At 40.5% G+C, this 288358-nt stretch overlaps 3 protein-coding genes across 12 annotated transcripts; all 3 read left to right on the top strand.

The window, feature by feature from the left end:
• Positions 1–16415: 16415 nt before the first annotated feature.
• On the top strand, positions 16416–191918 carry LPP (LIM domain containing preferred translocation partner in lipoma). Of its 7 annotated transcripts, none has more exons than XM_072142548.1 (12): positions 16416–16574; positions 38284–38364; positions 67032–67095; positions 86534–86744; positions 111894–112012; positions 116029–116151; positions 133945–134598; positions 151349–151457; positions 158376–158545; positions 185445–185623; positions 187718–187838; positions 187930–191918. In XM_072142548.1, the coding sequence occupies exons 4-12, from the start codon at positions 86543–86545 to the stop codon at positions 188056–188058; spliced, it is 1806 nt and encodes a 601-aa protein (XP_071998649.1). In that variant the 5' UTR covers positions 16416–16574; positions 38284–38364; positions 67032–67095; positions 86534–86542; the 3' UTR covers positions 188059–191918. The 7 variants fall into 7 exon arrangements, with proteins under 7 accessions (XP_071998649.1, XP_071998650.1, XP_071998653.1 ...); XM_072142549.1 differs by having other exon boundaries at positions 67035–67095; XM_072142550.1 differs by lacking the exon at positions 16416–16574 and adding an exon at positions 16603–16724.
• Positions 73214–75540, top strand: LOC140122100 (uncharacterized). 2 transcript variants are annotated; one of them, XM_072142542.1, is made up of 2 exons: positions 73214–74842; positions 74915–75540. In XM_072142542.1, exons 1-2 carry the CDS (start codon positions 73214–73216, stop codon positions 75215–75217), a joined length of 1932 nt encoding a protein of 643 aa, XP_071998643.1. In that variant the 3' UTR covers positions 75218–75540. The 2 variants fall into 2 exon arrangements, with proteins under 2 accessions (XP_071998643.1, XP_071998644.1); XM_072142543.1 differs by having other exon boundaries at positions 73214–74460; positions 74710–75540.
• LOC140122101 (uncharacterized) lies at positions 81862–84166 on the top strand. 3 transcript variants are annotated; one of them, XM_072142544.1, is made up of 2 exons: positions 81862–83490; positions 83563–84166. In XM_072142544.1, exons 1-2 carry the CDS (start codon positions 81862–81864, stop codon positions 83863–83865), a joined length of 1932 nt encoding a protein of 643 aa, XP_071998645.1. In that variant the 3' UTR covers positions 83866–84166. The 3 variants fall into 3 exon arrangements, with proteins under 3 accessions (XP_071998645.1, XP_071998648.1, XP_071998647.1); XM_072142547.1 differs by having other exon boundaries at positions 81862–83108; positions 83358–84166; XM_072142546.1 differs by having other exon boundaries at positions 81862–82890; positions 82999–84166.
• Positions 191919–288358: the final 96440 nt, after the last annotated feature.

Consider the following 288358-nt stretch of genomic DNA (forward strand, 5'->3'; position numbering starts at 1 on the left):
TTTTAGACTACCACCTAAAACATGAATACTATTATGTTACCATGTAATTATGCAGTTGTTTATACAGGATGTAAAACATTTTGTCCAACTATAAAAACAGTATCACATTTATAACATCATACAAATGTTTAGCAGTTACTAGAGGCAACATGTAATAAAGTATTAATTTAGCTGCATGGATATACAATTTACTGTATATATTATAATATGTAAAATAACATTATAGAAATAATATTAAAATACTAATATCAATTTCCTACAAGGTGGTTCTCATATCACATGTAATTAGACAGAAAGTGTTTTGTCTTGTCTGCCAACATCTATTACTATGAGTGGTTCCTGAATTTACATTGCATGCTAATAGATTGTCACCAGGGTCAAGAAGCCACCTCATTAACCTTGTTCAAAAATACATTGGAGGCATATGGCTCTGACTTTCTGCACCTGAATGAAATTTGATCACATTTTCTTGACATATGAGAGTTTATGTGAGTTAAAAATATTTCATCTAGCTCTTCAAGTGTCTGGAGTGGTTACAGTACATAATAAGTATTGCTATTTACCATATGAACTGCATATATTATTACGTGTTGCAAGTAAATGTATTCATTGAACAATATGTTTATATACTTAAATTACCATTACATAAAGCAGTCATCATGTGAACCATAAGCAATATTAATAGAGTCGATTTAGTTTAGGAATAAGTGAAATTAAATAATTTCAGACAATAGACCATTTGGCTGCTACTATAATAAATATAAGAATCCCCTTGTGTGTTGCTTGCCAAAGGTGGCACTGCATATCTGAGCTGTGTATTTCAAGCAACATGCCTAATCTTGTAGTACTGTGAGTAGCACCTTAGTCATTATAATGACAAACTGAGCCTTTATTGTGTTCTGTCTCAACTATCCCATACCAAAATACATTTTAACTGATAACCATACATAGATAGACAGGTTCCTTTGGCCTATTTAATCTTATTTTCCATCTGTTTTACTGCTTCCACTCATTTTTAAAAGCCAGAAAACTGCATTGAGTTATGGGGCATCGGAGTCCCAGTGTCATCATCATTATCTCCTCCCTGCTCTGCCAGCTCTTCCTCACTACCCAATGCAGACATGATATTTACTTGGAGTATGGGGTCAACTAATGGTTACATGAGGGAGAGGGAAGGAGGAAGAGCTAGCAGATCAGAGAGGAGATAATGATGATGATGATGACACAGGGAAATAAAAAAAAGGCTATGGCTTTTTGAAAAGATGGAAAAATAAAAAGCAGCAGTCTGTATGCCAAGGTATTAGCTTCAAAGTCTTACAACTGTTGACCACGTGGAAAGGGCAACCACAGTTGCCTGAGCATATGTACAATAGAATAGCTTAAAATGCTTGACATTGTGCCACAGAATAGGTATTCTAGTGTTCATCTGACACAGCCATAGAGTTTGTGTTATGCAAAAGTTTTAGGTAGGTATGCATGCTGCCATATCCTGTCAAAATATATTAAAAAATGTACCCTCATTCATTACATATGTTAGTCAATGGTAGACAAGTTGGTACCTTTTTCTTCTACTGCTCCAATATGTTTTGTGCCGTGAGCCTAATAGTTCAGGCCACTGCTCTCTTGTTTTGGTTGCATGGAGGATATGGCTTGAATTGGCAATAAGAAAATAATTCAATTTGAGGGAAGGGCTACCATTGACTCCATACCTGTGGATTAAATGGAGTCTTCCACCTCCATTAAGCCTGAAAACCAGCTGGCAGCATGTCATTGAGAAACTATTTCTAACATCAGTGTATTATTTCTGTCTATTAGGTAGTTTCTGAGATATTCCTATTTCAATGCATATGCTAATGAGATGGTTAGGGCTATTCCCACCTAAATCACTTGGTTCTCCTTCCAGTGCCACCTCATGTTTCTTACAAGTCAAATCTCCTACTTATCTGATGGAAAGGGTAGTGTTCCAGGCAGTGCTTCTGGTTCTGAGAAATGACCTTTGTGAGCCAACAGCCTCATTAGCATAGGGATTAAAATGGTAATTTCTTGCATTCAGCAAAATGGACAAAATTAATATAGGTACCATGTTTTTCCAAAAATAATAATGTTTCTTCTTTTGCTTGACTCCTAAAATGCACTAGGGCTTATTTTCAAGGGATGTATTATTTTTTCTATGATGCATATTTTTTCCATGATTTTTTCTCCTCATGCTTGCCCTTCTAGTCCATGTCCCATTTCAATTGTGACATTGTGTATTATAAACCCAAGCTTTTAGTAAAACATTGGCTTTTTAAAAGCATCCACACATTTAGTGACATATACGGCTCTGCTTTTTTAATTTTACACTCAAGTTAGATCAACATTACTTAGACTTTATCAATCCTATCTATTCCTGATACTTGGAGGGTAAGTTCCTGGAGGGTAAGCCAAATAAACTCCACTAAGTCCATAAAGACCACTAAGGCAACTTATACATTTTTAAGACAAGCATCCTCCCCTGAATTGCTGCCTTCCTTATGCGAAGTGGCAAGACGACCTGAGTAGACATATATCTCAAGCAGAGTGAGATATAGCTACATATTAGGCATCAAAGGCCTTCCACTCGGCCAATCTGATGAAAAAACAGAAACAGATCCTCAAAAGATGCTTCTTCACTCCTGGGAAACTTGCTATTATCTACCCTGGCTCATCAGTAAGGTGTTGGAGAGGTTGGTCCAAATAGAGCTCACTCCTCTGTATAGTCTGGGGTTGTCCTAATCTTCCTTCCTTCTGGAAGAATGTTTATGACTTCTAAGGCAGGGGTGTCAAACTCATTTTCTGTGGTGGCCACATCAGCCTTATGGTTGTATGTGTATAAGTATATAAATGTATGTACAAATATGTATATATTTTTTAAGGGGAAGGGGAACCCCATGCAGAAGTCTGCTATGGTTATAGCCTCCCCTAGTTATGCACTGGTCCTTAAAGACATATTAGCAGAACAATGCACTCTTGAATGGCTATTAGCTTAGAGGAATAACACTTTCCTAACTTTTCCTCTCATTTGGGATCCATGGCTGAGTTTGTTCCCTCAGCTGAGTTTGTTCCCTCTGCCTAAGTCCTCATACTTACTTGCTCTTTCCAGGTTTTGCTCTTCATCTCTTACATGGTGCTCACAATATTCAGGAACACTCTGGTAAGCTATTTAGTCTATCACCCATAAATTGGTGAGATATATGTCATTTAAGGTATATTCCCATCTTGGTAGTCACATTTAATATAATTCATTTTCCATATGTAAACATTTCTTCAATTAGATGTTAGTTCAAAAAACGTTCCTGTGTGAAAACAATTTCTCATAAAAGTAGTCATGTTGTCCCATATAAACGATATAGCTTCCTCTGATACGACGACCTCACATTTAGGCAGCAGTGGCCAGACATGCGCTATTGAATCCTGCCTGACCTCCTGGCTGCAGCGTTCATTACCCCAGGACGGTTGTGGGACATGCAGTAACTTCCAGATATTATATACAAAAACCTTTTGTTTCTTTGTGCCACCCCTTCATCAGAGGTGGCTGTATCCAAGGAGTAAGTCTTGTTTCTAAGGGACCATATGACTACATTTATGAGAAATTATCTTCACACAGGTACATTTTTGTAATAACATCTAATTGAAGAAATGTATATACATGGCAGATTAATGAAATTGAATGTAAATACCCAGACGAGAATACCCCTTTAACATAGTTTAGTTCAATTCTTTTGTCTGTTGATCTTTGTTCCATATGCAAACCCAGTGCAATTCCTGTATATCTGTCTGCCTTGTAATGTCTTTGTAACTATATCAATAACTGTACCATTGGAAACTTCCTCTCACCCTGCAAACAATAACAAATTACCCAGCAACATTCACTGACGTATAATTAAGTTACTGGTGTCAAAATATAAGATTCTTTTTTTTAAATACTAGTATTTCTGCTTTCGTACTTACCCAAAGAATAAGAGGACGTCTCCACCACAAATTGAAAGCTTCCACCGCATTTGACATTTTTTCCAGCTTCTGACTACATGGCACAGATTAAACAGTGCCACAAGAAAGCAAAACTTGTCTTGCAGTTAAATTCAGGGGAACTTTGAATTTTCTTTCTATCCCCATGGTTGTCGAGTTCAGGGCCGATTTCTATGGCGAAAATTAAAATGACACCCCCCACGCCACAACACCAGACCCCCCCCCCCCCCCCCCTTTCCTGCTTCCAGGATATGTTCGGCCCATTGAATTTCCACATTTTTAAAAAGCATTTACATAACTTTGTATTTAATATAACTTTTGCGTGAAGCATTCAGCGCTCCTGAATGCTTCACGCAAAAGTTATATTAAATACAGCCCACCTTGATTATATAATGTGTAGTTAAATTATGGTTAAAAGCCACCCCCAGGTTACTTAATGTCCAGCTCACTTCCCATATTATATAATATACAGCCCCCTTTATTATATAATGTGCAGCCTCTGTTATATACAGCCCCCTTATTTTAAAATAAGCAGCTCCCATATACTATGATATACAGCCCCCCTTTTCCTAGATATAAAGCCCCCCTTTTTCCCAGATATACAGCCACCCCATTTTTTTAGATATACAGCCCCCCCTTTTTATTAGATATTCGGCCCCCCCCCCCATTTTCTTACATATACTGCCACCCCCATTTTCTTACATATACTGCCCCCCGTTTATTTAGACATACTGCCCCATTTATTTAGATATACAGCCCCCCGTTTATTTAGATATACAGCCCGCCTTTTATAAAAATAATATAGCAATCCACTCACCTTGACTCCTGTCACGCTCCCCCACCGGTGTTCGCATCCTCTTCCCGGGTCTTCGGCTGGCTTGTGCTCTGTGAAGGGACTAAGGCAAAGTGACTCCTCCAGAGCAACAGAGCGGCATGGACAGAAGGATCTGTGCTGGCGCCGCTCTGTTCTTCATTCTCATCTGTCTCTTAAAGAGACAGGTGCGATTGATTTTTCATGTGGGCGATTCGGGCACCAATCTCCACCCGAATCGCCCACATTATGGCCCCAAATTTCGCCGCCTCACTCAGAGCTCGGGCATCCGCCGCCTGAGGCGAGATTTTCATCTTGCCTCATGGCAGATGCGGCCCTTGTCGAGATATCAGTAAAGATATTTGACCATTATAATCCTCTTCACTGTTAGAAGAGCTGGAGCAGAGGTAGAGAATATTAGCACAACATATGCCCCCTCCAAACAACTCCTTTCTGACAGTAGAAAGTATTATATTGGTCAGATATTGTGACTGATAGCTTAGCAACTGTGGGGCCTAGAAAGAAAATTCAAAGTGCCCCTGAATCTGTGTAGCAGCCCCTACAGATGGTATGGTATGTTCATCTCTACACAAGGTAGTGAAAGGTCGTCTTAAAATTTCTCTTTTTAACTGAACAAGTTAACTGTATCTTCAACTACTCAGAATTTGTGTTTAAGTGCAGTGTCTTTGATATTTCATACTGTGATAATAATTACACTTTTAACATCTGAGCCATGGAAATGTATATTTATTAATATTCTTTTCCATAACGGGACTGCCTCCTAACAAAAACAGACTTTTGTGACCTGTCTTTTGCTTTGAGTAGCCTGGTATGCATCTGTATGTCAAGACATAGTGAATTTGTGAGAGCGGCCGAAGTGGTGCTCAATTATAAAACATCTGTTAAAATGTGTTCAAGGCTCTGATTGAAGGTGTTTCAAGCATTTGAAATCCAATGAACATCTCAGAACTTTGTCTGACAAGGCAGTTTGGCAGCTGCGATAAAAAGATTTATGGTTGTCACCTGTGTCTTGGACAGAATAGTTCTATTTATTTAATCTGTAGAAACTCAGCAAATTCCAATAATGGAAAACATTAGGTACAAAGGTAAAAGTTTTATACAAAAATATTATTCTATGGTTGAAGTGGGAAGTAGAGAGACAATGAAATAGGTAGAGTTTAAAGAAAGTTAGGAATCTTGGCTTGTAAATGTCATACATTGGGTAAGTTCTTAGGCTGCGATCACACGTGGCTCTTGCTTTGCATTAAAAAACGCAACACAAGTGCAACGTATGACTGCACCCTTACCTTTCAACGCTTAAACACTATTAAAGGGGTTGCTTACTTGAAGAAGCCTTCTCAAGGTTTAAAACCGCCTTTGTCCCAGCCCCAGTTCTCACTAGACCTAATACAGAAAAGCCCTTTCATTTGAAAGTTGATGCGTCCTCCATAGGTGCAGGGGCGGTGCTCACCTAGAAAGGGCCTAAAGGCCGAACTCTCACTTGCGGCTTTTTCTCTAAGACTTTTTCCTCTACAGAGAGGAATTATTTAATTCTGGAGGGAGATCACCATCCGGTCTGCGTATATACAAATCATACCAATCTCCTGAATCTCTAGACAGCCGAACGTCTCAACCCTAGGCAAGCCCGTTGGTCACTCTTCTTCTCACGTTTCAACCTTCTAATCCAATTCCGTCCTGCGGAGAACATCAAGGCTGATGCCCTTTCTTGTGCCTCTGATGTCATTGGAGAAGAGCCAGTCCCTTGGCATATTTTTTTTTCCTGAACAACTGATTGTTGCTACTCCGGTGGATCTTCAGCAGCTTCCCCTTGGCAAGATGTATGTCCGACCTGCCAGGTCAGCTCCTCATCTTGCTAGCCTGCTCTTCATCCACATCTTCCAGCTACATGCATTTTCTGAGCACAGAGTTTCTGATCGAGGGGGTCCAGTCTGTTTCCTGCTTCTAGCGTTCTCTCTGCAGTCAACTACAAGTAAAGTTGGATTTTGCCTCAGTGTACCACCCTCAGTCCAATGGACAAGTAGAGAGGGTTAACCAGACTCTACGATGTTACCTTCGTCATTTTGTTTCTGTCCGAAAAGACAACTGGTCTACTCTGTTGCAGTAGGTGGAATTCTCCTATAATTCCTCGGATTCCGAATCTTCTGGCTCCGCCCCCTTCTTCATTGTCTATGGAAAAAAAATCCTCATCCACCTCTCCCTCTGCCTGTGACATCTGACGTTCCTGCTGTGGAGGAATTGGTCAGAGATCTTAAGTCCAACTGAGAGCAAACTCATCTCTCCCTACTGAGCCAAAACTCAGGTGGATAAAAAGTGCAGACCCCCTCCGATTTTCTCTCCGGGGCAAAAAGTGTGGCTGTCATCCAAGTATGTTGAAGATTCCCAGCTACAAGTTCGGTCCTCGCTTCCTGGGTCCATTCAAGGTATTGAAATGGATTAATCCTGTGGCTTACAAGTTACATCTTCCTCCCACCATGTGCATTCCGAATACCTTCCATGTCTCCCTGCTGAAACCTGTCTTCCTGAATTGCTTCTCCCGGCAAGTACCTCCTCCTGAAGCCGATGCTACTGACTTCTTCGAGGTAAAAGAAATCCTTGATTTGAAGATGGTCAGAGGGAAGCAATTCTACCTTGTCAACTGGAAGGGGTTCGAGCCTGAGGAGAGATCCTGGGAGCCGGAGGATAACATCTTGGACCATGGTCTTACTACATGAAGTTTTAACTCTCTTTACTAACCCATTCTCCTCCCATTCGTTATTCAGCAACCACCAGACACCAAGCTTCAGGCTTCTCTGTAGTCCCATTCACCTTGGGCTTTGTATATAAGATAACGGCTGATAATTGGATCAAGCAGCAGCACCTCTATTATATATTATATTTTGCTCTATTTCCTTATGAAGAATGGCTGGACCATTTTATAATTTTTTTTACCTCTTGTGTCGCCCCATTCTTCCTCATGGACTGTAAGCTCTTGAGAGCAGGGACCTCACTACTTTTTTCCCATATGATAGTTTGTGCTCTATCATGTTTTATTTGGCTTGGGGACATTGTTTGCATCTGGCTGGGCACCCTGGAGTGCAGCACTCCGTGGCCCTCCTCGGCCTGACATGGTCAAAGATGTTCGGGATTTTGTGGGTTCCTGCACTTCCTGTGCCATAAGCAATCTCGCTTCAAACCAGCTGATCTACTACTGCTGTTACCGATACCCAGCTGCCCGTGGTCTCACGTGGCCAGGGACTTCATCACAGATCTTCCTCTGCCTCAGTCCTGGTGTACACAATTTCATTTGCCCCTCGACACAACCCTGTATCTTCTGACTTGGGGTCTGGGAAGCCATCTTGGTTTTCTGTCTAACGGTTGTGAAACTTAGATATGTCTCTCTCTGCCATGGACAGAGGGATCACTGCTGAAGTCAAGCTCTCCTTGCCTCAGAAATCCCTCTCTACTATGATTGACATCCATGTGCCTAGGTACATCTGTAGACCTTCCCTCTTGAATGGGGGAAAAGGGTTCTTCATGCAGAGCCAGAAAAGAAACTGTGCTTTATATGGATAATTTATATTGACAGATTCTCTTTAAATTACACTCCATGTAGAAACATTTTATTTCCCCCCTTTGATACTTAGCACGGTTTACTTGTTACAGAAGTGCTTCCAAAAAACATTAATATGTTATGACCCACAACTCTATGCCTATTTCACAGCTGCTGTTATGTGTAATTTAACACTCTCATCTGTGACCATCACATAATAGAATAGGTTCGACACTGAGTATAATGTGTGAAAATGACCACGCTCAAAATTAACACTGTTCACAAAGTAGCTTTTTAACTTGGACATTTATTATTCATAGATCGCAATTTAATCCACCCCCCTGCAAAGCCAAACAGAATAATTAAAGGCTCTGTCCCACTAAGAGATAAATAATTAAGACAAGTTTGAAAAATGGAGGAGCATTTTAAGAAAAGATTTATTGCACCACAACTCATTAGGATCATACTGTATGTTTTCTGTGGAAAGAGCACAACAGTAGCAGGCAACTGAAAAGAGATTGACTAATGATCTCTGTTGACAGGGCCTAGGAGATATGGATAAGTACACTCAGCTACCTCTGCACACTTATAAAATAGAATAATCTGAAAGAAGAATGTCTTGTCTTATGTTGTCAATTTCTTTAATGAATATTACTGATGTATAGAAATGTTGTCTCAAAATGGGTCCCAAAAGCATCTATATAACTATCAAATAGAAACCAGTAGTAAATCTTGCCAAGATGCACTTTATAGGGGAGATCTATTAGTAGCCACGTCCCCCATGTCCTGCCTTATACAGCAAGAGTCATAAGCCTCTTGATGTAACCGTCGGGTGGCGCATCCGCCAGGTAAAACCACACAGGGGCCGACCTGGCATAGTTTCGCGTAAAAAACTGCAAATGAACTAGCTGCTGCGTCTCTCTATGCCCCCTCCATTCCCACGTTGGGTATTTGCAATTGTAATCACAAAATCTAAGGCAATATGTTAACAATATGTTAACATAATGAAAACATGACCATAATGCAATCATAAAATTTTTACAGCAATAAAATTAATCAAACCTCCTCCACTTAGGGTGACGCCACACGTCACTTTTCCGGACCGTTTTAAAGCATGCATTTTCAGTCCGTTTAAAAATGCTTGCGTTTTTAAAATACATACATTTTTTTTTCCAGTTAACCGCGCATGGTAAATGGTCAAAAAGGGCTGCATTTAAATGCATGTTCGTTTTTAAAACGCATGTATTTTTAAATGGGCTGAAAGCGCATGCTTTAAAACGGCCCAAAAACGGAACGCATTGAAACACACTTAGGCCGGCGGCACACACAGCGTTTTGACCCTTTTTTTCGGGGCGTTTTTAAGCAGTCCGTTAAAAAACGCATGCGTTAAAAATTAAGATAATTGGTAAAATCGGTCAAAAACGCATGTGTGCCACCGCCTTCAGGGTGGCGGCACATGTGGCGTTTTGAACCCACTTTTAGTCGCACATTTTCAGATAGTTAAAAAATGCATGCATTTTTGTATGGTTTTCCCAATTATCTTAATTAATGGACAAAAACAGATGCGTTTTCAAAAAGGCATGCGTTTTTTAACAATCTGAAAATGTAAAACTATAATCGGACTAAAAACGGGTTCAAAACACCACATGTGCCACCACCCTTAGGCCAACAGCCCATGTTGCATTTTGAAACCGTTTTTGGGCCATTTTTAAGCAGTCCGTCAAAAAACGCATGCATTTTTGAAAACGCATCTGTTTTTGAACCGTTTTAATTAAGATAATTGGTAAAAAACGGTCAAAAACAGATGCGTTTTTTGACGGACTGCTTAAAAGCGGCCCAAAAAATGGGTTCAAAACGCCACGTGTACCGCAACCCTCAGGGTGCTGCCACACATCAAGGTTTTGGACCGTTTTAAAGCATGCGTTTTCAGTCCTTTTAAAAACGCATACTTTTTTGAATGTTTACCATGCGTTTGGCTGCTTTGAACCTGTTTATCTTCATTTCTAGAAGTGCAGGCAGCTGTGAAAAAGAGTAAAACCAGCCAAACGCATAGTAAGCTTACAAAAATGCATGCGTTTTGAGTCTGTTTAAAAATGGTCCAAGAGCGTGTGGCAGCACCCTTAGCTGTTGTAAACACAACCTTACACAACTTAACCCCTTTGTGAAGCAGCCGGTATAGGCTCTAGTGATCGGGCATTTTTATCAAATTTCGTAAGCGGCGGTTTAAGGGCCATCATTTTTTTTTTGCGTGCTACCTTAAAATTTTTTGCTGTGTTTTTTTTGGGACACATTGAGGTAGTTAAAATGTAATAAACATTTTTAAATGTTTTTTCATTTATATTTTTATTTGGGGTTAAAAGCGGAAAATATAGTGCATATTATTTTTTAGTTTTTAAATTAACTCAAAATGAACATGTCCCTGTTTTCTTTCGGTCATTTTGATATATAATATGTATAGTCTCGGGCAAACGGTGTTTTTTGTAGCGTAGCGGTATTTTATGAATATTTTTGTGTATGTGTGTTTTTACTTCATGTGTCCCATGAGGTCATAAAAGACCCCTGGGGGACATTTTCACTTTTAATCAGAGCTGTAATGGGTCTAATTAGCACCTTCCCCCACCGGTGTATAGGAGCCAGCGCCTGTCCCCCAGTTTATAGCAGCCACTGCATGCCCCCATTATATAGCCAGCCCTCTGCCCCAGTATATATTCAGCCCTTTGTACAGCCAGCAGCCCCTGCCTTGCTATACAGCCAGCAGCCCCCTGCCCGTTTTACAGCCAGCAGCCCCCTGCCCGTTTTACAGCCAGCAGCCCCCTGTCCCGTTTTTTAGCCAGCAGCCCCCTGTCCCGTTTTTTAGCCAGCAGCCCCTGCCCGTTTTTCAGCCAGCAGCCCCCTGCCCCGTTTTACAGCCAGCAGCCCCCTGCCCCGTTTTACAGCCAGCAGCCCCCTGCCCCATTTTACAGCCAGCAGCCCCCTGCCCCGTTTTACAGCCAGCAGCCCCCTGCCCCGTTTTACAGCCAGCAGCCCCCTGCCCCGTTTTACAGCCAGCCGGTCCAGTTTGCCCAATTCATTAAAAAAAAACATAGTGGTGCAGAGACAGCAGATGCTGAATCCAGGGAGTTATAAGAAAACTCTGCCCATGACAACAGAATGGACAAGTTGCTCTGACGGGCAGAAACAAAATGTCGGAGATAGCAGGCCAGAGTCTGGTTAACTCTTTCCACCTGACCATTCGACGGTGGGTGAAGAAGGCAGAAGATAAGTCCAATTTTACTTGAAGCGGGTTGCACAGGGATCGCCAGTATTTAGAAACAAGCCGGACAAAACCCATCCCCCCACCCCCCCGGTCAGAAACAATTTGCTGGAGAAGTCCATGGAGCCAGAAGATGTTACAGAAGAACAGAAAGGCAAGGCGTGGAGCAGATGGCAGACCTGGCAGAGGAACAAAATGGGACATTTTTGAAGACTGGTCAGTTACCACCCAGATGATGGTATTGCCAGAGAAAGGCAGAAGGTCCGTGATAAAGTCCATAGCCATGTGAGTTCACGGCATCTGGCCACCAATAGAAATGAGAAATGAGGGCGACAGAGCGCTGCAGCCCAGGGTGCCCAGCCACATATGAGCAATGTCCTTAAAGGGAACCTGTCACCAGGAGACCCATTTTTAGCAATCCCCCAGCCCCCACAGAGCATAATACATACACTGCCAAAGTGTTTTTGTATAAAAAAATTGGTTTTACAGAAAAAAACATATTGTATCTTTCGCATCTGCTGTGTGACTAGACACTTGTCCCTTGGGAGTGGCTGGAAAGCAGCAGTTCCCCCCCCCACCCTTGGGAAACCGCTCCTCCATGTGCCCTGGAGGAGCTGTTTCCCAAGGGTGGGGTGGGGGGGGACTGCTCCTTTCCAGCCATTCCCAGGACGAGTGCCTAGTCACAAAGCACATGGTATTGAAAGGTGCTATATAACATATCTTTTTTTCTGTAAAACCTATTTTTTTGTACAAAAACACTTTGGCGGTGCTTTATGCTCTGTGGGGACTGAGGGAGTGCTAAAAATGGGTCTCCTGGTGACAGGTTCCCTTTAACTCAGAATCCTCTTCCAAAGAGCAGGTCGGACATAGGTCTTGCCAGGATGTAGCTGCTGAAGGTCCACTGGAGCGGCCACAATCAGTCACTCAGGAGGGATGACATGCCGAGGAGCCGGTTCTTCCTCAATTACATCTGAGAACGTCAGTCTTGATGTTCTTTTCAGCAAGATGGAAGTGGATAAAGAAATTCAAACGGGAAAAGAAGAGTGACCAGCGAGCTGGTTGCCCATTGAGACGCTGAGCAGTCTGGAGATTCTTGGATTTGTGTATAAGCAGAATGGAAAATGAGCTCCCTCCAGGAGATAGCGCCAATCACCTAAGGCAAGTTTAATCACCAATAGTTCTCAGTCCCCTATAGAGACACAAGAGAGGAGAAATGTGGCATAAACTGCTGGTAATAATTTGTAAAGCACAGGAATTTCTGTATTGCACGGAGTCTTACTGGGTGTGGCCATCGAAGAACTGCAGACAACTTAGCATGATCCATCTGTAGGCCCCTGTCAGAGATAATATAGCCAGTGAAGGGAAGAATCTTCTGATGAAACAGGCACTTCTCCAGTTTGACGCAGAAGTGCTTTTAAACGACGGAGGACTTGCTGTATGTGGGACCAATGGAATTCAAGGTCCATAGATAAAACCAGGATATTGTCAAGATAGACCACAACAGATATATAGTAAGTCTCTGAAGATGCCATTGACAAATTCCTGAAAGATGGCTGGTGCAAATGGCATAGGTACTCGAAGTGTCCATCGCAAGTATTGAAGGCGGTCTTCCACACATTACCTTTGGGGATATGGACAAGGTTATAGGTTCTCTTTGCAGTAGGCCGACATTGCTGCGGTTTTGGGCACAGAGAGTGAGTACACCTGACCCTGTGGAGGAGACAAGCGCAGCAGCAGGTCAACTGGGAAATCATAGGGATGGTGGGGTGGCAAAGTCTATGCTTGCTTCTTTGAAAAGACATCCGCAGACATCCCTCAAAACAGCCTTTGGTAAGCTTGTTAACACTTTTCGCATCTCACAAGAATGAAAACAAAATCAATGTTCTATTTGGAATTTTTTAATTTTGACAAGAAAATGATTATTTTGACCTAGAATTTATATATTCATGCAGGATAAAATGAGAAAACACAAATCAGTTTCTGTTGTGCAGTTTCTTTCGAGTATAGCAAAAATGCACACGTCAATGTAAACTACATTAGGAGCTCAAAGCAGAGTACAGAACGGAAGGAGGCATTGAGCTTTTAGAGGCCAGATTTTGATGACGTTATTTTCAGGTGACATTATACATTTGAAAACATAACATTTTTATTAATTTATCGATTAAGCTGTTTTAGGGATTATTTTTGAGGGGGAACGAGTTGAATTTTTATTGGTTCATGCATGGGTAAACTTTTTGATAACTATTTATGATGTTTTTTCTTTAGTTGGATGCGCGAAAATCATAATTTTTCTTGTGTTTTGTTGTGTTGCATTCCCCATATGGATTCAGTAATGATTTTATTGTATTGTACAAATTATTATGGACTTGGCGATACCCAATATGTGTTGTTTGTGTGATGATTTTCATGTTTTATTGTTTTTGGGTTTTACACTATGTTTTTGTGTTTGGTATTTCAAGCTTTGTGTTTTACGCTATATGTGGCATTTAGGGGTACCTTTTTTTATTTTATAATTTTTTTTGTCCATCCCCGGTGACTCATCTGATCACATGTTCAAATTAATTCACTGCCATAATTATTGTCAGGATTCAGAGTCTGTGGACCCTCTGGACCACCGCAGGAGATGGTACTAGCCAACACTTGGGACCGGAGTCTAAGTGGCACCTGGTCTTCACCAGAGCCCGCCGTAAAGCGGGATGGTCATGCTGCGGCGGGGTACAGAACGGGAAGGCACACTAGGAACACAGTAACAGAATGGCACACGGGAACGCTGGAGACACAGAAATGCTTGGTTACACAGGAACGCTTGGATACACAGGAGGGCTTTTTCTTCAGAGGAATGGTTTGAAGATCCGGCAGGGAATGATGGGAGTCACCGGACGGGAGCAAGAACCTGGAGACGTAAGTCCACAGAGTGGGGCCGGCGCCGCGGAGAGGGGCACCGGTGCCCCCGCGATCCATATTGTCTGCACTGGTCCGACCCAGCACTGGTCCGACCCAGCAGGCAGTCATGTAAGGCAGCCCTGGGGTTCCTTGCCATCCTCCTATTGTAGGCTTCAGAAAAAGCGACAATAGAAGCCCGAATTACAGAAAAGGGCACTAAAGATGGTGGATAATACTTTGTTGAAACACTAGGGGGTGGGGTAAGGGTCAGAGAATAAAAATTTTCACACTGCAGGCTACATGTCAAGACAACTATGTAAATCACTTACCATCCTAAAAGCTGGGAATCTACTGTCACCCTACCGCTATCCCCAGTGAGCGAATATAGGAATGAGATCATATACCAAAAACCAGAATGCTAACAAATGGTATAAGGGAAATATTAGTTTATCTTTTATAGTTTAGTCTCAGCCAGATTCGGCTTCCAAACAATAAAAGCGAAATCATAAGAAGAATCTTGTTGTGTGATTGTTGTGATATCCCCATCTCCAAAGCACAGGATTAGGTGTAGATTTCTGTCCTATCAGTATAAAGGGCACAGAATTTGACGTATGTGCCTGTCCTGTCAGTGTAAGGGGCAAGAGAATTCAGTGTGCCTGTCCTGTCAAATCCCAATGCACAGGGTTTGAGGTATGTTACCTGTCCTTTTAGTAAAATAGATGGGTGCAGGATTTGGTACAGGTGCCTGTCCTGTCAGTACAAGGGAGGGGGGGGGGGCACAGGATTTGGTGCAGGTACCTGTCCTGCCAGTATAAGGGGCACAGGATTTGGTGCAGGTGCCTGTCCTATCAGTATAAGGGGCACAGGATTTGGTGCAGGTGCCTGTCCTATCAGTATATAGGGCACATGATTTGGTGCATGTGCCTATCCTGTCAGTATAATGGGCACAGGATTTGGTGAAGGTGCCTGTCTTGTCAGTATAATGGGCACAGTATTTGGTGCAGGTGCCTGTCCTGTCAGTATAAGGGGCACCGGATTTGGTGCAGGTGCCTGTCCTGTTAGTATAAGGGGCACAAGATTTGGTGCAGGTGCCTGTCCTGTCAGTATAATGGGCACAGGATTTGGTGCAGATCCCTCTCCTGTCAGTATAAGGGGCACAGGATTTGGTGTATGTTACCTGTCCTGTCAGTATAAAGGGCACAGTATTTGGTGTATGTTACCTGTCCTGTCAGTATAAGGGGCACAGGATTTGGTGCAGATCCCTCTCCTGTCAGTATAAGGGGCACAGGATTTGGTGTATGTTACCTGTCCTGTCAGTATAAAGGGCACAGTATTTGGTGTATGTTACCTGTCCTGTCAGTATAATGGGCACAGTATTTGTTGCATGTACCTGTCCTGTCAGTATAATGGGCACAGTATTTGGTGCATGTACCTGTCCTGTCAGTATAAAGGGCACAGTATTTGGGGTTTGTTACCTGTCCTGTCAGTATAAAGGGCACAGTATTTGTGGTATGTTACCTGTCCTGTCAGTATAAAGGGCACAGTATTTGTGGTATGTTACCTGTCCTGTCAGTATCATGGGCACAGTATTTGGTGCATGTAACTGTCCTGTCAGTATAATGGGCACAGTATTTGGTGCATGTACCTGTCCTGTCAGTATAATGGGCACAGTATTTGGTGCATGTACCTGTCCTGTCAGTATAAAGGGCACAGTATTTGGGGTTTGTTACCTGTTCTGTCAGTATAATGCGCACAGTATTTGGGGTTTGTTACCTGTCCTGTCAGTATAATGGGCACAGTATTTGGTGCATGTACCTGTCCTGTCAGTATAATGGGCACAGTATTTGGTGCATGTACCTGTCCTGTCAGTACAAGAGGGGGGACACGGAATAACTCCTAGAGATAAAGGAGACTCGAGAACTAGTCAGGCAGTGAAGGGTGGGAAGAGGGCGTGGTCTGGTCACGTGACCAGGGAGAAGCCGGGGTCCCTTCCCTGTTTCCGGAAATCCAAGATGGTGACCAGCATGAAGTTTTTCTGCTAACCGGTGAACTAGAAGAGACACCCGCCGCAGACAATCCCGGAGCCTCAGGTAACAACAAGTGAGCAGCGCCGCTGGCTGCCGGCAGAGCTGTGTCCTGTGCGCCTCCTGCTGCCCGGCCTGTGTGCACAGGAATGCGCTGCAGCGCCCGGAAGACACGAGCTGATAGGTGGTGACGTTGTCACCCAGGGCAGAGCTGAGGTGAGAGGAAGAGCACACAGCCCCGGGGCTGCCCGTCATCAGAGGTGTCTGGGCGACCAAACACATTGCTGCTCTCTATGAAAGCCGTCATGTGATTGGTCTTCCTGTGTCACAGGATGCAGGGAATGTAGACCCCAAGTTTGTGACAGAGGGGGACATCACTGAGGAACACCCTCATTAGATGAATTATAAGTCAGTCTTTGTTCACACAGGCAGATTACTGGAAGACATGTGCAGTAATCGGCCTCGCCCATGTAGTGGCCAAACTTACTGTCCAGAACCAAATGATACTGGACTGATGCCCAGTGTTCAGTTCAGCCTTGTGAGAGTTTCTGCATCACATCCGCTTATTTTAAGAAACTGTGCGATCCATTATAAACCATCTTCTAACATATATATCATATGATATTATATATATCAACATCCAGGTAGACACAGCACCTCTCCCATTTATTGCCCCTGCACATGGGCAGTTTCAGGCTATTGTGGTCAGTCTGTGAATCATGGGCCATGCACTGTCCTGTGGGCCGAATCCAGTGTAGAGAACAGTACTCTGAACATCATTGATGTGTTATGCTATGTTTTTGCTGAGACAGGGCAAAGGGGGACCTCAAAATTGGTTTCTACTATTTTTTTTTTTTACATGGTATGTGAGTAGAATTTGGATAAATGTCATTAAATGTGCTTCCATAGTGCTGGATGATGCAAGGAGTCCCTGCTACCCTAAACTGTTATCATCTTTATAGCTGGAAGAAGCGACTACTTGCATTATTTATCACAATGGATGCACTATTGATGGTATTTATACAAATTCTATGAACATGTTAAGTAAAAAATCCACAGCAGAAACTAATTTCACAGTAGTGGCCACATTTCCCAATCCAACCACTGTGCTGGAATGGGATCCAAGCATCATAGTGATAATATATGATGCAAGGAGCAGCTGTAAAACCTCCATACTAATGTGTTATACTGTTATAATGAATAAAGGTGGTTGCTGTTGTTTGGGGGGCTGCGGGAATCCTTGCATCATGTATAATTATAAAGTCTGTTAAGTAGGTCCCTTAAACTCAAGGGAGTGTGATGTGTCTAACCATGTCCGTTCTGTTTTGTTAGTCAGTGTTCGGGCAAGTGCGCTACAAGTTGGAAGCATCACATTTGTGTGTAAGGAGCCTTAGGCCACTTTCACACTTGCGTTTTCCACGCGCGTTTTCTGCGCGTGCTTTTGACGCGCAGAACTTGCATTGCACTCTGACCCATTGTAACCAATGGGTCTTTTCAGACTTGCATTTTTTTTCACGCACACATGCGCATTTTTTTTAACGCGCATTTAAATCTCGACATGCTCTACTTTTGCAAGTCACGCGCGTGAAAAAACGCACCATACAAGTCTATGGAGATGCATCAAAAACGCATTGCACTCTTGAGACACTTGCAAGTGCAATGCGTTTTTCACGCATCAATTGCCATAGAAAAGATAGAGCTCAGTCCTGAGTCCATTTGAAAAACGCATTGCAATTGCATCAAAAACGCGCGTGAAAAACTGAGACACTGAACAAACTCTGACTGAAAACTGATTGCACTCTGATGCAAAATGCGCGTTTTTCACTGACCAAACCCTGATCGCACCCTGATCAAACTCTGACGTGATCTGCAACGCAAGTGTGGAAGGGGCCTTATACTCTATTAACTTTTTTTTTTTTTTTTAAGAAAAAAAAAAAGTTGCTTGAAAAAAGCAAAAGTGCAACCACAAAAGCATAGATAGAAAAAGAAGCCACAAACAGGAGAGGAGATACATCCTGCTTCTATTTATCAACTGTGGTCTGGTAGACTTACAAATGTTACAAATTTGCCTGTACTCCAACTTACAGAATAAAGTGTTATATTATTTTTATGTAATAACTTTCTTTTGTGATGATTTCTGGTTGCTCTTTTGTTTTTCACGGTAGTTATTGTTCGATTCTTTCTTTCTATTAGCAAATAGTGACATTCTACTCTAGTTATAGTAGTTATAGTATACAATGTTTTTAAAATAAATAAGAATTAAATCCCCAAAACATCTCCCTTCCATATACAAACCTTATGAATTTGAACATAATTGGACTTACACAGTGAACACCATAAAAAATCATGAACAACTCACCAAAAATGTAGATTTTTTTTCATCAAATCCCTTAACAAAAAATGACACAAAAAATTATTAAAAAAAGGTATGTGGCTCATAATGATACAACTGAATAGATCAATTTTTCTTGCAAAAAATAAGCTCTCAACCAGCTCTGTCAACTGAAAAAAAAAGTTATACCTCAGGAAAAATGGTGATGCTAAATTGTCGCTGTAATCGTAGTAACCCAAAGAATAAATATAACATATTATTTTCATGGCATGGTGAACGGCGCCCAAAAATATGCTAGAAGTCCAAAACAAGAATTGATGATTTTTTTTCCCTTCCACCCAGAAAGGGTTAATAAATTCAATAAGATATAGATGCACCAAATTGAGGTATCTGTAAACTGCATCTCATCCAGCAAAGAATTTGTCCACACTACCAAAATAACTAAAATTGTACTCCTTCTCTTCAATGCCCTGTTGTTTCCCCACACAGAAGGTTATCATCACAGATAGCAGTGATGGCGAACCTTTTGGAGACAGAGTGCCCAAACTACAACCAATACCCATTTATATGTCCCAAGTGCCAACATGACAATTTAAGTAGTAACTTATTGATCACGTTGTTTCACAGGTTTCAACGTATTTAATTGTTCATCAATACAATAGAAAGATGATGGGGACATTTGGATTGTAGCTTCCCTCCAGGGTCCCCTGAAGAGGAAGAATCAGGGGACCCAGAGCAGGAGCTCCAACGTTAATCCATCCCTATCCACACCTTCTCGATCTTCCTGTGGTCCTGGCAGCCAAGGATGTTGGTTTAAAATGGTGCTGAACATGGTCTTGGACCACAGGAGGAAGCTATGAGTCCTGTCTGGCAAACTCTCTGTTGGTGTGAAGGCTTGGGTGCCTACAGAAAGGGCTCTGAGTGGCACCCGTGCCATAGGTTCGCCACCACTGATATAAAGGGTCCTGGCGCACAAAGGACAAACTTTGCAGCACATTTTGGTATTTTATCCTTTGAATATATATACATTTTTTAAAAAAAAACATTCCTTAAGCCAAAAAATGACAATTAGAAATCACACCTCCATTTTTTTTTACCCCATGTGAAACACTTAAAGGGTTAATACATTTCATAAAATTTGTTTTATGCAGGTTGTGAGGTTTAAACTAACTTGAAGTTTAATGTGTCATTAGTAACAAATCCAGGTGATTTAGAGATTGTTTTAAGTGTTCCTAAGTTATAACCACTTATAGTGACACATGTCAGATTTGAGAAAATGGTCAGGAAGGTGCAAAATGGCCAAGCGGTTAAGGGGTTAATATCACATTAGATGTTTTTGTAGGTGACGCAGAACTGGAGATATCCACTGCTACATTTGCAGGCAGAATAGAAATTTGTATTCAAGATTAATTTTATTACAGCATCTTTAGAAGGGGATATCTCTGAAACCTAAAAACCCAATTGTGGTATGATATGAAAGGGAACATTCTGATTCTCCTCTTTAAAGGGACACCAAAAGTGTTTTTCTAGGTAAAGATATAAGATCTGACGATATAACCATTTGAAGTTGCCCACTGTCTCCATGTCTATAAACGTTCTATCTGCACAGGGTATTTGCAGATAGGACCCTCGTATATAGACGTATGGCAGTCGTGAAGGGGTTATTAAAAGGCATAAGCCCAGGAAATGCAAACCCAGATAAATCTCCTCCATTGTGGTTAGGAGTCTCGGCATTCTGTATGTATCCATATGAGATATTGTATGTTTTCCTCGATAATCCCGCTGGAATGATTAGTTGGCTAGACACTTGCTGATCAGTATACGTTAAGGATACTTATGGTAATGTCCCCAGCTGTTGCTTGCTAAGTACCTTATATTGCTGTAATTAAACATAGGATTGCTGCCATGTTTATCAAACCATATTTCTGTCTGTAAAGGGGTGTTACTTAGACAAATCCACTCCACTTTTACTATTTATGGTGAGAGTGTTTTAGTTAATTTTATCCCAAAAAAATAAAAGTAATTCTACTATCACAATAAAGCATGATAAACCAGGGACATTTACTCGTGTATCCAGGCACTGTGACTATGGTAATCGTCTTATATTTGTTTTCCAGGGCCACCTTTCTTCTAAAATATACTTTAATTATCATTCTAATGAGCCTAATGGTTGTTTCAAGTGCCCCTCAGTGCTCTAGCTTCAAAGGGTGTTACGATGAGCAAAGCAGTTTTCCCCTCCCCCTGTAGTTCCTGCTGCTTCTAGATTACACAAGTAGAAGAGGGAGAGAGCAGGGGGTTGGGTGAGACATGTTTTGCTTATTGTAACAGCCTGTGAATATGCAGCATTGGCAATACCCCTAGGTCTAAAGTTGATTTTAGAAGGAAGGAGGCTGAATATAAGAGGATTCTCATAGTCACAGTGCTTGGATCTAAGTGGTTTATGCTTGATTTTGATGGTAGCTTTTATTTAAAAACAAGCATTTTAGTATGTTGCTGCAATAGCTCCAAAATTTTGATGGTCCGAAGTGTAAGCCCCCTTCCACACATAGCGAATATACTTTTCCATAGACGTTATGATGACCCGGTGCCAGTATTGTGCCACACACGTCTGGCATGGTACTGTACACAGGAAAAAGATGGAGCATGCTTTATTTTTCCCCGTGCTTACGGCTGAGTGGCGCTCAGAAGAAGAAGTTGGAGCTGAGCAGCGCTTGTGCACGGCCTTGTGTGTCAACTCAGCCTAAGCTTGAAGATATTATTAATTATTTGCTCACTTATCTTTCCTTCTAGTGTGGCGTCATGTCTGATAAGGAATAAGGTTTTTTTTTTTTTTTTTTTTTTTAATTCTAATATATAGTACATATGTAGCTTGTGCGATCCAGAAAAATTGACACCAGCGCTTCAGGGGATTGTAGATTTTCACTTCTATATGAAAATAGACCATGACTAAGCTCTGAAGAGCGAAACACGTTGGTCGTTTCCCTGATACCACCTTACAGGTCTGTGCACCTTGCCACGAAGCTTGTCTTTTTATTTGGATTTGAAATAAACTGAAAGTTTTTATATCTACAATCCCCTGAACTGATCGTGTTTGTGCTCGAAGTCTGTGGGGCTGCTGTCACCTGTGTGCTGGGCGAGAATTGGTAAAAAGCTGAGCTGACTTTTTTTGGGACTTTGTTTTTAAAATATGTAGCTTGTGGCTCACATGTGAAAAAGCTACACTCATAGGTCCTGTAGAGACCAGTAAGTTCCTTCTATGAGCCTGTAGGTGTCCAGTTCTATTGTAGAAACAATGCATGAGCTGAAGCAACTCAAACATAATTGTTTTTCAGGTTTTTTTTTTTTAAATAAAAACTTTATGGGCCTATTGCAGGCGGTGGGTACCTATTTGCAACACCATTCTAATATTAGTATATGCATAGGTCTCTCTTATTAAATATCATGCCATATTTTCTTCCAGGTCATCTGTTGTCTTATCTAGATTCTTATTGGTGATCAATTCTTGCATTAACCCCTTCACATGCAGCGTTTTACTGTTCATTTTTTTGTTCCCTACCTTCAAAAAGCTATACCTTTTTTATTAGAGCTGTGTGAGGGCTTATTTCCCGCGCAACAAATTTTACTTCTCAGTGACATTATTTATTCTATGTCATGTACTGGGAAAAAAATTCCAAATTTGGTAAAATTGGCCAAAAAACGCATTGGTATCACATTCTTTCACTGTGCGCCCCAAATTATATTTCTACTTTATTCTTTGGTTTGGTATGATCACGGTGATACCAAATTTATATAGGTTTTAACATATTTTCAAAAATTAAAACCAAAAAATTTGTTTCGCCATCTTCGGACTCTAATAACTTTTTCATACTTTCGTATATGGATCTATGTAAGATCTAATTTTTTTTGCGAGATGAGCTGACGTTTTCATTGCTGAAATTTTGAGGATTGTTCTACCTTTTTCACTCTTTATAAAAAATGTTATGTTATTTCAAATGGTGTAAAATTCGTGTTTAGGATATTTGGGCACTGTTTTCCATTATGCGCTTCACTGCCGACAATAACTGGTTTTAGATTTTGATAGAGCAGGCATTTTGGGATGCGGCGATAGCTAACATGTGATTTTTACTGTTTTATATCAGTTCTAGGGAAAGGAGGCAGTGATTTTTTTTTTTTTAATTTTTTTAGAATTTTAAACTTTTATTATTAGTTTTTATTATTACAATTTTATACCCTCTAGGCTACTTTAACCTTAGAATGTCTGATTGTACTGTATTGCAGTATATGGCATTTTTACATTGGATCATTGTAACAAATCTGCAGAAACCATACAGCCTCAGGTTTGACGAAGACGTAAACGGGAGCAGAGATCTCAACCAAGATGGCGGCGCCCATGCCATGCTGCCTTTTGAATGCCTATTGTGTGTTTGGGGGCAGCAATCAGGGGGTTAACAGCGATCACAGTTGTTAACTATGGATGCTGCAATATGCAGCAAACGCCATGTCTGTATGATGAGTTGTATCCTGTGTCATGAATTGCCAGCAAATTGACGCCACTAGCTAGTAGCCATAACTGTGATTGGTCAGGGGGACCTGGAAAATACTAGTGGATACAGACATCAACAGCTCCAGGGGATGGTAGATGTCGTTTAAAAGGTCCACGGCTTAAATAAAGTTAGTTTTATTTGGATTATGCGCTTCTGAGAAGAACTGCCCCTTTCATACGGGAACCAGAGTGCTGGTGTCGGTGTGGACATACCCTCTGACCTTGGCGTTCCGGTTCCTATATGGATCCAATGAAAGGATCGCTTTCAAAATGCGTAATCCAAATAAAACTTACATTATTTAAACAAGCTACTGTGTGGACCTTTTAAAACTATATTTATCAACCCCTGGTTCCGTCAGATTCTATGTGACGTGGCACTTGTCCGTAATTCACTAGCCTGGGCATACACAGCTATTACTCTGTACAAAGACCACTGCTTTAATAACTTTTTCTTAGAATTTTTTTCATCTTTGAATTTTTAAGTAGTTTATTTACATCTCTGTAGCTGTTTTTTTTTTCTGTCATCTGCCAGTTTTTGTTTGGGACAGATGGAAGGAATTTCCTAATATGCTGTTGTGTGCTGGTTCTCATTAAATGTATTGCAGAGGAGCCTGTGAAGGAGGCTCCTTGTGCATCTGGCTCACGGCTGTAGTAGTAGAGTCCTGTCTTTGAGGAATGCGCCTGTGTTTTTCTTTATGTTGGACCGCAGAATTCCTGCCATTTTTCAGAACATGAAAGCAGTATTGTGGTGTTGCAATGGCATGGCCTCATCCTAAAAATGTCCATGTTGTGTAGAACTTGTTGTTACCAGACTTGATGATGAAAGTACAAAGTACAGTTCTGGAACAGTAAACTTGTCTGCACCAACTTTCTTGCCTTTTTTTTTTCTCGTTCTGGTTATCAGTGAATCTTTCACTTATTTAATTCCTGTCTTGTGCTTTCTCCTATCTCCAAATTATCACTTACGGTGAAGGTAGGCCTTATCTAAATAAGCATGCTTATCCGTTTTTAGACGGAGCTGTGAGAACTTGAGTGGAGAAGGGGAGACTGATAAAACAAGACCCAATGTATCAGGACTATCACCACATCTGTCACTACTTGGTCTAGAACATTAGGGCATCTTATTTTGTCTGGATGAATAGGTATAAAATGTAATCTGACAGCTATGCTGATAGAAAGAGAATCCTGATTTCTTTCTTCCGTAAACCTTTTGTCAGAGCTCTATAGCCATTTGTTAGAAATGAAGCTAATCATTCTCCTTTGTTATAGCCTTTCAGCTATTCTGACTTTTTCTGAATATTGTATTGTTGTACATTGCGGGGTGTATAGCTTTCTATAGGAAGCAAATGAAAATGTTTAAGGACATGTGCAATCAGTTGTGTTACATATTTGTTGTAAATGTTGGTTGTATGAGGCTCTATTTACCTCTGATGCTTATTTTGAACCATTTGCCATTTGAGCAAACCTTTATGGCAGGATATAGGAAACCTACTAGGATGCAACAATTTGCCAATTTTTTACTACACAGAGTTAGTACTGTTTTATTAGAGGATGTGATTGCAGGTATGTGGTGAAAACAATGTTGGGTTATCAGATGTTTTTAGATATTTTTAATAATGGGTACCATTCAAGTAGGTTCATTGCACTCTCAATTTGCCGTTGTTATATTTGTTCTTCATCTTCTGTCTATAGAGTATGGCTGCAGAAGCGATGATTCTTCCTAGTCTGAACTCTGTTGTACTCTTTCTTCTGTCAAACTTGATTGATTTTGCACCACACTGTCTTGTCTCCTGCAGACTCTGCTCTGGTTTACTAATAGTTAAAGGGGATTGCCCGTGAAAGAGAAATTCTCAAATTTCAATCCCCAAGTGATGTTTACACAATAAAGATAATTTTTAATCTTTTACTTTACAATTTTACTCAGCTTTATTGCTGTTTTAGCTCTTATCACTTCCTAGGCTGGTCATTGTAAGATTCCAGAGTGTTGGCTCTCTTAGCAGACACATTACAATCCCTCTGGTGCTGTGTGAGGTGCTGTGTGCTTAGATTATCAGGGTACAGGTTTATATACACTTTCTCTCAGCTTCTGAACATTCACTTGTATCTGACACTTAGAGGGATGAGACAGGTCAGAGATGAGATGCATATAACACATGACATTCTCAGCTCTGCTACATCTCAAGCACATACTGTCAGAACTGCTGTGCCTCCTTCCCACTCCCCTGGATAAAAATCTTATCTGTCTGTAGCTTTAGCTGTTGCTTGCCAGCAAGAAGTCTCTGTGTAAGTGTGGGCTCATCTTGGAAAGCAATAGTGGGACCGGTGCAGAGAGGAGCTCAGTACAGCATCAGTCAGATCAACAATATGTTAGAGACAGGTTGGAATTGTATCTGTGAAATGCTGTTTTTCTGTTAATGTGTTATTTTATTACCCTGAGTATATTTAAGAATCTTGTCTTCGTGGGAACACCCCTTTAACTTGATTGAGATAATATTTCTCTCCACTCTCATTACTATCCTATCAGAGTATTGATCCGGAAATCGTTGTGTATCTGGCTGCTTTATTCTGTGTCTTTGACCCTTTGCCTGTATTCTTGATTATGTGTATGCCTACTAATTTTGCACTTTATTGCCCTCTTAGTTTGTCCCATTTTTGAAAACTCTGTCTTTCGATTTGTATTGTCATGGCTTCGTCTCTGTGTTTGAGCTTTGGTGCAGGTAAGGGATATCGGCCAGTTATCTACCTACCAATTAGGATATGCCAGACGAAATGTCAAGGACAAATAAAGCGTTTTTGAAGCGTTTTTTTTTTTTTTTTTTTCCTTTTAAATGCAATACAATTTTTTTGTACAGCAAGTTACTGTAAGGCCTCATGCACACAAATGTTTTGTGCTCTCGGGCTGCAAACAATGGGCCTGGTGACAATAGAAGACTAATAATAATAAGACTGTCCCACTAAACGTAATAGGACATGTTTTATAATTTGTGGCTCAGGAAGTCGACTCGTTGAAGGCACAGTGGAGAACACAACCACGGACATGAACCATAGTACGACATGGGAACATTTGCTGACAACTAGTACACATCCCCAATATACGGTCGTATGTGTGAGGCCTGAATGTGTGTCGGTTACAATTCACTATCTGCTGCAGTAAAAAGCATGGGGGTTGTGACTTAGCAGATGCATGAAATTGTTATAAGGTACTACTGCTCCAGTGTTAGGTGAAGGGGCCAGCAACGTGACATATGATCACTGCACAAGTCGTTTAGGACATTTTTGATAGGATTTCACAGCCCCGTGTATCGGCTGCAAATTTAGGGTCCTATTTCCTGACTGTGTTTGCGACTTAAAAAGTCAACCTGTGGCATGTGAGTGGGCATAACCAGTCAATAACAGTCTGTTGCTGACTAACCTTGAATGCCTTAGTAAGCCTTGAAAAAAAGATGATTATAAATGTTTATTTTAAGTGCAATATTTCTCTTCTGTATAGTCCCATGTACATGATTTGGTTGCATTTTTAAATGGCAAATCTTAAGCAACCACAGGTAAGCCAGGCGTGAGGGAATACATGCTTTGAAAACAGCATGGTCATGGGAGGCCAATTGCTTCCAGTGAAATCCCTGGATGCTAATGTACTAATAAGCATCTTGAGAAATGTCATTCGTTGCTTGCCTCAAACACAGGGGTAACAAACTTTTCCACTGTACCTCTTAAATGGACTATAAATAATTCTCTCCTACCAGTCTATCCAAAGAGAATTGGGTTTTCGTTTACGTTCGCTTAGTAAGGGTGTTCTAGTTTATTGACCTCCATTAAACTTGTAGTTTGTTTTGTTAGTTTTTGATCCATGATATACAACCTATTCCTATTCATTGCATTTTATTGGCTTATGTTACATGTAGGTATTGGTTTTGTCTTACTTATACAGTATAGCAGCAGCATACATGAAGATAAAGAAACTGTCATTAAAACTATTAGAAAACATGTCTCTTCCATGTAGACTTCACCTTTGTACTTTGCAATATAACATGCAAGTAGAAGATGATTTACTGTATATGGGTTGTACATGTGACCTAGATGGTGACGGAGCATATTAAACCTGCATGTAACATGCATTGTGAATCAGTCACATTATTTTATGTCTTGTTATCTAGGATTTTGCTTTACTAATTTTAATACATTTTCTCTCCCTTTCTTCCTTTTCCTCATTTAGCTTTTGGGCTTCCTACTCTAAGCGGTTTATCAGCCTGACCCTTATGAATCAATGAATAACTTCTCTACTTCTGTGTTCTCACAAAATGCTGATGGTTAAAAATAAAAAAAGCCCTTTAGCTAAGATATCTCTGAACATCTGGTTGTATCCAGCCCACATGTCTTTCCTTCCCAATATTTTTGGCTTTATTTGTGGTATTTTGTACTAAATTTAGTGGTAGATGCTTCATGAGCAATTTTTAGCTGATTTTATTAAGTTTATTAAAAATAATAAAAGAAAGGAAACCCGTTCAATGTCACAGCCAAAGTGTTCAGCCCTTATGTTGTCTCGGGCACAATGGATGGATGTGTACGAGTCATTGTATTCACACGGTTAGCACATGTCCTATGCCTGTACAGTCCTTTCTACTGTCATTGGTGTGTGAGCTGATCTTGACACTCATGACAGACGCCTGAAAACAGACCTCCATGGGAGAGATTTATCATATGCTGGTGCTCTGTACACATGGTAAAGTCCCACCGACTTTAGCTGTTGGGTGCGCCCTCCACGTCCCCTCCACCCGCACATGGCATGAAGCTGATATAGTCGCTGTAATAATTTCAGTGCTTTTACGCCACCAAACTGTCGTTGAAGAACTGATAAATCTCCCCCCACGTGTCCATTATTTGCATACCTTGAAATGTACCTTCAAGGTGTTAATCTGCTTGACAAAATACTGAAATTTATTGGGTCACTCTCTGCTGCCAAGTTCAAGGGTTTTATTTGTCGTTTCTAATGACAGCTAATCACATTGATTAAGGTTAGACTTCTAATACCCCCTTACCGAACGGCTGTGAGGACCATCAACAAGTGCTGTGAAGGAGTTATCAATATACGACTCCATTAAAGCCCTTTATTTATTGGACTTTTGTTGCCTTGTCATCATTCGGGATTAACCACTTTGGCTGAGGGAAGTCTGTAAAGAGAGTACTCAGCGGATGTTTTCAGCCTCTTAATGATGTGCCTCACATGCTGTTTTTTGGCCTTTTTTTTCCATTTTGACAAAAAAACATTTTTTCTTCTTTGTAACTACAGAAAACGATTGCTTGTGCATGTATATTTTCACAATATCCCCCATTTAGTAGCATTTGTGTACAAAGTTCTAGCAATATTTAGTAGTTTCAAAGCATTTGTTTCCGGCCGTGGTTGAAGGTAAAGAGGATCACTGATTAAACTATTGAAGTGCATATTTATGTGCATGTGGTCAAGTTAAATACATGCAAGCCAAAATGAAGTTTATCTTGAAGTGTGCTATCATGTCAGACCAGCCCTGGTAAAGAAAAACGTGAGTCAGTTTCTGTAATAACTATACAATTTACTTCTCCTTTCTGCTTTCCACACTGTACAAAATATCAAGCAGGTCATGCAGAAATCACCTTTTCTGTATTTATTAATATGTTTGCTTCTATGGTTTATTAAAACTTGCTAACCAAACCCGCAATTTGCTGACAAAGTTGCACTGTTGTGATCATTACTTTATGGAAATTGGGTTGTAAATTGCTTGTTTGGACAGTGATTGCTGGCTGGTGCGTGGGATTTCTTGTTGTATCCTGTGGAGACTTTGTGCCTTTCTTCTCTCCAGTATAATTTCATGAAACTTACACACTGTTGGTTTCAATTTTGCAGCCGTTTCCTTCAGGTTTCCCCCACTTGATGCTGCATCGGATATTTGCATTTTTATAGCCATATATTTTCTGGAAATATATTCCTGAATTTTTTGTCTCCCAATTTAAACATTTTTGTGCACATTTGTGTACATTCTATTTTTCTATTAATTCCACAATAACTTATAAAAATAATTTACACACTTTTGAAATGTTTTTAAAAATGAGTCTGGGATCATAATGATTTTTATTTCCACCCAGAAAGCTACCTTTAAGCTCTAATTCCAAAACCTTTCTCAAGCCATTTTTTGACTACTGCCTCAAACTACTGGATGGCATATTTGTTGTGGTGTAAATAAAGGCTGTTATTATAATTGCAATCAGGCCCACAAGCCACTGCATAATACTTTCCGGTGCAGACAGGTAGCTGCCCTGGAGATCTGTTTAACCATGTATATATTGTTAGTACCACCAGGATCAAAGGATTGTAAACCAAGCACACTTACATGCTGCCGTGTGCCCCTCTGGCAGGATTCACTCTTCTTTAAGCTTATTATGCCCGTGTTTTCACCAATAAATAGGCTTTAAAAATTATGCAAATGAAACCTTCAACTTGCCACATACACATTTTTATAAATTTCTCCAATTAAGGCATGCATACAAAAAGACAATCGGAGATGGAATTATCCAGACCTCAAGTCACTGTGTATTCAAACTAGCAGTGGGAGGGGATCCGAATAGGGGAATTATCTCCAATATTTATTCTAACCTCATTGGAGGAATATTTGAAAGAATATCCCCTCACTATAAAAAAAAATGGGATGTGGATATAGGGGAAATCTCAGACTCCCAGTGGGAAGCGGTTCTGGAGGGAATATCATTATTGTCCCCGTCAGAGGCCCACCGATTATCCCAGATTCATTTTCTACATAGGGTGTATTAGACACCGAGAAAATAGGAGTGCGCCCTTGTTGTCCCAGGTGTTCGGTTCCAGATGCCAAGATACTACATATGATTTGGGAATGTAGGGAGTTGGAAGAATTCTGGAAACGGCTACTGAACCAGATCCGTAGAGTACTGTCGGTGGATCTGGAGCCGGACCCGAGGTTTTGCCTGCTAGGTCTGATTGACACAGACACCATAGAAGGAGCCATCTTGTTATGTACTAAACCTAGTGCGCAAGTCTATAGCGGCTCGCTGGATTCAGACCAATGCAAAAAAATATCAATAAAGTTAACAACATAATTAGGTTGGAATGGGGGGTATACTTAAATGTCTGAAAAAAAATTGAAAATCCTTGGGGAAGGTGGCTGGATACGGCAGGAATCTTGAGTAGATCACTGGTGGATTTCTAAGTTAGTTCTCATGACCAACTAATGATGCTGAGGGTATAAAGACATGTTACCACTTCAGGTTTACCAAATAATTGCGATAAGACTGTGATATGTCCCCTACTGTCTAGATATGCTCCATACAGATTTAAGGACTAGTATCTGTATAATGATGAAAATCGGGCTCCTATCTGTCTGCTGAAGGGAAGAGGGAGGGGGGATTGGGATTCCTTTTCGTTTTGTTCATTGTGTAACTGAGTGTGTTTGTTTGTTAAAAATGTTAAATATATATAATTTTACAAATGCTATTAATACAGCCATGGATAATGCATCATTTCCTTTAAATTCCAGGACGGCTGCACATGCTGAGGGTGGATTTTTCTTCCTTTCTGCTTTTCTTGCTGAGAAGCACCTTAGCCCCTTTCCGTCTGCTTTGACTAAGGCTACTTTCACACTACAGCTGTCAAAATCTGCAGTGTATAACTGTCAATGTCAGTTTTCCATGGCATATTTGCATCAGTTTGGCTTTGGCTTTTTGGAACCCTCTGTCAGCCGTCATTGCATCTGCACTAAGAGCTGTTGGATACTACAGAAGTCCCTCTGTACAACTGATATACCCACAATGTTATAAAGGTGTATACCTTTTATACAAATGAGCTTTGTATGGGAGTGGTCGGAGCGCTGTGCTTGACTAGTCATTCTCATACAATTGTATGTAGCGGAAGAGCTCATGCTCGTTCAGCTGCTCCACCCATTAGTGAGAACAGGATCTTTGTTCCCTGGAGAGCTAGGGATCCCATTGTTGTGATGGTAGGGATCCTAGCAGTCAGTCTCACTGATTAGCTAGTTATCCCCTATCCTGTGGATAGGAGATTCTTAAAGGAAATCTACCATTTGATTTAATGCATTATGAACCAAACATACCTTGAGAATACTGTAGCTACACAAATATATCTTGTTTAATCCCTGATCCGAGTGGTTTTGCTCAAAAAACAATTACAAAATTCTGGACCTGCTGGGTTGCATGCAGTCTGCCATTCATAAACACAGTTTTCTGAACTATCCAGACAGAACTCATCAACCTGAGCTAGATGTCTCGCATACAGCGGCCTGGGGATGGGGCAGCGGTTGATTACTTCTGCCTGTCGGGGACAACACCGTGATTACAACAATTCCTGTAGCAGTGCATAATTAGGGTAAGAGGAGAAGCGCTGAGCCAGGCACAGAAGCGTCAGAGCCTCATTATCAAAATTTTATAATAGTTTTTTCAGAAAAACCACTCGGCTCAGGGATTAACCAAGATCTTATTCTACATCAGTGTAGCTACAGCATTCTCAAGGCATGTTTGATTCATAAAGCATCAAATCAAATGGTAGATTTCCTTTAACTACTTGGGTCAAACCCTTTAAGATGCCTTGTTACAAAAGATTGATTTGCTTTTTCTAAAATACATACAGATTTTTGGGGCATGTGAGTTGCTGTACCATAATGATGGGCACGAGAAAAGGTGGTTTTGCGTAAAAAATGTTGCCCTAGACTTGTGTGTCTCTAGTTAAGCCCCTCCATATGTGTCTAGATAAGTCTAGTCCTCTCCATATGTAGTTATATAAAGGATCATAAAGCTTGGTCTTTTCTCTGTTTGCCATAGCTAGGAGGCAGTAACCAAGAACATCTCTTGTGGAGCAAGGCTGGCCATGTTTTTGATGTACCAAAACATATGTCTCCCATCATGGAATTTTTTAAAAGTGATATTGTCTTGTTCAGAGAGTTAGTAGTTAATGGCCCAATGGTTTTTATCCAAATTTTCTGGCCTTTTTCAGTGGATGAAAGTCTGGCGTGGGAAAATCACTTTAAGTAAATTCTTGGGCATGGGAACGCATTCTGTTATTTTGTATATGGCACAGATCCTTTATTTCTCTGTGTTAAGCATTTTTTACACAACATCTTAGCCTGCATACCTCAAATACTTGTCATAGCTAAGATTTTTATTATACAGCAAGTCAAGCTATCCCATGATCAGTTTATATAGAAATAATCTGGTTGTAGTTGATATCTGCCAGATAGGCGGAACAATAGAAAGTTATTGCATAATACAGTAGTACATGGTACAGTAATATGGGTGGATTTATCATAAGTCTGATGTACTCGTTTTTGCAACAAAAAAGTGGCATGTCCATATTTGCGCTTTTGTTTGGCACACAAATGGATAAAACATCACTGTTGTGGTAAAAGTTCCTTAGGCCCTTTGCTCACAGACCTTTTTACGGTCACAGGCTTACTGAAGTGTTTTAGTATGGTAGCACACGGCCACATTCACTTCAATCTATTTGTGTGGCCGTACTGCACACTGTAGTGTTAGAGCAGTGCCCGGCTTACTATGTAGAGGGGAGGCCGGAGGAGTGCTCCATACAGCCCAGCTGAGCACGCAGCCATGTGTAAGGGGCCTGAGACTTACAGTAGATATTGATGATTTTGTTTGGCCATATTTGCAGATTTGCAGGGCCATCCATTTAAAGGGGTTGTACAAAGTATTATTGTTATCTCCTATCCACTGGTAATTGCATCTGATTTCAAACCATAATTTGTTTTCTGTGCTGCTTTTCAGCTGCATATATGCCACATAAAAAATGTAACCATTAAATCTATATAGATCATTTACATTTCCCTATCGATATAGGCGAAAAAGAAAAATAGCAGAACTACAGACAAATAGTCTTCAAAAAAGAAAGTTTGTGGTCTTTATTCCATGCAATGTTTTGACAACAACTTTTTTCAAGATGCTTGAAACGTCCCAATGAATAAAGACCACAGTCTGTCTTCTTCGTTTGTCTGGATTGCTGCCATTTTTATTTTTTTCTGTTTGGGTTTGCCCTAATGGCCTGGTTCGATGTGTACCCAAGGGCTCATATCTCGTTTTGTGCCATATGTTTAGAGGACACGTCAGGGGAATTTCAACGTTTATTTACAACGTATGGCACATACTTATCCCAATGTATGCTTGTACAGTGGGATACATTGGCCAGGGACCCCAGTGTACAACTGCAACAGTGGTAGTAGGTAGTGGTAGTAAGTAGCGGAGGCGTCGTATACTGGTTAGACGGAGGCAACATCTATGTCTCAGTTTGCCAGTATATGTCAATGCATATACTGGGGGAAATTTATCAATGGTTTTGCTTCGTTTTTTGGCTTAAATAGTCACATAGAGGGTTTTTTTGCAACTTTTCAATGTTAAAAGTCACACGGGACTATCTTCGCACATCTATAGTAAACATACGACGTGCAAAAGCCCAAATTCATGACTTGTGCTTGTTTTTCAAAAGTCGCAAACTCACTCCAGCCCCCTGCTGGTGTAAGTGTTGCGACTTTTGGTGCATTTTTGAAAGAAAACATGGACACACAGAGCATAAGAAAATGTATTAAAGGGCCAAAGCCACTTTAATGCATCTGATGAGCAGTGGAGCTCCAAAGACAGACATAGACCTGTCCTAACGAGCCTGTCTAATGATAAGTCAAAAATGAGATGTGAATCCAACCTAACTGAACTCAGTTACTGAAATCTAAATACTGTATGTATATTGTATTGCAGTAGTAGCTTGAACAAGCAATCAAAGTCTAAACCGTAAAAGAGTTTAAAAAAAAAAAGTTAAATGTTTTTTTAAATAAAAATTAAAGTCCCATAAACACCTCCATTCCATAGCAGTTACTAATAAAGCTTAAAAAACACAAATTCAGCTCACATATTGGTATTATTGTGTCTGTAACAATCTGTACAATGAATATGAATTCCCATTGGAGTGTTAGCTGATAATTTTTTTTTTCCCATTAAATTCTTTCACCATTTTTTTTTTTTTCTCAAAACTGGTCAAAAAGTGTTAACCCAAAATGGGACCTCTTGGAACCGGGTTACTTTTTGTGAGAAGAGTTGTTTTGTTAATCGAAATATAAAAAAAAATTTGTGATGCTAAAAGAATTTTTTTAAAATTGGACAAAAATGTTAGCCCTTCGTCAGGAGTTGTATCAAGAATTTTTGTTATCCACTGAATAGGGTATCATAATATGATCATTAGGGGTCACACATGGGACCCCCATTGATCATGAGAATTGACCCCACTGTTAACAAGAAGCAGGGTCCAATTATTATTGTCACAATTTTTAGAGAATAAAATTCAAATCGTATCGTATGAATAGAACATATTACAACACCCCCTAGGGAAGGATTTGGACGGTTCGGCTGTTTAGAACGGATCACATTTCTATCATCATGGCAAGAAAATAGCAATTACAAAAGACAGACACACAGTTATAATCCTTGTCTGGCTGGACTCTTCCTGTCAAAGGCCACCACAAAATTAGTTTTTGAAAGTCAACAGTTAGGTTTGTTTGGTGCCTCTCAGCACAAGGCATGTCTTAATAGAGGGAAAAATAATGTGCCATTTCACTTCAAAGGTCAGATTTAAAATAAGCCACTGCTAAGGCAGCAAAAAAAATAAAAATGAAAGGCGTGCCTTGGCCAAACGCCCCCCCCCCCCCCGCAGAAAATGGGATAGGTGAATCAAAATGTTATATCTTTGGCATATGACATAGCATGTCTGCTTTGGAGTAGGTAAGTACATTCCTCAATGTATGACACTTACTGTAAATCATAAAAGAAAATGCTGTATGGTCTTGGGCTATTTTCTGGATATAGAGTGGTAAAGCCGCACAGGTTTGCTGGCTACTGGACAAAAAGGGCTAAAACAGGACTTTTATAAATACTGCTATACCCTCTGGAAGAAGTCACATTAGACTTGTACATAAACACAAGTACAGGCAAATTTTACTCCATGAATAAGCCCCAATCAGATAAATCCACATGGGCCTTTTCTCCTCTCTCCCTCTATTGGGGCCAGGCCCTGATACAATTTTATGTGACTGGATCTCAGTTAGGGTGCGATCACACATGGGCTTGCAATGGGTTTATAAATGCAATGCAAACGTCTGGGAGCGTGGCTTAGCCTAATCGCATGTGCATTTTCAGTTGCTGGTTACTGATTGCATGTGTTTCACTGAAAACGAAGATGCAATTATGCAGAACCCCGCCACTTTCATGGTGTTTCAAACACAATGCAAGTGCTGTGTGACTACACCCTTACTGGCTACAGGCTCCAGTCACATGGCCTTCTATAGTGGCAGAGAATGAACTGAAGCGGTGAGGAGCTCTTCCCGTTTACATGGCTCTGTCCACTCCTGCTCACAGACTTTGACAGGATTGTGCTGTCACACTGACAGCCATATCCTGTACTGTGACAGGGGGCCAATATTATCAGTAGCAATTAGCAGGGTATCCTCGCTGCAAGTATGCATATAAAGATCATTACCAATGGTTTAATGGGCCTCTTACCATTAGATCATTGTTATGTGTGATCTGTATATAGGAACAGCAGTGAACACATATATAATGTGCTCCCTGCTAACTGTTGCCCCACGTAAAAATGCAACTAATCAAACTTATTTTTTTACGGGGGGGAAACCTCAGCCTTGTGGTTGACTTAAAGGGGCAGAATGTCAATATTACTGTATAAATGTATCGGCTCAAGCTGTTTAGTAGTTACATTTATACAGAATTATCATTACTGTCAGCTATTTGTATGTACCTTACGTATGGTGGTGGTTCAGCAGCAGCAAGTGACGGAGCTGAGAGGAGTTCAAGTATGCACAAGTCATCGTGGCTCTACATTGGCTCAGTGGCCCAGATTTATTAAAGCCCCTGCATCGGTTTTCTCTCAGGCTTTGCACGTTCTTTTCAGTGCAAACTGCTTTCACAGGTACTTAAGAAGTTTCTTAGACACATTTGTGTCGCTGCTGCACTGAAATGGACGTTCTGGTGCACAGTCAGACCATGCAACACATTAATCATGCAAAGTCCGTCAGAAGTGTTAAAGGTGCACCCAAAAAAAAGTGATGCAGTGCGGGGGCCCCAGATTCATCTAAAACGTGCACCAGAAATATTTAACCTGGTGCCCACTGCACTAGAGTAGGTTCTAGTCCTACCCATATTAAGTTGCGGCCACCCAGTACCTATGGAGATAGGAGGGGTGAGAAGTTTCCACATCTCCTCACTTCTGTTAATGAGGCCTTGGGCTACATTCACATAGCTTTTGTTTTTGGACATATGCTAGCCATGTCTTTCTATGAGTCCACTCGTGGCTGTATTTTGTAGGACCTGTATGTAAGCCGGTTGCCTCGGCCTCATGCATTTGTTGTTTTACATACCAGGGCTTGATAAAAACATTTTCTACCTATATGGACTTTTAGCACCTGAAGATTTTTTTTCCTGTGTTTCTTCAGTTCATTGAGGTTTGTGAACATTGGTTTATTGCTGGTTTCTGTCACTACAGTTTTTAATCCTTAACGCTTGCCCAAATACTAGTAAGATGCCAAAGCTTCTGCCATTATATCGGTGGTCACACTTGCTGATGATCACACAATCAAGCACCAGACTGCTTTATTTCCTCTTAAAGGCTCATTCACACATTCGTCTTTTTGCTCTCTGTGATTTACAAAGATGGCATACTGACTTTACTGTGTGCTTTTTCACATTTTACTTTTTTTTTTCACCACTTTTTTTTTTCCTACCATTTGTGGAAAAAGTTTTTAAGCCTGTCCTTTTTTTTTTTTTTTTTTTTTTTTTCCCCCTTCCAATTCCGGAGCATAGATGACAGTAGAGGTTAATGGGTCCCCAAAAAATTTGTTGCCATTTATGTTCGGTCAGTTTTTTTTTCTGCTGGGGAACCAGGTGTTTTGCATTCGAATTGATTTTTTTTTTTTTGGGGGGGGGGGGATGTGCAGTTACAATACTGACACAAAGTGGATTTACTAAAAGGAGTCACTATGATGTTCTTGAGAATCGGGGATGGCATACTGAGAAAAAAACTCATGTGTGAATAAGCCCCAATTTTAATGGAAGTAGTGAAGCTTTTGTAGTATGCTATTGTATAGGAAAACCAAGGCACATGTTGGCAATTGCTTTCCATTGTAATAATATGGCTGTTTTGTGGTATACGGTCTGTCTATATAGGAAAGCCAATCGTGCATATATCACAATGTAGGAATGCCAGTACTGGTGAAAAGTGTGTGCTATTTGGTAGACTGTGAGTCTATGGAGGCCCGTGGCTTTACTTGCTCTGTGTGTTTTATAATGCATACACAGAGTGTAGTCAAAGCGATATGTAAGCAGATCCTAATGAACTCCGAACTTCAGGAACACATGGATTATTTCTGCTGACCTCTGTGTCTTACAAGTACTATGGATCTATAAAGCCGGAATCCACAGAAAGCTAGGATTACATTTGTGCGTGTCCCCTCAATGTACAAACCCGTAATTACAAAGCTGAGATTCCTATGTTATGTGAGGAATGTCAGGATAGGGGCTGCAGGCACGGCGTAGTCTCATAGGGTTAATCATACACACCCTTGGAATTCCCTCTCCAGATATTGCTCTTTTTTGTTTCTTTTTTTTTCCCCCAATGTACCAAAATGGGGAAAAGCAGCGAAAGATGATATTTGACAAGCTTCTTGGTCATGTTTCCCATATTTGGAAATGTTTACCCAAAGCACTGATCTATTGAAAGAGGAGGGGAGGTGAGTCAGGGTTTGGAAGCAGGATATGAGTGCCTGAGTCAATGTGACATCCCCCTCCCTATGTTTTGAAGCTTGCCTTGTGGTCTCTTTCAGGTTTAGAACCTCTGAAACTCAGGATCTGGTTTAGACTTCAGTAAGTGTGCGGCTGGTGTCTGGGGAGAATACGAGAGTCCGGTAAGTGCTGCTATTGTGTTGTTTTCTTACAGCATGCTTATGCATCTTCTGAACTTTCTTAGGAAAAAAAAAACTTTACATGGGATATTGGATATATATGTATGTTGGTATGTGTGTAGATGTACATATATATTACATTGATTTGTTCAGATGTTATCTGTAAAAAAAAAAACTATGGAAAAATGTATTTTCCCCTTTTTTTTGGATTCATGCCTAATATTGCTATCATCATCTCTTCATGGTATTTACGGCAAGAAAAAATGCAGCATAAGAAGTCATATTTATGGTGCTTGGGGGATCCTGGCGGCCATTTTGTATTTCCCATGATTATTCAGTGGCTGTATACAAGTGTCATATGATATCAGGGCCTACGTCATGTTTAGCAGTGTCATGCTATGCCTTTGTAACCATGTAACAGCTGCAGGACACCAATGACTTGTATAAGAGCACATCCTTCATTATCCCTGAAGGTAAAATGACTTTCTAATTGTAAGACAAATTGTAAAACATTTTACGCTTTAACACTAACCTACAGGTGCCGAACTGATGAGTGACTGGGACAATCCAGGAAAGGTGGTGGAGCAGTTTAGATGGACTGTTTTATCTGTGTACATTTAGTGTAAATGTGTTAACTCATTCATTGGCTCATTCATTTGTTGTGGCATGATCGGACCTGGTGTATACAAGTATGGGCAAAGTATGAGCTGTCTGGATCTCAGATGCTGTCCATGGTATATACTTCTCTCTGCCACTGTATCAGAATACAACATTACAGAACATTCTTTTCTTCTAAGAATCCCAAGGTCACTTAGGTGATACATGAACTACTATCTAGGTACATATTAGGCACACATTGTAGTCTGTGTGCACAGGGCCTCAGAATGACCTGAACCAACAATGAATATTAAGCACTCCTAGGATATTTGCATTTCTACCTGATACAGGTGGGCAATGGTAAAGAACTTTTGTTGTTGTCTTTCATGCACTTTTATCAGACTTCTAATAATACTCAATTATCGTGGTGGTATTTCCAGCTATGAGTATAGTTTCGGCACTGGAAGTGGAGGTCTTTCGGGATGGATTTTTACCACCAGAGGACGTTTCACTCCAGTAATGTATAGACTTCTTAACACGGTGCGATCACTTGTGCAGCTTACATTGAGTTTTTTAACCCCCTACACACACTTGGAAATAATAGTACGTCCTTGCCGAAAGCTACTTCTAGCGACCAAACATACTTCTACGTCCAGCTTCTTACACTGGCTCACGAGCAGAGCCAGCACCATAAGCAGTGGGTGTCAGCTGAATATGACAGCTGAGGCCCTGCTGTAACATCTGCAATCGTAGAGACCGCTTCAGGCATGACTGCAGCGTGTAGGGGGTTCTACCTTTTAGGGATCGGACAACCGTGCCGCTTACTGGGGGATCTGATATTCTTCATTGCAGCCCCGAGTTTTGCCAAGTGCCCACGGCTTCCTGAAGTCTCTGCAGTCAGATCCCTTCCAGGTCTGACTGTCAACTGTCTTCGCATTCATCTGCATGCTCAGGCAGTTTACACCGCACTACAATACATGTGTATTGCAGTACAGTGTCTTGGGCTTGTACCAGCGATCAGAGCATCACTGCTTCAAGTCCAAGTAAAAAAAACGCTGGAGCAAAGCGGTCCAGCGTATTCATGAGGGGGCGGTCCGAAGAGCTGCCTCTTCCCTGTATCTCCTCGCTCGCTCCATAGCTCAGTCACCACCCCTAATCCCACCCACAATCCCACCCCCTCATGAATTCTATTGTACTCCGCCGCGGTGTTAGATAGTGTTATCAAAATTCCCAGAATTTGCAGCATCACGCTTTTTTTACACACTTTAATTTTTGCTACACTTTTCGAACATAAGTTCTCATTATGAATTTTTGTGCTACTGGTTTGGTGATTTATATTACAATAATAATGTATTTTAATTCTTTCCGTTCTCTCCTTCCTTTTGTCTACTTTGATTTTTATTTACATTCTGAAATGTAAGAGGTCTGTATTTGCCATTATATATCGTAATATACATATTTTAGTGGTCCATTTTGTTCTGGTTATGTCTTTTTTTTTTTTTTTTTTTGTGATGTTTTGGGGCTGTTGATTTCTACTGAATGTGAGTGTACAGAGGCTTAGCTTTACTCCATGTTGTGTGCAAGATGGAAAAGGGCATTGTTACCTGGGCCTGTGCCCTTAATCATGCTTCAGAGGAGATGTGGAGCTTTTTCCATGCACGTGTTTTGGTTCTGTCTTATGAACATTTTGCCTGCCAATATATATTATTATTACTGTAGGGTAGTAATTAGAAATATGTTTGTTTTGTGGATCTACCAGGTATAGCATTTCAAAATCAATAAATAAATGTCAGAAAAGTATTTTCGGTATTGTATTGTACTAGGTTTTCTGGCTAATTAAGTCATCTAAGTAGTGATGTTTTTTTTCTCCTCTATATTGGTTTGAACATTTGTTTTAGCGCTTTATTCTTTTATTTGCTCTGTGGGAAAGCGAGGTCCCAGAAATATGTCAACCTTCTGTAGGAGCTTGTACTGCGGTAATGTTAAATGTCAGCAAACAGTAAGAAGACTAAATAAGATTTCCCTGTTTGATGTGACTGTGATCGCAGATGTCTAATATGAATGCCAAGGCCTTTTATTTTGTGTAAGAATTTTTTTTAGGTTTTTTTGTTTTTCTTCTGTATCTGTTTTTGTATTAGAAGACAAAAAGACACATCAGTCCACTCACGCTGGGTCTACCCTGCTCCTAGGTTAAGTTTAAGCGCCTCCATTAATCAATTTTAACATTTTATAACACCTGAAATATTGCTTGTGGACATGGGTGAGTACGTTTACATTCACATTTTTGCCATTAAAAATAAAGGATACATGATAGAAAAGAGCCTTCCATACAAGTAACCCAACTTTGGAAATGAAGTGAACTGAAGACCTAGTTTTGTATATACTCGAGTATAGTCGACCCGAGTATAAGCTGAGGTACCCAACTTTACAGCAAAATACTTGGAAAACTTATTGACTTGACTTGAGCCTAGAGTGGGAAATGCAATGGTCATGGCATTCACCAGTAATGAAATTCCCCATGCAGCCTCCCTCCCCAGTAATAAAAAGCACTTCTGCCTTGCAGCACTGGGGTCCTGGGTTCAAATCCCACCCAGGTCAACATCTGCAAAGTGTTTGTATGTTCTCTCCGTGTTTGCGTGGGTTTCCTCCGGGTACTCCGGTTTCCTCCCACACTCCAAAACCTACTGTTAGGTTGTTTAGATTGTACACACTCTCCCCTGATTTGTGCTTGTGGCCATGTGCACGTAGCCTAAATGAAGAATTTAACAGAATCTTCATGCACTGATGTTGCATCTTGAGGAAGTATGTACACCCCTGTTTTATTTAGCTTCTTTATTGTTTTCGAAATGATTACAAAATTGATATCACAATAAAATTATTAATATAAAAGAAAGAATGCTAAATTAAAGGGAACCTACCATTTGATTTGATGCATCATGAACCAAACATACCTTGAGAATGCTATAGCTACATTGATGCAGAAAAAAGACAGCAACCAATCTATTTACCAAAAGCTGTTTGTTTGATGCACGCAGCCCAGGGTGCTAGTGTGCAGGATCCATAGTCCAAGACAAAAAATGGAGAGAACGCCACAGCATCCAACATGATGAAAAAAGGTTAAACCTTTATTCACACAGGCATAGAAAAAAGTGCAACGTTTCGATTCACAATGAATCATGCTTGACAAAGATTCATTGTGAATCGAAACGTTGCACTTTTTTCTATGCCTGTGTGAATAAAGGTATAACCATGTTGGTTGCTGTGGCCTTCTCTCCTTTTTTTTTTTTTTTTTAACACTGATGCAGAAACATATCTTGTTTAATCCCTGTGCTGAGTGGTTTTGGTGAAAAAACAATTATAAAATGACGATAATGAAGCTCTTTCAGTTCTGTACCTGGGCTTGGCGCTTTTTCTTTCACATTAGTTATGCACTACACCAGAGGATGATGTAATCACTGTTCTCCCTGCCAGGCAGAATAATCAATTGCTACACCATCCCCCAGCTGCTGTGTATGAGTGATCCAGCTCCGGGCAAACCGCCGTGTGCTGGAGGTGAGGAGGAGGTGACCCCTCCTCCCTCCATAGGAAATAGCTTGCTCTATCGTTTTACGGTGTGCGGCCCGGATCGGTGCCACAAATGTGTGGCACCGGATCCCCGCCGTGCCGCTATTGCCGTCTATGGGGACGTACAGCCCCGCAGACGGCAGTGTGAATGAGCCCTCAGGTTGATTAGTCCTGTCTTGTCTCTTCAGAAAACTCGTGTCAGGAGAACCATCTTTCTCAAGGTCCTTAATTTAATAATAGTTTTTCAGCAAGGTATGTTTGGTTCATGATGCATGAAATCAAACGGTAGCTTTTCTTTAAATTACTTATAGAAAAGCTCATAGCAGAGGGGAACAAATAAGTGATCTTATAATGGTTCGTTCTCAAATGGGAATTCAGATCTGGAATCATAAATGACCAATAGATGCAGCTCTGACCTCCCACCCTCATTGATCTCAAAGAAGGGAATTCTTTTTCTCTGAAAATTCCATAAATTCAAGGCTCGCACATTATACTGTACATTTAAAGAATAGGTTAAAATGGCAACAAGCTGTGTCTATTTTAATGGATCTGGATTCATTAGAACAAGGAATATCAATAAAGCTTCATTATAGACAGCGTTGATGTTAGGGATGCCTCTATGATAATACCGTATTGACCATTTTGAAATGGTTCATTCAGTGATTTGACATTTTCTGGAACAACTTGGTTCTACAGAATTTTTTGTTGAATCGGGAAGCTATAAAAAAAAAATGATTGTTATAATCAATGTGCCAGGAAAGGAGAAATTGGGTTCTTCACCATAAAGATTCCAGCTGATGACTGGAATGTTTGTCCCAAGTCATCTCGTTCTTTTGAATACAGTCTTGTCAAGCGATCTGATTCATTAAAGTTTATGGGCTTACCGAAATAACCAAGTGTGTGCTAAACTGCCGTCTTGAATAGGACTGTACCCGACATGATATATTATTCAAAAACTGTTTTTAAACAAAACTTGCATACAAGTACTTACCTGGGATGAGGCTTTTTCCAATGTCTGCCTGTAATAGTAAGGGGAGAAATCACAAGTCAGCGTGATGCTTGGCGTCCCGCCACGTGCAGTAACAGCTCTGCTCATTATTTGTCAGAGGAAGTAATTGATGTAAGATCACAAGCAGCAGACCTTTCATTTCTTACTACTGTCTGCTGTGTGTTCTCACTGTCAGGATAGTCAGGACATTAGAATGTGAAATCCCCTTTCTCTCACGCAACTTTATTACACACTTTTCTTTGTGAAGTTTTGACTCTGATATCCTATTAATATTGGGTCCTTTTTTTTTCTTCTGGTTTTTTTTAATTTTTTTTTTCCAAGAATTTTCACTCCCATAGGATAATTTCAATTCCGTTTTTTTTTTTTTGCTTGCATTGTAAATGTTTTATCAACAGACCATTAAGTGTTGAGTCATATGCAATTTCCATGACATCTAATGTGTTTTTCCACTTCATTTGTACTAGATGATACCATATATGGTATACATGTAGCAATTTTCTAATCTAAAGGTCAATTACATAGTTTTCTCCTATACAAGCAAGTAATTGTGGTTTGTATTATTCATTATTCTATGCCCTATATGGGAGATTTTGCATAACTGAAAACCACTGGGTCGCTTTTATTAGATCTATTGCTATTCCAATATAAACTTTAAAAAAAAAAAATGCTGATCCTGCATGATCAATGTGATGCCTCTGTAGGCTGCCCAGTTTATCCCATCTAGCTTATCCCGGATGATAAATCTCTTGCAGTTTAAGGCCGTGATGTAGAGGACGAAGGGTGACCCTCTCCACTCCATAGAGGGTACGGGCCGTAACATAGAGATGCACCGTGTACGGGCCATAACACGGGGAAAGGACATGTCCTATCTTTTTCATGTGTAAGGAGCAGTATGGTGCCGCACATGTGGCTCCGTGCAGCCATTGCCGTCTATGGGGGACATATGTACGGTCCCAAGCTTCTGGCTGTACATACGTCCCCCATACGTTTGTGTGAGTACTCCGTAAGGCTGCCTTCACATGAAAGTGTGAATTCCTGAGTTTTTCCAAAGGTTGGAAATCATGACTGCTTTCTTCTAAAAACAGCCATGTCAGACATGTTTTCTGAACATCTATGGAAATAGAGTAAGCTGTACATAAATAGCCACCTCCCCACTTAAAGCGTCTGCTAGGCATACCTGGAGGTTTTTGTGAATGATGGTGGCACTACAGTGTAATACAGTTCCAGCATAGCGGGTGGGATTTATAATGATCCTATCAATACATTTTGGATCCACAGCATGTTGAGAATCTGCAGAATGTCAAATTTATGGAGTGGTATCCAACCTTTAGAATGCAAAGATTGAGCTAAACTCAAACTGCTAGAGCATGCTTTTTCATCCTGCTGGAAAAAAAAGCATCTGCACAGCAGATTAGAGGAATTGTAGAATGGATGCCACTGTATGGCATCCATCCTCAAGCTCTTCTGAACATACACTGTGTTTGTTCTTTCATTGATGACCATATATGACCAGTTTTGTTGGAAAACCATCTGAACATTGGCAGGAACAAATGACCTGCTGCTCCTGAAGTTTCTCCTCCCCGTTTTTCAGGGGGAGGGGCTCAGCAGGAGAGCATATCCCGCTGTATATGAGATATGATGCTCCCTCCATTGTATGTATATTTCGGGAATCCCTCTTGACATATCCTAAAAAACAGAGGGCAGAAATGAGATGTGATAAATAGCCTAAATATTGTGGTGGTTCTTGAATCTATATTAAAGTTAATTTCTTTCAATAATTGATGAGCTTTGAGTAAAGATTTAGTTTCTCGAGGTTTAGGACTTGGTGTAAGCAGACAAGGATCTTCTCTGTACCGTGAAGGTGCGTGTAATGATATGTGTTATTAGACATAGCCTTCATGTGTGGTAGTGTTGTGTTACTGTGAAGCTGGGCTCTTCAACAGCGCTGAGCTTACTATTACAGTAGAAGCACGAGTGGCTTAGGACTAAATTATTCAGCATGGCTTGAATATACTGAATACCTCTGCAATGGTGTACATTGTTCTCACAGCTCTCCTCTGATTAGCAATGGGGAGGGGCCGCTTTTGTTTTTCACCTTCTCTTTGTGACTGTAAATAATGCAGTTGCAGCAAATGAGAGCTGGAATTTCAGGAGAATACTTTGACCTACAAATATTGTCAGCTTCACTCTAGTTACAGAACAGTCTTGTCTGAATAGACCGGTGTGCTGAAGAGGGCATGTAGTCCTCTGCTCTGTTCTCTTCTCTTTGGTAGTTCTTTGTTTTTCTCCTTGCCATGATTGTTCACCTCAATGGTGGTTTATCACTGGTGCCAAAGAATGGATATTTTATTTTCCAGAGATACGTTTGTTAAAGGCGTTTTCTAATGAAGAACATGGATCCACTGGCTAATCTTAGACCTTACGGTACCTTATCACCACATTAACTGGAGACACTCCGGTGATTTTTATTTTTTTCCTGTTCAGTATATCCTTAGTACCCAGTATATACAGTCAGTGTATCTTTAATTATTTACTGAAAATTCCTGGCAACCATTATGTTGGTTTGTGTATATGACAGGGGATGTCTCTTACTTTTTGCCATTGAAGTATACCACATAGACTCCCCACAGAGGGGAGCACTCAACAGACCATCGCTACTGCCGATGACGAGAGAGGTTCTGACATTCAGTAATAATGGTGGAGATGATAGTACAGCCTCCTGATGATATGGGAGCAACTGGAGCTAATATTTATTAAAAATTCTCTTACCTCGCTTGTTATGCAATTGACCCTTTATTATATTATATCTGTGAAATGCTGTATTTTTATTTTTATTAATAGCAGTGAATAAGAGAATGTTATTTTGTAATCCTTAAGAAACTTGTCTTTGTAGGAATACCCCTTTAAGTGCCTGATGTTGTTACAGTGCTCTCCATACAGTCGGCATATCATAGCCTATCAATCAGGAAAAAGGAGGAAAGAAATTGCAAGTAGATTTTAATGTGAATGACTTGGTGTGAATGACCCCCATCAGGCAAGTTGCCTATAAGTTTACAAACTGATTTTTTGTAACCGTGCAGTCATTGAAAGGAACCATTTAGGGATAATGGCAATACTTTTTACCGATAGAGACAGGTTGGAATTATATCAGTCCTGGTATAAACAATTTTTGTTGCCCCTGGAGCCGACCCTGGATCTTCTGACTTATATTGTTCTCCTGCCTGGCGCTGCAATGAGCTGAGCTCCTCTCTGCCTCTGGCCCCCACTCTTGTATTCCAGCAAGAGCTCACACACACACTGACATCCTGTTGGGGCTTGTGAGGAAAGGTGTAAAGCTACAAGCTACAGGCAGATAAGATCTTTATCCAGGGGATAGGGAGGGGGTCATATAGCAGATCTGACAGTATGTAATGGCTGTTATAGCAGAGAGGAGAATGCCATGTATAATATGGATCTCATGATCTCTCATCTCATTTCAGATCTGTCTGCTCTTTCTATGTGTCATATATTAGTGAATGTTCAGAAGCTAAATTAAAGTGTATATAAACCTTGTACCCTGATAATCTAACCACATGGTCAGCACACGGCATAGAATGATCATAATGTGTCTGCTTAGAGAGTCCCTGTCCATGTGGAATTCGCACACTTACCAGCTTAGGGAGTGATAGGAGCTAAAACAGCAATAAAACTGAGTAAAATTGTAAAGTAAGGGGTTAAAAATTCTTTGTGTAAACATTACTAGGGGATTGAAGTCTGATAATTTTCTTTCATGGGCAAACCCCTTTAAATCTTGGGTCTCTCTAACGTTCACATATTAAAAGGTCCTAGATTTGTCTGTTATTCATAAACGCTTAAATTTCCTATTAAACAATAATCGTAATTCTGTAATTCTCCTCTATTCGTCTTACTGGAATTGCACTAAGCCAGTGATACCATGCATCTTGGCATAAGGATCTTTGTGGCTCTCCAGTCTAATGCTCATGGCATACTTATACATTGTGTGCCATACGGATGGGTCAGAGAGTTACCAATTCCCTTACCCCTCATGGTGCACGTTATACAATTGACCCTTTGTTGTACCATTACCTAATCCTTGGAATGCTCCTGGCATTGGCTTGTCGCTAGAAGCTGTCAGATCTCTAAATGTTTAATGCTTATTCTGTAGAAAGGCACTTTCTGAAAGAGAGAGCAGAATAAAATTACCCAGTGACCTAAATAGGAGTTTTGTCCTGATCTCACCTTTCTAAGCATCTGTTTACAAAACAAGAACCCTGTTACTATTGATCCCACTTTGGAGCAGGCCTAATGAAATCTTGTTGGTGCATTGATTTGTCAGACAGCCCTGTCAGATCTGCCTCTGATAATCAATGCAGGTATAGAAGCCGTTTGTTTCATCGCTAAAATATGTTTCCAACACCCAGCAGTGAAAATAAACTACCTCCTGAAAAGCATATTGGATGCCTTTTATCACAGGCACTAGCTTGTAAAGCATAGAAATGTGAAGACCCTACTCCTTTCCAAAACAAAAAGCCATATATGGTGGGGGACACACTGTGGGTTAGAAAAATCCCTGCAGACCAAACCCCTGCAGATTTTCAGCATAGTGGACCTCTACGTGTGTATTAAAAAAAAATCTGTTATTGACACAGTGCTGTACAGAGGTTGAAATTCTGCCTAACCTCAGACAGCTCAAATGTTGCCGCACAAGACAGTTTTAGCAAATTTTTTTCTGCTGCTGGGTCTGCTGCCCCTAGCCCATAGCAGTTACCAAAATGTTTTTAGTTAACACCAAATAGACTCTTCTAAAAACACACATGTAAACACACCAGAGCAATGACTAATAAAATAAAGCTCCCAGCATACAGGCTGAACGTATCCATAGTCTTAAACAAGCAAAAAGCAGGCTAATATATGTTACATTCAGCAGGAAACCCTGGACTCAGCATTGCCATTTTGATCCTTATTAGGGCATGAAAACAGATGGAAGGATTGATACATATGTCGTTCATATAAACAACAAAAAAATGTATATGTTTTGCATATCTTTTCCAAAAGGACATGAAAAACAAGGGCAAAGGATACAGGTGCACAGGACAACAAACACACACACTGGTTGCATCTGTGGTGTCCACAGACAGGAATGGATACGCCCTAGCACACTAATGAAAAAAGTGTATTTCAGCAGTATGCAAAAATTAAAGATGAGAACCCACCCTTAGGCTCCATTCACACTGACATGTGCCCGCCGTACTGCTCACCCCGCCCCTCTCCATAGTAATATATGGCGCACATCACCGTATTCCAGTGAAAGATAGGAAATGTCCTATCTTTCCCTGGTTACGAAGTGTTACGGTGCCGCATTTGTGCAGTACAGTACCCCTCCTGTAGGGCACCGTGCGCCAATTGCTGTGTATGGGGGACATATAGGCACTGGCCGTATGTATGTCCCACATGCGTGTGTGTGAATGTAGCCTTAGGCTGCATTCACACAAATGTGTGATTTCTCCAGTCCTGTATTTCCGTTCTATATGAATCTCTCTATATACGTGCTCTATTCCATCTGTATGTGCTCGTATGTCACCGAGCACATACAGTACAGTACGGAGCACATATGGTGGGCTGGCAGATGATGGATGGCTGACTATTTGCTGGATTAAAAAATGCACCTTCCACTGGTTCTGGATACTGCACGTATATTCGGAAGCATATGGTGCACAACCATATACAACCCATATTTTATACGTTCCTATAGACTTTTATGGGGCATATAGAACGGAAGTAAATGGGAAATGAGATATATATATTTTTTTTTTTATATGGCAATAGGGCCACTAGGATGACTGTATTACCCATTGAAATGAATGGGGCCGTATGCTATCCGTGTATACCAGTGGTGGCAAACCTTTTAGCGACCAAGTGTCCAAATTGCAACCCAAAGCCCCCTTATTTATCCCAAGGTGCCAACCAAAAATTAAAGCAGTAACTTATTGCTCCCTGTTCTTAAACAACTTTCAATCATATTGGCCTCCTGAGGACACCAACACAGTAGAAAGAAGGAGGGAAAACTATCAAATCAGTTTTGCTTCTTTCCTGAGTCGCACTGTACATGGAGAGTTGTGGGGTCCGGAGGATTACCTCTAAAGATAATTCGGCCCTGTCCATACATTCTCCCTCTTCCTAAAGTCCCAAGCAGTCAAGTAAGTATCACTTTAAATATCACTGAAAGCAGCATATTTTAAGTTGCTTGGAACTTCAGGAAGATTCTTTAAGTACTGTATGGTGTGCTGGGGTGATGGCCTGGGTGCCCACAGCAAGGGCTCTGAGTGCCGTCTCTGGCACCTGTGCCATAGGTTCGCCACCACTGGTGTATACGGTTGTTTTCATACATTAATGTGAATGCAGCGTAACCCTGGTAAAGTTTGTGTAATGAAACTGTGATGTCCCATGTTCTGCTGGTCTGTTATGGCTCCCTCCTAAAGGCAGGCCTTACACTAACCTTACCAGTGTAAGTACTGCATAGGTGACCCTGTTAGGGTCTTTTACTAACCCCAGTAAAGTTTTGTAATATTGTCCAACCCCTTTAACCACTGAGCCATCAAGCAGTGGTGGAGGTCACATATTTTGTGTTTTGCTAAACACACCTGTCACACATACACATGTTTTTTGTAAGACTTTTAACATGCTGTTATAGTATAAAATGCACTACACCTTACAAATTGTAGTTCAATTTTTTTTTTTTTTGAAAAAAACCTTAATCCAATACCAGATCTGTCACACAAACGTGAGACTTCATGGCCTCCATGGATGTGTACATTGTTTAACACAATATTTACCTCAACTGAGCCCCTGCTGCAGATGTGAACATAGCCAAAACCGCATAACCTTCAAATCTTATTCACTGCAATGTAACATCTGGTCTTCACCGTAAAATAGCTATTTTATAATGGTGGCGCTGATGCTGCTACAAACGGTTAATGATTTGTGGATGTAACAAATGTCTGTCATTTTGCACCTGTTATCGCTGTGTGCAGTATGAGACATTGTTCTAGGGAAGACGACACTGCTGTGTTTAGGCGGCTGCGTTTCAGTAATCGTTTCCTAGAGAGTTTCTGAGAATTTTCCAGTGAAGAACCACAGTGAGGTGCAGTATGAGGCAGCAGGAAGCGGCTCGGCTCTGCTACACTCCATATAGGGAGAAAAGAGGAGCAGGGGAGGGTGCAGGCTGGAATACCAGACATACAGAGAATTCCTTCCCTCTGCACAGAGCCTTCTCTTTATCTTCATGTTTTTCACAATCCTTGGAGAGTCATCCCTGTGCTTCCTGAGTAGCGCTCCCTCCCTGACGTCAAACCTTGGCCAGGATATAGACTTTAACTTGTTAGCAGCTATAGACTATTGATGGGCCTTCTAGTCTCTTAATTTTTTGTCATTCTGCTTCATCCTTCTTGCTCCCTTCTTTACTATTTTGTCATCCATCCTTTTACTTATACCATTACTTCCTTTCCCTCCATATTCTGCTGTATTCTTAGTTGCTGTCTCGCCGGTATCTTGCACTCCTTCTTTTGGTGGTATGCTCCTCGTTCATCCTACGCTGTAAGAATTTATTAAAAGAACTTTGTTCACAGTCGTGTAATGTCACACAGCCCTGTATTTTTAAGGGATCAGATTCGTTTTCACACAGCATATTCACCCACTGACAGTAAATGGGTCTCTTAAAAAACAGACCACACAGGGACTTCTTCCAGGATGTTTAAAACCTGGCCAAAAATAGTTTCCCTCCTGTGAATAAGCTCTTAGGAAGAGATGTAGTCTTATTGTATATATTTATTTTCTCTTAAATTACATTACAAAACTTTCCTTGTTTGCTGGCTGGACTTCAGTGTAAGTGCTGTAACCCTTAATACAGTACCAGCAAATTAGTCCAGCCAACAGACAAAAAATCCTTGCATCATATTTTGTTATAATGCAAGGACTCCCCTTCCGTACAAGCTATTAAGTTTGTGGTATTGGACCCACACACTGGCTCTTTTTTACAGGCTGCGCACAAGTGCAGGAGGCCTTTAGAATTCAGATTTTGGTAAATAACATTCTCACAGGAAGCTTCATTCTGAGCACCATCGATCTATGCTTGACCCCAAATCACTATTAACTATCTCTAGTGTTACTCATTCAGGTAAAATCCATAGTAAAGTGTTTATTAACACACAAAATGAAGGTTCAAAGTCTGCTTCTTAATAAATGATAACCTAATTTGTATGTATGTAATTTGACTTTTTTTTTTTTTTTTTTTTCCCTCGTCATTGACACAATGGAGCAGTGCCTGTGTATAGGTCGGGCTGTATAGCCTTTAACTGACTCTAGTTTACAATGTGCTCCCTAACCAGCAGTTTAATCCTGTAGGCAGAGCACTTCTACACCCGGTATCTGCAGGGCACCTGTGTAGAAGATAAATAGTTGCTAGAAGAGAGCCCCCTGACATGTTGGTGTCACTTTAAATGAATAGAGAAGCAGCAATGTTTACATGTGAAATAATGTGATGCATTAATGAGGAAGTCTGGGGCAGGTCTAATCAGACAGTTATATGACGGCACACGTGGTCTGCCCAGGATTTCCAGACAGCAGACTACGCAACACACATTTTCTTAGAAAGCAGACTGTTTGAGAATATCTAGATCAGGAGAGCAGTAAATAATTGGAAATGGAGGATTTTTTTTTCTTCTTTTCCCTTCCCACCATCCTGCATATTGGAACCAGGCCAACTCTTGACTAATGGAACAAGTGAACACTCGACTGATTAGTTTTCTCGTAACGTTTGCAATTGTATTTTGCATGCTTTATTTCTACCACAGCAGAGAGGAGCTTATCAGGAGAGAGGGACTTTGATCATGCAAGGATGGTTAAGCTTTAACTTTGAAATATGAAGACTGTGTCATAAAAATTCAGTATAAGCCTGAGCCTTTTTATCGTAGAGGTGCTGGCCCACTTTTCATCATATTAGAATAATTAAAGAACCTGTGGCTTCTGCAGGCAAATACCTTGTCTTTGTGTGGCACAATAAAATAGAAACAAATGTTCACTTCATTGATGCCTGGAATAAGTGTGATAATGTTTGACCCGCTTGGCCTCGTTCCTCTGGGCTTCGTTCAGTGCTGTTATGAGGACATAGGAAATGCTCTTCATGCTTCTGGCCTATAATTTAAAGTGTAGAAATATAGAAGATGGCACTCGATCCGGTTAGATAATCAATGCTTTTATTTTTGTACACATTCACTTAAACATATGATGTTTTGGCCGGGATGACCTTCCTCAGATGCGGATTGTACTTAGAAAGCGCTCTTGGACTTGTGGAAAGGAGCGGTATCCGCCGCTCCGGACCTAGGCTGTATGCCATACACTAACCGGATCAAGTGCCATCTTCTGGGTCTGGGACCCTAGATTGGCACCATCAAACACTACAAGGAATGCTGTGGAATTCCTGTATATAATTTAAAGTGAACCTGTCATTAGAAATTGGCCTAATAAATCACTTCCAGCATGTTTGGAAGCAGTTGAACAGTTTCTAGATGTTTCTTTTATGGCCCACTGTGGTGCCATCATCCAGAAAATCAACTTTGAAGTTAGATGTATAAAGTCACGGAGGCAGAGAGTTTAACACTGAAGTCAAGCATATCCATGCCTCTGAACACCTCCTCTCATGTGATTGACATAATGCGATGGACTTGACTCCGCCTCCTTGACTTAATAAAACAAATATACGTCTCACTTCAAAGTTGATTTTCTGGATGATACCACCACACTAGGCCGTGAAAGAAACATCATCTAGAAGCTGCTTGACAATATACTGGTATTGTTTTATTAGGTCAATGTCTGATGACAGGTTCCTTTTAAAGAGCTTTTACACAGCAAGGCTACCTGCATATGATCATTATTTTTCTATGTCTATAATGGCCGTATTTGTGGGCTGTGTGTAATCCGAATCCAATGCTTGTATATACATGTTACTGTGGTCCGGACAGTATTAGTGCATAGTGCTAGAGGGATTTGGCTATTTTGTGTAATCCGAATTTTACCCATGTCATGTCTGTATTTTTGCAAAGTTGGTCTGTGTGTAATCCACATTCTAATGGAAGCTAGTGACTAGGCCAGCCCATTAAGGTCATTAAGCAACCAGCAATAAAAATGGCCACAAAACCTAATACAGCCGTGTGCAATCGTTTTTAAAATTTTTTACAGCCCCATTGATTTCTATGGGACTGTCTGAACTACAAACAGGGTAAGAATAGGACATGCTCTGAATTCATGAAGCTGTGAGACAGCCACATAACAATGGTCATAGCGCTGAGAAATAACAGGAGGGAAAAACTTTGAGTCAAACACTAGACTAAAATAGGACATGCTCTGATAGTTCCATTGAAGTCAATGGGTCTGTAAAAAATGGATTGCATGTGGATTTCCTAGGTTTTCTGGTTGTTTTTGGCTTCTGGAAAACCATCACAAGGCCTTCCTGTGCTGGCCTAGCTCAATCACTTACTTCCTGGAAAACTCGGATTATACATGGACCAACTTTGCGGACATACAGCTGTGATATGGGTAAAATATGCATTACACCCGACCCACAAATACAGCCATTACAACTGGAGATTGAGGACGTAGAAAAACAATTGTGTGCTATATTTAAAGTGAGGGTAACCCATTGAGAAAATTATTTCACTATAAGTTGACTTTTCTCTCAATTAACTTATACAAATTTTGGCAGAATGTCAAAAACTGCCATAAGTGTCTGAAACAGCGGCTTCAAAATGGAGGTGGTGAGTTTTTTTTTTTTAGTTTTGTAGCAAATGTTTTAAATTGAGACAGCTGCAATGGTGGTCTGGCGGCAGTACACATGTACACCATTTCGCTCCGTACACTAAGAAAAGTGTACAACCGTACGCCGCTTTTCTCTATGGAGGGGTCACCTCCTCCTCTCCAGCTCACAGTGGCCGGGCGGGCATGCGGCTGTGTAAATGTACAATTATAGCGAAAAGGAGTGAGAGGAGTGAGTAAGAGCCCAATGAAAGAAGAAAGGCGATCATGGCCACAAGTAACGCTTTGTATCTCACTCCAAGTAATTTATACTTGATTGACAAGGCTTGTGCTGATCAGATTGTGCAGTGAGTTTTTATGAACGGTGTCCAAGTTGAGTTATGACTTATGGAATGTTTACTGTACTATTTAGTTATTGAATGGTATAGGCTATGTCCTCTCTTGTATTTTTAATATTGTGTACGTTAAACTGTATGTCTTTATAATATGTTTTGTTGATAGTGTTAGCCATGTAGTTTTAATGACTTAATAATTTCATTAATAGGTATTCGACTTTTGCATATTTTAACTGTGGGCAATATGAGAATAGACCTGTCACCTTTCATGTGACCAGCTTGTTTTTCTGTTTTTAAATTGTGTATCATTTGATTAGCCAATAAAGATATATTTGTATTTTTGCATCTTTTGGTCGGAATGGCTTTTTCTTAGATAGGTTGTGTGTTTATCCAAGCCAACCACAATGTGTATTTAGGAGCTCACAATAATAGTGGAGTATGATAAGGAGACTATAGGGGAATATATACTGAATCTATATGTCATTACACTTCCTCCTCTGCATACATATGTGTGCAGCTGCACCGTTAGTGCTAATTTTTAATATTGTGTACGTTAAACTGTATGTCTTTATACTATGTTTTGTTGATAGTGTTAGCCATGTAGTTTTAATGACTTTGAAATAATGTAATTAATAGGTATTCGACTTTTGCATATTTTAACTGTGGGCAATATGAGAATAGACCTGTCACCAGCATTTTACTCCTCACTCCAGTAATACCTGCTGGTAAAGGGTTAAGTCATCCCCATATCACCTAAAATGACCTGCCTCTGAGGCACTGCACCTTGATTACAGTTGTTTTCTGATATGCAAATAAGAAAAATATGAGTCAACTTCTGAAGAGAAGATTCTAGTTTTCTCCCAGGCGGCCAGTGAACGCACCTCCTTTTTGACTGACATCTCAGTATCTCTTCGAAGACGGGACAGGAAGTCCTCTCCTTGTTCTTGCCAGGATGCCGTCCCTCTCGCTGCATTGTGAAGTTAGCAGTTAGTAATGTTTGGGAACTGCCGTAATTCTCACCATTTCACACGCCTTGCGATAGGCGGAGCCAAGTGGTGGTGGGAAGCCACGTGCCAGTGAGCGTGGTCAATATAGACAAAGGCAGAATCTGGTTGGGGAAGGATTTTAATGGTGGGAAGAGGCAGTGAGATGACTCCTGAAATGTTACCTGTTTGTTCATCTATTTATAGATGGTTGTAAGGAAAATAATATAAAGAAAGCTACTAGAGTAATGAAAACGGCATCATAAATAAATTTTGGGGAAAAAAAAAAATTGATTAAAATGGAGAAAATCATTCTATTTTGTATGTACTATACAGTCCAATGCGAGTCCAATGAGCACTTCCGTGATGTAACATAACTGATTAATTGACGCAGGACACCGAGTAGCGGTGAGTGCAGCTGAGAAGTTCTCACTACTACTGTTCCTCTCCTGGAACTCCGTTCTATGTCCTGGCTTATGACACTAGTAATATGTGTCGCAGTCAGGACCCAGAGCAGAGTGCCCACAGGAGAGGACTCAACAGTGGTAAGTACTTGTCAGCTCTACTGCTCTCGGGTCTTCTCCAGAGTCTGGGGCAGTTCTGATCCTGGTCCTGAAGGTGCCGCATACAACCATCCTGGGACACAGAGCAGAGCGGCACATGATGGAGGAGAGAAGAAGCCGCAGTGTTGTGCAGGCAGGAGACGAAGAGCCATGGAAGGAGACTTATTATTTTTTGTCAGCTTTGGGGGTCTCCAGTATGATTGATTAGTTTTATGCTTTGGGGTCTCCAATATTTGTCTTCACTGGGGGTCTCTAGTATTTTGGTCTATGTAGTCTCCAGTACTGCTCCTTTGCACTATTATTGTTATTATTATTATTGGCTCCTCTGAATGTAGTGTTATGGTTACTGGAGTAGTATTTATTGCTCTGTGACATTAATAATTTAATGGTTGGTATTTTGTGCTGTACTGTTATTGTTGGTGCACCGAGGGTACTAGTTACTAATGCGCTGACTTGGACCAATAAATGATGCTTACACCCTTAGATCAGGAATAGAACAGACATTTAAAGGAAATTTCAAAATTGTCACCAGTTTTCAAAGGTCGGTTTAGTTATTGTGACTGACAGGTTCCCTTTACATATACAGAATCATCTGGAGCTTAGGTAAAGCTGTATATAGTAAAATCTTTGTTCTGCTTGTATTTGTCTACATGTACCAGCCTTACAGACTGAGCAGATGAGTAAGGCTTTCTTTGTGTAAGCCTTTGTTTCTTGCCCCTATGTTGATCAGTGTGTTGTACACCTCCTCACTTATGCTCACTGACCTCTAGTTCTCTGATCCCCTTTTCCCACTGTGTAAATGTGTCCGGTTGGAACCAATTCTCTTGTTCCCCTTTAAAGTTTAATAAGCTGGTGTACTGGTATGCTATAAGTAATGCATGAGATGAAGGTTTGCCATACTTGGCCTGCACTAAGCTCAGTGTTTCTAGAAAGTGCAGCGGATCTACCCATGTATCATTAGATTTTATTTCAGTGGATGGGATGGCAATGCTATTTAAATTTTTATTCTTTTATTTCAAAAATGTCTTAATGTAAAATAGTTTTTGAGAAGTAAAGCAGTAGACTGTTGCAAAAGAGTTCTCATCACTCATCCTACTTTTCAAAAAGTTGAATGGCAAATTGTTTGCTTCAATGAGAAATAGAAAAAATAAGCAAAAGAAAACATTCTTTAGCAATTGTGTAAGCATGTAACTTCTGGGCATATGCTTCATGCAATTACCATTGCCAGTCCACAAATTCATTCCCTAAAAAGGTGCTTTTGAGCAAGTCCTATCTCTTGCTTATGGCCCCTTGCCAGGAACCGTCCAGCTGATTAGTGCTGTGCACTGCTGATGACAACCGTTCTATCAATAATGTCTACATTCACACAAGCTGGGAGTGGACTAGTTCATCTACTGCTCACTGATTTTCTGCTGTTCCATGGAGACCAAGGCATGTTATTGTATTTAGTCTGTAGGGACATTGACAACTCAATACAACAGCTATTTTTTTACATGGGACCGTCTGAAAAATTGACATCTCCATATTCTGGTAGGAGAAAAGGGTGACCTGGATTAATAAAACCTATATGCTAATAATAATAGTTCTAGAAATTATGATGATAGTTTGATGTTTATTTATGTAGTAAAGCTTTTCAGAGTGCTACCTATTATCTTTTAAGTAGGTTTATTCCATGCATTCGGTTTGGCTTCCTACTGCTTGAATCTAAATCTCAGGTATGTATTTTGGAGAGTTTAAGGGTGCGTTCACAAGTTCAGTTTTTCAGATGCAGTTTTTAAATCCCAAAGCATTTGCGTATCATAATGAGTGAGAAAATACCACTGAGAGATCCTGCTCCTCCTAATTTTTTTTCACTCCACTATTTTGGACAAGGAAAACCGCATCTAAATAACGGAACGTTTGAATGCATCTTCAAGTCCCAGGATACTCTTTTATTTCATAAGCAAAATGAGAAGTTATATACCGTATATGCTCAAGTCCAGGCCTCTAATTTTACCACAAATAGCTAGGAAATGTATTGACTTGTGTATAAGCCTAGGTTGGTAAATCCATTGGTCACAGCCTCCTTCAATAATGTAATGCCCAGCAGCCTCCCCTGGTAATGAAATGCCCTATGCAGCCATCGCCCAGTAAAGAAATGCCCAGCAGCCAATCCCCCAAATATTGAAAGCGGCTCCTCTTCCTACTCCTATTCACATGTAACAGAACGGGCAGAGTTGTGTCCATGCGCTGTACCTGTGGTGCACACTATGACGTGGGCAGTGGCCACACTGCTGCGTCATACTGTTTGCTGCCGGGCAGAGCGCATGGACACGTCTGCTTGTTTTTTTTACACGCAGGGAGCATCAGAAGGTGAGTATGAAAGTTTATTTTTTTTTTTTTTACACTCATAAGCCAAGTTGAGGTTTTCTGCACATTATTTGTGCTGAAAAACTCTGCTTATTCTGAAGTATATATGGTATCTGAATACCCCAGAAAGTAATAAGTAATTAGGGTATGTCCAGAACATGGCTGCTATCTTGAAAGAATTGTTTCTGTAATCGATTGCTGGATCTGAGTTAAAACTTTTGAACCACAAAGGGTTTTGCAAAATCTGATTCAAACAGTTCTCCTTCTGGTTTATAACTTTCTAATCCAATGCCTTCAGCACTATGGACAACATATTTTCCACATGTCTTAAACATCCTAGTCTGTGCACATTTTTTCAGCTTCAAAATTTGGTCATTCCCTTTGTCCTCTATGCACATATTGTATAGGCATTGCGCATCATGTTGGCATATTCTGGGCCAATATACATTGCCTATGTGTTCAGTGGCAGACATAATCTCACAAAAGTGGATACTCCCCTAATGTTTTTGCCAAAATTTTGGTGCATCTTTTCATGGGCTAACACTGACCATAAGACGCTTAACAAAATGTAAAGTAGTTTGTGTTCAGGTTGTATTACAGTATAAATTTGTTGTTGTCTCAAGTAATGCAAAATTCGGCCATTAATGTCTGAACCTGTAACAACAAAAGTTAGTACACTCTAAAGTTAAAATGACTAAATCGTGCCTGAAGTGTTGACATTTTGTGTATTTTATATGCCGTGGTTCCACTTCTCCCTAACTACATCATTGAGCTGGTGGATGTTCGAGACCTTGCGCTTCTCCACCTTTTAAAGCTGCCCGAAGAGTTAATGCTAGAGACTTGCTTAGCCAATATGGCACCTTTTCCCTTAGTTTCTTTAGAAAGGCAGTGGTCTTCTTGGACCTTCTATGTTTGGGGAATACTGCCCAGTGGCCCAGTTTCTGAAGAGAGAGGATCAAGCTCTGCTTCAGTCTTGGTAAATGTTGGAATTCATGGTTTCCTCAATGTCATGTATCCACCACAGCCAGCAGCACTCATGCAGCCTGAAACCATGACACTCCCGCCACCATGTATGACTGTAGGCAAGACACACTTCTCATCTGGTTGCTCCAGCCTCTCAATACATCCAGTGCACACTATCAGGTGCCGCGGCCAACCCATGCTCAACCTCATCACTTGGCTTGAGGGTGGTGTAAATGGGGAGCTAGTTGCAATTCTTGGACTTGCACCAGGAATTATAACTTTTTTTTGTTTGTTTGGGACCCAAGTTTTGGGACGTAATAAGGTATAATAAATGCCCCAAATTGTCATGTTTTGAGTATAGTCCCATGAAAAGAAATACTAAATATTTGCAGAAATATAAATCACTTTTGTGAGCGATTGTATCTCTTGGTATGCAGAAGACTAATATCTCGTAGAAGTATTAGAAAGAGCTTTGAACCTTACAATGAAAAGTATGAGATGTGATGGGACATACCTCCTGTATGAACCGATGTGTTTGATCTCTGATGTATTTAATCACAGATGTAGTGCATTCCTATTAGTACATGTGAGAAATGGCCAATAATGCTGGGCACTCGACCTTGTGAGCAATTCTTTACAGGGAAGTAAAGCAGGGCGAGCCTCACAGGACTTGGACATACACTTGTTATTTTGAGAAGCAGCAGAGCCAAGTGTTGGCTCGGGTTCGCTGAGTACATGGGAAAAACATTTGCATATTATATAATAATTATGTCACACGACGTAGCCGAGTAATTCTTTGTGGTGTGATTGGTTGACTACGCAGTTTATGCTGTTATGAAGCCACAGCATGGCAATGTTTTTAATCCATTATCTGGTCATTCTCTTTAACCCTTTCGTGACTGGAAGTCATTGGTGCCTGAATACCTAGGTCAGTTTTTTCTGTTCTGCTCTTATTTAAATGACGATATGTCTCAAATCGCTTTACATACCAGTATACTCTTTAATTTGTTTTGTTTTCATGACATGTGAGACTTTGTAGAATTATTTCAAGAAGTTTTTTTTTATATACTATTAGTTACCAAATAATTTATTGTGAAAATATTTTGTCAATTTTCCAAATAAATTTTTTTAATACATGGTAAAATTGTATAAACCTTTACCAAAATATGTAAGAAAGTTGTGATGGATTGACACTGCACATATTTATATGTTCAGTGGCAGAGTGTGCATGTACTTTTGCAAAGAGCTGTCTGCAGCTCTGTCTGCTTTGTGCCTTCCGCTGACAGGTTGGAGGGGGGCTTGCTTCAAATGATCAAATCTCCTCCTGAACCTTTAAAGGACACGTGTCATCAGGTCTCTGCAACTATCTTTGTCACTACTACCTGTTGGAGCAACTCACAAGGATCCTATCCCAGCCTTTATCTAGTTAATTCATACATTAATCATTCTAAACTCATCTCTTTTTTATTTTGTAAATGAGGCTGGTCACATGGAGAGAGAAAGTGATGTCACCCGTTACCTCTCCCCTCCTGTTCTCTTATACACATGGATGTATCCTGTAACAGTTGTAGATTTCACACACACAGGCTGTAAGGGACGTGGCCAACAGCACCAGGAAGCACATAAAGAAGTACCAGGAGTGTCATTATACAGGCTGTCAGTCATGTGTATAGGAGTATCTCATACACACACAGGAGGAGCCAGCACCAGGAAGCACGTAGAGGAGCCAGCCCCAGGCGTGTCACATTATTATACAGGCTGTCAGTCATATGTATAGGTGTATCTCATACACACACAGGCTGCAGGAGGCGCCTGCACCAGAAGTCACACATCATTATACAGGCTGTCAGTCATGTGTATTGGAGTATCTCATACAGACACAGGCTGCAGGGGCCGCCAGCACCACTAGTGTCACATCATTATACATGTTGTCAGTCATGTGTATAGGTGTATCTCATACCCACACAGGCTTCGGGGGCGTGGCCTCCAGTACCAGGACGCGCATAGAGGAGCCACCACCATTATCTCCTCATTATACAGACTGTCAGTTAAGCACTGGGGGTGTGGCTGTGCCTCCCACTCATGAATAAGCTAGACAACTGAATATGAAAATGGCTTATTGAACCCATCTAAGTACATTTGCATAGAGCTTTAGGACCTGATTGTTTACAGTTACAAGCCTGTATAAATATATTTAGTTTTGGAGGTTAATTTGCCTGACAGGATACAGCCTAAAATGCCCCTCAGAACACAGCACTTTTTTCCCATTTCCCTGCTCAAATTCCAACATTACAACTGAGCTGGCAGCTTATCCCTCAACTAATTATCCTCCATATAAGAATACATATATATTAGATCTTCCCGGATAAGCCGTCATCCTAGTTCTGCTGCTCTATACAGTAGTACAAGTGCTGCCAGATGCTTGGGAAGTCTAAAACTGTGTACATTATCGGAGCACTGCCAACAAAAGTCTCTGGTATGGGAACACAGAGAGCAGTAATCAAGATACTAACTCTTTATGGCGGCATTACAGAAAGCAAACTATATTCAGTCTCCCCGCCCTTTGCTTACCATATAGCCACCTGTTTCCTGAGTGATGATGCCAGACACAGTGTAGTATAAGACACAGCAATGCTGGTACTTGTAGTAACCTGTCACCACAGTGAAAACAGTATGCAGGATGGTCACCAAGTGCCTGCCCACTTCCAAGAGTTTTTTTCTTCCTCTTTTATGTGTCTTGTTTATGGCAGCCCAAACAAACAGCCCTTTTACCTTTTTTTTTATAGTTTATTTAAAAGTGTTAAAGTGAACCTTTCACCAGGAATGTAATTTTTAGCTGGTTACAGGTTCTAATAGCCTATGCTATGCTGACTTAAAAAGTGCCTTTGTCAGCATTATGAATCATTTCAGTAGTTTGCAATTTATTTTCATTATGGTGAGCATATGGTGAGTCCTTGGAGAAGGAAGGGGGGTCAGCTGCAGCCTGTGTGTGCCTGTGTCTCCTCATGTATCCTTCCTCTCCTCCACACCACCCCCTCCCTCCTCTGGCTGCTCAATGCACATGGCAGGAAGTGGGGAGGAGAGGATACTGACACAGGCTACAGTTGCCATCCTCTAAAATAAACTATTATTAACTACTGAAATTATTTAGAATACTGACAAAGGCATGTATGTAACAATTACCCCAGACCTAGGGACCATAGAAGAGAAAATGGTCCAGTCTTCAGTTCTTTCAAAAGTTACAGGACAAAAGTTTTGTCCTGTAGAGAAACATCAAGCATGTCAGGGTAAGTTAGCATCTGCATTCAGACCTTGGTTTAGTAGTTTCCATTTTTGGAAATAATGGATGTTATTTAAACATACATTAATGGATCCATGTAGTGTGTAATGTATACCTTTAACGTCTCTGTTAAATAAACAAAAAAAAAAACAAAACAAAAAAAAAACTGATACCTTGCTTTCTTCTACTGTCAGTTTTTCCATATTTTATAGTCTTTCAGTCACAAAACAAAAAGAAAACTGATGGATAAGTCATGGTACAAACTGATACAAATCAAGATCATCTGTCGACCATTGAAATCAATGTGTATTATTATATTCTGTTGGAATTTCAGTGTGGAATATCTGTAGCAAATTAGTGTATGATATTTATCTAAACTGACTGCAGAAACAATCCCAGTGTGGAATTTTTAAACCACGACCCAACTGTAGAAAAGTTGGGGCATAAGAACTAGTCACTGAGCAAATTATGTGCTAAGGCCCCATGCACATGCCTGCATGGTGGCAGCCGTGAGCTAGCCAAAACACCGGCAGCTAGCTCACTGCTGCCATAGACATGCATTGAATGCCTGTGCCTATGAGTAAGTGCCCCTGGTTTATCATTATTGATTTAGATGATTTCCTTTAACATCTCTAGGAAGAAATTTTTCATATAGCATAACTGCATTCAATTGTGGTTTTTCTTGTCCATATTAAGGCAAAAATGCAAAAATAAATTGGACAATTTCCTACAGTTTGGTAGGTGCTCTCAAGTGCTATAGTTTATATTTGTGTATGAGTCATTTTATATACGCTGCTTCATTGTTAGTCTGAAGTATTCAGACCCCTTCAAATTTTTCATGTTTCATTGAAGCCAATTGGTAAGATAAATTATTATTTTTTTTTTTTGCTCAGTAACGCACGCCACCCCTTGACTGAAAAAAAAAATGTAGATACTTTTGCTAATTTATCAAACAATAAAAACTGAAATATCACACAGACTTTTTGCTGTGACACTAATATTTACCTCACTTGTTGTTAATTTCCTTCTAATCCTTCCTTAGATGGTTCCACTCCTTTATTGGAGCCCAGCTGTGATTCATTAAACTGACTGGACTTGATTAGGAAGGGCACACACCTGCATATATAAGACCTCACAGTGCATGAATTATGAGGTCTAAGGAACTGCCCAAGGAGGTAAGAAACACAATTGTGGCGAGGCACAAATCTATCCAAACATAGAAAAGAATTTCAGCACTTCTGCCCGTCCAGCCAAACAAAGCAAGTATGGTAGAAGAGCCTTGTTGATAGAGGAAAAGACAAACCCCAAGATCACTGTAGCTGAGCTCCAGAAAGTTACACAAAGTCACCGCTGCCCTCCACCAGTCAGAGCTTTTTGGCAGAGTGTGCCGACAGACGTCTCTATGCAGTGCAAAACATATGAAAGCCTGGATTCCGTTTCCAAAAAAAAAAAACACATAAAAGTATTTCCAGACTATGAGAAATAAGATTCTCTGGTCTGATGAGATGGAGATTAAACTTTTTGGTGTTAATTCTAAGCGGTATGTGTGGAGAAAACCAGGCAATGCTCATCACCTACCAAATACAATCCCAACAGTGAAACATGGTGGCAGCATCATGCTCTGGGGGAGTTTTTCAGCTGCAGGGACAGGACGACTCGTTGTAATTTTAGGAAAGATAAAATACAGAGAGATTCTGGATGAAACCTCTTCCAGAGTGCTTCGGACCACAGACTGGGCCGAAGGTTCAACTTCTAACAAGACAATAACTCTAAGCTCACAGTTAAAATAACAAAGCAGTGGCTTCAGAACAACTTTGTGACCATTCTTGACCGACCAAGCCAGAACTCTGTCCTAAACCCAATTGGGCATCTGTAAAGAAAAAGACATCCACCAACATTCACCATTCAAGCAGAGGGAACTGGAGAGGATCTACAACGAAGAAATCCAAGTTTGAAAAACTTGTTGCATCATTTCCAAGAACACTCATGGTGTGAGATATGGGGTGCAGAGTCTACATTAATGAGCAAAAAAAGAACTTTGTGGTCTTTTCAATTGGCTGCAATGAGACAAGGAGTGAAAAACTTAAAGGGATCTGTATACTTTCCATACCGACGATATACTGTATATACATATATGGACTGGCTTTTGTGCTTCATTAGAATATTATTCAGTATATATATGGCAAACTATTTGTATAGTAACATATACTTCTGTTTATGTGACTTTTAAAGACGTTACATTGTCAGATTTTTTTTTTTTTTTTTGGGTGCCGAGGCTCTACCCGGTGATGCAAATGGTTATTTTTAAGCTAGCAATTTTCGTTCACAAACTGCACCATTATTTGCGTATTTGTGTTCCCTTTTGTTTTGTACTTTTTGTATTTTTTTATTTTAAATAGCCTTCAGTATCCATGACGACTGGACCTTTCACACAGCATTTCTCTAACTCCTTGCGAAATGCTGACAATTAAATATACAGTACTTTAAAGAGATCCATCAATCTTTGTTGTCATGCCAACCGGCTTATATTTAGAAATGTAACAAGTACATGGAGTTCAATTGCTCTTGTACTCAAACATAGATCTGCAGCTATAATTGAATTTTTTTTATTGAAGATCAAAATCCTATCTGAGAAGCACTTGTTTTCGGGAATATTGTCGTCTTTTATTAGGAGGGTTTTTTATTTAAGTAGATGATACATTATGTTCAGCTCAATTCTTTTCTTCATTACCATGGCTCATCCGTTTTAGTTTTTAATTGCTGCGTCATTTGTTTTTTCTGTAATCTCCTGTATATGTATGTACATATAATTTTTGTCTATTTTATGTTCTTAATGGGTAAAGAGGTCATTGTCTATTGTTTATACAACAAATTTCATGTTTCTTTAGAATCTGTTGTAACACATTGCCGACGGCTGACCCTTAGTGATTTGCAGTTGCAGCAAAGTAGATGGCACATGTTGGAAGTTCTGCTTTAAACGATTTAAATGAATGTCTTTAACCTGCAGAATGGCAATTGCTGCTCTTGGCTTTATCTGTAGATTTTCTCCCCATGTGGACTTACTGTACAAACTAATTTGCACATGACAAAAAGTCACTCATAGCCATGTTATGCCAAGTCTACACCTTTATCTGTGATTTCCATCATAGTCTATATTTTAGAAGAGTGTAACGGGAACAAAAACAGAAAGTGAGCGGAACATCTTCTGTTTGCCTATAGACTTCAATAGATTGTCTGTCTGTTGCACTTCTATTATGCTTGTGCTATTATTGACCGGCTGTATCATTACTTTTATTAAAAAGTTTGTCAGAGTGTGTAAAAAACCCATTTGTGGCTGGGAGTGGGCTAGTTAAAAATAAGGAAACATTTTACTTACCTCCATGGTCCCTCCCTGCATCCCACGCTGCCATCTATCCGTTCCGTGCCCCATGTAAACAAACACTGGCATGGAGGCCATGATACGTTCCGCTTTCTGCTGGCCACGCCCACCCGTCCCTATTCCCAACGCTGTATGATGCAGGATGGGTGGGTGTGGCCGGCCGGAAGCTGAACGCAGTATGGCTTCCGTGCCCCTTTTTGTTTACATTGGGCAAAATCAGTTAAGTCAAAAATAAAAATGCTATATAAATGGTATATCGCCGTAACCGTACTGAGCCATAGAACATAAGTAACATGGTAGCTATGCTATTTGGTGTATAAAACACAAAAAAAATTAAAAATCAATTCCAGATTAGATTTTTTTTTATTATTCCAACAATAACAAAGCTAATAAAGGTTAAAATGTTAAAGTTACAGGAATTCTTGAGGGGTCTAGTTTTTAAAATGGAACATGTAATAAGTGGTAGAAATCTTAAGTAACCTAGTTTCATGCTAGCTTATTTACACAGAGCTGATACTGCCGATGATGAGGTGGGGGAAGTATGCAGCAGAGTTGTAGAGACAGAAAGATAAAGTTCTGTAGAATCATATACTGGCATAGGGACTTATGGGGGACGGGGGATATCTTGTACCTCTCTATTCTGTACACCTTCAGCTCTGCTACATTCACAGTCACATGGCCTCCTCCCCTCCCATGAGCACAACAGAGGTAATTATGTGTTCCATACTATTGTTAACCCCTCCCCGCAGGCTTATATTACACAAAAATAAAACCCTGGACAACCGCTTTAAGCTATGCTTAGTCGTGTACTCTTTGTAACAGACTTTATTTTTTTCTTCTAGCAGAAGTTCCGTCATTTCTCCAAGCAGGACACGGGCACCTGTTCAGGAAGAGCATTCCTCAGAGGTATGGAAGAAAATATCCTAACTATCAGTTATTGTCTAATCATTGACTTTGGAACTTTTAGGGTAAAGTCACATAGTACAGATAAACGTTGGATTGTTTGTGTGGATTTTCTGGCAGGAAACTGCTGTGTATTACAGTACCATGATAGAGTATTGCATTTTAGCATGATGTTGAAAAAATTCACAGCGAAAATGCTCACTTTATTTACCCCCTTAATGCCCCTTAAAGACCATCTATTACAGGATTAAGGATTGTGAACCAAGTACACTTACATGCAGGTATGTGCCCCATCTGTTAGGATCAGTTCTTCTTCCAGCTTCTTATTACCTTTTTTTTTTTTTTTTTTTTTTTCTTTTTAAGGATTTCAAAATTATGCAAATGAGCCAGAGGGGCTTCGGGCTCCATGGAGCCTCTATGGAGCTCCTAGGGCTTATTTTACATAGTTTATAAAGTCATTTTTTAGCAACAACAAAGGCATAAAAAGCTAAAAGAACAGATCGTGACAGAGGATGCACATACCTGCATGTAAGTGTACTGGTTTACAATCCTTGATTCTGATGAAAGATTTCCTTTAACAAATTAACCATTTTTTTTGGATGTTTATTGGAAAATTTGAGTTGTAGGTCTGCACTTTTCATAAAATTCTGAAAAATTCGCCAGTTTCCAAATTTTTCGCTTTTCAATCATACCACCAAATAAGTTGACAACTTACATTTCTTGTATGATTTACGTTGAAATGTACTTTTATGTGTTCTCTCATTTTTGAACGGTGTTAGGAGGCTTAGAACTTTTTGGGTTTGAGTTTTTTACATTTTCATGAAAACTTCCAAGAGTCGCGTTCTGAGCGTCCAGCTCAGCTTTCAAGTGAATTTGAGAAGCCTAAATAATAGTAAAACCCCATAAATTACCCCATTACCCAATTACACCCAACGTATGTAAAACAACTTTTAGGAAGTTTGTTAACCCTTTACATTGTTTGTTTTGTGTTTTTTTGGTCAATAATAAAATCAAAATTTATATTACGCTTATACCCAGTACACCATATCTGCTGTATGAGCACCCGGCTGAGCATTGAAGGGAAGGAGTGCCATTGCAGATTAACTTTCTATTGTTCCTTTGTACAGACTATAAAATCTTTTACGTCTTATTTTTTTGTGGGAAGAGATGCACTTTACAGGTACTTAATTTTGGGGCATCTATAGATCAGCACCATGAAAATGTTATCTTTATTCTCCGGGTCACTGATTCCAGTGATGCCTCATTTACATAGTTGTTTTTTTGTTTTAAATATTTTCCCAAATTTTCTAATAATAAAAACAAAAATGGAAAAAATGTAACTTTTTTTCTTCTTTTTAAGTATGTCCCCTACTTAAGGACACCTGGCTTACAGACAACCCATAGTTACAGACAGACCCCTCTGACCTCTGGTGAAGCTCTCTGGATGCTTTACTGTAGTCCCAGTTTGCAATGATCAGCTGTAAGGTGTCTGTAAAAATGTGCTGAAAAAACCTACCTCGGCCTATACACGAGTCTATAAAAATTAAACTTGCATACCTGCCTTCTGGCACTCCGGCTGTTTGGCACAGCTGCCCAATGCTCCGTGCGGCTCTTCTTCTTTCTTCTCTGCTGTATTAGCCCGCAGAGGCGCAGCCATGTGCTCTGCTGCCCAGCACACACTATGATGTGGGGTTTGACGCTGATTAAGTCGAAGTGTGTGCCGGCCGACAGACCACATGGATGCGCCTGTTATAGCAGAGAGTAGAAATATACTACACGGGGCTGGCTGGCTATATACTACACGGGGCTGGCTGGCTATATACTACACGGGGCTGGCTGGCTATATACTACACGGGGCTGGCTGGCTATATACTACACGGGGCTGGCTATATACTACACGGGGCTGGCTGGCTATATACTACACGGGGCTGGCTATATACTACACGGGGCTGGCTGGCTATATACTACACGGGGCTGGCTGGCTATATACTACACGGCTATAACCCACGATTGGTGGTATCTCCAGTTGCGGGTATTAGAGCAGTGTGTCAGCTGTTAAATACAGCTGACAACAGTTATGTATTGCGCTAGTTCCGCTTGTGATATTACGAAGTGCTTTGTGAAGGGGACAAATCCCCATGAAAATTGACCACGTTCTCAGTCTGCTGCTCCACCCTTTCTTGAGAACAGGACCCTTTCTATTATTGGTGGGGGTCCCCGCAGTCCGACCCTCACTAATCAGCTTGTTATCCCCTATCCTGTTGCTACAAGCCCTTTAAATCTGTAATATATATTTATGCAGAGTTTGATGATGCAACCAGTCAGTATGGAATAATAAATAGATTTTAAAATGAGCAGTATGATTATCATTTGCCTGATTTTTACACTATTGAATCTGCGGTGTCGACTTAAAAACTTGTTTTCTTAGATGCAGAAGTCTGTATAAGGTGCGCAACTGGTGTCCGACACATTAAAGCTGAACTTTTTGAGGGGGCAAAAAGCAAAACAGATTTCCCCTCCTAGAATGTCTAGTAGACAACTATTTACTATTTGTAGAACTTTTTTTAACGTTATCTGGATGACCATAACACTGGGGCGAATTGCCCTAAACCAGTAGAATAATATTAGATGACCTGTCTTAGGTGACCCAAATTTTAGGGTAATCTGTTCTCACATGTGTCCTGTTACCTCAGCTGTGAAAAACCCTTCTGTGTGAAGTGCTTCAGTCTGGCGATTGCTCAATCCTGTAGTCATGAATAGTCATAATGTTACATAATGTTACTTGACACTGAAATGTGTTCAGGTCTGAAGCTTGCAGTTTGACCACATTTTATTACTCCAATCGTTTTATTTGGGAAGGGTGTGTAGCTCATGTCACTGTAGATGCCTTAATAAAATTTCTGTTTTCCCCTCTACCCTGTATTTTCCAGTTTTGCACAGGAGTACTGTGAAAAATAAGACTAAATGGTAATCCGGGTTATAAATAGTTTGGCAATCTTTTCTGGCCGGGCTTTCAGTTGGCAGCAGAAGAACCTCAGACCTGGCACTTAGCACAAGTATGTGTTTGTCAAATGTAAAATATGAAAAAATAAACAATTGGAAGATTTCGGTGTCCCTTTGGCAGGAATTCCCAGCTGACTCTGTATTTTGCCATATTTAGATCTAAAAATTGATGTTTTCCATAACGTCCCCCATGACGGCCCACTAGGAGGATGACCCTTGACCTCTGTAGGGACAGGAAGCAGAGAGGTTAAAAGCCTCCCCCCCACATCCTCCCGCCAGTGTCTTCCTGTCCCTACAGGGGTCAGGTCAAGAGAGGGTCTCTCTCCTCCTAGGGGGGGGGGGGGACGTTTTTAAAAAAAAAAAAAAAAAACGGAGAAGGATCTCCATACTTACCAACCTTACCTGGGGTTACGCCGACTGCGGTCCAAGTTCCCCTCCGGACAGATCCTCGGTTAGCCCGGCGGCTGCGGGCTCTCCCTGGACGGTAACATCGTTCCGGCTGGCGTCCTCTCCGGCGGGCTGGTCCACCAGACTCTCGCGCGGACGCAGGGAACTACGTTTCCCAGAATTCCCCCTGTTCGATGACGACTTCCGGTCGCGACCGGAAGTGACCGCGGACCGGGCGCGGGACGCAGTGGAGGCCACCGGCAGGGGGATGGGCTCCCCATGAAGGTATTTAAATCCTCAAAAGCGGGTAGTCAGTTGGTCTGAGGTCTATGACTTGTTTCTTCTTGGCTGGCCGTCCCAGACATCGTAATGGCTGATGAGGCAGACTTGGGCCTACTCCACCCCCCGGTGCACGTGAGTGGTGCTGTATGGCAACATATACAATTGTTTTTTGTTGTGAGCTCCAAGTCATTGTCTCCTTGCCTTCCTTCCCTAGGAGCAAGTTTCTAAGGGGAAAGGCAAGGAAGAGAAATCAGGAAAGTCTGAAAAGAGTAGAGAAAAGCCTGAAAAAAGCAGGATTCCTGTTAAAAAATGCAGTATGTGCTTCCGTACACTACTAGAAGGCTATAAGAAACCGATCTGCAAACCCTGTATCGATGAATTCATGCGGGAGGAGAAAACGTCTTTTATGGACGAGCTTAAGTCCTTTATAGACGAGAAAGTGGTTTCTTCAGTGGCGGCGGCTACGCAGGGAGCCCCCCCACGTAAGAAAGCTCGGATAGTATCGGCTTCCTCCTCAGAGGAAGAAGAGGGATGCATTTCAGACTCTCCTTCCTGCTCTCTGGCGGGAGACCAGGATCATCAGGATCGTGAGCAGGCAACATGCTCCCGCTACTTATTCCAAAATGAGGATCTGGATGATCTTCTGAAAGCTATGCGAGATACATTGAACCTCGAGGACGAGGAACCCCCTCTTTCTCGCGAAGATGAACTATTTGGGGGACTCAAAGCCAGGAAACAGCGTGTTTTTCCCCTCAACGATACCCTTAGGGGTCTAATTAGTCAGGAATGGAGAGACCCTGAGAGAAAAATCGCGGTCTCTAAGAATTTCAGGAAACGCTTAGTCTTCGACCCTGAAGAGTCAAAGGATTGGGACTCATTCCCCAAAGTTGATGTACAGGTTTCCAAGGTCTCTAGGAAGATGGACCTGCCCTTTGAAGATTCGGCTCAGCTAAGAGACCCGATGGACAGGAAATCTGAAGCCCTTTTAAAGAAAGCGTGGGAAACTTCCATGCTAAGCCTAAAGTCAAACTTAGGAGCCACTTCGGTGGCAAGAACACTATATTTCTGGCTGGGGAAATTAGAGTCCCATATCCGGGAGGGTACTCCCAGAGAAGACTTACTGGAAAGCATACCATTGCTAAGATCAGCTACTGCCTTCCTTGCTGACGCATCTGCTGAAGGAATAAGGTTTGCTGCAAAAGAAGGAGCTCTTACCAATGCCACCAGGAGGGCCTTATGGCTGAAACAGTGGAGCGGGGACATCCGCTCTAAATCCAAATTGTGCAGCATTCCTTTTTCCGGGGACTTTGTGTTCGGACCCGAATTGGACGCTATACTCGAAAAGGCGTCTGACAGAAAAAGGGGATTTCCAGAGTCCAAAACAATACCCAAGAAATCTTCCTTTCGTCCTTTTAGGAACACCGGAGAGACTTACCGTGGCAAAGGTAAGCAAGGACGGTGGAGTTATCCCAAAGGAGGAAGGGGAAGGGGTTTCCTTTTCTCTAACCTCCCAGAGGGTCCAGGAAACAAGAAACAATGACGCCAGAGTGGGGGGGCGTCTCCTGGGATTCCTATCCCAGTGGACAAAGGTCACCTCGAATCCCTGGGTACTGTCTATCTTGGAATCAGGCTACAGGATAGAATTTTCATCACCCCCCCCTTCTCCAAGGTTTGTCGCTCCCTTACCATCTCTCTCTCACTCTACACATTCCTTCATTTGGCAGGAAGTATTTCATCTAATCCACATGGGAGTGGTGGTGCCGGTCCCTCAAGAACAAGAAAAATTGGGATTCTACTCCCCGTTGTTCCTTGTCAAAAAACCAGATGGATCAAATCGCCTAATTATCAACTTGAAAGAGCTAAACCGCTTCATCGTTTACAGAAGATTTCGCATGGAGTCGGTAAGAACAGCTACCCAACTTATTCACACAGACTCCTATATGTGCACTTTAGATCTAAAAGATGCATACTATCATGTACCTATTCACCCCTCATCTCAGAGATTCCTAAGATTCTCGGTTCTCTCTCCCGAGGGCTCTGTCTTACACTTTCAATTCCGTGCACTTCCATTCGGTATCTCATCGGCTCCAAGGGTCTTTACCAAGATCATGGTGGAGGTGGTAGCCTTTTTAAGACTACAAGACATATCAATCATCCCTTACCTAGACGACTTGCTAATTATAGGGAAAGACAAACAAAAACTAATCTTGGCAAGAGAGTCTTCCCTAAGAATTTTAACAGAGTTGGGGTGGTTAATCAACCTGAAAAAATCAAGTTTAGTACCCTCCACTCGAAAGACCTTTCTAGGGATCATTCTAGACTCAACTCACCAAATGTCTTTTCTTCCTCAGGAGAAAATATCCAACATAAAGCATCAGATTCGTTCATTCAGACGAAAGGACTCTGTACCAGTCAGACAGGCGATGAAGATCCTGGGGCTCCTCACAGCATGCCTACCTGCAGTCGCCTGGAGTCAGAGCCATACTCGGATCCTTCAGAATTGGATCCTAACTTTCTGGAACAGGAAGTCTTCAGGTCTAGACAAGAAGATCCGGATTCCTTCCTTTGTAAAGAGGGACCTGCTGTGGTGGATGGAATTAAGGAACCTAGAGAAAGGGGTATGTTGGCACCACCTCCCAACCATCACCATAGTGACAGACGCAAGCAGCTCAGGCTGGGGAGCAATCCTTCCTTCCCACTACGAGCAAGGGTCCTGGACTCTAGCCCAAGTAAAAAGCAGCTCAAACTACAGGGAGTTAAGAGCGGTCTGGGAAGCGCTAAGATCGAACACAGCCTATCTGAGGGATCATCATATCCACATTCTCTCGGACAACGTCTCGACAGTGTCCTATTTAAGGAGACAAGGGGGTACAAGATCCCCAGTATTATCGAGTCTGGCTCGTACCATCTTCCAGTGGGCGGAAGAAAACATCCTTTCCATCTCTGCCACTCATTTGAAGGGATCCCTAAACAGAGAAGCGGATTATCTCAGCAGGAGAGAGATCCTACCGAACGAATGGTGTCTCAACCAGGAGATCTTCCTACATCTAACCAGCGTCTGGGGCATGCCCCAAATAGACCTATTCGCCACGAGGGAGAATTCAAAATGCCAACAATACTTCTCTCTGGAGGCCGGCGAGTCCAGAGATCACTTGGACGCGTTCAGCCATCGTTGGAGCGGAAGTCTCATGTATGCCTTTCCCCCAATTCCCCTAATTGCGAGAGTACTCAGGAAAATCTTGCTCGACCGGTCAAGGGTGATCCTGATCTGCCCAAACTGGCCAAAAAGAAGCTGGTACCCACTGTTGAGGTCCCTATCTGTCCAGCAACCTTTTATTCTACCGATTCAGAAGGACCTTCTATACCAAGGTCCGATTTTCCATCCCGATCCAGGAAGACTCCGTCTGGCGGCTTGGATCCTGAGTTCGAGTTCCTAAGGTCCCAAGGTCTCTCTCGGGCTGTAATAACTACGTTGAAGGCAAGTAGGAAAAAGGTTACTTTCGCCATATATCATAAGATATGGAAAAAGTTTGTGACCTTTTGTGGGGCTAATCCCCCCTCTCAGTCTAACCCAAATATTTTACAGGTACTAGACTTCCTGCAAAAAGGACTAGAAATTGGTCTTTCTACTAGCACTCTGAAAGTCCAAATTTCGGCTCTGAGCGCATTCTTCGACCATCCCCTGGCGGACCACAGGTGGGTCAAAAGATTTATTGCTGCTGCAAATAGAATTAGGCCTCAGATTCTGAAGCGGGTTCCCTCCTGGGATCTCTCCCTGGTTCTGGATGCTCTCTCCAGACCTCCCTTTGAGCCTTTAAAGGACGCTAGTATAAAAAACTTAACTTTAAAGACTTCCTTATTAGTAGCTGTGACTTCAGCTAGAAGGCTGGGGGAACTCCAAGCCATTTCTATTAGAGAACCCTATATGTGTATTCTCCCTGACAGGATAACTCTGACTCTGGATCCAAGCTTTGTTCCCAAAGTGGCGTCCAGGTTTCACAAAGATCAAGAAATAATTCTTCCATCATTCTACGGGAATCCTTCTTCAAGCAAGGAATTGGAGTGGCATTCCCTGGATGTAAGGCGCTCGGTCTTAGAGTACTTAAAAGCTACAAAACCCTGGCGCAAGGATCACAATCTCTTTGTTCAGTTTCAGGGGAAGAACAAAGGGGTAAAGGCATCCAAAACCACGATCGCCAGATGGTTAAAGACTGCCATAGCCTCTTGTTACACAGAACAGGGGAAGGAAGTTCCTCCTAACCTTAAAGCCCATTCCACCAGAGCCATATCCGCCTCCTGGGCAGAGAAGAGGGGTGCTTCTCTTGAACAAATCTGCAGAGCTGCCACCTGGGTTTCTTCATCCACCTTCGCAAAACACTATCGGCTGGACTTACCCAACTCACAGGATCTCGCCTTCGGTCAGAAAGTTCTCCAGGCTGTGGTCCCACCCTAACTCTACTAATTTTGTAGATCTCCTAGTGGGCCGTCATGGGGGACGTTATGGAAATTGTGAATTAGACTCACCGGTAATTCGGTTTCCATCTAGTCCTCCATGACGGCCTATATATTTTTCCCTCCCATGCTTCTTTCACTTTATTGAAAATTCTGTATGTGATTCAAACAAGACAGAATAAAAATATGTTGTATCTTCCACCGGTGTAGTTATTTGGTAGACACTGGCGGGAGGATGTGGGGGGGAGGCTTTTAACCTCTCTGCTTCCTGTCCCTACAGAGGTCAAGGGTCATCCTCCTAGTGGGCCGTCATGGAGGACTAGATGGAAACCGAATTACCGGTGAGTCTAATTCACAATTTCAGAGCTATTTTGCGCCCCAGCTTTCTGTCTCCTCTTGTAAAGGTGACTATGTGTTCTTTCACAGTTCATCATCCCGGTTTTGCCTTTATACACAAGCCACAGTGGAAGCAAAAACGTGGTCAAGTTTTCACAAGATTTTTAGCAGGCATTTTTCAGAGGCTTTATTTAGAAAGTTTATTTGAGCTGGGGTACTCCACCCCTTTCACTGTGAATTTTGGGATGTGTTTCATTATTCAGATAAGTTGGTTTTATAGATGGCTCCAATTGTGACTTTTATACTCCCTAGAAATAGGAGCACAGTTTATGATGTATAAGTTATGTTGAATCTTTTTACAGAATGCGATCACTTCTCACTACACCTTCTGTACAGTAACCCGATTTCTACAAATCCGATACCTTGCATGAATTTTCACTACTTTATCTGGTTTATTCTATTTCTTTTTAAGACTTTTTTTTTAATTTCAGTTAAGACATATTTGTATCAGTTGAGTCTTATTTGTCTCCAATGGGACAAAAAAAGTTGCAAAAAGTAGCAGAAGAGACCAATGAATGAATCCCCCCAAAATGTTCATTGTGCCTAGCAAAGTCACCATGTAACCAAAGTTATGTTAAATAAGTGACTGGAAAAAAAAATGCTAAACTATTATAGGGTTGGTACCATTATGTGTGAATTCCTTATATCTTTGGAAGCCTTTTGAGGAAAGTTAACTATCCATACATCTATTGTTCTTCCATCTGTAAGCACAACTTCTACCATCAAAATAAAGTATGGTAAACCAGGGACACTTACTCATAGATATAGACACTGTGACTGCTGTAATCAACTTTTAAGATTATGCTAATTAGCCAGAAGGGCTCTGGGGGTGTTTCCAGTGCCCCTTCATGCTGTAGCTTCACAGGCTTTTACCCTGTGCAGAAGCCTGCCTGCCTGCTGTTATCTCATACAGTGGAAGGGGCAGAAGGAGGCGCGAGCGAAACTTTAAGGGATCATAACCAGGTATAGTATTTAAGTGCAGCATTTTAAGCATCTATCTTTTTTTATCAATCCAGTGTCATCAGAGATATTGATATATTTATTTTTTAATTTCATTTTTAGATTTAACATTTTTACATTTTTACACATTTTAACACACCATTTGTTTCTGCTAGAAAAAACATTTTATCCCTTTTTTTGACAGTCTTTCACACAATTGTTGAGGTTCATGATTTGCAATGTCTTAAAAACATATTTTTCAAGTAAACACTGAAGATGAACACACTGAATAGAAGAATCACAGCTCATTGGGGAAGCATTCTGAGCATATGCTGAAGCTGAACCTTTTTTGTAATGAGCATTAGAAATTCAAAAATAAAATGTGATAAATTTGAAAAATGACAAGAAGTTCTGAAATATGAAACTGGAATATGTGAGGTATATGCCTGTAATATCACATGCTTTGTGTTTGTGTGAAGGGACATACCCGGGCGTAATTCCATTAAAATCAAAGGCCAAGAAATAGAACGGGTGAGCACCTAAAAGTACCTTGGCATAATCGTACACAACAAATTAGAGTAAGAGGCGAATAGCGACAAAGTATTAAAAAAGGCTTCTTCACGTATGTACTTTGTCAGGAAGCGCAAATCCTTCCACATCTCCAACAAGTTCCTGAGAATGTTGTACGTGTCCACAATAGCCTCCATCCTAGTATGAAGGAAAGCGACAAAAATATATTCGCCAAAGTCACCAAAAAGGCACATAGCATCACAGCTGAGTTGCTAATACCATTCAAAACATGCAAATTTGTGGCGATCACATCAAATAAACACCACTCCTTGTTCCTTATCAACTCCACAGTTAATATAAATCCTATATAAAGTGCAATAGAAATACTTCAAAATATCAGTGAATTTATTTTTGTTTTATATGCAGCTCTCTTTTTATGTCTGTTTACTTATTCAAAATTAGATGGGCCCTGCAAATGTATGTATTTAGGACTTTGGTCTTATTCCCTATTAGTAGCCGAGGGAGCGGTAGGCTTTTATTTTATGCGGGTAATGTGTTGTATAAAAAACAAATGACTACAGGAGCAGAGGTTCTCTAATAATAATAATACATCTTTATATAGCACCATACTAATATATATATATATATATATATATATATATATATATATATATATATATATATATATATAATATTATTATTATTTAAAAAATATATATGTATATATTATTTTTTTTAATTAATAATAATATTTTATATATATTAATTATAGCGCACACAGATTACGCAGTGGTGCACAGAGCTTGCCAAATCGGTGCCCTTTCCCCAACCGTATTCTGTAGCGCTTTACCGATCATGGGGTAAATATACAAAGCAAGACAATAACCTGGTCAGGTGAAAATATGGAAGTGAGGTTCCTGCTCGCTATCTTCCCTTCAGCATAATAGAAAATATTTGGTCTCCAGATTGAGATAGCCAAGCTGCCCTTATACTTAGTAGCTGTGACCATAGTAGCTTGTTTGGCAGGTAGGTCTTTCCTCGACTTCCCATTACACATACTTGCTCCTTTTCTTTACTGACATGCCCTTCACTCAACCAAATCATATACATGCCGTTTGACGGTTTTGGCTAACCAATGTACTTCTGTTGTGGTCACCTTTAGCTACTATGGGGGAAATTTATCAGTGCTTTTATGATAGTTTCCAGGTATTTCTCGCACATTACAAGAAAATGCAATTATCATTGTGACTATGCCACCTCCAGTTCATGTGGGTGTGAAGGGGCGCGACCCTGTTCCTGCCCCCTGCCTGCACACTTTTGTTAGCAGGTTTTTACTCAAAACTATGCTGGGCAACGCAGCTGCCCGAACTGATACATGAAGAGCTCTTGCCCTGTGATGTATCCTCCGTGACTGGGTGGGGGAATGTCGTGGCTTATGACAAATTCCTACCTTTGTGTCTCTATTACTAAATGTTTCTGACATAATGATGGCCCTGTCTTTTTTTAATTTATCTTAAAAATTCCAGTGGACATTTACATCCACTTTATAGGACGCAAGGATAAATAACCTGGATAGGTGCTGACAACAATGATGAAACTATGCTATGTTATTATTGCCAATTCCCCTTGTGCACCTAGCAATATATTACAACTCATGGTGATGCATACAACTCATAATATTTGTTAGGAAACATCTTGCAGAATTCCACCTCTGTCCCGCTGAATTGTCCGCTTCATGTTCTGCACCGTTCAGAATAAATACAACGGATTAACACGGAGCATGGAACACCATTTCTGTCGGACTCTGCATGATAAATGTGTCACACAGTTAGACTGTGCACCAGAACGCCTCTGTTTTCCATAACGTCCCCCATGACGGCCCACTAGGAGGATGACCCTTGACCTCTGTAGGGACAGGAAGCAGAGAGGTTAAAAGCCTCCCCCCACATCCTCCCGCCAGTGTCTTCCTGTCCCTACAGGGGTCAGGTCAAGAGAGGGTCTCTCTCCTCCTAAGGGGGGGGGGGGACGTTTTGAAAAAAAAAAAAAAAAAACGGAGAAGGATCTCCATACTCACCAAGCCTTACCTGGGGTTACGCCGACTGCGGTCCAAGTTCCCCTCCGGACAGATCCTCGGTTAGCCCGGCGGCTGCGGGCTCTCCCTGGAAGTTATCTTCGTTCCGGCTGGCGTCCTCTCCGGCGGGCTGGTCACCAGACTCTCGCGCGGACGCAGGAAACTACGTTTCCCAGAATTCCCCCTGTTCGATGACGACTTCCGGTCGCGACCGGAAGTGACCGCGGACCGGGCGCGGGACGCAGTAGGAGCCACCGACAGGGGGATGGGCTCCCCATGCAGGTATTTAAATCCTCAAATAGCGGGTAGTCAGTTGGTCTGAGGTCTATGACTCGTTTTCTTCTTGGCCGGCCGTCCCAGACATCATAATGGCTGATGAGGCAGACTTGGGCCTACTCCACCCCCCGGTGCACGTGAGTGGTGCTGTATGGCAACATATACAACTGTTTTTTGTGTGAGCTCCAAGTCATTGTCTCCTTGCCTTCCTTCCCTAGGAGCAAGTTTCTAAGGGGAAAGGCAAGGAAGAGAAATCAGGAAAGGAAAAGAGTAGAGAAAAACCTGAAAAAAGCAGGATTCCTGTTAAAAAATGCAGTATGTGCTTCCGTACACTACTAGAGGGCTATAAGAAACCGATCTGCAGACTCTGCATAGAAGAATTCATGCGGGAGGAGAAAACGTCTTTTATGGACGAGCTTAAGTCCTTTATAGACGAGAAGGTGGTTTCTTCAGTGGCGGTGGCTACGCAGGGAGCCCCACCCCCACGTAAGAAAGCTCGGATAGTATCGGCTTCCTCCTCAGAGGAAGAAGAGGGGTGTATTTCAGACTCTCCCTCCTGCTCTCTGGCGGGAGACCAGGATCATCAGGATCGTGAGCAAGCAACATGTTCCCGCTACTTATTCCAAAATGAGGATCTGGACGATCTTCTGAAAGCTATGAGAGATACATTGAACCTCGAGGACGAGGAACCCCCTCTTTCTCGCGAAGATGAACTATTTGGGGGACTCAAAGCCAGGAAACAGCGTGTCTTTCCCCTCAATGATACCCTTAGGGGTCTAATTAGTCAGGAATGGAGAGACCCTGAGAGGAAAATCGCGGTCTCTAAGAATTTCAGGAAACGCTTAGTCTTCGACCCTGAAGAGTCAAAGGATTGGGACTCGTTCCCCAAAGTTGATGTACAGGTTTCCAAGGTCTCTAGGAAGATGGACCTGCCCTTTGAAGATTCGGCTCAGTTAAGAGACCCAATGGACAGGAAATCAGAAGCCCTTTTAAAGAAAGCGTGGGAAACTTCCATGCTAAGCCTAAAATCGAACTTAGGAGCCACTTCGGTAGCAAGAACACTATATTTCTGGCTGGGGAAATTAGAGTCCCATATCCGGGAGGGTACTCCCAGAGAAGACTTACTGGAAAGCATACCATTGTTAAGATCTGCTACTGCCTTCCTTGCTGACGCATCTGCCGAAGGAATAAGGTTTGCTGCAAAAGAAGGAGCTCTTACCAATGCCACCAGGAGGGCCTTATGGCTGAAACAGTGGAGCGGGGACATCCGCTCTAAATCCAAATTGTGCAGCATTCCTTTCTCCGGAGACTTTGTGTTCGGACCCGAATTGGACGCTATACTCGAAAAGGCGTCCGACAGAAAAAGGGGATTTCCAGAGTCCAAAACAGTACCCAAGAAATCTTCCTTTCGTCCTTTTAGGAACACCGGAGAGACTTACCGTGGCAAAGGTAAGCAAGGACGGTGGAGTTATCCCAAAGGAGGAAGGGGAAGGGGGTTCCTTTTCTCTAACCTCCCAGAGGGTCCAGGAAACAAGAAACAATGACGCCAGAGTGGGGGGGCGTCTCCTGGGATTCCTATCTCAGTGGACAAAGGTCACCTCGAATCCCTGGGTACTATCTATCTTGGAATCAGGCTACAGGATAGAATTCTCATCACCCCCCCCTTCTCCAAGGTTTGTCGCTCCCTTACCCTCTCTCTCTCATTCTACACATTCCTTCATTTGGCAGGAAGTGTTTCATCTAATCCACATGGGAGTGGTGGTGCCGGTCCCTCAAGAACAAGAAAAATTGGGATTCTACTCCCCGTTGTTCCTTGTCAAAAAACCAGACGGATCAAATCGCCTAATTATCAACTTGAAAGAGCTAAACCGCTTCATCGTTTACAGAAGATTTCGCATGGAGTCGGTAAGAACAGCTACCCAACTTATTCACACAGGCTCCTATATGTGCACTTTAGATCTAAAAGACGCATATTACCATGTACCTATTCACCCCTCATCTCAGAGATTCCTAAGATTCTCGGTTCTCTCTCCCGAGGGCTCTGTCTTACACTTTCAATTCCGTGCACTTCCATTCGGTATTTCATCGGCTCCAAGGGTCTTTACCAAGATCATGGTGGAGGTGGTAGCCTTTTTAAGACTACAAGACATATCAATCATCCCTTACCTAGACGATTTGCTAATTATAGGGAAAGACAAACAAAAACTAATCTTGGCAAGAGAGTCTTCCCTAAGAATTTTAACAGAGTTGGGGTGGTTAATCAACCTGAAAAAATCAAGTTTAGTACCCTCCACTCGAAAGACCTTTCTAGGGATCATTCTAGACTCAACTCACCAAATGTCTTTTCTTCCTCAGGAGAAAATATCCAACATAAGGCATCAGATTCGTTCATTCAGACGGAAGGACTCTGTACCAGTCAGACAGGCGATGAAGATCCTGGGGCTCCTCACAGCATGCCTACCTGCGGTCGCCTGGAGTCAGAGCCATACTCGGATCCTTCAGAGTTGGATCCTAACCTTCTGGAACAGGAAGTCTTCAGGTCTAGACAAGAAGATCCGGATTCCTTCCTTTGTAAAGAGGGACCTGCTGTGGTGGATGGAATCAAGGAACCTAGAGAAAGGAGTATGTTGGCACCACCTCCCAACCATCACCATAGTGACGGACGCAAGCAGCTCAGGCTGGGGAGCAATCCTTCCTTCCCACTACGAGCAGGGGTCCTGGACTCTAGCCCAAGCAAAAAGCAGCTCAAACTACAGGGAGTTAAGAGCGGTCTGGGAAGCGCTAAGATCGAACACAGCCTATCTGAGGGATCATCATATCCACATTCTCTCGGACAACGTCTCGACAGTGTCCTATTTAAGGAGACAAGGGGGTACAAGATCTCCAGTATTATCGAGTCTGGCTCGTACCATCTTCCAGTGGGCGGAAGAAAACATCCTTTCCATCTCTGCCACCCATTTGAAGGGATCCCTCAACAGAGAAGCGGATTATCTCAGCAGGAGAGAGATCCTACCGAACGAATGGTGTCTCAACCAGGAAATCTTCCTACATCTAACCAGCGTCTGGGGCATGCCCCAAATAGACCTATTCGCCACGAGGGAGAATTCAAAATGCCAACAATACTTCTCTCTGGAGGCCGGCGAGTCCAGAGATCACTTGGACGCGTTCAGCCATCGTTGGAGCGGAAGTCTTATGTATGCCTTTCCCCCAATTCCCCTAATTGCGAGAGTACTCAGGAAAATCTTGCTCGACCGGTCAAGGGTGATCCTGATCTGCCCAAACTGGCCAAAAAGAAGCTGGTACCCACTGCTGAGGTCCCTATCTGTCCAGCAACCCTTTATTCTACCGATTCAGAAGGACCTGCTATACCAAGGTCCGATTTTCCATCCCGATCCAGGAAGACTCCGTCTGGCGGCTTGGATCCTGAGTTCGAGTTCCTAAGGTCCCAAGGTCTCTCTCGGGCCGTAATAACTACGTTGAAGGCAAGTAGGAAAAAGGTTACTTTCGCCATATACCATAAGATATGGAAAAAGTTTGTGACCTTTTGTGGGGCTAATCCCCCCTCTCAGTCTAACCCAAATATTTTACAGGTACTAGACTTCCTGCAAAAAGGACTAGAAATTGGTCTTTCTACTAGCACTTTGAAAGTCCAAATTTCGGCTCTGAGCGCATTCTTCGACCAACCCCTGGCGGACCACAGGTGGGTCAAAAGATTTATTGCTGCTGCAAATAGAATTAGGCCTCAGGTTCTGAAACGGGTTCCCTCCTGGGATCTCTCCCTGGTTCTAGATGCTCTCTCCAGGCCTCCCTTTGAGCCTTTAAAAGACGCTAGTATAAAAAACCTAACCTTAAAAACTTCCTTATTAGTAGCTGTGACCTCAGCTAGAAGGCTGGGGGAACTCCAAGCCATTTCTATTAGAGAACCCTATATGTGTATTCTCCCTGACAGGATAACTTTGACTCTGGATCCAAGCTTTGTTCCTAAAGTGGCGTCCAGGTTTCACAAGAACCAAGAAATATTTCTTCCATCATTCTACGGGAATCCTTCTTCAAGCAAGGAATTGGAGTGGCATTCCCTGGATGTAAGGCGCTCGGTCTTAGAGTACTTAAAAGCTACGAAACCTTGGCGCAAAGATCACAATCTCTTTGTTCAGTTTCAGGGGAAGAACAAAGGGGTAAAGGCATCCAAAACCACGATCGCCAGATGGTTAAAGACTGCCATAGCCTCCTGTTACACAGAACAAGGGAAGGAAGTTCCTCCTAACCTTAAAGCCCATTCCACCAGAGCCATATCCGCCTCCTGGGCAGAGAAGAGGGGCGCTTCTCTTGAACAAATCTGCAGAGCCGCCACCTGGGTTTCTTCATCCACCTTTGCAAAACACTATCGGCTGGACTTACCCAACTCACAGGATCTCGCCTTCGGTCAGAAGGTTCTCCAGGCTGTGGTCCCACCCTAACTCTACTAATTTTGTAGATCTCCTAGTGGGCCGTCATGGGGGACGTTATGGAAATTGTGAATTAGACTCACCGGTAATTCGGTTTCCATCTAGTCCTCCATGACGGCCTATATATTTTTCCCTCCCATGTTTCTTTCACTTCTTTGAAAATTCTGTATGTGATTCTAACAAGACAGAATAAAAATATGTTGTATCTTCCACTGGTGTAGTTATTTGGTAGACACTGGCGGGAGGATGTGGGGGGAGGCTTTTAACCTCTCTGCTTCCTGTCCCTACAGAGGTCAAGGGTCATCCTCCTAGTGGGCCGTCATGGAGGACTAGATGGAAACCGAATTACCGGTGAGTCTAATTCACAATTTTGTGTTGTGTATAGTGCAGCGTGCCCTGGAAATGTGTCTCGGATCATCTACAATACCATTTCCAAATCACATTCACTTTACTGCTTCTGTGTTAAAGGTCATCAGGTCTCTGTCACTATTTTTGTAACCACTACCTGTTGGAGCAGCTCACAAGGATCCATCCCAACCTTTATCTAGTCAATTCATACATTAACCATTCTAAAATAATCTTTTCTTCATTATGCATGAGGCTGAGCACGTGGAGAGAGAAAGTGATGTCACCCCTGTTACCCCTCCCCTCTCCTCCCCCTGCTAATGTCTGTGTGTAATGTATAGTAAAGCATTGCTATTGTCTGTTCTTTACCTGCTGACATGCTGCATCCTCCTAATACACATGTGTGAGACACAGACATCAGCTACACAAGTACCCGACATGTTCTGCTATAGCATGGCTGCCTGGAGATGTTGTATCTCTCCTATACACACACAGGCTGCAGGGGGTGCCAGCACCAGGAAGCACATGGAGGAGTCCTTACACCATTATACCTCACATCATTATACAGGATGTCAGTCATATGTATAGGTGTATCTCACATACACACACAGGCTGCAGGAGGCGTGGCCGACAGCACCAGGATGCACATCATTATACAGGCTCACATCATTATACAGGCTGTCAGTCATATGTATAGAAGTATCTCACATACCCACACAGGCTGCAGGGGGCGTGGCCACCAGCACCAGGATGCACATCATTCTACAGGCTCACATCATAATACAGGCTATCAGTCAAGCACTGGGGGTGTGGCTGTGCCTCCCACTCATGAATAAGCTGGACAGCTTGAATATGCTAATGACTCATTGGACATCTCACAGGTCATTTGCATACAGCTTTAGGACCTCATTGCTTAAGTTTACAGGCATGTAGAGGGACAATGAAGGGATAGAGGCAATGCTCTCTAATGGCAGTTTATGAAAATATATTTAGTTTACGGGGTTCATTTTTCTGACTGGTTCTCTTTAAGCTACAGATCTTCCACATGAGGAAAAAATCTGTATGGAATCCACTAGATTTGCAGATTTGCAGATTAAAATTGAGTAAAGCATCTTTTTTAACACCGATACATATTTATAAAGATATAGAGAGATAAAATCCTTTTATTATACATTTATTGTGCCAACTGTTTTAGCTCAAGAATGTAAAAAAAATGTTCAAAATGTATTGGAGATGTTCAGTTTTTTTTCCTCATTACGGATTTCCTAGCAGTGTAATTGAATGGTATCATTTGTAATCAGATGCTAGGCAAGGAACACGGCTTAATCAGCATTGATATGCAAAGAGGCCCAATTATTGCCTAATTCTTAAGACATTAAAATAAAAAATGCAATACCTGTCTAACACCAGATATTTACATGAAAGATAGATTAATGGCTCTCAGATTTTTACACAGTAAATCAGGGAAAGAAGAGTGTTCCCAAGATTTAGATTCTTATTTTGTCTACCCTAAAATACCCTCCAGAGATTTCAACATATTGTTTAAGGGGTTATGCACTACATGCACATGAACGTTTCCAGTTCTCAGGCTGCAAACAATGGATCCGTGGTGCAGTTAAGCAGTCTGTATATCATCAGTGTGTAATCCATTGCCAAGCTGTTTATCCACACAAGCCATCCCTGTGCTATCCGTATGTCATCCATTTTTGCAGAGCTTGAAAATCACAAATTAAACAAATAAAATTATAGGCTTGTAAATGTGACTAGGTTGTCGCAGCTTTGTGGGGTGACATGATACTGGTATCTAGCAGGTGAGCTGAAAATCACGGACCGCATGCGGATGACACCCATGTGGCATCCCTGTTTTTCACATTCCCATCTAGAATTCTATGGGAAGGCTTGAGCCACAGGAATGAGACCTGTACTCAGTTTTCTACAGCCTCCACATGTATAACAGGTGCAAATCTTTACCTTGCCCTTGTTTAGTCGCTGGAAGACTTACAACTGGTTTGTGTACAACCACTCCTGGTTCACATTAACTGAATGAAGACCTAACAGAGATGTGAACTGGCCCTTAGCAGTGGGGCAAGTTATTTATCCTTATTCAGAGGCCCAAACCGTTCAAACATTGCTGGCCTCTTCAAAGGACACTCCTGAGTAACCTCTTTAATTTTGATCTCATCGCTATTTAATAACTAGATGATGAATATCATGAATCATTGTAGATTTTGTTTATGGTGTGTATACAGATCATGCAGAAAAAATAGATATTACAGGGCCCTGATGCAATTTTTCTTTGTAAACATGATTCATGATTCAAATTTTTTTTTTCTAGATTGAAACAATGTCGCATCCATCGTGGCTACCGCCTAAGAGCTCAGGAGATGGCCTTGGACATGTGGCCGCCAGAATGGAAACTACACAAGGGTTTGGGGCACCGAGCATTTCTGTGTCAACTCAACAAGCACCCAAGAAGTTTGCCCCTGTAGTAGCCCCAAAACCGAAGTATAACCCCTATAGATCAGGACACCCTGAAGGAAGTGATGGTATGTAATAGCAATTATCATTGGTCCTTTCATAACTGTGCTACAAAGGTAATTTTCAGACACATGGAATCCTACATAACATTTCAAACATACCTGAAAGAGACTAAAAATAATAACCATATACTAATAGAAAGGGGGATGTTGAGTAATTATTCAAGTAAGGGCTCATTCACCATCGGGCGGGGGGGGGGGGCAGAGCCGCAAGCTTGCTATGGCGCATGGGCTTGGTATGGTGAGTGCAACAAGCACTCACTGTTCCGAGCCATAGCAACAAAAAGGTAGAGCCTGCTCTATATTTGACCGTATCTACGGTCGTGCAGCTACTATTTTTTATGGAGAGGGGCAGGGCAAGTAGGACTTGCCGTGCTACGGTGTGTTGGGCAAACCTATAACATGGGGCTTATCAAAGGAAATCTACCATCAAAATCAAACGTTGATAAACCAGGGGCACTCATAGATCCAGGCACCATGTGGTCATTTTCTTATATTTGTTATCCATGACCTCCGTCCATATAAAATCAACTTAGAAAATTATGGTAATAAGCCTGAAAGGTTAGAACACTTTCCTCTCCCACTGTGTGCTGCAACTTCCTGTGTTCCCCCCTCCCTCTGCCTGTACATCAGGAAGAGGGAGGGGCAGTGGCGGGCAGGGTGAGACAGTTTAACAGCCTGTGAATCTGAAGTCCTGTGCAGAGATGAGGAAAGTAAACTGAAAATTAACTCTTTCCATACCCATGGAACATTTCCCTTGATGTTTCAGCTATCTAATCAGGTTATTTTATCTCTCAGCTATATCGGTGGAGAACAGGTACAGAAGCTGATTTACACAAAATGCTTAAATTCGAAAAATGGCAGGAATATATATTTTAATAAAGTATATTACACTGTCAATTTTTATCATCTGCATAATTGATTTCCAAAATGTTGTCAAAAGTTTAGTCTACTTTAATGTTTGGTTTTATCAACATGGACAAAGTTGTCCTTTTGCAAGTTTATTCTTCTCTGAAAGCCATTTTAAAGTTGTTTTTATTTAATTGGTAAAATTAACTTCATACAGTAAAGAACCGTAACCTGGTTAAGAAGGTCTGCACCATGTTCCACATCACATCAACATCCTGTAACCAGCTCTTCTTCTAGTATTGCAGTTAAACCGCTTCAGGGATGTCTATTGCCACCCTCCCACCATTTGCAGATTAATGGCCTATCCTTTGGATGTGTGGATAGGTCATTAATAGCTTTTGCAGTGGAAAACCCCTAACCTGTCATCAGGAACACACATTTTCACCTAATGACAGGCTCTAATAGCCTTTTTAATACTAATACCCAATCTTTTGTATAACTAACATTAATGGTTTCACTCACGTTTAAAAGCTGAAAAAAGTATGCCTGACTCCATGCCAGAAAACTCGTGGGATCGTTGGAGTCCCTGGTTTCATCAACATCATCATTTCCTGTCTGCTAGTTCTCTCCCTTCTGTCTACCTCCCTGCCCCTTCCTCCTGCAGATGTTCTTCTTGGAGGACAAGGTCAGCTTTCTTTCTTTTGTAGAATTATGTAGAATTACTATTCATGCTATGACGGAAGGAATCTTTACATAGAAATCTGGCAGGACCTATCAAATGTGTACAAGGTGTAAAGGAACCTGTAGGAAACTGCCATCGGGAGTGATTGTTGTAGCCAAGTGTATATAAAAATGTGTATTTGCACAATAATATTCACGGTTAACCCTTCAACATCACTCACATTATGAGAGAATTTAGTAAATGGAATTTACAATCTCCTATTGGTTTGTGGTTGTTACGCGCAACTGAGGGTGAACCATGAACTTTCTGTTGCTACAGTGTTAAAACCTGTTGGGTGTACACCAGACCTGCAGTATAATGGGAATTTGTCAATGCTAGAAGAAGATAAATCCATCTGATGTGGAAAACTCAGTAATACTTATTTGTGTTATATTTAAAGGACACCTGTCATCAGGTCTGTGTCACTAGTCCTATCACTACTACCTGTTGGAGCAGCTCACAAGGATCCATCCCAGCCTTTATCTAGTTATTTCATACATTTTTCATTGTAAAATCATCTATTCTTTATTATGTAAATGAGGCTGGTCACCCCTGTTACCCCTCCCCTCTCCTCCCCCTGCTCATGTCTGTGTGTAATGTATAGTAAAGCATGGCTAGGGTGTGTGCTGCATCTGCTGACATGCTGCATCATCCTAATATACAGGTGAGAGACACAGGCATCAGCTACACATGAATCTGACATGTTCTGCTGTAACATGGCTGCCTGGAGCTGTTGTATCTCTCCTAAACACACACACATGCACACACAGGCTGCAGGGGGTGTGGCCTCCAGCACCAGGAAGCACATCATTATACAGCCTCACGTTATTATACAAGCTGTCAGTCATGCACTGGGGGTGTGGCTGTGCCTCCCACTCATGAATAAGGTGGACAGCTTGAATATGATAATGACTCATTGGACATCTCACAGGTCATTTGCATACAGCTTTACGACCTCATTGCTTAGGTTTACAGGCATATAGAGGGACAATGAAGTGATAGAGGCAATGCTCTCTAATGGCAGTTTATGAAAATATATTTAGTTTAGGGGGGTTATTTTGCATGACGGGTTCTCTTTAATTCAGGCTGCCTGTGTGTTGGTGCCCTAATGCATCCCCCAAAAATAAGAGTGAAATTTTTTTTTTTTCAAGCTTAGAAATACAAGTCCTCCCCTGAAAATAACCTAACGGCAGTTACTATACCCCCCCCCCCCCACATCATACATTAGTACTAGTAGAGCATTTAGATAGTGTAAGAGGTTGGGACATGGGGGAAGAATTAATGGGATAAAATCACTGACAGTTTGTTCAACACTAATTGTGAAGATTTGTTCATGGAAACATAAGATATCCCCTAAAAATAAGACCTAATGCATCTTTAGGAGCAAAAATTAGTATAAGAACACGGGAAACACGGTATATGTGTAGAGAAACGGATACATTAAAAAAAGCACCACATGTGTTTCACATTTGCAATATCCAGAAAGAGAACGGCATCAAACAGTGACATTTCCTTCAGTAAATCATGCTGTGCTCTATTCATTAATACACATTTGTTTTGCTTTTCTCTCAAATTCATTCACATTTTTGTGCTGTTTGGATTTGTGCTGATGGCATTCATCGCTTAAATGTGCGTAATTCTTCTATCTCTGGGGATCCACTGGCACAGGACAATGGTTAAATGAGAACTGTTTGTTCTGAGATGTGCTACAGCATTATCATTGAGGAAGTACCCGTCACTGAATATACAAGCACTGAGTTATTTTCTTTTCTGCACCGTGTTAACATAGATATATATATATATATATATACTAGCAGTAGATCCCGCTGCCTGGGATAGGAAATAACTGCTCTTAGCTATAACAAAATAGAATGGATTAATAAAAAATATTTTATATGCATCTCTCTCTCTTGCTGTCTCTGTCTTTCTCTTTCAGTGATTGTTTCTTTCATTGACCGTCTGACATCTCTTTAAGTCACCTTCTTTCTTTCAGTCACAGTCTCTGATGTCTATTTCAGTCCCTGTCTCTGACATCTCTTTCAGTCACCGTCTCCTTCTTTCACTGACAGTCTCTGACTTTGTCCATGGGGAGATTTATCAGAAGCATCTGAGAGCAGAACTTCTCTAGTTGACCATGGCGACCAATCAGAGCTCAAGTTTCATTTTTGCAAAGCTGTTTATAACAATTACAGCTGATCTCTGATTGTTTTCCATGGGCCGTATATACTCGAGTATAAGCTGACCCGAGTATAATCCAAGACCCCTAATTTCAACACAAAAAACTGGGAAAACCAATTGACTCCAGTATAAGCCGAGGGTGGGAAATGCATTGGTCACAGCCTCCTGTAGTATACAACCTGCCCAGCCCCTGTAGTATATAACCTGAGCAGTCTGTCTCCAATGCTGCTTCCGGTCCTTCGGTCCTCTTCGGATTCTTCCGCTCCTCTTCTGGTCTTTGTGCTCGGCCGGCACACAGAATTACGTCAGTTTCTTGCCGACGTCATTGTTTGTGAGCTGCCAGTATCGCGAGAGGACTCGAAGAGGAGCAAAAAAAATGGCACCAGAGCATCGAAACAAGCATAGGACCTACTCGGCGGAAAGGCAAGTTTTGACTATTTTTTTCTTGACTCGAGTATAAGCTGAGTTAGGGTTTTTGAGAACAAATTTTGTGCTGAAAAACTAGGCTTATACTCGAGTAATGTATGTATATGTGTGTGAATATGTGTGTGTGCATCTATAATATATATTTATGTAGCTGATACCATTACCACCATTGATTCCTATGTGCTAGGTCCATACAGTCATAGGCCAGTATAAAAGAAATGGCACAGAATTGGATGCATTTACAAATCAGATGTTTCCAGCATGTCAGCTCTCTTGTCTGCATGCAAGCATGCTATTGTAATGTGATTACAGTTACCGTATATATATAATATGCCATCATTTTTAAAATGGGAATTTCACTTTTGTGAAGATTGATCCAGTAACCCATATTTTACCTGTGATTAAGACAGTGATAATACCCATTTTATTTACTACGGATTGAAATGTTTATAAGTGTACATACAGTGCAATTTCATTTCTTTTACCCCATCCCCTCCGTTTTGCTTATCCTCAGCTGTTACCTTTACCTGTTAGCAGCTGATACATTTTAATGGCTAACTAAAATGGTTGATGACAATTGCAAGTTTTCAAGACTACTCGGGCCTCTTCAACAGGCATGGCAAAACCCAACATCTGAATAAAACACAAATGGACACAGAATTGCTATGGTTGGTTAGACAAGTGATAGGGAACATAATAGTATGCTTCAAGGAATACATCACTCTGTGTATAAATTGAGTATTAGTTTTATCTTTTAATAAACATTTATCCCTATTGATAACCCTTTCATACCAGGGTAATTAAAGGAAATCTACCATCAAAATCAAACATGATAAACCAGGAACACTTAATCCCAGATCCAGGCACTGTGATTGTGTCAACTTTCATAATTATTCTAATGAGCAAGAAGGGCTCTACCAGAGCCTAGAAGCCCTAGAAGCCTATGGCACCCAGTTGCAGACGTGTGTTTACGTATCGTACACAGGAAAAAGATTGAGTATTCTGTATCTTTTCCTGAATGTATGGCCGGGGGGGGGGGGGGGGGGGGGTTGGGGGGGGGGGAGGGGAGCGCTCAGCCCTCCTCTCTCCAGCGTGTGGCTGTATGCTCTCCCTGATGAGCATATCTTCATGTGAAAGAGGCGTAAGGGGAAATCCTCCAGAAAAATGGTGATACGCCATGATGAGGCAGATCTAACATCACTCCAGCTCCCTTTTTTCATTAACTGAAACTGCCCAGAAACTATTCTAAATAGAGTATCTGACCTCAGCTGAAGCAGACAACATGGCACTGCCCATCAGATGGTTGAGAACATCTTTAGTATTTGCTATAAAATATAGAAAGCTTTTCTTCTACATGGGTATAGAAGAAAAATAAATGTTTCAGCAACAGACGAGTTTGATGTTTCTCGCATAAAGCACATATTATGTGGATGTGACTAACTAGCTTTGTCCGGCCCGAGTTGCCAGGCAACGTGCGAATGTTGTACCTTGAACAGGAAGAAGTCACTTATTAAATTGGTTAGAAATAGGACTAGCAGAAACACATTTGTGTGAATCATATCTGCTTTTATACTCAGTATGTCTTATATGCGGTATGTTTTTTTTTTTTTACACTATTTTTATTATACTTAATATATGCAGTACATCTACATTATTTTGTAACCACTCATCATCGTTTGTTGATAATGCTAATGAATTTGTATATAGGGCTATTCAATATTCCAGATTCCATTTTGACTCTGTCTTTAAGGGGTATTTCCACAAAGACCAGTTTCTTAAAGGGGTATTCCGGTAATATGAGCGTCTGATGCAAAAACCCATAAAGCTATAAATAACTTAACATAACAAAACTCAATGTCTTTAGTCACAAAATGGAGCTTAAGTAGTTTGTTTTTACAATTCACAAAATATTATGGCCTCTCTAAAGTATGTGGAGTTATCACCAAGATGCCCACCACTGGAAACTACAAGTCCCATGATCCTTTAGTTCTCAGTAACTCTTCCTACCTCTTCTGCGCTGCTCCCAGTGTTGATTTAACAGACTGTTCTGCTCTGTTACCATAGATATGATGTGTAACTTCCATCACCTACCCAGGTGTGACCAGCGGCCATATTCTGTCCTGTCTGCTCCGCGCGGAGGAAATCAATGGACTGATTTAAGGGCCAGTAGCATTTTAATTCTTCATTACAGTGTATGTCACCAGCATTTTTCTGCTAACGGGAGCAAAATTTTAAATAACAACTAATTACAAATTAACTTATGTTTTTAGGACCCATTTGTATATGCATTTCTGGAATACCTCTTTAAATATACTCAGGATAACAAAATAACAACACATTGGGGCAGATATATCATGTGCTCTCTAATTCCAACCTGTCTCTGTGATTCCTGGTGTACACAATTTCAGTTGCCCCTCGTATCCGACCCTGGTTCTTCTGACTTTAGGGTCGGCAGCCATCTTGTTTTTTTGTCTGCTCTCTGCCTCTAGCCCTCCCTTACAACAACACATCACATCAGGAGGAGAGCTACAAGCTATAGGTAGATACGTTCTTTATATCAGGAGGGGAAGGGAGACACATCAGATCTTAGTGTGTGTGTGTGTAGCTGAGATGTAGCAGAGCTGAAGTGTGTCATTGTATGTAATATGCATCTCATGGATCTCAACATTTATGGTCTGTCTCGTCTCTCTTTCTAAGTGTCAAATACTAGTAGATTGTTCAAAAAGTAAATGGAAGTCTATATAAACCCTGATAATCTAACAACATTGTCAAAACTCTATCTCTCAGCACACAGGAATCATAATACGTCTGCTTAGAGAGCACTGACCTTTACTGAGTAATAGGAGCTAAAACCGCAATAAAACTGTTTAAAATCGTAAAGTAAGGGGTTAAAAATGATCTTTATTTTATTGTTAGCATCACTAAGGGATTGAAATGTGAAATTTTCTTTGATGGGCAAAACCCTTTAAAGTAGCCATATCCATATGAAGAGAAACCTTTTGAGCGCACTTTACTTATCGGCTGAAGATCTGGTTTTGGAAGCTTGGAATGACCATTCCTGATGACAGGTTTCCTTTAAGCTAAAAAACAGGTACTTTTTGCAGCTTATCACTATTCGTTATCACAAATTTACTAATAGAAGGTGCAGTAAACTGGTATATACAATAGCTAGAAGTAAAGTTAAAAATAAGTTCAGAATTCTTCCCTGTCAGTTGTGACAATACTTAGCTGCAGACGGTGTTAAGGAGCAGCCCTGGAGAACCGAGTAACCATACCTTTGTGAATGTTGTATGTTTTTACAGGACTGGAAAAGTGAAGTTTTAAATCTTCATTTCTTGCAAGCAGTGGCGTAACTAGAGTCTTGTGGGCCCCGGGCAATGTTTAAAACTGGAGCCCCCACCATAGACTTGCATACATGGAAAGTTACCTTTTTGTCACGCTTCGGCTATAGTAATAAAAAAACACTGCAGTCTGTGTTACATTATAATAGTGAAAAATGACAAAAGAGAATCTTAAATGCATGACAGTCACTTACAGTATAAAGTCACATGTATAACTATATGGTGCCCCTAAATAATGCTTCTTCCTCACACCACAATTGACCACACCGGGGCACATTTACTAGGAACAGTGCAGTGTGTACTATGTGCAGTTTGCCTGTGTATAATGCAGGGGGCCGCAGATTTCTGGCGCTCGTTGTTCATGAATCTGGTACCCCCTGCAATACTCCAACAGATTGCACCACTTTTTTTTTTGGTGCATCTTTAACATAGAGCATGTGACACACTTCTGTCGGACGGTCAGACTGAGCTCCGCAACACCCCCTACTTTTTGTCGCATGAAGACTAATGGCACAAAAGGGGTCTCGTGTGACACATATGTGGTGCAGACACTTATTAAATACCTGTACATGCAGTTTGTACAAGAAAGAACGTGCAAAATCCGACAGAAAACTGGCTTCCCTCCCTATTAATTATGTTACATTTTCGACCTCATAAAAACATATTTTATACAGTACTCTCCTAATTACATTATAGATCACAGGACGCCTAGTTAATAATCCTATAATGTACAAGTGCCCGCTTAATTAGTCATAGCTACTTTTTATTTAAAGAAAATATCCCGTATATATCATGTGATAACTTCCCCCTAAAGCAGATTCTTGTGAAATTATGACATGAAATATTATCCCCTGATTTTAAATGACTGAATAAAGGTGATATTAAGGTTCCCCCTTTTTCTTTCATTCAGTAAAAAGTGGCTATTAGCAGGGAATAATGCATTCTGTGCTGGTGCCTAGTGGTACCGTTGCCTTTACTATAAAATTAAAGGCTTTGCCGCTCTGTTAATCTAGTACTCCTTGCGGCCTATTCTGGCCACATGGAGTACTACAATGACGGGTCTCAGCACTGAGGTGAGGGGCCCCGGGATCAAACCCCTATTTATTAGTGCCGTGACCTGAGTCCACACCGCAGTGTGCCGGCGCCTCCCCCCAACGGGCCTGGTCGCGGTTGCACCCTCTCTGACCGCAATTGTTTCTGCTCCCTGCATTGTACTGCTCCACAGTTCTCCCCTCTGCTACATCTGCTATACATTGGAGCTGTATCAGGATATTAGTTACAGAATTCATTTAGAGCAAAGGAACTGTGAAATGCTTTAAAAAGTTGACTTTTCGGTCCTGCTGCTACACACAAACAGTGGTATGCTTACATAGATATATAGGGTCTCTACTTGGTACTTGCTGCAGTTTATACGGATTATGGATTCCCTTTAAGGGGATGTGCATTTTTGCCACCAACACTAGTGTTTGACCTTAGCAGCTACAAATGATAGTAGAGAAAGGTTGGAACCACATTGCAAGATTGGCAGGGTAACTTGTATAGTAAAATACTAGGTCCAAGTATTTTATACTTTAATTTCAGGCGGTCCCCTACTTCAGAACACCCGACTTACCGACCACCACTAGTTAAACGGCCCTCGGGATGTTGGCAATTTACTGTACTTTAGCCTTAGGCTACAATAAACAGCTATAATAGTTATGAAATGTGTCTGCAATTAAGATTTATTGTTTATTGACAACCCAACATTTTTAAAATCACAGAGACAGTTAAATTTGGCCGGGGTTACAATGATAAAATATACAGTTTACATACAAATTCAACTTAAGAACAAACCTACAGAACCCATCCTGTATGTAACCCGGGGACTGCCTGTATTTTAAAACCAAAGAATTCTTTAATGGTTATGTCAAGTTTTGGAATTTCATTCGCATACCATTTTTCTTTCATTTGGTAAGCAAATTTTGTTTTTCTGAGATTACTGTAAAGAAGGTTTCCTGAAAATATTCTCTTGTCTGCAACAATAAATATGTTCAGGAAATCAGACAGAGATGACTTCCTCTATCTTACGAAGGAGACCAATTTGTTAATGGCTAAGCTTCTGCAAAAGCGTTTCAAATCCCTTAAAACTTATTAGAGAAGAAACTATTTCTCGAAATTTACTATTTTATTTACCCATAGCCTAGCACTTTTCCTGGTCACTCCCACAGAATCATTTGATGAGTAGTTGCTTATAAGTGTGTAATTCAGTATTTAAAAAAGACTAAACTGCCATTGGCAGAAAAAGATACCCATATCCGGACAGAAACATATATGGTATTATATTAAATAAAACTTAACATTTATTAGTCACAAAACTAAGAAATTTGAATAGTAGCGTTGCTACAAAGTGCTCTAGGGAAAAAGTGTGTTAAAAACACAGTGAGGTCGGCTCAATGAGTCAGGGATAAATCGCCCCTGTATAGTGGGCTAAATTGTCATGTGCAATGATCATGCGACGAATGACCTCTGGGACGTGACTATTACGTTGCTCAAAGGCAACTATAGCCACTGTAGTGGTGAAGAAATTTGTTATACTGAAGGAGCTCAGTCAGAGGTGTTGCAGTGGCAAGCGTATGTCTATTGACAGCCACCATAAAGGGTAATGTTTGTATGGTCAGAATTCCATATAGGAATGTTATGGGGAAGTTTAGACAATCGTGAAATTTGCTGACCCTATGACAATATGAGCTAATTAGTCATGTATGATAATGACCCGAACCCCGCACTGTAGTGAGCCAGATGCCAGGTCATATATAAATGTCCACTCTGAGCTGTCCCTAGTAGATCATTGTGCACTGTCCATGAATGTAACACTGACTCAGAGCCTGACCTAACTGCTGATTAAAATGAGATTCGCACTTTAGCCCCCCGACATGTTTCACCAGCTAAGCTGGCTTCATCAGGGGTAGGTTACCCTTTATGGTGGCTGTCAATAGACATACGCTTGCCACTGCAACACCTCTGACTGAGCTCCTTCAGTATAACAAATTTCTTCACCACTACAGTGGCTATAGTTGCCTTTGAGCAACATAATAGTCACGTCCCAGAGGTCATTCGTCGCATGATCATTGCACATGACAATTTAGCCCACTATACAGGGGCGATTTATCCCTGACTCATTGAGCCGACCTCACTGTGTTTTTAACACACTTTTTCCCTAGAGCACTTTGTAGCAACGCTACTATTCAAATTTCTTAGTTTTGTGACTAATAAATGTTAAGTTTTATTTAATATAATACCATATATGTTTCTGTCCGGATATGGGTATCTTTTTCTGCCAATGGCAGTTTAGTCTTTTTTGAGTCAAACTCCCTGCCGTGACATTCGGTCCACCCTTTAATAAAAAATTAATTCAGTATTTGTACCTATTCAGATGTTTTGAAAGAAAATGCTATTTCATTATAAACATATAAAAAACTCCAGCACTCTCAAAAGCGTTTTATTAAATAGTTTTTATATTCCTATGGTTTCCTGTTCATCTCGGTGCTGACCACACTTGTTCTGGGTGGACAGGGGGAGAGGCACATGTGACTGCAGATCAGAAGTTTCTTCCTACTTGATCACATGGTGCATTAGTATGTTTACTGCTATCCCTGCTGCTGTCTCTTTACACTATTAGGCTGCACGCACACAAACGTATGCTTCCTGGGTCGTAGCCGGCTGGGTTTACGTTTTGGCGCCATGGAGAGGGATGACCTCTCCAAAGAAATGCATTGGGAATGGGCAGTGACACTAGGAATGGCATGTCCTATCTTCTTCCCATGTAGGGAGCGGATATGGTGCCGGATGTAAGCTTGGGGCCGTACATGCGTCTCCCAGACGGTCGTGTGCATGGGGCCTAAGTTTCTCTTTGCAGTGGGCATGCTTGAGAAAATGTAGAGGGTAAACTGTGGCTGCTGATGATTGTAGCAGGAGAAGACATTGCTTTTGAATTGAATGTCTCTTCTTCAGAGCTTTCACTGTACCATAGATTTGTAGCTTCAGTGCACCACTCCTTATTGTTTATGTCCATCTCTCCTTCTCATGCTTTACCCTCGTTTCTTTGAACTTCAAATAACATAGAAATCAGTTTCCATAGAAATAGCGCAGTGGACGTTTTCAAGCATATCAAGTTATTTAAAATATTCATATCATTTTTTTATGTGCAATAATGTAATGTCTTAATGGCGTCACTAAACTTGCATAAACTAAAATTGCATAAATCAATAGTATAGGTAATAATAGCAAACATTGTAATATATTTTATGAAAGGAATCGGTTTCTCTGTCATTAATATTATTATTGTTATTAATTCCTTTATTTATATAGCGCACACATATTACGCAACGCTGCACAGAACTTGCCAAATCAGTCCCTGTCCCCAATGGGGCTCACAATCTAATCACCCAACCAGTATGTTTTGTCCTTCTTTTCTCCTCTGCTTTTCTCCCCCATTTAAGCAGTTGGAAAAATCAACTTTCTGTCCTGTATCCACAGATAAAGGAACTTGATAAAGTGTCTAATGACTCAACTTTTTACTGGAAAGTCTAATCAGTTAGCTTAATCATCAAGGGAAATTCAGATACACTGCTCACTATAGGCTAAAGAGAAGAAAAAATGGATAGAAGCTGCTTTACTAAAGTAGTTTGCTATTTCTGAAATAGAAATAAAATTCTTCATTTTTTTTACACTATAAATCCTTCCCTACTTATTCAGACAACCTAGGATTAACGTACCCTTGTGGGTCTGAATAATAGCAAAAACAAATTATTCAAATACCCCCCCCCCCCCACTTACCTAGGACTAATATAAAAAGGAACAGTAAAAATCCTAAACATAGACGTGTTCCAAAATGTCCCATTTATCTAAATATAATAACAATTATTCCCAGCGTTTAACCCCCATAACAGAAAATTGTGACCAAATGTCCAAAATGCCACTTTTTTGCAATATATAATTGGTAATTATATCTAATATATAATTACAAATTATATCTAATTTGATCTTGAAGTTACCCACTTTATCAAACACATTTAGGTTTCTGTGTATTGGGAAAACTTTAACACTTTTCTTGTGTTTGGTCACCCAAAACTTTTAAAAGGCTGCATTATGATCCTGGGTGCAAGGGGAAATATAAATGGGTACTTTTTATGTACAGATTAACCTGAGATTTTAGCATGGTACAAATTTCTTCTCAAATTCAACAGTTGAGTACTAAATGCAAAATTTAAAATATTTTGAAAGTATCCTTTATGGGCTGTGGGCCGTATTACTGGGGCTGTGGGCCGCATTACTGGGGCTGTGGGCCGCATTACTGGGGCTGTGGGCCGCATTACTGGGGCTGTGGGCTGTATTACTGGGGCACGGGCAGTTTGGATATATGGATATATATAATTAATATTTATTACTACACTGGGCTGGATGTATACTGGGGGGGGGGTTGGCTGGCTATATGCTGGGGGGCGGTAATGGCTACTAGTAATAGTAGCTATCTTCTTGTACATAGGGGGACGGTATTATAGTACTTATATTCTTGTACATAGGGGGACGGTATTATAGTAGTTATATTTCTGTACATAGGGGCAGTATTATAGTAGTTATATTCTTGTACATAGGGGTCAATATTACAATATATTTTACTTAGGGGCAGTAGTATCATACTAGTTATTGGAGAAGGTATTGTAGTATGTTTTTAGTGTACATATATGGCAGTATTAAGTTGTGTGCTCTTAAAATAGAAGTGTTATTCCTTTACAAGGAGGCAGTATGAGTGTCTTTCTCTGCGGTGTACATGTTGATTTAGACCATCTATTAAAATTTTGCATGGAGTTTAGTAACCCCACCCACATAACAAGGCCACACCTACTTGTTTTGACCCCGTCCACAGTATGGGGCCACTTTTACATTTTTTTTCCAGGGCCACTTTAAATTCCCAGTCGCTTAAAAAAGAGACTTCATGCCGGAGCACAGGGAAGAGATGTCCGCTGCTATTTGCTGCTAATATTGCACGCCCTTTGCTTGACGTCCTCTTCAACATTGGAGAGGGAGGTGTCTATCACACAGGATGCGGGAATTCACCTCTTGGAAAAGGGAGATGCTTGGGCATGCATAATTAGCAGCCCGGAGCTCTGGCCTGTCTTTTATAAGTCTCTTTTCTAGGTGACCCCAGTGTGTCAAGACTAGTGAAGACCAGCGCAGGGATGAAGATAGAGTAGTAGGTGAGTATTTTCAAATTTTTTTTTAACTTTTTCATACTGGATTTTTTTAAAAAGAGATTGCAGCAGTGGAGTAGCTTGATTTTCAGAGGGTGGAGATGGGGAAAACTCCTAGTTTTCACATGGGGTGGGATGAAATGGGGTTATGATCGCTAACCGCATCATCCTGGTCACCCAGATATGTATTACTGAAAGTTTCACAAACCGTGGAAGAAAAACATGAGCATCTTACTCTTTATGAAAGGAAATTTAAAATAAAACACTAACAAATATAAAAAAATATATATATTTTGTTTGTCATATATTAGTTCAAAGCTGCTAAAAAGCGGTTTAAACTGAATAAATAAGGTCAAATCGACATCCTGGCATGTAAACTATGTGATGTTCTGTCAATATGGGTGTGTACAAAATCAATCAAAAATCCATCAAAATTTGAAGGACAGTGAACCCTGTACTTGTCCTTTCTCTGGTATTACAACTGTTTTCTAGTGTCTGTGGATGAGAAACGTACAGTTCCAGTTGCCTCCTCAGGCATTCTATGTCCCCCCTCCCCAAATGCCTGAGAACTTTCAGAAAAATTGCAGGTAACAAGATGTATGCTGTAGATTTGATGCTCTCTGGAAATTCTTATCAGTGTATTAATAAGCGTGCCTGACATTCTTTACATGCTTGCATTTGTCGAATATTACAAAATACGTTTCCAGCATCGTATAGTACATATTACAACACCAGAAGATGTGGTCAAAGGTTTACACATGATGCTGCGGTTTGTTCTAACCATTTTATGATTTTATTTTCTAACCATTTTATGATACACAGATTCATTTGCTCCGTGAATCTGGACCAGAACCTTCTTTTATCTGGACTGGTGGGATTTCCTCAAGATAGACCCTTGACAATCTTGCTTTTATGGAATATCAATTAAGTTTATGAAACTTTCCTATTGGGGATGTTCCTTTTATGTGCATTCCACAAAAATCTATGGACCTTTTAATAACTGACTCTGTGCAGCCTGTGATGCTTATAGGTGAAGTTCACAACTTTTTCAGAGCTTTGGTTACTTATTCATAAATAACGGGCAAGAAAATTCTGCAGGGAAAATTCTGTAGTCACAATACTAAGGCCCAGTTCACACACGCGTTGGATGTTTTGTAAATTAAAAACAAAGGCTTAATGGAAGACTTTCCATTCACCTTCCATTCCTTATTAGCCACAATGTGCGGAAGGTTATTAATGGTGGGGAAAAAGTGTTGGGCCGCTCTAATTTCTCCACTATTTTATAAAGGAAGCAGAAAAGGAACTTGATCAACGCAGTTGTGAACTTGACCTTATTCAAAAGACCCCAGATATGCACTTTAATAAGGCCATTGTTTAACAGGAACTTTATTAACAAATGGGATCTACCATATATATTCGAGTATAAGCCTGGTTTTTCAGCACAAAATTTGTGCTCAAAAACCCTAACTCAGCTTATACTCGATTCAACTAAAAAAATAGTCAAAACTCACCTTTCTGATGTCACCCGTTGGTCCTCTTCTGTCTCTGATGCTCCGGTGCCACCTCGGGTCCTTCGGATCCTCTTTGGGTTCTTCGGATCCTCTTCGGGTTCTTCCTCTCCTCATCTGCTCCTCTGGCTCGACAGGCTGTATGCTACAGGGGGCTGGGCAGGCTGTATGCTACAGGGGGCTGGGCAGGCTGTATGCTACAGGGGGCTGGCAGACTATAAACTGTGAGGCTGTGACCAATGCATTTCTCACCCTCGGCTTATACTCGAGTCAATAGGTTTTCCCAGTATTTTGTGTTGAAATTAGGGGTCTCGGCTTATACTCGGGTCAGCTTATACTCGAATATATACGGGTACTTTATATATTTACAAAAAAAACCCTGTTGTCTTAATTTCATCTGATAGCAAACAGCACATATATAAATCCAGTATCTACCATTTTTTACAGAAGTGCATCAAACAAAAAGCATAAAAGTCCAAATAATTCTCACTCAACAGTATATGTAGAGATGCTCATGAAGAGGCAAGCAGACATATTTGCAATTTTTTCAAAAGTATAATAGCAGGATGTTCCTCTAACCATAATTTCATATGTCCAAAATGAAAAACAGATGCTACAAAGATTTGATAAGAGACAGATCATGGGTGAGCAACAAAAACATATACAAACATGCATACATACACTGGACATCAAAATTAGAGGACAATGATGGCTTCTTGTAAGGGGTACACCATGCTACTAGAATGGGTCTTAGAAAATAACCACATTTATATTAATATATAACCTTTATTTTGCAAAAGATGTGGTGATCATAATTAGAGAACATGGGATTTTGCTGTTTGACAGGGGCCATTGTCCTGCATGAAAATTGCTGCTGATTGAGTGATGATCTTAATAAAGGAACCAAAGAGGCTGTATCAATAGCTTGTTCAAGCCTAACTATAATATTTCACATAAATTTAGCTATGTGCCTTAGAAACGCGAGTCCTCATTGGTTGTGGCCAGGCATGCTTTATTGATGTTTGCCTGACCACCTAGATTTCATTCCCGAAGGACGGCTGTGGGACATGCGTTAACTCCCGGCCATTTCATATTCAAAAATAATCTGTTTCTTCACCACTTCAGAGGTGGTAATTTCTAATGACAGCTGTCATATAACTACATTTATGGGAAATTTCCTTCACACAGGTACAGGCGGCCCCCTACTTAAGGACACCCGACTTACAGACAACCCATAGTTACAGACAGACCCCTCTGCCCACTGTGACCTCTGGTGAAGCTTTCTGGATGCTTTACAATAGCCCCAGACTGCAATGATCAGCTGTAAGGTGTCTGTAATGAAGCTTTATTGATAATCCTTGGTCCAATTACAGCAAAAATTTTGAAACTCCAATTGTCACTGGGACAAAAGAAAAAAAAAATTGTCCAAATTGTCAATTATAAAATATACAGTTTCGACTTGCATACAAATTCAACTTAAGAACAAACCTCCAGACCCTATCTTGTATGTAACCCAGGGACTGCCTGTACCTTGTTTTAATAAAATGCAATTGACAAATGTGTGTATATGGCAGATGATTAAAATTAAATGTGAATGTCATGCTAAGAATACCCCTTTAAGAGTTGTAATTGGAGATGAGAGGACCCTAAATTCCTGTTCGGGTATGTCTAAGACCCAGAAATATTGCGGGATTGGCTACCGAGCAGCCAATCCGGCAAATGAACGCCCCCCAATTCCTTTGTTCTCCCCACTGCTGTTGCACTGTGTATTTTTGAGAATGAAGGTTTAATGAAACATACTCGAGAGATAATAAGTACTAGTGAAATAATTGCTTAGCAAATAAACTATGCCTAAAATATATAATTTTATAATTTTACTAATTTTATACCAGGTCATCAAGTTGTTCCTGGTAAAGAGTAGTTTTTATTTCATTAACTTCTGGTATATAAGATGCCACTTGGAATCAATTCAGAAGTTGCCTTGTTCATCAAGCTTCAATCACATCTAAAGCAGTTAATGTTTCCTCTAGTATGGAAATTTCCGAAATCCCTACTGAAGTAGTTAAGAACATGTTGAGGTTACCCTTTAGGAAACATCTCCTTCAATTATCTTCTCTGCAGCTCTGAGCTGTGCGGTTGCTATGAAGCGTTTTGCCCCACCATGATAGTAATTGTTTACTTGATGTGTTTGTATTAAATAGCTTTCCTGCATGTGCCTGTGGGAGGCCAGGACTTGATCAGCATTTAGCTTCATGCAAGCAGAGCTAATGAAATACAGAACATATAGGAGCCTTACATCAAATTCACATAGATATACTAGAAAATGCTCAGCAGTTTTGGTAACTTTTTTTGTCATGAGGGGAAGTTTTTAAACAATGCTTAAACAGTCATAAGTGTCAACACCTCCAGTGTAGATTTTGACTTTCAGTTTTCTCATAAAGAAGACATGGGTAATTTTTTCATTGCAAGACTTATCACACTATAAGGACATTTATCCCCTTTTGTTTTAAAGGGAACCTGTCATGAGCAAATGGCCTAATATATCAGAATGGGCAGCTTCTACATCATGTTTCTTTTATTGTTTTGGTGTGGTGGCATCATCCAGAAAATCAACTCTGAAGTGAAATGTTACTTGGTTTTATGAAGTCAAGGAGGCGGAGAGTTTTACATTGAAATAAAGCTCTCCCTTTCTTAGAATGCCCCATTCACTGTAATTCATGGTCAGGGAGAGCTGGACTTCCGTTTTGAACTCTCCGCCTCCCTGACTTTATACAACCAACTAACATCTCACTTCAAAGTTTATTTTCTGGATTGCATATCCATACATGTTAATTTCAGCTACAAATTCTGCCAGAGAGGGGAAGGTGGATGTTTCCCATCCATTCATCCCCTTTTGATAGATGATATATGTCTGATCATAAAGGGTTCCCCTCTAATTGCTAGAACAGGTCCCCCAAGCAATTGCAGTGAGGCTGTCCGCTAAACTTAAGTAACACCCCTCTTGCAAAGAGCCAATTTAAATGGGGGGCCCACTTCATATTTTTTGTAATCACTGTGTGTGCGGCTGTGTGGGGAGGGGGGATAGGATATTAAGTAATTTACCAATATACATTTATTAATTGTTCTGCACTGCTTTCATGAAATGTAAAGTAAAACTAAGGTCTTTTTTTCATCAGCCAGATGAGATGTGATCTCTGTCTGTCCATTCATGAATACAATATTAAAGGGGTTTTCCTACAGGGAAAACACCTTGTGGGGGTGTTAGTGCTTAGACTGGTGTTATTGATTAGACGAAACGAGGGGTCCGATGGAGTCCCACGTACCTCCGTTGGACCCCCTCGTTGCTCCATCACAGTAATAGAGCAGGCGGCCGCAAATGAATCTCTATGCTCCATTAATCTCTATGGAGCTGACAGAAAATGCTGAGTGCTGCAGGATCGTACCTAGTATCACTGAACAAAACTGAAATTTGGCCCTGGAAATCCCGCTCAAACTGCACTTGCTTGTGGACCAGAAATCTTTAATAAGATGCTATACTTGATTACATTGGTTGCTGGACTCAGCTGCTCACTGTTATGTCTTATGATGGTGAGTGCCTTATGGTCATGTCAGAAAAGGTAAAACTTTATAATGTCCAAAAAATATTATGAAATTGACCAAACACTAATGATTTTCATTACCTGTTCAGTTTTTTTCAAGAACATTTTCTTCTGATTGATGCTTGGTTTAAGGGGGAAGACGTGCCCTTTTTTTTTTTTTTTCCTGCGAATGCTTTTAGTTCTGCGCTTTCCAAGTTTCCCTCCTCAACACCAAGGAGTATCATTGGGGCTCATTTACTAAGGGCCCGATTTGCGTTTTCCTGACGTGTTACCCGAATATTTCTAATTTGCACCCGAATATTTCTAATTTGGACCCGAATCCACTGCAGAGAACGCGCCGCTGGATCGCGAATGGACCGGGTAAGTAATCCAAGGAAAAAACTGTGGTAGCCGGAGCACATGTTATAAAATCAAAACATCGCTTTATTAAATATCCATGATTAAGGCTCCGCAGTGAGCTGAAACGCGTAGGTTTTTTTGCCCCTGTAACCTGCACCGTCCATGCACTCAATGTGTGCTTTTTAATGGATATTTAATAAAGCGATGTTTTGATTTTATAACATGTGCTCCGGCTACCACAGTTTTTTCCTTGGATTACTCTATTTGCCAGACGCCGTTGCAGCACCTGCTTTGGAGAACCCCGACATCTAGACCTGCCAAGGGAAATGTGAGTGTACTCTTTTTTTGGACTGTTTGGACCGGGTAAGTAAATCTGCCCCATTGTGTAATATGAGGCTACAGCACATTAAATTGCTGACATCCTGTTTTTTTCATATGTCTCGGAATAATTTCAGGTAGTCTTCCTACTTACTGTTCCTACCTTGTCTACTTCACTTTCAAAGTTTGATGGCTTTGGGTGCTAGAGAAACTTTGCAAAGTTGTATGTAAATTAAAGGAACCCTTCCATCTGATTTGATGCATTATGAACCAAACATACCTTAAGAATGCTGTAGCTATGCTGAGGCAGTAGCATATCTTGTTCCATCCCTAAATCGAGTGGTTTTGCTGAAAAACAATTATGACATTCAGGACCTTGGGAAAGCTGGATTGCATTCTGCTTGCAGTACATAAACACATTACACGAGCTGTCTGCACTGTCCAGACAGGACTAATCAACCTGAGCTGGATCACTCATACACATTAGCTGTGGGATGGTGCAGTGATTGATTTCTTCTGCCTGTCATTGATTACATCATTCTCCTGATCAGTGTTAGAGGAGAAGGGCTGAGCCAGGCAAAGGAGCGACAGAGACTCATTATCCAGAATTTTATAATTAATTTTTTTTTTAGAAAAACCACTTAGTTCAGTGATTTAAGCAACATATGCTTCTGCATCAGTGTAGCTACAGAATTCTCAAGGTATGTTTGGTTCATAATGCATCAAATCAAATGGTAGGTTTTCTTTAAACAATTTTTTTACGTACATACTTTATCTTGGTACACAACTCACTGGCAGTTCCCTGCGGTCTGTTGGGTCCTTCTATTAATCCGTACTTGGAACGCCTCGGGTATAATAGGGAGGACTTGATCTTTTGGACTGAATATAGGGGAATGCTGAGATACAAATTATGTAATCTGAATGAATGTTACCACTTTTCCAGGCTACACACATTAACTCGTTTCATCAGCCCAGTCCAATGAATTTGCTTTCAACACAAACAGTTGCCCTATGGTTTTACTAGTGAGCGCCAACTTCTTATGTATATTTGCCAGCTTCTGTTTTGCGAGGGAGAGAGTGTTCCTGGATCTTAAAATACACAGCTTATATTTTTAGAACTGAATGTTAAGTTTTTCATCAACCGCTGGAAAGAGGATTCATCTGGGAATGGTTTGGCAAATGAGTTCCTGTTATTCAACATCCATGAGGAGGGAGAGGGTACATAGCTGCTGTCAGATGAGGAGTGTGTTGTTTTGGGGAGATGAGCCTTGCAGAAGGGGGTTAACTCTTTAGAGGATGCCATCCTGTTGCACGGAGCAGGTCTGTGGGTGTTCAGCCTTTCTCCTAGCAAGTTGCGAGTAGATAATTCATCACCTCACCTTGTGAGCGCTCATTCATTTTAACTGATTACGCCTCCAACTATTCTCACATCACTGAAATTACTAATTGCTATTCCTCGTGTGTCAAACAGCGAATCCTGAATAATTAATCCCAAATAAAATTAGTCGAATTGGTCCTTTTTAATTAGAGTTCCTGCTGCTGTTTGTTCTGAGCTTCCTTTTTCCATCCTGCTCAGAGAATTTGGGGATGATTAAAACTGTTTAAGGCTTAAACAGTTGGTGACCTTTCCTTGCAGAATAAATCTATAAATGCAATATTTCAACTGGCATGGGGCGATCTGCATTATTTTTTTTACTTGATATAAAACCTTTTATGACTTTGGCGTTTCCAATAAAATGAATTAAATCCGCTTCTGTGAAAATGAGACTGCAGCAGTGTTCAAATGGACTTAGAGCACTAATTTTACAAGGAGATAGTAACCACATGTGTAAGAAGAGCTTAATGGAGACAACAAATGGAGAAGTTTTGTTTCTACTGTACTTTTGACATAACCTGCAACTAAAAACTAGAGATCGTATTTTTTACCATACAGAATGTATACATAGTTGGTAAATGAATGTCTAACTGGTTATCTTATATTTTTTTCTTTTTTTTGTAGAATAATTGGTAACACTATACAGGCAGTCCCCAGGTTACATACAAGAAAGGGTCTGTAGATTTGTTCTTAAGTTGAATTTGTATGTAAGTCGGAACTGTATATTTTATCATTGTAATCCCAGTCAGAACTTTTTTGGTCTCTGTGACAATTGGATTTTAAAAATGTTGGTTTGTCATAAGAACCAGGATTAACACTAAATCTTCATTACAGACACCTGTGATAACTGTTACAGCTGATCATTGTAGCCTAGGACTAAAGTACAATAAATTACCAACATCCAGAGGTCCGTTTGTAACTAGGGGTTGTATGTAAGTCGAGTGTTCTTAATTAGGGGACTGCCTGTATTCTCTTTTTGACCTTGTACCTTCTTTTTTTCATTCTGCCATGTCACTTTAGAGTCCTATTGTTTAGGTGTCCTGTTTTCCATTAGATTTTTGCTTTGATTTTGGTTTAGTACATCAATATGCACCAAATACTAAATTAAGTTCCTCTCACCAATTGAAATCATATATGGCCAGTTTGCTGGAGTATTGAGTTTTTATACTGGGTACTCTTATGTTGGCTGACCAGATTTTTGGTTTCCACAGATGTTGGATGTTTTTGGAAAACATTTTTATCTGTTGGGTGAACCTTTTTGGGAACTTGGAAAGTTGTAGCAATGCTATTTTGGGGGTAAAGTTACTTAAGGTTGGCATTAACTAAAAAAAAAATAGTTATTTGGATTATTCCATTAGTCTGTGTTGGAGAACTATTGAGCATTTCAGAATAACTAGTTACCGTATATACTCGAGTATAAGCCGACCCGAGTATAAGCCGAGGCCCCTAATTTTACCACAAAAAATTGGGAAAACCTATTGACTCGAGTATAAGCCGAGGGTGCGAAATGCATTGGTCACAGCCTCTCCAGTATGTAGCCAGCCAGCCCCTGCCACAGTGTATATAGCCAACCAGCCCCTGCCCCAGTGTATATAGCCTGCCAGCCCCTGCCCCAGTGTATATAGCTTGCCAGCCCCTGCCCCAGTGTATATAGCTTGCCAGCCCCTGCCCCAGTGTATATAGCCTGCCAGCCCCTGCCCCAATGTATATAGCCCCCCCATCCTTCCCCGTCGTGCAGCACAACAATACCGGATGGATCGCACAGAAGATCTACGGGTGCCGCCAGAAAGGCGAGTTTTGATTTATTTATTTTTTTTGACTCGAGTATAAGCCGAGTTTGGGTTTTTTCAGCACATTTTTTGTGCTGAAAAACTAGGCTTATACTCGAGTATATAAGGTATATCATTTTCTTTGTTTTTCAGTGGAATGGAAAGTGTGATATAACTATAAAGTATAAAAATGTCTACTCTGCACCAAGCAACAATAAGCAAATCTCTAATTTACTATAATTGGTTATTTGCAGGTGTCCTAGAAGGGGTTTTAACTCCCCCCTTTCTTTAATGTTCATTTGCCATTCTTTCTGGTCATCATGGTAAACCGTATAGGACAGGTGGAGACGAGAAGTGGCTTGTTTGGAGGGTTAGTAGTAGAAGAGTGCAAGCAAATAGGACCTTGGGTGATGACATAAGCTTGTAACTCCTCACATACTTCAGTTTATACAATTACAAACTTGCTGTCCTGATTCATGTGAAAGGCCTTAGTGGTCTGGCAAAGGCCATTGAGTGGTGTCACAAACTTGAAGCTCAATATATGGTTCAGGTCGGCCAATTACAAAAATGCTGTCCTGATTCACATGATTCCTCCTCCCACTTGTCTCCTGATCACGGTAGTTTTGTTTTTGTCTTAATGTAATGTATGTGAACCCCTACTGATAGTACAGCTCCATGATATAAATGGTGCTCTCTAAATAAATAATAATAATGAACGCCCTCAGTGCCCTTAGCTGATGTTACAACCAGGAAGTGCTGCACACTTCTGGAATAGCAGAATATGATTTTATAAGAAGGGCTCATAAATATACCAGGCTGTATCTAACGCTAGGAAGCAGCCAGCAGCATGATACTTGTATCATTGGAATTGTTGTCAAAGGCTCTCTAGTTGTGGTAAAACTATTTTTGTCAGTAACTTTACAGGTACGCTTCACGCCAAAAATGGTCTTTGTACAAGTATGTACCTCAATTTGAAGTTGAAACTTAGATTTATGGATTTGTGATTCTTACAATTTACATATACCATAAACTGAACTTTAAAAATGTGTAACTTCTGTTTCTTTCAAGGACAATTTAGGAAGTTACCCAAATATTCTGAGAATTGCTATTTTAATGGTTCTCTTATGAACAGGAACAAATGATCTTTTATTATCAGATTATTTTTGTGAAGGCAAACAAGGCCAAACCATATTATATGAATATCCAATGCTGCCCTTTCCTCTTGATATTATGGTAGTTGTAGGAGTTATCAGAGTCAATGGCCATTCGGCAATGAAATACAATTTACACAATAGTTATCACTCAAATGGTGATTATTATGTATCCTTTAAGACCTTTTAGTGGACCTCATCACTTCAGTTCCATTTTTCTTTTCTAAGTCTTCAAAAATACACATTGGCCTTGTAGAGGTAGGTAAACCCCCAGACAGAAATTCCAAGAAGAACTTTTATGTTTATATCTCATTTGCGTGATGGGCCTTAGACTTAGATACATGCAATGTTCGACAGGTGAAAGTAAGCTGGAAGCCGGTTCACTTCCTTGAGGTCAATTGCAGCCTTGTTTCAAAGATTCACAATTCAATAGTGAAATGGAACTGCTAGGGACGATGAGGTTTGTAAATTTTAAGCGGAAGAAATTTGTGAAAAATCTTTCAACTCTTGAAATATAACATAAAAAAGTAGAAATAATAGTTTACATGATGAGGAGATTTATATACCGTAATTTTATTTGACCGGTGCGGAGACACTAAAAGTGTCCACCATCAGGTGTTGAGGATTTATTATATTAACATACTTTACATCCTCCATATTTTCTTTTTATTTTGTGTTGTACTTTTATGGAAGCCTAATTTCCAAACTATCATCTTTCTTTGAATGTTTTGTACTACTACTAGCAGCAAACAACTATTCACACCTTAGTTGTGTCATGTGTAGCATGCAGGCATTTACCGAGTGTTTCTTAAAGTTAGACAGGAAGTCCTGAACTTCACCAAGTTCATCAAAGTATCGGATGCTGAATGATAAATCTGGTGTTTATGACTGTCTAGTCAAACGTTGCATCTTTTATATGTTGACTTAGTTTAAACTAATAAATACACCTTATTTGGTGGTTGGTCTCTTTAGCATAATAAGTGTCTAATGTATGGCTTGGGTGATGTATCAGTGATGTATGGCTTGGGTGGCTTAAAAAAACAAACTGCTTATACTCCACTCTGGAGCTCCCATTCGCCCATGGCGCCACCCATCAGTAGGTGAGTTTGTTTCTTAGACCCCCCAGCTTAATCGCCAGACAGCCCCTTTAATAAATTGTAGGCAGTTATAGCAGATTGACAGATATGACTCATTGTTCTTATAGACAGTTTTCCTTAAGAGCTGATGCCTTGAAATATGTGTCAGCTTTTTTGTTCTGCTTCCAAATGTATTATGTGATCAGTTGAGGATTTTAAGTGCTTATGCTGTAGTTGCTATATAATTTTTAAAACATAATGTCTTTTCTGGTCTGCAGGGGATTTTCCACCTCCACCCCCTCCTCCCCCTGAGGAGCAAAGTCTGCAACATTCATCAGGTATTGGGAACTTTCCTCCTCCACCTCCTGCTCCTGAGGATGCAATGTTCAACATTCAGGTAATGTTATAGGAAAGGTTAAGAGGTTACAGAAACAAACGAAATACAAGTGAAACATTGGCATAATTCATACCACAGCCAATACTTCACTTCTTTAATTCTTGCTTTTTAAACTACCAAAAACTGGGAAAACCTTATAAAGTATAAGCCGAGGGTGGGAAATGCATTGGTCACAGACCCCCCCCCCCCCAGTATATAGCCAGCCTGCCCCCTGCAGTATACAGCCAGCTCAGCTTGCCCCCAGTAGTATACAGCTTGCCCCCAGTAGTATACAGCTTGCCCCCAGTAGTATACAGCTTGCCCCCAGTAGTATACAGCTTGCCCCCAGTAGTATACAGCTTGCCCCCAGTAGTATACAGCTTGCCCCCAGTAGTATACAGCTTGCCCCCAGTAGTATACAGCTTGCCCCCAGTAGTATACAGCCAGTCCCCAGTAGTATACAGCCAGTCCCCAGTAGTATACAGCCAGTCCCCAGTAGTATACAGCCAGTCCCCAGTAGTATACAGCCAGTCCCCAGTAGTATACAGCCAGTCCCCAGTAGTATACAGCCAGTCCCCAGTAGTATACAGCCAGTCCCCAGTAGTATACAGCCAGTCCCCAGTAGTATACAGCCAGTCCCCAGTAGTATACAGCCAGTCCCCAGTAGTATACTGCCAGTCCCCAGTAGTATACAGCCAGTCCCCAGTAGTATACAGCCAGTCCCCAGTAGTATACAGCCAGTCCCCAGTAGTATACAGCCAGTCCCCAGTAGTATACAGCCAGTCCCCAGTAGTATACAGCCAGTCCCCAGTAGTATACCGCCCAGTCCCCAGTAGTATACCGCCCTGCCCCCAGTAGTATACCGCCCTGCCCCCAGTAGTATACCGCCCTGCCCCCAGTAGTATACCGCCCTGCCCCCAGTAGTATACCGCCCTGCCCCCAGTAGTATACCGCCCTGCCCCCAGTAGTATACCGCCCTGCCCCCAGTAGTATACCGCCCTGCCCCCAGTAGTATACCGCCCTGCCCCCAGTAGTATACCGCCCTGCCCCCAGTAGTATACCGCCCTGCCCCCAGTAGTATACCGCCCTGCCCCCAGTAGTATAGACGTGATTTAGCTCTCCCGATCTTTCATCAGTAGAGTTTACTGCTAAGCTGGGGTGCACAGAAATGTGTATGGAGAACTCATTGTATCTTCCTATGTCCAAAGGATTATCCTAATTACGTAAAATGAATTTTCTTTACAATAATATAGGAGATATCAGCATTGATTATCACAATATACCTTGTTGTGACTCCTTGACACCAGAAAATTATTGAAAAATGTTTTAATCGGAGCTATTTACAAGCTGCACATCCAGAGTCTCTCATTCAGGACGCTGCATCTGGTCACAGCATCATGGACGCTGATGGAGCCACTGATCATGCAAGGCATACTGGATGGACCACAGGCTTTGAAATACCCTTGTGGGCCATGTCCCAGTGTAATTAGGAACTGTATTCAATGCCACAATATTACACAAAATGTTGGCGAGCAGCAGATATTATTGTTAAAAATATTTACACATTGTAATAAATGATGAGGAAAATCCCCATATACTGCCATACTGTAGTATGGCAGTATATGGTAGCATCAATCAGACAACCTAGTGTTAAATTACCCTAGGGAGTCTGAAAACATGGTAAAAACATTTTTTTTTAAAGTTTAAAAAAAATTAATTTAAAAAACCCTAAAAACTCAAATTTACCCCTCTTTCCCTGGATCTGATATAAATCTAAACAGTAAAAATAAACATGTTAGATTGGCCATTTTGGGACGCTGCGATATATACAATAACGATTATTCCCAGTGTTTAACCCCGTATCGGAAAATAGCGGGCAAAGTCGAATATTCTACCGCTTTTGCTACATTTTTAACATTTAATTAAAAATTATCAAAAGTCCGTACAGTCCTCAAAATGGTAGCAATGAAATGCTTTGGGTAGACCAGTGCTGTCTGCCTCCTGTTTCAGCTGCTGAGAACATCTGATCTTTGGGGGGTGCTCGGAGTCACTCCTTCACCAATCTATTCTTTTGATGTGTAATTAATATTTTTATCCCAGGTAAGCTTTAATCCTGCACTTTTTAATTTGTTCATGGAGTTGTATGTGACCTTCCTGTAGTAGTCTTATAGACCTAATTGAAATAATACACAGCATTATATTTTGTTTCACAACAGATGAGTATTATAGGAGAATTCTCCATCTAGCCATTAGCATGCACTCGCTTATTATTGTAAGCTGGAATAATTGTAGTCACTTACTATATGTGATGTACCATGTATTGTACCTGAATTCTAGACACCATGTATAACCATTTAAATAAAACATTTGCAAGCTTTGAAGATCTGCTTCACTAGCTGCAAATGGATTATATTATCACCTTCATCGTGGCTGAATAATTTACTCAGTGTTCATCCAGTAAGTTTGGTTTAATTGAGCATCTTACTATGGTAACAAGCTGTACTATTACTACAGTCTTTGTCTTTTGTCACCTCTTTCAGCCAGGTATTTTGGTGTGTAATTTAAATATTTGTAATGTCGTATTAAGAAAAAAATAACGTAATGAACATTCATATATGAACCTGGAAAATAATTAAAACTTTAATTGTTTTAAAGTAAATCCTGAGAATAAAGAGCTTGCTGCCCTTTCACATCCTTATGAAGGCCCCCAGATCAGTCATTATCATTTGCCTACTAGACTGCTTGTTGCTAATACAGTGTATAATACAGTGTAGGACAACTGTCCCAATATAAATTACAAGCAGGCCCAACGAAAGCCCTGTAGGTGACTAAAGTAAATCTATTATTAGTCTGGATATATTGTGCTAAATTTTGTTTTTGATTGAATATTGAATTTTCAAATATACTTTCTGTATTGATTCCTCATCTTTTTCTAGATCTCTGCTTGCTGTCATTCTATAGAACATAGCTTCTATGTTTACATCCAGTGTATATAAGTTGTCCATGCTGATGTGATGTACATGCGGGTGCATGAGCCTTTATTATCACAAAATCCTATTACTTTCTGTGATAATAATGGCTCAGGCACCTGCATCTCCTTCACATGAGCATGGACAGATTTTTACCTCTGGAAGTAAACGTAGAAGCTTTCTATAGAAGGACAGTAAGCAGAGATCTAGAAAACGGAGAGGTACTGATCCAGAAAGTATATTGGAAAACTGTATAACTTTTCCTTTCAGCAAATAATTGATAATGTTTGTGTAAATGGACAACCCCTTTTAGTTTTTCTGTATGCAGAACAACTTGTAAGGTTCTTTTTTCATAATGTTCTCACCAGTCTTACCACAGTAATGCTTTTTCTATCCTTTTCTATGCTACCAGATCATTTGCATCACCCATACTTGAGCAAAGTCTGATAAACCCACCAATTTTATTTAAGTTTGCATGTGGCTTGTGTGAAGTCTTCACTAATGGCAGATCACTGGACAAACAAGGGTCAGGCCTGTTTAATTTTAAGGGGTCTTTCAATTTCAGCAAGTAAATATTGTTTGTTAAATTAAAAATTATATACTTTTCCAATAAACTCTTTGTATCAATTCCTAATGGTTTTCTAAATCTCTGCTGATGTTATTCTATGGAAAGCTCCGCCAATCAGAAGCTTATCTTTAATCCCGTGACTAGATGGCCGGTTTTCAACTTGGCCTATTTACTGCACCTTTCTCCATACTATATTAATTTAACCATTGTAATGGAAAGTTGTTGCTCAGTAAATTCTAGAGAATCTTAAAGGGGTTCTCAGGAGGTGGAAAAACATGGCTGCAGTCTTCCAAAAACAGCACCACACCTGACCATGGTTACTGCCAGTACTGCAGCTCAGCTGTATAGAAATGAATGGAGCTTAGTTGCAATACCACACACTACCCATGGTCAGATGAGGTGCTGTTTTTGGAAGACTGCAGCCATGTTTTTCCACCTCCAGAGAACCCCTTTAAGCGTCTGATGTTGACTTTTGTAATAATGTGCTTCCTGTTTCACAGATAAATACCGGTGGTAAAACTCTAGAGGAACGACGCTCAAGTCTAGATGCAGAGATTGACTCTTTGACCAGCATCTTGGCTGATTTGGAAAGCAGTTCTCCGTACAAGCCACGGACAAGTCAGGTAAAGTCAGGTTATAGGAATGACTCACATTTTTTAAATACATTTTTTGTATGTTTTCCTGATTGGTCATTGCAGTATCCTGAAGCCAATAGAATGGTAAAATGTATCCATATCCACTACTTTTTCATGTTGTATCCATATCATTATTTCTAAGGGGACGTATATACGGCCGGTGTATATACACGTTGGATATATTTTCCCCATAGAAGGCAATGGACACATGGCGCCCTACAGGAGCGGTACGGTGCAGCACAAGTGTTCCTCTGTGGAGAGGGGCGGGGGTGAGCAGCTCTCGTCCACTCCTCCTCCTCTCCCCAGCGCCGACGTGTGCCCGCCATTCTATGGTATGGTGGGCACATGTCAATCTGAATGTGGCCTAAGACTGTATGAAGACTATAGAAGAGATACCTTTACTCGGGTAAGAAAAAAATACTTATCCCACTCCATCTCCTTAAATAAATATTTTAATTTAAGTTTTTTATTCGTTAAAAAGTAGAATGTGTTGAAAACCATTAAACATAAAAATGATCAGTGAGCCTACTTGCGGGCATCAGGGCATGCTCCTGATGAGGCAGCAGATGTTCTCCTGAGGGAGCTGCTCCTGGACCAGGATTAAAGCAACATGGCAGACAGGGTATGTCTGGCTAGCACATGGAGGGCTGTATGACACTCCAAAGAAATGCCTCGCCACAACATTACTGACCCACTTCCAAACCAATCATTCTGGAGAATGTTTCATCCATGGTGTCTCCAGACTTCCATGTCTGTCACATGTGCTCAGTGTGAACCTGCTCTTGCATGTGAAGAGCACAGAGAGCCAATGTCGAATCTGCCAATCATCTTCTTCTCTGCCAAATGCCAATCATCCTGCACATTGTTGGACTGTAAGCACAACACCCGTGGACTTTTGGCCCACATACCACCCTTTGGAAGTCTGTTTCTGACACATGGGTATTAGAGACCTGCTGGAGTTCATTTTGCAGGGCTTTGGCACTGCTACTCCTGTTCTTCCTTGCACAAATGATAAGGTTCTGTTCGTGTTGTCCAGGTTGTTACCCTCCTATATCCCCCTTCATGTCTCCTGTGGTCCTGGTCTGTCTCATAGTATCTGCTCCATGCTCTCTGAACACGCATGTGCTGACAGACAAATCTAACCTTCTTGCCACAGCTCTCAACTTCTAGGGGAGGGAGAGCACTGACAAAATGCAAAAGTGACCAAAAGTCCCAAAAAGGATGAGAGCAGAGAAATGGTCTGTGGTCTCCACTATACAGCACCACTCCTTTTTATAGTCGCAATCAATTTTATATTCATAGCTGGACAGGTTGTGAGAATGACCTGGAGTTACAATGTATTGACTGAGTGTAACCTATATTTTTTTTCGGTGTACATTATTATATGGTCTTCCTATAGCTGGACCATGATGACTTGGGAGCTATTACCGCTGTGTATGACCTATATAAGTTAAGTGGGTCTTCTAGTAGTGAAACTATTACTATTGCAATAAATTAGTACAATAACACACATCCTACCAGGGTTTAGGAAGATAAACACAATACATTTTAAAAATGACCAGGTTTAACTTTTCAGTTCATTGGGTTTTATGGCTTCAATGACTCAATATAAATAGTGTATTTATGTATTTTACACATTATTATGTATTAAATGAGATAATCCTTGTCTATTTGAATGTTTACAGATAATGCTTTGGGCACAAATGGATTGAAAATATTTTCCATGCTTTGTGAAAATCATGTTAGACACAGGTTGATCACAACTTTTGCAGCAAAGGTTCTTTAGCACAATCACATTTAGTGGAAAGGACTTTCTACTTTCAAAGCCTTGAACAGTTATCCCCAAATTCCTTATGTATTAATAAGGACCAGTGAAAATTGGTGGATTAGTTATCTTACAAACTTTATTTTAGAGGGATTGGTGTTAACACTGTCGGACATCTTTCGATGCAGGATAAACAATCCGGCTCCCTGGTCTGTTACTTATGCACACTTCCATGCAGGCTGTTACCCAGCTCTCTGCAATTCCCCCGCTTGCACTATCGTCTCGGCATTGTGGCCGGCTGCATAATGCTCAGACAACCGCATATGGGTGAAAATTTCCAAGAACTGTGTAATGTCACCCGCTCTGTGGTTGGAGAGGGAATTGAAGAGCTGAGGCGTATGCCTTCATGGAGGTGTTGATAATTAACATTCGACGGAGCCCAGAGGGGCTCTGGTGGTGACACTCAGGCGCATTTGAAAAAATTTAAAAGCCTTTTTTTTCTCTAAAAATTGAGGCATAAGGACATAAGAGGACATAGATCCGGTTATAGTCCACACCACATAATGAGTTTTAGATGGAGGTGGGCTCCCACTCTCATTCCATTGGTGCCCCTTTTATTATGATAGTGGGACAGCAATGGACAGCTAGTGACACTTTTCCTAGGCATGCCTAAGTTTGTACTTATTTTATTGCATCAATCGTATTTATTCCTTATAGTGTTGTCAAGATATTTCATTAGCACCACACAGCAGACATTTTGTTTAGCTTTATTTTAATGGAATGGAAATAAATAAAAATGTATGAAATATATTATACGTCAGAATGATGACAAGCTTACAGTAAGCATTTATCACAAAACATAAGCCACCATTCAGCAATGTCAGTGGCCCTATGGAAGGTCAGAAGGAGCAAGCTGAACAGTTTGGTTCGGTTGTATGGTACACACAATGTACCGTTTTGGTACGGGTAGCATGCATCCACATGTATTTCAATAGGCAATCCGTCCATCCATGTGAATGTGGACGTATTATCTTTTCTCCGTCCTGCCATGCCGCACTCCTCCCTATTGAGGGGGTAGAGGGGGTGTTGAGCAGCGCTCACTCTTCCTCTCTCCCCCACGCAGCCATGCCAGGCTACTGCCGGGGCATGCATAAGTTTGTGATCCTGGAGTTAATCTACTTTACCAAGACTTTCATTGTCTACCACAATATGTTCTCTTCCCATAATTACAGCACTGGCAAGTACAGTAAATGCATGTTTCTCTGAACAGGTTTCCTGCATCTTAAGTAACCTGATATTACTCGCCCACTACCATAATACACAGAGCAAGGACTAGGAGGAGGAGAAAGCCACAAAATGAACTGTTCTCCATGTTATGATTGGTTAGATAATGCTCCGGTGGAGTGTTATTCTTGGAGTACTTTATATCTTCCAGTGCCAGATTTGTCCGTGTATTACACTCAAGTATTTACTATTGTTTGTTCCTGGTACTCTTCCTTTACAGCAGACAGCAGATGGCTAGTAGGTGTATGTATGTGCACCAACATGATTTATAGTGAATACAATTAATGATGTGGTCCTTCTATAGTTATCTGTTAAAGAAGAAATAAAATTATTGTCTGTGATCATGAAGCCAATGGTGGTTTTTACTGGCTTACTAGCTTTTTTATTTTTTGGTTTATTATTTGATCCCCACCTTCAAAACTGTATAACTTTTTTTTTTATCTGTAGGTGGGCTGCATAACTATCTGTACTTCTTATTGGCAGTATTTATTATTCCATGACATGTACTGGGAAGCTGGGAAAAAAATCCAAATGGGGTGAAATTGGTAAAAAAAAAGGCATTTGCACAATTTCTTGTGGGCTAAGTTATTGCTTTCACAGCGTGCTCCAGAAGATGATACGTGTACTTTTATTCTTTGCCTAGGTACGATCACTGAGTTAACAAACTTATATAGGTTTTATAGGGTTTTAATACATTTTTTTTTAAAATTTAAACTTGCACGAAAAAATAATTATTTTGCCATAGTCTGATGGTAATAACACTTTCATATTTTGGTGTATGTGGTGTATGTATTTTTGCAAGATAAGCTGATGTTTTTATTGCCACCATTTACTGGACGGTACGTACTTTGATCACTTTTTATTACATTTTTTATAATTTTTTAAATGTGGCTTCAAAGTGGCGTTTCAGACATTTGGGCACTATTTTACGTTATGTGGTTCGCCACTGGTACTTGTTTGTGACTTTTACTGTTTTACTCTTTTTACTTTTTTTTAACTAATTTTTTTTACTTTTTTTTTTTTTGCTTTTTTTTATACTGGTCGTTTGATGCATCTATTTTCTTCTTTCTAATTTGGTACGGATATTTTGAGGCATGACCTTGGATACTTTTAGCAGTGCCGGCATAACATCTTTATTGTCCTTCTGGGTTACTTTAACACTAGACAAGCCTTATTGTACCTAACGTATACTGCAATGCTACTGTAATGCAATAAATGGCGTTTTTACACATGATTTATTACAATATGTTTTATAAAGACCCAAGGCAATCATCGCAACTGATTGCTGCATCCCGATGACATCACTAGGAGCAGTGATCAAAAACATGATGGAGGTACCCACGGACCGCCCAATTTTGACAGCGGTAATCTAAAGGTTAACACCCCGTGAGCCCTCTTCATACATCCTTGAAAGCTCTATGTTGTAATAACCTACCCAAACTATCTGCTATGGCCACACATGTCACCCATTCCTCTGTTTTAATTTTGCAGCTGCTCCTTTAATGCCAAAACTTAACTTTTGTCATATGCAAATGAGGCTGAACTGCCTGGGAAGTGTTAGCCGAGCTCCACATTTTGCTGGACCCTGGAGTGATGTAACAGAAGAGGAAAAGGATGACTGAAGCGCTGAGCGCTAGCAGTGTAGCAGAGGGAGTTTTTTTTTTTATTTTTGTGGAACTGGAGCTTTTCCTCTTTACCTGTTATCCACCCAAAAAAGCCTTCAGATCAGCATGTGGTGCTTCAATGGGCGTATCCAAAGTGCTACAAAGCTGTGGCTTTACTACTGTCACCCCCCTTGGAGCCACTCAATAACACCCCTCAATGCTGGCCCACAACCTTACCCTCCCTACCTCACAAAATCACTAATGTGCTTGTGCAAGAGTTGGCAGCCAGAGGAGTGATGTAAGAAGAGTAGGTGAGAATCAGGACTGGCATTGAGGGCTGTTGTGACTGAGTGACTCTGGGTAGTATTAAAGTGATGGAGCTTTGCAGCACATTAAGGGTAGACTCACATGGATGACTTTTCACCGCAGCCATTTTAGCCTATGGACACATACAGACTGGTTTTCTCTTCCTGGTTTCAGTGATTTTTTTTTTTTTTTACTGATGCCTTCTTTTCAATTGCCCTTTTCACACTTCAGTTTTTTTGTAACTGATCAGTGGTCAGTTTAGAACTTGTTCTGTTTGAATTGTTCAATTTGTTCAATTGAAAAAAACTGAACTGTGAAAAACCCATTGAAAGGAATGGGTCAGTAAGGCATTGGTTATCACTGAAAACAAATCTGTATGTGTCCATAAGCCAAAATGGTTCAGTGAGAAATCACTTATGTGAAAAAAACGCCAATTGAAACCACCCAAATATATTGAGCAAGATCCTTTTGCATCTCAAAAGGGATTCTCAAAGAAATGAAGCTGTGTATAGGTGAATGACCGGTACAGGAGGACAGTTTCTAGCATGTTTGTGTGGGTTTCCTCTGGGTCCTCCGATTTCCTCCCTCACTCCAAAACATACTGGTAGGTTGATTAGATTGTGAGCCCCATTGGGGACAGGGACTGATTTGGAAAGCTCTGTGCCGCGCTGCATAATCTGTGAGCTCTGTATAAATAAAGGAATTATTATTATTAGTGAGCACCACATACACTAGTAATTGCTGAATGTGTGGAGAACAGCACCAACCTATGTTTCCCCCTACAAATGAATTGTAAAAGCAGGTACTAAACTGTTATCCATGCAGTATTGTGGTCAAAACTGCAGTTTACTTGTGAAATCTATTAACATTGGTTTGAAACGCTGGCAGTTTGTGGTAAAACTTTTCGCTACATAACCTTAATATACTCTTCATAGCCGATATCAACCCTAGTTACTGAACTGGGGTGCTAAACTTAAAGTTTTAACCATTTTTCTATACATTACCTAATGTCTGAGTGCTACCATATCGCTTTTATACTTTTAATTAAAAGTTATTATTTGGATGCAAGTGAGGCACACACGAGATCTGGCTGGTACTCTGATGGATCAGCAAGCCTTTGCCTGTGTATTGTCACAGACTACCGATTTGGCGCTCTTCTGTGTTCAGCAACTGTTGTTTAAATTACGTTGTTCTGGCATAAGCAGCTGTGTTGTGTGAAAATGTCTTTCTTTGGCACGCAATGTTGGCACTATGTGAGATTTCTTTGGAATTTATGTTCCTATTCTTATTTGATATTGATGTTAATATGCTGATAAAACAGTCCCCAATACTGTTATACGGTGCAGTAAGCACACTCCTGTAGATGTTACAGCACAACTGGAACTGTTCCTCGCATTTCTAGCTACTTCATGCTACAAAATACAGGCAGCATTTTAGAAAATTTCCTATTTTTAACTTCCGCTCAGTTTTGGGAACTTAAAGCTCAGATTAGAAAGAAGGTGTTTGGGCTCCCTTACCCTGTATTCCCATGTTCAGGTTTTTTGATGCACCTTTTTTTTTTTTAACGTTACGTGTGGATCATATGGATGTAGAAAATAGATCTTTACTTTTCTGGGTTCAAAAACATTATCGGCAATCCCCATGTATTTTCAGCTCTTTTAATTGTCTCTTCAGTGTTTTCAGTCTTTAGTCAGGGTATGAAGACAGATGGCTGCATTCTGGATGGATCTCGTGCAACTCTGTCATATACTCTGAGTATCTTGCTCAGTACACGTGCATGATACTCACAGTATTGTATGATTGCCTTGATGAGTTAGTAAACTAGGAATATTTTGGTCATCGCGATTGCAGGCAGTTCCCAATCAAGATATAGGTTTCTCTAGGTTTCAGATTTCACCTCACATTGTGTTCCTTTAACAAATGGATTTTGAAAAATAGTTTTTTTTGAGGGGAAAGAAAGATAACAAATTTAAGAGATGACCTTTGATAACTATTACAGTTGTGACTTACTACTGTAATTCATTTTTGAATTAGGCTGCAATGACTTTAAAAACTAAAAAAATTATAAAAATGGAGGACCTTATCTGTAAAAGGATATGAACCAACAGTCCCGGATGGATCCAAAAATCAACCGAAGAATTAAATAAGTATACTGTATCGTGTGACCAGAGCTCTATAAGTTCTTAGTCCTTCATTCTTATTCCAGGTTCATGTAAGTTCTCATCCAACACAGAGTCCTTTTACAGACCAATGGCAATAAGATGGCAGATGGCAATAAGACGCCATTCAGACACGGAACTGCTATAATATTCTCCTAGTCCTCAGAGTTCTCCTAGTGGTCAATTCCTCTATGTAGAGAAAATATACAAGGACATAGTGTAAACAGTACCAAAAAATTACATACTTTAATATCAGATCTTCTCACATAAAATAAAGTAAAAATGCACATGTAACTCCACAAGGACGCCTCAATGGGCAATGACTTGGCGTCCTCGTGGAGTTACATCCCCATTTTTCCTTTTTTTATGTGAGTAGATCTTATATTAAAGTATGTAATTTTTTGGAACTGTCTACACTATGTCCTTGTATATTTTCTCTGCATAGAGGAATTGACCACTAGGAGAATATTATAGCAGTTCCGTGTCTGAATGGCGTCTTGGTCTGTAAATGCATTTACTTTTCATTTACATGAACCTGGAATAAGAATGAAGGACTAAGAACTTATAGAGCTCCGGTCACACAATACAGTATACTGCTGGTATATGTAGGTCCCCCAATGTGAGGTCACTATGGGGTGTAACTCTTACTTTCTGGAGAACTGCCCAACAGTAATGCTATGTGCGGACCTTCAGATATTTGCAGGCGGTGCAAAATTACATTAAATAACGGATTTCCGGGAGCTTGACCAGAGGTCTCAGTGTAACTAGGGGTCATTCGTAAGTAACATCTTGTCATGTTGGAGGCTGCTGTAATGTCCCATTGAGAATTGCTGATAAATTGAACTATTTGCTTGAAGTGTTTGATCAGCCTTTGCATTCTTGGCAATGTAGCGAATACATTTTGTACGAAGCCCATTGCTTATAGTTAATGTTCTGGAAATCCAAATTTCCAACCAAAATTTCCAGGCTGTCTGGAAAAGGGCAGAGCTTATGAATCATTTGTAATGATGATAAAATTCCTGAGAAGAGTTTTTGGCTTGTTCACAGCTTCATAAAAGCTTGCAATCATCTTGTTATCGAAACAAAGGAAAGGAATTCTGTCATAATTTGCAATAAAAAAATTGTCTGCACCACATTTATAAAGGGTTTTAGACTATTTTCTGGCTCTCCTATAACTAGCTCGACAAAAGGGCGTGGCTTGTGAAAAGGTCTGTGCACCAAAAATATTGCTGACCTGACAGAATTTTGTCATAATTTTCTGGTATAAATTAAGCCAACTAATAGGAGGTGTAGCGTACAACTAGACAGTCTTAGGGTACATTCACACGGCCGTGCGGGCATATCGCCGTGTGCTGGAGTGGAGAAGGAGGTGGCCCCTCCTCCCTCCATAGAGAATAGCGGCGCACGGCCGCACACACGCTGAAAGATAGAGCATGCTCTATCTTTTTGCGGTGTGCGGCCCGGATTGGTGCCGTGCCGCTATTGCCGTCTATGGGGACGTACATGCGGCTGCAAATTTGGCGCCGCATGTACGTCCCCGCAGACGTCCATGTGAATGAGCCCTTATACTGCACCAGATTTGTCACCCAGCACCAGACACTTATATGAATCTGATTAAGAATAAGACTGTCTAGTCTAACTCTGCACCGTCTAACCTTAGGACACTTTTTATAAATCTGCCCCATAGTGTCTACATTTTAATTCTCCAAAGTGTGGAGACGAGCAAACAGTGAGACCTGAAACAGCGTTAACATTGTACATGAACAGAAGTAAAAGGATCCAGTGTATATCTAGCAATCTGACAAGTACAAATCACAGCCTGCATCCCCAGTGTGTTCCATTACCGCAATGTCACAGGAAAGGCTTTCATTTAATTGGAAGTTTTTATTATGGCAGTTCTGGATATAGCCAAGCGCTGATTTTGGCCATTTCGGACTCTCACTCTGTTGAAAGAAGTGGCAGGACACATGTTTGACCTCCCCCTCTGCCCATTACTAAGAACAGACTGGAAAATGGGATCCACGTCAGCAGGTTAATCCTTACCCTTTACCTGGTCATTTGAAAGAAAAGGTGTTTAAAATGCATAATAAATGTGGTGCTCAGTGTGTGGACCAGTTTTGGGGTGCATTTATACTAGTACATTTTACCTACTCTGTGAAACCTCCTAACAAATGTTTTATACATGGCATACGAGGTCATTGCAGAGTCTTTAGTACCCTCATTACATGTTCTATGTTGAATTTGTGTAAAGATTTCCGTGGTCTTGTTATACCTGTTGATATAGATGTAACCGGTGTCCAGATAGTTGTGGCCTCTCCATGTGTACATGAAATGTCTTGGACAGGTCACACATCTGCATCCTATTCCAGGCCATCTTGTCACACTGCTCCGGCTACTGTATTAAGTTGCCATAACTCCTGGTAGTCTTTGCTTTCCCTCTAGTGACATTTCTGCGATTGACATCTGCACACTCCACACTATTGATTTCTGTCTCTGCGTCTTGTTATACATTAAATCCTCAGCGGGCTGCAGCCTTCTCTGGAACATACTGTACTGGAACTTTCCTCCAGCCATCGTTCACTGGCTCTTTGACAAGGATAAATGTGGAGTGCTAGAACAACTTGTCATAAGGCAAATAAAGTCCAGGCGACAGTATACTTAGCTTAGTACCTTTCAGTATATGCTTTATACGCAATATATATGCAGTTTCAATAGTAATATAAGAGAAAATGAGCTGAACTTGGCTTTCTCAGAAGATTCATTAAAATGGGAAAGATTCATCAAATATTCCTTCATGGGTCCTGATGAGCCTATTTTTGGCTTGAGTATTAAAGGACATCTACCATCATATTTACTGATGCTGCCCTAACTTGCTTCCTTGTCTAATTTCTGAGGGGATGGCACCGTTACTGTATTCTAGTAAGAATAACAATATAAATATGGAAATGAGCCAGAGGCTTGATAATAATAATTATTTATATAGCTTGATCTGGATCGTCACTGCACGTCCCCTCTCTCAATATTCTCCCAGACCCGTCAGCTGATCTGCAGGCAGACGGCATCGGGCTGTCTGCAAGTCTCACGCATGTGGCTCATTTGCATATTTTGTTAATTTTTACAATAATACGGCCGTTCCTGGACTAACAAAAACAAGAACTGAGCCATCCCCTAGGAACCTATACAAGGAAGTAGGTTATTGCTATCTACCATACGTAAGTCTGATGGTAGATGCCCTTTTAAAGGGGGTTAGTCTCATTGCAAGCAGAGTTTATAAAGTGACCTCTATAATGGCATTTTTTAAACTTTTCTGGTGAATTGGGAGCTGGTAAACGCTCAGGACACATTGCCATTGGTTCAATCGAATTATGATTTCTAAATTTAAAAAAAAATTATCATTCACTTTCAGACTTCACTCTCAGCATCCCTTATCCTTCTTCATTCATATTTTATTCATAGCAAACACCAACATAATACCATCTTTTAGGAAAACGTTACCTTACATCAGCGTGGGAACTGAATCATGTGAGTGATGTCGTTGAGTAGAGGAGTAACAGGTATAGTCTGAGCTCCGGTAGCAGAGTTTCTGATGAGTGCCCCTCCACCTTATGTACCAAGTGTACCGTGACATACAGTAACAGTGGCATCCTACAGTATACACATATGTACAGCAAATAATAGAAATGCGTTGGTTGCTGTTTATTTGTGGCTACCTGCGGTTGGTAAGGTAGTAAATGCCCATTGTGATTCACCAGAGTTTAATAGCACAGAACCTTTTGAATTGCAGTGCATTTTAATTCACTACTTTTTGCAGTCTATGACTTTGCCAAGTCATTACATAATGAATGTAAAAGTGCACATCAATAAACAGATTACTGCTGGCAGCATATGTCAGGCCTTGGTGGATCCATTCGTTGCATGTGGGTCAGTACAAACACTGTGTATTACTTTTGGCACATTCTGTCTCCTGTCCTTTTCCCTGTTTGTTGCACAGGTGGCTGTGGCCTTGGGACATTGTACATTGTTCTGTATTGACTGCTTTTCAGGGTCGATGTCTGAGAATACTTTGATATACAGCACTTTTAATGAAATGTGTTGTCTCCTTGTAGTTTATAATAAAACTTTATATTACTGGAAAGATGATGTATCATGTGTCCGAACTGGTTCTTTCAATTAAATGTGATGGGCATTTTTGCCAATTAGTTTCTTTTCATTGCTGAATTTAGATTTTGTTTAAAAGACAAGTTTGAGTCTTGTCACATTGCCCACTTGATTAAAGTTACAGAGACCGCTGTTAATGACCGACTGTATTTGAGCATAGACTGACACTATCTACCAACTGCGGCCTAGATTTAGCAATAGTCCTGGTGTTTTGTTAGATCATGGTTCATTTGTTAAAGTTTTGTATCACTCCGTGCATAATGCAAATTCAGAACTTGTGTGCATATACCATGCCCATTTTTTTTTAAGGCTCATTTCCAGCTAGAGTTTGAAAAAAATAGGCTTGCGCTCCATTTCTGAGCGGATTCACTCACTCACAGAATGCTGGTACCAGAGCCCCTAAACATATAAGCCACACTCCAAACTTTCTAATTTAGACCTCCATAAGACCACTGAAAAAAAATAGATACCAGACTCCTGAAAACTGTACAGACTGTCACTTAAGAGATACTGTACATCCACTATGTTTGCAGACCCTAGAACAGAACCCAGACAGACTGTGATACCCAGGCATACTCTTTCCTGTAGACTGTGATCTTACCCTGATGCTCTTATTAATACATTGTATGCATCTGCACCCGAGAATGAAGAAAAATACAGAAACAAGAAAAAAAAGACATAAAACAAAACAAATAATATATCTTCCTGTAGTCCCGACGATCTCTTTGCTTTTGGTAAGTCTTTTGACAATTCCAGAAACATACATTTGTAGTCTGTTTATAAAGCATACAAGTCCGGTATGAGTTACTTGGGATGTAGGTGGGTGGGGGGGAATATCACGGCTGGCACATGACGCTTGCAGTATTGCACCGCATCACGTTTTTACAGTGGTAGTTAAGAATACTTCTTCTGATGCAAAGCTTTTCCACGGCTCTGTGTCAGAAGAAGGTTGCAGGACATTCGGGTACCGTAGGTGCCCAGGACTGGGCTGTGTTATCACACCCTGGTTAGGAAATGTTCCAATTCTTGGGGCTTAAACCCTTAAACACATCGGTCGAACATGGAAGTATTTCATTATGCAAAGGAAGGTAATTTTTTCATTATTCAAGACAAGGTTTTTTTTTTGTTTTTTTTTTAATTCTGTATGTGTATTGACCCAGATAATTTTTTTCTTATTGTGATTTAGGTTCAGTGATCAAAGCAGAATTTTTTTTTAGAAAAAACGGTGTCACATTTACAGTGAGTGCCGAAAGATGCTTTAAAATGTTGTTACACTGCAGCCAATTGGTAGGTTTGTTTGTTTTTTTTCTGTCTGTATAAGACCTCACAGTGCAACTCAGAGCTCATGAGAATCATGAGGTCTAAGGAACTGTCCAAGGAGCTCAGAGACAGAATTGTGAAAAGTCAGATTTTTGAAGTTGCAAAAGAATTTTTTCAGCACTTAAGGTTCCTAAGAACAGATTAACCCATTAATGAAATAAGTTTTGGACGACCACAACTTTTCCTCGACGTGGCAGTCCAGCAAAACTAAACAATTGTGGGAGAAGAGCCTTGGTAAGAGAGCTAAAGAAGAATCCCAAAATGACTGTGGCTAAGCTCCAGAGATGCAGTAGGGAGATGTGAGAAAGGTCCACAAAGTCATCTATCACCGCTTTATGGCAAGTGTGCAAGACATATGAAAGCCTACATACAGTTTGCTTAAAAAAAACACACACAAAGGACTCCCAGTCTAATAGAAAAAGGAATCTCTGGTCTGAAGATGAAGATTGAACTATGTGGGGTAAAAAAAAATACAGCCACTGCTCATCACCTACCAAATGAATCCTAACAGTGAAACATGGTGGGGGCAGCATCATGCTATGGCGGATTTTTTCAGCTGCAGGGAATGGATGACTGGTTGCAATTAAAGGAAAGATGAATGCGCTCAGTACAGAGACATCCTGGATGAAGACGTCTTCCAAAGTGCTCTGGACCTCAGACAGTGCTGAAGGTTCACCTTCCAACAAAATAATGACCCTAAGCCAGTGATGGCAAACCTTTTAGAGGCCGAGTGCCCAAACAACAACAAAGACCCGCTTATTTATCGCAAAGTGCCAACACAGAAATTTAATTTGTGATTTATACTCCCTGCTCTGTCACAGTTTTCATTGATACCAGCACCTGAGGACACCAATAAATCATAAAATAGTCCCAGGTAGAGCTGTCACTTTAAAATACCTCTGTGCACAGCAAGTCCTGGGCTGTCTGGGACTGCAGGAAGATACCTGGAGTCATCTCTGGTGATGGCCTGAGTGCCCACAGAAAGGGCTCTGAGTGCCACCTCTGGCACCAGTGCCATAGGTTAGCCATCACTGCCCTAAGCACACAGCTAAAATAACAAAGCAGTGGCTTCAGGACAACTCTGTGACCATTCTTGACTGAGCCAGAGCCCTGACCTAAACCAAATTGAGCATCTCTGGAGAGACTTGAAAGAAGATAGATAGGGATGGCCATGGTTACATACACATTACAAAAGGATGAAAACTACAGACTACAGCTTTTTCTTGTTACTCACTTGCTTACCTTTAGTAAATAATCATTCTTTATTTATATAGCGCGCACATATTATGCAGTGCTGCACAGAGTTTTCCAAATAAGTCCCTGTCCCCAATGGGGCTCACAATCTAATTAACCTACCAGTATGTTTTGGAGTGTGGGAGGAAACCAGAGGACCCGGTGGAAACCCACGCAGTCGCAATGAGAACATACAAACTCTTTACAGATGTTGACCTGGATGGGATTTGAACCCAAGACCCCAGCGCTGCAAGGCTGTAATGCTAACCACTGAGCCACTGTGCTGCCCATAGTTAGAGTGAAATACATACAATATAGACATATACGATTGCAAGACAATACTTGTGGTAAGTTACAGCTTACTTTAAAGTATTCTGAGCTAATGAGAAGTGAGACCAGCATGGCTGGAGTGATGCTGTCCATTCCTTCTGAGACATCATGTTGCAGGCCCATTAAGCTGTCTGGCTGAAAACCCTGGGTTATAGGTGAAAATAGAAATGGCTGTCCACCAATGTTCACCATTCAAGCTGAGGGAACTGGAGAATACCTGCCAGGACAATTGTCCAAGGATGAAATGACCTACTACTAAATACTGAGCAAAGGGTCTGAATACTTATGCCCATCTGATATTTCAGTGTTTATTGTTGGCTGCAATAAAACAAAGGGTGAAACATGTTAAAGGGTCTAAATAACTTCCATACTCGCTGCATGTAATTTTTTTTTTTTTTTCAAAAAATCTGCACAGAAAAGGTTAATAAAAGTTCACCAGTAGTATACATGAAACCCAAAATTATGCTTTTAAAAACTACATTTTGTCCCGAAAAACAGGAAAAAGTTAGAGCTTGTAGAAGACATTGATGGAAATAAAAAACTAAAAAACTATAAGGGGTGACTTATCACAACTGACGATGCGCCAGCTATGCTAAGATGCTCTGTCCTCGTGGGTCGTGCACTTGGGTTAATTCTTCGCTTCTTCTGGCCTGGAGTTGAATTCTGCTATAGCTTGCATCTGATGAAAGGTTGGCGTAGGGGAATAAAAAGTTGCACTTCCTGTCAACATGACCGAAAACTTACATACGTTAAATGATAAATTCCCCCAAAGTGTCTAGCATGACTTACACCACGATTATCAAGTGTTAGACTTGTGTAAAGGAGGAGTGTGGCTTATTGGAAAGGGACAGTGGTCTACATAGCCATGTGGTGCGCAACCGATACTGTAAAAAATCTGCTGCTTCAGGATATAATGATAGTACTAGCAAATTCTAACTATGTCCTGCAACCTGTTTGATGTGTCCATCAGAGGATTAAGTTATGTAAGTCATCCCTTATTTTGGTCCGGATGCTTCAGATACACATACATGTAGACCGTTCAGCAATGGAGTGTTACTGTGCAATCATCAAAGCAGGTTCTGCCTAAATTATTTTTAAGTAAAAACTTAATTCTGGTGAATGCACCAGATCATCATTAGAAATGCCACTTCCATGTCCGTTTTTTTGTAATGATGATAGAAATGGAAGTCTGGATTATTAGGCATCTTAGTTCTACTTGTCTGATAAGGTATACTAGTGTTTAGAGTAGAGCACTTCAAAATGGACTATAAGAATTGCAGCGATTGCTGGGTTTTTTAGCTACTATGAGAGGTATTACTTGTGTTTTTAATTGTTCTGTTGATATGTGCCCAATAAAAATTTAGGTTTTGAAATGTTAGAACATCTGTGGGAAAATCCTATATTAATGTAGCACATCACGTTGCTGTAGCAACATCACTCCAGCTCAGTGCATTTAGCAGGATCAAGACATGGGTCTGTCATGCCTCAGTAATAATGTCTGCACTGACCAGATGTTGTAGCTGCACTATCCAGTCAGCCCTAGCCTGTTTACACTGGAACTGAAAAATATGAAAGACCTAGAAAAAAGAAATGGTATGACTCCGTCTTTGTATTCCTTGTTGTAGGACTACATTTTCTACAATCTATGCAAAATCAACATGTCACTTAAGGAACCTGTCAGTTAAAATAGTGCACACTAACTATACATATATTTGAAAAAAGCTGCTGCTATTCAGCAGTACTACTATCCCTATATTGTTCCTCCACATGCTTTTAAAAGTCTCATTCACCTCAGGAATGGAATAGTTACTAGCTAGTCGCACAGGATGGGGGAAAGGAGCTGGAGGTGTGGCTGAGCAGAAGAACATGAATATGCTGGAATCCGCTCAAAGGAAAGACAACATTATGAACAGGCTGTGGAACTTTACAGGCATGGGAAGGAACGCAATAGCGATAGTTGTACTGCTGTGTGATGGTAGCTTTTAAAGATATGTTTAGTTAGTATGGGTTGGTTTAAAGGAAAGCTACAATGAAAATCGAGCATGATAAACCAGGGGCACTTACTCATAGAACCAGGCACTGTGACTATGGTAAGCTTCTTTATATTTGTTATCCATGGCCTCCTTCCTTCTTAAATCCACTTTAAATAGACATCCGTCCTGCAGATTCACAGGCTATTACATTCTGAAGGCGCACTTCTCCCCCTCCCATTGTGTGCTCTTTGCTGCCTGTACGAGATGTGACTGGTGGAGGGTTAGACTGAGACATGCTCCTGGAAAGAGGGTTTCTGTAGCAAGTCTATAGCCCTTCAGACTCATAGGCACAATATTAAACGTTGATATCAAGGACGTGTATAACAAATATAAGAAGCTTATGCTAGTCACTGTGACTGGATCTAGGAGTTAGGCTACATTCACACGAACGTATGGGGGATGTATATACGGCAGATATACCTCCCCCATACATTGCAATGGGCGATGGCGCCCAACAGGAGACATGTCCTATCTTTCCCCGGAATACGGCGCCGTGCACCATATATTCCTATGGAGAGGGGCGGGGTGAGCGGCCCTCACCTCCTCCTCCTCTCCCCGTGCTACAGTACGACGGGTAACGGCCGTATGAATGTAGCCTAAGTGTCCCCTGGTTTATCATAATTCAATTTGATGGTAGGTTTCCTTTAAGTTGACATACTCTCCTTTATGATTTTGTAGGCTTTCGGGTCCTTCACCACCAGTTTTCTAAAAAAAAGGTCCTAAATTAGGAGGTGTAATATGACAAGAGCCCATATATAGCCAACTTCTTCTTCCTTTACAGTACATGCAAATAGAAGTGCTGTTTTTTGTTTACTGAAAATCATGTTATTTTACTTGTATTACCACCTAACAACAAAAGCACCTAAAAAACTAAACAAATTACATTGCTAAAGAACTGTGGGAAATAAATACATTTTGCTTGAATTTGATGTTATACAGCATTTTTATCCTTTCTATTGTTACTAAAGTAATTCTGATCTGTTTCAATAACGCAATATTATTTTACCTGTATTTTAGCTACCGTAAGTGCAGGAGAAAGCAGACTTGTGGCCAGAGTTAAGATTTTTACCACATATGTGCACATCAGGACTTAATAGTTTTAGAGGTTTTATCACCTGTAACTTACACAAAGCATACTTCTATCACATGTGCCACACACAGGATATAATAATGCAGATCACACGTGTGCAGTACAGTCCTCACTTCTGGATCATGTATCACAAGTACCACCCCTCGGATACAATGGTGAATGTCCCACTTTAGGCTCCCATGACATGAACATTTGCTTATAGTAGTAGCACACTTTACACAACACACACAGGCTTCCACCATCTGTGTAAATCTCAGATTTCTGACACAAATAATGTGTCTGGAAGGAATAGCAGTTCTTGTATACACTGTATACTAAATAAAGCAATAATAGCCTCCCAAATCCCTCAACTCTGCTTCGTCCCCCATGATTCTGCATGGGGTCATGTCTCCACCATTTCCTGTAGCAGGTCACATTTTTTTTTCCATACGGTATTTATGAAAATATTGAATACTCACTTGTTCCGTTAAAAATAAATATTTTTTTTTATTCATTATAGGGCTCTGGATCCACAACTGGGACACTAACCCACCCATCAGCTGGTACGCCAGTAACTGGTCATAAGCGGATGATAATACCAAATCAACCACCTCTGACCGCAACAAAAAAGTCTGCTACCAAGCCTCAACCACAGTCCACAACATTGCCTGCACCAGCGGGGTCACCAGCAGCACAGAGGCCTCAGCCAGTACCAGCATCTTATGCCACAGCCTCTACCCCAAGCCGACCTACATTCAATGTGCAGGTCAAGTCTGCCCAACCTAGCCCACACTTTGTTCCATCAGTCCCCCAAATAAGTCAGCCTTACAATGTTACACCAAACCAGTACTATGCTCCTCAAAAACAAGCACCTACAAGAGAACCAGAATATATACCACCCCAGCCTGTACGCTACGCAGATCCTGGCTATGGGTATCCCCAGGGCAATCAAGTGAAATATCAAGATCCTTACTATCCAACACCGCAAAACTACGGGGGAAGAAATAATTCTGATGTTCCATATGCACAACAAGGCGGATGGAAACCTGAACCTGCCTATACTCCTGGACAGGCTGTAGGCCAGCAACCTCCGAGCTCCTATCCACCTCCAAATAGTAAGAAGACATATATAACTGATCCTCCTTATGTTCCACCGCCGCCACCTCAAGCTAAGGTAGGTTATTGTCATGCTTTAAAATCTAAAATGTTAACATTATTGAATGCAGAACTTTTATAGTAAGCCTCAAAACCTACAAAACAATGCAGAACAATCAATCTGTAGCACTAATCCTTATTGATGCACCATATTTGAAAGGTACAGTTTAGACTGCTGAGTGGAGAAGATTTAGGCTTCCTCACATAAAATTAAAGCAATTTAGGGTATGTACTGCCAAATGTACAAAAACACTTATTTCATAGATGAATCATATAAAGCAAAAGGTAAAGTGCAAATGCTAACACATTACAAGAATTCAATCCATTCACTTATGGGGACATTTAGTAATAAAACCTGTGAAATTAGTAGCTTTCTATTCCATATTTTTAACTACTACTGCTGGTAGTACCATATTTTTCAGACAATAAAAAAATCTAAAAATATCCTTTGATTTTCCCTGAAATCATAGGTGCGCTTTATAGTCCAGTGCGCCTTATATATGCACCGTACTTAGACAACTGCTGCCTTGAACAATGCACAGGTCTGCCACCTGCTGGTCATTCATCCTTATAATCGGGTGCGCTTTATAATCCGGTGCGCCTTATATATGAACCTAGATGTTTTATCAGGCATTTATTGAAGGTGCACCTTATAACCTGGTGCGCCTTATAGTCGGAAAAATGTTAGTTTGTTAGGTCAGTTTCACTTTAAGGTACATTTGTATATGCCAATATTGCGTTTAACTAGCACATAACATATAGTTTATTTCATTTTTTATTTTTTTTGCATCTGTTATTAAGAGCCAGCACCAGTAATGCTGGAGCACAGAAAAGGGTGCAAGTCCATTATGTCTTATTTCTTTATAGTCTGCACTCCAGGGTTTGACTTTCATTAACTGATGCAAAATAAAAATGATATAATATGATAAAATATATATAGGTGACAAAAACACCTTTCAAACTATATAAAATATAACATATGTCAGCATATAAGGCCTTAAAGGAAAATCTTTAAGAGAAAAAAAGCCTGTTTGCACTGGAGGCTAAGCTCCCACGTAGATGTGCATGATCTTATTGCTGTTCCCAGCGCTGGGGACAGACCCTGATGAAATCAGCTGAGACTGGTAGAAAGGAGCCAAGACAAGTAATTGTGCAAAGCTGCCTGTGAATGTACAGTAATGCTAGGAAAGAACATCTTGATTAGGTTAAATGTTGGATAATCTACAGAAAAGACCATTACCGGGAAATGCAACAGATTGTGCAGCAGATTTACTTATTAACACATATAAGCAGACGTCTTTTGCCAGCCTTTCCTTATAAATCTAGAGCCCAGTTTTGAACCTGTATCTAAATCTCGCAGATTTAGAAAATATGCAATAACATTGAATAGGAGCTGGCATATGAAGAGGTTGAATAATCTGCGGTATCATATCTTATGGACATTAAAATATTTGCATGCACAATTCATTGTTTTATAGCAGAAGCGACATTGCTGTCCTCATTTCTTAATTATACAGTCTGCATAGAGATTGTCTTGACTTTTTTTTTTTTTCCTCAGTAGATTGTAAATGTTCACTGATGGGAAACTTTCTTTACAATTTTGATACAGACTTGGTGGCACGCATAGTCCCAGGCCACTAAACAGACAGTGATAGTTGTCAGTACTACACTGCATTATAACTTCTTTCCTTCCCAATCGGGTTTGCCACCGAAAGAAAATGTGGCAAACATCTGGAACAATGCAGTTCTGTCCTCCTTCTCGTTACCCTATTTTGCTTGGTCATTTAGGCTCAAAACAGGTTGGTCAAATAATCGACCATAATGTTTTAACACAAACGTGATGCAAGGAATCACAGATTGTGTTTGCCTTTTAAAAGGGTTTTCCCTCGAAACATGTTGGGCCCTATCCACAGGATAGCAAGTTGCTGGTTGCTTAGGGGTCACAGTGATGAAGTCCTTCTTCTTTTTTCTAAAATCAACTTTTAAAATTCTAATAATGAGCCAGATGGTGTCTGGGAAGGTTTACCAGAGCTCCTCTGTGCTGAAGATTCACAGGCTGTTACAGTGTGCAGGAGTACTCCCCTCTCCCATGTGTGCTGAAACTTCCTCTGCTGCAATGAAATTACATCAGGCAGTGGAGGGGCGAGGTGTCGAGGGAGTAGGGGTGGTGAGACAGTGTACCAGCCTTTTTAAAAGTATGCTAATAAGCAGGGCCGGTTCTAGACAAAGTGGGGCCCCAAAATAAAACGATTTTATGACCAGTCACAGTCAGTAAGAGACACCCCCCCCACCCACAATACATAGGCAAAGATTTGGGTCATAAATATTTTTGTAAACATCCAAAATATCACAGCATTAAGTTTAGAAAAGGAAAAGCAGATGTCCAAGAGGAATGTAATAATAACAATCGCTTTATTAAATCAAAATAAGAGAGAGTAAAAACATTTAAAAAGCACATGCAAGTGCTACATAAATCCTAGTGTCCCCAGTGCAGCGACACATAATACATTTTAAGGTAAGACAGGCTTGTATAGCTATAATCACATTAGGTCAGATAACAATCTACACGAGTGTGGTATCAAAAGAAGTCATAATAAGAGTGAAGCATAATCACAGCCATATATTACCTAGGTGAACACTTGATCAATGCTAGGCACTGGACACCCCCCCCCCCAGTATGGTAAAACAAACTGTAATTTTGGATAGATAGATGATAGGGAGATTGATGGGCAGCATGGTGGCTCAGTGGTTAGCACTACAGCGTTGCAGTGCTGGTCAACATCTGCAAAGAGTTTTTATGTTCTCTCTGTGTCTGCATGGGTTTCCTCCGGGTCCTCCGGTTTCCTCCCACACTCCAAAAAATTACTGGTAAGTTGATTAGACTGTGAGGCCCATTGGGGAGAGGGACCCATATTTTCTGAAAGCAGACACTTGCCCCATTTTCAAAATTGCATCAAAGAGTTTATAGACACAGGCGCCTTCATGCAACTTTGATTCGAACTGAAACATTTTACAAAAAAATACTTAAAATTTGACTTTGATGGCAACAAATGTGCTCCAAACAGAAAATATTTACCTTCACATCTCCTAAATGTAATAGATGGACATGTGTAGAGTTCACAAATGGCCCACATTGATCTGTACACATAAATAAATCCACTTAATATCACTAAAACTGTAATAACTAGATCTTTTTGCAGCTAGAAATTTTTACACAGTCACAACCTACAAAATATATCAATAAAACAGAATAAAAAGTAAATGCACCATAAAACCTATAGAATTTTGAAAGCAGAGAACCAGGCGATTTCCTCTAAAATATGTACAAATCCAGATACTTATATAAAGAAAATATAATTTCCTAAAACAGTAAGTTGTGAGGAGATGATACAGACCCCACACCATCATATTCACCAAAATATGCAGCAAATGGAACTGCAGAAAATTCACAAAGATATACAATATCATTGTATGTTCCTTACACAATGGTCACCCAAATAAATAACTATACATCCATAAACCAAGCTAATGAGATAATAAGTCACATTTAGATTTGCGCCATTGTATTAGCAGCACTATAACAGAACCCTCCGCGCTTCATAAGAATGAGAGTGAGAACGTCATAACATAGGTGTAAGTAATGGAGGATGGTGAGAAATAAAAACTTTATTCTAGAACATGTGTGTGGTTTTGGTGTTACATATAACTTTATGGACATGTTCTGGGTCACGGTGTTAATATATAATAGCGACATCAGACGAAGAGGATTGAATGTGCATCGTATCAGTCAATTTTCCCAACAAAAAAAACTATCACAAAGTAAAAAAGGAATAAGAGAGAAAGTGTGTTCTCAGATAGTTCTGGATGGAGAAGGGTTAAAAACATAAACATTAGTTGATATTATTCCTTCTCAATATGTAGTAACATATAATGTGAATATTTCCATTATCTGTGAGGTGCAGCAGCTCCTGTGTGCAGCAAATTCTCCCTGCAGTCTGATGGCTAAGAATCTGGAGGGGGGCGGACACTTCAGGGGGCTGTATCTCTGGCTCTGTGACACTTGGTACCTTACTTCTTTTTTCTTATGGAAGAAGAGAGTCTCCTCTTTTATATGAATCTAAATTTGTGTTACTAAGTTTTAGGAAAATGGAGATAACTGTTGAACTGCCATCGGGAGTGATTTTTATATATAAAAATGGCACCTGATATTCTCACTTTAAACCTGAATATCTCTGGATCCATAGCACCTAGAAACAAAATTCAAGATTCATTTGAAAGAAGAGATTGCTCACCTTGCCTACCCATAGCGCCGGCCCTGCTAATAAGCTTGAAGTGCACTGAGGCTGATATCAGAACCCCTCCATGCTGTGTCTTCGCAGGTACACTGTTTTGCTGAAACTTCCCTCGCCCCTCCCTCTGCCCAATGTAATTTCTTTGCAGCAGATAACGTTTCAGCACACAAGGCGAGGAGTAATCCTGCACACTGTAACAGCCTGTGAATCTGCAGCACAGAGGGGCTTCTGGCTTATTATCATAATTTTAAAAGTAGTTTTAAGAAGTTGGAGGTGATGGATAACAAATATACCGCACCACACTCATGGTGCCTGGATCTATGAGTGAGTCCCCTGATTTATCTTGCTTGATTTTGCTGGTAGATTTCTTTTACGTGGTCTTCTTATCACAGTGTTCTGGCATTTTATGGTTGGCTCATGGCCCATGAACAGATTATACAATGATCTTGGGAAAGCATCAGTGCAAAGTCTTGACAGTTGAATTGAGATGGCTCAGGTGAAAAATACATACTCAAATCAATTTTCCACGCAGTCTATGATTACTCTTGGTGGTCAGAGTGAAAATTCCTGGGTATTCTTCTATGAAATTTTAGAGCATGACATGGATTTTCTGTAATTTTTTTCAAAATTATGTCTACCTTTTATAGCTGGGTGGCATGTCATTGCAGGGGAGAGGGTGAGACAGTGTATTAGTCTGTAAAGCCAGATCACAGATGGGCTCATTACCATAGTTTGAAAAGATAATTTTAGAAAGGAGGCCATGGATAACAAATATAAGACAGTGCCTGGGTCTATGAGTAAGTGTCCCTGGTTCATCATCATTTTTTAGGACCATCAAAATAAAGTGAATAAATCAGTGTAGCAATATGGAAGGTTTACATACCTTGCATACAAAAGACTCCACAGAATCCTTTTTATAATGTTTAGCATTCTGTCATCTTGCATATGCAGGAATGTTAGTGACGGTTTGCTTTCTTAAGTCATGTACCAGAGTTTATAATGACAATGTCCTGCACTTCTCCGCTTTCCTATTTAGCTGATATTCATCTACACAAAAAATGTAACTTCAATATTATTTATATTCATCTGAAATTTCCAATATACTTCATGTCTTCTGTCTCCCCTTTGAACAATGCCTGTAAGAGACATGTATTCTATCTTTTCTGGATATCAAACCTATAATACAATGCATAGCTTCAATAAGGAAGTATGTAAGAGAAGAATTTGCTAGATAGACCGCCACTGAAATCAGGCTGACCTGTTTCTGTATAAACAACAACATATTCCAAAGTCAATTATCTCCTAAGTACAATTTGTTCTGCTGCCAGAACATGCCTGTCAGAAGAGGATGGTGAAAGGGACATCAACGCGGGAGTGAACATTAGTCCATTGTATTCAGTATAATTTCAGACAAGAGGTCTCTTTTGTGTATGTGTCCGGAAATGAGAAAAGATTGGGCAGTGTCTTGATGCTATTTTCTAAATGGTAAATTGCAGATGTAAAACACTGATTTCAAGTGCTTTGACGAAGAGAAAGAAAATTATGTTGTAAAACAGCATTTTTGTTGGAAGAAGAAATAGACTGCACTTTTGAGGTGCAGGGGCGGTCATTACTTCCCGACCCTTATTACTATAGCCCTTAAAGACAAGTTTCTTAAATATACTCAGGATAACAGAATAACTCAATTCCTAATTCAGTGTTATTAACAAATATACAGAATTTCACAGATATAATTCCAACCTGTCTCTGTCAGCTCTGGTGTTTACAATTTTGGTTGCCCCTGGATATGACCATAAATCTTCTGACTATGGTCGGGTTCTTTTTAGGAATAGCTTCTCTTGTCTGCACACTGCAGTACTCTCTGCCTCCTGCCCCTCCTGCCTGCATTACAGGACCAGGCACTTCATGCCAGCAAGCAGCGTGCAAAGATTTACTCTACTAGCTACAAGCCTAGAAGGTATTTATGTGTGTTAAAGGTGAGATAGCAGTGCTGACTGTGTGCATTACAGGTGAGATAGCAGAACTGAGTGTTTCATTGTGTCTTATATTCATCTCACCACTCTGATATGTCTCATCTCTGTTTTTCTATTTGTCAGATACTAGTAGACTGATCAGAAGCTAGATGAAAGTATAGATAAACCCTGTACCTTGATAATCTAAGCACATTGTCAGCACACAGCATTTCACAGCAGTAGAGTGTCTGCTTAGAGTCCCCGTCCACAATCTGGAATTTTACACTTACTATGACTTGGTAATTGGACCAAAAACAGAAATAAATCTTAAACAGAAGTAAAATTGTAAAGTAAGGGGTTAAAAATTATCCTTATTGACAAAGATTCATTCGAAACATTGCACTTTTTTCTATGCCTGTGTGGATAAAGGTTTAACCTTTTTTCATCATACTGGATGCTGTGGCGCTCTCTCCCCTTTATTGTGTAAAATCACTAAGGGATTAAAATTTGAGAACCTATTTCACAGGCAAACCCCTTTTAATGCTATTTTCCTTATAGTTTATGAGAAAGGGATTCTACACCTGTATCCATTTGTTGTCAGCTTTGTTTGTTAAAAAATACTGCATTGATGTTTTTTCTAAAGGAATAAATTATACATTTATACAAATAGGATATTTAGTGGTTTGCTGGAATTTTTCCTGCCACACAGAAGAGGTAAATAAGTCCATCATACTTCTGTGTCACTGGCGATTGCTTCATATAAATACAGGCAAAAGGCAGGCAGGGGTCAGTATAGATATCCCCACTTATTGTCAATCTCGATCACCTGGTATAAGAGGCCCTATGGGTAAATGAGATCCTGGCTGCACCTTGTAACCTGCCAGTTATAATGTGAACCTGACAGTTTCTCAAAGAAAAGCTTGAAATTTAATTATCCGCTCTTTTATGACACGAGTCAGAAAATAATAAGTTTAGTGACCACCTACAACAGACCTGTTGCCAATGCAACATGTAGAAGAGCACATTTTAATACATAGCATTTTGGTAAAAGTATTTTAAACCCGGTATATCTGCTCCTGCTGTGAAGTTATAGGACTGGTCATAACCGCTCATCTGAGGATGCTGTAAATTTTCTGCAGAAAATTCTTGTGCAAACCACACCATGTAAATATACCTGTAGCAGGGCCGGATTAAGGTTGGTGGGGGCCCCTTTATGGGTAAAATTGCGGGGTCCCTGGGGCACCCCCCCCCCCCCCCCCCCATAATCTAGCCCTGACCTGTAGTCTACTAGGCTGTACTTGAGGTCCTTCTTTGGTAGCTCAGGATTGACATCGAGGGCTCTTTCTATCAATGCCCTGATCATTATGGTAAGTGTATGTTATATCCTAAAGATGCATTTACTTTCAGATTTTGTGATAAAAATCACATTGATATCACTTGTCATATTTAGGAAGTTGTTTCTAGTAAATGACATTGGAGAAGTAACACAAGCTTTTCTTTCATGTAAACTATCATTAGCTGTAGTGTAGGTGGAAGTATACAAAAAAAATTAAGGTTTTTTTTTTTTTTGGAGGTTTTTCTTATAATAAATGTAGAGCGTTTACCCACATTTTTTAATTAATTTGTTATTGTTGTTTTTGTTTTTTAGTCTATGTATATAGATTCAAACATTTTCCTGCAAAAATCAACAGAAATGTTAATAAAGCTAATACTTTCTTGAGAGGTGGTTATATTTTATTCATTTTTATGTTCCTCGCTAGAGCAGGGAAAATGCTGCGGTGGCGCTCCCCGGTCTGATGGTCCACAGAGCATCTGTGCTGGGTCAGTGGGATTGAAGGGGTGACTACTTTATGCTTCGCCTCCTGGACAACCGATCTTAGATCTCTTGGATTTTTCATGTAACCTATGATGTCAAATTCCATGTACATGTATCTGCACTGCTGGCCAGCAGAGCATCTGTTCTATGTTTTCTAGGATTTATATTATTTAGCATTTTAAAGTAATTCTGAAGCTCTTTGTACTTAGTGTTACAGGTAAGGTTTGTTTGCATCTGTTATCTAGGCCGTTGGTTTCTTAGTGTCTAGACAGTAGAACAAGATTTATTCTCTCTTAGAAATCCACAGGAGAGATGCAGTCGCTTAAGTATAGAAGATTTTTCGACCATCTCCATGTGGTTTTTCATAGTTTAAGATGCGACCAGCGGCTGCTCACATTTACGGACATTAAACTGAGTGATGGGAGCGGCTGCGAGACAACCTGTAAAATGTTATAATTAAATCACATTTACAGGTCATTTCATTAATATTCATATGTGTGATGCAAATGTGTGCAGGTATTATAGAGGCACAAGTAGGTGTATATATTAACAGTGTAAAGCACTTGATCAGGATAGATGCTTATATTCGTGAAAACGAATAAGGGTCTCTAAAAATCAAGCAAATTGATTTTTCATTAAAAATTCTCAATACAAGAATGTGAGGTTTTTTCCTGACCCTGGCTGTGTTATGCTCCAGAATTCATTTACTTGCTGGACTCCAGTGATTTACAAATCAACGATACAGTAAGAGAACTTCTGCGAGGGCACTGCTCTGGTGACAAAGCTGTCCTCATAAATTATAGTCATTTACAATGTGTTTCTGACACATCACATCATCCCTGCTGTCACATCAGTGCCATATCCCATGAACATTTCTGTTAGAACAGGGCAGTATCCTAATTGCATCAGTGTAATATTGGACACATGACATGTTATGATGGAGTCTTTCTGAATAGAAATCACAATGTGTAAACGACCATTTGGTGGGGGTCAGTATTCTCATAGCTACATAAGACTACTTACACTACTGTTTTGTGTCTTCGATCTGGAATTCCAATGATGAATTTTGCACCGTGTGGCAAATATCTGTTTTAAACTTAACCAAATAGGTTGTATAGGTTAGCAATAGCCCTTTCAGGAAACTGGATTTGCTCTACTTAACTGATCCAGAGATCCATTTTGCACCAGGCATCAGAACTAGCTCAAATTATATGAAATGTAGTATTTCAAGATGGCCATTCTTATTGCAGCAGCTAGCAAAAGCCATTAACCATTGAAGCATAACTGTAAAGTAACTTGACAAAAAATTTTTTGGCACAGCTGGAGAGCGAGCGCCTTTGACAACATTTCCAATGATATATCATGCTTCTGGCTTTTTCCTAGCCCGAGATATAGGGGTAAAAGCCCTCTCAGCTCTTCCAGAATTGGGCAGGACTTCCTGCTTGTGACATAAGTAATGAGCAATGATGCCAAAGCAGTCATGGCATTCACGTGAACATGCACTAACCCAGCCAATCGGGACACAGACTCAGTGTTGCTGCTTGTACAGAGATCTAGTGAAGATCAATGCAGGGGAGACACAAAGCACTGGAGCTCTGCATTATACAATTATCTACTACATCACAAAGAAAAAAAAAAGATTAAAACATGTCCACCTACATTTATAAAACACCTACATAGAAATAAAAAGATAAACTCATGGCAACATCACAGTAGGTGTACATATATACATACACAGTGAGACCTCTCCAGTGGACCCCTTCCCTAAAAGGGATCACTGATTTTTTTTTTTCGTTTTTTTTCGCCATTATACTCTATGAAAGGTGCCTCCTATCTGCAAACCACCACTTTCCTGTACAAAAGAGATCTGTTCAAAGAGGTTGCAATGTATATAAACTGTGCTGTATGTGCTGGGTCTGATGCCATTCATTAGAACTGATGGGGAGCTGGAGTTCTTACTTTATTTCTGCATTTAAACTTTAATACATAAACATTTCTACAATTTTCAAACTTTCAAACTCCTAAAGCTCTGCTAAATACCATTCCTGGTATGTAATTGGATGACTAGATGCATGTTATTAGTTACATGCTTATGACGATCAGCTGCAGATAGCTAATGAGTGAAATTAGAGAATTGCTTATTTTAGGTTAGTGCAGAGCTAGGCAGAAGTTTTTATTCTTTACAGTTCTACTTTAAATAATGCAGCACTTTTTCATTTTTGCATTTATTTTTTTTTAATCCCCACCTTCAATAAGCCATAACTTTTCCCCCCATTTACATAGACGTATGAGGACCTGTTTTCTGCTTAACAATGTGAACTTTAGTGGTGCCATTTATCCCATGTTATGTACTGGGAAGCCAGAAAAAAGTTCCAAATACTGTGAAATTGATGACAACTCTCTAAATTGTGCCATTTTGTGACTTTGTTTTAGCTAGAAAGTCACTTAAAGATGCAAAGATCTCTAAATCTGTTTTTATTACTTCTAGACTCAAGATCTAATGAAAGAGGACTGGCCACTATCTGAATGAAGTAAACAATTGAAAATGGCTTCATTGTGGCTGTGATAAATCACTTATGTGTCAATAGATATTATATCCATGGACTATACAGCACTTCAGGAGCAGTCTCTTAACTATGTCATTGTAGATGAGTATTATCTTTAGAAATGAAGAATGTCTAATATTGGGTCAATAATAAATGAAAATAATTTATCCATATTTCTACACGACAGCTAAAGACATTGTGTCTCAAGCACACTACATATCAGTTTTATTTCAGTGGAAATACATATACTCCATATTTGAGTAAAATTAAGTTGCAGAAATGATTTTGAGCCGTTCTGGTGCATTTCCTTGGCTGTTGATATCTTTGTTAACCAAAGAGCACAGACACATATTTAGCAAGTAGAGGTTTCTGCTGACATAATAGGTCTGGTTCTTAGAAAGCAAGAAATTGCACCCCAGAAACCTTGTAAGTGACAAGAATGCAAGTATTCAATGACTATTGATTTCTCCCGTGGGAGGGGGCACAGCTGCTGCTTAGATGGCTCTTTCCTCTGCCGGAATCAATACACAGTACAAATACATTACAGAGGTTTTATTATGATATTTCTTTCATGCTGTGTTAAGGCATGAGGTGTTTGTACATGTTGTATAGCACTGTTGCCTCAACAACACCGTCCCTGCTGTGTAACATTGCTTTATTACATGTATCATTTCCATGCCTTTCATATGGAGACTGTAATTATTCGCTTTATGGTTGTTTTTCTTTTTAAGTTCATGCTAGTTACATGAAATGGCAAAGTGTTTCCTGATGAGCATTTTAGATGTGATGTCCTAGTCCTGCCATAAAACAATGTGGCACATGTCTGTGGATATGAACTCAATATTTATAATTAAGATTATCAGTAGAATATAGATTTTTCTATTTTATTCTCTTTAAGAATTCAAGTCATAAGTGACTTTGCTAAAAGAAAATCTACCATCCAAATCCATCATGATAAACCAGGGACACTTACTCATAGATCCAGGCACTGTGACTGTGGTAACCTTATCTCTGTTATCCATGGCCTCATTCCTCCTAAAATCAACTTTTAAATTGTGTTAATGAGTCTGAAGGGCTCTTGGGGGTGTTACCAGAGACACTCCATGCTATCGCTTCACAGGCTGTTAAACTTTTCCATTTCCCCCCTCTGTTTCCCAGCACTTCCCTCTACCTGATATAATCTCACTGTAGCACTTGAAGTTTCAGCATAGTGCCTGATCTTTTAAGTAATAAAATGGTTAAGGCAGGTGCCACCAACATGTACAGAACGTTTTTTTTTTTAATTATTTAATATTTATACGGAGTGCTACACATAACATAATAATATACATTATGTAAAAAAGAGAAAAGGCTTCTGTTGTTAAAAATAGTGCACACCAGCTCAATCTGTATGTCACATTGTGTGTGCAGTTATTGAAGAGGAAAATGACCAAATATTATTTAAGCAATCTATTTTATTGGAAAATGTGTGCTAAACACACAAATAAAAAATACAATTACAAATACTAGGTAGAGTCAATAAAATAAAAAAAAATACAATACAAAAAATAATCTGCACACAAAATATTCCAAGGGGATCCAATGTGGCTACCTCCAATGAGAATCCCCCCCCCCTCATTGTGTCAAATACACAGCTTCCAGCTATAGATGAGGTATACACATGCTGATTCACTCTTAAATAAATGAGTGATAGCAATGTTTCATATAACAAGCCTAACAATCAGAAAATTCCTAGGCGCAAAATCCACACAGTATTGGAATAAAGTATACCTCAAGCTAGAAGGAACTGGAGAGGGCCACATAGTGACCAGACGGGGGTAGCACAAAGTCCCCACAAGTACCACCATGGAACACTGCTTTCCCAGCGGTTCTATGATGGAAAACTTTTTGAAAATCAGCTAAGAATGTTAAAGGGAACCTGCCAGCTTCTTCTGTATAAATACTGCTTACTTTGTTATGTTGCCATCCAAATGTCAGTCAGTCTTGCCTCTCTGTCCTTACCAATGCCCCTTCATCTGTGAAATCGCCGCACACTCCATTGTAAATTATCTTTTCTCTGAGGAACAACTTGATGACTGAAATCTGCCATACATACTGTAACCTGACGGTTATATCACAAAAACTTGTAACTTACTAACAAAATCCTTGTCCAAAATGTAAGATCTAGATGAACACCAATGGCACTAGTTTTACATAGACACATTTAAGACTGTAAAAATATTGAGAAAAGCGAATTCTCTTTGTAGACATATTTAGAAGACTCCATCCAAGAGGAATGGTTAGCAAGGACACATCTGTGTGATATGTGAAATAGACTGATTTGGCAAGCTCTGTGCAGCGCTGCGTAATCTGTGTGCTTATATAAATAAAGGAATTATTATTATTATTATACTGGCACTGGAAAAACTTTTTAGGAAATGGATAGGTGCCTGCCTGTAAACCACAGCTGTCTATGCCATGGAAGGCTTTGTGATGGTGCAGCAGACCATGTGCATAGTATACACTAGCTCACATTTATCTGTAAATGTTTTTATCAGTGAAGGTGATTGTTGTGTTTGTACACATTTTGTATTACATTTTGCAGTTCCTGTGCTGCCGAAGATGAATGAATAAAATAATGTGCTCATTATGTGAAACAAGGACAGCTTATGTGCTGCTTTAAATATGTGGAGCAGCTTGTGTATTAAAGCAGCGCTTAGCAGTGATTTTGATGTTTTGGGAATAATGGCTCTGCAGAGGTTCATATGATACAAACATATAAAGCAGTCATTTAGATAATTCTCGATCTGTCTGTCTCTTCTTCTGTAAAGTTTAATTCTCAGATAAGAGGAAGGATGAAAGGGCACTTAAGGACATCTGTCGTGCCAGACTCCCTCCGTCTAGTAACAGCTTATTGACAATCTGTTACGCTGCTTTTCGGAAGGAGAACTTGTAATAGGCAAGGTCTGCACACTTTCCTATTTCAAGGTGCTAAGAGATGCGCAGTGCCAGGGTAAAGAATAGTGAAGGTGAAATTGCACTATATGTTCCCCATGATGTTTATAATCTCATATATGAAGATTATGAAGTCCTTAGAAGACAGCTACCAATGGCCTATTGTCACCTCTTATGTTAGCAGAGAGATGTGACCTTTGTTTAATGTTTTATTTTTCATGTCACCCGGGGAGATGTCAACTTCTAGAGTTTGGACTCATTTTTGAACATTTAACCTTAATGTTAAATTGATTTTGAATGAAAATTGTTACTGGTCTTTTGGTCTTATATAAAAGGTGAGAAACATAAAATGTGTCCATGTTCCCTTTTGAACTCCTGCTCCTCTAATTGTTGATGCAGGGCAAGAGATTGTTGGTGCAATAAAGTAGAAAAATGTTGGCCCCACGCCATAGAAATATAAATACAATTACATTGTAATCGACTTCAATGTTCTGATTATTTAGAGTTCTTCATCAACTTTTTGAATATCTTTTCTACATGGATTTTAACAGGAAATCCTAGAACATCCCTCTAGGCCACAGACCAACTTTTCAGCTGAAAAAAACATATTTGCATAGTCTTTCAAAGAATTATTAGTGAAGCTATGTGTCTTGTAAGAGTCCACAAAGCAGAAAGTCTCCTCAAGGGAATGTATGACCCCTCTGGAACCCATTACTGTATAAAAGTCTGCTATTTATTTGTTTTGGTCAGGTAATTTTTGTAATGGCAAGATCAGAACTTGCAATCCTACAGAGTACCAAACCTAATCCTATAAGTAAAGAATAGTAAGTGAAAAATAATCCATCTATGATAATATGAGAGCAACTGTCTGATTGGTCAACAAGTGGAATGTGCATGCAACTTGTTTAAAGGGTATATATAAGGTAGAGATGTCTACAGTGTTTAAAAGTCTAAGTTCTAGCCCTTAAATCTCAATTCCATTATTCATAAAATCATGATTTTTTATATGAATTCTGGAATAATGATGACAAATAATGCATCAGTGGATAACTGATGCAAACATCTTTGCAGTCAACCTGTCAGTTTGAGTTAGGACCCTAAACCAACTAGAGGTCCACATGGACCTGTGGTTAAGCCTCCCAAATCAACTTGGATATCATCTGTGCATGCCCTCATTTGAAAAAAGAAATAAAGCCTCCTCGTGCATTGCAGAAAGTGAAGCCAGGACAATATCCCAGCTTCACTACGCATATGCCATACATTTGCGCTTGCATGGTGAAGCTGGGGTGCACCAAGTCGGTTTCTCTAGGTGCCGTGGCCCCGTACAGAAGGCAAGTATAAATTTTTTTTTTAGTTTTTTTAAGAAGTACGTAGATATTTGGGACACTAAACCAAAGGTCCAGGACCTGTGGGTGTTTTAGTTTCCTAAATCACCCTGCCAGGTTTCCTTTAAATGCAGGAGTGATTAGTTAAGCAGCTCCCCTGTTTCAGAGTTGAAATGTGCCCTGTGTATTCCCATATATAGTTCACTGGGTTGGAGTCACCATTGCTTCATCAGCTTTGTCATATGATCCCAGTAATATTATTAGTGTAATACAGACACAACTTCTTCTCCCCTATCATGCTAGTCCCTATTTGTGCCTGGCATGATTTTTAGTAATCCCCTTTTCAAGATCCCTGATGTAAATTGCTAATTGAAGCACTGTGCTGTGTTTGTTAAATTGTGATCAGAAGCCTAAAAGCTGGATTTTGTGCCAATGAGGCGGATTATGTGAGTGGGCTTTTCTTAAACTGGAAGACCATAATTGTCTGGCCCTCTGAAATCCTTCCTATAAAGAGATGGAAAGTTTCATCATGAAGAACTAGTCATCATCTTGCCAGTTACCAACATAAAAAGCTTATAATCTTAATGGATATGAATCGATAAATTAGCCCTGCTTTAGATGGAGTAAAACACGGATTAGATGACTCACTTCAGCAGCTATTATCAGTGTTTCTACACCTCTTTCTGAAGCAAGCAGCTGGACTATTACATAATCGCCCTACTGAAAGCTACAGTCACTTATTTTTTGTCCCTGACGGACAATTTTGAAGGAGGGGGGGGGGGGGGGGCAAGGACATTCAGCGGAGTTGGCAGGATATTAGGTGGAATCAATGAAAAAGGGGGATACACCTCAGGAAAGTTAGACTGTACTAAAACAACACTAACTTTCTTAATAACTTTGGAATAATATATTCAACAAACCAAAATGCAGTAAAAAAAATTCAAAAAGTTCGGTACTAAGAGCAAAATACTGTAAACTGTACTGGGAGAAATACTTGTGCAGGAGCTTAGTGCAGATGATTTATTTGCCGCATTTTAGAATAAGGTGGAGTGTAAAAAGAAATGAAATGACTGAAATCATTAACAGATCCCCAACCTTGTCAATAGGTGAGGTATGGTATTGCATCCCAGACCAGGCTGCCTACTGTATACACACTGTTAGCAGTTATTTTCAGAGCAGTATTTTGCCAATGTACAAATTACTAAACTCTGCAGCTTGTATAATAGCGCGCGATTCCTTTCATGGAGCATCATGAGCGGCTTCACGTAATAGTGACTAATTATTTAACCATGACTGGCAGCTCTGAACATTGTGTTCTTTTTGCCTCGCTTACTATGTTTTCTGTGAATCTAATTACAAAGGAAGCAAGTATTCCTTACAGTCTGCTATGAATACAAGCAAAGCCTGAAAGCCTGGACGCCGTAATTTGTGTGGCATAGGTGGATCTGTTTTCATTGTCCTCATATGAAGGTTTAATTGCAAACATAGGAAGCAAACTGGCCAGTAAACCTTTTCTTTAATAACATCAAATCATTTTCAATGGTCAGGACCTGGCATAAGTAGAATTTACGGTAGACAGTTCTAAAATTCCACACTTCCAAACACTGAAGTTATATTGTTTTTTTTTACCTGATCATAGTTTACAAGGATAATTATAACATGTGGTGTTTCCTAAGTATCAGTCTGATACTGCTAATACTGACGATAGACCATAATATTCCAGAAAACCTCCCAGCCATCACTATAATTAACCCCTAAGACTCCATCCTGCAACTCCCTTCTCTACCTCCATTCTTAACTGTTTTTGGGAAACCCCTTTAAAATAAAAACCTATTTTATGTTAGATTATGCAAGTAACTTCTGATTCAGATGTTTGATTTTTTTCAAATTTTTCCTTCTTACAGGCATCTTACTCTTCCGGAGGTCCAGCTCTTCGGCCTGAGGATGAATTGGATAGACTTACTAAGAAGATGCTGTATGACATGGAGAACCCTCCTTCAGAGGAGTATTTTGGTGAGAAATACATACTGGGAGATTTATCGGTGATATAAACTGGCATAGAAGCACTGAAACCATCACAATTTCTTGCACTAAGCAATGAATTGCAATTTTGGGGGGGTACTACACCACCTCCACCTCCACCAGAGTGGGAATGCCCTGCACATGCCATAGCCTGATAAATTAAGCGCCTCAGACTCATTAGAATATTTTATATACTTATTTATTCGGTGTAGAGGAGCTTACTGAAGAAGGTAACGAGCATTGAGTAGGTGACAGTCTACCAGTAAAATGGTGGAAGATGTCCTTTAAAGGTAGGGAAATTATATCTGGGAGCTTTAGACCTTAGTCTTTGCTGTTTTTTTAATCTTTTAAACAAGGGTTAGATTGGCGAAGGTTAAGTATAATTTTGTTTTGTGGCAAGACATGCCATAGATATAGAGTACGCTGTGGAAGTGCCTGAAGCATCATGCTGAACTAAAGTCATTTCTGTCATTAAAGCAAATTGTTTTATCACTTGTAATGCTAATCATCTCCTCCAGCTTTATGTATCAAACCTTTTTATTTTTTTTTTTACGCTGTCTGTGTCTTTGCCAATTTATTGTCTTCACATAGTTATCTCCCATTCATCCATTTCACTTAGTATGGAGCCGACAGCTTATCCACTGTTATTATGGCCCATTGATCAAGTAATTGGAAAAGGGCAAATCGGTAGCGGCAGTGCCTGCGATTTGCATGAAATATTCCCAGCCCTGGGTCCATGTAGCATGGTAATTGCTGCATCCACATCGCTGTCAGCTAATAACTATATTAGTCAGAATATGGAAAGCCGGATCTTAGCATATTAAAAGTTGTATTGGAGCAGATAGGCTTTGAATAGAGGGATTTAATTAAACATGCTAGCAGGCTTCCAGGCTTTATGGGAAGTCAAGGAGAAAATGTTTATAGATAATTACATGGAAGTCCTTTGGGTTAAATGAGGTCATTCCCCTTCACTGTTACCTTTTAACGGGGTTATGCCATGAAGAATGTTAGATTTAGGGTTATCAGACAATAATGTGTACTTGCAATCAAATGTGTGCTTACATATCAAATAAAATATTTAATTACTGAGATAACTTACATTGGAGACCATAGTAAAGCTCGCCACCGGGCCTTGGAGGGCACACATGCGCTCAGCACTGTGCATAAATACCTGCAGTAATGTATTTTCAAGACTGTAAAAATTTCAGATCCACACTGAAGGCAGCAAAACTATGAATTAACACATGTGGAATTATATACGTACCAAAGAATTGTGAAACAACTGAAAGTATGTCTTATATATTCTAAGTTCTACAAAGTAGCCACATTTTGCTTTTGTTTGCTGCTTTACACACTCTTGTCATTCTCTTGATGAGTTTCGCCAGAAATGGTCTTCCAACAATCTTGAACTAGGCATACAGAGTCCATTCATTGTCCTTTTCTGCCTCCTATAAAGGTCCCGGAGTTGGAACCAAAGATCTCAAATTTGAACTCATCGGCCATTGCACAGATTTCCAATGGTCTAATGTCCATGCCTTGTGTTCTTTAGCCCAAACAAGTCTCTTCTGCTTATTGCCTGTCCTTCCCAGTGGTTTCCTAGCAGCTATATACCACGAAGGCCTGCTGCACAGAGTCTCCTCTTAAAGGGTTTTTTTCCCATGAAAGAAAATTCTCCCATCTCAATCCCATAGTGATGTTAACACAATAAAGATCATTTTAACCCCTTACTTTACAATTTACTCAGTGTTATTGCGGTTTTAGCTCCTACCATTCTCTATGCTGCTCAGTGTAAAATACCAGTATGTGGACTGGGTATCTTAAAGCAGACACATTACTGTATTATCAATCTAGTTGTCTGAGGTAACAATGTGGTTAGATTATCAGGGTACAGGTGTAAATACACTTTCATCTATTGTACTAACACACTGACAGATAGAGAGATGAGACAGATCAGAGATGTTGAGATGCCTATTGCACACACAGTTCTACTACATCTCACAGATGATGAGATCCATTAGATGCCTATTACAAACACAGGTCTGCAATATCTCACTGACATGTGCCTGCCTCCCCCTTCCCCCGGATCACTTATCTCCTTGTAGCTTGTAGTTTGCAGCCTCTCTTTCTGCTGACAGGATGTAATCCGTGAGAGTCTGAGGGGGGCGTGGCTACAGCCACACAGCATAGACGGACAGAAATCTAGTCTGCACAACCTCATCCAACAAGATGGCGTCACCTGACCCTAAGTGAGAAGTTACTGGGTCTTGTCTAGGGAAAGCTGAAATTGTGTACAGCAGGCCAGACAGGTTGGACTTATATCTGTGAGATGCTGCATTTTCGTGAATAACAGTTAATTGGAGAATGTGTTATTTTGTTATGCCGAGTACATACAAGAAACTTTTCTTCTTGGGAATACCCCTTTAACAGTTCTTGTAGAGATGTGTCTGCTGCTAGAACTCTGTGTGGCATTGACCTGGTCTCTAATCTGAGCTGCTGTTAACCTGCAATTTCTAGGGCTGGTGACTCAGATGAACTTATCCTCCGCAGCAGAGGTGACTCTTTGTCTTCCTTTCCTCGGGTGGGCCTCATGTGAGCCAGTTTCTTTGAAGCGCTTGATGGTTTTTGCAACTACACTTGGGGACACTTTCAAAGTTTTTTCAGACTGGCTGACCTGCATTTCTTAAAGTAATGATGGGCACAATTTTTTCTTTACTTAGCTGCTTTTTTCCAGCCATAATAGAAATTCTAACAGTCTATTCAGTAGGACTATTAGCTGTGTATCCACCTGACTCCTGCACAACACAACTGATGGTCCCAACCCCATTTATAAGGCAAGAATTCCCACTTATTAAGCCTGACAGGGCACCTGTGATATGAAAACCTTTTCAGGTGACTATCTCTTGAAGCTCACGAAGTGAATGCCAAAAGTGTGCAAAGCAGTAATCAAAGCAAATGTGGCTAGAACCTAGGCACCTAGAATATGTAGACCTATATTTTTAGTTGTTTCACACTTTTTTATTAAGTATATAATTCCACATCAAATCATAGTTTTGATGCCTTCAGTGTTAATTTACAATTTTTATAGTCATGAAAATACAGAAAACTCTTTGAATGAGAAGGTGTGTCCAAACTTTTGGTTTGTACTTGTGAGGTGACCGATTGAAAATAACTGGTAGAGGAGAAGTGGAGAATAAACACGCAATTTGACAATGTTAGACTAGGTTCACATAAAATTTTTTGTTTATGCTTGGCATCTCCCACTGAGCATATTTATAGCCATAAACTGGCAAATGGAGGCATACATTTTGTCTCTTTCTGCACAGGGTACCTCGTATACAATACAGAAATAGGAATAGAAAGACCCAGAAAGCTGTGTTTCCATCCTGCTCCCTCCTGTTTAGCGTCACTAGGCCATTGAAGTCTATGTGACCGCTGAGGGAGGTCCCCACTTCTGTCACTGTCCATAAAGGATAGTGACATCACTGGGGAAACATCCTGAACATCGGTGGCAGTAGCCAATCATTTTGACCCAGCCTCTATAAAAATCCTTGAATGCTTTTCATATATAAATGGTTATTCAAAGCTGTACAAGCCTGGTTATTAGCGGGTTAGCAAAACAAAGGGCAGAAGTAAAATTTTGAAGTATTATGTGAAAAATTAGGTACATCCTTACTGCTTCCAAATATAGTAAGATAGCAAGTAATCGTGATTAGTTGATTATCGAGTATTGTGACCACCCCAACACATGCCTTTTCTGGTGTGGGTCATCCGTGTGTCTATTAACACAATGCTAAAGAGGAGAGATATCAGAAATGATTTTGAGAAGAAATGGTTGCTGCCTTATACAATCTTGGGAGGCCCTATAGGGGCATTTACTAACCATTTGAACACGGATTGTGCACAAGAGGAAAATATTCCTTAAGATGGGCTTTTTAAGAAGTGGTTGTCCTGGCCAAATCACCCCCAGATCAGACTGGGCAATGCCAAAACAACTGCAAAAAACTATGGATTGCGTCTCCGACTCTACAGCTCACATCTCCGTTATTTAATCAGTTTTTGCATCATTTATTGCATAGTCAAAACCTTGTGTGGAAACTAAACAGAGTGAGGTGTATTTGGAAGATTCTCTGTATTCAACCACCCTTTGTTTTGGCTCCCAATTGCTGATGCAAGCAACTGATAAAATAACAGATGTGAGTAGGCCATAGAAAATGCCAAAACATGTATGGCTTCTGTAAAAGCTTTCTCTTTCTCAGAAGAACATGGCAGCATGGCTTAAGTATGTAAATGTTCATCTGAACAAACCACATAACGTGTGGAACCGTGTCCTTCGGACAGAGATGAGCATTTTGATCTTAATGCTCAGAACTGTGTTAGGCGACACATCTCAAATGAACTGTTAAGGGCTGTGGCAGTGGTATGGGCATCCTGCAATCGGTCATGAACTCTAATAATAATAAGACTTTATTTGTCCCAAAGGGAAATTCATAGTGCCAAGGCAGCTCATACATTTCCAACACATAAAACATACAGTAAAAACATAAGCACATTACAAGGTTGGTCAAACTTACACAATAAAACAACCTCCTGCTGTGACAACATGTTTATGTGTCTAATAGCCATTGGAATAAAAGTTTCCCTGAACCTGTCAGTTTTACATTTCTGCTGAATCAATCTCCCACTGAATGAAATCACTTGGCCTTCGACAGTACTATGCAATGGATGGTCCATATTACCTGTTATTGTCTTTACGGTTTGTGCAATGAAAAGTTATACAGTTTCCCAATATGCCGTATAAACTCGAGTATAAGCCGACCCAAGTATAAGCCGAGACCCTAATTTTACCACAAAAACCTGGTAAAACCTATATATTTTTTACTCGAGTATAAGCCGAGTTTGGGTTTTCAGCACAATTTTTTGTGCTGAAAAACTAGGCTTATACTCGAGTATATAAGGTACTTTCTGTATCAGTTTCCCCACTGTTTTCTAGATCTCTTGCTTGCTGCCTTTCAACAGAAAACTTCATTGCTTACTTCCTGTGGATAAACAGCGGTTTTGTTAAATAATGTCATGGAATCTGTTGTACGGTGGTGTACATTTGAGATTATATTTACTTATTATTTGTGTTATTATTTCCTGATACATAAAAATATAAAATAGAATTCTTAGGATGTACTTTTTCTCATAACCGTATGTACCCCAAAACACATGAAATAAATATGATCCCAAAATAATTCACTATTAGAGGATTAGCAGCTTTGTCATATCTTACTACATATTTGTGTTTATGTAGGATTACATTCTAATCAAATGAGAGGCACCAGCTTGTCTTATTTCTTGCTATCATATGACAATTCATTGTGCCAGTAATGCTGCTCCCTGCCTTGGACAACTACATGTTCTTACAATATTTTCTTCTAAAGTAACTGCAGTAACATGTTACAAGCTGGTGCCTTTCCTCTGCTTGCTTGGTCAAAATACCCATCAGTGCTACAGGCTACAAACATCATGGGCTTACTAACTTAGTAAATCACCAGTAATAGAAGCCAATGGTGTAATGCAGTTATGTGCTAATGAAATAACATCAGCTATATTAAATAAGAACTTGTAGCAAACCTTTAAATAGAAAGTTTAATGTTAAGCATGCAGTTCTATTATTATTGACGTAAGCAAAAAAAAAAATGTTCAAATTGAGTTTATTGTGAGCCTCGGACCATAAGACATTTCTCAAAGCCAAGTTCTCAGCCAACATGTGTTACACAATTACATTGCCTTTGATAGGAAACTCGCCTTTCAAAATTTATTTGGATAAAAGAAACTGGTTGGAGCATGGTCTCTATACCCAATTAGGGCACAGACATTCAGCATAGAGGTGTTTCCTTTCTAGACCCCCCTCTGTATTGGGGATGGCTACCAAGTAGTACTACAATTCCTATGGCTTCCTCCAGCAGACTTGGAGCAGCACCTACATAGATAATCATAGATAATCATTTTCTTGATGTGACACCACTTCTAATAGCCATATCAGTTTTATCTTATACAGTCTTATAACGAGATTAAACTTCGGGTCAGAAGGTAAGAGTTCTCCTTATGGAGTGTTTGCCAAATAAGGCCGCCTTATATGCATCTGTGGAAGCCATAGATGCTCCACTAGGGAGCTAACATGATTTGGGATTAAGCTAAACATGATGTGGGATTAAGCCAAACCAGTATATCTATTCCAGGGGGATCAGACACCCAACCGTAGACAGCAGTGTTTCGATATACTAGTTTGGCTTAATCCCACATCATGTTATTAGACTTCTTGAAGGTCATACGTGGTGTTAAGGAGGCTGCCTTTCAAGGAAGCAAAAGGAGGCATTGTTTTGCATTTAACACCCTGGAAAGCATATTTGCATCAGGATAAAGGACTGTATGCAAATGAGCCTGAGGAGCTCCAGGCTCCTGATGAAGCCAGGTGTTGATGGAGCCTGGAGCCCCTCAGGCTCATTTATATAAAGTCTTTAATCTTGGTGGTAGATCTCCTTTAGACTTAGGTAAGCGTTGGATTCATCCCTCACAAGGACAAACTCTACTAAAGAATTTTTAGCTTTCTTTAAAATTGGCCTTACAGTTATATTCTTGGTTTCTAGTATAAGGAAAAGATAGTGATTGGGAATCCTCTTTGTACAGAGCTTTAGGACATGTTGGAGCTATATACTATATAGATTCCCATTTTTACCAGATTGTGGTTCTCTTGTCCTGTACTCAAATGCAGATGCAGACCCACAGTCAATCCAAATGTAGCTTGGACCTTTCTGTTATGGCACTAAAGGGCAGTGCAAAATGGAGGAACTGTACTGTAGGTGTCTGGCTGTTTTAGCTCGATTTTTAAGTTAACAAAGACCAATAAAGATTCTTCTGTTTTAGGTCGCTGTTCTCGCTGTGGGGAAAATGTTGTAGGAGAAGGCACTGGATGCACAGCTATGGACCAAGTGTTTCACGTTGAGTGTTTCACCTGCATGACCTGCAATAGCAAGCTCCGTGGACAGCCGTTTTACGCTGTGGACAAGAAGGCTTTCTGCGAGCCCTGCTATGTAGTAAGTTTTTCTAGTCACTCCACCAGCACATAAACAAAGTGGAATGTAATACACATGAAATATGTTCTGTTTCCTGAGGAATGCTAAACATGCTTTCACAGGAATCTGCAGCTGAAGTTATATTACCGTCTAGGCAACAACTTGCTGCTCTCCCAGATTGTCAGAGGTGAATTTATTGCAGAGCCATATGCTCCTGATGCTGTCATCCATATTGGCTTGTGTGGAACGACCTTCAGCGCATCTTTGCTCTGACAACGCCACATTATTTTTAGGGTTCTTACATAGTCAATTCATTAGTCCGAGTAATTTCTTGGCAACTTTACACAATGGGATTATGCTGCAAGCAAACAATGCAACAATAAATGACTTAATTTTAAATCTATATCAAAGTTAGTCAAATGTATTGATATAAAATCCATCTTGGTATCTAATGACTATTAGAATAAAGCAACACAACAATAATGAAAGCTATAAAAACATTAAGGAATGCCATACTCCATACTAAATATTTTTATGTCTACAGTATATGCTGATTGCCCTTTGCCTCAAAATAGCATAGTTCTTATTGTCTGTTTTTTATTTAGTTTCTTTTTCTTCCATTTGAGGTATACATTCGGTATACCTCAAAATAATTATGTAGCATTCTAACTACTTCAATAAGTGACTTAAGCTCATAGTTAAACACTATGATGATAGTAATCTATAGGTATTAAAGGAGTATAAAAGGGAATAAAACAAAAAATAATATATGACTTAGAGGGCTTTAAAAAGAATAAATCTCTTATACTCGCTGACAGTGATATCATGACCATCACCGCTGGCCTATACAAACGGAGAACGGAAGTGATGGGTGAAGAAGTGGGTGAATGGGAGCGCCGGATGAGGTGATTATACGAGGTTTATTCTTTTAACAGCTCCCCAGTCATATTTCTTTTAATTCCAAGACACCCCGTGTAATGCAGGAGACTTGGATTTAGTGTACCAAAAATCTATTCAGGTAGAGGCAAAGGACTTGGAAAGAAACATATGAGAAATAGGCAACTGTGTGTCAGGAAATATCTATGATGTTTTGGTGATTGCTTATTGTAAACATCAGTCGCCCAAAATGTGGTGTGGTATAGGTTTACTAGAAGATCTCGTTTCATTTATATCTGTCACAAGAAACGCCACCTTTGAAGGAAATCTACCATGAATATCAAGCACAATGAACCAGGGACACTTCTTCCACAGGCAGAGAGATGAGGGAGAGAGCAAGGGTTGGGGGAGACATGTTATATGCTCATTTTAACAGTCTGTTATGTGCAGCACTGAACACTCTGGTAATGTCCCCAGAGCCCTTTGGGCTCATTAGCACAATTTTGTCAGTTGATTTTAGAAGGAAGAAGGCCATGGATAACAAGTATAAGAAGGTTTCCACAGTCACAGTGACTGGCTGTATGAGTAAGTGTCCCTGGTTTGTCATGATAGATTTTGATGGTAGATTTTCTTTTAAGGGCACCTTTTATAAAGAACAAGAATAGAATGTATGCCAAATATTGGTAAACCTGATGTTGGTTCAGTGACCAAAGTTTTGTAACGTCATATTTTTCCTAAAAGGGCTACGGATTGTTTTGCATTTACTTGTGGAGGCTGTTTTTGCAAACATGAGAGAAGGTTTGGTCATATTAGTAGAAATGACTTCTTGTTAAATTGTTACAATGGTTTATGTAGCTTGACCATGGTCACATTATGATGATAGCCTTTGATGTAAAAGAAGCATTATTACCTGACCTTGGATATTTTCTAACTGCTGATCTCTTACTGGGGCTGAAATGTTTATGGTGGAAAAATGTTTTAAATGCAAACTACTATTGAATACTAAATTGACCACCGCCTATAACCACCATTGCCTGTCTTTCTAAGCTCCAGCTAAGCAACTTGTTTAGTGATGTGCAGCCCTGCCTGAAAAGCATCTGGATGTTCTTATCATCTAATGATGTTGCGAGAGATAAAGATTAGGAAAGTTGGAATTTAACTGCCCCATCCTTTTATGATTGGGAAATAAACTTCTGCCACAATACTTTCTACCATTCAATATACTTGTGCATATGTGACACGGACTTGGGAGAGATGGCTATTGGATGAAAGCTATCAACCAGCATGTTTTTGGATTGTGGGAGAAAACACAGGAGAATCTGTATGTAGGTGTAAGCCCTGTGTTTCAGCATTGAACAGCTAACCACTGAGCCAGCATGCTGCCAAACAGTAAATTTGGTCTCAGCAATATCCAAAAAAGGGCCACATAATTCACTTTGTCCACTACATTCTACACCCACGCTCTTTGTGTCTGGTACGCTATGTCATGGATCTGAAATCCTCATCATTATTCATTGTGAGAATAACTGAATTAACTTCATTTTGGAAATGATTGTAATAAGCAAATGCCAAAGTTATCAATAGTAGATGAAAGTGGGCTCCCTACACTTGGTGACTTTCAATTTGACTTTTTATTGTATTTTTTTTTCTCCTTTTATTCTGCGCATTTGGTTTTCAAGTACCTGGCACATAAAAATATGAATGATAGAAGTTCAGACTCTTTCTAAAAGATTAAAAGAGCAGACTCCAGCCAGTTGTCTTGTTTCCAAAGACAGCATTATGAGAAGATGAGTACAAGGTTAAATGATGCCCTGTTTGGCATCAAAAGACCAGAGTTTTTTTTTTTTTGCACTTTTATAAGCCAGCAGCATTTCTTGTGATACTCAATGAATGGCAGACATGTTAGAACTTTTCTCTGTTGTTTAACTGTTAACATGATATTTAATTATTACTCCATTCATTCTGCCAGTACAGCATATACAATATCAAAGAATTAATTGATTTTATATGGAGTGTTGCTGTCACAATTGATTTTTCATTGGTCTGTGCATGGTACTCTGAAGTGTAGTCTTTTCTTACTTTGGTCCAGAACTTGATGAATTGTATTACAAAAGTAGTTGAGGTAATTGAATGTGAAAATAGAGCGCAACTGATGCATTTAGTGCTCTTTCTCTACAACATACAGGACATATACAGTGGAGCTTATCATACAACACGGATAATCATAATATTACCGTATTAGTGATATGATGTTAATGAGCCAGAAAACACTTGAAGGGGGTCTTAAAGGGGTATTCTCATTTTAAAGGAAATGTCCGACCTCAAGTTATCTATGACATATTCATTAGACCGGCATTTATTTTTCCTATAGCTTATTTTGTTTGCATATGTAGTCCATAGTATGTAAAAATATGACAGCTCCATATAAATAAAGATTTATTTCTAACACTTCTATTGGGGGAGGGTGAACTTAAAGAAACTTTATGGCCAGTGACTTCTTTGAGGTCCTACCATAACTTTTGGACTGAACATTGGCACACTGGAGTAGTTGACTTGATTTTCTTACCCCTCCTTATATTCGTTTACCCATGCCCATTAACCCCTGGTTTTGATATTTCCTTGACCTGTGACCTTTGGGATTGAGACTTGTATTGCCCAAGCGCAGGTATTTTTTATGAATATATATATATAAAAAGGTCTACAATAAAATCTGAAATATTTGCTCTTACACCAAGCTTTGCAGTGAATAGCACTAAGAGCAGAACTATTCATATGCTTACAATAAAATGTTCTCTAATAGGAGGTCAATCAATTAGTTTAAAATCTGCTTAATCACAGTTTTGGCCATAATAAGGGAAACTGTAATTTACAGATTTTGGTGGCACAATAATAAAAATGTCCCCTTTATGTGTGATGTTTAGAGAGTAATTTATGAGAAGTGCTGTCACTGTGTTATTTCAAGCACTGTGTAATTTCAATTTAAACTGCTCAATGGTATCATTAAGACCATTATGCAGGATTTCTGAGTACTTTACGTTTAAGCGGCAACTTTAACAAAAAGTCATGAATATTTGAGCAAATCTGTCCCCTATTGTACACAGTGCATGCTGAGAAGTACATGTTCAGTAATGTATCATTCTTTCACTTTTCAGAAGTTGCAAAGTACTTTTAACGCTTAAATTCAGCAGCAAGTTCCACCATGTTTAAAGAGATATCACTGCTATTTGTAGTGTCAGTCACTTCACATTACCCTATCACTGTCCATCTTAATGTACTTGATAGTAGAACCCAAATGCTAATTGTTAATCAACTGTGGTCAGACTTATTCTACAACTCATCAATGTGCAGGACTCCTGGTCCAACCTCTTTTTCCAAATGCCCCATAACTTCTTAAAAGAGGATTTTGTGGCTATCAGGCACTTCAGTTTTACCTATTACATGCAATATGTAGTCTCATCTGCTGGCAGTAGGTGATTCAAAAGAAATTGAAATATAGTATTGTAAGAAAATAGAAATTCCGCATCTGCTCAGTTCACACCTGCATTCCCACCTTCAATCGATCTTCCATTGTGATGGATCTGTTAAAATGTTCATTGATTTTGGTGGACTTTAATGCTTTTGGTTAGAGTCCCTTTACACCGCTTCTTTTAATTGAGATGACAATTATGCTGCTCAAATAACAGAAACCTAACTGAAGTGGTGCAAGAGGGACATTTTTAAACAATCCTTTAGTCGAATCTTTCCGTTATAATAGTTATATAGTTTTTGGGATGGAAGATAATAATGGAAGTCCGGACAAAGGGGCGAATTGGGCTTAACTAATTGATTTAGTAATAACTTGCTATGTTCTTATATACACTAATAATATTTATTTATCATTATGTGTGTGTATATATACATATATATATATACATATACTGAATAACTTAAAGTAGGAAACTTGCTTTTAAAGGGGACCAATTGGCCTAATAAACCCCTAACAATATATGTTCAAACTTTTTGTTTCATTCAAGGTCCAGTGTGGTAGCATCATCTAGAAAATCAACTTTGAAGTGAGTAAATTGGTGTTATAAAGACAAGGAGGAAGAGAGTTTAACACTGAAGTCCAGGTGTGGAGCTCTGAATACCTCCTCCTCTGTGATTGACATCATGCATCAGACTTCAGGAGATCTGGTTAGTGATGTCTCTGGATGCAGAACCATCAATTACAATGAAGGGGGCTTTCTGAGAAAGAAAGAGCTTGACTTCAGTGTTAAAATCTCCGCCTCCTTGACTTTATACAACCGGTTTAAATCTCACTTCAAAATTGATTTTCTGCACAATGCCACTACACTGGGTCATGAAGGAAACTTCAATTTGGAAGGTGTTCAGCTGCTTGGCAACATACTGGAAGTGGTTTATTAGGTCACTGCTGACAGGTTCCCTTTAAGGTAAGTTGTTTTTTAAGGCGTCACCATTGAAGATGCTAACAAAACTTTTTCACCTATTAATTTTTGTGTAATGGGCCACATTCTCTCATTTTCTTCAGATGGTTGCATTTAAAGAAATACACAGCAATTGGTCAATGAAAAATAAAAACTCTTTGGTAAGAAACAAGGCTCTATGGATTAAATCCACCAGCTCCTGATAATCCTCATAATAATTAATAATGATGCCTTGCTTCTACTTGCATAATACAACTATTATGTATTGTATGTATGACCAGCACCATAATTGATACCATCCCTCATCCTATAATATGCCACATAACACTGGGTCACTGGTACAAATAGTAATGTCTTTATGCTGTTCATGTTGTCCATCTTAACAAGGGAGCGTAGATTTACCTTTCATTATCTTCCGTTACACATCCATAAAAAAAAGTACTCAATATATACAGACCCGTTTATTTCATAATGATAGTGTTGCAAGAGCCCTTAGAATCTCCGGCCATTTGGTTCTTTAATAAGCATGAAAAGCTTGTCGAGAGTACCCTCAACGTTTTGGACAGAATATTTATTGAGCCTCCCCCCCCTTTAAAAAAAATAAATAAATAATTAAAAACTTACTGCAATCTATGTTTTGGTGTCTCTTTTTGTAAGAGCTACAGATATCTCTGCCTTTACTTCTGGAGTCTTTAATAATAATGATAAATCCTTTATATAGGGCACACAGATTATGCAGCACTGCACAGAACTTGCCAAATCAGTCCCTGTCCCCAATGGGGCTGACAATCTAATCAACCTACCAGTATGTTTTGGAGTGTGGGAGGAAACCGGGAGGACCCGGAGGAAACCCACGCAAACACGGAGAGAACATACAAACTCTTTGCAGTTGTTCCTTACTCTGTTCATCCGTAGACTACATCAAGAGTTTTTAAGTCTTGTCTGAACAATACAAGCATATTTTAGATCCCAGCACACTTTACAACCAATAAGTATTTCAATTAAGTTTACTGTGGACTAAATTAGTTGCTGTGCCTGATAATACCCCTTTTTTCTTAGCATGTTATTGTTTTTGTGGATGAGGAGGTAATCAGTGCCAGAGTGCCGGCTTCATAGTCACTTCTGCTAATGACACATTCATCAGAATATCATCATGGGTCCTGTACGCACTGGGCCGCTGCGAGTTTGTGTTGGAGGAAGTCAGGCACTTGCTTCCGTCAATAAGGTCACAAACCCAGAAAGCTACTTTAACAGAGGCGCTCCTCACTTTTCATTTCACCGTTTTTATGACCTATTAATTACTTTAATGGCAACATGCTGGTTCTTGCAGCCTTTTATTAATGCCACTAAATCACTTTTTATTGTTTTTCAAACACTTACTCTTTCTGTCATGTGGTTATAGCTTTGTGTTTTGTTTTTCTAAATGGAACAATCTATTGTTCTCAAAGTGCCCTCACTGTTTCTTAATCTCGCCACCATAGGTTGCAAAATATGCACTTACAGTAAGGTTATTAGCTCATCAAGGGCATATATCTCTCATGTGTCCATGAGCCCCAATGTAATAATGCGTACGATTTCACAATATGAAATAAGTCTAAATGTTTACCCTTTCCCATTTAGATGGATAGAGTAAAAATGCTTCTGACATTGTATGTTTTCACAGTGGGACTCAATATCCCACTGAACATTGTGAATGTACTGAATGTATTGACTACCACTATGGTTATGAGAATGGTCCTGGTAAAGTATGGTTCCTAGCAGAATTATGGGGATAGTAGGGCATTGATAAAATTGCAGGCATATAATGTGCTGCCCTGTTCTTTGACTGCTTTCTCTGCTTAAGTGGAATACTCTGGAAAACCACATGATTTAGGCTTCTCAAACTCTGCCCCTGCAACGTACTGGTCTCCTGAGCATCAACACTGGCACCAAAGCTGGACCATTCGATGTCACTTTCTTTTATATCAGAAGGAAAGCCAAAGTGTCTCTATGTATTCTAACATGAAATATTCTTAAAAAGAGGGCCCTTGGTGTACTCACTGGCCAAAGTGGGTGAACCATGGTCCCAGGAACTTCTAGCTAGCTTCTGAGCCACTAGTGGAGAATATGGGACGAGCATCTGGAGCCAAAGCAGGTTAAGCAACTTTTTATTTCCCTATATTTTTTGGGAACCCCCACCCCCAGAGGGTTTTCAATGATACCTTGAAAAACCTCTTTCATTCTTTATGGGTATGTTAAACTGGTACTTTAGTGTTGCCCATGAGAGTCCTCATTTTTTCATTTAATTTTTGGTGGACCCTTTCTGTCTACTTTTGAAAAGTTGTTTGTCTTTTTGTTTTCTGTTTCATCTAGGTAAAGATCAGATCTCTTTCCTGATGATCCCTCAATAACAAAGCTTGTGCAGATCTTGCGTTACCATTATTCTGCAATATTGGCTTTCATTTCCGCATAGGAAGAAATTATCATTAGTCACAGTCCTGTGCCATTAACATTTTGAAATAGATCAAGGACAGAAACAGAGTGGCTTGGCAGAGGGACCTAGGTTTTCATTTATATTAAGTAAGATTTGCATTGAACAACTTGGTAGTTAATACTTCATGTGTTTTCACTTTAATGTTCTTTATTCATGGCTGAAGGACATTAAAAGGTGGAATAACACACAATGTATTCCCTATAAAATTCTCCTTGACAAAACAGCATTTGCACATGCTCATTCTTTATCTTGACTAAATTTCAATGGCCCGGTTGTAATTTGGAGGTTACAATTCCCATTATAGGTACATTTCGCAATTTAGTTTTGACTTTTTTTCAGCTTAAAAATATTTCTGAAGCAGCATGCTAATTTGTGTTTTTTTTTTTTTTTACTCTACTGCTTTCTTTTTTAGTAAAAACTCTTGTGCTCACCTGTAACCCAGAAAAACTAGAATTACTTGGTTGTGTATTGTAACTTACATATGCATTGCTGTTTATAAAGCAGCCTTGAGTAGAAACACAACTTTCTATTTCTGTACCCCTTACCTGACGATATTGTATATCTAGCTCTGCATTTCTTTTACATAAACTGCACTTACCTTTTGCATTGAAGCCTTTAATAATGGTGACAGAAGCCGATCTCTATATGATAACTGTGATAAGGGCTTCTGCACCCCGGTGTAGCAAAAGAACACCTTATGCTTGTGATGAGCAAGTCAAATAAAACAAGCAGATTCTCAGGTTTCCATGTGGCTAATGCCCCTGAATAGAGGGACAGATTCTAATTTGTGCTACTGACTGACAGAGAACCTCCATCTTTATATCCATCAATCCCACTGAAAGTTGCAGCCATTGGGGATTATTTCTCACATGATGAAACCCCTCCAGTGCCTCCAGATACATGAGGAAGACTGGGTAAGAACTAGGCCCTGTCTTGCATAGAATTGTGCGATGGACAGTAATGCCAGCCCACTCTGCCCACTGAACAGAGGTACATTCCCTTACAAGTTGTTACAAGTAACACCCAATGAGCTGCCGTTGTAAAGTGTGGTCTCTTTTGTCATGCTTACTGTTTTGTTCCACAAAGCTGAAAATGTTTTCAAAATTATATTCTGTAGGGCTAGATTTCTAAATGATTTGGGGCCATTATGTGTAATAAGCTATGTGCATGCGCTGGTTCTGTCATTAAATTGTGTTCTTGTGTCTGTGAGAAGGGACAGTCTCTGTAGCGTGTTATTTTGTATCATCACTTGATGAATAATATGCCTTTGTGCCTTTTACACTAGTTGAACACCTTCTGCACTCTAGTAATCTTCTACTCGCCCACTTTACTACTTCTGGTTTCATCATTCACATGAGGAGTTAAATTTTTTTTTCTTCTTCCTTCCTTTCTTTCTTTTTTTTTTTTTTTTAATTAAAGAGAACCTGTCACTACACTTTTCACAAATGCATCTAGTGGCACATTCCCATAGAGTCCTATTGACCAACTAACACCCTTCTTTTAGCTTAAAAAAGTTTCCCTCAGATCCCCATATAATCAACTTTATAATTTTACCTGGTATCTAGGGATATCTATAGCGAGTCGAGGGGGCGTGGCCTCCTTTGGCTGACATCATCACAGGTCCTTTAGCCCTACAGGTACCCCATGCATATACATTTGATCCATGAAATCAAAGAATGCCTGCATGGAGAGGAGTAGAAGTCCATGCAGGCATGCTGTGATTTCATTTTCTGGGAAAATAGGTTTTCCAGGATGGGATAAGGAAAACCATGCCTCTTTAGCTGCCTTGTAAGACAGCCCCCTTGACATCAAGCATGACCTACAGGAAGCCTAATGACATGATGCCGGATTAAGACCAAACCAGAATATCTATTCCAGAAGGAACAGATGGCTAAAAGAGGTGCGGTTTTACTTTTCTCATCCTGGAAGACCTATTTGAATAATTTTCTCATTAGCATTGAGTGTTTTAAAACTACATTTGATTATTGCTTAAAGTATTGATCAATTTTACATAAACTTTGGTAGGCAGTTGTGTTGAAATAAACTAATTTGTTCTCTCTATTGCCAGTTGCTCACAAACAGCTTTCATCAGCCAAACTTGTTGCGTGTGCTGGTCCGAATGACTGAGCTCCGTTCCAGCTACTTAACGTTTAGGTTGGTCAGGTCACTTGTGTGAAACTAACCAATTACTTTTTCAGTTCAGTTTGTAAAAATATTACAAAAAATATTGTGCATGCTTCCTCTATGGGTTAAAGAGTATTTTCCCAGGGAGATCATCTGCAGGATTCCCATGTCCCTGTATGCTAATTAGTGTACACTTTGTGTCTCCAAATTTTGGTTACTTTATCTTTATCTTGCTGGTAGATTTTGCTGATTTCCTTATGTGTTCTGAATATATACTGGTATTCTTAGTTTTTCTATAGTTAAAACTTTGAACCTTCATTTCAATGTCTTGTTATGTAAAAAAGCCGGTTGTGAATATGTTTGGGACCAACTCGAGTACTACTGTAGTGCACAGTCTAGTCACGCAGAATTTCACTTCATCAAATCACAAAAACTGACAAGACTTTGTACATAAACAGGATTGTGCTTGAGAAGTGATGATTTTCTAGCAGTTATTGCCCTCTGGTGTTCTTTCAAGTAACATCCAAAAGGCTGGAATTGTAAAGTGTGCTTTCTCTGTAGTCTTAACTGTTTTACTCCGCAAAGCTGGAAATGTTATCCTATTAGAGGTAAAATGTGAGGCCACAGATCAAAATCAACGGAAAAACTGGCGGAGCAGGTTGATAAATGATTCCGGGCCATGATTTGTAATAAGATATACGCTGCGCTGCTTCTGTCATTAAACCGTATACTTGTCTCTGTCAGAACAGCATTGTTTATTCCCCCACATTTGTTGCTGCCCAGCCAAGTTGGCAAGCGGTGTGGAGACCGCTGCTACGCCTGCCGCTAATTTAAATAAATAATGGCTATACTTGCTAATTACTTCACTGTATTGTTGTCACACTCAACATAGCTGACATTTTCCTGCAGTCCCCATTTATATGTAGTGGCAGGAATGCTAAGAGATCTATGGAGACTTTGTGATTCCTTTTGACAATTGTTTCTAAATGAGACCCAGAGTTTAATGATCATTGCTGCAACGTGTACCTACCCAAGTAAATAATTTTAAAGTTTAACAGTACCCATGCAAATTATGTGCACAACAGGTGGTCCGGGAATTCTTAGTGGTAAATGTGTTTTGCAGACCTTGCTATAGTAGATATCAAAAAGTACTTGGGCCAGACATGATAGATTTGAACACACACTCATATTGTCCTCAAGTGGTTCATTACTGTTGCCAGAGGACTGTCTTTACTTCCTTCTTTTTGCAGATCTCATGGGCCACAACAGTCAGGATCTCTGGCAGCCGTATACTTCTCTTCTCTTCTCTTTCAGACCATATGTATTGTCAGGCATCTTGGCCCATTCAGAAGAGATAATTGCTGGCTGTTGAGCTATTCGAGTAGGACCACTGTTTTTGATTCGAAGAGTCAACCATCTCATGTGAAATGGGCCCCGTCATTGACGTCAGGGGATATAAAGGTCTGGAGCTGTTTTAGACCTTTTGTTTTCAGGTGATAACTTGCATCTAGAGATCAAGCATCCATGGGTTTGAGGTGGTAGAGACTGTAACAATATGTCTGATAACCACAGCTATATAGCAAACCTGAAACTACTTTCCTTGACCTGGCAGGCACCGGGATTTTCAGGCCTATTCAGAATAGAAAATCCAGGTGGTGCTTAAAAATTGACCTCGTAGAATAGGGAGTCTATCTCTGTTGGGTAGTAATGCTTTTATATTTGCATTTTCTCACCGTATGGATAGTTGGTCCCAAAATTTGGAGATGTAACAAATGTACTGGTGACACGCATAATGGAGCCTTGCCCCTTTCCTAAGGCCTAAGTGTCTAAAGTTGTCTTAGGCTACATTTACACAAACAAATGGGGAACGTACACTCACCGGCCACTTTATTAGGTACACCATGCTAGTAACGGGTTGGACACCCTTTTGCCTTCAGAACTGCCTCAATTCTTCGTGGCATAGATTCAACAAGGTGCTGGAAGCATTCCTCAGAGATTTTGGTCCATATTGACATTATGGCATCATACAGTTGCCGCAGATTTGTCGGCTGCACATCCATGATGCGAATCTCTCGTTCCACCACATCCCAAAGATGCTCTATTGGATTGAGATCTGGTGACTGTGGAGGCCATTTGAGTACAGTGAACTCATTGTCATGTTCAAGAAACAGTCTGAGATGACATGGCGCATTATCTTTATGACATGGTGCATTATCCTGCTGAAAGTAGCCGTCAGATGTTAGGTACATTGTGGTCATAAAGGGATGGACATGGTCAGCAACAATACTCAGGTAGGCTGTGGCGTGGCAACGATGCTCAATTGGTACCAAGGGGCCCAAAGAGTGCCAAGAAAATATTCCCCACACCATGACACCACCACCACCAGCCTGAACCGTTGATACAAGGCAGGATGGATCCATGCTTTCATGTAGTTGACGCCAAATTCTGACCCTACCATCCGAATGTCGCAGCAGAAATCGAGACTCATCAGACCAGGCAACGTTTTTCCAATCTTCTACTGTCCAATTTCGACGAGCTTGTGCAAATTGTAGCCTCGGTTTCCTGTTCTTAGCTGAAAGGAGTGGCACCCGGTGTGGTCTTCTGCTGCTGTAGCCCATCTGCCTCAAAGTTTGACGTACTGTGCGTTCAGAGATGCTCTTCTGCCTAACTTGGTTGTAACGGGTGGCGATTTGAGTCACTGCTGCCTTTCTATCAGCTTGAACCAGCTTGCCCATTCTCCTCTGACCTCTGGCATCAACAAGGCATTTCTGCCCACAGAACTGCCTCTCACTGGATGTTTTTTCTTTTTCAGACCATTCTCTGTAAACCCTAGAGATGGTTGTGCGTGAAAATCCCAGTAGATCAGCAGTTTCTGAAATACTCAGACCAGCCCTTCTGGCACCAACAACCATGCCATGTTCAAAGGCACTCAAATCACCTTTCTTTCCCATACTGATGCTCTGTTTGAACTGCAGGAGATTGTCTTGACCACGTCTACATGCCTAAATACACTGAGTTGCCGCCATGTGATTGGCTGATTAGAAATTAAGTGTTAACGAGCAGTTGGACAGGTGTACCTAATAAAGTGGCCGGTGAGTGTATGTACGGCTGGCGTACATATGCCCCCCATACACTGCAATGGCAGCACAGAGCCACACACGTACTGCTCCGATCATTTCCTCGGGTTACGACCTGTACGCTGTGCATCTCTATGGAGAAGCGAGGGGTCATCCCTTCACCTCTCCATTGTGGCGGACGTATGCCTAGGTCATACATTTGTCTGAATACAGCGTTAAGCCCTAGAAAAATGTGACACAAAGCATCTTACGACTCTGTGCTACTTACTTTTCCACAATGTTCTTTAAATGTTTCCCTTAAAGAGCCACCATGATATGAAATTGCATTTCATGAATCAGTCTACGACCACAACGGTTCTACTCGACTCTTCAGTACATGGATCTCTATAGTTGGACCATCTGTTACCTCTTGGCGCTACAAAACTTGTTCTTTTTGCCATTTTCTACAGAACACATAATATTTTTTGATGCAAAACACAAAAATGAAAGAAATCTAAAAGAGATGGTGGTTTTAACTTGTGACATTTTCACACAGTGACTTGTATCATTCAGCTCTCTCATGGCTGCCATTAGTGACACAATGCTTCCCCCTGACAATACAATGTAGTATCGTGATGCAAGGCCCGAGTTCTTTTTATTTGTGCAGTAGACAATTTAATCCAAATGTTTCTCCATAATTATGTTTCAATGCATTTCCACAGCGCATTCATCTCTCGCTACAGTAATAAAAGAGGCAGTCACAGATGAGTACGGTGATTATTCCTCAGATGCATTATCCTTTGCGATCAGAAATAAATCACATGCTACGCCCTACAAGAGGTTATTGTTGTGTAACCGTACAGAACAGGCATCAGGTACATGGCAGAGGGCAGCTGTTTTCCTTCTTTTCAACCTGTAACACATGAAGGGAGAGGAGGGGTGTGAGCTGGTAATCTATCCCCCGCCCTCACAAGAACGCAGTGTTCTGAAATGGGCATGAAATGAAATGGTGAAGAACTTTTCAGAGTAAATGGGTCAATTTTCTGTCATTCTCTTGATAATTGCTTGTAGAACATCCTGCACCACAAACATCCGTGGATGTCATTTTTCCCCCCACTATTTTATTCTTTACAAATGAGAAAACGCACTCTGATGTGGAAACGTCATAATCAGCTTTTGCTTCTGGCTGCTAACATCCAATTTTCTCCGGATTGTTATTACCTAAATGAAGCATCCCAAACACTTCATAAATAACCCAGCACTCTACAAATTGGCAATGCTTTAAACATCATGCAGTTGGATTGAATAGAAAGTGTACTTATCCTCTTTTTTTTTTTTTTTTTCTTTCCTGTTTTGCTTTTGTTTTTCTTGTTTAAGAAAGTAGTATGCAGTACACAATCGTTCTTGGATTCCGCAATCCATACTACAACATTGGACGTAATAATCAATAACTTTGATAATGGCCATTTACATAATAATAATATATATAATAAGTATATACTGTTTGGGGGTCCCTCCATTATTCATAATTTTAGGTGACCCATGTCCTTTGAGTACAGCTGCTGTTCAGCATACTTGCTGCCACCAATTCAGACTGTGTGGAACTGATGATGAGCGTCAGAGTCCAATCCTCTGCTAACTTACCTTACAATGAAGTGTAATACTCTACTGCTGGGCACAAGGATCTCCCATTCTCATGATCATCAGTGATCCCATTGCTGGTATATGAGATTGTATGTTATCCAAATAAAACCTAAGTCTGTGTTTCTATGCAAAGCTAGCGGCCAGTACTTATATGGAGCACAATGGCTCATTTAGCACTGCATTGCCTTGGAGCATACTGGTTACGTATTTGATCTCGAGCAACATCAGCATGGAGTTATTACTCTGGAAAGGAAATTGATCAATGTGTATGAGAAGGAAATTGAATTGTAGGTCCATAGGAAAGTGGGGGCACTGCCCATTATCCACCTATTTCTAAGAGCACCTCATTAACGGTGCTCTATAAATAGCTCAGCTTACGTAAAGTGAGAGGAATTCAAAATGTCCAGTAGTATATAGAAAAAAGCTGCACTTACTAGTAATGTCGTCTTCCTTTTATTTCAGGTATAGTCCACTTTCAGCAAATAATTGATATGGTTTGTCTAAGGAAAAGTTATACAATTTTCCAATATACTTTCTGTATTAGTTCCTCACTTTTTTCCAGAACTGGGTTTACGCCCAGTGGATAGAAATCTGTCCATGCTCATGTGATGGACACACAGGTGCATGAGCCGTTATTATTATAACAGAGAGTAATCAGAACCGTGTGATATATAACAGCTTGTGCACCTGTGTGACATCGCAAGACCATGGACAGATTTCTATCTACTGGTAGTAAACATAGAAGCTTTCTATAGCCGGCCAGCAAGCAGAGGTTTTAAAAAACCACGAGGAGTTGATACAGAAAGTACAGTATATTGGAAAATTGTATAATTTTTCCTTACACAAACCATATCAATTATTTGCTGAAAGTGGACAACCCCTTTAAACTCCTGTGTGCTTTTGCCTTTCTTTCTTCCAAAACCGTTGAGTGGTAAGTTTTGTGTATGTGTTTTTTTTCTGTTTTAATTAGCCTTGATATGGATCATTTTTTAATAAGATTGTTCATTCAAAGTAATTTGGTTTATGTTAATGTGACTTGATGCTGAAGATTCACTGGTTATCTTTCTTGAAATATTTGCCTTTAGGAAAGGTTATGCGATATTGAATTAGCAAATTTGCAGTGGCATACATATCATCGTCATTATGATTTACATATAATACATATATTGCAGATCTATGTATTAGAACTAATTTATTATAATGCAGGCATACCAAGTGTCTGCTCTGCATCCATCACTTGGAGGCACAGAGGAGTTAGGCTTTCCATACTGTCTCCATGCCAGAGCCTGCCCTGTCAAGCTGTCCACATATTATAAAGAATGAACATTGGACGCAATGGCATATGCATTTCTTTAGATGTACTCAGAAAATAGTCTTGTTTCTTAAAAGTACAAGTAAAGCCCCAGGCTGATAAATGGTAACGTAACACCCTTTGTAAATAAATAACCAACTAAGAAAGTGACAGAACATTAACCCCTTTCTTCTTAACCAGACCTCTAGGATCATGAATACTACACATAGCAATAACATTCTCAGCCACGTTACACCTAGTTCTTGATATTAGGAGGTAATAATATGATAAAATGAAAAATAAGTGAATGTGAAGTAGTTTTGGGAAAGTGCTTCACCCATTGATATGTTGGGATTACTGACATTGCTGTAAACAAATTGTTCCGTCTTGGAACTTGGATCTTTTCTTAAGACTTACTGTACCTTAGACTCATTGGGAAAGAGAGAGACCCCACAGGGAGCTGCCATGAAATGGGTTAATGTAATAGTGTCTGAGATGTGAGAGTACATGCTGCATACACCTACTCCTCACTACATTTAAATGTTATCAGCGGGAGACATAAAAACACTATACTCAAAGCTAATTCTCATGCTGCACTACTGGAATATAAATCATGCTGACAGTACACAGGAATACGTCTAACACTGGGCAAAGCAGACACAGAGCTTGAAGGTAACTGGATTGTTTACCACTGGAGTCGGGTACAGCATACTGTTAGTTTTGGTCGTGGACATTGATGGTATACTGGGTAGGACAATATATATATATATAATATATATACCAAAGATTCTCTTCTAGTGAAACGAAATCCATCTTAGAAGTGTTTCTTTCTCTGCAGAATACTGTGTGGTTGGGTGAGTTTTTACAAACTGAGTCCCTTAGCTGCTGCCTTAACTTGGGGGCAAAGTTTCAGCCCTCTCTAGATTAAAAATGTTATTTTCTCTTGAAGAGTGATTACATTAAGAGCTCTGTCTCTCCTAGACAGAAGTAAATTAAGGACAGTGGGATGTTTAATAGATTAAATGGAACAGATTGACACACATTCATTTGTAACACAATGCAAAGAGGGAGACTCATCCAAAGATTGATGTTGTCCATCTAAGTAAGCTACGCACGCCATGACAAATATGGTATTTCTCAAATTTTGTCAAGTTACAATGTACAAAGCCGAAGGGTAGAGTCCATGAGCATATCCATCAGTTTACAAACTCTCATGATCTTGTAAAGGTGAACTGAAATAAAACAAACATATTTGGGAACCAAGCTTCTTGTAGCCATATGGAATATAAATCAAAGGATACAAAGTTTGGTCAATATCTGTCACAAACATGTTGTATAAATTACAGATTCAGGTGAATTGTCAACCTAAGACTCCAGCACCCCAACAGTAACTGGATGTCCTATAATAATAAAAGCTATAGGAATTGTCCGGAAGTTGAATGATGCCCAACTACATTGTAGGCTCCGATTCTCATACCAATGTCCACCATGAGTTAGTTCCTTCCTGTAGTTTCAAGGTGATTAGGCCCTAGTTACTGGATAGATAAGTGTCGGGACCATATTGTACTGAAGCAGACACCGTTTTTGTCTGACGTGACACGGCAAGTATTGCATATAGAGCAAATAAACCTCACTCACCCAAAGTAGAAGAACGTGGACATTTGCAGCTGCTTTGATCATGTGACTAAATGTGTTTTTTATTGGATCTGGCCAAAATATCTGCTTTTCATAACATGTGAGGTAATGCAGAGCTCATTTGGATGACCTCCATCCATATCATTCCTTACAGAGGCGGTGAGCCATGATTGATAATACACATTACACTTTCTCTGCACGCAGCTGTCTGATGTAATTTTGGTGCATTTCTGGTGACACATGTTGCTGTGAAGCGTTCACAGAAAGTATACATTATTGTCAAACTGAGGACGTAGAGAAAACACACGTTACTTTCTGCAGAGTCACACAGCTGTTTACTGGATACAGTGCTACTACTCGGGTTCTGCCAAAACCCAAGGAAAATTCACACTTGGCAGATGGAAGCAACTTCCTCCACTGTCAACAGGCACAGAGCAGCCCTGGATGTTATTTTATTTTTATGTGGGAGTTTATGCTGCTATTTGGAGAAGTGAGTGCACGGACGCTGCAGCTAGGAAAAGAAGGAAAATTGCTATTAAAGAAAAATACTTATTTTATGTAAACATATGCTAATGCAAAAAATATGAACTGGCAAATGTTATACAAGCTAAAGAGTCACTTTAGTCAAAAGCAAATGGAGAGAGCATTTTTGTGGGATGGACTGGTTTGTGGAAATGTAGCCTATCATTGTACTGGGAAGCGGTGACGTAGCTGACAAAACCAAATGTGGATTGTCCTGGTTAGAAAAGCTGAGTCACTGTTTTTCAATATAGGACAAATTGTATATTAAAGGGGTTGTCCACTTTCAGCAAATAATTGATATTGTTTGCGTAATGAAAAGTAATAACATTTTCCAGTATACTTTCTGTATCCGTTCTAGATCTCTGCTTGCTGTTCTGCAATAGAAAGCTTCTAAGTTTACTTCCAGTGGATAGTAATCTGTCCATGTGATGTGATGGACATGCAGTGCACAAGCCGTTATTATTATTACACTGCTCTGATTACTCGCTCGTCTACATGCATGGCCATCAAAAGAACATGGACAGATTTCTATCCACTGGAAGTAAACATAAAAGCTTTCTATAGGACAGCAAGTAGAAATCTAGAAAACTGTGAGGAATTGATACAGAAAGTATATTGGGAAATTGTATAACTTTTCATTACACAACCAATATCAGTTATTTTCTTTAAAGAGAACCCGTCATGCAAAATAACCCCCCTAAACTAAATATATTTTCATAAACTGCCATTAGAGAGCATTGCCTCTATCCCTTCATTGTCCCTCTACATGCCTGTAAACCTAAGCAATGAGGTCCTAAAGCTGTATGCAAATGACCTGTGAAATGTCCAATGAAGCATTAGCATATTCAAGCTGTCCACTCTATTCATGAGTGGGAGGCACAGCCACACCCCCAGTGCATGACTGACAGCCTGTATAATGATGTGAGGCTGTATAATGATGTGCTTCCTGGTGCTGGTGGCCACACCCCCTGCAGCCTGTGTGTGCATGTGTGTGTGTGTATAGGAGAGATACAGCAGCTCCAGGCAGCCATGTTACAGCAGAACATGTCAGATTCATGTGTAGCTGATGTCTGTGTCTCTCACCTGTATATTAGGAGGATGCAGCATGTCAGCAGATGCAGCACACACTAGCAATACTTTACTATACATTACACACAGACATGAGCAGGGGGAGGAGAGGGGAGGGGTGACAGGGGTGACATCACTGCCTCTGACCATGTGACCAGCCTCATGTACATGATAAAAAATAGATGATTTTACAATGAATAATGTATGGAATTACTAGATAAAGGCTGGGATGGGATCCTTGTGAGCTGCTCCAACAGGTAGTAGTGACAGGACTAGTGATACAGACCTGATGACAGGTGTCCTTTAAGTGGACTTTAATAATCCCCTTTAATAATAAGAAAAATCCAGGTTTCCTAACACAATTCTGCTAAGAGAAGGGGTTACCCACAGGATAAAAAATCTGAATTTGGTAAAAACTTTAAATAAGCAGTACTTACTCCCCCATCACCATCCACATAGAGCAGCAGTCGAGAGAGCCATAAACACCACATATTTTTTAATGTAATCCCGTGAGAGCCATACAATATGCACATGCCCCCCAGTAGATAGGTAACCACGGCTCATGTCCCCCATTAGATAGGTAGCCACAGCACTTCCCCTGTAGTAGATGGGTAGCCCCAGTACATGGCCCATAGTAAATAGGTAGCCATAACACATGCGCTCCAGTAGATAGGTAGCCCCAGCACATGCCCCCCAGTAGCTAGGTAACCCCAGTAGATGGGTAGTCCCAGTACATGCCCCCCAGTAGATGGGTAGCCCCAGTACATGCCCTTCAGTAGATGGGTAGCCCCAGTACGTGCCCCCCCCCCAGTAGATAGGTAGTCAGGGCACATGCCCCCCAGTAGATAGGTAGTCAGAGCACATGCCCCCCAGTAGATGGGTAGCCACGGCACATGCCCCCCAGTAGATAGGTAGCCACGGCACATGCCCCCAGTAGATAGGTTGCTACGGCACATGCTCCCCAGTAGATAGGTAGCCATGGCACATGCTCCCCAGTAGATAGGTAGCCATGGCACATGCTCCCCAGTAGATAGGTAGCCATGGCACATGGCCCCCAGTAGATAGAGGTAGCCATGGCACATGGCCCCCAGTAGATAGAGGTAGCCATGGCACATGGCCCCCAGTAGATAGAGGTAGCCATGGCACATGGCCCCCAGTAAATAGGTAGCCACAGCACATACTTGCCCCCAGTACATAAGTAGCCACAGCACATGCACCCAAGTAGAAGGGTAGCCACAGCACATGCCCCCCCAGTAGATAGGTATTCAGAGCACATGGCCCCCAGTAAATAGGTAGCCCCAGAACATGCCCCCAGTACACATGTAGCCACAGCACATGCCTCCCAGTAGATAAGTAGTGCCAGCACGTACTTGCCCCCAGTAGTCACAGCAAAAAAAAGGGGAATACTCACCTACCTGCTCTCCTTTCAGCAGCTTCTCATCACTCCTGCGCTCTTCTCTATGACCCAGGCGCCGCTGCTTATGCAATGGCGTTTGGGTCATAGAGAGTAGTGGATGCCGCTCTACTCTATGACATAGGCGCTATCACCTAAGCAACGGTGCGGCGGTGGCACCTTGGTGAGGCATCCCTGCCTGCATCCAGTGATCATTGCTGTGTGCGTCTTGGATGTACACACTGCCGATCGCCATTAATCAATGATTTATCTGAGAGCCAGATGCAGCCATCAAGAGCTACATCTGGCTCCCGAACCATAGGTTCTCTACCCCTTACATAGAGAAAAACCTCTTCAGTTTTATGTCTTGCGCACAAGAACGTTGTTTGGGGATGTGTACTAGCTATTATTTCTACAAGCAGCATGCAACCCCATGCATTTCTTTAGGCTCATACACATAGTTATGGTTTCCATGACCCCATGTGTGAGTTGACTGCTTCTGCTGCAAAGCTCAGAGGAGGTCCTATTCCTGGCCAAGTTTGCGACTCAGAGAGTCTTTAATGCTGTTGTCGGCATGCAAGCAGACTTCACATAATGTAAGGGGCACAAACAGACCACGGATCCGTTGTTTGTGGCTCACAATATACAAGCATTTATGTGCACAAGACCTTATAAATATAACGTAATTTTGTTTCTTTGCGAATCCTGCACAGTTGACAAAGGTCAATAGAGCTAAGCACATGTCAGGGCTGAATCCCTGCTCCAGGTGTGCTGAGCCAGAAGGGGGCACTCGTTGATGTTAAGGTCTATATAATGACTGTGACATAACTGGTGAATTGGCAGCAGCCAATCTCTGGCATCCCCGCATTCAACATCTGTCAAATTACACATTTTGAATGAATTTTTAATATAATCAGGTTTGATGATATATAATCGCAATTTTTTTTTACCTGTCTTTTTTTGGTATCAGCCGGCATATCTGGTCTGATGTTAGAGACCATTGTGTGGTTGACTTTCTCCTGCATTCAGCCAAGAGATTTCTTATGTCCGTGATGCAAGTTTCTGTCTGTCTGGCTTTGATTATTTGCTAGATCAGCCATCATCTCTGTCTCGGCTTTTGTCATGATGCAGAAAGAGGATGTCTAATGGACCTTTATCCCAGCAGTGCCCTAGTGGGGAGCTTTCAAGAGCACAAGAGGGGGTCTTACTTTTATAAATCTGTGGTATATATGACCGCAGCATTGTTAATAGCATTTAGTGAGTGTGCATTCACCTATATAATTTTGCCTTCAGTTGCTAAAAAAAATAAAAACAACTTACTGCGGCTGATGCATGTGGACATATCCTAACCAATGACTTCCAGTATAGTTATAGGAAATTAAATATTTGGGATTATCCATTCACCTTAAAGGGTATGTGCAGTATTTTCTAGCTGTCTTCCTCCCAGCTGTATATGTAGATAATTCCAGGAAAGCTTCCTCTCCAGCTAGAGAAGGGAATCATTAGCAGGACTCTGCTTCTGTCTGCTGTGTCTTACACTATATTTTATTTAAAGCTTTTAACTGCCAAGCGCTAACCCTGAACACAGAGAATTGATTGAACGTCTCCAAATAGCTAAAACTCCTTTGGTACCTCCAGTACTTTTCACAGATGTCGTGTAATTTGATTATGGATGAGAACCAGAATGAAGTATTCATGTTCACATTCTATTTTAGTCTCTCCTGTCACAACAGCTGTAAATGTATATTTTTACTGGAAAGCTGGTAGACGGAACATTACAAGAACATTGTGTTACGTATAAACCAAAATTTCCTCCCATCCAAACAGTTTTATTCTTCCAGAATATGGAGCTCAGGAGCATATACCTTTTTTTTCCCTACCTGGTGCCCGACCCGCAAGCTGCAGGCCTGTAATACATCGCCCTCAAACCCGATGCCCACAAGTGAGTTTGTTCCAACAAACCTTCTCCTTGCACGTGCCATGCTCAGTGGTGTCAATTTAGGTTTGGCCCAGTAAATCTTGGTGCTATATGCTATGATATCATTCGGCACATAGTGTGGGCACATACAGATGGCAAATTACATTATGTGCAAAAATAAAGAAGGCTTGTCTTTTTTTATTTTATTTGTGTTGCTTAACGCCTTAAATGGGAACTTTTGGTAACATGCGTTACTTCATCGGTTATTTTCCTGAATTTCTTGGATACTTGATGTCCGCATCTCCAAGGCAACACTGCACTCTGTAAGCAGGATTCTGTATGATTCACTAGTCAGGTGTATTACAGTATACCTATATTTCTTTTCTATATTGTAATTAGTTTATTTTTAGCAAAAATGTCAAATCTGTAGTATAATGAACTATGTAATTTTAACACTGTCAGCTTAGTGCTAGGGCAGCTTGGAAGTAACTTACTGGAATCTGGTTGCTAGAGACAAAGTAGCTAACAGCAACGACATTGTAAGTGACGGCAGTCACTAGCCAGCTTTATTTCACCGACGTAGCTGTAGCCTTTATTGACACACAGCTATTGGCATAAAATAAGCAAGTAAAGTCTGGTTACACTTTACAAATCTGGGCAAAACAACATCTGTTTTATCTTTCGTTGGACTTTTTGTTATATACTTAGTTGCAAAGGCTTTTTCAGTAATAGATCTGTTCTGGTTTGTTCCTTTTGGAACAAGCCTTATATTATTATACTTATTAACCTGTATTATTGCAATTGTTTTATGTTGTATAAAAGCCTAGTTTTAATATTAGCTAGGAAAGGTAGCTGTAATCGAAGCGTAGTATAAGCGTTCCAACACTCTGTGAGGAAGGAATGCTTTGAGCTCACTTGTGGCTCCCATATTTAAAGTTAGCTGGAATGGTTAATGATTTCCAAATGTCTTAGTCATTTCACTTCTCTGCCATGCTGGACTTTTGCTTAGGAGCCTGTCTCGTTCTCTGTTGCAAAGTTTCTATTCTAAGCAGAATGCCATTCCTCCCTCCACTTCATAGTGTAATCTTACAAGAGGGTGCTAATCTCTATATTTCATGACATGCCAGTGCAGACATGCTGATGTTTTTTAGAAGGTGTTATTAATTGACAAGATAACTGACACCAACCCCTTTACATGTACCATAAAGTCAATGTATGTGTTATGAAACCCTAGCACAGACCGCTTTGTGTATATTTAGGTTGTGTATCAGGTAATATATGACCTACAGTGATTACCATCCATCACCATTCAGCTAATTACATTTAATGTAAGCAGTTCTTAGATACTTACAAAGTTTTTGACAAACTTTGCATTAATCAATATGTGTAATTTAATATAAGAAACTTTTCTTTCCATTTAATTGACCCCTCTTCCACTCTGAGATTTTGTCTGTCTTGCTAGCAAGACGGAATTCACCAGAGGTATCCAATTACGTGGGAAATCTATGGAAGGAGTGAGCAGGAGCGGAGTCTCAGTAGCTAGGTCCATCAGCGACCAGCTCGGAGAGAGCGGAAGATCACACACAGATCATGCAGAGCTAGAACACGCAGAATTCATGTCATATAATTGCCAGAAATAGGGTTATCCCTCATGTACCCACAATGGACTTCTGTCTTACACAAAAGTTAGTGAAATGGGAGGTACACCTTAACTCGTATAGGGATTCTATAGCTGTATCCGGTCTTTTTATGTTGGCATTTGAGGGGACTTCTTATGTACTCCCTTTTGACAATGCCATGCACTGGGTAACCATCGTAGTCTTTACTGCAAGGATCAGCACACTGGCTAGCTTCACCCAATGGGGTTATTCCACGTGTGGCCACCAGCTGCAGATACTGCCTAGTTTCCAGCACTTATACTGTAGCAAGATAGGAAAGGGCAGTCTTTTTCTTCAGGGTACTGAACATGCCCTTTATCATACTTTTGAACATGACCAATTTTATACATGTATAGCAGAACACTAGTGAGCCTCCTGCTCTGCACCATGCAGACCGCCACACAAGTTACATTTGTATGGTTATTTAGCTGTGTGTGTAGGTTGTCAGTGCATTTAATAATTGTGGCATCTGACAAGATGATGGGAGTAATGTCATTGCACGTTCAGGGGTTGTCTTCAGGACACAGTTTATGTATGGATTGTACAGTTTGTCTTGAGAACATTCTGTGCTGACATGGAACTAAAGGGTGTTGTACACTCCAGCACAAGACAGAGGTGTCCTCATTGCACAAAACGAGCCACTGGGTGATGTGTCAGGCTGATGTCTGACTACATATGTGATCCTCGCAGCTGGGAGGCAGATCACATTCCGCTTGGCATCTTCCCATGATAGAGGGGATGGTCTATTAGTTCCAGTGTAAGGACTGATATAGGTACAGTGCTACTATTAGATACCATACTGTATAAACCTCATCCTGCTCAGCAGCTTATAGGTTATGCTTTTCATGAACCTTGCAAAATAAAATGCAGCCTATCCATAGAAGTAGTTGAGCTCAGGTTGTAATTCAGTGCCTTTAAATTTCATGGGACTACAGGTTAATTCTTATCTTTCAATAGCCATAACATTTGTCTTAATATGGTCATAGGGTACACAGAATTTCATGATGAAATGGGGAGAAATTTTACATAAACACGTGTTTACCATGTGGTATAAATAAGATAAATAACTTTATTCTCCAGGTCAGGTCAATTTTAAAGACGCCAATATTGTTTGATGAAAACACTTTATAAAAACCAATCGTTTTCAAGTCACTACAATTTAAGACTCATAGACATAATATTTTTCCACCTTTGGCATTTGGGGTTTCTTGTGGAACAAGTTGTATCTTTTATTGGTACAATTTTGTGCTTCATTTTTTTTTTTTTTTTTTTATGATTATTTGAATGATGGATAGACAAAAATTTGAATTTGATTTATTTTCTGGGACCTTTGACTATAAGATGTTAAATGGGTTGAAAAAAGCTTTGTTGCAGACACCTTACAATTGATTATTGCATCCATGGTGCTTAAGTACAGAAAATTACCAGCATTCAGAGAGTTTATCAGAGATCACAGTGGTCAATGAGGTGCATTTGTAACAAGGGGTCGTCTGTAATTCGGGCGTCTTTACGTTGGGTACTTCCTGTGTTGGTAAGATTGTAACAGGACATGACAATACCTAAAATGTTATCCGCACTGCGTATTCGATTTGTTTTACCATTGGGAGTGTAACATCTGAAAACAAAACCGTTCCTCAGAATTGAATGTTTGTAGTGCTAGCTAAGCGTTTTACATCCTTCAGTAATTGTCAGTATATGGCAAGCTAGCTTTGCATGCTACTTTAAAGATGTCAAGGTGCAGGAGGTCATATTAAATCGCCTCAGGTTCAGCAACTCTGAACCGGAGGTGATTTTTAGAGCCATATCCTAGAGCAGGATATGATAGAAGGCTCCTGATTCCAGCATTGCGTCAATCTTCCAGTGTTTATCACAACTCAGCCGGAAATGCCAAAGATCACAGGACCTGCTTCAGTCAATCAGTGGTCTCAAGGACTATGAGGTGTCATTTGATGGCTGAAGCACCCACATTTCTGGCCAATACATTGGTGCCACTACAGTGTTGGAATCAGGAGCTGGGGCAAGGAAAGTACTTTCTTGATTTCTTGGAAAACCCTTCAAGCTTGCAACCCGTTTTGCTATATGGAAGAAAAAGAATTTAAAAAATATATGCATTGGTAGATATATGAATAAATGTGCGTGGCCCTAAAATCTCCTAATTTTCAACTTAAAACATTGACATGGCAGTTCAAGGCATTTATTAAAGGAAACATTCTATTTTCATATGAAGGCTATTTCAGTAGCTAGAAGGACTTTTGGAAATGTTTAGGTTGGGTATTCTCCAAGTTCGCTCTAATTACATCCTTTCAATCCCAAAACAACTAAAGTTTTTAAAATAAATTATCCGCTGTGGTTAATTTTAGATGACAGAACGATGAAATGGTTTCATGGAAAAAGTGCAAAATGTGGCAACTAATGTTTTTTTTTGTTGTTGGTCAAACAGTGCCCATGCCCAGTGTTGTTATCTGTCTTTTATGGTTGCTTGCTGCTTAATACTAGAAAATATAACCTCAGTTTGTGAGATTAAAAAGAGAGAATTGCTATGTATGGAATAATTGGTATGGGAACACGAGAGAATGCTACGCAGACCGAACCACTGCTAACTATAATAAAATCTGAGGCATGTCTGATGGGTGTAGCACATCAGGGAATTTACAGTGTGCATGTAATGGGAAGCAAATATATATATATATATATATATATATATATATATATATATATACAGCAAGTATGAATGTAGGTGGCAAACGTCCTAGGATACCTGGAGATATTTATACTGATACTGTGCTGGCTGGAAGGCATGGCAGTGTTACTAAGACTTGTGGTATTTGTCTTTTGCAGCGCACATTGGAGCAATGCAGTGTTTGTGCCAAGCCAATCATGGAGAGGATCTTGCGAGCTACCGGGAAGGCCTATCACCCTCAGTGCTTCATCTGCGTAGTGTGCTTCCGCAGCCTGGACGGCATTCCCTTCACTGTGGATGCTGCTGGCCATATCCACTGCATCGAGGATTTTCATAAGTATGAGCTCATGCTTATAATTCTGAATATTAATATTGCTAAATGTAACAATAAAGTGTTCAGCATTTGCAGCAGTGTAGCTTAAATGTACAGAATTTAGGAACGGTCCTCTTGGTCTTGGTAAGGCTACTCCTGCTGTAATGTATGCCCCAAAACCAGGATGTCTAGCATTATGAACATACGTAACCTTGAAAGTTTTTCTGCCATAGAATGAAGTTCATTAAGTGTATGATCAAAGTGTTACAATGTATACAAAATTGTTATTGGGTAAAAATAATTAGTAATCACATTATACTCCCTAACCACTGCAGGAAATCAAAACCGACATCTGTACGTTTATATCTCGTAGCTTTGTCTTCATATTCAAGAGAAAATGTAATTATAGGGTTATGACAGAAATGGCTTCAGACTGCTGCTGAAAACTATCTTCCCAAACTGACATCCCAGAGAGGAACAAAGCGTTTCTACACAAGCCAGACCTATCCCTCATGCTTGTAGTGCAATGACAAGGATGAATCCTAATGAGCAGGCCTGCACAGTATGGCATCTCTATAGAACGCCTGGGAGGTTGTTTTGTGCCAAAGAAGTACACTTTCCCTCTCTGTCACATTGGAAATATAACCGCTGCAGCTTGTCAGACTGTCAGCTTCAAACTACTACTACATATTGACTTTTGTCACCATAAAATACATGCATTGTGGTACAAACTAAAAAAGTAGAGGTGCCATACAATAAAGAGAAGGATTTTCATGCTCCAAAATAGAAAGAATGATGGACCCTATTTTTACAGATATGGTGTCTCCCTCTGGCCAGTCTTAACCATGGCTAGTAGGTAGGGTTGGCACAGGGCACTCCCGAACCGCAGGCCCAATTTGAAGTTTGGGTCTGCTCATCTCCAGTGATAGGACACATCTAGGATTTGACTCTGATAAGCTGGCCATCCGATGACACACATGCATCTATCCAAGGGGTAATGTTATGGAACCTGTTGTAACAAAGCCTTGTGATTTAGATGCTATAATTCTGAAGAACCCAGACCCTCTCTTAAGACCCTTCCCAACAGGATATTATACATGTATGTTTTTTACATATAACCATGTGGGTACCAGCTGCCTCTGCTGCGGCGTTAGCACTCGGTTTTACCTCACTTATATAGGCCTCTCTTGGGTTTCTTGAATAAGTGTGAAATACATCTTTAGGAAATGAAAACTTTTTCTCCCCTAATCCATCTAATCCCTGGGTGGTGCGTTTAAATCCTGGGTAGCACGATAAGCATTTCCTAAGACTGACTTTCTTTCTTTGATCTCTCATTTATTTAAATGTCCTAAAGCCTTAAAATCTCAAGGGATGCGTTTTGTGTGTGTAATTTTCTATGCTGTAGCCAATTGAATGTACATATATTTTGCAATGGTTCAGTAAGTTGTGCTTGCTGCATAAATTAGAACAGCCTATAGGGCACTGAAGTTGAGCCCATTTAAAGGGCTGCAGCATTTTTTTGACTTTTGAAAAAGGGACCATACAGTTGAGGGAATAAATTCTTTTGTTCAGTCATAATCTAATAAACACCTACATGATCCAAAAGTACAGTAAGTACTTGCTGCATAAACCACAACTAAAGTCCTTTATAAAGACTAGAATGTTTCTCATAGCTTATTGGGTGTAAAACATTTCCAGAAATGTTTTACACCCTGACTGATACATCGGTAAAGCTGTAATAATGTGCGGGTGGACACACTCCCTCTCCTTGGAGTCTTGTCAAGGCTCCACTTTTAAGCCAAAATTTTTATTCAAGATGGTTCACACTGAGGATTTAGGCACAACTTTTCTGTAGGGGAAATATGAGCCCAAATCCCTCTCCTGTTGAAATAAATGGGAGGCTCCCAAAAGATACAACCGGCCCTATATTCCAGGTGGAATCCATATGGGAAAGCCTAATTTTCACCTCCAGCTGAAAATTTGTCTCACATATTGCCATGTGAATATAACATCACACTTTTATTTGATAGTAAAACAAGGATCACCTGATTTGTTGTATTAAGTCGTGGTTTTAAGCAAAAAATGTTTTTAATTTTTTTTTTCCCTCTCACTTTTTAGGAAATTTGCACCAAGGTGTTCTGTTTGCAAGGAACCAATAATGCCTGCTCCTGGCCAGGAGGAAACTGTTCGTATTGTAGCATTGGATCGTGACTTCCATGTTCAGTGTTACCGCTGTGAGGTATGTTCTTCCAGGAAAAATTGCCGATCGTTCTATTCTCGTTCACACTTCATGCCTTTAGGATTCATATGTTAATATATTTTCTCTATAGGATTGTGGAAGCCTTCTCTCAGAAGGGGAAAATCAAGGCTGCTACCCATTAGATGGACACATCCTCTGCAAGTCCTGCAACTCTACACGTATCCAGGCTCTTACTGCCAAGTCCAGCACCGACCTGTGAATGAATAGCACCACTACTTGAATCTTGGGAACATCCCTAAAGCTTTTCATTGCTCCTCTCAACTAGATTGACAGCTGCCGCCATGGTCTGGTTCATTTAGGCACAATGTAAAACTTCTCCTTTCACAGACACATTGGAAGGAGGTCTCACATTTCTAGTTACTCCAATCACTTTTCATACATTACACTTAGTATTTATAATTGTCAGCCGCAAAGCTGAGTCTTGTATTTTGTGTATGCTAACCCCTAATTATCGCATAGCCTAGTTATATAACTGAATAAACTAGGAGATATGCGGGTGCAGACGGACTAAATCTTTCCTAGATATTAGCAATGGAAACCGTTGTTTGTGTTTTTTAACACCTGAACTATGCCAATATTATAGGAGGGGAATATTTTTTAACAATGTAAGTGGTTTACTATCCGTCTATCTTTTACTTTGATTTTCTATATAGCACACACTTTGGCTTCTGCTGGTGATGGCCTGTTCTGATGATAGATATATTAAATGTACTTTATCAGTGGTACGTGGAACCTGCTAGGCTAATAGTCCTCTTTCACCCAATTCAAGACTTGCTGCAAAACTAATAGTGGTTTAAAGGGATATGCAAAGCTAACAGGGTGCCTTACAGTTATTTTCAAATCCCATTACTCAGGCTTTATTCCCTGGAAATAAGAAAGACTAGGATGCTGTGTATCACAGAGTCCTACTATGACATCATTGTGACGGGCTTCACACAATCCTCTCCTTTAACATTCTCCTTTAATACAGAACCGCTTTGGTATAAAGAATAAGTGGAGGCTTTGGGAAATAATGTCAGTCATTTCATTGTTCTGTCTTCGACACACATTTTTAATAGAATTTCTAAAAAGCCTTCCATAAAGGTGAACAAGTGCCTAAAGTCACTTTGCCTTATCCTTATACTGTATGCTAGGAAATTGAAGAAGCGCGTACATTGTTCCAAATAAAATAATATATATATTTTGTATACAGTATTTTAGGTTTTATAAAGAGATTGAAGGGTTTGCCAATATGTTCAATGTGCCTTTTGTGGAGGGGAGCTGCACGTTTGGAGCAATGTCCTAATATGTTAGTGACCAGGTGCATTTTTCATGCAGGAAACTGTCCTAATGCTTCTCCAATACAGAAGATCCTGATAAATATAGGAATGTGTTATATTTAGATGTCATTCTTCTTAAGTATTTTCTCGATCAGGGAAGTCGCAGCTGCCATACTACATTCTGGAGCACAGTATTGTGTGGGTTTTCTTGTAAATAAATGGACAAGTCTGTACTGTACTAGGAGTTATGGTGTTATGTCCTAGGAGCAGGGAATGCTCTGATCTGTGTTTCAAAACTATACGCTAAAATTATCACTCAAAACTGAGAAGCGTTTAGAGCAGAGAGCCCTGGGCACGTGAATGTGTGAGTTTCTTGGTTATATACTTTGTAGGACCGCAGGTCAGAGGAGGGCGGCACAGTGAGATGACGGATTAAAATCCAAAGTGGGTGCAGGCTCGAAGGGTCTGATTCAAGGACCCTAGACGTTTCAAAGGAAAAAGGCAGGCGGGCAGCACTCCGTGGAAAGAAGGTTCTTTTATTTCACAAGTGGATACAGCGACATTTCGGCTGGCTCTATGCAGCCATTCTCAAGCAGCCGAAACGTCGCTGTATCCACTTGTGAAATAAAAGAACCTTCTTTCCACGGAGTGCTGCCTGCCTGCCTTTTTACTTTGTAGGACCTATGTAACATGGGTCATCGGGAATTAAAGGAGATTTAGGGGTGGTAGACTGTCATCAAAACAATGCTCGTTATCTTAGGGGTTAAGTGGCAGTGTTTCTGTCTTGTTCCTCCACGTCTGCTTCACCAAATAAAGTACTTTATAAAAAATACGCTCAGGCCTTCGCCTCCTGGCTCTGTCCAATAATAAAATATGCAAGCCCCCCTTTATTTCTATTCACTCCGCAAGCCCTTCGGAAAGGCGGTCAACTGGCTGTCTGCAAATCTTGCATCTGTGTCTTCTTGCGCTGGAACACTGCTCTCCAGCCGGCATAGTACTAATGCGCGAGATTTGCAGACAGCTGGGTGGCGTCACTGGCCAGCGGAGTGAATATAAATGAAAGGGGCGTGCATATTTTATTTTCGGACAGAGCCCAGAGGCGCTTGGCTGGCGAAAGCCTAAGTGCCTCTAGCTCATTTGCATATTTTTATGAAGTACTGTACTTTATTTGGTGTAGCAGATGTGGAGGAACAAGACAAAAATGCTGCCACTTAACGCAGGTAACGGGCATTGTTTTGGTGACAGTCTACCACCCCTAAATCTGGTTGTAGATGTCCTTTAAAAAAAAGAATATGCAGTTTTTCTGGAAAAGGTAGTTATGCCAAAGGTGGCACACCAACTTCATAATCTTAGAAAGTTTTACGGCAATATTTATAGAACTGTAACTGATTTTTTTTAATTTATTTTTTTAAATCGGTCTACACCGTTGGTGAAATAGTTTCATGAGGGTTATAAAAGATAGAGAAAATATTTGGTGTATTTAATACTGTCCTAACATTAGTTTGGAATGCCAACAGGCTCCCTTATTACAGAGAAAACATGCATTTAAACTAAGCTGGGGAAAAAGATGTCTTTGGGAGCGGCTTCCCTCCAGCTTCTTCCCACATGCTATGACTTGTTTGACCGGTCTCTGCCTATTCACAAATGCCCTTTATTCCCAATGAACTGATGAAATGTTCCATCTATAAAATGTATCCGCTGTATCGCTGCTGACCAGGTACTGTACCTTCTATCCGAAAGTTTACACAAATGTTTGAGCCATGTGCCAATATCTAGTAGCCTAAGGATTCTACGTATTGCCATACCTTGACATTGTACTATGTGATTGCTGCAGGTCTTGGCTCTTTAATCCCTGTTATGTGTATCTTTCCATTGTTGACTAGATAAATATTTGACACCTATTTTTAATATACTTAGTGTGTTAATTCGTAGTCTTGTGTTATGCCTGGAACAGCAACGTTCTGTGTGTGACAATCCTAACACTTTGCTGTTTGCTGTTAGTTGTACAGTAAAGAAGTAAGAAAGAAGCCCTTCAATGTCTGCTGTTGTTATAACATCAGAACTGGTGCACAACTGCCCCAATATTGATGTATGAGAATACAGTGCATCTGTCTGTGTATGCATTGTCAGCAGAAGGAAGTCTTTACATGGATGGACATTTTATATAACAGGACACCAGTACAGAATTACGGCACATCTACTCATCTTCATTTGACCTTTAGTGACCCAGGAATACCCTGCAGTCCTCTATAAAATGAGGCATGGAGAGTAACCATACACATTTTCAAGCCAACTCATTATACAGTTATTACACAACCACACATACTGCCATTGGGACGTTTTTCCGATGAGGACTCCTATAGCAGTCAGTTAACGTGACATCAGCCATTCCATGAGGCTGCATACAAATCTTGAATATTTGCACATCACAGACTGTGGAGTGATTATTCCAAAGAAAACTCCTAGCACCAAAGATAAAGGAACATATTTGCCATATTTTTTTCTTTTGCACATTTTGCTACACATGGGGGGGTATCTAGCAATTAATTCAGGAAGTTTCAGGTACATTATGTTTTTTTAATGAACATGATATGGCAACCAATATTATTGAGTACGGAATAACACACACGGTTAATCTATGAACTATGGTTAAAACATGATGAAGCAATCAATGATAATTGTCATTATAATCTTACTGTACCCTTTTCTGATCTGATTTTATAAGATGTTTTTTACGTAGAATGTTTTTCCTGATAATACCCACGCTTCACATTAAAATTTCTATTTGCATTAAAATATGGTTTGTGTCCATGAGTTATTTTGTGTTTGAAATATGGGAGATAAGTACAAAGGCAAATTGTTGCTAAAAACCTCAATTATTAATACTTATTTAATATATACGGTACATTGTCACCTGTGACACATTTTGCTATGCCAATAGAATAGAGGATTGCTAAGATGCCAAAAAAAATACAATAAATCCCAACTGAAAGATAATAGCTTCAAAAGTAGCTTTGGTCACACAAGCATCTCAACAAACCTTATGACTATAATTATGGTGTTTTGGGGTTCCAAAAGTTTTTGTATCAAAAAATAGAGTTGCAGGTAACCTTTAAAAAGAAGAATGCTAAATGCTTGTTGGAACAGAGCCAAATGTGCTCATACATATCATAATCTTTTTTTTTTTTTAATTTATAGCATGCAGAGTATAAAGCATAACACCACATAACTAACAAGGCAGTTGAGGTCCTCTCCCATAGATCCAGTCCATAGGCTAGATAATGAACAGTAAGGGAGAATAACAAGGATCTGGCCTGTCATTATGCAGTACTAGGAATACTTTTACAAGACCAGCAGTAAAGGCAGTAATGGGCTGACGTCAACCATCAGTAACTTACATTTTATAGCTGAGACTCCTACGCATGTCTAGTAGAGCTCCACTAGGTATGCCCAAAATATCCTCCAGCTACTCCAGTAGCATAAGAAGGGTTCCAGAGAGAGGTTCACCAAAAAAACTACACTAATCAGATCCAACCCTTCCTCCCAAAAGTTTCTTATTTCACAACAGTCCCACATCATAAGTCCAGATCAACTCTTTGCAACACACTTGGAGTTTTTTTATACCTTATGCAAGAAATGGAGTTGTGATAACTTCTGAAGCCCAGAGATTAAGTGCAGAATTACCAGATATGGCACCCGCCTTAGCGTTAGAGGATGTTTACCTAAGAAAGCATCTGGTGGAAAAGTTGCTAATTTTCTTTTCTGCAAACCAACCAATGCACCAAAAAAGTCACAAATATAACAGAAAACTGAAGGATTTAAACAAAGTACCATCTAGACACAAAAACATCTAAGGGCAGTAGCAAGAAATCAAGTTCTCACTTCAAAGAATCAACAGAAAATAATAGTGAATTAAAACATACATTTTAATTGATATTCACCAAAATTACACCTAAAAGAAACTTGGGTCATTAGTCAAAAAATCTAACAAACATAATAAAATAAAATAAGGATAAAATTATCGATTTATTCAGATATACTGTTTTTCCAAGGGCAGTAGCAATCTCTTGTGCTACAACAAGTCAATGCTCTCAGAAATTGGTTTCCATTGCGGTGCCAGTTTCGGCAGGATTGTTGGCCTGGAGCTCAGGCAAAATTCTCAACTCTCATGTCCAGTCCAGTCCTTCCTGCAAAAATAATGATGCACAATTTATATTTTATATATGTTTTACACAATGGCAAAAAAAACTTTCTTTAATTTTTGCATAACCATCTTTTTAAAACTGCATGGGGGCATTGATGCCATTTGTTTCAGGAGTAGGAAACCGTATAGTACTGCTTAACTCTTGCACATGCATAGATGCATAATGGAGCGGTATGACGCATCTTCACCCATTACTGAGAACCAGACACCTGTTCTCTCGAGTGAGCTGTCAGAGCCATGTGCCAAGAAGAGATGGTTAATCTAACCTGGTAGCACTTTATTCTGCTTTATAGTTGGTTTAATGCTCCGTGGGCATTGTGCATATAATAATCATCTAAAACATATTGTCATCTAAATGCTAGAACTAATAATCCCTGCATCATGCTATGCTGGAAGTTTCCCTTTACCCTGCCCCTCACTATCCCTTCTGCTGAAACTTCCTTGGCCTGTAGCACATGTCCATTGTACATTGTTAATTTCAACAACCAAAAATTATCTTGCCTTTAATAGAGGGTACATCTGTTATCCTAAAATAATTTTAAACCTGGAACCAGATATTTTGGCAATTATAAAACATGATTAAATTTGGCTTGGGTTTTGATTAAATGGATTGCTTACAACACAATATGGTTTGTTTGTTAGGATATTTTACTTACAATATAATAATGTCTTTATATGCACAGTGAAGTGTTTATTATTAGCAATCTTAATGCTATGCCAATGAGCTGGCATTATCCTGTGTTTAGCCTAAGGAAGATTTCTCAAGGTGCAGCACTGATGAATAGATGATAAGAATCGTTATGGTAACAAAATTATTTACTAATGGTTACCCAAAATATTACACATCATCAGAATAATAACTTCTTCAATGTTCTTTGCATTTGGTTTCTTTGTGATTTGGATAAACAAAAGCCTTCGTGGAAGCAAGTTAAGCGGTGAAAGGATAAACTCAGACTCCTCAATTTCCCGAGCTTCAAATCTGACTCCAGCTCCACCAAAATGATCAACAACTCAACAGTCCTGTTTTCCTACTCACTCTAGCAGTGCTGAGATAAATGAGGGCATTCCTTTCCAGTGCCTTATTCCTCTAATCTGTAGTGTAGGAGCTTCACTACTGAGCATGTACATAAAGTGCAGCACATATTCATCCTATTAAAAAAACTAGAAGAGGATGCACAACCTGCAGCGCACCCTGCTGCCAATCAGATTCCAATGACTGTTTCTATAATTGATGGAAGTGTTCATTGGTGTAGAAGGCTGGACAGGGGTTAGTGCAGCTAACAAGTGCTCACTCCTCCTGGGTCTTTTCTGGCCCTGGGTGTATGTGTGGGTAAGGGCACAGAGCAGAGTAGCCCCAGGAGCAGTAAGTACTTGACAGCTGAACTGTACTGCCTCTGGGTCCTCTCCTGGCTCAGCTCTGCTGTAGGTCCAATTGCAGGCGCATACAACTAGCATGGCAGAGAGGCACATGGAGGAAATTCCATTATGTGGAGTCGGGGTCACTCCATTTTATCATTACTCAACCAAAATCCACTCCACCGCTCGGGTAGTAACTTGTACTACTAATTTGTTAAAAAGTTAGTAAGAATTTAGCACTGCATGTGGCTGTTTAACTAGACAAGTTTACCATTCCTGGGACATTTCAAGATTACAATACCCTGTACAGCTGCTATGAAATAATGTAAACAATTAAGAGAACTCTCCAAATGTAGATGTTACCCATGAGCCTTTTCTTCCTGCCATGAATATTATGTATCCAGAGGACCCCCTTAACGATATAATGCATCTTCTGTTTCTGAGCCTGTTTCATGTTTTGGAAACACAGTATATATAATTTACTACCGGAACAACATTATTACACTGCTAGCTGGGGGGATATAGCTAAGACACCACTTCTGCAGACTAATTACAAAACAACTAGCAACGGTTTAATATTGGCTCCTGCCCTGTTGTTCTCCCTATAGTGAAATCTAGTTAATCAGAAATTATAACATGAAGTGCGAAACTGGAGCTCTTAGCAATAAGGGAACGGGTTGTTCCTACAGTTTTTAATATCTTAAATACATCATTTGTTAAAATGTGAAGATAATACATGACCATTTTCCAAACACAAGAGCAATGTATTATCAAGACAGAAGTTAAAAACTGGAATAAGATGCTGCAGGTTACTTGTCAAATTAATGAAACAGCAGAGGATGACTTACGTACTATATGGGGGCTCAGGTCAGCGAAGAATCTGAAGGGGGATGCTGAAAATGGGGATTCTGGGAATTTAATATAATTTAATACAAAGATTGATGCAAAAGAATTGTATTTCCATCTCATGCTATATCTACAAGCAGGGGTGTAACATGAGGTGTGACTGGGCCTGGGGATGGATGGGGCCCGCAACAGGCTGTGAGAATCAATGGTATGCATTTAAAAGAGCTACTGGACATTTTCATCAGTGAGGAGAAGCCACTGGACATTTAATTAACAGGAGGAGTCTACTAGAAATTTTTTGAATGAGACTGCATCTTAATAATGGGGATGCTGCTATTCAGTGTGTATGGTGCTGTGTGTATATTTCTGTGTAGCGTATATATGTGTAATCTCCAATATAATGAGTGAGAGTTTAGGTATATGGGGGCACTGATCCAAAGTTTAGGATTTGTTCTGCATTTATACAACTGCTAACCCATGTCAATTTTGGTCTTCTCCAGCGTTTGAAAAATACAAGTAAAAGTAAAAAAACACGATGTACTAAATAATCCATGAAATATTTCCATAATATGTAGTCTCGAAAACAGATTATTATTTTATTATCTTTAAGATTTTAACATATTGTAGAGAAATCATTTAAAAAATACCATATTATTTCGGTCCATTTATGAGAAATTCTAATTTTTAATCTGTATGCTCTTGAGTTGGTGCACCCATAGTCATGTCCTTAGAACCACGAGCACAGCCTTTCCTGGTTGAGCCAATGCACTCTTTGTCAGATGAGCAATTTTGTCCTATGAGTAGCATGGGGCAACACTAGAAGAAGAGGAAAGTGGTCCAGGTACTTAGGACATGACCATATATAAACTGCATATGCATACAGATTAAACACACCACATATATACAGTATATACCCACCATATATACATACATTATATACACACATTAAAACAGCATATATGTACACACATATAGTGCACATATACAATGGTGTACATATAGTGCACAATGGTGTACATTAAAAAAAAGTCTGTCCTTCCCACAAAAATATTAGAATTCTCTTCCATGTGGGTCTATGCCAGTATTCACAGTACACCTTATAAAGCCTTGTCTGACATTTAATTATATGGTTTCTATCACTAAAGTAGGAAGATCTGTGGGACCCTTATTTTCAGCATGTAAAGCTATGACTTGTATCCGACACCATCTCTTACAGCAGATCTGTGGCAGAGCTGTACTTTAAGAGTGTTAGGTTTACAAAGAAAGAAAAACATTAGCGTCCATAGGGAAAATAAATATTCCAGTAAAGTCAAATCATGGGGAAGTGATTAAGCAATGATCACACAGCTAACCAGGAGTGCAGAGCTGGATGTCTCCCAGAGACCACAAGAACGTATTCTAATGTGTGTGGCCTGCATTTTTCTTGTGTTAACCTCCAATGCTCGACTTCAGCCACACTTTCTAGGCATTTAAAAAAAAAAGTCCTTGTCATTATTAAAATTCGTACAAAGGATGATTTTTAAAATCACGCCTGGAATAATTAGGCAGTGTAATCAAAGGTCTGCTACAATTTGTACCCTAAAGGTGCACCTTTTAAGGAAATTTGTTGATATTTCTTATCTATTGGAGAATAAGTTGGAAAAAGTCCAAACACTAATGAGCGTCTTTCTGTGAGGAGCAGACAAAGTTAAAGAGGTTAGAAAACATGGTTTCTTCCAAAAAGCAGTACTCCACCTGTCCACAGGTTATACAGTTTTGAGCAAATGTGAGGATACCAAATTCTTATAAATATATGTGTGTTACTATTTTGCACAATAAAAACATGGAAAAAAGTTGTGATGCATAACTTTTTAACTTTTCTTTCTGCTTGTTTCTTTTGCAGGCCGAGTTGTAATATTATTTGGTAACATTTAAGGGCATTTTCACATGGCTGTCTGCGGGGACGTACATGCGGCTGCAAATTTGCAGCCGCATGTGCGTCCCTATAGACGGCAATAGCGGCACGGCGCAGATCCGGGTCGCACACCGTAAAAGATAGAGCATGCTCTATCTTTCGGCGTGTGTTTGGCCGCGCGCCACTGTTCTCTATGGAGGGAGGAGGGGCCACCTCCTCCTCCACTCCAGCACACGGCGATATGCCCGTGAATGTACCCTAAGGGAATATAAACCATTTACAAGGAAAACTGTAAATTTGCAATCAATAATGTTCCAGTGTGACCATCACAGAACTGTGCAGTATGACGGATAGTGATCTCATGTCGCTTGACTAAATTAAAGGAAGTGATGAGGATAGGCAACAAAATTATGTTTAGTTCTCCATCTCTTCTATTTACCCCTTTTAGTTTGGGACATTATCCAGCTTGTAGCGATTTTTAAGTCTCTTCCAGCCTTGGATGTGATTGGCAGTGCAGCATTGTCGTGGACACTGTTACTGGGCTCAGGGACTGCGGGGCCTTTAAAAAGTGGTTAGATCTCTGGCCGGGTCTTACAACTATCTTAGGTTACCACAATGTATCTTGACAATTTTTCTCCACAATGGCACTAACCGGATCCACAGCATCTCAGCTACAAAGTGAGACGCATAGTGTATAAAAGTCATCAACGCTCTACTGTCTGTGACAACATATAATCATACAGAAACTCATTATTTGTCTTAAATTTCATGGTCTTTTTACATCAACACGGTAAGACTTGTTAAGAAAAGAAAGCAATATGGGTACTACGAGGAGGCACTGCAGATTGAATGGCTGTATACAGTATACACATGCTAATATTACACATGTCAGGTTCTGGTCTTGTGCCTTGCATGCTGCCTTGAAGATCTCATCCTGACTGGGGTGACAGACACATAAGAGCATTTGGGTTTGCAGAATGCCATGAGAATGTTTCCTGCACTGCTACATAGGGGAAAGCTGGAGCGAGAAAGGATAAAGCCAAGGAGGTATCCTTGGGTTTGGTCTAGGCCCATGCTAGTTTCAGCAACAGGAAATCTTAAAGGCGTATTCCCACGAAGAGGGAAGTTTCTTGTATGTACTCAGGATAACAAAATAACACTTTCTTTATTAACAAAAATAAAGCCAATATAAATAAACTAAGTCCAACCTGTCTCTATCAGTCCTGATGTAGACAATGGATATGCCCTAGACATGACCCTGTAACTTATGACTTACGGTTTGGGCCGCCATCTTGGATTTCTGTGTGACAGCCATGCTTGCTGAGTTTGTGTCTTTTTACTCTGTGCCTGTACTCTACCCTGCATGGAGCGCACACTGATTCACTTCCTGCCAGCACATTGTGGGCAGAGAGGGAAGCTACAAACTAGGAGATAAGTGATCTGTGGGAAGAGAGAGACAGACACATTTCTGTGAGAACAGAGATGTAGCAGTGCTGGCAACGTAAAAGTCTGTCAGCCTCTGTCTGTCATGCCTCTGTGTAATAGGCATATCATGCATCTCTAATCTGTTTCATCTGTCTTTCTATGTGTTAGTGTGTTAGTACAATGTCAGAACCCAAATTAACTCTGTTAATGTAACCACATTTTCACCTCACAGAACTAGATAGCCATAATGTGTCTGCTTAGAAACTCTCCGCCCACACCCTGGAATCTTACACTGACACTGAGTAAGGGGTTAAAATTATCTTTAATGTGTTAAGATCACTAGGGGATTGAGATGTGAGAATTTTCTTCCGCAGGAAAACCCCTTTAATGCTTCAGCATACCAAGAATTTTTTGACAAGTGTATGTGAAGGTCCATAAAGGCAGAGTTTTGTCTTAAAGGGAGTAATATAGTAAGTATAAAACAACAGAACTAGAACTAGTAAACAGAACTAGATCTGCGGGTGGAAATATTTTCATGTAATTCTAGTTCGATCCAGGTTCTTTGTGTGAACTGCAAAATAAATTACCTTTCTTAATCAATGATCTTCCTGAAATCCTAAATAATATGATAACAGGGAATACATGATATGGCTGTCCAGGCAGTAGTGGATTACAACATAGACCATTTGGGGGGTTGCCCAGGGCCCAAGCCTTCTAGGGGACCCCTGGCCATTCAAAACACCCACCAAATTTTATACCAAGAAGGACCTTCACCAATAAATCCTCAGAATCTGTTCCTGCTCTAAAGAGTCATTTAGGGATCTTTGTAGGTCCCGAAAGCGGAGATTGAAAGCAGGCAGCAGGGACGCATCCCCTGTTCCCCAAGAAGCTGATTCTAGTACCATATGTAGGAAGTGAATTCCAGACATGTAGAGGTCATAATATTCATTTAGCCATGGGCCCAAGGCAGTCTTAATCTGTCCTCAAGCAGGCAAGGGGTCCAGTGGTGTATGAGGCTTTTCTGGGACTAGATGTGGGAGCCTCCTAATGTACAGCTCTATTCCAAACAGCAGAGTTGTAAATGCAACATCCCCCACCGGGGCCTACCCTTTTCTTGGTGGCCTGGAGGCAGGCAGGCCCAAAATACCAGAGTGGCTGGCTAGTGCGGGCTTGGGCTCGCTGTGGTCATGGTGCTTAGTAGGGGACCAGAGGGCTGACCTACAGCCTGGCAGGTCTCCAGCAGGTGGTGTTGCAAGAAATATGGAGGGAGAGGCTGATGCAATGGTTTCTCCCTGGGGCAACCCCTGAGGTGTCTGTAGGATGAATTCTTGGGTGATGGATGGGGAAGCCCATGGGGGTAAGAAGCCGTATCCAGGGATCAGACGGAGGCAACGTTGTGCAAATCAACTTACAGTTCTTTACTGAACAGGAGGCAATGGCCAAAACGATTATCAGCAGATTCTTAAGCTCGAAGAGTCCGGGAGAGTCGGTCCACAGGAAGGATACACGCAGCCTAATAGTAGATGCAGGCTAGATTGGTGCAGACAGAACTGAGTCCTGGTGGTGGACCTCAGTTCTGGGCTTAAGTCTCCAGAATTTCCCCTGTGTGCTAGGCAGTAGGCCTGAGGCACTTAAAGTTTCCTGGGATGAGGACGCTGGCTGTGGCAGACAGGCCGTGAGGTCTAGTTCTGTCTGCAGACTTTAGCTCTGACTAGAGTGACCAAGAGCTAAGACTGACCATGTGCTTCCACCCAGCAGGGGTTTATTTACTCCCTGGCCAGGTGGTGGCACCTCTCCAATCACCTTCCAGCTTGTGTAAACAGGAACATCATTGGGCAATCACATATCACAATAATAATTGCTGCCTTACCAGGCAGAAGCTACAGCTGCACTTACAGAATATCCCACATTCTAGAAACTTCTTAGAGAGGTGATCAATCTCCCCAACAGCTTTTGACATGGGGAGGGCACTATCCGTAACTACTACCTTGCCCATGCTTTGGCAGGGGTGTTGCATAAACGTATTTCTCCCCTCTGCGTCTTAGTTTTATATTGTATTTGCATCCTGTGAACACCAATACAGTTTAAGCTTGGAGGTCGGCATCTCCTTTCTAACCAGTTCTCTGAACTAGATGCTGGTAAGATCATCTGGAAGAATTGGTTGAAACTCACCACTATGTAGGCCTCCCCCAGGTCTGTTGACATCTCACTCCTGTGTTATTTTATATACATCACATTGTAGCAATCATACTTTTCTTATTAAAGAATTATACATCATTTTAATTCACATCCACAGAAGAATCCTAGATCACTGACCCTGTAGAAATAGTAGTAGTGTCTTTGGGCTCCACCTTGTAGCTAGTTTATTCCTAGTCTATTCTGCCATCTACTGGATACATGTGCTGGGGGTTGTAGTTACAGTAAATAGCTAGAGCCTCACTTTATGCTTTAGGGCAGGACTATACAAGTTGAGACTGCAAAGTTTCAACAGGTTGCCTAGATCACATGCAAGTTGTCACGAGGACCCTATTTTTCTTCCAGTCAATGCATTCCAATGGGAGCATTCCTTTGCTTGAGGCAATGTGAGACACGAGCTTTACACTGAAGTTCCTGAAGAAGCAGTAGCTGGGAGTAGTAGAGAAGCAGATTACACATACAGCACCTGTCATATGGCACGTCTAACTGCGCCAATATCACTTGTTTACTTCACGGGCAGGAAGCCTCAAAGTAGACTTCTGGGATGCCATGTTAACTACCCATTAGCTAGAGCTGTGACATGATGGGCCACTGCAGTGTATGAGCCATGGTGTATCTAGAATGTGATGGTAGTGCACACTGTATCATAGCATAGAAGATTAATAAGAGTGATGTACTCCAGGAAGCTAGCCTGTATCATGGCTCCCTGGCGGAGCAGACATATGTGTCACCTACACAGCTATCAACATGAATTCTTTTATGTGAGGCTCACATTGTACTAAGTAATTCTGCCTAAATGAGAAATGGAAAAAAACAAGTCTGCTAGACAGCTCCCATGAAGTCCCTTCTGCGCTGTTTTCCATGCTTTCAAATGAATCATTTCTACATCTGACCCAATTCAAGTTGCTGCCAAAGGAAAGTTTTCACATTGTTCATGGGTTTACTTGAATTTACTGAGAATTTGATGCCAAAGTAAATCAACAAGGCAACTTCCAAAGACAGCAAATGCCTCAGGTTTTCTCTTTTTTCCTACCATATAAAAACTACAGGGAAAACTAGAAAAACAACAACCTGGAGAAGTTCAACCTTCCTGGACGATAGCTTTCATTGTGTAATACACAGAATGTAAGAAATATTATAACAACGCCAGGGCGACCAGGACAAGTGCAGCCTTTATACAAGCATTATGGCACTAGTACATGCATAGCATTAAGAATACCATAGAAAGGCTCCATAAAATGTAGGCACAGTTTCTTTCTTATGAAAAGAAATTGCAGCTCTCCAAGTTTAAAAGAGAAAATAAGAGTACTTTTATTCTATGTATTCACAGTAACCTATCAGCTCCTTGGAGCCATGACAAAGGCTCCAGGTCCAACAGGACTTTGATACATTTGCCTTTCTACAGCACATAAATTACAAGTACAACAGCGCATGCCAAGTATCTCCACAATAGCATAACCTTAAAGGGTACATGGCAGCAGAAATGTATCTAATATACTAACAACTTCCAGATCATGTTTCTTTCATGACCCAGTATGATGGCATCATCCAGAAAGTCTACTTTGAAATGAGATGTAAGTTGGTTGTATAAAGTCAAGGAGGGGGATAATTTAACGCTGAAGTCAAGTTCTCTCATCCTCAGAAAGTTCTCTTCACTGTAATTGATGCTCCTGCATCCAGACACATCACTAACCAGATCTCCTGAAGTCCGATGGACAATGTCAATCACAGTGGTGGGGGCGTTCAGAGCTCCCCAGCTTGACTTCAGTGTTAAACTCTCCTCCTCCTTGACTTTATCCATCCAATTTACAGCTCACTTCAAAGTTGATTTTCTGGATGATGCCACCACCATGGGCGATGAAAGAAACAAACACTAGAAGGTGTTACTCTGCTTGACAATATTCTGGTAGTGGTTTATTAGGTCAATTACTGATGAAAGGTTGCCTTTAACCATAGAGGGGGTATCCCTCCCTTTCAAACCTCTTAGATGCCACAGTGAATAGCAACCACTACATCTAAGGGGTTTTGTCAGGAGGGGGCTGCCTCTCTAAGTGACAAGTCTCCCAAGCTCATTCAATTCACGGCAAGGGCTAGAAAGCAAGCTACTTCTGAAAGAAAACGGTGTCATCTATGCTTGTGAATGGTTGCCAAGTAATACTTATATGGAGCTGTATAGAGGTTGACCCTGCGGACAGATTTTACAGGTGGATCTTAGGCCTCCCAGTCCAAGATTGTTATAAGGAATATATTAATGGTTAAAATACAGTGATTTGCACTTCCTGGTAATCTATTTTGCGTTTGAGGGACTGAATGACCTAGAGTTGCACTTTCCTAGTGTCCCCAGAGAGAAACTGCAAACTGTTTCCTACTTTCATAACCGTTACAGATATTTAATCCAGGAAAACAGTTGTTGTAATTCCCATCCTATAAAATTATGTGGACATCTAGTGATCTAAGCCAAATAAGAGAGGCACCATTATTTTACACTATAGACCTAGGTTATTGTTCTCTATAGTACCCAGTGAGATTATACTGAATGTGTACTGATTGGATGTTTGTGCTATTAACCAAATTAGCATATAGAAAATATATAGAACATCAGGTGTTATATTGAGAGCAGGCAGCATGTTCCCTAATACAATTGCTAGGCTAGTTTGTATGTAACACTGCATTGAATTTGAGTAAGCCAGCCACCAGTACTGTGAGCATTGCCTTTGGACTATAGATAGCCTTATAAGTGCTTTTATCTTATGAATTGTGTCTGAGGCTATGTAATTCAGTCTGAGTTTTATGGTAGGTTGTAACCTAGATTCTGCTAAAGGAAGAATGTAATTGATATGAACCAAAGAAAAAGAACAAATATACGCTGTCCAAGTGTTATTACTGCTATAGTCAGACACCCCTTTGCTCTCTAACCTGTGCTTCTTGCATTCATTGCTGTTGCCTTAAGACACAGACTTTGTAGAAGTTTTATGGCCATCTTTTTCCTTATTGTACTGTGCATCATATATATTCTTTATGTAACATCCACCACCGGAGTGGCTGGCTAGTCCGGCCTTGGGCACACTGTGGACACAATGCTTGGTACCGGAGGACCGGAGGGCTTTCCAACAGCCTGGCAGGTCTCCAGCAGGTGGTGTGTGCAAGAAATAAGGAGGGAACTGGTTCACCCTGGGGCAACCCCTGGGTGTCTAAAGGATGGGTCCCTGGGTGAAGGATGGGGAAGCCCTTGGTGGTAGACAGCCGTATCCAGGGATTAGAGAGAAGCAACATTGTGCAAATCAACTTACAGTTCTTTATTGAACATCAGGCAATGGCCAGAAATGGGTAACAGCAGATTCTTTATGCTGGAAAGGTCATGGAGAGTTGGTCCACATGAAAGGTGCATGCAGCCTGATAGTAGATGCAGGCTGGGCTGGTTCAGGTGGAACCAAGTGAAAGTGGTGGAAACTGCAGTTCTGGGCTTGAGTCTCCAGAGTTGTCCTGTGTGCCAGGCAGTATGCCTAAGGCACTTGAAGTTCCTGGGATAAATGGTTGCGGTAGCACTGACATGTGCTGCTCACTCTGACTTGACTTTGCTGTCACACACCATGTGCTCTCACCCAGCAAGGGTCAGGTGGTAGCACCTCTCCAATCAGCTTCCAGCTTGCATAACAGGCATATCATTGGATAATTACAAACACCAGTTAATTGTTGCCTTGCCAGGCAGCATCTACAGCTGCAATTACACTATATTCCAAGTTCTAGAAACATCCTAGAGCAGTGATGGCTAACCTATGGCACTGGTGCCAGAGGTGGCACTCAGAGCCCTTTCTGTGGGCACTCAGGCCATCACCAGAGATGACTCCAGGTATCTTCCTGCAGTCCCAGACATCCCAGGACTTGCTGTGCACAGAGCTATTTTAAAGTGACAACTCGACCTGGGACTATTTTCTGCTTTATTGGTGTCCTCATGGTGCTGGTATCAATGAAAACTGTGACAGAGAAGGGAGTATAAATCACAAATAAAATTTCTGTGGTAGCACTTTGCGATAAATAATTGGGTCTTGGCTGTAGTTTGGGCACTCGGTCTCTAAAAGGTTCGCCATCACTGTCCTAGAGGGTTACATCCTAGAGTTTAACACCCCTAACAGTTTTTGACCTGGAGAGGGCACCATTCACAACTACCAGCCTGCCTATGCATTAGAAGGGGTGTTCCATTTACCCTTTATTGTCAAGTGTCAGAATTGTGTTAAATGTAAAAGTTAAATTAGAATTCTGTTAAATGTGTTTTCTAAGATGAAAAAGCTTTTAAAATACATCTGTGCAGTGACCCAAATGAAAATAATCATGCCTCACCCCTCTATTCCAGTCCTGGCTGCCATGGTCGTAACTTGAGGGGGTGCAGAGGTTGCGGTCGAGAAGACTATTACTATAAACAATGCATTATAGTCGAGGGGCCTGGCACAGACTTTGCACTGTGGCCCATCAGCTTCTAGTTACACCACTGTTGACTGCCCTCTTCCATCACCTGTTGCTGCTTCGCTGTCGTTCAAGGCTAGGTCACCGATGCAGCCAATTACAGGCCTTAAGCTACACAGAAGCATCACTTTCCTTACCAGCCTCAACAGTAACCATTAATGTAAAGATCACAGCTAAAGTCTGGGATTGGGTTCAGTGCAGAGCAGTGTTATTATCAGGGGCATTGCTTGGTCAGAAGATACGGGGCCCATGTCTCAGGTCACCAGGACACACAGCAGAATTTAAAGCTCAGTTCATGCATAAAGAATTTTCATGAAAGCTACCGTATATACTATATATGTATAAGCCGAGTTTTTCAGCACAAAAAAATTAGCTGAAAATCCTCACCTTGGCTTATAGACGAGTCAATAAAAATATAAACTTATATAGTCACCCTCCTGCGGCCCCCCATGCTCAGCACGGCTCCCTGATGATGGCGCGGCTCCTCTTCTTTCTTCGGTAACAGCCAGCATAGACGCAGCCATGTTATTTTCAGGCCGGCACATACTTTGACGTCAGCAGCAACCACTTCATAGTATGCACCTGCCGTGGAAGACAGGTCTCCAGCAGGTGGTGTGTGCAAGAATAATGGAGGGAGAGGCTGATGAAAAAGGTTTCTCCCTGGAGCAACCCCTGAAGTGTACATATAATAGCTTCAGGCTGGGCTCGTAGATGGAGCTAAGTCCGGACAGCGGACCTCTACTCTGGAGCTTAGTCTCCTGACATGCCCAAGGTGTCAGGTAGCTGGCCTGAGACACCTCCTGGTATTGTGACACTGGCTTCTGCAGAACAGGCAGGTGCTGCACTCTCCTCTACTTAGACTGACTGACCAAAGGACAAGGACCAGTGGCGTAACAACAGCCGTAGCAGCCGTAGCGGTTGCTACGGGGCCCGTGCTGTACATGGGCCCGGGATGGACGGTGATACCAAGAATTCTTAGTGCCGGGCCCCGTCTGCTATGCTGAACGCAGAGCTGCCCACCTGTGCTGGCCCGCACTCTCCTACCAGCCCCAAACTCATGACTCACCCTCCAGTACATCCTCTTCATCTTCCCTCCCTGCGCCCACGTCTTCCCTCCCACGCGCCCGCCTGCATGTTCCTCGCACCTGCCGATCGACAGGTCCTCCCGCCGACCGGTACTTTCACCCACTCGTAAGCTGGCTCTATCTCCCTCTCCTTCTCCCACCCACTGGCGGACAGGTACCTTTGCCGGCCGGCACTTCCTCCTAATGCCGGCCGACGTGTCCTCCCGCCAGCCGGCACCCGTGGTCAAGTTCCTCCCACCTGCTGGCCAACACGTCCTCTCACCGGCTTGCACTTTCCCCGCCAACCGGCGGCCTGACGCGTCCTCCCCACCCGCCGGACTACACAGCCTGCTGATCTTGAAGAAGGCAAGACCAGCCCACGAGGACCAAAAAAGCAAGTAACATATCGTGTATATGCTGTGTGCATATGTATATATGTGTATATGCTGTGTATGTATATATGTGTATATGCTGTGTGTGTATGTATATATGTGTATATGCTGTGTGTGTGTATGTATATATGTGTATATGCTGTGTGTGTGTGTATGTATATATGTGTATATGCTGTGTGTGTGTGTATGTATATATGTGTATATGCTGTGTGTATGTATATATGTGTATATGCTGTGTGTGTGTGTATGTATATATGTGTATATGCTGTGTGTGTGTGTGTATATATGTGTATATGCTGTGTGTATGTATATATGTGTATATGTTGTGTGTATGTATATATGTGTATATGCTGTGTGTGTGTGTGTATATATGTGTATATGCTGTGTGTGTGTATGTATATATGTGTATATGCTGTGTGTGTATGTATATATGTGTATATGCTGTGTGTGTGTGTGTGTGTGTGTGTGTGTGTGTGTATGTATATATGTGTATATGCTGTGTGTGTATGTATATATGTGTATATGCTGTGTGTGTGCATGTATATATGTGTATATGCTGTGTGTGTATGTATATATGTGTATATGCTGTGTGTGTATGTATATATGTGTATATGCTGTGTGTGTGTATGTATATATGTGTATATGCTGTGTGTGTGTATGTATATATGTGTATATGCTGTGTGTGTATGTATATATGTGTATATGCTGTGTGTGTGTATTTATATATGTGTATATGCTGTGTGTGTGTGTGTGTATGTATATATGTGTATATGCTGTGTGTGTGCATATGTGTGTATATATGTGTATATGCTGTATGTGTATGTATATATGTGTATATGCTGTGTGTGTGTATGTATATATGTGTATATGCTGTGTGTGTGTATGTGTATATGCTGTGTGTGTATGTATATATGTGTATATGCTGTGTGTGTATGTATATATGTGTATATGCTGTGTGTGTATGTATATATGTGTATATGCTGTGTGTGTATGTATATATGTGTATATGCTGTGTGTGTGTGTGTATGTATATATGTGTATATGCTGTGTGTGTGTACATGAGTGCATAAATGTGTGTGATTTTATAAGAAATTTTTTTTATATGGTGAAGGGGGGCCCCATGCAGAAATCTGCTATGGGGCCCAAGCTCTCCTAGTTACGCCCCTGACAAGGACCTCTCTGGGTCTGACCATGAGTCCCTGATTCTGACTATGTGCTCACTTGGTGAGCCTTTCTGACATTTCTATTCAGCTGTCCTTAGTCATAGCTTAACATGTCCGATGTTTCTGTAATTGTAAATGAGAAAGCCACCGGAAGTTTGTATATGGGTGTGACAGAAGTTGTGTTTCAGAAGTTAGGGGAAGCGTATTCTAAGGATTGTGTGTCCGACATGTGATCACATGATCCAAGTAAAGTAAGATGTATTGTTAATCAATAGATGTAAAATAAGTAATTTCTGTAGTTCATGCCCTGTGGATGATGTGTATTCAAGAGCATGATCCAATATGCTCCCCTTAAATGTAAATTTTTAACATGATCGCCACCATGTCTGTTTAATGTGACATGTTCTATTGCACTGGCCGTCATGTTTTGTACAGATCCTTACGAAAGTCTTGGAATTGTTCAGAAACCTCTGAGATATTTTGTGTGCTTGCTATATTGTTGGGGTTAGCACCACCTATGTGTTCTGAAATACTGGATTTTAATTTGCATGATGTGCATCCCACATATTGGATTTGAGGCTTTGTACATTCCAATTAGTGTACTACATTTGTTGATACACAATTAAGATGATTTTTTATGGGAAAGGTGGATTTAGTTGTACAAGATATAGCTAAGTATGTTGCAGTTTAATTTCCGTAATACATAGTCATAGGTTTTCTTTAAGGGAACCAAGACAATTTTCAGACAAGACAAATCTCTCTTTCTCTCAGAAGCATCAGCATGATCACATAGGAAATCATTAAAATAACTAATAAGATTGTATAGAGACCCCTACTACATGCAGAGAAGAATCCTGGAAACCTTGATGATGGAAAAATGGAACCTTTACATTGCGGTTTTATGCACCTGAACAAGGAACATGAGTGGCACATGAAATGGGGTGGGAAATCAGCCCCACTGGGGGCACTTACAGTAGCCACTGATTTCTTTCTTTTAGGGTTGTCCTGCATCTCCTGCCTTACTAGCCTAGGCTACCAGCAATGTTTATTTGTGCTGCATCACCAACAAGGTCCCTCTCATTTATCAAACTCTTAGCTCCATTTAGGCAGAGCACTTGGTCTTCACAGCTCCAGCTAAGGCACCTTTATATATCATGCGTATAATGTAGTAAGGTGATTTTCTTTCACAAGCCTTTCCTGCCTCTTAGCCAAGGACCCGATCCAATGTTCCAGGTAGAAGAGCACAGACTGTTCATCTGTTCATGTACTCCTAGACCTGTGTCCACAGAGCGTCACATTTTACTCATAATTAACCCCTTCCCGCTGCAGCCCTTTTTCGTTTTTGCGTTTTCATTTTTCACTCCCTACATTAAAAAATCTATAACTTTTTTTATTTTTCCATATACAGAGCTGTGTGATGGCTTATTTTCTGTGTAACAAATTACACTTCAAAACGGTGGTATTTAATATTCCATGCCGTGTACTGGGAAGCGGGAAAAAAATTCCAAATGCAGTGAAATTGGTAAAAAAACGCATTTGTGCCGTATTCTTGTGGGCTTGGATTTTACGTATTTCACTGGGCGCCCCAAATGACATGTCTACTTTATTCTTTGGGTCGGTACGAGTACAGGGATACCAAATTTGTATAGGTTTTATAATGTTTTCATACATTTAAAAAAATTAAAACCTCCTGTACAAAATTTTTTGGGGGATTTTGCCATCTTCTGGCGCTAATAACTTTTTCATACTTTGGTGTATGGAGTTGTGGGTGGTGCCGTTTTTTGTAGATTTTGATGACGTTTACAATGTTATCATTTTTAGGACTATACAACCTTTTGATCACTTTTTATAGAATTTTTTATTTTTTTTTAAATGGCAAAAAAGTGCCATTTTCGAATTTGGGTGCGATTTTCTGTTACCGGGTTAAACGCAGTGAAAAATCATTACCATATTTTGATAGATCGGGCATTTTCGGACGCGGCGATACCTAATGTGTTTATGATTTTTACTGTTTATTTATATTTATATAAGTTCTAGGGAAAGGGGGGCTATTTGAATTTTTAGGTTTTTTTATAATTTTTTTTTAACCTTTTTTTTATGTGTATTTTACTACTCCTACATTACAATGTGCTGATAGCACATTGTAATGAATGGGTTAACCCGAAGTAGCTTCGGTTAACCTGAAGTAGCATCGCTCCCCGATGGCGGCTTACCGGGTGTTACCGGTAAACCTTTGCTGCAATATCCAGCAAAGACTTACCGGCTATGGAGAGGGCTCGGCCCGCGAATCCTTTCCATACACCGGGACTCGATATGTGACGTACTATTATGTCACATGTCGGTAAGGGGTTAAAATCTTAACAAGTGGTTGCTTCAATGTAACACTTTCACTTCCTTCACCCTTCATTTTTCATTCCACCACACCCATTTTTCATTTCCATTTGTTGCTCCTTCTCCCAAAAGCAAGAACTTTTTTATTTTTCAGTTTACAGAGAAGTTATACTGCATAACCCTTTGAATTCACTTTTAATTGAAATTTTTGTGTCAAACCAAATGGTGGGGATTCTGACGTGGACTTTTTTTTGCCTTTAAAGGTTCAACACATGGGACAATAATTTTAATATTTATATAGATTGGGCATTTAAAAAATTTTTTTGCTATTTCTTTTGGGTTTCCCAGCGTGTTTGAACCCTAGGATGTCTGATTGCTCATACAATATTCTTCAAGACAACCCCTGATGAGGCCATAGTGTGAGTGTGAGGCAGGATTCTCGATATTGTAGCGGCTGAAGATTAGACACACTTCTGTCACACAGGTATAAGGAATGAGATGACAGTGTAGCCCTCACAATCACAATGATCCACCAGACGGTATAGATGGTACAGTGCCTAGTTGCCCATGGGATGTAATGCTAAGGAATCAGGAAAATAATTATGAACATAGGATGGAGAGTAATCTGTTACAGAAATCGAACTGTCAAAATGGTGTCTGATCCGAGAAGAAAGGAGGCTGCACTGCTGTACCACAACCTACACTATTATCATGTATATTGGAATGTTGGAAGTTTTAACAACCATTTGATAATGTTCGTTGAGCTTTCACCTATAGAACCCCAATGTCTCTGGGTTTTACATGCAACTACTGTAGACTTCAATATTAATATCTATGCATAACTGTGACCCCCCCCCCCCCATTAAAACTGATAACCAAGCAGCTTTGGACTGAGCCTTTGCATTAATAGTTGGGGTCAGAAGTCACCCATGGGTGCATATGTATGCCTGCATTCCTTATTTGTGTCTAAAGAATTGTTGATGCTATTATACTATAGAAAGGGTCATGAATGATATGCTGCTATGCTGTAAAGCATATTAGATCAGATGCAATTTAAGTTACTTAACACTTTGGTCTACATGTTTCCTAGCAACAGAGAAACATTCACTGGAACATTCCTATTAGTGGTTCAGTAACAAGAATTACAAGTGGCATTGCAGTGTTTGCTGCTCCTCTGAAATGATGTAAAGCGGCTATCTCAGTATAAGGCATCATATCTGCGCAAGGACTAGATAAATTGGAAGTCTAGACTATGCCTTTATTGGCAGAGTCATAAAAAAAAATGATTCTGTAGTTATCCATTACCAGAGATTAGGGACATATTTACACAAGCTTTTTTTGGCAAAAACAAATGTTTTTGTATCTTTGTGAAATGTGCTACACAGTATATAAATTACTAAGCATAACAATATAGATTATTTAATATTTAGGTTGGAAATCACTATCCCCGAAAATCAGGCAGCACTTAGCGTCATTCCTTAATACATAGAGTACCAGTTATTCCCAACATCACACCAGTGCATTCATGAGTATTAAATACAGTAACATTAACCTATTGCAGTGATGGCTAACCTATGGCACTGGTGCCAGAGGTGGCACTCAGAGCCCTTCCTGTGGGCACTCAGGCCATCACCAGAGAGGACTCCAGGTATCTTCCTGCAGTCCCAGACAGCCCAGGACTTGCTGTGCACAGAGCTATTGTAAAGTGACAGCTCTACCTGGGACTATTTTCTGCTTTATTGCTGTCCTCAGGGTGCCGGTATCAATGAAAACTGTGACAGAGAAGGGAGTATAAATCACAAATTAAATTTCTGTGTTGGCACTTTGCGATAAATAAGCGGGTCTTTGTTGTAGTTTGGGCACTCGGTCTCCAAAAGGTTAGCCATCACTGACCTATTGGATCCAGTATTTACAAGATAATGAAACTCAGTGTTTGTCTGCACTACATTTCAAAAGGTGTGAGTATACAATGTACGTTATTTTGCTCAATTTATAGGTATTTTGCGTTCAGTATTGGATTGCATAACATGTATGAACAGATTGTCGGATTTACACTGTTTGAAAACTGAACAGTAATTGCTCAGTACATACAGTACAGATTACATGGCCAGACCTCCGGATACCCGACCATTTCATAAAGTAGGGGCATTTGAAATTTAGCATTGTGGGGCAGGTTCTACCACTAAAGAGGTCCTGTGACCTGGTTAGACTTTGGAAATTGAAAACCATAAGTGGATACATAGGGTGAACACTTGGACAGGGCCCCTGGGCAAATGCCCATTTTGCCGCCCCCTAGAGCCGGCCCTGGGGGTTCATATGCTGTATGTGGCTGGAGTTGAGTCCTGCTGAGGTAATGTCGATCCTTTGAATGTGTATTTAATAGTAATAACTACTATACTCACCACTGTTAACTGTGCATGTGACTGTCTGTTGCAATCATTTTATTAATTTAGCAGAATAAAAGCATAAATTCCACTACATTAAAGTAGGTACGTAGTAATAAACAGCTACATGCGTACATCTTGGGTCTTGCAATTCAAATATTCAACGCTTCATGTTCTATAACTCATAGAGGGGCTCTGCGCCTTTTGTTATTATGGTACTAGGAGCACCACATGAAGACTTGCCAAGTACTAATAAGAGAGCTATGGCCATAGGGAACAGATGAGGGTGCTAGTACACATGCACAGAGGATGCCCTTTTTCTGGTCAAGTCTCGCACATGTGCAGTGGGACTAATGAGATGTTAAGATTAAAACTTGGATTAATACTATTAAATACTGGATCCAATAAGTTAATGATACCATATTTAACATTTATGAATGCACTGGTGTGATGTTATATTGAAAAGCACAAAGGGGGTGATTCTTTGGGTAATAATGTCACGATGTTGTATCAGTACTAAACAGTTAAGTGGGTGCTCACCTGGCAACCAGGTGAAGTAACAGATTATAGTTCAGTCCTGAATAGGCCAATTTGGGTTGTGGATCCACTGGACCACTGCAGACGATGACTCAAGCCACTACCTGGGATCGGAGTCTAAGTGGTACCCGGTTTTCACCAGAGCCCGCCGCAAAACGGGTTAGACAAGCTGCGGCGTGGTACCGCCAGGTCGTTCCTCAGGCGTGACTTGTCTGCAGTGGCAGCCAAGGTTGAGATACAAGAACGGCAATCAATCTCGTGGTCAAAGTCCAGGCGCAGGGTCAGGGCAGGCGGCAGAGATGCAACGTCAGAGTTCAATCCGGGGTCAGCAACAGGAGGTCGAAGCAGAGGGGTACTGGAACACAGCACACAGGATAGCAGCACGGAGGATCACTGGTACACGGGAACATGGAGGAGCTCAGGTAACACAGGAACATTACATTTGTCATGTGAGGAATATGTATCATACACTGGGAGGCTGTAGCAAGTGCACAGACACAGGACAAGAAAGACCCAAGACGGCCCACACTGCCGTTGGCTGTGCCACCTTCACCGCCCTCTAATGTCACTTAATCGCAATGCGTAGCAGCTCTATGTGATGACTTCATAATAAAACAGGAATACAAGACCTAATAAATGTACCCTGTATTTGTATATATGTATATTTTATGTGTGTGTGTAATGGGCATATGCTTTATGTAATATGTGCATGTGAGTACATATTTTATGTGCGTGAGTTGTATGTGGGAGGGTTGATTGGTATATGTGAAATTTAGAGTATAAGTAGAGGGGTAAACCTAACAAAGTGGAGGTTAGGGTACCCCGTTTGAAATTTTGCCCTGGGACACGGAGGACTCAAGTTACTTCACTGGTTGCTGAAGACCTAAATTAAGTGAATGCTAGGACCAGAGGCGTAACTATAGCCGTAGCACAGGGCCAGTGAGTTCCAGGGGCCCTCTGGACATTAGGGGCCCTGTCTGGCACAGAGGGGACCAACGCAATAATAAACTAGGGTTCATGGGAGGAGCATCCCTAGGTGAGAATAAAGCTTCACCACGACTGAACTTGCCTGTTTTACTCAGCTCCAGGACAGCCACTCAGTTTTAAGCCCCAGCTTTCTTGGATTATGGTTCTGCAGGAAATTTTGTGGATGGTGCCTTGGTCTCCCGGTATCACCTTCCTGTGGTCTGCCTAGAGAAGGCGATGGCTATATCCTCCATCAGTGGGCAGGTCCTCTGTGCTCCAGTATATTACCACACCGAGCTTCTGTCTCTGCAATTTGGGGCTATGGACAAGGAGAGACTGTTATTTTGTGTGCTTATCCGATCTACGTCTGCCGTTCTGTTGGGTCTCCCGTGGTTGCAGCACATGATCCAGTGAACAAGTGGCAGACTGGGGAGATTCTTTGCTTGGGTCCAGGTGCCAGTCTCGCTGTCTCTTGGTGTCCACCATGTCTGCTTCAGTATCCTCCAAGCCTCTGGTGGGTCTTCCCGCTGCTTATACGGACTTTGCTGACGGAGAAACAAGCAGAGACCCTGCCACCACACTGTCCTTATGACTGTCCTACAGAGCTGCTGCCAGGTACGTCCCCGCCATGAGGTTGGGTATACCACAGCTATGTCAGCCTATATCACTGAGAATCTGCAGAAAGGGTTCATCTGCAAGTCTTCGGCTCCTGCCGATGCTGGATTCTTTTTTATGGCCAAGAAAGATGGTTCTCACCGCCCCTGAATAGACTATCGTGGGCTTAATAAAGTTACCGCGAAGAACCGCTACCCACTATCCTTGATCACGGAACTATTTGAAGCCTCTGAGGAGTTAAGGTCTTCACTTAGTTGGACCTTCGGGAGGCATATAATCTCATCTGCATCCGTGAATGGGATGAATGGAAGACACACTTGAGATGGACACTCCGAGTATCAGGTCATGCCCTTTGGACTCTGCAATGTACATGCTGTCTTTCAAGAATTTGTCAGCAAAATTTTCAGAGACTTGTTATATACCTTTGTCGTGATCTACTTGGACAGATGTATTGTGGTGTTAATAAAGAAAAACGCTGACCCAAAGCTCTTGCTTCCGGTGGCTGAAGAAGCATTTTCTAAATTGAAGTCTTCCTTTGCCTCAGCTCCTGTTCTCACCCGGCCTGATACAGAGAAACCATTACAAATTGAGATTGACGCTTCCTCTGTAAGAGCTGGAGCCATTCTCACCAGAAAGGGCCAATAGCCGAACGCATACCTGTGGTTTCTTCTCATAGACTTTTTCTGCTGCAGAGAGAAACTACTCCATAGGTGATTGAGAGCTTAGGGCCATGAAACTGGCCTTAGAAGAGTGACGTTATCTGCTTGTAGGAGCTCTTCATCCGGTCTGTATGTACTCGGATCACAAGAATCTCCTGTACCTCCAGACCACCCAGCATCTCAATCCACGACAGGCTCGTTAGTCCCTCTTCTTCTGCCATTTCAATTTTATGATACACTTCCATCCAGTACAGAACAATATTAAGGCCGATGCTCTCTCTCATCCTTCTAATGTCATTGGGGGAAGAACCAGCTCCTCATCATATTGTTCCTTCAGAATGACTGGTTTTCGCCGCTCCTGTGGATCTGCGGCACCTTCCTCCTGGCAAGACTTATGTCAGACTTGTTCTACGGAAGAGGATACTAACTTCAGACATTGCTGAGGTCTGCCGCTCTCATATCTCGTTACTACTGATGGCCAGATCTGGTCAAGGACATTCGAGATTTTGTTGAGTTCCTGCGCTTCCTGTGCCCGTAACAAGTAGGCACATCTCAAGCCAGCAGGTCTGCTCCTGCTGTTGCTGATACCCAGTTGCCCGTGGACTCACGTAGCTATGGACTTTGTTACAGATCTTATATATTCTTCTGGTAATACAATCACCTGGTGGTAACAGATCGGTTCTCCCAGATGTCCCACTTTGTGCCTCAGCTAGGTCTTCCATCATCTCCTTGTCTTACCAGCCTGTTCTTTATCCATATCTTCCGGATATATGGTCTTGTCTTGGACCGTGGGGTCCAGTTTGTTTCCAGGTTCTGGTGTTCCCTCTGCAATCAAGTGAAGGTAAAACTGGACTTCTCCTCTGTATATCATCCTCAGTTTAACGGACAGGTGGAAAGAGTCAACCAGACTCTGGGCTGCTATCTACGGCACTTTGTCTCTGCTTGACAGGACGATTGGTCCTACCTCTTACCTTGGGCAGAATTTTCTTATAATTCTCTAGACTCTGAATCCACTGGTGCTGCTCCCTTCTTCATTGTCTACAGACGACTTCCACGCCCACCTCTTCCTCCTGCCGTTCCTGATGTAGAAGAACTGGTACATGATCTTAAGTCCATCTGGGAGCAAACTTGCCATTTTCTACTCCAAAGGCAGGCCAACAGGAAACATAGGCCTCATCCAGTCTTCTCACTTCTGGAGATAAAGTTTGGTTGCCTCCAGGTATGTCTGTCTGAAGTACAATTCGAGGTACTAAGACGCATCAATCCCTTGTCATACAAACTTCGTCTTCCTCCCACCATGTGTATTCCTCTTGAAACCGGTCATCTTAAATAGTTTATCACGGCAAATAGCTCCTCCTGCTCCTGTGGCTAATTCCACCAATGTCTATAAAGTCAAAGAGGTCCTGGAAAGACGGTACTTTTTCGTTGACTGGAAGGTTTTCAGGCCAGAGGAGAGATCTGGGAGCCCGAGGACAACTTCCTGGATTTTGCACAGGTTCTGTTGGATTCTATGTTCTGGGGGGGGGGGGGGGAGTACTGTCACGGGTGCCCCTGTGACCCATATCCCGGGTCGCAGGCACACCCGTGTGCCTACTTCTGCCCCTGGAGCCTGCCTGCTCACCTCTCCTGGCTCCAGTGGCAGTCTCTGCGGCTCCCGTGTTCCAGCGCGCGTGTGCCCAGCACCTACGGCATGGACGCCCGCTCGCAAAGATTTAAAGGGCAGCGTGCCGTTAATTAGAGCTGGCTTTTTTTCCATGATAAACTCCCAGCCCTTTCCTGTGTCCCCTGCCAGATCTTTGTTCTTCTATGCCTAAGAGAAAGCTGTATTCCAAGCCTTTTGCGATTGTCCTGATTTCCCGTTGTGACCTCAATTCCGTTCCCGACTCCGATCCCATGCTGCCTGATCTGACCTACCACTACGTCTCCGACTCTGATTCTGTCTCGACCTCCTGCCTGTCCCCGACCACAAGTTTGCTTTACAATTCTGTACTACGTCTTGGGCGCCACCACAAAGTCACGCCTGTGGAACGACTTGGTAATACCTCGCCGCAACAAGTCGTACCTGCTTTGTGGCTCTGGTGAAAACCGGGTACCACTTAGACTCTGGTTCCAGGTGACGGCTTACGTCATCATCAACTGTGGTCCACTAATAAAAATTTACTATTTACATATTTTTGTAGTTGTTTCTTTGACTTTACATCCCATGTTTTCATTGGTAGATACAATAGGGCTCATTAACTAAGGGTTATGCACACTTTTTTCGGACTGTGTACCGTTTTCGGCTTTCACAGCTATTTAAGGAATGTGCGCGTTGGGATTTTGGCGCACTTGACCCTTTTTGTAGCACAGCTGCACTAGCTTTCATGCGACACAAATTAGGGGGTGTTCCTGATTCAGACTGACCACAGGATTAAACTTTTAAAATGTATGTTTGTATATATATATATATATATATATATATATATATATATATATATATATAGTATGTGTGAATAAATGTGTGTACAATGGACTGTTCGCCTTTTTCAGGGATAACACAGCTTTGACAGGTTTTTAACAGGTGTGTGCGCTGGCATTTTGGTGCACGTAATCCTTATGTGGTGCAGCTGCACTGGCGTCCATGCAACACAAATTGGGGGATGTGCCATCGGACGATCTGACTGATTCGGACAGAGCGCAGGATTTAACTTTTGAATTGTGTTGAAAGGCCAAGGCCTTAGAAACACCACCAAAAAAATGGTCCTGAGCGGGGAAGCAACACATTCATGATATTGGGCGCACGATCTTAGTGAATAACTGCACAGTGCATTATCGCTGGACAATGCACTTTCGGTGAACTACAGTGGACGGTTAAGAAATGTCCCCCAACATGTGTATATATTGTATGATTTTGTATATACAAATGCATAAAAGTATGTATGAGTACATAAATGTGTGTGTTCAAGTATATACATGTATGTATTTGTGTAAGGGTATATACAGTAAATGTGTATGTATGAGTGTAGAACTTTACGTTTGTGTATATAAATATAAACTTGTGTACAAATGTATTTTTCTAAGAGGATGTGCGGTCTTAGGCAGAAATATGCTATGGGGCCCATCCTCTCCTAGTTACGCCCCTGGCGACCATGCATTGAATACAGTACAAGTGAATGGGGCTAAGCTACTGGAAAAGAGAAATGCACACCTGGCTGCTAGCCCTTCTATTTTTATTTAGCAGATGTTAGAGTAAAGACACAAATCAAATGATCTTTTTGTAATAAAAAAGCAATTGATAGTCTAGGAATTAAGGAAACTATATGGGTCCCATGGTTGAAATTACTTAAAACCCAATAAATAATATGAATCAAGTGATGCTTAATATTATTGCTGGGACTTCCAGAGTAACTTCTTATTAATATTATCACTTTACTGGTATTGAATGATATTGAAAATTGAACCTTGGGTCCAGCTAGTAATAACTCTGGTCCTTTATAGCAGTGGTCCCCAAACTTTTTTTGCCCAGGAACCAGCTGTGAGAATACATTTTCTCTAGGGAATGATGGATGGGGAGGGATGGGGTCTGTTGTCTAGAAAAATGTATGTTTGTGCACCCCATCGTAAGTCCCTTATGCACCTAGCTTATATTGTCCCATTTCTTGAAGAAATGCCCCCCACTTTGATGTCCCCTATTTAGTTTGATGCCTCTCCTGCTTCCATTTTCCCCTTTCCTCTAGCATGCCCCCCTCCGATGTCCCCTTTTCCATAGCTGCTCCCTTCCCATGTCCCCTGTCCTTTATCTGCCCTCCTCCGTTTTCCTGCAGCATGACCCCTACCTCAGTTCTCCCTTTCCTACAGCATGTCCCCCTTCTTTAATGTCACCTTTCCTGCAGCATTCCCCCCTTCTTCAATGCCCCCTTTCCTGCAGCTTACCCCCTCCCTCAATGCCCTCTTTCCTGTAGTGTGCCACCATTGTTCAGTGCTCCCTTTCCTGCTGCATGCCCCCTCCTCAATGGCCCTTTCCTGTAGCTGTGCCTCTTCAATGTCCCCTTTCCTGAAGCTGGCTCCCTCCCATGTACCCGTTCCTGCAGCATGCCCCCCTCTATTGTCCCATTTCCTGCAGCATACCCTGCTCCAATGTCCCCTTTCCTGCAGCATGCCCTTCTCTCTCAGTACTCCCTTTTCTCAATGCCCCCCCCCCTTCCTGCAGCATGCTTCCCCTCCCTCAATGTCCCCTTTTGCGGCGAAAACAAAAAAAATCCAATACTCAACTTCCCTCTTCCCCTGCAGCTGCCTTCTCTTTTCACTTCTCTTCCGCATTAATGCACAGCTCTATTGTCGGCAGACCCAAGTTGCGATGTAATGACATCATCACTCACAACAGAAACAGAGAAGGCAGAAGAGAAGGCAGCTGCGGGGGAATGGGGAAGGTGAGTATTTGATTTTTTTTTCGTTCGACCATGGTCCGGGACCAGGTGTTCAATGGGCCGTCTTTGGCCGCGGTTGGGGAACACTGCTCTATAGTCTGCCTGGATTTATAGTACGGTAGCATATTTTATAGTATTAAAACCATGTCAGATTGCTTCAGACTACAGTGTGTATGTTCTTTGTGTCCTGTGCGTCATCGGCACATGATGTTTGCTCATACCAATGACAGGTGAAAAGACTGCCCAAGTCACAAACGCAGGAAGTAATAGGACCTGCTCTGGGTTTTGTGGCTCAAGCAGTCGACTTACATGACAGAAGGTTCTACCTATAATGTACATATCGACCCATAATCCTAAACAAACACAACAGTTTTAACGGAACATCAACAACCTATGATTCATATAATTAAAAAAGACTCATGAACGCCAGGTCTAAAGGGGTTAATTAAAGCTGCTGGGTCTGATCAGACCCAGTACAGCTCTGATCAACATCAGCAGTCAGTAGTCGTTTCCCCCTGTAACTGGAGCACGCATAGAAAGAAGTTATGGTCCTTAAACCACCATTAAAATTGCCCGGTCACTAGAGCCTTTTCAGGTTGCATCAATAAGGGGTTAAGAAGTTTTAAAAACAAAGGAAGGTGGTTCTGAAGTACGTTCACAAGAGAATGAAACCTCCTGTTGTTCCAATCTATAAAACTTGCTACTCCATGTTAGCTTAAATCAATGAGATATCACTGTACGGCCCACATGCATCCAGCCGCTGTAACCAGAAATAACAAGATGCTGTTCTGTGGTGAGATCTCGATGAGTAAATATGTCTTTTTGCTTTGGCATGTCAATTTACTCAGTTGATAGGCAGTAAGTACAGGACATTGAGGGAAAATGTGCATTGCTTTCCCTTCTGCGGCAAACGGAGCCACGCCAACATGAGGGAAATGTTCCATATCAACAGAACAGATCATTTGCTCCAGAATCACAGGATAAGACACTCACAGGATTAAAAGTGAAACATTTTTTTAGGAGAGATGGTAGACATTGCTTTCTCATAAATTCACAAGAATTAAAGGCAAATCTATTAAATGGAATCAGGTAAAATTCCTTTAATTATTGAACGGCGGGCATGTCACCATATCCAAATGGGGTAAAAAGATTTAGATGCCAGAGCGCCAGTCCAGCCAACATGAGTGACTTTTTTTACTATGTATCAGTCAGAAGTAGAAATGAAGTACCTTCCATTCCCACAATTAGCAAAGGTTACGATTCAAATAGTAAATCTAAGAACCCTTCTACACTCGCAAGTGTGATGCGATGAACTCGCATCACATTCGCAGCGCGTGCTGCTGTATCGCACGGCCCAAACTCTGCGAACCGGGACTGAACTCAGCATGTCAGTTCAGTTTAGGTTTGCAGCATTCGGCCCATGCGATCTGGTAGCTGGGTACAGCACTTGGTTTTCATTTGTATAACTGTGGAATACAGTTTGGTGAATCGCCTGGACCCTCTCCTCATGAGAACTAGGGTCTCAGTAGTTAGAACCTCCTATATTCATCTACTACACAAATCCTATGACAGGTGATTAATGTAGTGCATTGGAAATCAGCTTTAATACATTTGGTGGGGTCAATCCTTAAAGGGAATTTGTCAGCAGTTTTGACCATACAAAGCTGCAGACAGTGTTGGTTGGCAGTCCTGGAGAGCAGTGTAACCATACCTTTTGTGCCTATAGCACTTGCTAGGGCTCTGGGCAGGTCTTGCAACCTAAAGCGCTTTCTACTCTCTTCAGTGCCCCCCTCCGCAATGTGTAAGAGCTGTATCAGGATTGTGATTGGATACTTACTTGTCACAGAGGGGGGGGGGGGGTCTGTGGAAGATTTCATTGTAGAGAGTAGAAAGCTCTTTGGGCTGAATGACTTACCCAGAGCACTTGCAAAAGCTGCATATCTAGAGTACAATGGCAATGCATACATCATTTAGTGAGAATTGTCTGTTTAGAAAATAATAACTACGTACTAGAGTCTACTGTTACTGAGGAGACTGAGAAGTGAGAAGATGACATGCTCTCAGGTAGGCTGACGACTCATCTTGGAGCGCACGTCATTCACAACTTGTTACTTTCCCACTTGTTTTCTATGCAGGAAAGATCCAGGAAACTTTTTCTATTAATGAGGAACAGCAGCACAGAGCCAAATCCACATCCACATGTACATTCACACTAATCAGATGCTGTGAACCCAGCTCCAAGATTATGGAAACTCACAGAAACAGGAAACAATGTAGAAATATTAGTCATTTATGTATTTGGTTTCAGAGACCTTGTTTACTAATTATAGTGACATGATGGCTTTCATTACATGGAATCCAATCCTCTCTGCTGTGACCGTCAAATTAGCTAAGTCTTTAATGGGTTTAGTGCCACGTTCTCAAGTCACTGGTATAACAGCATACATGTTATAGAGACAACTTCTTCTATGAAGCTAGTAATGCAGTTGTGATGGAGAAGCAACAGATTTTTGCGCTTTTCGCAAACTCCTTTATATAAGAAATAAAGCTCATGTACTATGACAAAAATATGGCAACCGCTCTTTAAAATTAGGTTGGAAAACAGTTATGCATCTTTCAACATAACCAGCATAGTCTTGAGACATATTAAAAATAAATTGTGGTAGGCAGATAGGTAGCTAGGATAAAAAAAAGCATCATATCAAGCATTAAAGGAAATCTACCATCAAAATCAAGAGTGATAAACCAGAGGCACTTACCCATAGATCCAGGGAGTGTGACTGCGGAAATCTTATATTTGTTATCCATGGCCTCTTTACTTCTAAAATCAGCTTTTAAAATTATGCTAATGACACAACCCAGAGCCCCTCCCTGCTGCAGGTTTGCGAGATATTACTCTATCTCACCCTCCCCCTGCTCCTTCATCACTTCCCCCATTAACACATGGGGCATATTTACTTACCTGGTCCCTGCACGATCCCCGAGATGCGTTGTCCGCTGGAATGCCCATGTGCCGCGATTCATTAAGATTGTGCGCCCGATTTCCTGCATTTATCGCTTCCCCGATCAGGTCCGACAGAGTCCACCATCTTCCTCTTGGTGTATGTAAGTGCATTGGTTGCGACACAAATTGATTTGTTAAATCCCGTGCCTTGTCCGAATCCATTGGATTGTCCATCGGCCCGTCCCCCGATTTGTGTCACGTGAAAGACGGCGCGATTGGGACACAATCCCCGGCGTGATCCCCGAAAACATCGGAAAACCCGACGGAAATGCCTCCGTGGGACCTTAGTAAATAAGCCCCGGTGTATCCATTCTAGGACTTTTTTTCATTCTACAAAATGGCTGTGATATGTTATAATTGCTTTGAAATTCCAAGACCCTAGATGAACATAGCATCCAAGATGCTAGATCTAAGGCCCCATTCGCATAACCATAATGGTGATCTGGAGGCACAAAGGCACAACCGTCATCGTGGTCTATGGTACCCGGTCACGGTGTGGTGAGCACACCATGTCACACCACATAATGACCTGGCCAGAGGGTGGCTACAAAAGATAAGACATGTCGTATCTTTCTCTTGCTCCACTGGAGAGGGGAGCAATGAGGAGCGCTCAGCCCACCCGCTTATACATCAGGCCGTGTTCTATGTCCACGTTCCAGCTCGGGAAAGCACATGGTCATGGTCCTTTAGCTCATTAAAATCTGGTATTTACTCATGGGAATGTGTCTTGGATTTTCTTTCTGAACATATTGTTAAATTGTGGCAGCCTTTTGGTAACATGCAAACAGTACTACAGTACAGATAAAAGGGGACAAGATTTTCCAACAGGAGGGTATGCTGTGAATCGGGTATATGGGGATAAACTTCATCTTGTGACTGGGTCACTATGGGCATATAAAATCTTTCTACAGACTGAAGGATGTTCGACCTTGGCCTCAATTACTTTGGATCACTATGTGATATATAATAAATAAGTAGATAAATAATAATAATAGAAGGTCTGTGTAATGGATATGGAAAGCTGTCAGAGATATCATTAAACTATGCTATTACGATTATTCTGCACAGGGCTGCTGAAATGTAAGCTCTGAAGTAAGAAATCTCGAGTACATCTTTTTGTGACGGCTCTGCTAAAGTTCCTTTCCAAGTGACAGGCTGAGTGTTCTTCATCTGAATTGAGGCAGCATATTGAACTTTTAATCATATCTTACTGTCCTCTCACATATACATCAATGTCACAGAAGAAATAAGCACAATATTGACATGATATTTGCAGTTCTAATTTTGTAAAACATAACAAAGGTACCAAAACTGCAAATGTCACATCAGTTTGCTTCTCCGAGTCCACCAAATCCTCCAAATGTCATGAACATTTGTATCTACAGTGTTCACTGATGGACATATGTGACACATGAACTAACTTTCTTTCTTTCTCTTTCTCTCTCTCTCTCTCTCTTACTCTCTTTCTTTCTTTCTTTCTCTCTCTTTCTTTCCTTTCTTTTCTTTTCTTTCTTTCTCTCTCTTTCTCGCTCTCTGAAAAATTTGTTGAACAGGTTCCGCCTTCAAAATCAAATTTGCCTCTTCAGTTCATTTCTTTCAACGTGCAACTTGCAACGTGTGGACACATCCTAATTGGTAATCTGCAAGGGATCTGTATTGAATACATTTAGCAGTTGTGGCTGTTCATTGCCTACTCTCCATCTGTAATGTGTGTTCCCTGGTCCTTCTAAGGGTGCTGTCACACAGTGGGGCTCATTTACTAACGATCGAACGCTGCACTTTGGTCAGACTGTGCACCTTTTTTTGGGCTATAACGGCTTGCACAAGTATTTAAAAAGTGTGTGCGCTGGGATTGTGGCGCACGCGACCCTTTTGTGGCTTCCATGCGACATAGATTAGGGGGCATGTGTGTGATTCGGAATGAGCACTGTATTTAACTTTTAAATTGTGTAGCATGCCCTAGCCCTAAGATGCACCACTAAAAAGATGGTGAACTCTGTTGGACCTGAGCAACACATGCACAAAAGTGACACATGCACAAAATTTCGCTTTCTGTGAACTCCACTGATTGGGTAAGTAAATAAATGCATGCGTTTTTGTATGTTCACCATGCGTTTTGGCTGGTTTGAATCTGTTTTTCTTCATTTTGAGAATTGTAGCAGATGTGAAACAAATTCAAACCAGCCAAACTGTCCAAGAATGCACCATGTGACAGCACCTTTATAGTGTTTGAAAAAAGTAAGAGGTGATAATTCTTCTGACCACACATATATGTTACTATAGTGAATATCAGATCAGTTCATAGGCCTCCATCCTACTTAATGATCTGATTGTAGTTAGTTGTTGTGAATCTTAAATATACTTAAAGGAAACCTACCACCACGGATCTACGCATTAAGGTACATCCGGTGGCAGGTTCCTCTAATGTATAGTTATATAGCCGTTTTTAGGGCTAATTCTTTCATGGCCGATAACTTTAATAAACTTTAATTCACCCAATATTAAAATTTTCCAAAGAGGCTACTTGGGCGTGGAATAGCCTGAGCTACTACTCCATGCCCCAGTAGCCTCTTGCGGTTCGCCTACCCTAAGATCTTCAGCACGCAGCTCCTGGTAGCTGCGCGCACTCATCTGCAAACCTGGGTTCTGCGCATAGGCAGAAGCTCTGGCTTCAGAGCCAAGACTGCGCAGCAGGCGGCCTGCATTCTGCCCTCTTCAATGTCTCTACAGCAAGTTTGCTGCTTAATTGTCATGTCCTGATGGAGAGCGGCCCACCCTCTCTTCCTCATTCCAGCAACACAGGCCCATAGTGGGTTTTGTATGTAACCAATATGTAAAGACATCTGCAAAGACAATTCATTCCTGGTTGCTTCTTTAATAATATGTAGAAGGGAGGCACCTTGGGCAGATATATCCCCACTCCTCCAGACACTTTGTCACAAGCCCCATATATATCCCCAGGACTAACTAGGTTTTCAGCTCCTTCCTGTAGCAGTTTTCTTATGCCTTATAAATGTCAGGCATGTGCATGTACCCTGGGACAGTTTAATAGCAATCCAATTCATTTGAGTATGTGTTCTGAGTGTGGAGTGATACCAAAGAACCAAGAAGAAGCCACGGGAATATAGGAAGAGCATCTAATCTTTGTTCAGATTTTGACACACAGCAATGCATGGACATATTTTCAGTGATGTGCCAGTTAACGTATCTTTACATTGGTGAGCTCTGTTCATTTCCCCAGAAATCCCATTAACTTTATTCACAATATTTTATTCTCAGGTTTTTGGGCATCTCATGAAAAGTTAATTCATAAAAATTACTTGTAGTGTATTTAAATGCAATATTTAAGTTTTTCCTTTTTATGACTTTTTATTTTAATTTCATTGCTACTCCATATTTCTGTTGGACACTCTGCCAGCTTTGAATATGCAATCAAAACTTTGTAAGTTAAAGTCACTTGGGGGGCATTAAAAAGAGAAGAAAAAAAATATAAAAAATATAAAATAATATTTTATTGTGCCCCCCTTCCACAATTCAAGTACTGGTATTTAAAACTATTTAAGCTATATGGAGAATGTCATAAAAAGAAATAATTAAGACAAGATTTCTGTTTTTGTAAGTGTGGTTTCAAAAATTATTTGTAAATTCGAAAAAGTTCAGGTTGATATTTAATTAGAGGGCAATGCCTCTATACCTTCTTATTATCCCTCTCTTGTCTGATTGCTATGTTTATGAATCAAGAAGCGGAACAAGGAGATGAGTAGGACAGATGAGGTGGAACAGTATTATACTCCAGTCGTGGGACTCCCCCCACTGACACATAATGGGGGTCATTTACTAAGGGCCCGATTCGCGTTTTCCCGACGTGTTACCCGAATATTTCCGATTTGCGCCGATTGTACCTGAATTGCCCACGCGATCGGATTGTGGCGCATCGGCGCCGGCATGCGCGCAACGGAAATCGGGGGGGCATGGCCGAACGAAAACCCGACGTATTCGGAAAAACCGCCGCATTTAAAAACCGAAAAAGTGTCGCTTGGGGAGCGCTTACCTTCACCTGGTCCGAGGTGGTGCATTCCGGCGCGATGAGATGACTTTCAGCGCAGCAGCGCCGCCTGGTGGACGACGGAAGAACTACCTTCATAAATCCCGGCCGGACCCGAATCCAGAGCAGAGAACGCGCCGCTGGATCGCGACTGGACCGGGTAAGTAAATGTGCCCCAATGTGCCTGATATGCTAAAAGACTCCAGGCTTTCCTAGTGAAGAATTCTGCTATGGCATGTGCCTGAATATTGGTAAGACCTAAAGCAAATGCTACAGCCCATTCCCACTCCCCGCCCTGTCACACCCACAAGGGGAAAAACTAGTGTACAAGCCATGATGAATTGCCCCTTAGGTGTTTAGCTGATTTCTTGCAGTTTTTGTGGCAATATTTCATAAGACTATAGCACTACAGGGCGGTATAGATGTAAATAAAGCTCTGGTGAAACAAATATCTTTCTTTTATTTTTCTACAAGAGAACTTTTTCTGCGTCTGTATGCTCCTCTGCTCCTGGCTAAAGATGAATCTGAGCTGTAAAGTGAGCATTTGACAGGATAAAGACTGAGATGGTTACCTGAATTATTAATTTCCAAAAATGTTTTAAGTGACAGTCACTGTTTAATATTTGTGAAGATTGCTCTTTTTTCAATGAGGAATGCCTCTATTTGTTTATGTCCAAATAAATGTATTCAATAGGTTCTACATGGAGGGTTCCTGAAACCAAGTAGGGTTCCCCTTTCAGTTGTATTACCTGCTAGTAAATGCTTACAACTCATCTCCCCATCCCGTCCCCATCACCAGTAAACTTTTTTTTGTATCTTTTACAACTGCAGCATTTCGTTGAAACAATGCTTTTCAAAATATGCAAATAAGCCTGATTAGCAATTCATTTATTATTTATGACCCATAACCAACTGGCATGCCTACAGTGTGTTAAAAAAGACGGTGACACCACATAGCGATTGCACGTAGTGCAAGAATTACAGATGGAGAGCCGGCGTCAGATTTCAGCGGCTCTCTTAACACACTGTGGGCATGAATAATTTGCTTATTGGCAGAGCTAAGAGGTGCTTAGCAGAGCACCTTAGGCTCATTTACATATTTTATAAAGCTTTGTTTCATCGAAATGCATCAGTTTTAAAAGATACAAAAAGAAGTTTACCTGCGATGGGGATGGAACGAGGTTAGTATAAGAATCCTCCAACAGGTAATCTAATCATAGATGTCCTTTAACAGTCAGTCAAGTAACCTATAGATTACCCCTGGAGTCACTTATTCATATAGAATAGTGGTGTAAAAAGAGGCTTTGGAGATTCTTTTTGACAGCGAGGTTTCCACTTCATTCTAAGTTCAGTCTAGCAATGTGTGTTTATATTTCGTCGCCTACTCTGCTCACTTAGTGGAAAATTCTTCTATATATTGAGCCAAAACTTTTGCATAGTGCAAGTTAAAAATCCTCAGAGTACAAGTGAGAATGGGTACAATATGTACTAGGTTTTAGTATTTATTCAGTAAATACATTTTATATGACCCCCTGTTGCAGATGAACCTCTCTACCCACTACGACATCTGGTAAAGCTCTCTGAATGCTTTACTTTAGTCCCAGGCTGCAATGATCATCTGTAACATGAATAATGAATAATAATTAAATAATTCCTTTATTTATGTAGCGCTCACACGTTACACAGCCCTACACAGTGCTTGATGTTTTATTGATAATCCTTGTTCCCATGACAGAAAAGGGCAGGGGGTAAGGCAAGGTGGTGACCGGTGGTAAAAGCGTGCATAGGGTTCATTTTGGAGGTGGGCTACAAGAGGAAGAAGAAGTGCAGGCCACTAACCTTTATATTGTACATGTCATCAGTTCCTCTTCCTCTGGGATCTGCGCACCTGGGAGCAATGGTCGAATAGCTGCAGGAGCTCTTGCAGACTGGCTGTCAGTTCAGCTTCTGGCCATCCAAAAGCCTTCCTCAACGGCTTCCTCCTTGACGTCGAAGCACCCAGTGTCGGCAGCACAGCGGGACTCGGGTGAGCCAAGTGATTCTGAATGAAGGAGCCGGCCTCGAGAGCATTTGAGCCCTTTCCCCCGTTACCCAAGGCCATCGGTGGCAGTGCAGACAAGAGGTTTGCTCGCATGGCGGTGAGTTTGTGGTGAGTAAGCGGTCCTTGGCTTCTCCCCTTACAGTTGCCATGTCCCAGGGACTCAGAGCGAAGGGCGGTTGGGAGGTGTTGTCCCCAGTCGGCGGGCAGCTCCAGGAGGCTGATCTCCAGTCTGGCACCAGAATGGGGGAGGAGCTGTGCCCCACGGTCGTTGGACTCCCCTTCCACATCGCTGCCACATCAGGCCGCGGGAGCATCAGCACTGAGCCTTGCAGCAAGTCTTGTACATGAGTGCAAATCAAGGGAGCAGTCCCTGGTAGACAGTAGCCCTCAACTCCCTCTCCCCAGCTGTAGTGTCTTTTAATTATTATGTATCTTTTGTGCTCCTCTTCCCCTCTTCCTGTATGGGCTATCCCCAGCACAACTCCAGAGGTGTCGGCAGTGGTGGATCCTCCTGCCATGCCCGATAGTTGTTTGTCAGACACAGCACAATGTAAGGTTTACTCCTGTTTTGAGATGGGACCCCAGAGGGCCCTCAAAACAGGAGTAAAGGGCGAAGGGCGGTTGGGAGGCGTCGTCCCCAGTCGGCGGGCAGCTCCAGGAGGCTGATCTCCAGTCTGGCGCCAGAATGGGGGAGGAGCTGTGCCCCGCAGTCGTTGGACTCCCCTTCCACATCGCTGCCACGTCAGGCCGAGGCAGCATCAGCACTGAGCCTTGCGGCCAGTCTTGTACATGAGTGTACATCAAGGGAGCAGTCCCTGGTACACAGTAGCCCTCAACTTCCTCTCCCCAGCTGTATTGTCTTTTACTTATTATGTATCTTTTGTGCTCCTCTTCCCCGCTTCCTGTATGGGCTAACCCCAGCACAACTCCAGAGGTGTCGGCAGTGGTGGATCCTCCTGCCATGCCCGATAGTTGTTTGTCAGACACAGCACAATGTAAGGCTTACTCCTGTTTTGAGGGCCCTCCGGGGTCCCATCTCAAACAGGAGGTTAAGGAGAAGATTTGGAGGGACGAATATGTTGACATTTTCTCCTTATTGCCCTTGGAGAGGTTTAATGTGGATAAAGCCAAGGTTGTTGAAGGAAAGAAGGAGGGACGAGAAAAAGTGGCATTATTGCTTAATTACTTGTACCTTTTGGAACTGGTTTCACATTTGCAATGTATGCTAGTGTGGGCCCTTTTCTGCAATGTGGATTCAATCGGGGAAGCATATAGGTCATATGAGTAGCATGGATAAGGTATCACTACCAGTTTAGTCAATGAAGAGTGACGGGACCACAAAGACATAGACTTGTGGAGTCAGTTCATGGTGGCCCATTCTGCGGTTGCATCCAGTTTATTTTGCGTTGCTTCTGAAGCTGGTGGAGGCCTTACCGAGGGTGTGCCGTTGCTTCATACGAGGTGTGGCTGTTTGCGGTAGGTTTTCATTAGCACTCTTTGGGGCATTCAGGGTCTAGCGAATTGGTGAGTAGGTCAAACAAGATGTGTAGGGGCTGATGCTGCAGTATGTGGTGATTCATACAGACAGAGTATTTTGTCGTTTGCATCAATCTAAAACAGATCAAGGGGCAAAGGGGACAAATGTTGTTTTGTTTAATTTCGGAGGTTCAATCGTGATCCCAGTGGGGACATTACAGTGTTATTTTGGTTTTGAGGAATGTTTCAGAGGGGTTGGTAGTTCATCAGGACGAGCGAGTCGGCTCTGTCACAAACCAGTTAATGGCAGTGTTTAGGAAAATACTAGCTTTGCTTGGTCATCAGCCTTTAGAGTTTGCGCCCCATTCTTTTAGAATAGTGGTGGCCACCAATGGGAATGTTTGCCAGTGCAGTCTATTCAACTTATAGGCAGATGGCGGTCAGGCAGATTCAAGTTTTATGTCCGTCCATTCCTTGTTGTCTGACATATACTGTAAGTATCTAATGTATTTTACATGTTGTAGTTTGTTTTGTAGATCCTGCTCCATGTCTTGTGAGGATAGTAGGTCATTCCTATGTGTCCTGGGGATCCAAAAGGGCTGAAGTCTGCCCTCAGGGGGGGCAGCTGGGGTTTTCACGTAAGGATGCCATTGTCTGGTGGTTAGGGGTGAGAGGGATATTTTGCGGGTCGCTGCTGAATCCTATTCATTACTATGCCTAGATGGATGCAATTCCAGACATAATGGTGATCTTTTTAGGTGGGAATGATCTGGGGTTGCGGACCTCTGTTGATGTATTGAGGGACATTAAGTTTGATATTTTACGGTTACAGTCAATGTATCCTAGCCTAATAATTGTATGGTCGGAAATGGTTCTGAGAATTTTTTGGAAGCAGGCTTGATCTGTGGGTAGGCTTAACAGGGTAAAAAATTAACAAGGCAATGTCAAAATTTATTGCCAGACATGGAGGTATAATTGTTAAACACCCGGAAATGGAATATAATGACCCGGCATTTCAGAGATCAGATGGAGTGCATTTGAGCCATATCGGGACTGACATTTGGGCATTGAATATTAAAACAGGGGTTGAAACTGCCTTTCAGGTTTGGCTTGACAGCCAAGTATAAGGTGTTACACCTGTCAATCGTTGTCGTATAAGGCCATGGAGGGAAGCTAATGGAAAATACTTGGAATTTGGGAGATTACAAATACAAAATTTCAACATAGTCTCCTTTTAGAAAGATACACTTCTCCATACATTCCTGACATTTTTTTGACCCCTCCAAAAAATTGGATTTATCGAACTCTCCAAAATACGCCTCTGTCTCGTTTGAGCAAAATTTTTTTCCTGCAAGCCATTTCTTCATGTTAGGGAACAAGAAAAAGTTTCAGGGAGCCAGATCAGGTGAATACGGGGGGTGCGGCAGCAATTCATAACACAATTCATGCAGTTTGGTGGCAACAAGTCTGGATGAAAGTGCTGGTGCGTTATCGTGTTGAAACAGCACCTTCTTTTCCAGCAAATGCGGCCGTATCTCAAGTTTTTGTCGAAGTGGTGCAATAACTCACTGTAGTTTTGTCCAGTGATCATTCTTTCTTTTTCTAAAAAATCCATAAGGATGACGCCGTTCGCATCCCAAAACATCGTCGTCATGACCTTTACGGCCGAGGGAACCATCTTCGCCTTCTTTGGAGCAGATTTACCAGGAGAAATCCATTGTTTTGATTGTTGCTTAGTTTCTGGTGTGTTATGATGAATCCAGATTTCATCAACGGTGACAACTCAACGCAAAAACTCCTTTGGATCTCGCTTAAATTGCTCTAAACACTGCTTCGAAGTTAACAGCAGCATCCGCTTGTTGTCCACCGTGAGCAATCGCGGCACCCATCGGGTCGACAATTTTTTCATCGCCAACTTATCATGTAAAATATTAATTTCCATTCCAGTAGACACACCTGCAGTCTCTGCTACTTTGCACACTTTCGTTTGTCGATCAACGAGTATCATGTTGTGGACTTTTTGAATGATTTCCTCGGTAACCATGTCTGCCGGGCTTCCTGGTCGCTCCTCATCAAAAATGGATGTTCGCTCATGTTTAAATTAGTTGAACTGATATCTAACTGTGGTCATAGATGGCATAGATGTCCCCATAAACTGCATCCAACTTTGCTTTTATCTCCTTTTACCGAACGATACTGCTCTTTTTCCATCTTAGCGAAAATCACGAAACACGTCTTGGCTGCTAAATCCAAACTAACCTATCAATCAGTCTGCAATTTGTTTTGCCGTCGTTTGATAGATAGCAGCACACAATGATAACACTAACTTCCCTCAAGAACAACCTCTGTTGTCAAACACGGGTACTTATTGAACCTAAGGCTGTTTAGTACATGTGACACATTTGTCAGCCTCCTAGACTGGCACAGTGCGGCGGGATACATGTACATGCTTGAAAGTTGTAGTTACCCTCTGAGGCCTTGTCATTACGGTCTGTATTTTACACTTTATTTAAATACATCACAATGTATGCATATGTTTTATAACTTTTTATTTATGTCAATTATTAAATCAGACTCTTTTGGCCTTACTATTTACAATGTCACGCAGTGTTATGAGTCATTTGTGGGCTACTGTCAGAGTCTTAGAGTCATATGTACTTAGACAGAACGGTAGTGGGAACATGGAGCAGGAATGTCTTTTATCCAGCTGGTTTTGAAAACCAAATTGCCACAGGGACAAAAACTAATTTTGTCTGGAGTTACACTTATAAAATATACCAGTTTCAACTTACATAAAAATTCAACTTAAGTACACACCTAAAGAACCTATCCTGAACCTTACCTGCCTTTAGTACTTTTTGTTGGTAAATTAAACAAAATGACACAAGGCTCAATGTCATTGTTGGCTTCACACTGAAAACATGAAGAAGAGAACGACAAAGCAATTTAGGCAGAGTTGCAAAGTGCAAGCAAGAATATGTAAAAACATACAGATTGGCAGATGGTATTAAGCAGGGAGTGAAGTACCATACAAGTACACAAAATGTAAGCCGAAATAACGGAGTATAGGATATGTTACAACAAATCAACACTTGCTGAGAGTTGGAAGTTAAAAACGAAGTGACAACTGTGACATTAGCAGTGCATAAAGTTCAAGTCAACTGAAACTCCTAGTATCAGATATGAGATGACCTGGACAGGGTAAGGCTTATATGTCAATATAATTCTCTACTTCAAGTGGCATTCTAAAATAATCAAGACAAAATTTTATGTACAAATTTAGCTTTGTGGATTCTCCTAAGTGAAAGACAGAAAGTCTACCCCGATGAACACATTGGTTTATCGGCAAAAAGTGAATTAAGGAAGCCATCCAACCGCAAAAGTTTATTTGCCTATTGCCTGCCATACCTAAGGCTTAAAGGGAATCTGTCATCAGAAATTGACCTAATAAACCACTGCCAGTATGTTGTCAAGCAGCCGAAGACCTTCCAGATCATGTTTCTTTCCTGACCCAGTGTGGTGGAATCATTGAGAAAATCTACTTTGAAGTGAGGTGTAAATTTGTTGTATAAAGTCAAGCTCTTTCTTCCTCAGAAAGCCCCCTTCATTGTAGTTGATGGTCCTGCACCAAGAGACATTACTAACTAGATCTCCTGAAGTTGCACGCATGATTTAAATCACAGAGGAGGAGGCATTCAGAGCTCCCCCCTTGACTTCAGTGTAAAACTCTCCTCCTCCTTGACTTTATACAACCAATTTACATCTCACTTTAAAGTTGATTTTCTGGATGATGTCACCACACTGGCACATGAAAAAAAACAATACCTAGAAGGTGTTATGCTGCTTGACAATATTCTGCTGATAATAATTGCTTATTAAAGGTTCCCTTTAAGGTAGGTCTTCAGACAATATGAACCTGTCTACTTATTAGCATCATCATAATATGGTGCCAATACAGGCGGTCCCCTACTTAAGAACACTCGACTTACATACGACCCATAGTTACAAACGGACCTCTGGATATTGGTAATTTATTTTACTTTAGTCCTAAGCTACAATAAACAGCTATAACAGTTATCAAATGTGTCTGTAATGAAGCTTTAGTGTTAATATTGATTCTTATGACAACCCAACATTTTTAAAATCCAATTGTCACAGAGACCAAAAAAGTTCTGTCTGGGATTACAATGATAAAATATACAGTTCCGACTTACATACAAACTCAACTTAAGAACAAGCCTACAGACCCTATCTTGTATGTAACCCGGGGACTGCCTGTATAATATATATTATTACATATATGATATTACATATCATATTACATATCTATTCCATTGAGTCAAAACATGATCATGTGACTAACTTCCATACACAGTAGATTAAAATCTCTAATGTGCTTACCCAACAGTAAGTTCACACGTTGCATTTTGGGTGCATTTTTATTGCCTTTGTAAACGCAAATGTTAACAGTAATGTAATTAGGGAATTCCCTTCTCCTCAGCTGTTGCAATTCTTTTCAAAACACAATGAAAACACAACCAAAACGCAAAGTGTGAAGGCAGCCTAAGGCCCGTTCCACACTTGCGAGGGTGATGCGATGAACTCGCATCACACTCGCAACGCATGCTGCCCAGATCTCCTGCCCAAACGCTGCAAACTGGGCTGATCTGACATGCTGAGTTCTGTTCCAGTTTGCAGCATTAGGGCCGTGTGATCTGAGCAGCACGCGTTGCGAGTGTGATGCGAGTTCATCACATTCGTGAGTGTAGAAGGGGCCTAAGGCCCCTTCTCCACTGGCGTTTTTCACGCGCGAGTTCTGCGCGTGCATTTGACGCTCAGAACTCGCATTGCACTCTGTCCCATTGTATTCAATGGGTCTTTCTCCATTTGCGTGGTTTTCAACGCGCGTGCTTGCGTTCGTTTGCACGCGCGTCAAAATCGCAGCATGCTCTATTTTTGCGAGTCACGCGCAATTTTCACGCCCCATTCAAGTCTATGGAGATGCATCAAGAACGCATTGCACTCGCAATCATTGCAAGTGCAATGCGAGTGCAATGCGTTTTAAACGTAAGGGTTGCTAGGTGACCAGTATAACAGTATTTCCCCTGCTCGCGAACGATCATTTAATTAAAAAAACACAATGAAGAACAGTGAAGAATAGAATAAAAACATTGTACACAGTGAACACAGTGACCACAGGATCATTTAAGATAAAAACACAGTGCAGAACTCCATACATCTGCAATGTCTTCTTCACACATATATATTGTTCTTCACATGCTATTTTGTTCGCAGCGCTCCGCGCGTATCTCCCGACAAGTAAGCAGATGTGCCGAACATCTGTAATCTATTCTGCACTGTGTTCTGCACTGTGTTTTTATCTTAAATGATCCTGTGGTCACTGTTTTCACTGTGTTCACTGGTTTTATTCTATTCTTCACTGTTCTTCACATCTGCTAACTTGTCGGGAGATAATATACGCGCGCGGAACAGTGAAGAATAGATCGCAGATGTTTGCAACTGATCAGAAGACATTATTTTTCAATTAAATAAAACATTTTATTCCCGAACCTTGGTCCCTTTGAAAAAGTCCCATGGACTTAAAAAAAACGCGCGTGAAAAACGCACCGAAAACGCAAAAAAACGCGAACAAAAATGAAACAAAAACGCAGCAAAAACATCAGTTTTTCACGCATTGCACCCTGACGTGAAACGCAACGCTAGTGTGCAAGAGGCCTAAGAGTCAGAAAAAAGAAGGACTGTGCATATTAAATTCTATATGTTTGATCATTTTATTCTCAGGGGACATTAACTAGCACGTTATGTGTTCAGATGTGGCTTATTCTACTCCCTAAATGCAGAACATGTATGTTGGAAAGTCAGGAATTATGACTTTTGGGCAAAAAATGGTTCATCCAACAGATTCAGAGGAAATTCAGCCATGTTCACCCTGTAGTAGTCATCTCTATCTGCCACATTTTAATACACATGAAATAATCCATAGTTAGACTAATATTATAAAAAGTAGAAATATTTAGTTAGAGTCACATAATGAGGCAAACAAATGGAGCAACAAAATCTGCTAATATAAAAAAAATGCCAAATTATAGTCATTCTTCAGTTTTCCCTAATAGTTGATTTAATAAGGACTAAAATGTCAAAATTTCCTCAGCTCACACTGCAATATATGATATCATTTTTGTGAGAAAAGATGAAACTGTCATGTTAGCTTCTGCCTGAGGCAACAAAACTGCCTGGGTATCAGAAATAAAATTGTATCATTGAAGGGATAATTGTATGTGAATCTCCTTCTATCAACAGACTAATTCTAGCTCAATTCAGAAGTGTCAGCAACAGGAACATGTGAACATAGCAGCGGAATCTTTCATCTGTTTTTGTGGCCTGCGCACTTCACAGAATACTTCCTCTACTGTTTCGAAGAATAATGAAAGTTCTGTATTTTATAGTGTTTGGATTCCTGCGTTCTCCACAGGTTTAACCCCATATGTGCTGGAGCTTTGGACAGGTACTTGTGGCAACCTTGAGGTTAGATCTGCGCTTGTTTCTCTTTCTGTCTCTGGCTGGTCCCTAGCCCTCCTCCCCTTTTTGTCGCATTACACAGTAATAGGAGAAGCTTTGGAAGAGCTCCAGGGAACAGGATGTACTTGGCAGGCAGACACGGCCTTGATGTCTGCAAAATGTCGGGAAATGCAGCCAAGAGCTGCTAACTGGGTCATTAACCTCTAGAAGAAGAGCAAGTACTCAGGTCCTGTCTCTCTTCATTTCACCAATAAAAATGCCTGGAAGTGGGGAGGGGAGGAATCAACCTGTGTTTCTAGGATCTGAATGATGACAAAAACTCAGCTCTGCCCCCTCCTCTGTATACCAGAAATAAGCTTACAAGTGATCCTATTAACAACTACTGAGTCCCTGAGGTGTTAATGCTGTTTCTTTGAGGGAATTTTCCAGGAAATATATGCTAAATTACCCAGCCAGAAACCAGGGCAGTAGTTAATGTTTACTACAACTGAATATTCCTCTCTTATTACCTCATTGTGTGGATCACATTGTTTAAATTGAATTCTTCCCAGAAACCTCCACCCACAGATTATATCACAACCTCCAGTAAAATAGTTGCATGTGTTTCATGTCCAGGAATGTGCACGGGTTAAATCTTTGCTTGACTATCTGAGAGAAGAGAATGTGGACTGTGGTGTATGGGTTTATGTGAACTGGAGCAGGATTTCTGAGTAAGAAGCAGAATGTATCCAGACGTGACTCAGAGGAGAGACCATGAGAGCCCTGCTCACCCTAAGATTGACAGTCTTCTGTGTGTACCAACTAAAATAAGGAGAACTACCACTGTGTGTGGACGGGCTAAGCAGGACTTCTAAGGCGCCTTTCACACTTGCGTTTTTCACGCGCGTTTTCTGTGCATGCTTTTGGCGCGCAGAACTTGCATTGCACTCTGACCCATTGTAACCAATGGGTCTTTTCAGACTTGCATTCTTTTTCACGCACACACGTGCGTTTTTTTTAACGAGCGTTTAAATCTCGACATGCTCTACTTTTGCAAGTCGCGCGCGTGAAAAACGCACCATACAAGTCTATGGAGACGCATCAAAAACGCATTGCACTCTGAGACACTTGCAAGTGCAATGCGTTTTTCACGCATCAATTGCCATAGAAAAGATAGAGCTCAGCCCTGAGTCCATTTCACTTGCATTTTCTGTGCGTGAAAAACTGAGACACTGAACAAACACTGACTGAAAACTGATTGCACTCTGATCAGACCCTGACGTGAAATGCAACACGAGTGTGGAAGGGGCCTAACCCTCTCTCCAAGGAGTCCCGTCAGCTATCCGGCTCCAATTCTCTTAACCATATCACAGATTCTTTCTATCATACCCTGATCTCAGGGCAGAAGGTATTACCTGACAGGTTCATTTAAAAGATATAGTTACTTTGCTCTGTTTCACTGGAGAACTATATCTGGCACTATTTTTGTTTGCTCATTTCCACTAAAAGCCATAACTGGTTCAGGGTCTCCATGCCACTGGTGCCACATAGTATTGTAAGCAATCCGCCACAGCTGACAGAGAGAGGAGAAAACTCTCTTTTTGAGGTGTAAAACTGTCTGTACAAGCATCTATGACACTTGTACAGACTTTAATGTGAACTCTGGTCTTGACTTCCATGATATCATTTGAAAAGTCTTCTTTTAACTCTGTACAGTATTGTTTCTGAGTTCTTCCTATTGTAAAAAGTGAATACAGTTGCTACATAATTATCATGTAGGACATATATGTACATAGCCTGACAGTATTGATGAGACAGTATCAGATTATGTAGGAACAAGGTACCGTATATACTCGAGTATAAGCCGACCCGAGTATAAGCCGAGACCCCTAATTTTACCACCAAAAACTGGGAAAAACTACTGACTCGAGTATAAGCAGAGGGTGGGAAATGCATTGGTCAAACCCCCCCCCAGTAGTATACAGCCTGCCAGGCCCCAGTAGTATACAGCCTCCAGCCCCCAGTAGTATACAGCCTGCCAGCCCCCATGTAGTATTTAGCAGCCCCTAGTAGTATACAGCAGCCCCTAGTAGTATACAGCAGCCCCCTAGTAGTATACAGCAGCCCCTAGTAGTATACAGCAAGCCCCTAGTAGTATACAGCAGCCCCTAGAAGTATACAGCAGCCCCCTAGTAGTATACAGCAGCCCCTAGTAGTATACAGCAAGCCCCTAGTAGTATACAGCAGCCCCTAGTAGTATACAGCAGCCCCTAGTAGTATACAGCAGCCCCCAGTAGTATACAGCAGCCCCCATGTAGTATCCAGCAAGCCCCTTGTAGTATACAGCAGCCCCTAGTAGTATACAGCCAGCCTGTCCACACGGCCCTTAAAAAAAAAAACTTATATACTCACCCTCCGATGTCAACGCGGCTCCCCGATGTCGGCGCGACTTACCGATGTTCCCGATGTCAGCGCGTCCCCTCTTCTTTCTTCTCCGCGGCTCCTTTTCTCTCTTCCGGCATGGACGCGGCCATCTCTTCTTCTAGCATGCGCATACTATGACGCGGCCCATGCTGGCGTCATAGTATGCGCGGCCACTAAGAAACCATGGCCGTCTCCATGCCGGAAGATAGAAGAGAGAAGAGGAGCCGCGGAGAAGAAAGAAGACGGGACACGCTGACATCGGGGACATCGGTAAGCCGCGCCGACATCGGGGAGCCGCGCTGACATCGGAGGGTGAGTATTTAAGTTTATTTTTTTTTAAGTGGGTAATTTTTTTTGTTATAGACTCGTGTATAAACCGAGGGGATGTTTTTCAGCACATTTTTTGTGCTGAAAAACTTGGCTTATACACGAGTATATACGGTAAGTAAGACTTGGAATTGCACCATGTATAGGGTGTATATGTATCGCCTTGCAATAGCATGATCACCAAGAAAAACATGAGCTCAATACTTTACAGGATTCTGATTGAAAGTTTGATGATGTTGCCATAAGTAACCAAAAAATCACAAACAATAGACATTGGTTCTAAGTCTAAACGTCTAACCTTCAAAGCACCTAAAGGGGTTTTCCCACAAAGGAAAGTTAGCTCCGGTAGATTAATGGAACAGACGGCTGCGCATGACCAGTAATCTCTATGGAACTGACCGAGATCGCTGAGCGCTGTGCTCGGCAATTTCCGTCAGCTCTATAGAGATTAATGGAGCAGAACGGTCATGTACGGCTGTCTGCTCCATTAATCTGACGGAGCGACGAGGGGTTCCCCTAATTTTCTGTCTGGTGGCAATGTGATATCAAAATGATATGACATCGGCAGAATCTTTATCAACCAACATCTTAATGTCCGCAGCATTTTTACTGACCTATGTAATCTTTAAAACAGGATCCTGTTGGGAACTTGATGTAATCCACATTGATATAGTGTGATCTGGCTTTTCTACATTCTCTTATCGTTTACCACCAATAATAGTCTTTATAAGTCTCTGTTTGGGCACTAAAAGTTTTACTAATGTGTTTTTTTTCATGTGCCCTTGTATCTCCGCATACCCTTCGGCATTAAATAAAGAAGCACTTGCATGAATTTTACATACACCCCCTCTCTTTATTGAACAGGGAAGGTCTTGAAACGGCCATCATATATATTATGCCAGACACTTCCTCTGATTGTCTGGATTGACAAATATTCTAAATATTCATGTTCTGCTAATGAAAATCTGCATTGTAACACATTAAACACAAATAGCACGTATCAGAATTTTACTGTGTAATGTCTGTGCTAACGCAGCCAGCACACCTTCACATCTTCCCCTTTGGGCCCTGTACCAACCTTTTCACCAGAGCACATCCAACATCCCTTTGAACAGAACCCCATGTTGAGCAGACAGATAACACAGATAATAATAAAGAGTGTTCAGCAGCAGAGCACATTCTTCTTTCTAACGCTCTCAGCCTTGATGTCTGGACACAAAAGATTCCACACATTATTGACAGTAAAGCAAGGTATTCTAAGCCTCTGCAGTGCCTGAAGCCATTAGGCTGCCAGATTTGTGACCTTGACAATGTGATACACTCCTTTCTACTCCCCTTAAATTAATAGCAATACACAATATAAGTCTCCCATTTGTTGAGGATGGTTGATTGTACGAGTACTTTCTAAAAGTGGTCCTAGAGCAAAATCGAAGACCATCCTGCGTCTGCTGTTGTCAAAAAATGAAAAAAGCAAAAACATTGTTTACTGTGTTGTATTAAAGGGCTTTTACAGGATCATGGTACTGATGACCTCAAGTCAAAACCAGAGTGGTCAGGGACCAATACTCAACAGGCTAGCAGCAAAAGATGGAATTGGAAGTATGTTCACTGTAAAAAGAGTTTAAAGAGAACCTGTCACTAGGTTTTACCCCACTAAACTATGACCACCCTCAGGCATGGTATGTAATGTCCTCAATAGAATTATATGTGAAATATCACTCATTTACCTGTATAAAATCTTACCTAAATTGAGAAAAAAATGACACTTTTTTTTATCCCATTTGTACATAAGATGAGGAAAGTTTAGTGGTTACTGGAGGGGGGAGGGGGTCACAACAGAATCCCCTTTCTGTTCTATAGCACAGGTGTTGTTTTTTTTTGAGCTACAGATCCAGAGATGCAAATGCAGAACCTGTTTAGTATTGGCCTGAGACCACTCTGGTTTTGCAAATGCAGAGAGTCAACGTATGGCCCATTAGATCTGACCCTATACACAACACAGTGGTAACCAGTATGACAACTTTAAGCTTATGACATGTAGATGACATGGAGAATTCAGACCTATTTATGTTTCGTACATTCCCAAAATGCATTGGGAAGAAACTGAGTCACATGCCATGAGCACCCTCTAGTGGTGACATTTAAATCCCCTCCGCAGGGTCACAAGAAAGATCATTTAATTCTACGAGTACACTGTCTGTAATTAATATAAATGTGGGACTTATAGAAGCAAATTCCACAGGACAGCTATTTATATCACTTAAACCTTAACCTTTAACATAGAAGCAGCCAAAACAGCTCTTGGCGTGTTCCTTTCTATCTCAACTGACTGGAAGGAATTCAGGAAATCCCTAGTGCTAAAGGAAATAAAAAACGCCTGTAATATATGCTTTTAACTCTTTCTCTCTTTCTTCAAAAGCTCGAAATGCAATAGCTCAGAATTAATTTGTATTTCTTAGCTATTGGGCAAGGGGTCGTATATGTTTACATATATGTGTCATTATATGTGTATATATTTGTATATTTATATGTGTCATTATATACATCAAATATGATTATATGATGATGATTATCTATTAAAAGGACATAATTAATTCCATTGTGCTGTACAATCAATAAGGGGTTCAAATAAGCCATTATGATGTCTACAATTACATCACAGAAACGATTATAATACAAGGATGATGGTTATCATTATATCCACTACTGAGAATAGATGATGTTGCAGCTTTTTCACAGCGCATGCCAGAAAATTCTCTTTAATTGGCACCTGAGCATTATTGTCTATGGCCACAAGTGGCGTTTTTAAGGGAACCTGTCATCAGGTTTTGTAGTTTGCTACATATAGAACCTAAACCTATTTTTCTGACACCTCAGCGGTGTTAACTCAAAAGGAAAGTTTGAAAATGTACCTGGATCCTTGCCAGAGTTGGAAATCTACTATGTGCAATCCACCCAGCTTTACTGTCTCAATATCTCTTTCCTGCCGGAGTTCCCCATACAGTGTGTTACCCAAAGTGAGACCTGCTGTCTGTCACAGTAGTAGATACACACATGGACACATATTTATTTTAAGTGTTAAGTTTTCAGCTTTACTGAGAAAAAAATGGGAAAGCTGGTACGTATAAGATGAAACAAGGGTGCTATGGCCCAAAGTGCAAGTCCACCTAGCACAGTAACAGATTTAAATAATTTGATTGAAATAAAAGCCAAGATGATACCTACAAGGACCAGAAAGTTCAGAGCAAAGTTTAGCAATGGTACGTATCCAACTGAACTTATGAGTGCTAGAAATAAATAGTCAAAAGAGCTTAAATGAAATCAACCACTTTAAAACACTGGTTTTTAGGCAAGTTCCCTTACAAGCACCTTGATCCGCGGTGTCTTCATAAGTCAAAGCTCTGGCACTCCCTCATTACATAATTAGGCACGCCTATTGCTCCATGTGCCGGCTCTTCTACAGGGGAATGGGAGGGAGGAGGAGGAATAGAGCGCCTCTTTGTATTCTCGTCTTCCCTCCTCATCCCTCCCATTCCAATTTAGAAAAGCCGGCACACGCAGCAATAAGTGTGCATAATTATGTGGCATAATTATTAAGGCAGATAATGAACCTTGGTACATTGCACAACTCATTCAGGAATGGATAGCAATCAGATCAAGCATCAGATTCTGTATATGTGCTGGAAACACAAGTTAGATCTATGGAAGTTCCCACTAATAACTCACAGGACTTAAGGGGTCTATTGCTAACATATCGGGGCAAGTTGCCACAATAACCCTTCAACGATCTTGTGGAGTCAGAGCTATTTTGGCATCAGAGGAGGACCTACATTATATTGCACAGGTGGCTTTCAAACTATGGCTGATTGGTTAATACATAAACAGAGGCCAACAGTAGTTATTGTTGATGATACATGATGGAGATAGAAAGTAACATAATTGTAGTAGAAAGTTAGAGGCAGTTGTATAACTACAGGGGTAGCAGCCATAGCAGCTGCTATGGGGCCCACAATGTCAGGGGGCCCCAGAATCTTGGGTGTGTATATGCTGTATGTCTGTATCTGTTTATTTTCTGTATGTGTGCGTATATGTGCTGTGTATATACTCTGTATGTGTGTTCATGTGATGTATATATGCTGTATATCTGTGCATATGATGCATGTGTGTTAATGCTACTGTATGTATATGCTGTATGTATGTATATATGGCGTGTAAATACTATGTGTGATAGTAACTCACATGAAAGAGTATACAAATATGTATATTTTTAAGGGAGAATGGGGCCCCATTCAGAAATCTGCTTTGGGGCCCTGCATCTCCTAGTTAAGGCCCTGTCTAGAGGCTAAACACAGGGAAACTCAGGTTAATATAAAATAATGTTAAAATGTTTTCAACTTTTAGCAAAGTACCTGCCATGATCAAGTCCTACTTGGCTGATTACTTTGATTCCTGATATCTGAGTCTGGATGACACAACAGACTTAAGATACTCTACACGCTTAAGAGGCTTTATTAGATTTTGCAAAGAACAGCAGGGATCTAAAGTACTGTATATGGCCACCTTTACACTAGATTCAAACACAATTTGATTCTGAAAAATGCTATAGTTGATGTTTTATTATTGTCTTTTTATGTGCATTTGTTTTTATTTTTGTTGTTTGGGGGAGGGGTCATTACAGATCCTACGGCCACATATTTCATGCAGGATCATAATGAAATATTAGATATGCAACATAAAAATTAAAATTCCTTCCGCTGTCCTGTGCTCGCATTCACTTCGGCTAGTAGGTCTGAACTGTTTTTTAGCTGCCCCTCTTGTCCATGGTGGCGGGCAGGTCGGAGAAGTCCAGAAATTGGAGCGGAGAGGGAAATTAATGTGCCTTTTACGGCAGAGAAAGCATGATGAATATCCCTCAAAAAGTTTTGGTTAGATTTGGTTGTCGTCTCATGTAAGTTAGATAATAAACTAAATAAGTTAATTATTAAAACTTTTGTCCCTAATTTCAAAAACTGTACTACATATATATACCTGGACAATCTGAAGTTAACATGCAGATAATAAGTCAAAAATGAATTATATGGCATCATGTTATTTTTCAATGAAAGAGTTAAAGCCGTTGAAGCTAAGATGGGAAGTAGCCTGTTTGTTTTTCATATGACTGCTTTACAGCATTCCAGATATGAACTAAGGACTCGAATGGACCACACAAAGAATGTAAATAAAGTACAATGAGCTAAACATACAGCGAGGACATATCTGGCCTACAGCGATCTTACCTCAAATTACCTGTGATGCACACTCACCTTGTTTAACCTCAAACCAGTTCATTTGTATTCATTTGGAACAACTTCCAATTGCTAAAGATTTTTTTATTTCTAGCATGTGACAATTTTTTTGATCTGTATAATTTTAATCAAATCATTTGAAGCTCCCAGTGTGTGAGATTTCGAGGGACACGGACAGGAAAGCTTTATGTGGAGCAGCTCCAACAATATTGAGTTTCAAGAAGAGGCTTTTCCTCATAAATACTTTGTCCATTCTTTAGTTAGAGAAGCAGCCATATCTAAATATCTCCTCATGCAATTTGTGCCATCTCACGCAGCTCTCAATTCCTTTGCTATGTTTCCTGGAAAGTATTCATTTGCTGGCACCATTTTCACTACAGGGTAAATGGGTTATCCAGGTTTTTATAATGGCATTGCACGCCCTTAGTATAGGCCATTTATAATTGGTCAGTGGGGGTCCCCACTCATCACCCTCTCTGATCAGTTATTTAAGGCTGTGGTACTTGCACCTGTGCTGTTATATTGGCCTGTACTGAAAACCATAGTACCCACATAGCAGTTTCAGCAGATAAATGTTATCATTTGTATAATATAATTTAACATAGTTTTCTTATATGTATTCTATATGCAGACAAAGTTCTACCTATTTATAATTTATTTTTGTACACGTCACAGGCTCAGTGTAATGCCTCTCTCTCAGAAGATCACTGACTTTTTTTGTCCCTTTATTCTCATTGTGTAAATTCTCTTTTTCTAGCCCTTTCTAAAAGCTGTGTGAGATCATTATTACTTAAAGGGGGTTGTCCATAAACTACAGTTCTCAAATTTTAATCTCCTAGTGATGTTTACACAATTGTCTGAGCAGACACTTTATGATCCCTGTGTACCGACAATGTTCTTAGATTATCAGGGTACAGGTTTATATACACTTTCATTTAGCTTCTGAACATTCACCAGTACCTGACACAATGAAAAAGATATGGGACATATCAAAAATGAGAGATGTTGAGATCCATGAGCGGGGGAGATTTGGACAACCAGGTGCGGAGGATGATCAGTGGGGCTGTTGTGAGGTCTTGTATGTAGGAGAGTGTTCTCTCACAGAGACAAAACACAATGGATGCGCCACTGAAAATGAACATCAACACTAATGCGCATGAGCCCAAATGCTTTGGATTTGACTTTGCTTCAGAAGCTTGTGGAGCCCATCCAGAAGAAAGGACATAATAAAATCCAACATATTCTGCTCCTATAACAGTTTTTTTTCCTGAATGAGTTAGTTACAAACATTTTGCAAACTCCTTCGCTGGGTTCCCCCAGTTTGTCCCTCTTCTTGAAAATTGCTTCAGACTCATTTATTGCTTAATTTATTTGAGCTGCTCCACAGGAAGTTTGAAAAGAGCCAAAGTATCTTTTTTTCTTACTGAATATCCCTACTATGGCAACAGTATCTTCCTTTACTCACTAGTTGTTCTATTTTCCTGGACAGTTCCCATAAATTGCTTGTTGAACTGACCTTAATCAGCTATGTCAAGCCTATGGTGACTCGGTCAGGATAACTAGACCTTAACCAAATTTGGCGAAGGCTTTTAAAAGATCTAGAATGAACTTGCATCTCTGGAACCACTGTCTAGTATTAGCCAATGTTTCTTTTTAATAGATATTTTTAAAGAAAGGTATCCATGCAAACGCTTTGGAAACAAGAACACATAAACTAGAATCTTTTTAAACAGTATCTTTTAGGCAAAAATTATCTAGTATACTTATAACACGGGTGATTTCATACCTGTCCAGGACCTGGCTATCTCGACACCAGTGGCTGTTCAAATTACCTACCAGAAGTACAACCTGACGAAATCCATTTGGCAGGTCCGTACCATTTCTAAGAGAATCATTAATATATGCATCTTTATGGTCAGTTGTATTGTAAGTATGTAAGGGGTAAATATTATTTCAGAGGGCAGTGTTGTTATCAAGGTGACACTATACTAAAGGTGTATTTGTGACAGTTTTAAGCCAGTGTGGAGAAGTTCTGCACAGAACTGAAGACATAAAGGCAGCAAATTCTGCCACAAAAAGTCATGGAGAAGTTATCATGTATTCGTTGGAGCAGATTCTCATCTGTAAGTCACTAGATGCTACTTCTGTACGTGGTTAGTACTGTAGTCACTTACATACCTTCTATAGTGCAAGACAACCCTCAGCTTGTATAGTCATTCACAGTGCCAATAAACTAAGTCTGCATGTGATGCTATGTGAGAGTTTGAAGGAAACCTACCATCAAAATCATGATAAACCAGGGACACTTACTCATAGATCCAGGAACTGTGACTGTGTTAATCTCCTTATATTTGTTATCCTTCCTTCTAAAATAAACTCTTACAATTATGCTAATGACCCTGAAGGGTTCTGGGGGATTACTAGAGCTCATCCATGCTCTGGCTTCATGGGCTGGTCTTACCCAGCTCATCCATGCTCTGGCTTCATGGGCTGGTCTTACCCACCCCCCTTCTCAATCAGCGCTTCCCTCCTCCCTGTGCTTGATGTAATCTCACAGGATGTTTCAGCACACAATGGGAGGGGTAGTGCTCCTGCATGGTTAACAAATATAAGAATATTAGTACAGTCACGGTGCCTGGATCTATGAGTAAATGTCCCTGGTTTTTCACGCTAGGTTTTGATGGTAGATTTCCTTTAAATTAGCTGTTGTATATTAGTATTTCTTGATTGGGGTGTGAATTCTTTTTTAAGGTTCGTCAATGTATTTAATACTCCAGACTTGTATGGGGTCCACAAACTCTGTACAGTCTGGGTTTTATGACACCTTAAAGGGGTATTCTCGTCTGGGCACTCACATTCAGTTTCACTAATCTGCCATATATAAACATTTCTTCAATTGGATGTTATTAAAAAAAATGTTCCTGTGTGAAGATAATTTCCTATAAATGTAGCCATGTTGTCCCTTAGAAACCAGATGGCTTCCTCGGATACGACCACGTCACACTCTGGCAGCAGTGGCCAGACTTGCGCTATAGAGTCCTGCCTGACCTCCTGGATTCAGCAATCATTACCACAGGACGGCTGTGGGACATGCAGTTACTCCCGGACATTTGATATACAAAACCTTTTTGCTTATTTGTGCAATCACTCAGGCAGAGGTGGCCGTATCCGAGGAAGCTATCTAGTTTCTAAGGGACAAAATCACTACATTTATGAGAAATTATCTTCACACAGGAACATTTTTTTTAATAACATCTAATTGAAGAAATGTTTATATATGGCAGATTTATCAAACTGAATGTGAATGCCCAGACGAGAATACCCCTTTAATCCTCCACAACATAGCATGTCTTAGAATTAGGACTTTTTAAATTGGCAAACAGTCCTGGGTATCACCTGGGTATAGGCATGCAGATTCTTGTCAAACTTAAACAGGTATCCCCACGAAGACAAGATTGTTAAATGTACTCAGGATAACAAAATAGCACATTCTCTAATTCAATGTTATTAACAAAAATACAGCATAATAATTCCAACCTGTCTCTATAAGTAATGGTGTACACAATTTTGGTTGCCACTGGACCCAGCCCTGGATCTTCTGACTTTAGAGTCGGCAAAGATATTGTTCTCCTGTCTGGCACTGCAATGAGCTGCTCTCTGCCTCTAGCCCCCGCCATTGCATTCCATGACGAGCTAACACAGAGACTTCCTTACGGCAAACAATAGCAACATCATGAGGAGAGTAAAACTACAAGCTACAGGCAAATAAGATCTTTATCCAGGGGTGATGGAGGGGGTCATATAGCAGATCTAACAGTATGTAATGGCTGTGATAGTAGAGGGAAGAAAGTCACGTGTAATATGCATCTCATGGATCTCACCATCTCTCATCTCTGATCTGTGTCATCACTCTTTCCAAGTGTCAGATACTAGTACAATGTTCAGAAGCTAAATGAAAGTGTATATAAACCTTGTACCCTGATAATCTAACCACATTGTCAGCACACATAACTGGGGAATCATAATGTGTCTGGTTAGAGAGTCTCCCCACACTCTGGACTCTTACACTGGCCATCGCTGTGTAATAGGAGCTAAAACAGCAATAAAACTGAGTAAAATTGTAAAGTAAGGGGTTACAAATGATCTTTATTGTGTAAACATCATTAAGGGATTGAACTTTGAGAATTTACTTCAATGGGCAAACCCCTTTAATATTGCTCTCATGTAAGAAGAGACCATATCTGATTAGATATTGCTTCACTAACCTTGACCTGAACCATTTTTTTTTTACCAAAGTATTATCTACAACATGAAGAGTACCACATGAATGTAACTATGTATCTCTGGTTCTGTCAGTTTGTAGCTACTGAGATGATAAAATCTAGTGCAGTATAAGACTGTCAGTTACTACTTTAGACATAGTTTTAGTTGAGTTTTTTTTTGCACTCTGACGTGATATGCATCACAAGCGTGACGGAGACTTAAAACAGCTGCCATTATTCTTCTTTTCTAATATTAAAGGGACAAAAAACAGCATACAAATATGTATATCAAAAATAAATACAAGATATAATATTAATGTGCCAATTTCAAATTTGAATTGTTGTCAATAGCTTAATAGAGTCTGGGCCTGAAAGCATCTTAGATTTTCTTTCCAGTCTTAAATAATATTAAATCTAAAGTTCTCTCATATTACGGTAAGTGATTTTGTTGTCAACAATTACATTGAACAACAAGAGTCATATAACATATTAACAGTGCAGTCTACATTGTTTTTCCTAGTTTTCCAAAGATATCAGATTATCCCTTGACACCAAAGGAATGTTCTTGGTTTTCAAATCATTTATTCTTCCACTGAAGCCAATAGCTAACAAGGGAAACTACAATACTACAGGTTATAAAACTCACAGCAGCTGCCACATTCAAGAAACCGAATATTAAATATGATGTCTTCTCTGAGCCTTGTTCACTGCTGTAAATATGTGTAATGTACTTCAGGTTAAGAGTTTAACGGCCCTCAGGCGTGTACACTGGTCTCAGGATAACAAAATGAAAAAATATGCCTGGATGTAAATGTATTTTCAACAGCATAACTTTAGATGATAATATATCTCAATTATGAGAAAATTACTCCTGAAGCATTACTATTCTGTTTTAGTGTGCTTCATATTGCAGTACAAAATGTACAAATCAAAGCAGCTTTTAATTCTGTGCTAAAGGTTTGTAAAAAAATGGCATGTCAGTAATTCAGGATAAGAAACACTACACCGACATAATCTGCTTAATCTTCTTAATTGTTTATTTGTTGGATTCGTTTCAGCTTTATAGATAACAGTTCCTAAAATCTGCTGCACATATGCTATTCATTTCATAATTATAGCTGACTAAACCAGACTCAAGACTCATATATCCTTCATGTTATTCTTGCATAATTTACTATACATGTGTGCACTGAATAGGTACTAGCTTTAAACAATTTCATGGACAACATGCGTCACTTATCCATCGCACTGCATAATTAAAGAATCTGATTATTAGAAGATCATAAAATTAGGCAAATATAAATATCGCTGGGTTGTTATTTATTTAACAAAATAACAAACACTAAATTAGACAGAAAAAGTAGTATTCTAAAAACTAAGTACACCCTAAAGAGGTTAAATAGCAGGTAAGTGCTCGAAATCAAATGCCCTTGATTAGTTGATCATCAGCAAGTGTGACCACTGCCATAACAGCAGAAGTTTTGTCATTCAGACATGTGCTCACATAATTTCTATTAGAAAAGATATCAGCAATTATTTTAGTATTTTTGCTGCTCATCAATCTGGTATATAGCCATATACACACAGTATCCACCAGTAGCCAAACAAACAAAGTCCACCAGTATGCAGCCAGAAAGATTACGGAAAAACATTCAAGATGGTTTACAAATAAAAGAAGGAGTGGACATCCCAACAAATTCACTCTAAGGGTAGACTGAGCAATTCTGTTTGAAACAGTAAAAAATAACCGAAAGCTCCATCTCAGATCTTAAAGGCATCAGTTAACATGTTAAATGCTCAAGATAATGACAGTGTAATTATAAATTGCAAAATATTTATGGCCGTAGGAAGGTTTGTTATTTTTAGGCCTCCAAACTAATTTTTGTTGGGGGACTCTAATGCATCTGGTTGTCATAGCAAAAGTCTATTTCTACCTGTTCTACCATAGTGCTAAACTACATTGGTGTCCAGATGATGTGATGTGGAGGCCCCCCTTATCATTGGGGTTCTTTAAGAGTGAATCCACCCCAGAATGCACTATGGCTTTTTTGGATTGGTTATAGGTGAAAGTTTCTTCTTTCTAATGAAAACAACATAAGAACATGGCAGTAAAGTTTTATTTTGCAAGACTATCTGAAAAAACACGACTTTTGGAACAAAGTTTTGTTTTTGGAACAGAAAAGACCAGTGTTTTCACTGTGTTGATTGTGGTTTGCAGTCGTTTCAGTCATTGAGTCAACTATGCAAGGTCATGGTAATTTGGGACCATAACGGGACAATTATCCCAAGCAAACCTACAAATCTACAAGAGAATGGCTGAAAACGAAAAGAATCAAGGGGTGCAACAGCCCAGTCAAAATCCAGACCTCAACTGAACATGCTGCAGTGCAACCTTAAAAAAGTTGTGGGCCATTGATTGTACTTTATTAATATTAATATATTAATATTTGTCAAATACTGGCACAGAATCTGTTGCATGTCCTTTAACTGAGGTTGTAGTAACCTAATTTAATATCTTGTTTCTGGGTAAACCAAGGTTAAAAATATGTATTACTGACTTTAGAACCTTCACATCCTTTAGTCAGCATTTACAAGTCAAAAGATAAGTCAAATCTTCACATGGTAAAGCCTCAAAACATCATCAATGCAGATATCAATCTGTTGACTACATAAGAACCTCTATTGTGGTTGAAAGTCTGTGTCATTTTTATATGGTGCCCTACGTCATTTACATGTTTTACTTCAATGGCATATCCAATTGATATGTTTATGAATATGCATATCAAAGGACACAAGCAGCAGCAGTAGTTTATTTCCCATGGGAACAATAGAACGGGAATATCAAAATCTAGTACAAGATGGAGCACAGCAGTATTATTGTTAGTGAATCCATTATTAACTAATGTTTATCTAAGTGCAAAACCCATCACCAGTCTGCAGGCAACATGTTAAAGAGAAGGATCTCAGCAGATTGATGTATTGTTTTGAGGGATAAGATGCAGTAGAACATATCATTTATTAATTAGAAGTCACAAGGGTTATCTTATTAGTTACTGACATCTAGTCATAGGGGTGGTCCTATTAGGGCATCACAGCTGTTTATAAATTCAGAAATAGCTCTCAATCCCTGAAAATTGAAGGTAAGTTAAATTGGCTAGCACAGCCTAATAACCATATGAGCCAATGCAAACAAATGCACATGAACCAATAATCAAGGTGAAGAAATGCACCAAGAGGCTCTCTTAACATAAGTGAAAAAATATATCAACATCTTTATTTCAAAAAAGACAAAAATATTTAAGATATGTAGTGTACATAAGATACAAGATGGAGAAGATCAACCGTAATGACTATAGACCTCCCTGTATGGTAGCCTAATGAGGGAAAACGTATACAGAGATCAAATAAGTATATGAGCCCTGAACATGATGACAAATGGTAATAACCCTACAGGAGTGATAGCCTGTCAGCACATCATATTTTACGCTAGGACCATATGCAAAATCCAAATGAATCATCAGGGTAAACCGATTACAACAGAGTTCCCAACATAGACAATGCAATAAAGATTATAATCACTACATAATGTAGGTAACCATTGCCCAAGTGGGTATCCTAGTGAATCATGGAAACATCCTAGGTGACTCCGATAGGACCAGCATACATACGGGAGGATGAATATGAACAATGGTGGAAGGCTCCCCATATGTATCGTCATACAAGACATCTTCCTCAGGGGAGTGTATAAAATCATCTTGTATAAAATGGTGTAGGAACAGTGTCTTGGAGGATGTTGTCGTTGACAATTCTGTAGAAGCAGGCTGTAATCAATCAGTTTGGGGGTCAATTCCCTGTACACAACCCCCAAAACCTCTACAGACATGTACTATTGTTACTATATTAATACTATTATTTCTATATTATACACAGGCAAGAATCTTATTTGAACTAAAAATTGGGATATAGACCCCAAAACCTCAAATGTCAGCTGCTAAATGTTATTTCTGTATTACACACAGGCCATAAGCATATTTTATCTGCAACAATAATCAGGTGCACATCAATACTGAGTCCTATCTGTCATACTACAAATGTTCAGTAACAGTTTCACGACCAGCAGTGTACATTGCCGCAACGCTCAATGGTAGAAACGCACATACTCTCTCCAAGGCCTTTGTTGTAATGTGCTTTAAGCTAAATTCTTGACAATTCATTTCACTATTATATATACTATACTATTACTATTATATATACTTAAAAAGATAATGTTGTAAATGCTGAATATGTTTACATGAAGTATTGTGTTACTAAGTAGTACTTCCATATAGTACCTGATGATACACTGATGTTTTGTCATATTGGTTACGCAGGTGTATTTAAATGTGACATTGAGCTCAGTGAAATCTTATTTGTGCTATTTTCTTAATAATACACGTTTTAAAGGTGGAATTAAATATTGGATATACACTTTGGTACCTTCCAAATAAGCTGTGCTTTCTCTAATGACAGAAATGATCAGGAAGACACTGAGTTCTTGTACAGGTATAATGTGCCAATGGGTGGTAATGATGCTTAACAGCTGATGCAGAGAACATTTCTACCATTCAGAGTGCCTAACTAGAGAGAGATCCTCTGAGATAATGGAATTGAGAGCCATTTATTGCTAAAAGATGCTAGAAAATAACCTTGTCTGACACCTTTAATCTTATTTGCCTTTCAAAAACAACAGGAAAGACAAAAAATGTATTATTTTACAAATGGAAAGAATCAGCACTTGGCTGAAGATTAGTCACCAAAAAACAAAGGAAAAACATCACGCTCTATAACTGAGCTTGTGATAACGTACTAATATTGTCAGTGAAAAAAAAGGTGTTTGTTTAGATGAGTAAATACCCGTCCGGTGCTGCCCTTCTGCCAAAATCAATTTTATATTCACTCAAGGCCCTTGTTGTTTATTTGGTTTTCTGAAAGATCAGCCTCGTGTCTGCAGTGTAGTGTAGTAAAATGACGGGGGGATTATAATAGCCAGTTTTGGTCCAAGCTACCCTGAATTAGAGTAAGCTGTGACAAACCTTTAGAAGGAAGTCTACCATCTCCTACATCACCCTAAAAAGTAAAAACACCACTGTGTAAGGCTTCTTATAAGCTTCTGGGTAGAGATTTCTGTTATTAAGGAGAAAACTATTCTTACATCTGTTTGGTGCACCAGAGGTGTGGCATTGTCTACAAGTGAACCCGCTTTACTCTTACCCATTGAAAGAAAGCATAGAAATAAAACAAATGGTCCCACGTTTATTAAAGTTTTCTGTCTGACTTTGCACTGGAAAGAACGTGCAATCTGCTTGTACATGTGCAACATCCCCCACCGTGGCCTAGCCTTTTCTTGGGGCCTGGAGGCAGCTGGGGACCAGAATACCGGAGTGGCTGGCTAGTGCGGTCTAGGGCGCGCTGTGGTCACGGTGCTTGGTATGGGGAACGGAGGACTGTCCTACAGCGTGGCAGGCCACAAGGAGGTGGTGTGTGCAAGAAATATGGAGGGAGAGGCTGATATTCTGGTTCTCCCTGGAGACCATGTGCTCCCACTGAACAGCAGTTTTATGCTCCCCCTGGTCACGTGGTAGCACCTCTCCAATCACACTCCAGTTTACAATACAGCCACATAATTGGATAACATCTTACACCCATTTAACTATTGCTTTTCGAGGCAGAGGCTACAGCTGCTATTACATAATGACCAGGTTCTGGAACACCCCCTAATAGCTCCTGACCCAGAGAGGGCGCTATTCACAACTACCAGCCTGCCTATGTATTGGCAAGGGTGTTGCACATGTATTTATAGTGTTGTGGCAGCACTATGCAACAAAAAAGGGGAGCTCCAGTGCAGAGTTGGACCGTGTACCACATTGATTACTGCAACTCGACAGAATTGTGTTGAACACTTAAAGGAGCACCAAAACCAAAAAAAAGTTGGTGCACTCTGCCAGAGCAGTGCAGGGTTTCGCCAGATTCATGAAGAATGTATACCACATTAATTTGCTCCCTGTCTAAAATATATAATAATAAGAATTCCTTTATATAGCACACAGATTCTGCAGCGTTGCACAGAGCTTGCCATATCACTTCCTGTCCCCATGGGGCTCACAATCTAATCAACCAACCAGTATGTTTTGGATTATGGGAGGAAACTGGAGGACCCGGAGGAAACCCACGCAAACACAGAGAACATACAAACTCTTTGCAGATGTTGACCTGGATGGGACTTGGTAGTGCTAACCACTGAGAAACCATACTGCCTCTATATGATTTTATTTACAGGCCTTCCTTCATGAAATTATATGCAGGGCCCCCTTCCATGCAATACAGTGCCCCCCCCCCAAATAGATTTATTTACAGCAAATCCAGTTCCAGCTATATAGCGCTGCCTTACTTAAAGGTTACCATTGATCCCACAACACTGACAACTTCTTCCAGCTGCTGTGGAAAACCTTCATTGTGCTGCCTGTGTCAAGGAGAGGACATTTGTAGAACACTGTAGTTGGGCCCCATTGCTGTTGCATTGCCTGCCTCCATTGAGGTTACAATTTAGTTGGATTGAACCAGACTATTTCTATATTGGACCAACCTAAAGCTAATCAACAGAAAATGTGACATCACAATTTCATCATCTTGACTTTTATGCTGTCTTTTTTACATACTAAGTTATATGGTAAAGCTTTTGCAGGATGAGTAAGAAAATCTGTTAAACTTGACATTGACAAAATAATGAGAAACATCTGTTATTAACTGGATTAACAGGAAGAAATGGAACAAAAATCATTTATTGATAGTTCCAAGAAATTTTGGATGAGTTTTTGAAAACATTGTTATGTTCAAGAGGGAATTCAACACAAAGAATTTCGGTTTAATTTCTGCTTAAAAATACTATTACCTTATTAAGGGGTTGTCACACTTTGTATCTCCCCCCTTACCCTAGATAGTGTAGCTTTTAATGAATTTCACATGCAGGAACTTTTATTGGAAGTTATGAAATTTATGCAAGAATTTGGAATCAATGACAAAATGTGGTTGTGATTAAAGCGAACAGGGCAATAGGTTTTATTCCACTAGACCAGTGATGGCAAAGCTTTTGGAGACAGAGTGCCCAAACTACAACCAAAATCCACTTATTTACCATGAAGTGCCAACATGGCATTTGAAGCAGCAACTTATTGCTACCTGTTCTTCCGCATCTTTCAATCGTATCGGCCCCCTGAGCCCATCAATAAAGTTGAAAGAAGATGGGCAAATTCAGACTATCATTGTAGCTTCTCTGCAGGGTCTCTCAGCACTTTTCCTGCAGTTCCAAACAGACAATGGAGTGTTGCTTTAAAATAGTGCTGAGAGCAGCATCTCTTCCTGGGACTAGAGAAAGTTTTGGTGGATTTGGTCCTATTTGGTGAACTCTGTCCTGGGCAATGGTCTGAGTGCCCACAGAAATGGCTCTGAGTGCCACCTCTGGCACCCGTGCCATAGGTTCGCCACCACTGCACTAGACAAACCCGCACCCCCCCCCCCTTAGGTTGGGGAAAAATATGAGCTGAAAGGAGTCAACTTTAGCAGAGATGAGTCGCTTTTGAGGGTGAAGGCAGTGAACATAAACAAGAGGGAATACTACGACAAGAGCACTTTATACCCTACCGGAAGGTGCTAGTAGTTAAGTGAAGTAAAAGCTGGATTATGTTTAGATTTGAGGCAAGGTTTGGGGGCAGGAACATTTGCTTAATTCTGATGCTTTCTCCAGGATGGGAGGCTATGTTCTGCCGTGGTAAAAAGATGCACATTCTCAGTATCTCAGTAGAACATTTCTGTAACAGGTGCCATGCTGGAGAACAGAAAATAGTCTACTCCAAATAACAAGTCTTTAATAAGTTAGCCTCTCTTCAAGAACAATGGGAGAAATTTGTTTTACACTGGTGCGATGTCCGATGTATCTAGCGACAGGCTGCGGTGTTGCACAATTCTACGCCAGGCAGGACACGGGTTAAAGCTAGTAATCGCACTTTCTGATGGTTCACACGGAATTATGATTATTTCAGGGCTTGTACACCAGACATTTAATCATTTTAGGGGAACAAAGAAGGTTAAATACACAAAGTCTAGTCTAATACTCTAAATCACCCCAAATTATTTTGAGCCAACTATGACACAACCATAATATCAACCAGAGGCCATACTCCACAAGTCCAGTACCTCACTGTCGGAACACCGGTACTGGACTTGTGGAGTAGGGCCTCTAGTTGGTATTATGGTTGTGTCATAGCTGGCTCAAAATAATTTGGGGTGATTTAAAGTTGTTTAATTGCTGCTGTGATATTTATGATATGTTACCAGGACCTTGTTACAGATTTGATATATGATAACTCCCAGTCCAACTGTCTTGTTTTTTTATGTGTATCTCTTTTAATGGGGTGTTTTTAAATACTTTTTTCTGGTCATTGTGTATGACTGATGTGATTAATAAAGTAATAAAAGTATTGGTTACTTTACTTATTCAATGCTAATGAGTTTTTTTTTGGTTAAATATTAGTTAAGTGGTCCTCTATTTAGCCCCTTACTATTTGTATTATCAATTTCTTGTGGTAGATATATTTCTGGTGACTTAGTTTACATTTTTATAAAAGATTACTTTTATATTTTACTTTCTGCTGAGTATAGGATTTTGTAGATTTTTGTATTTGAACAATTGTGAGATACCATTTAACCACCATATGAACAATATTCTTATGTAGAAATTAAGCAAAATGTGCACTGTAGACTTTAGAGTACTTGGATTCTACTTCTTCAAATTTACCTTCCAGAAAGTATGATTTTTGCTTAAAATTTACAACAACTGTATCTTAAAGTTTAATAGAAATATGGAGTTTCAAACTCCAGGAACTCCATGGAAGAAGATCCAATGCATCTTTCCACTGACACACCGCCAGGGGCAGCCATTTTATGACCAAGAGAATCACTTTACCAGAGGTTGAACATTCCTTTTATTAGTGCTCTCCATCATGTCATAATGACTTTAAAAGTCCATGTCTGACAGTGCTGATGTTTATTTAATTTGTAAATGTGATTTTTAAAGTGAATGATAGTAATTGATACCAGCAGGAAGAGAGTTTGTCATCACTATAATATTCTGGCTAATGGGACATATCATGTTACTTTATATTAAAATATGATGATTGTTTTGTTGATTTTTTGTAAACAAAATATACATTTTTATTCATGGACCTGAAACCTTTTGTGGCTTTGGGCATGATCGGTCAACTTATGCGGTGATAATGTATGAAACATAAGTTAGAAACACAAGCCAAATGGAATAGACAATCTTGTCCTGCAATTTTACCATTGGCTTATGCTTCCTAAAAGTCTGCATGAGATTGGTAGACCAAACCCAACAGGCTACCTACTATCCAACACTAATCCACATGGCAGTCTAAGGCTACCCCTTGGTGTTCACAACCACCCTTTGAAAGAAGAGTCAGTCTTAGCTACAATGGACCTAGTATGACACCCTGCATCAAGCTGCTGTTTAAAGGCTACGACGAGGAAAGTAAACTGTGTACACGAAGGAAAGAAGTCTATGCCAGAAAAGACCAGCACAGTATGGAAGTCACAGAATCTGCAAACAGGAGCATTAGCACTAGACAAGCCAGAGTGTGAGGAGAGTGATTAAAAAAGCATTAGTTCAGGGAGGGTACTGACAAAAAGATACTAGAGAAACGACAATGGTGAGATTTCAATTCTATGCACAGGAATAGGGTTGGGCACTGAGTTAGGATTCTGATATCCAGTGTAGGCATGGTCACTTTATACAGGACTGGCCATGAGGAATTAGGTCCATAAGCTGTAACCACCTTGATTTTATCCTTCTTTATGCTGACAGACTTAATATTACACAGAAGAAGACTTTTTTAACACTGCGTTCAAATGACCAAAATGTGTCATTGGGGCGCTGGCCTAACCATTACTGGCTTGACTTTAGCAATCCCATAGGAGAAGCACATCATCATAAGCAGCTGCCCGCCAGACTTGTAATGATGTACCTGGATTATGTAATATCAATTAAACCAAGACTGGACATCCCAAAGTAACTCTTCTGCGCCCAGGTGATTCCTACATGTCATTTCATTACAGCGTTACAATATTTGTTTCTGTATAGGACTTCATTGTGAACCTCAATGATAGCTTAATGGTGGATTGTGGGCCTTTATCCTCATGACTGGTTCCCTTTAAGTTAACAGTTCCTGACAGGTATGTCTGCCATTAGGCTGTAATGCCTTCTATAAATGTCCAGAAACATACTGAAAAACTGAAAAGAAAAGAGCACTACATAGAAGAAAAACAATGCAAATATTGTACAATAATGACCACAAATGATGCCAGGCCACGTGTGAAAATTTAGTTTAGCATCCTTGTAATCTTTCAGCTATTACACATAGATATAAAAGTAACACCAATCTAGTGGGAAACAGGAGGCAGGAGAAATGTGCATTAATACCATATGTTCAATCTGCTTTTCTGAGCTTCAATAACATAACTGATTACAGAGATAAGTTATCTGTCTTGCTTTGTATGAGATTAAAAAGAAAGACCTTTTATTGACTTTATGTCAATATACAGTGTAATGTCAAACTTAAAAGGTGAGACAATGAGAAGATTAGCAGTAAGATACACCCACTCTCCTTTCCCTTAATTCTTATTAATCTGACTGGCATGCTCATATCAGAAGATGCCGGATATAATAGACAGGAAGGGAACAATGGTAGGAATAACTGTACAATTGTGAAACAGAGTATTTCTAGTGCATACATCCTTTCTAAGAAAGTGTATGAGTAAGACAATGTTACCATAAGTAAATATCTTGATGTTGTAGCACATCATGTTTAACCCCTAAAGAATAACCACTTCCAGGCCCTAATAACCATACAGGGTTTAAAGATTTGAAGGTTGTCATACCATGTTGAGCTATAACATGTATATACTTTTCATGTCCCATCTGTTCAGAGCTGGAGGTGATGACAGATTTTAGTGTAAAGAAACAAAAACCTTTCCTTTGTTGATTTTTCAGTCCTGCTTTTTGTAGGCTTAGGAGCAGGTTTTCTTGGTGGTTGGAAACCTTCTATTTACAGAAAAAACTATGTCAACCAATTATAAGGTGCACCTATTTTGCTCCTAAAACCAGAATAAGCAGGGATATAATTTAAAGGAGCATTCTTACAAAGACTAGATTCCTAAATATACTGAGGATAACCAAATATCACATTCTCTAATTCACTGTTATTAACAAAAATACAGCATTTCACAGATATAATTCCAACCTGTTTCTATCAGTCCTGGTGTACACAATTTTATTGCCCTGGACCTGACCCTGAATTTTCTAACTTTAGGATTGGGTAGACATGTTGTTCTCCTGTCTGACACTGCACCGAGCTGCTCTCTTCCTCCAGTCCGACCCTTGCATTCCAAGAGGAGCTCACACAGATACTTCCTGCTGGCAAGCAGCACATCATGAGGAGAGTAAAGCTAAAATCTACAGGCAGATAAGGTCTTGTGTAATATGCATCTCATGGATCTCAACTTCTCTCATCCGTCTTTCTCTCTCTCTATGTGTCGGATACTAGTGAATGTTCAGAAGCTAAATTAAAATGTATATAAACCTGGACTCTAATAATCTATGCACATTGTCAGCACACAGCATCTCACAGCACTAGATGGATCATGAAGCATCTGCTTACAGAGTCTCCACCCACAATCTGGAATTTAACTGACCATCGCTGAGTCATAAGAGCTAAGACAGCAATAAAACTGAGTAAAATTGTAAAGTAGGGATTTTCTTTCATGGGCAACGCATTTTAATGAAGTTAAACTGAATGTACAGTTTTCAAAAAAAGAGTATACTTCAAGCAGTGACTAAAACTTTGATGCATTTTTCATTTCAGAATGAATAGAAAAGATGATATAATACACTTTTCCATATACTTTGTGCCATTTTTTCAGCTCCTTCTTTATCCTGCACTGAACGATGTTTCTGAAAGGCCTCTGAGGGCTGGCCACTTCAGACAGATAAGGAGGCTAAAGCTCTCTTTCCGTACCTAATGAACATTTCCCTTGATGACTCAGCTATTCTATGATATTAGGGGCCTCCGCTTATACTCGAGTATATACAGTAATTAAAAAACATTAAAAAAATTAAAAACATTAAAAAGTTACTTATCTGAAAAGCTCTCAGTTGAGAATAAAACATAAAGCTGACTGACACAATATGTTTGAATAAAGAAGAAAATGCCAAACCAAGGAAGAAGTGTGATCATTGAGCACCCCGCAACCTCTGTCCCTGTCAACTTGCTGGCCCTATGCTAAACCACAAGTGACCGCTGGGCAACGGACCATACCCTTCATAAGTGCGCAGTACAGCAAAGTCAGACAAACCATGTTGAAAACCAATTGGCAAGGTACAAAATTGCCTCTTGGCTCCACTGATGAGTAATTTATTCATCCCCCTCTGCAGACTGACATTCCCTCGCTAACTTCTGCTAAGATCGCACATACCCAAGCAGAGCAGAGGTGAGCTGGTGACACAGTGTAGGCAGAGCAAGTCCGCCGGGGATCATGAATAAATTACTTATTGGCAAGATGCAATCAGGAGAGCGCTTCAGGTTCAGGATTGCATATTTTAAAAGGAATTATTTCTACAAAACACGGGCGTTCTAAAAGATACAAAAAGAAGTTTTCTGGCGATGGGCACTGGACGGGGGCGTGAGTTGGAAACATCTACCATTTGGTAATCAGAACTGTAAATCGACCGTGATTAGGAGAAAATCATCCCCACTGCACTTATATTGCATTTCTAACAACAAATCAAAAGCAGCATGTGAGTGCAGCCTCAGGACTATGAGACATTGTATTTTTGCATTTTTTGTTTTCCAGAAGCTATATAACATATAACTGTCCTTTATTTGTCCAATTTACCTAGCCATATCAGAGCTTGCTTCCATCAGAACAAGTTGTACTTTCCTCTGAATGGACTCTGGCTGCTGAGTTCAGAGCTTCAGGGCTGCCTTGCTGGGAGTTGATTGACAGCTGCCTTGCAATGTCTTATCCCTGGAAAGTTTGATGGTTTCATTCTGGAGCTCAGTGTTAGCCTCAGCTGGTGGTTGAGTAATGCAGGGCCAAGCCAGTCAGCTACTGGGGGCGGCATCCAGGGGTTGTATATATTCCCAGGGCTCAGTTCACTGTTTCTTCTATGATCTGACTCTGTGTTCCTTCGCCTGATCTGGTACGTCTGTGTCATGTAGTACTCCAACTTGTTTTCCTGTTACCTGACTCTGTGTACCTCAGCCAGACCCAGTACTTCTGTGAACTGTAGTACTACTGTCTGCTTTTGCTGGATCTGAACCCCAGTCTAAACTGGACCTTGTATATGAGCCAGTATCCAGCTGGTGTTCTAAACCCCAGTTTGAACTCAAACTTGAATCCAAGCCAGGATTCAGCTCGAGTCGGTACCCTTAACCCTTCTCTGAACTGAAACCTGTATCAGAGCAAGTATCCAGCTTGAGCCGGTATCTGAACTGGAACCTGTATCTAAGCGAGTTTCCAGCTTAAGTTGATGCCCTGAACCCCAGTGTGAACTGGAACCTGTAACTTAGCCTGTATTCAGCCTGTGCTAATGCCCTGAATCCCAATGTGAACTGGAACCTGTGCTTGATTCTGTACCTGCCTAATCCAAAACCTTCAATAGATAAATAGATTAAATATCTATTTATCTATAACCCTGAAGACACCATTTAATTTTCCATAATAATAATAATCTTTATTCATATAGTGACATCAAATTCCATAGTGCTTTACAAATTCTGAGGAACATATACAAATAAAATAAGACATTACAGAGTAAAAACAGTCATATGAAACAATAGGTGTGAGGGTCTTGCTCTATGAGGATGAGGGGGGATGAGGTATAAAAGCTTGTATAATGGTCCAGCCAATTTTATAAGGGAATAGAATAAAAATAATTTAATAATTTAAAAAATGTTGCTGCTTGAAGCAGCTGTCAGCCGTCATCTTTTATACAAAGTCCAAAGTCAGTGAGACTGCAGAGAAGTCAGGGAGAACAGGGAGATTGGAATTGGTTAAATATAGTTAAATTGGTTAATATAAAGTTAAAATTGCATGCCTGCCTAAATAAATGAGAGTTAACAGCATGTTTGAAGCTTTAGGGTTGGTATTAGTCTGATAGACTGGGGTAGGGCATTCAAGAGAAATGGTGCAGCTTGGGAGAAGTCCTGGAGATGAGCGTGGCAAGTTCGAATTAAAGAAAAGAAGAATCAAAGATGACTGGCATATCAAATAGCACGGGTTGGGTGATAGACGGAGACGAGAGGTAGGGAGGTGCAGCATTATGCAGAGCTTTGTGGATGAGGGTTATTAATTTAATCTGTATTCAGTAGGAGATGGGCAACCAGTACAGTGACTGGCACAGAATGGAAGCATCCGTGTAGCTTTAGGTCTGAAAGACAAGCCTGGCTGCTCCATTGAGAATGGATTGTAGAAGAGAGAGAGTAAGTGGAAGACCGATTACTAGGGAAATACAGTAGTCTAGGTGAGAGTGAATCAGAGCAACAAACAGTGTTTGATAGGTTTCAATTGTAAAAAATAGGCGGATTCTAGAGACGTTTTTAAGGTGCATCCAGCAAGAGCGACCAAGAGATTGAATATACAGTGCAAAGGAGAGATCGGAGTCCATAACAACCCTGATAAAGCGGGCCTGCTGCCTCGGGGTTATGATGACATCACAGACAGAAATGGAGAGATCAGGTGCATGTACACAAGTCATTACACAATTATTTCTCTATTGTTCAGGTCAATATAATTGTGGAAATAAAATTAAGTATTAAAAGTTAACTAATGTTTTCATTATGCTTACATACCACTAAAAGAAATATTGTATATACTTGAGTATAAGCTGAATTTTTCAGCACAAAACTCAGCTTATACTTGAGTCAAGACAAAAACATAAAGTGTACTCACCTTCCGACGCCCCCCCGGCAGGTTCTCTTCCATACATTGCGGCCCGGCATCGGCTCAGTATCCCGGTCTGTCGCAGGCATCGTGATGTCAGCTGCACTCTGACATTCTAATATGTGCGCTGGCATCAGCACACACTATGATGTCAGTGAGCGGCTGACATCATGGTGCCTGCGATGGACCACGCAGGGACACGGAGCCAATGTCGGAGCCACGATGGATAGAAGAGGGGGGGGCGTCGGAAGGTGAATACACTGTTTGTTGGGGCTGGCAGGCTATAAACTACAGCTGATGGCAGGCTATATGCTAGAGGGGGTTGGCAGGCTATATACCAGAGGGGCTGGCAGGTTATATACTAGAGGGGACTGGCAGACTATATACTACAGGGGGCTGGCAGGCTATATACTAAAGGTGGCTGGCACGTTATATACTAGAGGGGGCTGGCAGACTATATACTACAGGGGGCTGGCAGGCTATGCACTGCAGGGGCTGGCAGGCTATATACTACAGGGGGCTGGCAGGCTATATACTAGAGGGTCTGGCAGGCTATATACTAATGGGGCTGGCAGGCTATATACTAGAGGGGGCTGGCAGACTATATACTTAGGGGGTTGGCAGGCTATACACTGCAGGGGCTGGCAAGCTATATACTACAGGGGGCTGGCAGGCTATGCACTGCAAGGGCTGGCAGGTTATATACTACAGGGGTCTGGCTGACAATATACTCGGCTTATACTCGAGTCATTAGGTTTTTCCAGTTTTTTTGTGTTAAAATTATTATTATTATTATATTTTAATGCCTATAACATTTTATGGTGTGTAATAAGTTGTGTGAGAGGCAAGTTTTGTGGGGCATATGGGAAAATGTTATATTTTAATAAAATAGGCATTTTCAGACGCAGCAGCATCTAATGTGTTCATGATTTTTACATGCTTACAGCAATACTATTGCACCCTGACACAGGCAGTGTGTAATAATAAAAAGCCATCAACATGCCTGGGAGAACTTCAGAAGGATCCTAACTGCAAGGAGGATGGAGATATGCTCTGTGTTCTTCCTGTGAGCATTTACTTACTGATCTCATATTTATCACTTTTCTTAGGAATATCTTATTAGAAGTAAACCCTGTGAATAACCCTTTAAGAAACGGAATTGAATGGAGCAGCGAAAAGCATGGCTGGCTTTTATTAAGAGAAATTGTCTGAATCAAGCAAGATTTTAGCTGTTTACCAGGACTATAATATTCTAATGTGAATAAAGAAGACACGTGGCTGGTTTGAAATGTTCTTTCAGAGACATTAACACGCAAAACTGTTTTGTAGTCATCCTTGTTTTGAAATGTTTCAACCTGTAAATTGTTGAAACAGAAAAATAAAGCATTTTCTTATTGTAGATTTTTCCTATATTCCATCCATGATTATTGGGTTTGCCATTTTCTTGAGCTCTGAAAACAGCCTTTAAGTGATATGTACTTTATAGGAGTAGTAAGTGCCAGGGCTTCTATTAAACCCACTGGCCAGAGTGAAAATGGAAAATAGTATTTTCTGTAAATAGAGATGATATGGAGATATAAAAAACTCATCAAACTGTCCAAAAAATAGTATAAACATAAAAAATATTGTAAAAAAGGTAGTGACACCTGTTTAATTTAACTGGTGTGTCTCTTAAAACATTCTAAAATAAGACACATACATAAATGGAGCAGATGGGTATCTACCTATACTCACTATAAGTGTAGTGAAGTCACTTTTTCCTAAAAACCACAATAAGGTTGTTGCTTTTCATGAGAAATTCATCATTTATTTCTTAGAATTTCTTAGTCAGTGGTTCCGAGCTCATATTTTCTATTGGACATTTGCCTTTTGCTTTTGTCTTGAACTCATTATTAAGTTCAGTGTATCAGCCAGTTGCTTCAGTGTGTTGCTTCATTTTCAACTCATGACATTACATCTTGATTATTTTGTACTTTTCCATCACAAAGTCTTAGTTTATATAACTGGTTTTCTACCTAAAAAGTATGAGTTGGCATGATGCGTTTGCTTGTTAAGAATTGAACTATGCTATAATGAAGGATGCACTTGTTGAAGCAAATGTTTTTCATTGGTGAGGTAGACATTACGTACAAATGATTTGTGCAATGTAGAAAACAATTTACGGTTGTATTACTAAAACTGTATTAAAACTTACTGTTGACAGAGGTGTCACTTCTTCATGTGCCTGATGTTATGTGATTTGTGTTATGTGATGTGATTTGCGTCTCTTACACTTTTTATTAGTACAGGCAGTCCCCGGGTTACGTACAAGATATGGTCCGTAGGTTTGTTTTTAAGTTGCATTTGTATGTAAGTCAAATTTGTATATTTTTAAATTGTAGCTCCAGACAATTTTTTTTTTTTTGCCCCGGTGACAATTGGCGTTTCAAAATTTTTTGATGTAATTGGACTAAGGATTATCAATAAAGCTTAATTACAGACACCTTACAGCTCATTATTGCAGCCTGGGACTATAGTAAAGCATCCAAAGAGCTTCACCAGAGGTCACAGTGGGCAGAGGGGTCCGTCTGTAACTATGAGTCGTCTGTAAGTCAGGTGTCCTTAAGTAGGGGACCGCTTGTATAGAATCTAAGTATATACAATATAAGTATATACTATATATATGTATATAATCACAATATATGAACATATATTCCTCCATTTGTCAATTTAAAGACCTGAGGCATTTAGGGGTTATCGTAAAACACTTTTACACAAATAGGCTATTAAACATAACATCAGTGATATATTAAGAGAGAACAGAACACGTCAACATTTCACTTCCGCATTAAACCACAAACCAAATACATAAACTGAGTAAGTGAATATATTTTCCAATCTATTCCCCACGTGTCCCAGCACATTAGCTAATATACATGTGTATAACATATTTTATACATCATAACAACAGTAAGTATCTTGGAAGAATTCCAGGAATGTATTACATGATGTCTGTCTACCTATTTACATTGAAAGCTCTTTGGAATAATTCATCATTTATGTTTTGTTAGCATTAGAAAAAAATATATAACCAGGGAAACAATACAGAAAGCATGCATTATGCTTCTGTGCTGAAAAAAGATAGGGCTCTGCTGTGGACATTTCATTACAAAGGCATTCTGCTGTGGACATTTCTGTAAAGGGGGGCTCTGCTGCTGACATTTTTGTAAAGGGAGGCTCTGTTGTGGAAATTTCTGTAAAGGGGGCTCTGCTGCTGAAATTTCACTACAAGGGGACTCTGCTGTGGACATTACTGTAAAGGCGGCTCTGTTGTGGACATTTCTGTAAAAGGGAGCTCTGCTGTAGACATTTCTGTAAAAGGCGGCTCCGCTGTGGACTTTTCATTAAAGGGGGTCAGTACAGACTGTGGTGGTGTCATCGGACAGAGGAGATTAGGCCTCAGGATACGAGTTGGTTTGGACGCTGGTGGGGCCATAGTAGTGTGAACAGCCCAGGGCCCATGGGACACCACCACTGGCTGAAGCCAATCAATGGCCTCAGTTCTCAATGTAACAATCATTTGCCCACACTGCAACCTACTGTCATCGCAGACACCATCATGACTGTTAGATTTCCCTACAAGCCTGTGCTATCTTGTAACAACAAACCCATAATGCATCAGGAACACATCACATGGGCGGCTAGACACTGTTTTATCACTGCCTGCTGAGGGCCATGTGATAATCATTGTCACTATATTCTAGAAAATCAAAGAGAGTATAGGTGTTCAGTGGGGAACAGGGATATAACAAGCTGAGAAAAAAATTTACCAGATTTCTTTTTAAATTATGTGTACTGTTAGCCAAAACCTAACTTTGTGCTTGTTTCGAATTACACGCTGGAAAGCTGAGCTATGTTTATTGGGCAACTACAGCATTAAAACATCTCATTGCAAAACAACATAATCTATTACTGGTAAACATAAAGTTAGTTCTACAAAGTTCAACTAAAGGCCACGATAAGTAATTCCCATTATATCCATTAATCCATCAAACACAGGGGCCATGAGAGGGCTGCTTTAACAAATGAGCACTTTGTCATACGAGGGGTTAGACCATGTACCATAATACTCAGGCAGTCTCATGTACACTATACAGGCAGTCCCCTACTTAAGGACACCCGACTTACAGACAACCCATAGTTACAGACAGACCCCTTTGACCTCTAGTGAAGCTTTCTGAATACTTTACTATAGTCCCAGATTGCAATAATCAGCTGTAAGGTGTCTGCAATGAGGGTTTATTGATAATCCTTGGTGCCATTACAGCAAAAAATGTTTAAACTCCAATTGTCACTGGGGCCAATTGTCTGGATCTACAATTATAAAGTATACAGTTTCAACTTACATACAAATTCAACTTAAGAACAAACCTCCGGACCCTATCTTGTACAAAACCCGGGGACTGCCTGTATAATGCCTCATGGTTTTACAAATTCTACACCATGCATAATGTAGCTCGAAGTGTAGCTCGAAGCTAACTGTTACAATTTAAGGCTGCATTCACACAAAGGTGTATTTCTCCAGTTCTGTATATTCGTGATGTATGAATCTGTATATACAGTATGTGACGATTTTCATCCAAATGTGCTCGTGTGTCACTGTATCCAAACTGTATCCGTATAATATGATGGACGGCTGACTATTGGCTGGTGGACAGAGTGCACCTCCCACTGGTTCTGGATACTGCACGTATATATGGCAACATACAGTGCACAACCACATGCAGCCTGTATTTTGTACGTTCCCATTGACTTCTATGGGGCATACAGACACAAATACATGAGAAAATAGGACTTGCTCTATATTTTTATACGGTTCAAAAATGGTACGGTACCGTGCAAATTACGGCCATTTAATTGAAGGCCTTATTGCCCATTGAAAAGAATGTATGGTACCTGTATATACGGCCATATATACGCCATTCTCACATGTTCATGTGAACGTAGCCTTACTCAGATTTATTGCTATTTATGGTCCTATCACCCACTCATGGGCAGTGTAAAAGAGTGTGGGTGGGGAACATTCTAGTAGTATCTAACACACACAGTAAGCCCTGCTATGCCCCCCCCTCCCTAGGATAAAGACCGTATCTTGTCAGTAGTTTGTATAGTAATCTCTGCACCAGGGCTTAGTACTCCACACTCTCTCCAGTCCACTGCCTTGGAGTCATCTTCTGACTCTGCCTTATGCTTCATGTCTTGCAGTCAGGCCCTTACTACAACCTGGCACCTCCATCTCCAGAAGATCTCTTGCATCTGACCCGTCCTAAATCTAGAATCTACAAAATTACTAGTCCATGCCTTCATCATCTCCCACTTGGACTATTGCACATTATACTCTGTGGTATCCCAACTAACTCTCTGCCACTCCAATCTATCCTTAACTCTTCTGCCTGGCTAATTCATCCCCCTCCAAGTTTCCTTACTTCTCTGCTTTTCCTCTCTGCCAGTCTCTCAACTGGTTACCCATTGCACAGCGAATTAATTTTAAAATATTAACCATGACTTACAAAACAGTCCACAACCTGTCACATTCATATATCTCTAAACTCATCAGAGAATACGTGCCATCCTAGACATAATCTTTGTTCCTCAGAGCACCTTCAACTTCACTCTATTGCCACCCACTTTCTGACAACTGTTTCCAGGACTTCTCCCATGCATCTTTTATTACTCCTAAAATGTGTCAGACTGTCCCCCATTTTCCAAACCTTCAAACATAATCTGAAAAGCCACCTATTCAGGATTGACAAAATAACTGCAATACAAAATAACCGCACTGCTCTGTTCCTTCACCTCATGTCTCCATCTTCCCTCCCATTTAGACTTCGAGCCCTCACGGGTAGGGTCCTCCTTCCACTTGTCTGCTGTAGTTTTGTATTTCTACTTGCATTTGTTCTTGTCTTAATGTACTGTATGTGAACCCCGTACTGATTGTACATCCCCATTGAATTAATGGAGCTCTATAAATGAATAATAATAAAAAAAATTATAATAATAATAACAATACTGGAGTATATTATATAAACAAACATTAAATAACCCATATAAATTTGCATCCTCATGACTATACCAACCCAAAAAATAAAGTAGACATGTAATTTTGGGCGCACAGTGAAAGCCGTAAATTCTAAGCCCACAAGAAAATGGTGCAAATGCATTTTTTAATAATTTCACTGCATTCGGAATTTTATTCCATCTTTCTAGTACATGGCATGGAATATTAAATCACTATGAAGTACAATTTGTTATGCAGAAAACAAGTTATAGATTTTTGAAGGTAGGGAGTGAAAAATAAAAATGCAAAAAGGAAAAAGGACCTTGTCGTTTAGCTCAGCCAAAACAATATTTAAAGAATGTAAAAAAAAAATTCAAATCACCCCTTTCCTCTAGGATGTATGGGTAGAAAAAATCATGTAAGGTATCCCTGACACAAAAACGCCTGAACTATTAAAACACCCCATGAAAATGTGAATAAAAATTGATCAAAAAGTCATAAAGTTCCCGAAATCTACAATTCTCTTTACTCTATGAAAGTATGAAAAAGTTATTTTTTGAAATGTATAAAAAAATTTAAAGGTAATGTTACCTAACAAACCTATCGTATATATACATTTGTTATGTTCATGATCATATAGATCCAAAGAATAAATTTCGACTGCACACTAAAAGCCTGAAAGAAAATCATGTACCGTATATTCCGGCGTATAAGACGACTTTTGAAGACAGAAAAATCTTCTGTCTTGTCTGGGGTCGTCTTGTACGCCGGTAATCCCTCTCCATAGCCGGTAAGTCTTTGCTGCATATTGCAGCAAAGGCTTACCGGTAACACCCGCGATCGGTGCTAGCACCGATCGCTGGAGTTTTCACAGCGATGGCTGCCGGCAAAGCTGCCGGCAGCCTCAAAAAGATAGCATGGGCGCATACTCACCCTCCGGTGGCCCCGATGTCTGCGGGGCTCGTCTTCAGTCTTCCGCGCCGTCTCCTTTCTTCTGCTGGGCGCCTCCATGTTTTTCCCCGGGGCGGCGCCTAGTATGACGTCAGCAGCGGCGCGTCATACTAGGCGCCTGCTGGGGAAGATCAATGGCGGCGCCCAGCAGAAGAAAGAAGACGGCGTGGAACAATGAAGACGAGCCGCGCGGACATAGGGGGAGCAGCGCAGCACATCGGGGCCACCGGAGGGTGAGTATATAAGTTTATTTTTTTTTAATGCTGGGCAGGGCTGTGCTGTATACTACTGGGGGCTGTGCTGTATACTACTGGGGGCAGGCAGTATACTACTGGGGGCTGTGCTGTATACTACTGGGGGCTGTGCTGTATACTACTGGGGGCTGTGCTGTATACTACTGGGGGCAGTGCTGTATACTACTAGGGGCAGTGCTGTATACTACTGGGGGCAGGCGGGGCTGTGCTGTATACTACTGGGGGCAGTGCTGTATACTACTGGGGGCTGTGCTGTATACTACTGGGGGCTGTGCTGTATACTACTGGGGGCAGTGCTGTATACTGCTGGGGGCAGTGCTGTATACTACTGGGGGCTGTGCTGTATACTACTGGGGGCTGTGCTGTATACTACTGGGGGCTGTGCTGTAATGGTAATGTTGTTGTTGTATGCCTTATGTTTATGAGCGACAGTTTTCCTGCTATATACCTGCATGTCATAAGAATTTAAATTAAAAAAAGGACCATGTTAAATTCAAATCTGTTTTTTTTTAATTTTTACCTGTGTTTTGTATGCGTTGGAAAAGGGGTAGTCTTATACGGCGAATATATCTTAAACGCTATATTTTAAACAGGAAAGTAGGGGGGTCGTCTTATACACCAGGTCGTCTTATATGCCGGAATATACGGTAATTGTGTTTTTTTCCCCCAGTTTATTTTGTGGAATATTAAAAGGTGTTCCCAGGAATTACAAGACAAGCCCTTACATTAAAATAGTTATGACTTTTGGAATGCAGTAAATGAAAAACGGAAATACAAAAATGAGATATCAGGATGTGTCCTTAAGATGTTGATCAGTAGGTCATGGCAGATCTGCAGGATGACATGATGGCAGTACAACAAAGTTACAGCATTCTAGTAGATACCATGTATACTCGAGTATAAGCCGACCCGAGTATAAGCCGAAGCCCCTAATTTTACCACAAAATATTGGAAAAACCTATTGACTCGAGTATAAGCCGAGGGTGGGAAATGCATTGGTCACAGCCTCCCCAGTATACAGCCAGCCAGCCCCTGCCCCAGTGTATATAGCCTGCCAGCCCCTGCCCCAGTGTATATAGCCTGCCAGACCCTGCCCCAGTGTATATTGCCTGCCAGACCCTGCCCCAGTGTATATAGCCTGCCAGACCCTGCCCCAGTGTATATAGCCTGCCAGACCCTGCCCCAGTGTATATAGCCTGCCAGACCCTGCCCCAGTGTATATAGCCTGCCAGCCCCTGCCCCAGTGTATATAGCCTGCCAGACCCTGCCCCAGTGTATATAGCCTGCAAGACCCTGCCCCAGTGTATATAGCCTGCCAGACCCTGCCCCAGTGTATATAGCCTGCTGCCGCTGCCGGACCGATCAAACAGAAGATATACAGGGGTCGCCGGAAAGGTGAGTTTAGATATATATATATTTTTTTGACTCGAGTATAAGCCGAGTTAGGGTTTTTCAGCACATTTTTTGTGCTGAAAAACTAGGCTTATACTCGAGTATATAAGGTAAGTTACCATATACAGCTTTGGCTATATGAGTCCTTCTTACTTTTCATGCAACGTATGTTGGATAAATTATGCTTTCCAGTATTTTATCGCCAAGAAGCCTTACTTAGAAGGTACTGGAGGGTTAGCATTATGGGTATCCATTTACTCATTTTTACTTCCTGGAGATTTCCCAATTTTCTCTGTTGTTTATGTTGCGTGGTAACCAGCATGCCTCCTCCTGAATTATACATTAGAAGAACTGCATCAATGAGATTAACTACAGCCCTAAATGCTATAGTGTTTGTTAACACACTTTACGTGGGGACATTTACAACCGTGCTGTTACTCTCACAGAATAATGCTTGCCATCGGAGATGCTTCCACTTTATTATGGCCTTAATAAATAAGTAATTAAATCTTCTTATTTAAATATTAAAGAATTCAATAAAAGCACAGGCCACTAACCATGTCCATAGATCTGCAAACACTAAATATGCCCCTCACGTTATAGGTTTATCATTTTTTTAGACAGTAGAGTTTTATCACTTTAGAAAGCGTACTATATGTAGAGCAATCGTCCTTCAGACATTCACTTAAAGGGGTATTCTCGTCTGGGCATTAACATTCAGTTTGATTAATCTGCCATTAATAAACATTTCTTCTATTACATGTTATTAAAAATAATGTTCCTGTGTGAAGATAATTTCTCATAAATGTAGTCATATGGTCCCTTAGAAACAAGATAGCTTCCCCGGATACGGCCACCTCTACTGGAGAGATTGCACAAATAAACAAAAGGTTATTGTATATAAAATGTCCTGGAGTTACTACATGTCGCACAGCCACCCTATGGTAATGATTGCTGAATCCTGGTAGTCCGGCAGGACCCTATAGCGCAAGTCTGGCCACCGCTGCCAGAGTGCGATGTGGTCGTATCCGAGGAAGCTATCTCGTTTCTAAGGGACAACATGGCTATGTTTATGGGAAATTATCTTCACACAGGAACATTTTTTTTAATAACATCCAATTGAAGAAATGTTTATATATGGCAGATTAATGAAACTGAATGTGAATGCTGAGACGAGAATACCCCTTTAACTACTACTTTGCAAGATATTTACGTTTAAAGGGAATCTGCTAGCTTGTACATGAGGTCCCATCTATGGACAACATGAGGAAGGACAGAAGAAGCAGAACAGATTGACATAAGGGGTTCACGGCATGTACCAGTGCACGAGGTGCAAGGAGGAATTGCAACTTCACCCCCAAATTACCTCCATGCAAAGTAGGCAGGGAGAAAAGTGGCGTGGGCGATGCCGGACTGGCAGGATCTGGCATGCAACTGATACTGTAGCACAGCAGTGTGCTAGACATTCTAGGGGGCAGAAGCCTCTTAGTATATATGACACAACCTGAAAACCACTGGTGCCCCCTTAGTTTATAGGAAACTATAATAGTTTAAGGAAAATGCAGTGTAACTTTGTATTTCACTCATTTAAATCACAACTCTTTAAGGTGTGTCCAGTAGGTGGTCCTCTTTTGTGATTGACAATGCAGATAAAGAGAGAAACTATATCCATAAACCACCAAAAAAATAAAGCAATTTAGAATATAATTTGTTGCCACACTGTACTTTTAGGCTATTTAAGGGTTAATGAACTTAGTATCAAATATGAGCACATATGTTCCAGCTGTTCTGGAAATTGTTTACGTAAAGATTGTCCTAAATAGAGGATTAGATGTACATCAGGAAAACTTCCTGTTTCGTGTACTCTCGCCTCAATATTTAAGCAATTAATTACAACAAATTTTGAGTAATTTAAGTTATCAGACATACATTTAGGTGCCAAGATTTTTTTTTTTGCCACAGTGTATAATTTGCCAATTAAAGGGACCCTAATTCTAACAATTAATTTATCCACTTATTTGTTTCATTAATTTGGATTACTTGTGCAGAAGATATTAATGTTACTGCTATAAACTCTATTTTCTTTTTTCAATGCTATAGCTAAATTTAAAATAAATTGAAAAATTGCTCTACCAGCGGATACTAGCTTCTCATGAGCATACTGTAGCTTCTATTTCTTTGTCCCTGAGACAATACATCCCTTTGAATGCCCTGACTATTCAGTGTAATAATAATTCTTAATAAATCTTTATTTATATAGTGCCATTGTATTCTGCAGTGCTTTACAAATCATGGGGTACATGTAGAAACACAAACTAAGATTTTATAGAGTAATAAAATGATCAGCTAAAACAATAGCATTAGGATCCTGCTCAAAAGAGCTTAAAATCTATGACGGGTGACACAGAATTCTTTTTAACTGGGGATATAATACAGAAATAAATAATGCTGCATGAGTTGATAACCAGCCACTATCTAATAAAAATACATGGAACCTTGTGCTCATCTCTCATGTATAATAGCATCAATTGCCGAGGGAATAAACAATAGAGGTAATTTTAAAGAGAGTGACCATGACATATGGTTAGGGAATGTGATAGGCCTGCCTAAAAACATATTAGTGCACATTTGAAACTTTGGAAGTTATGTTCAATCTGATAAAGTGGGGTGAGGAACTTCAGAGTATTGTTGCAGATCAGATGTCCTAGAGACATTAGCAGGGCTATTTCAACTACTGGGCGGTATGCACTATTGCCCGGGGCACTGACCATGAAGAGCAGGTGGGGTGCTTCAGCTTCCGCCCTCCAACTATTCCAAATTAAACAAGAATCAATAGGTTTCGCGCTGCACAGGGTTCCATCTCTGAGCTTATGTGCTCTGTCACGCACTACGTGCCATGAGGTCTTCTATACATAGGTCTTTGCCTTTCCGAATCAAGTCCAATCAGTCTAACTAAGCACAGCTGGACTCCAATGAAGGAGTAGAACCATCTCAATGAGGATCAGAAGGAAATGGACAGCATCTGAGGTAAATATGAGTGTCACAGCAAAGGGTCTGAATAGTTATAACCATCTCATATTTAGTTTTTCTTGTTTGATAAATTAGGAAAAATATTTACACGTCTATTTTTTTTCTGTCAGGATGGGGTGCAGAGTGTACATTAATAAGAAAAAAATGAACTTTTTTATCTTACCAACTGGCTGCAATAAAACAAAGAGTAAAAAAATGTACAGGGGTCTTAGTACTTTCCGCACCCACCTCTCCTCCTCTCCAGCACGCTTCCCCGTGATTCGCCTGGGTGAACACACGGCAGTGTCTATGTAGCCAAAGAGTAAGACCATATCCAAGCATGCAGCTCGTTCACACTAAGTGCAACACACTAAATGGTCAGATGTACTTTACAGGGAAGATTTATCATAAGCTGATGCTCGGGCCACACGGACGCCAGATCAAACTGCAGTCGGTCCAACCTGGTGTAGTTTGGCATAAAAACAAGTGAACCAAAGTTTGCAAGTTCTACAAAATTACACAGGCATGAGGCAAAAATGTGCCCCTCTGCCATGCCCCTCTACACCTCCTACATGCCCACATGGCTTGGAGATGGCATAGTTGCTGTTAAAATTGCTAAATTCTTTCACTGCATAAGAATTTCCAACTCTTTCACTGCTTCTATGCTAGAAAACTGATCTCCCCCTATAAAAGGGTAACTAATTAAATGGGTTGTCCAAGAGTTCCAAAAATTAGGAGCCGGACTGGGCTTTCTAAATAAAATAAATACCCACCTTCTCCATCGTTTCCAATGCCCGAGCCATGGGCCGTTAGATCCATGCCCCTTGGACACTCTCGAACAACCCCTTTAAAATAACAGTATAGATGTTAATGCAAAGCACACAACCTGGTGTTGAAAAACCAGGTCACATAACACCCCTAGAGATAATTTCTAGACAGGGGGATATAAAATGACTGTAAGATTCTGTAAGATGACTGTAAGATTCTGTAAAATCAATGTGAACGCAATGTTCATACCCCATCTATGTAAACGCAATGTTAGCCTGCTTTCACACACTGATTTACTGACGTATACCATGTTTATGTAAATGCAATTTAACCCGCTCACGCTCTGCGCCGTACATGTACAGGTGCAGTATGAAGAGGGCTTACGGGCTGAGCCCTCCGTAAACACCCACCGTAAACACCCACCGATCAAACCATGTAGGGTTAATGTACACTAGAGGGTATAAAAAACTGTTAAAAAGAAAGTTTTAAAGTTTCAAAATAATTAAAAATTAAAATAACCCAAAATTCTAATCACCCCTTTCCCTAGAACTGATATAAAACGTAATACACAGTAAAAATCACAAACATGTTAGGTATCGCCACTTCTCAAAATGCCCGATCTATCAAAATATAAAACCGGTTATTGCCGGCGGTAAACCCCATATCGGAAAATAGTGCCCAAATATCCGTAACGCTACTTTTACACCATTTTACATCACATACAAAATGTAATAAAATGTGATCAGAAGGTTTAAGAGTCCTCAAAATAGCAATGAAAACGTCTGCTTAATTTTCAAAATATGACACCTCAGATCTGTACACCATAGTATAAAAAAATTATTCGGGTCAGAAGATGGTGAAATTTTTATTTTTCGGGACACATTTGTTTAATTTTTTGAAAATGTATTAAAATACAATAAAACCTGTAGAAATTTGGTATCACCGTGATCATACCGAACCAAAGAATAAAGCAGAGTTGTTATTTGGAATGCAGAGTGAAAGTCGTAAAATCTGCGCCCACAAGAAAATGACGCAAATGTGTTTTTTTTCCCATCTTCACCACATTTGAAATTTTCTTTCCAGCTTCCCAGTACATGGCATGGAATAATAAAAAATGTCACTGAGAAGAAAATAAACCCTTACACATCTCTGTACATGGAAAAATGAAAAAGTTATGGATTTTTGAAAGTGGAGAGTGAAAAATGAGCAAAAAACCCCTGCGTCCTTAAGGGGTTAAACATGTTTACACTGCATTCCCATAAGCACTACGTGAACACAATTTTAGCCTGCATTCACACACTTTTAATTAACATTGCATTTCCATTGCCATAACATCACGTTATTAGGTATTAAGCATGATGGGGGGCAAAGGAGGGAGTAGAATATATAAGTTTTCTCCTTTTTTTGCAGGTAGGCCTGCTAAGGACTCTAGTAACGCCACTGACTGTATCTGCACCCCCATTGATTGTACCATAAGTATTCTCCATTTGTCTATGCTTTAACATGTTTTCCATATAGAAAATGGAATTGTACGAGCAATTCAAGATCAGAAATGAACAAAACATGATGAGTCGATTAGTCCAAAGGTTATGGAGAAGAATATGAACAGTGAAAAAACATCAAAGTATTCTTTTATTGTGTGTTGCAGAGCAGAGAACAATGTTAAATAATAAAACAGATTTTGTGTGCAGTGATTATTACTATGTTTCCCAGGTTATTGCAAAGCAAATGTGAAGGACAAACTAGTAGCTGTGCAATTACTGACTGTATTTTCTGTTGTATATGACAAGTGTTAACGGGTTGAAGGAGCAGGATGCCAATATTTATAGACAATGGAAAAGCTTTGCTACCAATTTGTTTTATGGGTTCATTGCGTCCAAAGTAAGGAATGAAGCAGCTCAGATCAGATAGACTGGAACTATGAAGATATAGAGATCTGAAGAAAAACTGTACTCACAAAATGGTCAAATATTTTAATTTTAATTAAGACTATTTGCATGGTGTCTTCTTCTGTTAGACAGATCTGTAATAGGATGTGTCTCCGTGAGGAGGCTACCTTTGCCGTATATCCTCCACTAAGAATTCACAGCAAGCTACAAAAGGTAGTACTATAGGTAGGGTATCCTTTTCTCATCCAGGGAAAGCTATTTACATATCTCCTGTCTCCGAATACCTAGTGGAGCATGTATGTCCTATAAGAGTCCTCACAAATACAAAGGTGACTTGTAAAGACAATCTTGGCACAAGGCTTCTAAAAAATCAGACATTAACTTATAAAGGAGGCACTTTTCTATGTTAGAGGCTCAGTATTTCTTTATCCAGGACAACCGATTTGACTCTGACACATAACGTTCAATAATGTTTCAGGTTATGGGCCAAGACTATTGCAATGATCCATGTAGACATATTTATAATTTCAATAATAATTTTCGCAAGATATTCGCAATTCAGTTTCATTTGAATGTTAGACAATACAGATGAATTTTCTAGAATTAACAAATATCAAAATGTTCATTTACTGTAGTTGCAGTGGACAAGGCACCCGGGGCTTTTCTAGATACCACAGATGACTGTGAATCATGCAAGCGTTACAGTTAACTGAATTAAACCTGACATGTAAGACACATTAGATTAACCTATTTGGCCTATTTAGTGTGACCAGTCTAGGGTTTCAGTCCACTGTGATAGCATGTTGTATAATGCATAAGGACTGTCCCTTCCAGCACTTGTTAGAATATCTACTGACATCTCAGAGGTTGTATTATGTTTCATGCTGTAAATCAGAAATACATGTACACTTCCTGTTGTATATTATACTGTATATATGTTTTTCTTAATGCTCTTCCTGGACCCAACCTTAAAGGGTTTTTATATCATGCAGTAAATGAATATAAGAGTACAAACAGTAATTAATTATCAAACTTGGGTGTCTAGAGCCAACCAATACAATTCTGGGGGTGAACTTTACAGTTATATTTAAATATTATCTGACCTCATTCTATTATTTAAACTAAACCAACACACACCTGCTATCAACTCTGGTTTTATGTCCGGTCACAATGGCACTGCCTGTAAACAGCTGCCTAGCCCCTGACTGGGTTTTTGTTTTGGGTAAAACCTCCTGTCCAGTCCCTTCCTCTGACTATTTCTTTTATGGAGCCTTGTCAGTCTCCTGCTTCCTGTACCTTTAACTGCTCTTGGACCGCCTGCTGACTTTAGATGTCAGCGGGTGGAGGTCTGGAGTCTGCAGCAACGTCTTTAGAGGACACTGCAGTTTTCTCCCGAGCAGGACCCTAAGGCCCGTTCCACACTTGCGAGTTTGATGCCATGAACTGACATGCTGAGTTCACTCCCGTGGTGCAGCGTTCGGGCTGTGCGTTCCCGGCAGCATGCGTTGCGAGTGTGATGCGAGTTCATTGCATTACACTCGCAAGTGTGGAACGGGCCTAAGGTTTATTGCCCCTTCTCCTCTCCTCACAGCATTGAACTGATGCACTAATCAGACCCAGTACTGCTCTGATTTACATAAGTCCTCACAGGTGGCCATTTCCCCCTGTAACTGATGCTCCTATAGATGCCTCAGTAAGAGGGGAAAACTTGTAGAAGAAAAAAAAACTGTGAAATTATTCCCCAGGGGTCTTTTATTACCTCCTGAGGGACATATAAAATATTTGAGTTAATGTAAAATTGAAACAAAAATGTACTATACATTGCAAAAAAAGCCTTTTTTCCAATTTTAACCGCGAATAAAACTAAAAATTAAAAAAAAAAATCTTCAAAATCTCAAAACTTTTATTATGTTTTAACTAGCCATATGTGTCCATTAAAAAAACACCACCAAAAATTTCAAGTTAACACGCTAAAAAAGTTGCTGACAGTTTCTTCTCTTACACTATAATTCATGACCATCAAAATCAAGCATGATAAACCAGGGGCACTTAATTATAGATCCAGGCACTGTGACTGTGGAAATCTCCTTATATTTGTTATCAATTGCCTCCTACTTTCTATAATCAACATTTACAATTATGCTAATGAGCCTGAGGGGCTTTGGGGAGCCCTTTAGTTGATGTCTTTTCACTGGTTGTCTCCCATCCACTGCCCTGCCTGCTGCTAAATTACAAAGGCAAAGGGAGGAGGGAGAGAGCAGGGAGAGGGGAGACATGTTCTACTTGTTCGAACAACCAGTGAAAAGACATCACTGAGAGGCTCTGGAAACACCCACCAAAGCTCCTCAGGCTCATTAGTATCATTTTTAAAAGTTGATTTTAGAAGGCAGGAGGCCATGGATAACAAACATAAGAATATTATCACATTCACAGTGCCTGGATCTATGAGTAAGTGTCTTTGGTTTATCATGATGGATTGTTGTATGGAAATCTATAATCAAGTATGATAAACAAGGGGCACTTACTCATTGATCCAAGCAATGTCTGCCCAGTTTTTTATATGGATGCTTAGACTGGTTGCGATGCTGTATGTTTCTTATCTGTATGTAGTGCGCTACCTCTTCACTGAAAACCCTGCCCAGCACCATTCCTCTTAGCTGATTCTCCTCCTCCTATTCTAACTCTTACTCGTATTCTTACTCTTATTCTAAGGCTCGTCCCTTGCATTCCCTAAATGAGACATGTATATTATGGTCCCAGATGACATGACAGTTTCAGGAACAGTACTGCACATATGTCAGCCACAGAATGCTATTGAAGAATGGTGACTTTTTTGTTGCAGTTAATTATTTTTTTTCATGTCATTCTAATTTGGAACAATTAAAATACTAAAATATAGTTAGGTTATAAGTGTAGGGTTATGCAATCATCTATATGGCATCAGAGGGTCCCTCTTTTATTCACTCTACTGAACCAAACTGCAAGAATAAAGTATTTGATGCATTATAAATACTGACAACCGATGGGATTGGCATAATTAATAATTAATTCCTTTATTTATATAGCACCACCATATTCCACAGCACTACACAGAGCTTGCCAAATAATTAAAAAGGTCACATAACAAATGATTTCATATATGAAGCTATCACATTTAGAGATTGACAAGAATAAGCATGGGAAGTGTTATTAATAGTCCTATCTCTGTATGGCACGGCAACGCCACCTGGTTATTAGAACAAACAGTCACACAGCTGGTAACGTGCATTTTTATACCAAAGTTCCTGATGAGAGGAAATCTGCTGGTGTACTGCGAAAACAGATTTTTGAAGTTTGCAGGTGTCAGAAGCTGAATTATGAACCAGCTGCAACCCACTCAGTTGTTACACATACATATACTATAGATAGTAAAGCAATTGCACCAGAATAGAGTTAACTCTTCAACTATGTTTATAATGGAAATACCAACCATGCAGTGTGCCCTCAGTGGATTTTGGCTTTCTATGTTCCTTTGAGCTGAGGTTACCAAATAGCTAGAATAGTAAAGACTGTCTGTAGTCAGAAAATTGCATGTATTGTTATAATATAGTGATGGTCTGCGGACTGTCTGATCAATGACCCAATGCAAAATACTGCCCACATAAAGTGGTCTTGGCTTTACTTAGGACAGTGATAGCGAACCTTTTAGAGCCCGAAACACTTTTATGTTGCAAGGTGCCAACTTGACAATTTAAGCAGTAACCTAGTGATCCCTGCTGTATCACAAGTCTAAATCGGATTGTTGTCCTCCGGACACCAATAAAATAGAAAGAAGATGTAGAATTTTGGATTGTAGCTTCCTTTCATGGTCTCCTGAAGAGGAAGAGTCAGAGAACCCAGAGCAATAGCTCCAACAATAATCCATCTCTGCCCACACATTCTCGCTCCTCCTTTAGTCCAGGTAGCCTAGGAGGTGTTGCTTTAAAATAGCACTGAGCATGGCATGTACTGGGCTGTCTTGGACTGCAAGATGCCTTGAGTCCTTTTTGGAAAATTCTATGCCAGATTGAATGCCTGTGTGCCCACAGAAAGGGATCTGAGTACCACCTCTGACACCCGTGCCATAGGTTCGCCACCACTGACCTAGGATCATAGTATCATAGTATCATAGTATATAAGGCTGGAAGGAGACGCAAGTCCATCAAGTCCAACCTTCAAGAATTAAATAAATGTTTTATCCCCATAACCCGTGATATTTTTTCTCTCCAGAAAGGCATCCAGGCCTCTCTTGAACATGTACATAGAGTCCACCATAACAACCTCCTGCGGCAGAGAGTTCCATAGTCTCACTGCTCTTACAGTAAAGAACCTTTGTCTATGGTGATGGTAGAATCGCCTCTCCTCTAGGCGTAGAGGATGCCCCCTTGTCCTGGTCACAGGCCGAGGTATAAAAAGATCTTTGGAGAGATCCTTGTACTGTCCGTTCAGGTATTTGTACATTGTAATGAGGTCTCCCCTCAGTCGTCTTTTTTCTAAACTGAATAATCCCAAATTTTGTAATCTGTCATTGTATTCTAGTCCCCCCATTCCCCTAATAATCCTGGTTGCTCTCCTCTGCACCCGTTCCAGCTCTATTATATCCTTTTTATACACTGGTGCCCAAAACTGTACACAATATTCCATGTGTGGTCTGACCAGGGATTTGTATAAGGGCAGAACTATGTCTTTATCATGAGAATCTATTCCTCTCTTGATACATCCAATTATTTTATTTGCTTTAGCAGCAGCCGCCTGGCTCTGGTCACTAAAATTAAGTTTACCATCCACCAATACGCCCAAGTCCTTTTCAGCTTCAGGATCAGGAATTAAGAACACTTCTCAGGGAGACTCTGCAATTCAAGGCCACTTCTAGTTGGTTTTGAATAGACATTAATCTTACCATTAATGTTTTCCCTATCGTACATTTGCAGAATGTAAATATGGTGAAATTTAAACCACGTGAAATCTGGCTACTACAGAATTGGATTTCTGCCACAGATTTTTGCATGTGTGAACTTTTAGAGCTCAAATCTTTGCCCCTATGTTAGCTCACAAGTAACTCTACTAATCACAATAATTCACTATGGCGATGGCAACAACTGCTACGAGTTAACCCTTTAATTTGACACTACTTAACTATTATTTTTAGGTTCCTTCAGTAAAGCTTTTCATGTACGAAAGAAATGAAAGTTTTATCAGATTCCTTACAACATGTCGGCTCACCGTTACAATTACTAGAAATAGCTTTAAGTGAGAAAACATGTTCCTGCACATGGCTTAGTGGCTGCCTATAGAAGTTATTGTGCTGGCAATAATTCTTCAGAGAATAAAAGCTCCACAATGCTTGTTATGCAGCAGAATCCCAGTTACCTCATTTCACCTCTCACATACTGTACGATCTGGGCCCCCTGCGGCTTTCTTTAAGTTGGATGAGCCGTTCTGATCTCTACAGAAGTAGGTCAGCATGTCATATAAGGTAGCAGAGCATTAATGCACAGCCAGCAGAGAACAGAAAACCTGGCAGATTATGGATGATAAGCAACCAGCTGTCTAAGATGTGCAGACACAAAATATCATTTATTATCAAGCTCACAGCAGTCAGTTACTTGCATGGGGGATTACTTAACCCGTTCAATGCACCGTTATACAGACCAGCTTACCTAGAAAGGAAAGGAGGGGCAACCTGCATATGAGTTTTTAATCCTTTAGCCTAGAATTTTAGAAAAACCTGTTTGGCGGGTTTAAAATTCTATTTCTAGACAAGACCTGTACTTTCCATTGAGCTCAAACATGCAGAAAATGTGTGTCTTCTCTCATAGCTCTGAGCACAAGTCACATAGCAAACATCATTTGGTTAGAAGAGTCACATATGTGGTGTAGAACAGCACACTCTGGTGGCAACTTCTAAGTACTGAACAACTGGTTTCTTCCAGAAATACAAAAAAGGAATTTGTTTTCACTTTAATTTTCTTGTTACATAACTTAAAATCTAGGTCAATAGCATCATTTTAAGATCAATTTGTTACACTTAAAGGAAACCTACCACTTCTGACGGTAGGTATGAGATACAAACACCGGGCACCAGCTCAGGGTGAGCTGGTGCCGGTGCTTAGTCTCGTTAGTGTTAAAACCGCGGTATCGCGGTTTTAACACTTTTGAAACTTTCTAGCAGAAACTGCTTCGGCGCTTCGTGCACACGATCGTGCGCGCGCCTACATTGGAAACGCCGCAGGCGTTGCGCGCGCACGATCGCGCGCAGCGCCGAAGCAGTTTCTGCTAGAAAGTTTCAAAAGTGTTAAAACCGCGATACCGCGGTTTTAACACTAACGAGACTAAGCACCGGCACCAGCTCACCCTGAGCTGGTGCCCGGTGTTTGTATCTCATACCTACCGTCAGAAGTGGTAGGTTTCCTTTAAAAGAGATATAAACTTGGATTGCAACTGTGCTACATTCTATCCAACACCCAACTTTCCAACCCTTGTCTCTATAATCCACTACTCTGCCTGTGCAAAGTGGACTTTTACAATAGTCCTGACATACTGGGCAGGGGCGGATTAAGACTAGCATGAACCCTGAGATGTATGAATATTATAGTTCGTACAAGTCTGGAATTCTCTTCCTACATATAGTACTAGAATGAAGCTTCTTGGGGAGTGGAGTGCCTGCTTTTATTTCTGCATTTTCAGGACCTTCGAAGGTCCTAATATGGCTCTTGTGTACATATTTATTGAGAGCAGGAACAGATATATGAGGATTTCATGGGTGAAGGCCCTTCTAAGTATAAAATTTGGTGGGTGGTCTGGGTTGCCATGGGGCCCTAGAAGGCTTGGGTGAGAGCTACCACTCAAACTTGCCTATATTATAATCCACTACTGGGGGCAATAGTGGTAAAAATCCAATCTAGATAAATTAGTGTTGGAAACTCTTAATAGCCATGCATTAGGTTATAGGAGAGCTGAAAGATTTAGGCAGAAGGATGTTATTGAATAAATGACTGCTAGAAATCTAATGCAAGAACACTCTCATAGGTCTTCATAGAATCCTTTTTTTCAGGAAATTGGTGACGCACAAGATCAAAGACTTCAATAATGTAATCTGCTCACGAGTATCTTTGACATCAGTTTTTCTTGTAAAGCAATGTACTTTTTTTGGCATGGGGCTTAAACAAGTTGCTGATTCACTCTTCAATCCCCCAAAAAATGATGTTGTGTAACCAAGAGATTAGTTACAGAATTTACATTCTGCATGACTGTGAATTGATTAGATTAAATATTATATATAGCATATATCTCAATAATCCAGTGCTAGTGTGCAATACCTATAGTAATATCCAATAATATTTTATTACTGAAGCTAAACTTATTTACATATAGTAATTGCTGTATATACTCAAGTATAAGCCAAGCCAAATATAAGCCAAGTCTCCTAATTTTACCACAAAAAACTTGGAAAGCCTATTGACTCGAATTTAAGCCCAGGGAATGAAACACATTGGTCACAGCCTCCCCCCAGTATATAGCTATGCAGCCCCCTGCCTCAAGTATATAGCCAGCCCCTTGCCCCTAGTATATAGCCAGCCCCCTGCCCTGTATATGGCCAGCCAGCCCCAGTATATATCTATCCCGCCTTCCCCCAGTAAATAACCAGCCCCCTGACCCAGTATATAGCCAGCCAGCCTGACCCCAGTATATAGCCAGCCCCTTGTCCCAGTATATTACCAGCCAGCCCTCCCCAGTATATAGCCAGATCCCTGCCCCAGTATATAGCCAGCCAGCCTTCCACCAGTATATGGCCAGCCCCCTGCCCCAGTATGTAGCCAGTCAGCCTTCCCCCAGTACATACCCCAGTATATAGCCAGCCGAAGTATGCCAAACACATAAAAAAGAAAGTCAATATTCACCTCTCCGACAACCCCCCAGGTCTTCTCTTCTTCAGTCCGTGCGACATTGCAGCACACAGGCTCTAAGGTTAGCCGCTGCTGCCATCATATTGTGTGTGCCAGCCGGCGTCTGACGTCAGAACAAGGTTACATGGACCTGCCGCTGCCAAACGGTAGAAGAGTACATTTTTTGGCTTGGCCTATACTCGAGTATATACAGTACATTTAGTAATTCTAATAATAATTGTACAATGATTTGTAAAAGTAATATCTATCCCTGAATAGCAAATGTCTTGCAATCACTGAGATCACATGTTAAATCTAGTCAAAATAATCCTAAATATCTACTTTATAGATAAAAATAACTTTCTTGTTTCACAATTGTTCTTTACACCTAAGACATTGGTGAAATACATAAGAAAATATGAGTGATAAATCCTATAATTTCCACCACACACTTCTTTTATCCAGATCTGTGCTGCTACAAGAATGTCCTTCTTAGTCGCTTCTCTGATTAATTTATCATCACACACTCATATAAATCTGTTTGTCTCAAAAACCTGGCCTGGAAGATTCCTCTCCTGGAAGGTGTGAAGTAATATTGCAGCTGCCTAGGCAGCCCCAGAGTGCATGCAATTACTTATCCTTTCCTTATTTAGCTTGGATAATTAATAATTGGATACTCATTTTATTTATTTAGACTGGGCAGACTGTAATAGATGTGACTGAATGACAGGCCTATCAAGGCAACTGATCAACATCCCCTTGGTTGGACATGGACAGTTAGAGATCACGTGACAGGAATCCTTGTCTGATGAGGTAAAAGATCTGAGGCTTCACTACATACCAAGAAAGTGAAGCAGAATGTTTAAAAGATCTATACAGGCAGTCCCCGGGTTACATACAAGATAGGTTCTGTAGGTTTGTTCTTAAGTTGAATTTGTATGTAAGTCGGAACTGTATACTTCATCATTGTAACCCCGGCCAAATTTTTTTTGGTCTCTGTGACAATTGGATTTTAAAAATGTTGGATTCTCATTAGAACCAGGATTAATAATAAAGCTTCATTGTAGACACCAGTGATAACTGTTATAGCTGTTCATTGCAGTCTAGGACTAAAGTACAGTAAATTAGCAACATCCAGAGGTCCGTTTGTAACTAGGGGTCGTATGTAAGTCAGGTGTTCTTAAGTAGGGGACCGCCTGTATTGGTAAATTACCAATATACTGCTCCCCACACTGATATACACATCACAAAAAACTTGAAGTGAAGTGTCCAACCCTTTAAGGATAGGTTTAAGGGAAGCATCATGAGTATAATGTCTGTAAGGATCCCTTACTCCTGCTCCTCACACACCTCTCATAACATGGTCAATTTACTAGTGTGAGAGTAACCATGTTGTGGCACATTAGAACCGATTTGTGTCCAGAGCTCTTGTTCATTGTTTATTCTTTTGTCCTGGGATCTAGGTCTGCCTGCCAAGCTAATTTCTAAATTTATTTCAAAACTGTTACTCATAGTGGTCCCTGATTCTTTCTACTAGTGTTGGCCTCTTCAGTAATAGATTGTTCCCAGAGGCATCCCATGATAGTGTCTCCCAAATGGACCCATACTGCTATATCTCTGCCAAATCTCATATGTTTTTGGTTTTATTTACCTGATTGATTTCTTTTATTGGTATGTAGTGTAGAAAGCATGGTTTCCATGATTTT

Source organism: Engystomops pustulosus, chromosome 3 (assembly GCF_040894005.1).
Source record: "Engystomops pustulosus chromosome 3, aEngPut4.maternal, whole genome shotgun sequence".
NCBI lineage: Eukaryota > Metazoa > Chordata > Amphibia > Anura > Leptodactylidae > Engystomops > Engystomops pustulosus.

Bases quoted from the DNA above. Each gene is read 5' to 3' on its own strand.
- LOC140122101 (XM_072142544.1), top strand. From the start codon at position 81,862: ATGCCTACCTGCGGTCGCCTGGAGTCAGAGCCATACTCGGATCCTTCA. The intron at 83,491-83,562 runs GTAAGGCGCTCG...CTCTTTGTTCAG, and splicing joins TGGAGTGGCATTCCCTGGAT to TTTCAGGGGAAGAACAAAGG.
- LPP (XM_072142548.1), top strand. From the start codon at position 86,543: ATGTCGCATCCATCGTGGCTACCGCCTAAGAGCTCAGGAGATGGCCTT. The intron at 151,458-158,375 runs GTGAGAAATACA...CTTCTGTTTTAG, and splicing joins TCCTTCAGAGGAGTATTTTG to GTCGCTGTTCTCGCTGTGGG. The intron at 158,546-185,444 runs GTAAGTTTTTCT...TGTCTTTTGCAG, and splicing joins TCTGCGAGCCCTGCTATGTA to CGCACATTGGAGCAATGCAG.
- LOC140122100 (XM_072142542.1), top strand. From the start codon at position 73,214: ATGCCTACCTGCAGTCGCCTGGAGTCAGAGCCATACTCGGATCCTTCA. The intron at 74,843-74,914 runs GTAAGGCGCTCG...CTCTTTGTTCAG, and splicing joins TGGAGTGGCATTCCCTGGAT to TTTCAGGGGAAGAACAAAGG.